The following is a 288358-nucleotide window of genomic DNA, read 5'->3' as shown; positions in this document are numbered from 1 at the left end:
TATGCAGAATCTCGGAGTTCTAGCTGATACAACAACTTGATATTGTGCGGAAGTTCCGGCACGGACAGTCCGATGTAATACTGTTCTCTAAATCGATACAAAAGTGCAGAAATCCAACACAATAAGACCGGCATCACAAACTCCACAACTGTGCGGGTTTCCGGCACAGTTAGCCAAACACAATGAACTTTTTACAAACATGCGGAGTTCCAGCATAATTAACCGAACCGTATTATTTCTGGTCTTAAACTTATCCCCTAGCAGTATTTGAACAGTCATTGCTTTTTTGACAACATAATGATGACACGTGATGCCAAAACGTAACGTAACGTAAAAAAAAGAAAGAAATACCCATATACATGTAGCTGTAAAGATATCAAGTCAAGATCTAGTAAATGAAAGGTGCCTACAGGTTTATGAAATTCAAGATAAAATTTCTTGTAATGATGCTTCATAACAATATCTTTGTTTCATAGGGTGTGCGGCTTAATGTTTTGGTAAGTACAATGAAAAATCATGTTTTAAACAACTATTTTCTATAAAATATGAAGGATTAAAAGTAACAAATCTCTGAGTTTTGTCCATTTTTGACTAATGAAATATATCTAGAATGCCTACAGTCTCTCCAAAAACGGCATTAAACAAGTTTTTGACCTCCTCTTTTAAATGATGTCAAATTGAATATATATACCGGGATTACTTTTCCCGTGATTAAATATAGAATGTCAAAATATTGTTTTGTTTTCAACATAATTACTTTAAAGCCGTAAAATACTGGAAAAGATTCATAAAATCAATTATGACGTCATAATGGTTCTAGCACCAAAAAGACAGTCTTAACGTGTTTGTATTTGAAAAAAAAAACTCTTTCATGAGACAAAAATATTAACTTAACTTACTCTTGTCTATGAATTGGTTATCTTCTTAACAAAATATCCCGGCAAATTAAATAATTGCCGGACGATACTCACTTAATATATGGATATTTATTTTGTCTCATGAAAGAGTATTTTTTTAATACAAACACGTTAATCTAACTTTTTATGTTCTCATAGAAGCTTTTTCATTTTAAATCTAAAATCTAGTTAAGTACAAAATACATTTAATGTGACACAAGCTCAGAGAAAAATAATATTTGTGTAAGTCAGTCAATAAAAAAAATTGATCATTGACCTCATATGAATTTTATGGCAGCAGAGTTAGGTCAATATACTTACTTAAATACTATAAATGTTTTGGCGTTACCATCATTCTGTTTTTTGTAAAATTGAAGCAAATTTGGTAGAAATTGAAAACTGATGGAGGAAAATCGAACAGGAATATTTATAAAAATTATGAATGATTTTTTTTTATTCTGAGTAAACGTAATCCTTAATACGTAAACTGCAAATGAGAAAAGATATAATAATTTTCCTTTGCTTTCTTTCTGTTTTTGAAAATACATAAGAAATACGAATACAAAATCCTTAAAATGACATTGAATTGTAAAAAATTCTAAAAGTAACGTCAGGCGGATTTATACGTTTTTGACGTTAGTTTAACTGTGACTTAAGCAACATTTTTCATACGATAACAAATAATTAGCCATTCAGAAATCGCGTTACAACCAGAATTGAATTATTTTTAATGATGCTACTTCATTCAGATCCTAAAAGACCGGTTTCTTTATGTCAATATTTTTATTTTCAACTAGATTTTGACCCGTGCGTGCACGGGTTGACATAGCATATGATATCGGACATTTACGAAATAGATACATCGACACACCGTATTAAAAAAAATTGTTGACATTTGCCTAACCAAGCTTTAAGCCTACAATAATGCTATTAATTTCATTACACTCTGCTGAGTTGGAATAATGAAACTGTGTATGGGGAAAGGCCTTCACCACAGTTAAAATGCCTCCCATATACTCGTAATGTGGCAGAAAATTGCAGAATCGCTCCAAAACGATTTTGGAGAAATAACAGTCAAATTGTTCATAACAAACCATTTTGAAGCTGTAAATACCTTTCTTCGAAAAGTTTAATTCTATAATTGCAGAATTCAATATTTCTTCAACAGCGTTTTTTTACACACCATGTTGACATTCGAAACTCTCTATAGTAAATGCACTGAGTTAGAGTTATCTCCCGTATTTTCTTTGATGAACAGAAAAAAAAAATTCCAAAGAAAATTTACACGCATTTGTTTTATCGTCTCTGAGTTTATCCATGCAAAAAGAGCCTCCTGTGATTTAGCGTGAATGTAATGCGCATGCGCAAGATTGTAAAATCCAAAAAATTCAGATGATTTCCGGAATTTTTTGAGGAATTTTCGTTGATTATTTTAAATTAGCGAAGCTTTATTGACAAAAAATAAAAACAAATTGGAAATCTTCAAGTACCAATGATGTTTAGAATATATAAAACAAAAGACGGTACTCTTACGATTTATCGGTATTAAAGCCCAAAAATTCGAGTCTACTATTTTAATATAGTAGTATAGATTCATGAAAAGGACAAGAGCGTACAAGGCCTGACAAATCCCCCCCGTACCCAGGATTTTGATTTTTATATGTTCATAAGCCATTTCTTTACATTTGAAACTATGCATCAGTACATGTATAATATAGAACTGCATTCTCTGACAAATAAATAATATACAATAATACATGTACTTGGTACTTATCTCCTTTGTTTTATTTGATGCTTTCTAAGCATTACAGCATGGTTTCATACCATACCTGTGCTAGCGCTATTTTTATCCGACATTATATGTACAGAACGTGAACATTACGTAATTGTTGTTATTATTAAATTGTTTTAGATATTTTTCTTATAATCAACAAACAAGAGGCCAATGGGCCACATCGCTCACCTGAGGAACAATAGGTATGATAAAATCAGTTAATGGAGTCATAATACAAACAATCTGGACAATGTACAATTAATACATGTAGATCCTGTATAAATAAAATCCATTTTTTCCACCTGGATATACTTATGTTTATAATCATTAGTCCCTTTTCTAACATGATGATTTTATAGTCATATCACATGTTGAGTATTGCAGTCCTCAAAAAGATCCCTTACAATTGTTTATATATGGGATATTAAGCTACATCAAACTCTGAACCTTCTTGTGAGGCCAAAGAATTGTCCTGGAGCCAAAGTCTTAACAATTATAAAGAATCATCTGGCTGATTAGTTTCTGAGAAGAAGATTTTAAAAGATTTACTCTATATATTCCTATGTAAAACTTTAACACCCCCTCCCCCCCAATGTGGGCTCACCCTACCCCCAGGGATCATGTTTTCACAACTTTGAATCTACACTGCCTGAGGATGCTTCCACACGAGTTTCAGCTTTCCTGGCTGATTAGTTTCTGAGAAGAAGATTTTCAAAGATTTACTCTATATATTCCTATGAAAAACTTCGACCCCCCCATTGTGGCCCCACCCTACCCCCAGGGATCATGATTTTCACAACTTTGAATCTACACTACCTGAGGATACTTCCACACAAGTTTCAGCTTTCCTGGCTGATTAGTTTCTGAGAAGAAGATTTTTAAATATTTACTTTATATATTCCTATGTAAAACTCTCGACCCCCATTGTGGCCCCACCCTACCCCCGGGGGTCATGAATTTCACAACTTTGAATTTACATTACCTGAGAATGCTTCCACACAAGTTTCAGCTTTCCTGGCTTTCTGGTTCTTGAGAAGAAGATTTTTGAAAATTTCTCGAAATTTTTCATTAATTTTTAATTATCTCCCCTTAAAAACGAATGTGGCCCTTAATTTTCACAACTTTAAACCCCTTTTGCCTAAGGATGATTTGTGCCAAGTTTGGTTGAAATTGGCCCAGTAGTTCTTGAGAAGATGTTGAAAATGTGAAAAGTTTACGGACAGACGGACAGACGGACAGACAGACAGACGGACAGACGGACGACAGACAAAATGTGATCAGAATAGCTCACTTGAGCTTTCAGCTCAGGTGAGCTAAAAAGCAAAACATGTTTTACTTAAAGGCAAATGAATTCAAAATAAAACGCCGTCTATACGATTCGAACACCCTCTCCATGGAGAAGGACGGACTACGAACCTCTGCCTATCACAGTGAGTTACGTTGACACATTATACTACGGGTGAAAAAATTAAACTCTTTCACAATAATCAATAAAGTAAAACGTTTTTGGTGATAATCATAAATTTGACCCATTATGGGTTTAGACTCCATTTTAATAAATCAATTATAATAAAAATCAAAATAAACTTATTCTTTAAATAAAAGTACTTTTAGGATGGAGTTAGGAACCATTCATACCTAACTTTGCAATTAAGAACAGTAAATGATCCAAGATTTATGCAAAAAACGATGTGCAGCTTAATTTGGAAACCAATACCTGACGTGTTTATAGAATGAAATCACAGTATTGACTTCCATCGTGAAATTCATAATGAAAACGATGCATACAAGTCAAAAATTAATATTCTAACTTGAATTGAAATTCTTTCGTCTTCATTGCTCCGAGTGGGGGATATGCAACGCCTTGTACGCCCCTGTTCTTTGACAAGGCATACGTGAAACCAGTCATATTCTTGATTAAAGCATTTATAACTTATGTGGTTTGTATCAATTATTTCATTTAAATTACTTCTGATTGAAACTTTGGAAAGTTTTTTTTTAGTTTAGGGGCAAATAATATTGATCAGCGTAAGTCATTTGATGTTCGAGCTAACTTTTCTGAGCATAACGACGGCCAATATGGCCTGGTAGAAAATATTTTGGGCCTTAGTATTTTTTTATGCTTTCAATATTGAATTATACGAAATATTTCAGATTTTTACATATTTTGTGACTTTATATAAAGATATATACAGACAAAAAGCTGATATATTGATCATTTAATAAGAGAGAAAATCCGATTCTAGTGATTTTTTCACATAAATCTATTTTAGGAATGAGCGATTAAAAAACTAATTAAAATGTTTTAATAATGCATGTACATGCATTGGTTATTACATACAAAAGTGTTTGTGCAAACAACTTGCAGAAAAATTGCTTATCTATATTTTTTTCAAAATATTCTATTGTTATATTTTTTCTGATTATAGGCAAAATAAATGTTTTTTTTTTGTTTTTTAATAAATAACAGATTTAAAGAAGATTTATGTTTCAATTGGTATTAAAAGTATATTTATAGATATTATATTTAGTATTACCAGTATTTCTCTAAATAAGTTTATGCATCCTATTTTGTCATTTTAAAAAATGCCATCGTTTATTTGTTTTCATCAAAGTATTCTCGGGTAATTGATAATACATTTACATGTGAAAACAGACTATAGCCCCCTGATGACGTAGTTTGATAGGAAATTATCTTTTAAAAACATATCTAAGTTTCTTATCATTAGTTCACATTAGTTGATAGACTCCAACATTAATGTTTTTGTTTTAAAAATGCTAAATAGTCTCTAAAAATGTTATGAAGTTTTATCAGATTTATTAATATCTACATGAGAAAAAGATAACTTTCTTTTCATAAATCAACGTAACACGGATATTATAATAATAATGAATAATAAGTATTTTATGATTTAAAAGTTAAAATGTGTTTGTTTTCAATCGTTTTTCTTCGTAAGGGTTCTTGTATAAAATGAAAATATTCATATAATGCTTCGCGTGCGAAAGTTACGCGTTAATTCGCGAAAGTTACGCGTTTATTCGCGAAACTAACGGGTTATAACGCGTAAGTTTCGCGTTTATTCGCAAAAGTTACGCGTTAATTCGCGAAACCAACGCGTAATATCGCAAAAGTTTCGCTTTAATTCGCAAAAATATCTTTTTAACCTACGAAAATGAGCTCCATGGACTTCCGTAAATTATATATATAGAGAGAGAGAGAGAGAGAGAGAGAGAGAGAGAGAGAGAGAGAGAGAGACACACACACACACACACACACACAAACTAACTAACTACTTCGTTTGATCGAAAGTGAAACACATATTTCAAATTGGCGTAAAGTACGTCAGGCTGATCAACAATTGTCACTTTAACAGCTGAGCCAGGTGTCAGGATTAATAGAGATGACGTACTTTTTAAAGCAATGTGAGCTGCATTTTTCATGTTGCATTTTTTTTTTTACTAAAATGTTCTTTTCTACTAAAATGACAATAATATCATGTTTTTTTTTAAATTTCTGTTAGCCATATTTTTGTGGTAAAGGCCGTTAAGAAGCCTTATTTGGAGCAAAATTGAATTCTTATCGTCCTGTACAAAAATTGATTTGCTATATATTCCTGAGAAGAGAAATATTTCCTTTGACAAAAATTAATGATTTTTTCAAACCTTATTTATCATAAAAGTTTAAGTTATAAGCAGACTTATCATACTTGCAGGTTTTTGCAGCAAAATAAAATTCTAAAAAATACAGCTCATATTGCTTTAAACTGATTTGATACTTTTACTGTTTCTTACAAGCTATAACTTTCACACTTGAAACGAATAAAATTTTAATGGATTTGCAACTTAAATGAAAGTTTAATATTAACACGTTGTTACTCTGGGTGTTTTCATATGTTATTGCTATTTTCATTATGAACGGGAAACTTACTCGCTTTGAGAGATATTATCCCTGTTGGATTAATAAACAGCTCTACTCGTGGGAGCTTTCCAAGTATGGTTTGTCCTCTACGGTGGCTGGAAATCCAAAGAAAGGAGGTATAAGTATAATAATTGTTATCAGATGTTTTATTTAGAATGGCGTCGATAGAAGTGACTAAAATATGTTTATAAACACACAGTCACCAGTTACAAAAGAGTTTGAAATGTATTAATTTTACGTATAATGATACTTAAAAAAAATCTGGTGACTGTACAGAGGGTAAAACAATGCATAATTAAAATGACATGATTATAATTTACTATAATAAGTTTAAATCATCTTAAATTCCTAAAACGACAATCCGTCCAATTGTAATTTTTTATCAAACAAATTATTAACTAAATCAACTAAACTAAAATGTTATATTATAGCCGACAGTCTCACAGTGCCTACTCAATAATTCAATGGAGACAATTCGAACTACAAACATCTCGCTATCTAACCAATTACCTTTCATATTTATTCGTTAAGCTCGAAGAGGTTAATAAATCTTACTGTGAAATTAGGGATTTAACAATTTTTAACGCGATCAATAAAGTATTTAACTTAAAATTTTAACCCAAACATCCTAACACTTTCCCAAAATAGTCATAACACCAAATTTAATTTTTAAATAAACATTTGTGGGTAGACAATACCTCTATCACATGTATAGAAATATACGGCGATAATTTGATCAGAAAGCTGTATATTGACGCCATAAAATACTCAACTGTCATGAGATAAACAATTTAAAATGCGTCTGTATTATAGATTGTTTGATGTGATGGTGTTTAATTCTATGCTACTACCCTGTTTACAAACTGCGAATTTGTAACACTAGATGCATGTCATCCGAACCATTTTCACAGAATTACTCCGTATAATAGATTAAAATATTTATTTTCATATTAGAAATTAGATTTTTATCATTTTTAACAAATTCTGTACACAGCCCCTCCTAGGTTTAAATTATTTCTTATTTGATCAAGTTTGAATCTGATTGCGTTTATATCGCTAACAACGGTCATAACTAACAAGTTTTGCGACAATAAAACCCGCTTATTAACCCTAACTTTCCCATAAAATCCTTGTTATAACAGCAACGATAAAATTCCAAAAGCCTACAAATTAGTTTTAGGCCATTCATCACAAATAAAAACTTACAAATTTACGTCTACTAGAGTTTCTACAGAAACAATCAAACGAAAATATTAGAGAATACCAAAGAAAAAGGCGCGCTCGTAAAGAAGAAGATTATATTCAATATAGTGTAGGTTTGTTTTTAAACCACAACTGCAAAATACTTGTTTGTGTATGTATAACAGATATCTCGAAATATATTTGAAATATACTTACGCTGATGATACTGAGCTGAGATCTAATTTTGTGATAAATAATTGATTAGCTGTAAAAAATAAAATAAAATAAATAAATAAATAAACGAAAAATTAATTTTGGTCGCAACGCTCTTTTTTATTGGCTATACAAATTCATCTATATAGCCGACTTCACAATACACGCGCGTGCAATTTCATTACATGACATACCTTGTTGGTAACAGGAAGGATTAAATTTATATTTGATAAATTTGATTTATGTTTCTGATCTAATGTTTGTATCGGTATAATAAACCAGTTAAGGAAGGAGTCTTTTCTGGTTTTCGACTTGTCAAACGTAAATTTGATTAATTGTTCATTAAATCAAGATGAAAGGAAATTAAAATAGTATATTTTTCTTTCTTTTTTACTATCATACAACTTGGCATGGAAAAAGTAATCAATGTTTAGAATCTAACAAGGACTATATTTTTGGCGTAATATTGGCGTAGAAAAATATAATATGTTTCGCAATTCAGAATTGCTGCAGATTAATGAGTCGGAAATTCTTGAAATTTTGACACAGTCAAACGGATCATATTACCAAATAATTCTATCAGTTTAATCAAATTTGACCTTCACATACACTGTATTTACTTTTACCTAAAATTGCTATTGAAACTTTATTAACGTAAAGAATAAAATCTTTAATGTGAACTACATGTAATATTTTTTTTACCTTATCAACGCTTATGAAAATAATCTCTTTTTATTACAATCGATCAGTGTTTATTATCTTTTTAAGATGTACTATACTTAGGTACTCTTCACACCATTGATCTGAAAAAATAAAGCTCTTTTAATGATGACAAATAAAACATTATGATTACAATTGTTAAGAATATCAATTTATATGTATTACGTAGAAGAAAACAAAACTCAGAAATGTAAACAAGTAGTATTCATATTCATACGTTACCCACCTCCTTAGTCTTTTTCAGAAAATATAGGTCATTCTTCAATTGACCAATGAATATTGCTTATATTATTACATGTACAACAATTATTCTTTCGTGATTATTGTTCGTTAATTAACACACAATTTCCTCTGAGAGAGAATGTTAATTACTTGTTCATCTATGCTGTATGTATATATGTATGTGATGCTGTTATCGAAGAAATGCAACTTTAATTCAAATGCTTCCCGGTTTCCCGGACCTTTTTTTTTGGTGGGGGGGGGGGGGGGTGACAGGGTGACAACTAGATAAGAAAGTAATAAACAACTCGTCTCGTTTGTAAGATGTAATGAAAATTCTAGATTTTTATCAATAACTCCTTAACTGCGTGTGTCATAAAATTCATAATATACATGCATGTATTTAATATATACATCGGTATCATTGTCTAAAACTGACAATAGCAAAATGATTGACCCCCGATACAGCTACTATTTCCCCATTGATAATCCAAGATATAAACTTTGTATGACATGTGGTGATAACGAACAGTGTAATCAAAATCAAAAGCTCAAAGGAAAAGTACAAAACAGGAGCAGAGCAAACACGGACCTTAAAAAAATTAGAGGTAGGATCAGGTGCCATAGAAGGGTAAGCATTCTCTGCTGACCGGTCATATCCTCAAATAATATAATGTAGATTTTATATTGCTAAAATTGTGACCCCAGGCCAATACTGAAGGCCTAAGAGGGGTTCAAAGTTAACATAGAAATATATAGGGAAAATGTTTAAAAATCTTCTTCTTAAGAACCACAATGGTCTAATTTGTGATATCACTATACAAGTATCCTCAAATAATATAGATTCTAAGTTGTTAAAATTGTGAACCCCGGACCAATATTAGGACCCTAAGAGGGTTTCAAAGTCTAACAAAGAAATATATATGAAAAATGTCTTAAAATCTTCTTCTCAAGAACTACAATGCTCCAATTTGTGATATTACCGGTATTCTGGAAGTATCATAAAAAAAGTAAATTCTAAATGGTTAAAATTGTGACCCCCGGACTAATACTGGGGCCCCTAGAGGTGTTTAAAGTTTGTCATAGAAATAAATTCATTTAGTCAAATGTTTAAAAAATATAATAAAATGATACAAGGAACTGTTGTTCAGGTGAGCGATGTGGCCCATGGGCCTCCTGTTGTGATTGAGGATATTGCTGATATTAAAGCTGACATAAATGCAAAGGTGTCAGAACCGGGGGGCAAGGCGAGGGGCTTAGCTCCCCCCCCCCTCATCTTTTTTGCAAAGTTAGACCTTACCATTAGGCACATAGCATCGATCATGGAAGGTTCAGCCCCCCCCCCTCCCACTTTTTCTAGCTGTTCAAAGATTTATAAGAGATTGTGGCAGATTCTTGTAATTTCAATTTTACTGCCTAGACCAAATTCAACAGAACTGTTTATACATGTACGTTTGTTCAATAACTTAACTATATTAGTAATATCAATTTCTATGTACTTTCCATTCTAAACTACTATACAGTTGTAAATTGTTATACTTGGTAACTAAGAACCTCGTAAGTTGTAAGAACTTGTGTTCGAACCATTTGTATATGTTTATACAATAAAATATGTTCAAACCAAACCACTTTTTCTCGCAACAAAGATAATAGTTCCTAAATTTACCTTGAAAAGATTGAAATATGAAGAAGTTTGAATCATAGGTACACAGCACCCCCCCCCCCCCCCGGATTAGGAATTTCATGATTTGGGGGGGGGGGGGGGGGGAATGTTGGTAGGTAAGAATTTTTTTGGAACTGTACTACTCAACCCCCCCCCCCCCCAAACGGATTAGGATTTTCATAATTTTGAAAATAATGTTTTTGTTTTTTGGTTTTTTTTAAATTGCTTGTTAAGATTTCTGAGGATTAGTCTAGCCCCCCCCCCCCCCCCCCCCCCCCACTTTCAATTTGCTTCCGACGCCACTGAAATTCATAAAAAGCATTTGGTCGCCATATTAATTTTGATCGCTCCTCTACTGTCACTAGGGTATATATACCGGTTGAGAAAGTTAAGGTCGGTTGCTTTCTGGTCGAGGCATTCAGGCTGCACGGACTTCCAAATGCATGATCTACACAATGTAGTAAAATGTTTGTAAAAAATAATAAAGTAAACAACAATCAATAATATACAAAATATATTTATTCTTTGAAAGAATTTCCAAGGTATCCGTAATATTTGGCACAGATAGTGCTGCCTTACTTCGCATGCATATCGAACACGTGTGTCGTTCATACAGAATGCATAACGTCTGCGTCATTTTTAAAACCCCGGCGGCAGAACATTCAACACAGTAGCTAAATGATAGTCAATCCAAAAAAGTAACAACGTAACATCGTTTCCATCCGTTCCTACAAAAACGCTCCGTTTCTAAAATCCATGCGATCATTGACAATGCTCGAACGTCGATCTGCCACAGTGTGGAGTTTGCGCATGTGGGATGTTATATACCCAGGAAAACGGTCTACACTTATCGAGGATTTCCGAAGTGTCTGTGGCTGGATTTCAGTCTGTCTTGTTTCGTCATTCATTGGATATACCTTGCCAGCGAAGTGGCTGTCATATTATTTTTGTTCCAAACGTGTTTCAACACATCTTTTCGTCCAATGTAACGTGTTCGGGTGAATGAAATACCAGAATGCGGTGAAGCATGAATAGTGCTCTCGGCCTTATATAGAGGGTGTGTAGCGATGAGTAGAAAAATTAGAAATCTTCTTAACGTGGCGGTTTAAAAAGCCTATGTTTAGCAACATCCATAAACACCGGACCGAGTCTGTATTCATTGTTGAAGAATCAAAAATGACTTTTCTTTTCCCTTTTATGCACATCATTTAAAAGTTTCAAAGGGACGAGTAACGTTTGGTTTGAGTGTGATGGAGACCTAACTGTTTATTTACATAAGGTAGAAGTGAATCAAAACCCCATGTACATGCCATAATGCAATGCGCATTTTCTTAAATCACTCGCTAACCGTTTTTAAATCATCTCAACAGTACTCAAAGAATGATTCCTTATTCTTTAATAACAAATCTTTCAATAGAACAAAGTTACAGTGTAGCTTAAGTAAGAAAACAAAAATACTCAAAGCATTTATTAATCTCATTTTTTTATTTTAGGAATACAGGGTTATACCCAAATACAAGCAAAACATATGTAGGAATATATTGCAAATACATATGCATATATTAAATATAACTTTATTTGAGAAAAACGGCGTGTATATATACATAGAGTATAAACATAATAAAACGTCATGATGATGATCATCATCAACAGCACGCTATGTTTCCATTATTGTATGCAATACATGTAACAATGAAGGAATCATTTGAAAATCTGGGTTTAAAAATACCCAATTCAATATACATGTATAAAAATCAGCTGTATAATATTAGAATGTTTCCGTCACTGGTTAATCTGGAAGACAACATTATGTATAGGAATGTGTAATCAATTATTGTGGAATGAATTATTCAAATTGTATTCTTTTTTATTTCAAAAGGTCTTTCTTCATCATACATTATCAAAACCAACAGGCTCTGCATCCGTTAAAAACTATGTATTAGCCAGAACTGGTTGAAATCAATAAAGAGAATGAAAAAAACTGTATTTCTTTCAATACTGAAACAAACCATTCAATTTTACATATTAAAATGTAGGACTCTTTACAAATAACAAGAACTCAAAGCATAAAACAAAACATAATTCATAAACAAAAAAGTAACAGATTACATCATTATGCATGTGACTTCCTAAATACTTGGCCATTAAAAAATTGACAAAGACTTTGCCCAAGCACAAAAACAGTCTTTGCAATCATTTTAAACTTACATGGTGAATAAAATCAGTTTGATTTTGATCAAAAGGTGGTCTGGTTTCAGATCTGAACAGTTTATAACAACAATATTTGCACTTTCACATAATCATACACAATGAAATATCTCTGAATTAATAACAGAAAAATCCATTAGTATAACACAAAATATATACCGACATATGCACACATGTAAATTCTTAAAATATATGTTTACTGTGCGTACCCATAAAAAACCTGAGTATTTGATGAAGTATAAGCACTTATCAGTGTTATAAAAATTTGAATTTGTATTCTATATATTATTTATATACACACACAACAATCTACACTACTTCTCAATGCAAGAACATGAATGTTTCTTTTTATCTTAATGTTTCTTATCTTTTTAATCAGATTTAATTAAATGAAAATTTTTATTCTCACCTGGTTTGTGTTCATAGGACAAGCAATATAAAGGAGTTCGAAAAGGTGTGAATTTAATACTACTACTTTTTGCAATTTCATATCATTAATATCGGCAGTAAATTCAAATTTCTACAAAAATCTTCTCAAATCAAAAATAATCCTGAACAAGTAATTAATATGGTGTTTTTGTTTTTTTGTAAAGACCATTTCAATTCAAACCTCATAAATGTGAGACAAAATCGATATTGCTTTCGCACTGATGAATCATTATCACAAGCCACAAGTTTTATGTCCATTAATATACTCTACTGTCAAATTAGAATGGACACAAAACCTGTGGCTTGTGACGATGTCATGAATAAATGTCTTGAATTGTTTACACCAATCATAAGTAGTTTTGTCAGAAGACAGACAATATTCAATACACCAAAGAATAAAAACAGCCCTTGCATTTTTCCTGGCACTGTCAGGACAGAAATATCTTAAAATTTGTAGTTCAATAAAATACCGATGTATGAGATATAACTGCATGTACACAGGATTCAGGAACTTGTAGAACCAATACTTAATCTTATGAAGTGACTTATCTTGTTTTCAATAATTTCAGACTGACAACTATATTTATAGAAACTGTCATATAAGTATTATGATACCTTTACAAGTTTTACAACTCATATCTTACATACATATGTAACTAATAAAATACCACAGCCTTATATTGAATATATTTATCAATTATCATAGGGGGTATTGCAAGATAAAATATTATTTCAAATATCATAAAGAAAAAAATCACATATATTTCAAATTTACAAAGAAATCTATTCTTAATGAGTTATATTTGATTTTTAGATGGAAGAAATCATTTAGAAACCCTTAAACTATCTCATTCAAAGTATCTGAACTATCGTCTACAATCAACTTAGAAGATGGAAGATAAAAAAAAAAAGTTACTTATCTGCAGTTTTTGCAGAAAAATTGAAGGCTGGAGTACATATACATGTTCTTTTAATCAATACATTCTGAACACATCAAAATATTTTCAAATTGACTGTTTACAGTTTTGAATTTCAAAAAATATATTGCAATCTTTAAAATGCCGATTTGCTATAACTGTTCAATAACCAAACTATGTGATGTTTAACTTCTATAGTATTTCTCAATCTGTTTATCATAGGTAAAATGTGCATATTATTAAACTATGAATATCCTTTTTAAACAAAATATTATTTTTCAATGGATATATATACATCAATTTTGTACACCCTTAACAAGGCCCTTTGTAATCAAACATGTTTGCTTTAGATTTAGCCCTTCCCTTAAAGTCCTGAATATTGTGTTCTTTGATTTACTAAGAGATAGATCTAATCATTTTCAATATCAACCCTTTTTTAATTTGCCCTCTCATAGAGCATTTACTGTAAAGATTGATGAATACTATAGTGTAGTATGTAGTACTGATAGTACAGTACGATTCTGTGCTTTATTAACAAGTGAAATTTGCATTGACAGTAAATTTGATTATTAACCTGGATGCCATTATTCTAAAAAAATATACTTTCAAAAATCTTTGAAATGATAATCTATTCCAAAGAATTGACACTTATGACATTTCATAAACACTTCCTGTATAGTACACTGAAAACTACAGGGCACCATCATGGTCCTTCAATGCTGATTTTTTTCCCTTCAGATCAATTGTCAACTAATTAACATGTGGACAATTAAGACATGATTGATTTGACCAGAGATATTGTGACTTGAGTTCAACTGGAATGCTAAGATCTGGCTGATTCTGACTGAGTGCTGGAATGGCTAGAGTTTCTTGGTGAAGTTGAGAGGAAACACTCCTTTTGTCCCATCTCCTTTTTTCTGTCCCATGGCCCAACCATCATCCTGAAAAACAGATGAACATTACATCTTAATCCCTGCATTTTTAATTTGATTACTTCTTTTCTAACCTTATACAGTCAACATACTTGCCAACCTCCAACATGTGAAAATCTGGTCATGACCAGATTTGGAAAGTAAAAAATCTGGTCATAGCGCGTAACGACATTCACGACATATTTACCATGCATTTCATACGTATATACAATAGAAATATGTGTTAAAAACTTATGTGTAATGCTTTATTGCAAAGAAGCATTTTAACTAACAGTTGATGATTTTGAATTTTGCAAAGTGATCTGACACAGAAAATGGTAGGTTGTGTTCAGCTAAAAAAATGCAAAAAGAGTTTCTGCTACTTAACCTTGCTTTTGAACTCTGTAAATGATGGCATGAAAGTTGTAAGTGACTTGGAAGAGTTATGTGTATTAAAAAGCATCCTATACATGACTTAGCGTTTTTGAATGAATTGAGGTGTAAGCGAACCTTGTGTAGCACGACCTCTGCAGGCTTTGGTGAGAGAATGCAAATAAGCCACAAGAATCGTGCAGAACCTTTCTTTAAGCGCATTCTTCCTTTTACATAAACTTTAAAAAGGGCTGCAGTAATCAAACAAGACACTTGACAGGTACCAAAGCCACGTGCAGTGATGTGTGACTTATTATGTCTGCCCAGTGCTGTCGGTAAATTACAGAGTTATTTGAGGGCTCAGAGTGTTTATAAAAGCTACCCATGAGTATCTCGCACGTAAAAAGGTATGAAACTCAATTGACAGAAGCAGTCTTTCCATTATAGAAGTGGGGTACACTTAAAGAAATTGTTAAATTAACCGGACAATAATTAAGGACGGGTATTACAGAAATTGGTTTTTTTTTGGAAAAGCATTTTATTAAATATCAATGTAATTGTTTTTTGAACAAAATATATTTTGAAAATGAAACCAAGATAAAAAAAAAATTATTTTTTTGTTTTGAGTCAATATACATGTACCAAGTACAAATATCCATGATCTGTATTTTGTAACATTCAATCAGGTTTGAGTTTTATGTTTTACAAATTTTTGCTTTCCGCGAATTCAACCTACCATGATTTGCTGCAAAAGGAACAAATTGGGATCTTTTCCAACCGCGATTTTTACCTGCCATACAGTACAACATTGGAAGATGAATAGATGATCATTGTGATCAAATAATGACATTGTGGAAGTACAGTGTAAAAAGATTGCAACAATCAGTAAACGGAAGACAGGGATTTTTAAAAAACAATGTTCTTTAACCTTTGCATAATGACTTTTTTCTCTCTCGCACATTTCTGGCAAAGTATTTTGATATGGTGTTATTCCACCAGTTGACACATTCTCACCTCAAATTTTCAGGTTTCAGATACAGTAGGTGGTGTTTGGTCTGCTTTTATATTATTATAAAGTGTAGCTATTTTTAGCAAAGCATACCGTGCAAGAAGCAAACTGCACCGTTCATAAAGTGTACCAAGCCAACCGTGCAACTGGTGTAGTAGCACTTTTCAGGGTCGGTACTTATGTTGGATTTCATTAAACAACACATAAAACATTGTGCCTTTGTTTTACCCTTCTTTTAAAAACAGCTCTTGAGATCAAGATAAAAACTTGATGGTCTCAGAATTTCTTCACTATCTTCGAATCAGCTGTGATTTGTTGACAGAATATAGCGGACACAGAATATCCACAGACTCCCAAGAAATCAATGTGCTAATGGCTTCTATATTTATAACTGGAGGTGTGCAGCAGAAATAAGTTCCAGAAGTTTGCAAATAAAAGTGCTATATGATATGTACTGTTACATTAAGGATTGGCTTACAAGTTTCACATTGATCAATAGTTTAGAAATTGTTTCTCACATAATGACATAATGAACCTCAATACCACAACTAAAAGTACATTTAAATATAATAAATTGAGTGTGATTGTTCCTTTCACAAGCAGCTGAATCTAAATATCAAATAGTGCACAAGGTACATAATTGTACAAAATATTTGCCAAAATAGGGATTGAAATCTCAACTTTTTTAACCACTCGCAAATTTTAGTGAGTGGAATTTTTTTTACTTGCAAAATCAAATTTTCACTCGCATTTTTTCTTTTCATAGAAATAATGTGAATAATTTTCATGAAAACTGGTTCTCTAGTAAATACTGATAACATCTTTAATTCCACATGTCTTGCTGTAGACACGTATGGGGGGGGGGGGGGGAAGGGGGTGTTGAATTTTTACATAGGAAATAAATTTGATCATTCCCTTCTCAAATATATAAAGTGATATATAGTATTACTAATATGCAAGCATTTTGACATTTGTTGATTCTCAGTTGTTTAGACTGTGGCCATGGATAATTCTTGGGCCACACAAGGGGTTCAAAGTTTGATGTAGGTTTATGCTTATATGAACAGTTGTTTGAGATCTTTTTTGAGAATGGTGATGTTCAATATGTGACATAACTATGAAATCATCTAGTAACATAAGGGGCTCAACATTAGAACAAATTGTAGAAAATTTTGAAAATCTTTTAATGCAGGATCTAGCTATCTTACTCATTCATATTTTGGATATGACTTCATGAAGCTGATTTTATTATGTCTAGTGTTGCTCAGGTAAGCAATGTGGCCCATGGGCCTCTTGTTCTAATGATGCTGATAGACTAATAAATAATATTTTTTAAACTTCATCAGCATATATGTGTCATCTTATTGACCTTTAGTCATTTATCAATTGCTATGAACCAAAGGTTGTTGATTTTTCCATACCACTCAAGGTAAAGGACAATGTCATTTTAAACAGACATTAACTCTCTACAAAGATATGCTATAAATGATAACATAATGACAAGTGTGATGCATACCCAGATGAATCATTGCCATTACCAACAATGGAAACCAACCAGTGACCATAAATGATGTATAAATATTACAAGACTTATTCAAAAATAATTCAGTTTATTTTAGCATGAAGTACATCTTTTTTTTCATTAAATTTTTTTTCATCTTAATTTTCTTTTCTGAAATGTTTACAGGTCCTGGTTTTGAGTTTGGGGTACTTTACTTCCTTTCCATAGATAGGGTTATTTATATTGCCATGGAAAAAATGCCTGAAGATTTTTTTCTTGTTACAGATATTCTGTATATTAAAAAAACAGTACAGCGCATCTTATGAAAAAACTGACATTAGAAAAAATTCTGTTCGGGTTGGGTATTTTTTGTACTAGTCATAAATGTATAAACTTTTAGAAAATTACAATATTCTCCTTGAAATCAATCTTATTATTTCATTAAAATGAATAATTATTTATACCCCATAAATATATACATTGCAAAGTGTTAGAGAATTCCCTCTTCTACACTATAATTATGCAAGCCCATTTACCATGTTTTAATACTATAAAACAAAACACATGCAGGGCTCACGAATATTCTCCTAGACAGGTTTGTGGTTAGAAATATGTCTTTTCTTATTCTCCCAGGTAATAATTGTTCAAAGTTTAAAAATATAATAACCAGAATTATTATTTTGTAAGTACGATATGTATTTTGTGTTTTCAATTTCATCACAGTTGCTACACACTTAAGTAATTTAGTAAGTGAGGCTATGAGGCCCCTTGAGGTTTTATTTGACATATGTTAAAATGATCTGAAATTGGTAAACCATTTATAATTTATCGAGAAAGTAATGATGGGTTCTGTTTAGAGAGTCCCTTTTACCTTGTATTCCATGAAGACCATAGTTGGGGCAAATATTTCAGCAGTTCCAAATAAAGTCAATCAAAATCCATGTGGTACAAATAAACGATGTAAGATTAATTCAGTTTGTACCACCCTTCAAGTTTTGGAAGCTCATACATAATTACATTAACTAGTAGGTATTTAAAAGGAATTTTTATGTACTTCAACTGTCACAAACAATGTTATTTTTATTTCCTAATGATACAATGGGTAAATCTGAAGTAAAACACACATTTTTCAGCTGCACTGTCTCTTTAAGTAAGATAAAATTCTCTCTAGAATAAACTTGAGTATCGTCTCTGTAAAACTGGATAAATTTTAATTGATATTTTGATTACTTCCTAACATCAATGTGTTTGCATGGCATCAGATTATTTCAGGGAAAAAATTCAAAAGATGCATTGTTAACATGATTGGTTCCTAAATTTCTTCAAATCTAATTATTTTGGATTTTGAAAAAAAAAATTTCAATGATCTGAAAATTTGCAAATAATTGATTTCAATTTGCACAGTATATGTTGCTGATTCATTAAGAATCATCGACTGGTAACAAAGAGAGTCTTGCCTGTTCATCAGGGTTGTCAAAAGGAACTACATAAATGATCTCTCCAGCCTCAAACGACAACTCATCCTCATCTTCATTGGTGTATGGGTGTGTGGCCTGCACCTACAAGGAATCAAAACATGCCTTCAGCTCGTGCACTATGCCTCAACCAGTAAATATACTAGTTCTTAAAAAAATGCAACTATATTACATGCAAAGCAAAACAACTGACATTGCAATAAATATACCATCTGCTAAATGTGTGACAAATTCAAGATACTTATTGGATACATTTCCTGCTCTATATGCTCTGTTGGGTTATATTTTGGATCATAGCCTTAAACATGTGATTGAACTATCTTAATGCTTAACAGTGACAATTAAGTATTTTTGTTGGTTTCAACTGAACAGGAACATGGAGAACTTGACTAATAAACAAGGCAGTTCTCTACCGATCCCAGGGCCCAAAGTGTTTAGGATTTTTTATACGACTTTGCTATAACCTTAACCTTAGACCTATAAACATGGTTCAATGTCACTGCACACCCTTTACCCCAGAGTGGGGCCTAACTACCATGGTAATCACTACTGATAGACTTATCACCAAACTTTCTTTTCTGGTAGAGGGCTTTAAGGACATCATAATCATGCATTTCGTTTTCTCAAATTTATCTGTATTTATATATGAATTTATATTCAGAGAAGATTTCTGAAACTTTGGCCTATTTTTGTTTATTTGGCCCCGCCATTGAGGCCCAAGGTGGTGGTATGGGGGTGGTATGGTCATAAGTTTCACAATACATATTCTCTTATCCTAGAGATGCTTCAGACCAAAAATGGTACTAGTAACAATTGGCACTGTAGTAGTTTTTAAGAAGAAGTTAAAAATGTAAAATTGTTATTGCATGATGGACGACACACAGACGCATTTTAATTGACAGACGAAGACCAATTGCAATAGGTCACCTGAGTCACTAGGTGACCTAAAAAGTTACAATGTACAGTTATCACATCACAATAAAGCACTAACAGACAAACAGACAGAAGGAGAATATGTTAACAATACAGTACGAGCTTCAAAGAGCCCTTAAACATGTACAGTACCCGCAATGTTATTTTTTACAAGATAAATAATAGATTTAATAATTATAACAAAGCCAGGATTCACGCATGGTAGGATAGGATTAACGCACTATAGAACAGTATACACACACGATATGATAGGATTGATAAACATTAGGAAAGGATAAATGATATTCATGATAAAAGTACAATCGCATTAAACCATCTTCACGATTAATCTGATAATTACAAAATTTGATAGAGAACATGTATAAATCAAGATACACGCAGAATTTATCCTAGATTCATTTACAGAATATACAAATTTAAAATGACAAGTTAAAACTCAAAAACTATGATCTTAAATAATCAGTAATTTATCCTTATTCTTTATATTGTTTTCATTACCAAACACCACAGCTGATCGGTGGGAACATCCCAGCCCAACATTAATTTGAAATTTTCAGTTTAATCAAAATAAAACTTTTGTTCTAAATAATTATAAATCTGTCATACATATTTTTAAAAATGCATTAAATAATTAATGATATCACATACAGGCTAATATTTAGTATGCTCACGATAAAATAAATTGAAAAACTGTTAAAATTAAATGATAAAGCTAATAGGATTAACACACGATAGGATAGGATTAAAGCACAACTGAACAGCATGCAGGCTCTATACGATAAAATTGATACACTATATCATAGGATACGACTGAAAAAAAATAATGTTGCGGGTACTGTACATATACAGTACCGATCAGACCCAACCAGAGTAAATCCCAACTAAACCCCGGGTTTACTTGGGGTTTACTCTGGGCCTGCTTTTTGAAAATTTGTGTCCACTTACGGTTTACTTTGGGTTTAGTCAGGTTTTGGGGTCAACTGTACACACTGAAGTATGAAGCAGACCTGTACTTTATCCTACCATCTTACTGCCTGCAATTCCTGCCCCTTGTATATTTCAAATACACATGTAGCGTCTGATTTTAGGGGTATACTTCTGATTGGGGTTTACTCCTGTGTCCACTATGGGATTACTTTGGGTTTACTCTGGATCTAATCTAGTAAATCCGGAGTAAACCCGAAGTAAACCCAGAGTAAACCCGAAGTAAACCCCAAAAGTAAACCCAGGGTTTAGTTGGGGTTTACTTTCTGTTAGGTTGGGTCTGATCAGTACTGTATCACTTTGAAACAATTTAACAAGTAACAATTTTATATTAAATTCAATGTCTTCTTACAGTAAGAATACAAAGAGAAACAAAAGGAACCAGTTCTAAGGTATAACAACAAACACATCCATTACCTTAAGAAGTGGGAAGGGGGGGTTGGTGGGTTGTGATGTGTTTGACTCAAAGTATTGTCAGTTTCTCTACTGTGTGAGCACACGTCTGATGGCCAATTCAACACTCTGAATTGAATGTGACACGTTCACATGATAACACTTATTGGTGATAACATATCACTACATACCTGATAGAGAACACCTTCTGGTAACTCCACTGGTTTGTTGGATGTGGGGACTTCATACAGGTTGCTGTCCTCATGTTCCTCCTCTTTCTCCTCCTCCTTCTCCTTGTTCTCTGCTTCTTTCTCCTCATCAGCTTTTGCTTCCACTTTCTCCTCTTTTTCCCCTGGCATTTTACATGGAGGCGTGTCATATGCTGGTGAACCTAAGGGTGAGGAGGGCTCCTGTTTCTCTGGGGTGACAGGGACCTGGTCACACTCCTCTGAGGGTGGTATGGGAGGGGGGTAGGTGGGAGCCAAGTCTTCAGAGTTCTGAGAGGCAGTCTCATCCAGATCTCCATTCACCTTGCCATCACTACCCTGTGGAAGTTTCAATTATAATTCAAACTATTGGTACTACATGTAGTGGTCTTTTCCAAGTTTTTTTTACCTGCTGATTTTTTTTAATATTAATTGAGTAATGTGAATGTAAATGTGCTAGTATGTCATATATAAGCATGCATATTTCTAACCATTGGAAAATCCTTGTCAATGAACTGAAAGAAAAACTCATTTAGCCTACAAACCTGACTCTGACTCAATATTTGCTGTGATGATTTCTCCTCCTTATTTGTTGATTCCTTTTCATCTGCTTTTTCAACCTTTATTTCATTCAGTGGATCAGTCTTTTCTAGCTCACTGTTTTCATATATTGCATGGTCTGAAAAAAGATAAACAATGAGCTGCTTAAAAACCAACATTTAAACTTTTACAAGTGACGATAATGAAGACTGCTATTTTTTTTATTAACTTAGTAAAAGCTTTACACAGTTTTCACTAATTCTTTGCCTAAGACTTTCATACATAGATGAACTACCGATAAATGAAAAAAATCAAATGTTCTTACTGGGACATGAAACAACAAAAAATTCATCATTATGTTGATATTGTTTTCCTGCACTCTAGAAAAGTAGTATATTTTTTGTGTAGCTATAAAGCCTCTTTCACAATTGGCGCACGAACCTGTTGCGATCGGGATTTACGAGCATGAGCTATTGCATATGTCGAACAAGCTCTCGCATTTGTTGCATGTGTTTTTTGGTTGCATTAAGTCTCCTCAGAATTGTTGACATGCACACTATTCAGATGCGACCGAATGCAATCCAAATTATTGCAATGCAACGCACAAACGCACGCATGAATGTTTTACAACGTTTTGTCTACCTCAAGAATGATGCATGAATTTTAAAGATGGTAAGATAAATCGCAGCTGTTTTTGTGTGTGTTTTGCAACCATGAGACTGTTGCTAAACATATCTCATGTAATCTTGCAACTTTTTACTATCATTGCAAGATTTATCAGTTTCTGTTTCCATGCTTTGCCACTAGTATATACTGGATACAGGGTTATTTGTTCCTCATGTTATTTTCTCTTCTACTTATAGTTTTGCCTCCTCTTGACTTTGCCCCATTAATATTGTGGTAAAGAGAGATATTATGAAACATTAGAATTCACCGAGTATTAATCTGTTAACTGAAAAAAAGAGTGAAAAGAGAATAAATAAAATGAGGGCAAAGAGTTCCCTTATACAGTATAAACTGTATGAGCATATCTGTTGCAGGCCACAATTGACCTTGATTTTGGCTTTTGCTTTTGTCATTTTCATTGGCGGCATCTTCTCTTATAATAAACTATTTCTCCTGAAGAGCGCCGAAAACGTGCGGTATATATACACCCTCTGACTCATACGAGCATTTGTACAATGAAACGCATGATCGTACAAGCGCCGCTCATCCTATTGAATTGGTGCACGTTCAATCGTCGATTTTTTAGTCTTAAGTTCGATATTATCCATTATCATACAACACACACTTTCATTGTGCAAGAGTCGCATAAAGACGCAAGACATATTGCAAGATTCAATGCCTTTACATGGCACAACACTCGCTATGAATCGTGCCAGTTTTGTAAGAGTACTTTTTCATATGCAATTTTTTTGGCAACAGTTTATGAACCATGTCTAATTTTATTTGGTCGCCTAAATATTTTTGTCGCTTCTTCTCATGCGCCAATTTTGAAAGGGGCTTTACCCTCAGCTTTTGTGTCTTTGATTTCCAACATTCCAGTTTTCTATAGTCTGTCCCAAGATATCTTGGATTCACATTTTGCTTAATTGCAAATTTTAAATATTCTTCTAAAATTATAAATACCTCAGGGTTCAAACGATGTTCATTCAAAAGTATAAAAAATTTCCAAGATTTCTCAGTCAAAACGCCCCTGTTAGTGTATCAGGTTTCAATACAATGCTAAAAAATGTGATGTCTACGGAGATTTTGTATTGAACAAGCCCGGATGATAACTTTGAAAAATTGTGCGATGTATTCCGAGTGTATTCCGAATGGAGTAAAGATGTAAACATTCCCCATTATAAATCTCCGTAAGGAATCTGTTTTCGTTCCTGTGAATTTTTCTGAGTGACAGTTGATAATGTGTCAATGAAATTATCTTGGAAATTATCCCTTTCAACTATTACAAGTGCACTTCTTTCACATGGTATGTGTATTTTTTTTAAAAATCGTCCAAATGTGCTGCATAAATATCTTGGGACAGACTATAGAAGAGCAGTAGAATGAATTATCTTTACTGTGTCATTGTTTGTCTGATTGTCTTACCTGAAGTCGAGGTTTCCCCTTCCTCTACGTGTTCCTCTTTCACTGAGGTTGACGATGCTATGGGACTAGAGTCGTGTCCATTTTCCCCATGTACCTCAGGATGACCATTTACCCTACAAAATGGTCATTTAATTTTTATATCTTTAATCTTGTAAACTGTAAAGTTAGTTTGTACATGCAATGGCTTATCACCTTTAAAAAAATATTCTTAAAATACTTAAAAAGATGGTTAAAGTTTATGGATATGATTTTTTTTTTTGTTTGGACATGTAGTATTTTAATTAGTCAAAAAAATTGTTTCACATCAGGTTTCTGTCTGGTTGAAACAGGAGCTTCCCAGATTTTATTCCTTTTTTTATAGTCCAAAAAAGTTGTTTTTTATAAGTATTTTTTTTTTTTTTTTTTTTTACATCAATTTCCTCAATACTGGACTCTTTAAGGAAAGCAAATTGATATCATTAAACAAAAATTTCATTCAAAATCTGTCTCCTATGTATTATAATGTTTTGAAAGTTATCTGTATTAATTAAATCTCATACCAATTTTTTAGTTAGATTTATGATTTGCACTTTTCCATTTTAGACCACAAGGCATTCACCAAGACATACAGTAATTTTTGAACAAATTAATCCACATTTCTTTCAAAATTTCTATAGTATATTAAACCAGTGGGTTATCGTATTGAGTTACTGAAGGTGTGGCTAGACTACAATACACTGCAAAACACAAGATAAAAATAACAAATGTACTTACACTCGCAAGTAATTTGAGAATCTAACAGGTTTGAAGAAAACAATCAGTTTGTTCATTTTCAGCAGAATCTTTCATTCCTATCTGGTGTGCAATTATTGTTTTTATCACTATATATAACCATACCAATCACTAGTCCATTATTGCAACATGAAAACCGTATGTATTCAGACCTATACACAGGTCTGAATTCTATGGTACAATAAGGTAAAAAAAAAAAAAATAAGTAATTATTTGTATTAGTGACGTTTCTAGTGAAATATTTATTCTGGAAAAAAAATGATATTTTTTAAATTGAGCCTCAAGTTAATATAGACTAAGGAATGGGAAGTCAAGGTTATTTGAAAAGGGTCAAATGCTGGAAAATAATAAAATAGGTTCATTGCTTACAAAAATATACATCTTAGTGTGAATTTCTTTGAACATTTCATTAATATTTTTTTTAAAATTTTAACTAAATGCAAAACAAGATATTAATGTGAGCCGATGCTCAATAGCAATACAGTCCCCGAAACGTTCCACTTTCCCATTTTTCCGTGCGCTCAGCATGTACACACCATTTGATATTTTCACTTAGCGCTCCACTCTGTTCACTCTCACCGTTCATAAAGAGCTCACTGTGCATTCACAAAGCGTAAACCTTGCATTAACTGTTCATTCAGCGTTCAGTCCATTTTCATTTGTAACTCCAAAATGAAAGGATTGGCTTTTGCGAGTCACAACAAAATGAGAAAAGAATGTGTGCGTAAAGTAAGGAAACTTATATTACACATCAGAAACATCATTTAAATCAGAATTTAATTCATAAAATTTAAGATACACATTCTTGAGCAAGTTTGTTTCTTGTTGTTTTTTTGTGACTACAAGAATTAATTACAAGAATTAATACCGTTGTTTTTTTTTATGCCACACCTATAAAGAAGTCATTTAATATACGTTTGAAATAATGTGAATAAATAATAAATTAAAAGCAGCAACGTTTCCTTTAAAATTAAAATTTTTTTAATTTAAAAAATTATAAAAGTATGCAATTACCGCGAAAATTTTAGGTTACAAAATACAGTGATACATTACTACACAATTAATATTTATTGCTTCATTTAAAGACTTCAGACATTTAAAAACAGAAGAATTCAATCAATGAATGATTCGACACATATTTTAATAGCCAAACTCAAAAAAAGATACAGGCATTGTATTAAATTTTGTGTAATTTTCACGATTCATATAATTCCTTCGCTGTCTGATCACAAATGTATCCATGCTCGACAATAAACTGAACAGATCAGATTAAGAAATGTAAACTAACTATAAAATGCATGTAAATTTAAACATTGATAATAAATCCAAATGATTGATTAATAAATGCGATGTTTTTTAATGATTTAAAAGGTAATTATAACTTCCCCTATTGTGATTACTTTAATGTATTAGTTATCGAAACAATTCTAAAAATTGTATGGATCCAAGCACTATTGAAATCGAACTCTAGTCTCGTTTAACTAGACGCTCGGCTGTCTCCGTTAATATCCGACAAGCAAGAGAGCCCCCTCTCTGCTTGTCGCAGATTTACGGAGACAGTCGAGCATCTGGTTGAACGAGACTATATTAACTCTGGCGTAGGAATACATGAGACTACAAAAATATAAAATTCGACTATTTTCAAAGTGATTATTGATAAGTTTCCTTGAAAAACAATGCTTCAGCATACATTACATCAAATTTTTTTCTATTATTTTCAAGAACTTAGTCTTGTCAGCGGTGATGATTTTTGCTTAGGTCCAAACACTGTTTCACTTTCGGTTTGCCAGAGTAACTGCATAGGAGAGTTGATTAAAATCAACTCCCAAAAAATCATGTAAATGTTTGTTTAAACAATAAATAAAAGTTCTTTATCTGCTTAAATCGTTATAATACATATATCTAATGAAAACGAAAATATAATCACTGATTTGTTTGTTTAAATTGTGTACACTCGCAAACAATTTAATATTTCCCATGCACAGGTATTTAAGTTACCTTGTTCTAAAGATTTTCGGTCTTATTTAATAATTAGACATTTTTGTTATTGAATTATTCAAATATTTGTTGATAAAATTATTATTGTCATAAATTTCGATAATTAAACTCTTTGTAATGGTTAAAATTATATGTGGTATTTGCGCGAATCGCGTACCGTATATTTTACCTGTGTTTATTCTATGTATAGAGTTTCTGTTCTTGCAAAAACACTCTTAATGATTTCTAAGATTTTCTCTGCTGTATCTCTCTCTAGTCTTGGTCTCAACCTTATTTCATCTTTAGCTTGACCACCTAAGTTATCCATTAAAAAATCTATCCTAGCATCATTGTCATTGATAACTTTCAAATGTTGCCTAGCATCATCAAGCCATTCTGCTACATCAGGGTCACTCTCTTTCACAGGTCTCCCACACAACCTTGCAATCTTCTTCTCTCTCGCAACAAACACAGTTTTATTTGGATTTGAATCACTCTTTTGTTTCATTTCTTCATCTTTCAAACTTAATTCATGCTCTGCTTTCTTTAACCTTCGATGTAGTAATAATACCTCACTTTCTAACTGGTCAGACTTTTCTCTTTCACGGTCAAATAATTCTTTGATTTCGTTTTTAGTAGGCATTTTCAAATACAAATCAATGCACAAAAAAAAACAATGTTATAAGTGAGTTTACAGTTAATAATAGGTGCAATTGTTGTTTATCACCTCAATGGGCGTTGATTGTTGATTGGAACACGCGCACTGTAATGAGGATGGAATGTCCAAGGTCCTTGACAATGTATCGTTGCGTTGAGAACGGTGTTTGTACGTAGTTCTTGATATCAGTTGACCGTTAGTCTATGATGATTATCGAAGTATTGTCAACACAATAACAGGGTCTTCAGCCAAAATTGCCACAGCCACATCAGATCACAACGTTGAGCGTCTTCACAGTGTATGGACCCTAACCGTAACTCATTGCCAATTAAAATGCTTGAAATCCTGTCCACGACGCCATTTTGTAATAGAATAAAATCGCTTATTCTGTTCAAAGTTCTTTATTTCAATTAAATATTAAATTTATTGGCAATGAGCTACTATATAAACAAAATAACTCATATTACAAATAGACACACACAGAAACACTAAAAAATTAATAATACACAATTTGCATTTACTTCAAAATATGACATCAACGAACCTCCAATATATGGCGGCGGTGCCACACACAGTCAATTAGTAGACTAGCGCACTCACTTGCAACAGGTATGACTGTATATAATAAAAAAACACCATATATATTTATGCTTAAATCTAAAAATACTACAGACTTATTAGAAGTTATCTCAAATCGCTATACATTTCTCTAAACAGTCTGCATATAAAACAATTTTATTATTCTCACATAAATGATATTTAAATTACTCTGTTTGGAATATAATACAAATAAATAGTTATTCCAAACATGAAAATAACTCTCTTACCGTAAATAATGTAAGGTACTAGTATCACTCACACGTTTCACCCGTTTCACACCTGAACACTCTCAAGGGCGTCAGCGAAGTGAGACTCCGTATAAACTTGTTAGACTAGTTTAAATCTCAAATATTATAATAAGTAAATAAATAATTTCACAAATTAGTCTCACTTTGCTGATTATCATAATAGAATCGAAAACAACTAGATAAATGTTCAAAAGATATTTTTAATAAGTTTAAAGAAACATAATCTCTAAAAAAAAGAATTTGCGCTGAACAGAAACTCTATACATAGAATAAACACAGGTAAAATATACGGTACGCGATTCGCGCAAATACCACATATAATTTTAACCATTCCTAAATATGAATTGTATGGTATAATATATGATAGAATAGATATTATTAGCAGGATAAAAAGTAAGATACAGGATAGATGGTAAGACAGCATTGTTTTTTCAAATTTCACTATACAGTGGTAACAAATGTATTGTTTACAAGCCAATAAAATGTGCGTGTTTAATCTTGACATCATGTTTTGAACGTTTCCGTGCGCAGTGGTGACAAAACATGTTGTTTTTAAAAAGAGGTTACAAAAATGCCGTTTCATCAAATGGATTAAAACTTCACATATCAGCAGAATAAGTGTTGGTGCACAGATTAATGTGTTAGGTTTTACTTTCATGAAAAGTATATGATAGACAGCCACATTGTCTTCGTATTTTTTGATTGACCCTCGTAGAAGAACATTGACAGTTGTTAACATTGATTCTCTCTGTCGTCGTTATATACATTTAGTAAATATTTCCATAGTTCATTCAATCCTTTGTTCGGTCGAGTTCGTTTTGCATAATTTTATAATCAGCCTATATCAAGCATCTATTGTGTCTTGACACATAATTTTATTCATATTAGCAAGAGCGACACGTTGAATGAAAGCGGTCAAGCCTACCCATTCCCCCGTTTTCAACTAAACGATTATTCCCAACATTCTTATTTCAAATCAAAATACGATACGTATTCCTATCTGGTATATTGTATAAAAATTTGTTTGAAATAAAATTTATTTAGACGCTTTAAAATTTAGAATATAAAAAAAATAAATCAATTATGTACTGTAAATTATGAAAATATTGGATGTGAAAATCGAAATCCTATGGAAGAAGGTAACAAATTCATCTGTATCCCGCATAATTAAATTGTACGTAAGGGAATTAGATTACATAAACAGTCAACTCGAAAATTTCGTGAAGTTTATGCATTGTCTTCATTTCTTTTACACTTAAGTTTCTTTAACTTATGATAGAAGTTAATATTTGTTACGGAGACAAAAAAATTAATTTGTGTGTAAATCCTATATATTTGTGTATGAATCTGTAAAATTGTTTACTTGCAAAATATAAAACAGTGCATGACTAAAGTACGCTCCACTTTAAAACACAAACATAAAGCAATACTAATTAAAGCAATACGTTTCCTCAATTCTAATCTTAAAAATTAATTTTGATTTTGCGTGTTTAATGGTGTAGAATCGTTCGGTTGCGTGTTTTATCGTTTTTGTTCGTGTATCGTGAAAATTCAGTAAGTTAGTGATCGTTCGTGTATCGATCCTGATCGTTCGTGTATCAGAATCGTGCGTGTCGTTTGTCAACAATAACGTTGCTACCACTGTAGCAGCACTGTATATGTAGTTTATTTGCTATTTTTTCCTGATTTGCAACGAAATATAATCAAAGGATAACTCCCAAGGCACTCTGAATAAATTGTTTATCTTGCATTTACAAAGCTTTATTTGAAAATTTGATCTAAAAATAAACAAAGTCGTCATTGAAGGGGAACGTGACATCCGATTGGTACAAAAAATAATCTCATAATATGGCAAGCCTAAACAGATAGTTTTTTTAAATTTCAAGCATCTGCAATGAATAGTTGCTAAGAAAAATATGAAAGAAGTTTTTGTTACGGACAGACAGACAGACGGACACATAAGGGTAAAACAGTAAACCCCCTTCTTCTTATTACTAGTGAGCGGTACTTGGTACATACAAGAGGCCAATAGGCCTTAACGGTCACGTGAGTACCATAGCCCATACATAAACTTGTTGAAGAGTCTCATATATACATATATGCATTAAATTATAATATTGTAATGACGATCACCAAGCTCCCTGCCTGAAATCTTTCAAAAAGAACTATGAAACCTATCATTTTGACAAAAAACTTAAAGATCATAATAGAGTGCATAACCTGATAACGAAAAGGTGCAAGACTCTGATAGAAAATATTTTCCCATATTTGTTAACTTTAAAATTAGGTTTATGTGTATGTTTACATAGATAAACTAAAACAAGATGGCTAATACAAATGTTTTATTCAAAACAACCTCTCATCCCTCATCCCTAAGGGCCAGACAGAAACTCTCAACTTGTAAATAGGCAATTCAGCGACAAAATAAAACCCTTCACATATTCCAGCATTTCCATGCAACCATTGTAACTGCATCACCATCTGGCATTAATTATACCGAAATCAGTTTTAATGTACCACTTATCTGTGATTTTGGCTACCCAATTATTACTTTACTATAAACAAGTCAATTTGTTTATTAATTAGAAAGTTAAAAAACGGGCTGTTTTGTTTTAAATAATAATGAGCAACAAAGGAAGATAACTCCATTATGAACAAGCAAGGACTGATAACTCTTTTTAACTGTTATCCTCCCTCTTCCCTTTTGAACTCTCAAACGCTTTTCAATGTTTTCACAATATCTTAACATTGATAGACAGCTTCATTCTATCTCTTTTCTAAATATGTGAATTTACTCATTCCTTTCATTGAAATTCCTGAGCAGAATAAAGTAATAAGACATGATCATTTTGCCCCCCCCCCCTAAATTAAGTCATAACCCATACTCTAGGGGACATGTTTACAAATTTGGTAGAGGGCTCCCTGGTCTACAAAAATTTTGAATTCAGTTTTCCTTACAAATCTGTCGGAGTGGAGAAATTGATTTTTAACATTGTATGCATGAACACTGTGACCATTTTGAGTCAAAACCCATATCCGAAGGGACTTGAAATTCACAATTTTTGTCGAGGGCTTCCTGGTCTACACAATTTTGAGTTCAGTCTTCCTTAGATGTGTGGAAACAGAAAAAAAGATTTTTAAACATTATTTGCATTAACACCATATGGCCCTAGGGCCGGCCAGGCCCTAGGGCCTGAACCAGACCCAGGGGCCATGAATTTCACAATTCGGGTAGAGGAGTTCATGGACATCATAACCATGCATTCAGTTTTTTCCACACAAGTGGAAGTAAAGAAGATTTTCTAGTAAGATTCAAAACATTTTCACTATATGGCTATATTGGTCCCACCCTAGGGCATGGACCCCTGTCCCAGGGTCATGACATTCACAATTTAGATAGAAGACTTCATGGACATTATAATTATGCATTTAGTTTTGAACAAATATATATTTGAGTAGAGTAGAGGATTTATTATGATTAATACATTTCAATATATGGCCCCACCCTAGGGCCTGAATCCCTGACCGAAGGACCAGTATTTGGAGCCAAAGCATTCACTATTTTCCTCACATAAGGGAGAAGAGAAGATTTTAAAAAATTTAATTGGCTTTTTTTGCATATGTGTTACCACCTGTGGTGCCCCGGGGGTTGTAGAGCCATGAATTTCATAATGTAGATTTCACTTACCATAAGGATGCTTTATACCAAAGATGATAAAAAATGGCCTTGTACTTATCAAGAAGAATTTAAAAATGTAAAATTGTTAACACACGATGCTGGACGAATACCAATGGCAATTAAGGTCACCTAAGTGACTCAGGTGACCTAAAATTGTAAAATTGTTAATGCACAACGCACGACAGTGGATGAAGACCAATTGCAATAGGTCACCTGACTTGGGTGACCTGAAAAGTAAAGTCAAGGTCATAGAAAAAGTTAAAACTATGACACGGTTGAATTTCTCTTACCCAAAGATATCCTTGTTTATCAAGTTTGATGAAAAAAATCCTGAACAATATTAATGTGTGCGAGACACTGAGCTAAATGCTAAGTTTCACAGATGTACAGAAACAGATGGGCCCAGGGGACAGGCAACAAACACCAAAATGTTATTAAAGACTTACTCTCCAGGTACATGCGAACTAAGAGGTCGGGGCTGGAATTTCATCTGCTCACTGCTTTTGGCAAGTCTTTCTGCAATGGTGTTTATCTCGCTGCTCAGCTGAAGGCAAAAATAAAGTAAAATATTAAGTCATAAACAGGTTAGATAATTCAAATCATTCCTAATGGTTCAGACCCTGAAATGTGCTTCTACACCTTCAAAACAAACAGTACCGTTCCATGCACATGAACCATACCATTCACAAAATCTAAGCCCTACTGTGCAAAAAAATCATTTATACCCATTTCATAGACCTTCACTTCACTAATCCTTAAGTTTGTTTATAGTTAGGCTGTCAAAAGTTAATTCTATGTTTAATGTTACCTGAGCGCATAGGTTTAGGAGAAATTGTGTTTTAAAACAAATAAACAAACCCCTTTTTTTATTTAAGGTGGAATAACACATCATCACAAAATGGCTGACCTCTGATCGAAACTACATTTTCCTATCATTAAAAAGATTTTATTGACGCCAATATGTAACTTACTCCATAGCCGAGTGGATAAAGTGTCGGGCTTGTGGTCCGTACATTGCAAGTTCGAATCCCGCAGGGGCTTTTGTTGTTACTTACATTGAATTTATTTTAGATATTCATTTTTTATCCCAAAACTACAAGTTTTTCACCCATTTGATATATGTACAGTTTATTTATCACTAGATCTTTCATAATAAAATGATTTACTGTTAATTTGAGTGACTTTTTCCAGGTGCGTTATTCCACCTTAAGTTTTTTTTGTTTGATTTTACTAAAATGCTGTAATCTGTAGAAATTTGAACTGTTCAGAGCTATTTATCAGATACTCAGTGGGATTGTGAGGAAAGGTCACATGGATATTCATGGATACTGTAGTGTGTACATGTAGTTGACACAATATCGTATCTTAAATGTTAAAAAATTGTTTGATAATCATATGTTCATTTCATACAGTATTGTAAGATACAATGTTTATCAAAACACTAATACAAAATATGATATTCCATCCTGTGATACTATACAATATTGTGTCATATTACATTTTATCTGATACAATATAATACTGTAACATATAATGATACAATATGATATTGTAACACATATGACATCATATCAGTCTCTGTTGCACATCTAAAATGTCCAAAAATGGATATCCATGAATCCAGCCCAGCCTGATACAAATTTGTTTGCAAAAAAGATTCAAAGCAGTATTATCTTGGTGAATTTGCAGGATCAGATAATTTTGTGTTTTGTGTCATCAGGTTAAACATTAATTTTCATAATTTGTTTTGATTATAGGGTTGTACAGTGACAGAAAATAATGATTTTGTGATATTTAGCTTGTCAAAATGAACCGTAATTAACAATGAGAAGAAGTTTTGCCACTCCAGTTTTGAAATTATAGTTAGTGATAAGTGTACCAAGTTGTTAAAGTATTTTAACTAGTTTTAGAAGTCTGTACCATATGATTGACTATGGAATCATTAGGTGGCTCAATTTTCCTGGTATTCGTGGGTAACCCTCATCCACTAATCTACATCCTTGATGAAAACTTAGTATGAAAGTTTAGTTTTCCTACTCATCCACGAAATTACATCCCCAAGAATAAGCAAAACCCCCACAACCCACAAAAACTGGCCCCCATGAAATTAAATGATTCCACAGAATATGCTCATATGTATACATTGTAATATTCTCCGATAGTTTTAATTATTAACTTAACAACTTGTTATTTATTATCAAAGCTTGCATCCACACAACATCAGGAGTCCTGTCATTGTGGCAAAGCTAGGGAACATATATTTTTTATTTCTTTAACATCGAACCTATCTTAATTACTAATGCCCTGTAAATTGTCAACACATGCCGGAAACACGTATAAATAAAATAAAATAATTTTTTAGCAAAATTATTGAGGCAGCTACCCCCGCCTCTGCTGCCCCTGTTCTAAAGCCCTTGCTGTTAAAGGAAATATGAGAGGCAAGTAAGGTGGTGAATCAGTAGTAAAATATCTATTTATAATAATTTTTTGATATGATAATTTTCACAGAATATTTTCCTATATAAGTTTAATAAATCCAAAACTATGTGCAACTTTTTAAGCGCAAATAAATATACATTTTTTTGTATGGATGGTATGGTTTGTCAACACGAAATTTACTGTTGAGCTACAGTTCTGCAGCTAGTTTTTCAGTAATTTAATTTTTTTTTTTTACAATGTCACTAATGTGTAATCTTTATCTATTCTTCATGCTGCCACCTCAGTATTTCGTACTTTTGAATTTCTCTCAGTTTTTTGCAATACGTGTTGTGATGGCGTCAATATACAGGACAATGAGGTAAATCAACAATATGTCAGAATTCACAATAAATGCGTGGCTTACCTAGCAATCCCTTGAGTTCATATATACTGGTACAGTCAAACCTGCTGTTATGGCCACCTTTAATCAGTGGCCACTCGCCAGTTTCAATCCCGCCCATTTAGTTTTTCACTATATTTTAACTCATTTAAGCGGCCACCTAACAGGCCAGCGGCTAGCATTTAAGGTCCTGTGCCCTCAACACCCCTGTTTTCAACGGCCTGTTTTGTCAGACTTCTGACTCTGACATGTGCCCCGTATCAATAGAAGCCACACTTAGACAGCTGATAATGAGTCAATGACAAATAATTGAGTGCTACAATTCACTGAGATAATTGATTATAACACCTGTTTTGTGTTGTTTATGTATCTATTTATGTACTCAATTCATTACAAAGTTATTAAATGGTCAGTCTTGCACTCAGCAACTTAACATGTACATATACCACAATTTGCCAAATATAATATGCTACGTTATTCTAGACTATTTCTGTGTGAGAAAGAGATGCGTATAATACACCCCAATAGATTTTTGACACTTTTTTTTAACAGATAAAACATTGCCTATTGTACTTCAGTACATAAAGCCTTTATACAAACATGCTACTTCTGTTTATTTACCTTATTTAAACAATTGAAAATTATTGTTTAGGCAAATTTAGCAAAAAATATCCATTGATTGATAAAGTGAATTAAAACAGCTATTTAAAATTAATATAAACTGGGATTTTTGACAATCCAAGCTGTGCAAATACCATCTCTGTGTACGCCGCCATTACTGATGATATTTATAAATCTGTTCAATAGAGCCAAAATCAATAAACTCAATGTTTTTTTCTTCATTATTGAAATCTGGAATAAGAGGCCACCTTTCTTAATCGGTCTGGATTTGTCATTGTCCCACAAGTGGCCTCTTTATACAGGTGTGACTGTATTTTGTTTGTCATTTTTAATTCCAAAATTGATATTTTGATGTTGAACAACTGTATTTTTGGCTATTATTTGTTATTTTTGGATAAGATTTAGCTGGGTCATTAATTACGTAATATTTAAATCAAATGATTTCACAACTTTTGAAATACAATATAAACTAGGGGGTATTGGTTTTTTTTTTAAACACATGTCTCCCCTTCTCCCCAACACAGGACGAAAAACCACCTTTAAGCAAGTCCTTAAAGGTGGCTTAAAGGTGATTTAAAGGAGCTTAAAGGCTATACGACCTTTAAGCCGCCTTTAAGTCACCTTTAAGCAAGTGCTTATAGGTCCTTAATGTCCAAACTTCTTTAAGCCACCTTTAAGCATCTTTAAGTGGCATTTACGCTCTCTTTACAATGCCTTTACACTGTCTTTAAGTGGCCTTTAAGTCGATATTGATCAAGCTGAACAATAAACACATATATTAAATGCAAAAGCTCTTTTATAGAGATGGAAGGGGGTCATCCGAGTTATTATATAATTTCCAAGGAAGGGGGGGGGGTGTTCCAGGCGGTTTTAATCGTCGCTCCATTAAACACAGATCGCTATCATCAGCACCGCTCCGATGGACACAGATTGCCGATATAGAATTCTTTATAATTTGTTGGGGGTTTCAAAATTATTGTAGGGATGAGCGCAGTCTCTGTATCTTAATATGTGCATAAAACTAATTAAAGTATGTTTGTTTCCTATTATAAATTAATCGGTGAAAAAAATCTCTCTCTCTCTCTCTCTCTCTCTCTCTCTCTCTCTCAGTTCATCCGGTTATTAAACAAAATAAAGATAATGAACCAAAAATGCATGATTTAATTTGTTAATCGGTTTAAGGTTTGTATTTTTTTTTTCAATTTTCATTATTTCTAACTCTAGATCTGCTAGATTCATGTTAAAGATGAAAAGACTCTCAACTGCCTTTGTTATATCGGGCAGGATATTACTGCTTTGTTTGTCTAGACATAGTTTTGTTCGTTTGTGTATATCTAATTAGAGTCTATTGTTTGTACAACTTAAGAAAACCCCTGGAACTAACACAGAATATACAAGATATACACAACAGTTGTGTCGTGTGCCCAGGTGCATGTTTGCGTATATCTAATTAAAGTCTATTGTTTGTCCAACTTAAGAAAACCCCTGGAACTAACACAGGATATACAAGATATACACAACAGGTGTGTCGTGTGCCCAGGTGCACGTCAGGGTTTCTAAAGGCGTTGAATTTTAGTATGTACGAGTATACGATAAGTCTAGTGAATAAAAGTTAATTTACATTTGTAATTCATTTTCAAAGTATTATTTCCTAGCTCTGGGTTTCAAAGATGTTACATCTACAAATTAACGATACATGTATGTAAGAGTAAAATCTTAAGGCTAATTAATTAAATGTACCTGTGATCATAAATAGGGGTTGATTATTTAAATATATGTATAAGGGTAAATATGTCAAATATACCCGGCCTGGCACATCATACAATTGTATGTACAAGTCATTTGCAATTGCCACATGCAGTAAATACGTCACCGGTAATTGGTTATTTTGTTTGTTATAAAATTGATAGTTTATAAATCATGTACATACAATTACATGTAAATATTTAAACAAATTGGAACGGCGCCGCGATCATGAAAACCTGGAAATTGCGGGAAATTGAACAAATACCCTAATAGTATCAATGCATTTAATAAAAGAAATGATTCCATTTTCTTTCTTACATTTTTATAGCTATAAATAAGATGAACGTATATCTACTCGGTTTAAATTTATTAACTTCATGTCAGAAAGCCTACTATAGTGAACCTAACGGTTTCCATTTAGGTATAATATATTTTTGTTCACTGAAGACCAAGTTCCGTATTTCATTCTAATTACATGCATGCATGTAATTTATAAATTAGATATAATTGATTGTTACAAACTGAACGGTTTGTCAAAATCTTTTCAAGTAAACACATTCAATACAGTGATGCAATATCCACTGATATATAGGATATAAAAACGCTCATATATATGTAAGTTGCCGTGGCGCAGAGGATGTGTTGTGATGCTAGTAAACTAAGGGTCCCGGGTTCGATTCTCGCCGTGGCCGGTTTTTTTGTGTGTTTTTTTTTCATTTTTCTTTCTAGAACAAAAACCGTTTTAATACCTTTTCTTTCATAAAGTTAATACATTTTGTTGGAAATTAAGCACAACATTGAATTCAATTTTTTTTAATGGCTTAAAGGTGGCTTAAAGGTAGCTTAAAGGTGGCTTAAAGGTGGCTTAAAGAAGTTTGGACATTAAGGACCTATAAGTTGTCCTTAAAGGTGGCTTTAAGGTGACTTAAAGATAGCCTTTAAGCTGCCTTTAAGCCAGCTTTACGCTTTCTTTAAGCCACCTTTAAGCAATACATATAGCTTAAAGGTAGCTTAATGGTGGCTTAAAGATCGTCTTTAAGCTACCTTTAAACACCTTTAAGCTATCTTTAAGGAGGACTTAAAGATGGTCATTCATCCTGTGCAAGGTTTGTAATAAGGGGCAAATCTAGTAAGTGAAAACGAATAATTTTAGCTACTTGTTATATATCATCCAAAAATGCTACCAGTCATTTCAGTAAGGATTTTTTTCATATAATGATTGACCTTGAAGTTATGGTCTGGAAAAAAAAATTAATTTCTTTTCCTAATTTGACCTTGAGATAGGAAAAGAGTAAAAAAAAAAAAATAACAACAGTATGTCTCAAGGTATTATTATTGTTTTCTTTTACAATTTGAAGTCCTTCTGTCAAAGTATATTTCAATAAAGACCAAGAATGTTTTTTTTCTAATTTGACCTTGATAAAAAACATTAAAATGAGGTCAAAAAAGGTTCCAGTTAGGTTATATACTATAAAACATGTAAAACTGTTATACAAGTTTAAAGGAATCTCGTGTTATAGTCCGTACAATATTTTTTAGAATATGAATGACCTTGAGACAAAAGATTTGTCAAGGTTAAAAAATTATGGTGGCGTGCACTCTTTCTCAGTACCATCTATCTATATCACAAGATTGATATCTTAGTGTCAAAAGGTATTTAAGTTACGTACAGCCCAAACAAAATTTTATCATTTGTTTCTAATTTGACCTGGAGTAAAGACAAGGTCAAGGTCAAATATTGAACAACAGTACACATCAGTATATTATTATTGTTCCTCGTTAAAGTTTGAAGTCCTTCTGTAAAAGTATATTCAGAAGATGAACAATGAAGTTTTTTTCTAAATTGACCTTGAAATAAAAATATTAGGTCATGTACAAAATTTTGGTAGGGTTCATCTAGGTTACATGTATATATAATCTACCGGTATCTTTGATACAAAGTACAAGTTAAAAGTCTGTATGTTCAAGGTATCTTGTTATGGTCCAGACAATAACTTTCAGTAAACGCTTGACCTTGAAGGACAAAATAGGTCGAGGTCAAAAATTTTGGTGGCATGTACTGCTTCTCAATACCTTATATATCATATTCATCATGGCCAAAATTGCAATAACTTCATAAAATGCATGGATACTATCAATACATTTTTTTAAATTTTATTTTATTTATAAAGTTTGAAGGATAAATTATATTTCTATGATGAAAAAAATACTTTGGGGCTGAGGAATCGGAGAACCTTAATTTAAATTACATGTATATGCATTATAAATTTTTCAAAAGATGGAATGCTACACTAAAATTTTACATTCAAGATCGTTAAAGTATCATTTTTGAAACATGATTTCATTGTTCAAAGAAAGATACTTGCTCCAATAATTTTATACCAAATGTATTGTATTTTTAATAAGAAAGTGGAAGATCTGTTTTAGTTGCAAGTTACACACTGTAGAATTTTTAATTTGACATGAATATTAAATGCATGTCATTGACATTAATATCAAAATAAATCATATATATTTCCATTAATGTCAATGGGATGCTTTAGTTTTTTAATAGAAATTATTTATAAAAATAAAACACATCTTGTTCACATTTTTCAAATCCATGGATTTTTTGAAAATGTGTCTTTTGGAAAAGAAATGTAAGGCATTTATCTTTTTTGCCTGAACAACATACCAGCAGTAATACTTTAACGATCCATGGAATAAAATTTTGGTGTACATGTAGCATTCCACCTTAAATCTTTTAATTTTTGCAAATCTACATCAATGCTCAAAGTTAAAAGACTCCAAAAGTTAATTTTATCCTGGCCCCCTTTTACCAAAGAGAAATATGGACAATAATTGAGAAATCCAAGGTATACCTCATACAAAAAGTCAAAAATAGTTTTTTAAGGAGAAAATTGGCATTGATTTATTGAGTCTTCAGACCCAAAGAACTCAACTGTTTTAAAATTAAAGAATTGTAAAAGTATTGAATTATGCAAACATCTACAATGGACATGAAAGCATGCAGGCTCTACATACCTTTATAATAGTAAACCATAAACACTTTCTATCCTAAATTCTAGTGCTTAAAGCTCACCTTAAAAACCTCTCCATGGAATATTTCTTCTGAATTAAATAAACTTTGGAATGTTGAGGCATAAAAATTAACTCGGCTGAAAAAGTAATGGAGGACAATTAAGTTACTATATTAACTCGGCTGAAAAAGTAATGGAGGACAATTAAGTTACTATATTAACTCGACTGAAAAAGTAATGGAGGACAATTAAGTTACTATATTTTTTTTTTCAATGTAAAATTCAATTAAATGAAACTATCAATTTTTATTCAATCATGTATAAAAGACAACTTTCAAACTTTTAATATTGACTATATTTGCAATATTTTCTCAATAAAGATGTCCATAAAAATCTCATAACAATGGTACATGTACATAAATTTTTCTCTTTCATATCATCTTTTTTTACCAAATAACATAAACGTTGGTGACTACCTGTCATAAAACATGGGTAAATCTATGTGCAGCTCGTCATTGATTTGCTGATATATTTTCTTGGCTTCTTCCAACTCATCGTGGGCCTAACCAGGAAAGAAAGACTTAATGTTTAACGTATCTGGGTGGAAAAACCATCAAAACAAAATTTTATTTTAATTAAAAATCTTTTCTTAATGTTTACTGTACTGAAATTAAAGTTATCGTGTAAGTTTGAAGATGAAAAACATCATTAAACCCTCTATTTCTGCACTCTTTATACTACTCTATATGTATAATATATCTTTCACTCTTTATGGTATACATTTATCTAAGTTTATTATCTAAGTCTTTTTTTTAATTCATTTTATTTAATTCATGATTTTTTGTGAGAAGAAAATTTCAAAAACTTCAAGCACTAAGTATACAGTCAGTAAAATGTACTACTTTCCAATTTTTGCATTCGCTCACCATGCGTTCTTTGTGCATTCACCATTGGCTCACCGTTCAGTTTTGCTCCGTTCACACTTACTGTTCACAAAGCGTCTACCATACGCTCACATTGCATTCAGTTACTATAAACACAGCAATCATTTGGCGTTTGCTTACTGTTTAGTATTTTTGTCATTGGGAACTCCGTGAAGATCAGAATTGAAAACATTTAAACTAAAATGAGTACGTGTTCTTAATAGCAACAGGAAATTCATTTAATATACAACGATAATATCGTCATGTTTAACAAAGCATCAAGATTATCTTCAAAGTAAATAAATTTATTATAAAACAATCTGGTTCAGTAAAACTTGATTATTAAAGTTAACTCCTACAAATTGCAAGATTACTTTAACTTTCCATTGAAAAGCATGAAAGATCCCAGCTAACAATATTTATAAGAAAAAGTGCACATTCACTTTTCATTGAAACAGGTTGACATTGTAAACCAAACCCAAAGGAAAAACGTTTATGCTATGCTTGTAAATTATTAGTAGAAAATGAAAGACATTTTGTATTTTACTGTCCTGTGTATGACAATCTTCAATTTCAATATTGTGATATTTTTAATGATAAATTAAACTGTGTGAATGATCCTATGAAAGAAATTATTAATCCATGTGATTATAATACTAAAAAACATCTATGTGTCTTCTTTGATATATATGTTTTATGCAGAGAAAATAGTTTCAGAGATTCTTATGTCTGTCATTTGATTTCATTTTACCTGTATCCCAACATGGTCATATGTCAATAAACGGAATTGAATTGAATTGTATATATTTTTATGATAAATCCAAAGTTACTCCGAATAAACCGTTCACCATTGATTCATTGTTCACATTGTGCTTATGTTTGAGTTCACCTGACAAAACCCGCTCACTGAGTTCTGTTCAGCTTTCAAACACGTACTGCTCACCTTTCAACACGTTTGCTCACCTTTTTTTCGTTCAGCCTTCGCTCAACTTTCATGTGAGAAGTAGAACATTTCTGGGACTGTACATATATGGTTGTCATTATAATTTTTATACAGCCGGATCAAAATCATCTCTCTAGTAAATGTGATTTTTGAACATCATAAGCCATTTTTACCTTTTTGATTTTTGCCTCATCTTTTTTCTTAGCATTTTCCAAAACATCAAGGTTGTGTTTTGCATTGTCAAAATCTGTCAATTTTCTGCCTCGCTTTGAGATTCTTTGCTACAAATAAATGTTTATATCTAAATTTTAAAAAATAATTATATCTAAACAAGTTTTAAAAATACTATTAAAACAAGATATCTGTGAGCCAATGCTCACTAGTGATACCCCCACTCTGATGTGAATATGCAAAATAAGCAAAGTCGACATTTAACAGAAAGCTGGCATCCGATTGGTACAGAAATATATCCCAGGATATGGCATGCCTAAACAAATAGTGTGTTAAAATTCCAAGCATCTGCGATAAATAGCTGCTGAGAGTTCTTTGAGGAAAATCTGTTTGAAAATTTTGGTTAAAAAATAAACAAAGTACTCATTAAACAGGAAGTTGACGTTTGATTGGTACAAAAATATATCCCACGATATAGCATGCCTATACAAATACTGTGTAAAAATTTCAAGCATCTGCGATAAACAGTTGCTGAGAATTCTTTGACAAAATTTTGTTTGAAAATTTTTGCTAAAAATAAACAAAGTCGTCATTCAACAGGAAGTTGACGTCTGATTGGTACAAAAATATAACTCACGATATGGCATGCCTATACAAATACTGTGTAAAAATTTCAAGCATCTGCGATAAACAGTTGCTGAGAATTCTTTGACAAAATTTTGTTTGAAAATTTTTTGCTAAAAATAAACCAAGTCGTCATTTAACAGGAAGTTGACGTCTGATTGGTACAAAAATATATCCCATGATATGGCATGTCTATACAAATAGTGTGTAAAAATTTCAAGCATCTGTGATAAATATTTGCTGAGAATTCTTTGACAAAAATTTAATTGAAAACTTTTGTTAAAAAATAAGCAAATTCGTCATTTAACAGGAAGTTGACATCCGATTGGTACAAAAATATATCCCACGATATGGCATGCCTTAACAAACACTGTGTAAAAATTTCAAGCATCTGCGATAAATAGTTGCTAAGATAAATGCGACAGAAATTTTTGTTACGGACGGACAGACAGACAGACAAACAGACACACAAGGGCTCCTTCAGAGCGGGGGTATAAAAATATCCATGAGTTTTGTCAAAACATACATGGACTAAATCATAATGGAGTAACAATATATATATGTTAGCTTTTCATCTGAAAGTCTTCATAATCTTTCAAATCCTGCAGTTTAATTCACTGATATTCCCTGAACACCAACTTTCATGAAGTAGGTTCTCAAAATCAATGTACATTAAAGTATTGAATATGTATGCAACAACATATTTAATTGATAAAACCAGTGCACATTCAATGAATTGAGAAATGTATCCTAGAAACTGTGAATTATACAAAATCTAAAAGTTGGTGCTAATTAATGGACATGCATCAATGTAACTACAGCAAACCAATATATATATCTATTTCATATAAACAAACGTTTTGCCCAATGCAAGGTCTGATATTATTCTAAACATGCAGAGGTCGATATACACAGGGAAGATATGGCAATTTGTTGACATACAGTCATGTAGATTAAGAACACATGACTTTTCTCAGTTTTAAATATATTTGCATAAAAATTTCTCCCTTATCTATATTTGCATCTAAAACATGCATTAATATATGCCAAAATATTCAGGGTCCATTACCAGGCTATTTTTGCAGTAAGAATATTTTGGGATTTTCTCAATATTGCATGGAAAATGCCACTGAATGCTTATAAATAAATCGAGCCATTGTATCTATATTTTCCATTGTAATAAACCTAGCTATATATCAAATTAAAAAAGTATCAAATGAAACTAGAGGTACTGTGAGCAAGCTAACAATTGATACCCCCCGCTAAGATAAAAATCATAATGCGTGTATTTTTCCAATTATAGAAAATATTGGATGAATCTATTTCACCATCTATTTTCTTTAAATAACAACTGCTCTATTTTTTTTAAACTGTTGGTCATAAGCAATATTTGTGTGAAGTAAGAACATTCAATGCTTCTCAATAAGAAAGATAATGACCGGACACAAATTTTGCACTATTTTTCCAATAATATATAAAATGTATAATAAATTAATATACCTTGACCTAGCCCAAATGACCTTGGATCAAGGTCATGACACGCCCTTAGGTCATAAGCAATCTTTGTGTGAATTAAGAACTTCCAATGTTTCCCCATAAGAAAGATATAGGCTGGACACAAATTTTGCATTTTTTCTGCCAGTGACCTTGACCTTGCCCTAATGACCTTGGGTCAAGGTCATGACACACCCTTAGATCATAAGCAATCTTTGTTTGAAGTAAGAACTTCCAATGTTTCTCCATTAGAAAGATATGGACCGGACACGAATTTTTGTATGTTTTCTGCCAGTGACCTTGACTTTGCCCGAATGACCTTGGGTCAAGGTCATGACACACCCTTAGGTCATAAGCAATCTTTGTGTGAAGTAAGAACTTCCAATGTTTCTCCATAAGAAAGATATGGACTGGACACGATTGCACAGACAGACGGACAGACGGACAAGGTGATTCCTATATACCCCCCAAACTTCGTTTGCGGGGGGTGTAATAAAAAATAATCACGCATTTACGTAGTAGAAACTTTATATTGTTGAGATCAAATTATTTTTAAAAAAATAATGGAAGATAAGTCGTGTCTGACCAAAATTGATACACCAAATTATCAATTCATACAATGTGCTTACCAGCAGTATTTACCCTTTTTGAGATTGTTTATCATATCTATAAAGGTCTGTAGTACAAGTACATGTATATATAAAAACATCAAATTTGCACCCATTGCAAGATAACCCATCTTCTTAAAATGTACATGTATATAAAAACATCAAATTCACTCCCATGAATTGCAAGATAACCATGGTACCTTTAATAAGACTTTTGTATAAGTATGTACTATTTAAAGGGTACCTACAGAGCCAGTCCATTTTTTATATTATGGAGATTTCTGTGTAAAAACATCATCCTAAAATTTTTACTGTGATCACATTGGTAGTTTTCAAGATATTTGGGGAAAACCAGATTTCACACCTGAACGATTTTTTAATCAAGCCGATTTGGCGCGAGATTAATTGTGACGTCACGGGGTCAACACTGCAATATGAGAAACAAGAATATCATATGAAAACTGTTCATTTTCTTGCATTGTATTATCGATATATGAACATTTTTTTCTGATGTTTTATTTCCTAATTAATCAACCCTGGATGACTAAATATACTGTTGTTTGAGTTTAAACCCGTATTTTATTAAACAAAAATGCTGAATTCAGAATTTATATCTCTGGTCAAATGTGTAACACATTTTGCAAATAAGTGCAAGGCCTATGTAGCAAAATGACAATCTATCAAAGCATTATTGTTATAAGAAACATATTTTGTTAATACTGTCATTCTTTTGAAGGATTTTTTCATGACATTATTAATAATATTGATAATACATATTTTGTAAAGGGTAACCCTAATTCACATCCATGTACACACGGAAATGTTGTATTACGTACTTCTGTAATTAGCACAAGGGGAGGGGGGTAATCACTGGTACTCCAGTGACTCATTTTGAAAAAGGTCTTTATGGGTCCAAAGGACCCCTCTCAATCATAACTATGTGTCCCAACCAGAAAAACAATGACTCCATATTTTATTCCACAAAAAACATGAACATCAAACAAGCAATATTTATATATTTTTAAAATCAAATTCAAAATGACAATACTAAGAGACAGGCTAAGTGCTGTCACTGGGACTCTTCCAGGTTTTTTCTGTTTCTTTATTACCACTATCAATTATTCATGTTTTGGATTAGCATTCCTTTCCTTCTTGTTAATATTAATTTCAGATTAACTACAACTTGTCTACTTTTTCATAAACTCTGGTTAATCTATCCTGGTTTGGGGGGAATTTATTAGTTTTATTCAGTCGCTCAATGGTCGACATCAATTTCCCCACCGTAATGTCATGCATCATTGGATCTGATTGGTTAATAACTAAGTGTTGATCAATAAGATTTTGTAGTGTGGTTTTTTATTATTTGGAACATTTCAGACATCTACTTAGTTGGTTAAAAGAGGAACAATTGATGTTCTGGAACTTCTTAGAGAGAAAATGTGCATGTGTATTTCTAAACTTAATGCATCCTCTGTGATGCACATATCCTATAATGAAAATATGCGTCCTTAGCAAAATTTGTGCGTATATTACAGAGGACGCACTTCAAAATGAATCACTGGTACTCTAACATTAATATCAAAGATACACTAGACAAGAACACCAATGACAATAAAATACATATCATACATATATCAATATACAATACAGATCAGACCCACCCTAACACCAGAGTAAACCCCAACTAAACCCAGGGTTTACTTTTGGGATTTACTCGGGGTTTGCTTTTTGAAAATTTGGGTCCACACAAGGTTTACTTAGAAATTGCTTTTGAGGTCAACTGTACGCACTGAAGTAGACCCCTCCTTTATCTTACCATCCTACTGCCTGTAATTCCTGCACCTTGTATATTCCGAATACCGGTACACAGTTAGCGTCTGCTTTCAGGGGTATACTTCTGACCAGGTTTACTCTCTGTGTCCACTCTTAGTTTACTTTGGGTTTACTCTGGGTCCACTGTATTAAAAACCCGAAGTAAACCCAGAAAGTAAACCCAGGGTTAAGTTGGGGTTTACTTTCTGTTAGGTTGGGTCTGATCAGTACTCTACCTTGTGCCTGATACAAAGATTGGCAAGGTATATTTGTTATTTGTAACATGTATGTAAATAAATGTGCACTACTAAGCTAGCTTTCTTAAGCTGGGCCTAATCAGTTACAAGCTTTTTTATGCAAATAGCATCAATAATTCAATATCTTGCTCACAAGAACTGCTAGCTTCATATTGCACATGCTAATAACCTTTACAGAATATCAACTAGAACTAATTACTGTTCAAAAGGTCTCTGTGATCAGACTTTTCTACATGATACTAACTCTGAGATTTGGAAAATGACTCATGTAAGTGTTGAGTGGCTCGTTCACACTGTCATTCAAGCTCTGTAGGTAGTTGTGCCACATCAGTTCTAAGGACTGAAAAAAACCAGATTCCAAATAATTCTTTTTTATTCAAAATGCAACCATATTAATTCTATATATTCATTAATCTTAAACATTTTGATTCAAGCTATATTGACTGGTCTGCTGATTATTCTTGGAAAGAAAAATACCTTTTGACTTTTAGCACACTTAAATAATTAATTTATACAAAGTGTACTGGAGATTGTTTAAAATTGTCAAAGATAACACACATAAAAAAGGAGGCCCACAGGCAACATTGCTCACCTGAGCAACAATAGACATAATAAAATCAGCTTTATGAAATCACCTACAAAATATCTTAACAATGTTGTATGATAGATCCTGTAAATAAAAAATTCATATTTTTATTTTCTCTATATATTCCTATGTAAAAAATTCGACCCCCCGTGGTGGCCCCAGGGATCATGGTTTGAACAAACTTCAATCTACACAACTTGAGGATGCTTCAACACAAATTACAGCTTTTCTAGCCTATTGGTTTTTGAGAAGAAGATTTTTTAAAGATACCAACAAATTTTTTAAATTTCTTGATAATCTCCCTTTAAAAGAGAGTGTGGCCCTTAACAAAATTGAGCCCCCTTTACCTAAGGATGCTTTCTACCAAGATTGGTTGAAATTGGCCCAGTGGTTCTGGAGAAGAAGTTGAAGATGTATAAAGTTTACAGATGGACAGACAAAAAGACATACAAAAAGACAGATGGACGCCAGACAACAAGTAATCAGAAAAGCTCATTTGAGCTTTCAGCTCAGGTGAGCTAAAAAAGTTTCCCTCAAGACAGCATTCTAATATACAACATCGACTCAAAGATAACTAAAATCACAGTTAATGCATCTTAACCTTTATTCTCGGACAAATAAAATACCTGCTTCTCAAGACTTCCACAGTGGAAATATTTACTTCATTGGGTAACAAAACTCATAGGCTTTAAGACTGACAATAATGACATTCCTTCAGATGTTTTAGCATCATGTGGTTTTAATTCAGTACTAACACATTAAAAAAATCTCTGTGAAATAAACTTTTGGGTAAGCTTAGTCTCGTTAATGTGTCATGTTCACTATAAGAAACCTGACTTCTAATTCAAACAATATGTAAATAAATATTTTTTCTGAGCTGATCTGTAAAGACACACACATGAATCAAGGATGACAGATTATGAAAACCTGTATCAATTCAAAATACAAAGTTTGTAGAAAACAATAAGTCATCACGGCCCCTCTGTCCTGAGTTGTAATTCACATGTAACATACACCAGACCTGACCATACTGTAGATATTAAATCAAAGTCATGAAGATGATAAAAATATTAACTGAAGCAAAGCTTGGCTTAAGTAATCAAAATCAAACACCCCCACCCCTTTTAAAAAAAATGTGCCCATTTTTTTCTTACTACTGGTAATATTTTCATGTTACCTGATGCAATCATAGTTCTATCATTAAATAAATGCAATAGCTCAAAAAGCTGTTGATGCTCATAATTTGATGATCAGGCAAACACAATGATTGAATAAATTAAGTTCCCTACAATGTGCTTTGGGTCTGAGATCAGACCATCTATGGTATCAAGTTCCTTTAGATCATGTGCAGATCAAGTCAGTTTGGTGCATTTAAAATGATGATCCATACTTAACCAATGGATATCAGAAAGAATGACCTTACATTTAGCTGAGATTTCACATTTTCATAATCGTCCCAATCTTCTTCATAGGTTTCCTGTAGAACTTGGTACAGATTTTTGGAAGCAGCTTGCATAGCTACAAGACATAGCATTATTTGTTATTGAAAGCAAGGAGAAGAAAATCATGTCTACTAATTCATTAACCAGCAGTTAATCATAATTATGCAACAACAAAAAAAGTGGAGCAAAAAATGATTTGCATCATACCATGTTTATCAAACACATAATTCTACCTATATTAAGTTAAAAGCTCCTAATTTTAAGAACATTTATCATTTAAGACACATGCATCCTTTTAAATCACAAAAGGTTTCAAGTTCTCTAATGTTAGAGCAGCATTTTAAGTATGTTTGTAATGCAATGATAAACATCTTGAATAGAATGCAATGGGTGTTGGTGGAAAGACTGCAGACCTTTGGCACAGTGGATGTATCCTCTAAGCTCTTTGTGAAGTTTCCCTGCCACTTCCTATAAAAACATAACAATGCAGATTAATCTTACACTCATGATGTGTAACTTAAAGATAAAATGTGGAATTTTTCAATGCATGTAGTGGTATATGGTATTATAATCAACTTCATGCGTATATTTATGTAACCATCAAATATTCAGTTTAGAGGGGATTTTATGGCACTTTGTGCATAAACAAAAGAAGTTTATCAAGATAAAAATTTTGTTGATTCTGGCCTTTTATTATTGCAGCTAAAGTATGTCTGTATCCTTAAAACATTTGGAATAGTAACTTGGCTTATTGTCAATGCTACTGGACCAGCTACCAGCTTGTATCAATTATCACTGATGACAAATGCATTTTGTTCATTACTAAAGAAATGCTCACATTAAATATATGCATGTAATTCTGACAACTGGTACATCAGCTCCTCTGTATGTACATGTACCTTGTATCAGCTTTAAATAATATGAATTCTCTTACAAGTATTGCAGTGTATTGAGGTCTTTGTAAGTTAAGATGTCACTTGTTCAAGAGACTTGTTAAATGAACAAGGGTATGAAACAATGTACTGGTACAATTTTGCATTGTATTGGTGCATTGGTCAGTTGCTACTTCAATTACTGTAAGTTGTTTTAATTCCACAGTGTTAAAATTTCACGATTTCTAATTAAGTACCAATCACGATGATTTTAATTTCACACTGCTAGAAAATCAATTGATCAGAACATAAGCATTAAAACGTTTTTTGAAACTAATGGTAGTATTCACAGTGGGTTTAATTTTGTGGGAAAATGATGAATCGTGAAATTAAAACCATCGTGATTATTTGCCAATCTACAGTATACAATTTTAATTTGAATTTTAGTTCATTTAATGCAGGAGTAATGGTAAGGGGTAATCTGATTACAATATGCATCTACTTATTAATACAATATTCTTGTGAGTAACTTGCTACATTATAGTTACATACAATTTTGCTAACAAGTAGAGCTGCTAGTATCATCAGAAACCCCAATTCAATCATCTCATTTCTCTGACCGTCTTAGAAGCAAGACTGATGCTGGGTTTTGAGAATGGTTATGCAGTGTATACATGTACATTTGTGTATTTGTGATTTGTTTAAGCCATTAGTTTTTACCTGCTGCCTCTCCAATTTGTGGGCATGTTCATCAATCCGCTCATCAAATGTTTTCTCTGCTTTACCTAGATTCTGTAGAACCTAGAAAAAGACATGCAGTGTTAATTAAAAGCTTTTCTCTCATGAAACAAAAATCATTCAATTTAAAACGTTTTCTTAACATGTAAATCTCATGACCCTCTAACAATGAATAAACAGCTAGCATAGGTCTCCTTTCTCAAAGAATAATCATAAGCCACGTGTCGAAATTCCAAAAATACAATGATAAAATAATTTATATTAAACAGTTGTGTTATTAATACGTGTTATCCCTTTAAAGTTAAAAATAGCAAATGGTTAATTTCGATATTTAATTCTGGTTGTTGATTGGCTGACAGAATATTCCCGCTGTCAGGTAGTTTTCTTGTGTAGCTGGTTTTGTCGATTTACAAGCTCAGGACAACTTGGACATTATATGTCTTACTTATATACAACTCAACATGACTTTATACTATAAGTACAGTTAAACTCTAAACAAATAGCGTAATAGTTTTGCTTGTCTACAGTTTTTACATAAACCCCTATATTCAGTGAGAATGAAAATTAAGTGTAAAAGCAGATAATGAAATTATCATTTTTTAAAATATCATTGTAAATTCTTGAAATATTAATTTACATCAACTGCAAATATTTTTTTCTCTCAAATATATGGAGTTGGCAGTCATATAAAAAACAAGAAATAAAGTCAAAGAAATTAAATCATAGACAAGAGTCATAGGGTCTTGTGTAGCAGGAACATATATATATGTCCCTGGTGTAGTAAAGTCAAATAAAACAGTTAAAAAAAGTAAGTGCTCGGAAAAAAATAGTGTACTCAAGAAGCAAAAGCTCATGACTAGGATTAAGACTATTGATTTCTTGTGGGACTATTCAAAACAGACAATTAAAATACACATTATTGAGGGGAAAATCCAAAAATTTTAATATTGTTATTAAATGTCATTCAATGAAAAACCAATATTATAATAATAAACTATAATAATTATAATTATAATAATTTTTTTGTTTATTCCTATAAAATTGGCCCGCTCCCTTCATGAGAAAAATAACGTTAACCCATCTCTGATTTTCACTAAAGTTTTTATAGCCGTTGTTTCTATCTTTTTGTACCAAGACTGCATGGCCGATGACTTTTTTTCAGTTTCTGCAACAAATCCAAATGTTAGATAGGAGAAAACATTCAAATCACGAATAGAGTTCAGGGACGCTTTTATATTTTCCACCATGCTTGCATTCTGACCTTGTATACCGACCTTAGCCTCGTTTTCAGTACTACCAGTATCTCATTAAGAATGGAGTATTTGTCACTGCAATACAACTTGACCATTAAAATTTTGGACACACATCTCATTTTCATTGGTTGATCAAGATGAAAGACACCAAGGGAAGGTACATTGCCAACTTACATTGCCAACTTACATGTACATATAAAGAAGGAATACTTGTATCAGCTCAATCTACTCAACACATGATCACTCTAGCTTTGGAGTGGACCATACGGAAAACTTATCTGACATCACTTTCCATAAACAAAGTGCACATGTTGAACTCTGACGTTTTGACCTCAAAATCAAGAGGCCGGGGTCATTACAGTTCTCCCTACCATCATACAACCAATACAGTAAATATATAATCATACTAAACTTTCTGCACTTCTAAGGTGTGCACTAAGATTTGGAAAAAAATGCATGCATCAAGTCAGTCCTGTCCTTTTTCAATTAGAGCAATGAAATTGAATTCCATATCATGTTCAACAACTGCATTGGGAAGTAAATTGCATGGTGAATACTGACATCTTAAGCTATTTTGAGTGAAAGATAAATACCAGTGGTTTCCATATTTATCTCCTCTTCATTGAAAATAATGTATGATAATCATCTCATCTTGTTAACAATACTGTTAATTACTATAACAGGTAAATATCACAACAAAAGAGCACTTTTTATTTATATATATGTACTAGATGATATCGCGCGCAAGCGCAGGAAATAACACTTTACACATTTGTGAGATACAATGCTTAATATGTAGAACCTTATACTTTTGTTCATTAAATTTTGGTATATACTGCGCCCAGTTTTTTCTTAATTTCTTCTTTAAAAATATTCTTTAAATTTGAAATAAAAAACAGCATTGCTGGATATTTACAGGAGCGGGCAGGAATGAAAAATATAAACTAAAAAGGACAATAAAAAATTATATACATGTAAGTGTTGTACAGCTGACTGGAAAAAATAGCCAAATTTCAACTTTCAAACCAGTGATTCAGTATTTAGTGCGTTGTATTCCCAAATTTTGTTCTTTAGCTCAAATTTCACCATAATTTTTTCATTGTTCCAATGAAATATGAATTCTAGATAAAAGACTATTGATAAAAAAAGTTGTCCTTCCCCATTCAACTTCCCCCATCTTATGCATACATTATCTAATAATATTTACATCTACCAATTGAAGTATGATTCCTTCTACTTCTTACAGAAACTCAATATAGTTAAGAATCAGCCAGACTGACACACCCTGTTTATCAATTGGTCAAAATCTACAGCAACTGAAACTGGCATTACTGAAATCGTCACACCCTGTTAATCGATTGGCCATAACCTACAGTGACCTAAAAAAAATCAATTTATTAATTAGTTAAAAGAAAGATGTAAATATAAACAATAAAATACTTTCTTTGATGATTCAAATAAAATGCTATCTTTGGTGATTCATTCGGGATATGAAGGTATAGCGATCATTGCAGAAAATATTTACATAACTCGCTAATGCGGGTTATGTATTTTTCTGCAATGTCGCCACCTTCATATCCCAAATAAATCACCAAAGATAGCATTTTATTGTTTAAATATAAACATAGAACACAAAATATGTTCATTATTTATAAATTAATTAATGTTTAAGATTAACTACCAATCTGCAGTTTTAAAAATGTATGGATAAAAAAAACAATGCATATCTGTTTGCATATTTTAAACCAAATTTGTCAAACATAAAGTATCTACCCATAGCTAACTCGCACTTCACTTTCCGCTACAAATTAATTAGTTTATTAACCGTCTTCCTCTGCACCCGTTCCGAAAAATTCTTTCCATCAAAACTAGACTCTTATCAAATTAACCAATATTTTGAGGGGTTTTTTAAGTTAACCATAGATTGCTGATTCAAGGTATCAGCCTGTGATGCATAACAAACTTGTCCTAGCTGTCTTTATTTATTGCAAGTAGGTATATATTTTGATGCAAACGCTCACTGACTTGAATCTGCCAAAGCATGTCCACCACCTTACTCTCATTTTTTCTATTTCTGGCTTGTTTATCGAAAATGAAAATAAGTTTTTAATTTACTTCTCAAAAATATTTTATCATGTATATTCAATTACTGCTTATGGACATTATATCACACGTGTTGAAATACCAAAGGTATTAGCATGCAGTTATTCTGGAGCAGGCGTTTCATAGTTTATTGGCAAAATGTCTCAATTTATATAGATGTAGATATGTACTTACAAGGCAGTCTATTGTCTTCAGAAGTCAGGAAGTAATTATAATATTCAAGATTGAAGCTCATACTATTTTCTCTTGGCCTGGTCTAAACGGAATGTGTAAAAATTAAGAAACCATATGACAGAGAGGGTCATAGCTTCATTGAACTTTAGCAAAAAAGGACCACAACCTCATCTAAGATTACATGTACCAGTACACACGATAGAAATGCCACAGGGCGTGTGAACCAGTGTAGATTCACTCTGTGTGTCTGGTTTATGTGTTTACAATGAAAGCAAAGTCTCCAAGCTTTAACACACAACCTTGTACCACTGGAGGACTGTCAATGAGACCAGGCGTTCCACTAAATGCTGTCTATTATAGCAGTGGTTCACATTCTGACCATATATGTACATAAATCACGTACAACACATTAACCAGCCTTTCGTACAGTGTCAAAGAGACTCCAACTGCATGAAGACATGAAAAAAAACGATAATACATGAATATAAGGAAATAAAACCAGCATTACATAACGGGAACAAAGCAGACGGAAGTGGGTCATATGGCAAATTAATCAGTCGATTTTCAGCACTACTGGCTTATTACCATTTTAATCCCACATCAGAATAGCTTATTGCAAAGTTATATGTCCCAAAACAACAGTTACTGTTTATAAGCTTCATGATGGCTTTAAACTTAATAATTTATGGCTATATTCTTTCAAACTTTATAAGTTCATATTCCTTTAAATTTACAAAAATGAATATCATGAATTTTTCAACTTGACATTTTTCCAAGCAAAATCATTCTGAAAAGTTAACAGTGTTTGATATCACATGTATTATACTACATACATGTATACTAAGTAGTTCATACAAATACATGTGTACACATACATCTATGTAGCTGTATAATCATACTTTAACACCAATATTAAGTCTTAAGTCTGGGAGTGGCTGGATGACAAATCAGTTTTATCATTGGCATGGGCTTTACTGTTGATTCCTTACTTAACACCAGCATGAGAAATAATATATGCGTTAAATTGAGGAAGGCAACCCTTGCAGATTTTAAAATGGAACTTTCATTTTTCAGACAGTTTTGATCGAGCTATATGAAATTATAACAAAAAAGTCAAACTTGCAATTTTATATTCTTGCAATTTCATATAAAAGTAAAACAGTGGAATCATGGAATTGATTAAGTGCTGAGGTGTATGTACCGGGTATGTGTATGTATAAATAGACTGGTGTCCAATCAAAGGGGAGTCAATCTCATTTCTCTTAGCATCACAGAAACCAGAGATAGCATCGGCACTAAGGCCTTCATGGCTTGGAAAAGGATTTTACTTTTAACATGAATACATTACAATTTGCATTACATTGAAGACATTACAACCCTTTCGCATTACATGTTTTCAGTGAATCCTCTGATTTTGTTATCAACTCATTATAGAAGGGAGAGAGAGAGAGAGTGCTTTTCAATCAACAGGAACCACCATATCTTCCCACAAGTGGGTTAAATAAGGACACTCTAAGAAAAAAATTTCCTGAAACAACTTGACAAAATACTTCGCCTATAATGAGGATGGATGATAAACAGAAACTCTCAACATACTCAATTGGACAGGAAATAAAATGGAAATGATTTCATACCATACAGGGAATAACTTTAATGTAAATTGTTTGTCAATGAGAAGACTATCATGATGGAATATGTTTGATAAATGAATGAACAAGTTCACAGACTTTATTTATTGCATGGTGATATTTTGGACTAAAAAGTCTGTATCTATGGAGATGCATGAAAGAGACAGCTAGTACTTGAGAACTGTGACAGTCATATCTGCACACGGGTTGTTAAATGTGGCAGAATATAAAGATTCAGCTGCCATGGCATACACGTACAGCCTATGCACATGAAAAACTGACCATAATACAGTGACAGTGTTCTCTCATTGTACATATGTAAAAATCAGGTGATCAAAGTCAGTACCCATACTAGTATCCTTTTTTTTTAGGAGAGAGATCGAGATCAACACAATACCCCGTTTCTTTTTAAAAAGGCACAATGACAATTTGATGCCTAAAATATAGAAATACATAGCATTTATCAGAAATCCTTTATTCAGTCCATAAAGTCCATGCTTTATTACTTTACCTTAAATTGTCTTTGAAATGAAATTGTATACCATATTTGTATGCAATGTACATGTAACAGGGGTAGTGGTATAAGCATGACTTTTTATAAAATATTCACATGAAAAATGTTTACTGTGCAGAAAATATATCTTCAGTGTCGAATTAATTCAGCCTAGGCATGTGTACACTTACAATGTGTGCGACAGAATCTACGTCAAAGGTCCAGTATCATCTTCAGGCTAATATAAAATGGGTAGATACAGCACTATATAGTTTTTCCTTCTGCATGGTTGTTCAGATAGGTAATTTCTTTTCAACATATGCATACCAAGAATTTCTTGCATGTCATTAAGTTTTTAAATACAGTCATTTGATACATTGTGTACTTTTTGCATGACTGAGCACCTCCCATCACAATTCAAACATTAACATGGCAGTGACAGCACCTAGCTATCCTGCACATGTAAGGTCCACTTGTTTTTCCATCTTAAATGTATATTTACAAGCAAATATTTTAAAATTTGTAGTATATTATAAGTTCTATAAATAAAAAATCACAATACCCACTGATACTACATGTATACTCAGGTAGTACCACAAGGAGAGACTGTTTTGTAATAACAGAGACATTTTTAAAAATACATGCTCTAAAAAATTGTGACACATACCAGTAGTAAAGTTACTGACCTCAAAAGTTTTTATGAATAAAAGGTATGTAGGTCACAGAATACAATGAGATCGAGCCTCGACCAAACCATTACAACGCTGCCCCGGATCCCATTACAGCCTTAATCTTCAATATCAGTCAATTCTCAAATTGTCAGGATGGATATATTTATACTAGGCTGCTCTAGTTGACACATTAAATTTCAATAGATAAGTAACATATTTACTGGTGTAGAGAAAACCAAGAATTTTTACCTCAACAAAATTCATTTCTTTCTCTATTAAGTATATAGAGAGAGTCATAAAAATACATAAAATACATTCATGTATACATGTATGTTTCTGCACATGTAATACACGTATCACAAAGTTTTTATTTGGTGAACTAAATGACATTTTAGTATGATTCAAGAGAAAAAATATACCGAATGCACGGTTATTATCTTGACAGTCATTATTTACATATTGATTATAACAGGGTTTTTTTCTTCAATTCTTACCTTCTTTCAACAATTCCAACATATGTTTTTATTTGATAAACTACATACGGTAATGCATATTTGCAAAATATAATTTAATTATAGGTACCATATTTTATTTCGGGAGTACAAAATCATTTACCGGTAATTGATTTACATCGATGTAAAAAATTTTACTCTGCAAATACCTCAATCTACTCAATATACCAATTTAGAACAGGCAAAACTATTACTTATTTAATTATATAATAAATATGTGAAGCAATGATTAAAGATTTCCAAATTCTTTTGCCATACTTTTCTCTGAAAAGGATTTAATTTGCTTGAAATGGCAAGAAGTAACAGGTTCATGACTGCTTGTACCATAGGTCATATATACTAACCATGTAGTACCGGTACATGTTGTATGAAAATAAACCTATATATCATACCATATAACTGCACAATTTGTTTATCATTAAGAGGATAAATGATTGATGTAATTGTAACTACAGATCACACAACCATTAGCTACGAAAGTGCACTTAATACAGAAGAACCTGTAAAATGAATTAGCTCTTATTAACGTGTAATGCATAAATGATGTGCAGATTGGACTAATGAAATGGAGAACTATCATTAAATATGTACATGCATGTATACATATGTACATGATGTATGGAATGATATATACAGTCATGTAGTTTGGGTCAGTTAATCCTAGCTAGGAATCAGTGAACTAGGAAAAAAGATCACATAACATGAAAACTCAAATCCACAGGAAGTTCACATAATATGCAAGATTTGTTGAAATAAATGTACCTTAAGGGTGCAAATCAGCATTACAAGCAGGCAGCTAGTACCTGTATTACCATCTAAATTGTACCAGTCATAGAAAGGGATTTCTATTCTTAAAAGATTTTTTTTCTTAATTAAGGAGGCCGACTTTAGTTTGCATTGCGCATGTTTTTGCGCATTCTAATATAATACAGTTGTTTTATACTTCTTATGAATTTTTTTCGATATCATTTATAAAATTGAACACAATAAACAAAATACAGATAAAAATATTTAGATTTTTAAAGGAAATTTTTATTTTTCGGTAGGGGAGCATTGCCATTGCGCTTCTATGACGTTATGATAAAATGAAGCTTTGTAGGAGTACGTTATAAGAAAAACATAAAAGAAAAAGTAAAAATTGTATGCTGTTGAAATTTTATATACAGAATGATGCTATCCTCGAGGATATTTTCCTCATTTTTGGAATGAATCCATTATACCAATCATCATTCGTGATGATCCAAATATATAGCAAAATTTGGTGCATTTTAATATTTTGAGATGGCCCCCACTAAAAACCAGACGGTAGAATTTTGTGTTTTTTACATATAAGGTAGGAAATGATATTAATTATCATATATAACAATTTGAGAAAAAAAGCTATTGTAGTATTTTTTAAAACTGCTTTGATGTGCGGAAAATGAATGTTTCCTATACATTCCTATAGTAAATGTACCTCTATTTTGAGATGGTCCCTTAAAAGAACCAGACGGTCGATTTTCATGAACCTTCGCATATAAACTAGAGTTGGTTTAAATTACATACGGTTAAAAAATAAAGAGTTTTGCTATTGTAGTTTTTCCGCAAAAAAACCCAAATCGGCCTCCTTAAATAAAATATAAATAAAAAAAATAAAGGAAAGGAAAGGTAAAAATTTTATTAAACTGACATGGGCCTTTTTTTTTTTAAGAAAATGTATTGACTTCCCCATGTTCCCTATCATGTTGTAAACTGTAAAATCAATTTAACAGAAATTAATGCAAACCATTTGTTGATAATTTAGAACTGAAAATTTCAAATCTTTCCTGCTTAAATATGGAACCCTTGTCACTCTAATTCTACAATAAGTCCATCAAAAGTCAATTAAATATATATATTTTTAATCTTTTAGAATCCATTTATCCTTAATTCAGCGAGTTGTCACAAGTAATAGTTCAAGCATCAACAAGGTATTTGTTTTATAATGCTTATACATATAACACTTGGTTATTACTACCCTTTGGGCAATAAGGGCTGTGAGTGCAAATTTGCACAGTTCATAACATGCAAACACACTTTTGATGCTTGTTTTTGTGGGCCTGAGGGGCGGGCCTGAACAATTTACAGTCAGGACAGTGCTGGACCTGACATCTGACAAACTAATACACAAATTATAATGCTGACCCTCCCAAAAAACTCTTGTTATGTTAATGTCATCATGCATATCAAAGTATTACAATAAGCCAAGGATATTTTTTGCGGGGAAAAATCCCATATAAAATCAAACTTTACACTGTGACATGTTAATGTGTAGCTTGTCTGGTTATGTTAAAGTGTACCAACAGTGACAGTTAAGCACCAAGTTACATATATTCAACCTGAATTTTATTATTCCTTATGTTGTGAACAATATTAGATTTGGCATAAATTTCCTTTATATCAGCTGTTCATGTGTGCACAGTGGATATTAAGGACACATTGTAGTGCCACTAGTGGATCAACAAAGCATGAAAAACTTCCATTCCTAAAAAATATGCTACACATAAACAGGAATATTACATCTGCACATGTATCACAGCTGTATTGAAACATCGAGAACCAGATAACTTCCTGATGAAAAAAAAATAACCATCCTCAATTTCGATTGTTTTCATATACAAACATAATATCGTCAATGCATTGTATATCTGTCTCTTTCCTATGATGCCAAATAAATGACAACACATTTGCATCTATCCACGTGAAATCAGCGACAATAAAAGCACTAGCTGCCCACTTTCCGAAGCTGTCACGCGCACCTGTTTCACTGTTGTGGATTTACTGGCGCATGCAACACGACATAATTAAGTTCGTTAGAAATCAAACAAGTATTGCAAACATTCTATCATAGAGCATCTTATATCTTACCTTTGTTTTTGTTCTTGTCCATTTTTTCAACGACTTGGTTAGCAGACTACCCTTCGTCTGATCCGCCATGTTTTGAAGTTTGGGTTCTCTCTACGCATATAAGACAACTTTTCTCATTGGCTAAATACGATGCGTGGATCAAAACACAAACAGGGGCGTGTTGTGAAGTTATTTTCAACCATTCAGAATAAAAAAAGAAACGTAATACATGTACTTTAATAGATGGTATAGATCAGGAACCTTTTTTCTTAGCTCACCTGATTGAAAGGTCAATTGAGCTTTTCCAATCACTTTTTGTTCGGCGTCCGTTTTTCCATCTGTCCGTTTGTCTGATTTTTTCTTAACATTTTCGACTTCTTCGCCAGAACAACTCGGTCGGTATTAACCAAAATTGATCCAAAGCATCCTTAGGGAAAGAGGATTCAAGTTTATATAAAAAAAAAAAGACCACGTTCTCTTTGGAGGGGGGGGGGGGTAATAATAAATATTCAGGTACATGTAGTGTAGATTCAAGCCGGTTTGTTCAAATCATGATCCCCGGGTAGATACATGTAGGATGGAGCAACAATGAGGGTTCGAATTTTTACATAGGAATCCGAATGCATAGAGAAAAATCTATACAAATCTTCTCAAAAAACCAATATGCCAGAAAAGCAATATAACTAGCGTGGAAACATCCTAAGCAGCTCAGAAGCAAATTAAAAGTGGGGGGGGGGGGGGGGCTAGACTAATCATCAGAAATCTTGAACAAAAGAAAGGGATAAATTCTTAAAATCATGGAATTCCTAATCCGTTCGGGGGGGGGGGGGGGTGGCATTGTATACCTTTAACTTCAATATCACTCTTAATATTTCCGTATTTTTATTTCAGTTTCTCACATTCTACCGAAAATGTGGGGGCGGGGCGATGTAACGAAGAATTTTGACCCGGGTTGAAAATTGACCCGAGGGTCATTTTTCAACGTTGAATATTGAGACCACTGTGTTGAATAAAGACCCTGATCCATTGAAAATTGATCCACATCGTGGAATTTTGATCATGAAACCGGTTCAAATTCCAACAGCAAAGAAGCTCAGATTAACAAATCAATATTTTTAGATTGGGTTTTATTTAATTAAAAGTAATCAGTTTTTACAGAATTATTCTTTAGATTTAAACGTTTACATATTTCAACTGGCGGACTGTAATTATCTGAACTTTGTATTTACAATCACCCAGCAAATAACAGTATACAATATGATAATACACCAACATGTACTCTTGCATGAACGATGCTTTGGTAACCATGTATATTTTGAAAGCCGATATTATAATGTTTTATTTGTGCCGTTATGATGTACTTAATTTATTAAATGTGATGAACATGATTGAAACAAATCGCTAATTTTTCTAGGCATAAACAAATCGCCTTCATGGAATCTATAGCAAGTTAGCTAGCAACCTCATTTTTGTACAGGATTACAATAACGTGATTTAAATACTTTCCAAATTGCTTTGATCACAAAAATTTAACGTAAATTTACTAACAATAACTGTTTTCGTCAATAAAATGGTAAATTGCATTTTTTTTTCAAAATAAAACTATGTAGTAGAAGATCTGTACAATAGGATCGGAGTAGATGGCAGAACTTCCTATCACAGGCACCTACATTATTAATATAATTTAAACAGTTTTCATTGAAATTCAATTGGATTGAATATAAACAGACATAACTTATGAAAACCCTTTTCAACACGGTGTTAAATACAAGCATACGTTTTTTGAAAATCCTTTATCCTGCAAGGTTTTCCAGAGAAAACTGCGGCGGCTAGAGTAATTTTCTTGTTCAAAGGATGGTTTCTTTTTCCTTCTGTCATCAGATCTGCATGTCTTGGCAGTCTAACTGGAATAGAAACAATCATTGATAGTAAAAGTGGAAACCAAGTTTGGGATCGCCAGACAGGAAAAACAACAATTGCTTTTTCTACCCTATCTTCCCTAATCTTATTAAAAATTCTTCCTAATAAATGAAAAGGAGGAAAAATATAGGGCATTAATCCTGTCCAATGAAAAGTAAATGCATCAATTTTCCATGCGTTGGGACTAAAACACCAAGACACATATTTCTGAATTTTATAGTTTTCATCCGATGCAAAAAGATCAACATCAGGCAAAAAAAACTGTTTGGTAATTCTATGAAAAATTTCTGATTTTAAACTCTATTCACAGGATGTAGAAGTTTCCCTGGAATAATAATCTGCCACCTCAATTAATTTCCCAGGAAGATACTGACATGTTATCCATATATTCGTTTACAGAATATTATTGGTGTTGTTTGTGCATATAAGACAAGGGATACTTGAATATTAAATTATTATCTAGTATACATTTACCATATAATATGATTGTGAGATATTGTTGGTAGACATTTTCATTTATGCCTTCATTAACAAACCTATCACCTTCCTTTACACTAGCAGAGATACAAACATAAAAATGAAGTTTTCATGATCCAGCCCATTTAGAAAGAACAGCATATAAAAAGAGTACTACATGTATATAATAAGTAGACATATAAAAATTAAATATGTTTAAACAGTGTAACTTCAGAGGATGTAAAACGCTTAGAAGCTCTGATATAATTATAAACATAGAAAACATTTTTACAATTCTATACATGTATATGTATAAAAAATCAGATCTACCATAAAGTATATAGTTAATATGAAAAGGTACACTAATGTCACAAAGTTGTTTAAAAAGTTCATCTCTTTGTTGAGCTCTCATGAATTAAAAAGTCCTTGAATAATTGAGATTTTAGATTACTTTCTTTGATTCGTAAATGTCATAAAATTGTCTTTCCTATTGCCAAAATAAAAGTATTTGTAAGCTTTTAGTATATTTTGTTTTTTAAGGTTTTTGAAGATGCATATGGATAAAGTTGATGAATTTTTCATTTCTGTATTATTCTATAATTTACTTGTAAACGGAACGAAGCTATTGTAATAAGAAGTAGTCCGACATCATGATAGACAGAAAAAATGTCTTTCGAGCTAAGATAGCTTATATTCATTTTCAGTTGGAAATATGGTTAAGTTAAATATAACATGAATTGTGGCGCTTCATTATTTTGTAGAATATAATAAGTTTTATATGTTTTCCATTCGATATTGTAAGGTTTCTAAACTATATATAAAATGGTTTTTATTAGAAGAATAAACTCTCAAACCTGTTACTATCCTGGTTGCTTCAATTTGTACATGTTACAGCAATCTAGGTCTGATAAAAGCCAAATCTGTGTTTCTCCATCAATTGTATGCTTGAGTAATTTCAATATATTCAACTCTTTGGATGTCTTTTCATGTAGAACCATTTTAACAAGAGCTTGGACTTTGGGTAGCTGAGTCAAACGGCAATGTGACGTACGCCTGTCTATTTCATTGTAAGCCACTCGGGCATGGCTCTTTGAAATCAACAAGATTTGTCTGGATTTTGAGCGAAGACTACGCATCAGTGTATATTTCGCTTGAAACCAGCGTCATTTTAACTTGTTTTGACACAAGAAATAGATCGTTACATCCTACTAAAAGTACAAGGTCTTGTTAAAATGGTTCTAGTATAATACCATTAATATGATTAGATCAACCATCCCCCGACCGTAGACGCAGGCCTACTTTTTAAAAATTGTTTACACTTTTACTGTAGAGGGTATCTGTTTTTAATTATGAAAAAATGTATATCGTCAGTTGCCCGTGTTTCTAATTTACAGGTAAATAAGACTCAAATAAGTTCTCAAAATAATGGAGATGAATTCGTTTTTTTAAAAAGAACTATGACTATGCATAAGCAGAAAATTGGATGGTGCTGAGAAAAAGTTCTGGCAAGTTAATGAAAAATTATTGTTAAGTCGTAAAAAAAAAATAAAAACTGTTGACGACTTCTCGGATTAAATATGACAACTATTCATTTATTATTTTGTCAGGGAAATATTCTGACTTCTTAAAATTAAGAACAGGTACCTAACGTTATACCGGGTATATTTTTGTCTATAGAAAATAAATATACTCACTACCTAATAAAACAGTATATATGTTATATATTTTTAATTATTAGAACCATGTACAACGTCAAGTGCCTCGACCGTTCCACTCAGAACCAAACGGTCATCTTCTGAGATTTATTTACACAGTATTATAATAATAAATGTATATAAACTTTTCAGTCTCAAGATTAAACGAATAATTGTAATTGGACATATCAACCTGAATTAAAACAGCAAGGTCCGCAAATGTATCGGACAGTATGAAAATTTTAAAACTGAAACTTTCAAATATGTGCACAATTGTTCCAGTTCAGATCAAAACTCTGAAGTTGGGATCAATTCTCAACAGGATCAGTTTTCAACGTGTCGAGGTCATCAAAGTTTTGAGGAAAAAAACTTTCATACCATTGAAAAATGACCCCAGGTATAAATATCACGATTATTATCATTTTCATGTTAATGTGTGTTAAAATCGTTATGCATGGTGGTCAAATCTTTATGTGTTGTGGCGAAAGCGTCTTATGCAATGATAAATCCTCTATATGGTTTGAACATTTTTTTTATTGTTAAGATGCTACATGTATATACAATAGGATCGGACACAAATTCATTAAACTTAAAACGCCCTCTTCTGTGAAATTTTGACACATAATTTACATTATTACGAAAAAAAATGGCAATATCAAAGGTCTAAGAAAATACAATCATTGATGTTATACCAAAGTAGATATAGATCAACGATAAGAAAAAAAAAAGTTTTTATAGAAAGTTTTTAGACATGTTTAAACCGTCTAGATCTCTTTAGGGTGGTATGGAACACTTCCATATTGTGACGTATTTCCGATTGAAATAAACAATACAAGAAAAAATCTGTCAATGGGACACGGCAAACTGGGTTTTCTTTTGTGTGAACAGTATCTATAATCCATTTGTGAACCCTGAATTGATAAACATACATAAATAAGGAAAGTTGACTATAGAAAAATTGAAGTCATCGCGTTTATCATAAAGTTTTGTTGTTAGGTTACCATCAATGCCCATTTCCAGTAAAATATCCAAATATGAAACAGATGACGCAGATTCTGTGGTATATCTTTTATTTCTAAGGCGAGGTAAGCTACTGACAAACAAGTTGATAAAACAGGACTATTAACAGTCTCGTTTGAAGTCATCTTTTCGTAAGGTTTTTTTGGTCGATACAACGACCTTGTCAGCAAAAACAATCTTCCACAGGGTGACGGGATCGCATGCTGACCGACGTTTTTCATACTAATATTAGACCATAATTAATCGCCTAATTGTCAACGGATTTTTCCGTTTTTTTCCCGATTACGACAAAGAGCACACGGCGGGTGTGACCGGTCAGCCGAGGATGCTCACTCCTCCTAGGCACCTGATCCTACCTCTATCTTTTTGGAGGTCCGTGTTGCTCTGCTTTGAATTTGTATTTCGTTTTATGGATTTTTGAGATGGTTGACGGTTTGTTATTGTCATTTTTTCATTGTCCTCTATATAGCGAAGAATCCTTTTTCGAAAATACTGGATTTAATCAATTACTAGAACTGTCAGATACAGATGCACCAATTGTACTTATTTCAAATTATCCTCGACAGGTTGCCAAATGCCAAATACTTATATCATTCTTTTACACGTAATCTTTATTGTTCAGAAAATAAATATAGACTGTATTATATAAACTGTTAAATCAAAACAAGGGGTGAAAACTCAAGGGTTCTAACGGAAGCTTTATACGTATACATGTGTATTTTCAATCATATCTTTGTTTACCGCTTGATGCTGTGTTATTTTCTTTTCTTTTTTTCATGTATATTAATGTGTTTAAAGTGGCATATAGGCCCGACGGGCCGGGTGTTAAATTGATGCTTACTGTTGTTGATATTACACTTGGAAATGTATACTCATGTCACTATAAATAAATAAATAAATTACTTTTATCAAAATTTAATATTTCTTGAAGTTCAAAACGGTATAAAGATATTGCAAAATTCATCTTCTTAATTCATAAACAATCTGTCGTCAAAAATAAAAAAAATACAAATTTTGAACAAGTTTACTTTATTATACAATACAATATGATAGTCTTTTCCTTATATGAAATTTTGCAGTCCACGTGGAAGAGTGACATAAAGCTACTTCTAACCCCAAAAAATCGATTTTATTTGCAATTATCAATGATTTTAGAGAGAGAGAGAGAGAGAGAGAGAGAGAGAGAGAGAGAGGGGGGGGGGGTAAGTATTATGGTATCAATGAAACTACACCACTAAAATTTGTTATTATTAGTTATTTGTTATCATTTATTCTAAACTGAATAGTTTCTACATGTAGATAACGGACAGTTTTAGTCAATATATGCGGGTTGTCCTTCTTTGTTTGGATAAAAAAAATATCGAACGCAAAAAATGGGCAATTTTAAACACATCTACACTGAGTTTTACTGAAACATTCATCTAACTTGAAAATTTAGATTCCAAATTTACGGTAAAATGTTCTCTAAGAGAGAGAGAGAGAGAGAGAGAGAGAGAGAGAGAGAGAGAGAGAGAGAGAGAGAGAGAGAGCACATACATATGCATGCATGTATTTTGTTTTGTTTTTGGGGTTTGTTTTTGTGCTGTTTTTGGTATGGGTTTTCATGGGGGGGGGGGGGGGGGGGGAGGGTGACAAAAATTCTGTTTTTTGATAATCAAAAGTTTATCAAGTAGTGTACACATTTTGGCTATAAAAAAATACTAAGAGTGAAGATTTTGTTATTTTGTGAAAGAGCTAGAGTAATTACGTGCGTGTGACTGTATCAGTTTTTAGGGAGCAGAGAACCAAAAACGAAAGGTTTATCGTGGTTGTTGTGGTGATTAAAGACCAATGCTTTATAACATGTAGAAAATCTCTAACGGATAGGTACTCAAGTACATCTATATCTTAAATGACTATGATGGTTAATTTGAGATTTTTAAAATGCTTCATTAGACTTTTGGTGTGATTATATACAGTCCTTACAAAGGGAAGACATGTAAATATCAATCTTCCTGTTTCTCTCTACATCATAACAGAAAATCATTTTTTTTTCAGAAAAAAACTTTGAAACAAATTAACAGCAAAAACAGGTTGTAAGCTTGCAGTCTAATGTTTATAAAAAAAATAATCGTCTTAGCTCTCTCTCTCTCTCTCTCTCTCTCTCTCTCTCTCTCTCTCTCTCTCTCTCTCTCTCTCTCTCTCCTCATGTAGATTTATGTATTATCAAATTAATACATGTAATTGCCACTAAACGCAATGACCTAATCCATTTTCCATTAGTTTAAGTAAATGGATATTTTAAGCATTAGATTTCGTACAAATGGGTCGATAACACGGTTTATATATACTTACATATACATTTAAGATACATATCTAATTTCGGAAAAATAGTTATTTAATGTAAATTTTCTAACAGGATAAAATGATTTCTGACAATAGTCAGTTCACGTTATATGGACTTCGGCAGAAAATATGCCTTCAGTTGCTCAGATTTCTGAATTTTACGCTATAAACTGTGTTACTTAAACTTGATAATGTGCATTTTATCGCAGATTAAAATTTACGTGGAAATGTCGTTTTTAACACGTTGGATGTATCAAAATTTATCTTATTTACTGAACCGATGAAAAAGAAAGAAAGCAAGAAAGAAACTGCATAATTTGCCGGTATTGTCTTACTACACCCCCATCCTCCAGGAAAACGACGACAAGCCGACAATCACACATGAATGACACGCCTAAAAAACGAATTAAAATGAAAGAAACATTATCTTTAATTAATTGATTCCGGTACCCTTCCTCATTCAAATTTTGGTAAGCCTCGATAACAAATGACAGATAAACCATTTCCTTGCTTATATTATACATTATCATAAACTTTTATTGCAAAAGTTTACACGAGAATGATTTAATTTTTAATTCAAACTTCATTTTTCTCGGCAAGAAATCGTCGTGAGAATACCTCTTGCATGAAGGCCTATCTATCTAAATCGTCAATTACCGCTGATAAGGAGGCAGTCTGCAAAGCAATGTTTTGCCCTTGTATAAATTTGCACAGTGATGGTTCGTTTAAGTCAATTGGCACACTGCAATTTGTTAAAACATATATAAAGTGCAGATGCACTTTCTGTTCCAAAACTTAATTGTTCTTCCACTTGAAGAAAAATACAAGTTTGTATTGGATGTAAAGGGACCAATTCACACATTTGTGATTTTTTTTCTTTATTTCAATGCTGTCCCTGTTAAATAAATATTTGGTTCCCAGCCCTGTGACCCACAGGGCGAGTCAGACATTCAAGTGACAGCAAGAGGAGGCTAATTAACGCTACCTCCCGCCTGATCCAGCGCTGGAGTGGCATTGAAGGCGCTGAAACCAGATACCGTCATATTGCCCCCTACTCCGGAGACTCCTGGTCACATGACAAACACATCATGCTAGACAATATTTTTGTCATTTTTTGCACAAAGCAAAAAAATTTTAATACCGTATAAAAAAATTACATGTAATTGTTCATTTCAATTATGTAAAAATTGAAATATCATTAAACTGTTGCCAAAAAATGAATCAATTTAGTACGATATTGATTTCCTCACTGGCCGGGAGAGATTGCTGTTTTACAAATTAAAATTGAAATGTAAAATACTTCGGTAAATATTCAAGTGAAATAGGCAAAATCATTGCAAATATTAAAAAATTTATGAATGAAATCGGCATTATGTTATTCAATTTTGGGTTTTAAGTGAAGCCCTGTTTACATTGTAAACAGTGACACAAAGAGGAAGGAACTACTAATCATACAGCTTGGGGATATGTGTCAACGGTGAATGAGCCTTTTACTCATAACGATTTGAGTGCTATGTCACAATCCAGAGAAAAAAAACATGCAAAAAGAATGAGTGGAACAGGAACCCGAGGGGAGAGATTAGATTGTAGATGTATAGAATTGGGGTTATTAATTTAAGATTTTAATGAAACATCTCCCAAGATCATAACAATATCAAGCAGAGAACTACAGCGAGAACGGAATTCTATTGTAGACACCCTGGGCTTATGTAATTTAACGAGAAATAAAACTTGTAAACACGAATTTATTTCAGCAGGAGGTAGAAGCGAGTCCTCAAAGTTTGTTAGGCAATTACTCAGAAATTGCAATAATAAATGATTGACATTCAGAGATTGTTTGAAGATTAAAAGATACATCACCATGTTAATTGAGATTAATATTTCGCTGAAATAGAATTTTAAAAAAATCTTATGATTTTGAATTTCTTCGAAGATAAATTGACCAAAACTACATGTAGTTTGTTTGCCCTGATTTGCAAACGCATGATGACCCTATTGATAAAATTAAACACCGTAATACTAACGCTCAGTAAACACAAATACTCAACTTCTGAGGAGGGAGACCACACGACCAAACGCATCTTCCTACCACGTGACCACAGGCATTCCGCGGTCACCCAGTATGGCGGAATGTGTGTATAAAAACGATTTAATTTGCGATCAAATGTTTACAAGGTAAATTTTATTTATCATGCAATCGAATCAGCATTGGCCCAGCAACATTAGCCATGACAAAGCACGTGGAGGGGAAACTGTTGTTCTTTGTACTTCCCTCTCAATTTAAAGGCTTATGTCTGAAATTCCAAAATGTTCCCCAACTATGTTTGAGGTCTTAAGCTTTTTTACATGACTACGAAGACATCCGTTGCATTTAGAGAGCATCGCCGATATACAGAGTGCACAACCTTATTCATAAAGAAAATTGTTGAGATGATGACAAAGCGTTTGATTGTTTGAGACAGAACCAGCGTAAATACACAGTTTTGGAAAAGATACGTTTTACCATTATCATCACTATTTACATGCATAATTATCATGGTTGACTGTTCCTGGTGTAACCATTAACACAGAGATAAGATCGAATTTTTGTTGTTGAATTTTTGTTAGCCAAAAAGGGGGTTTGTTATCGGACAAAATCAACATGTGAACAAACTGGAGGTACAGAAATCTGTAGCAAAGATATCATGCAACATGCACTTTCTGTTGATTACCGAGTTTTTGACAAGAAACAAATGTAACAAACTGAAACATATAGAGTATGAGCAATGTTTATTATGTCTGGTTCTCAGAAATTGTCTAAAAAATTCAAGACCTAGTTTATTGGAAATCAATAGACAAGCAAACAGAAAGAAAAAAACCCCTCATTGTTTAGCGCAACCCACCCCGCCCCAAACCAACCTTCAACATGGGTTAAATTTTAATATTATATAATTACATTTTCAACTGTCTTTGTCTGTGATAACATTAAGATTCAAGTTGAAGCCTATCACCCAATAATTGCATGAAAAGCTGAGCGACAACAAATGGGCGTGTCTTACAGCATAACTGAAACACGGTATTGGCTGCGCTGCGTAGTAATACATAGCACGTGCTTCATGTAAAAAAAAAAATAGTGATTTTAAAATGTTGTTTTAAACTGTAGATATTGGAAATAATATAAATATAAGTAATAAGAAATCATTCTTTGAATATTATGAGGTGATAATTTCGGTCGGAGCGTGGTCAAATCTTATTATTATTTAAAAAAATTGGATTTGACCACGCCCTCACTAAATATATCACCTTATAATACTAAAAGAATGATTTCTTATTCCTTGAATTATATACAATACATGCATATTGACCTATAACCACACATACAGTTTGTGATGCAATATGAAAGGATCGATCAGAAACTCTTCGTCCAGCAAAACTTTCTGACACTCTTATGATTTCTTTTTCACTCCAAAATCAAGGTTTTTTCTTCAAACCCTCCCACTGATTTAAGATTACAGTATCATTTCTCCTCTAATCTTCTTTAAAGGATACCTTGGACATTATACCTGCTTTCATCTATTGAAGAAAGATTTGGGTCACACAAAGGGACATCTTGTAAGAAGGCGTGATACCATATGAAAACCTCCCAGTGAGCGGTCTGCGTACGGTGAAACATGAAAAAGGAAAAGGAGGCAGGAATTTTGATTCCATGCAAGAGAAGAAGACTGACCCAGCGACAGATGATAGGTGATAGTCCTGTTGGCTCTCCCGACCTTTTGTTATGCGGCCTCTCTGAATGAAAAGGACTCATGACAGAAGGATAAATAACAAAGGGATGGCCAGGACTATTCTTTCTTTGAAGACGCAATGGCTTTACGGGGAAAATCAGTTATACTAATGTTTTCTGTCTGCTGCAAAGGTATTGCCTTCAACCGAGGCAATTCATAACGTTGGTGCTATTTATTTCTATCTTCTTTTTTCTTCTTTTTTACACGGTAGATGCGTAACCCATTTGTAAAAGTATGTTGCAGATGTTTAATTTCGATTTTTTACGATGTTTTTGGTGTAATGATTACATATTTTCAATTTGAAAGTAATGAAATACTAGGCGTGAAAAGTTAACAATTAAGTTGTCCCTTCGGTGGAAACATTTTAATTTATTATTAATGGTGGGTCTTTCTGGAAATTCTTTAGGTAATGAAAATAACTTCACATAAATAGAGTTTTTATTCTTCGAAATATTTTCTTATCGCTCCATCAGATTTCAAATACATTATTGGGGAGACCGTTTTAGAAAAAAAAAGTTGGGCTCGCTAAGCCGGGTCATTTAGGAAATCGTTGCTCTACCAAGATTAACGAAAACCTACCAGTACATCAAACTTCAAACTAGTTTTTATCGCGATCAATATCATCTAATTCTGGGCCTTATTTATGTTCTTTAAGATAAAAGTTCGTTTAATATCGCAGATTCTATCAGCAAGGCAATAAAAATGTATAGGGTTTCTCTCGAAGTAAGACATATTCTAATATTACACCGCAGGAATCCCTCGAAATGAAAATCACTTTCTTCGGAAACCTGAGCGACAATTAATTATATTCTTGTTTAATTGATAAATGTGCTGCAGTGTTTTCTATTCACATCTATATGTGACAAATGTGTCTAGACTACAGACATGTATCGCCTACTGGAAGTCATTGTGGTATACTAGGCCTCCTGTGGTAGATTTGGGCGGTATGGCATTCAATTTCCAGTAAATTTATACTTCTCTCTCAAATATTATAACATGTACTGCAACATCATTTACCCCCTTCCGTTTCGTGTTAAATTCAGAAGCGTAAGACTGAAAAAGTATGCATAATATCTTTGAATGTATGATACCAAAATCTTCGAGTAATTGAAATGCTGATTTTGGACGTCATTATGACTTTTGTACATGTATGCTTTCGATCGGAACCCCTCTGCAGCCACTGAATCGTAACGACAAGATTTCGATAATGAAGAGAGGGCCTTGATGATGGAATCATAGTGCCATGTTTATGGTGGAAAGTGACTATTAAATCGTTTTTATCGGCACATCTATTTCATGTCTCATGCGATCAGCTTTCAATTAATAGCAGGTTTGGAATCTGGATAAAAGAGACCGGCAAATAAAACTTTGTTGAGACCTAACCCAGCGCTATGTCATTCAAAGTCGTCTGCCTGCTCGAATACATATAGTGGTAATTTAAGCCCCAGCGTTCTTCCTTCTCTATAAAATGACCAAAAGACACCATTTATATATTTCATGCCACATAAATTTCTTAAATCGCATATGTCGCCGACATTTTTTTTTTACTTTAAATTCTTTAAGATCATAAAAAAAGATTATATTTCGTCAAACTTGTAGATTCACACGTCAAAAGTGTTTATGGGGTAATTTTTCGATAGATGGTGGCGTTCACTAGCCGTTTGTGTGTATATTTATTAATAAGATTTCGACATTAACTTTTTTGTGTACACGCATACCATAATCAGAGAAGAAATGATATGATTGTTGCCCCCTTAGAAAGCCTTTTGACTACAGGCTAAACATAAAGCGACCGTTTCAATTCATAGTGAAAGGTTTCATAGGATCGGAAACAAAATTAATTTCTTTTCTTCTCCTACTGTTCAAAGTCCCATGCGACGTACCATCCAAATATTTGAATATTCTACACGTCATACAAAAGTAAACACTGTATCATCTGACATTTTACCTCCGAAAGAATCATTTTCACGCCAAACACCTATTTTTTGATATCACTTGCAGGGAGCCTGTTTTATAAGATTGTATAATGTTCGTGTAATGGCGCTCCTTGATCCTATCTCTGTCATTTTATTGTGCTCTCTTCAAAGTTTAAGATAACCCAGTCAAATTCGTTGACATCAGAGAACAGTGACAAGAAAAAATGTTGATAAATTTACAATTTTTTAAAAAACTTTTTTTTTCAAGAGTCAAAATGCTCCTGATCTTGAGCGGAATTTAAGAATCTGACCACTATAGAAGCAGCTATACTTGTATACAATTTAATCGCATTATCTCCCATGGATTCATAAACAGGTACTCTTGTAACAGAGACGTATTAAGTTTCAATTATTGTGCTACTAATCCTTACTTAAACAGTTTATAAATAAGTGTAAATGTAGGTTAGATTGAATATGACTTTTTACTCTCTCTCTCTCTCTCTCTCTCTCTCTCTCTCTCTCTCTCTCTCTCTCTCTCTCTCTTTTTATCAATTTTAAAAATCGACGAAAGCCTTTGGAATATTAATATGAGGGGAAAAAATCACCAGTTTTTCACCACTCAATAGCGCCCTATAATACTGATACTTTCGCGTGAAGATCTCGCTTAGGGGCATTTTCGATCTTTAGCACTACCCTGGTAATGCTGAGGGAGAGGTAAGGGGTAAATTATGGGAGATTAAATGGACAGATAGACTCTTTTAAAAGAGGAATAACGAGCTCTGGAAGTAAAATTAACGGGCGCTGATTCTGTTTAGATCCTCGGATATTTTAGATCTACGCGGTATAATTCAATTTAAATGGGATATTTGTCTTTATATAAACATATCTAATTCTTGTTTCCGTGTAATTTAGAAGAATTATGTTAGATTTAGATATCTTGGGAAAGTTTTTGTACGCGAAATTCATGTACCGCAAAAATCTCTCTATCGTTACGAAGAATTTGCAAATCATCTATGATACAATACAAAGTCTATTGACAATTCGAAAGGAAAGAAATCAAAATACTTTAACGAATGTGGTTAATCACATTGAACGCTGAATTTAAAAAAAAGGACATGTTCGAGCACCATTTGAAGTGAATGTTAGGTTTAGATGCTACAAAGAAACTATAACATATACGTTGTAAATGTTGTCGCTAATCAAATGAACCACAATTTTTCTTCAGCGTGCATGCATGGTTTTGAAAATTTACACTTAGCGTACTCGATATTTTCTTCCCATGCCTAAAATCTTTATTACATAAAATAAGTTTTATTTTACAATCCTTAATTTGGTCCAAGAAGTACTTAGGTGTCAGCTTATAAATTTTACTTTTAATGACTAGCTGAGTTGATATCGAGAGTATGTTTGTTTACATAATTATACATAAATCACACGTTTGCTATACAGCACAATATATCATTAATAATTTCTTCATAAAACGTCCTAGAATCATGGAAAAATATCAGTCAAAATTATCCCCATAAAATTTAACATTTTATTGGATAAGCAAGGGATCTCTGTAAATTATCGAAATTTATTTGGACCTGTTTACTAGTATATAAAGAAACAATACTCATAGCAATATCATGGGAAAATATCAGTCAAAATTATATTTGTCCATAATTAACATTTTATAGGTTAAGCAATTAAGAGATCACTGTAAATCATAGAATTTTATATGGACCTGTATACTAGTATATATAGAAACGATATTCGTGGCAACATTTTTTTCATGTTCTGCAAAACAACAATCTACTTGAAGTAAAACATATCTTTGACTTTAAAACTGTATCTTAGTTCAAGACTGTACACAGCCCTCGTTCGTATTTCGCATTGTTTGAGAACGGTTCGTCAGTATATACTTGTAAAAGGATAAGAGTAAGGGTGGTCTCATTCTGTTCAATTCAACCACACAGTAGCAGCGTACTTAAAATTCTAGCATATTTTACGCAGCTTACACCTTAACGGAATTTACAATGCAAACAAAAATCCAGGTGTGTTGGCCATTAAAAGGGCAAATAAACTGTTATTACAACTTCATTTACTTACGCGGGGTCAAACCAATGTCTTTTATCAATAAACTAGTGTTTCTTTAAGAATTTGAAAAAAAAGACTTATGCATATATGAATGCCTTCGATAGCTTGTGCCGAACAACATTGATAGACAATAAAACGGACATAATTCGATACTTATGGCGTAAAACAGCTTTGCAATTTATTTTCTTACAGACAACAAAACTGTCAATTAGGAGATAAAGTATTAAATCAAGCCCAACAGCTTAACATCAAGAGAGTCACTTGTTAGGGTTTTAAGTGAATGTAAGAAAATCATCTTGTTTTTACACGATAAAGAATTTAAAAAGTTTATTGTGTTTAAATTTCACTCGAAACAATGCAAATTGTCATAATTTCTACCTCCGGCTGTGAAATAATCTAAAAGTACTCTAATGCCCTTTAATTGTCCAAGCCTATCCACGGCACTTCGCTGTCTTCGACGCCATGATCTACGTGTAAAAGAAGTGTAAAAAAAAAAATACTAAAAATTATTTGGGTTTCTTTTATAATTCCATTTTTACTTTTATATTTTTCCTGTTTGACAATGTATGCGTACCTTTGATGATTCGTTATTCTGTATATGTTCCCTACGTAACGAATTATTTGGTTTGAGTGAAAAAAACTTACCGTGCAATAGTGTCAAATGCAATGATTTAAAGTTTAAAATGATATTGATCCCTTTTCCGGTTTGCTAGCGGTTCAATCCATTTTTAAAAGCGTATTTATTTATGTTATGTCCGATATAAAAATATGTAAAATGTCCAACATATTTTTTGTTACGATGTTTATAAGTGGCATATTATATTGCTCAGATTATATAATCATTCGTTTAACAGATAGATGAATATGTCTGGTTTCTTGAGAGTAACCATTTTGAACATTATGTTGCAGTAAACCTTTTTAACTTAAAATGCAGTTTATAGTTTTATGAAGAAGTATCTATCTGCGGCACATATATATATATATATATATATATATATATATATATATATATATATATATATATATATATATATATATATATATATATATATATATATATATATATATATATATATGCTTTTTGTCAACCCGCATATGGTTCTGTTTCTTAAATTCGATTGTGCATGTGTATCGCCGTGCGGATATTTTAAACAAAGAAATGAATAGTTTTAAACCTAGATATGTATAGTTAAATGCTTTTTCCGCCTATCCAAATCAATGAAATGGTCCTGAAACAACTTTCCTGTGGTCGCATCTTCCGAGGCGCTTGTTACTGTTTACGTATTATCTTATATATATACATGTACAATAACAATAGTGTATAACGTACAATGGAGAGATGGCGAATGGTAACGTAAGGTGATGACGAAAGTCAAATGTCATCTGCACCTTTCCACCTGGATGAAATAAAATCACCTGATGAAGAAAAGCTTAAATGTAATTTCTAGATTTCTTCAATAATCTTAAATGTCTAGAGAAATTACGATTGTCATTTTTAGTGCAGATCAATCTTTACAAATGACCGATGCAGTGTATTCTTTATGGAACAAGACAGGTGTTTCAACAAGAAAATAGAAAGTCTACCCAGGTTTCTCAAAATATAACATCTAACCAAAGTCGATTCATTCTCTTACATGTATTTGTAAGCTATTTAATTACTTATGTCGAAGAATTTGTGTGTGGGTGAAGATGGAAGTGTTTGCGGATCGGCTGAGAGTAAACTCTAACACATAGAAATCAGGAATCCGTGACACCTGTGCAAAGTTGATCAACAATTCTCTAACATGAATATAAGCAGGTTTACAAATAGGGCTACCTGTTAACAAACACATCTAAACAATATCATCACTTTAGTCATGCTAGTGAATTTTATTGAATTGTTCACATACTATCGAGATAACATCTATAGAACGTTCGCTATAAAACTTTTTTTCGCTTTCAGAAAAAAAAAACGACTGTATTCCATCAATAAAAGATAAATAAATTTGTAGCCATAAAAAAACCCCAAACAATCCTAATTTACCAAAAAAAAAAAAAAATACTAAAAAGGAAAAAAAAAAGAAAAACATTCATTCTTAGCAATTATAGCAGGAGTCCACGGCTTAAGGAGGCTGGGGGGTCAAAATATAATATAAAACCATCAGATTTATTTGAAAATTTTATATGTGATTTCTGAAGCTATCAACTACTATTTGATAAAGGAAAATTTTATGTATTTTAATATGAAACTTTATAATTTTCCATTATTTTTATATGGAGCTCTTCTTTTAAAGGAGATCAATATTGTCTAAAATGGTAGCCACCCCCAGCCCCCTTAAGACGTTTACATTTATTGTTTGCGTAAACCTTGTGGAAAATACTCAATTGTTCAGTAAAAGCATCGATTTTTATTTCCATTTAGCTTGTATGTAACTGCATGTCTGGCATAAATTCTACTTGACACTTTTAAGCGTCGCCTCGATGGGAACCAGGTGGAAGAAGGGAGTAGGCCCGCAAATCCTACACAAAGCCGAGAAACACGCCATACAACTACATAAGTCGTAAGTTATAAAAGCATAAAAAAACAAATTGTTTTCCTTTCTTTCAGACGATTATCACTTTTAAAAACCCTCAACAATATAAAGATAAGATTTCATTTCAAAAACGAGCTCTAGTTACGTCTTGGCTTCTTACGACATGATGGATGTTCGGGAATCCTCGCTTTTGTTGTATGTTTAAGAAGGCGCTCCGAAGAATCCCAGCAACTTACCTCCTCAAACTTACATACAATATAATGATCTTTATCTGAGGAGTAAGGGGTGTTAGTCAGAACCAATTACATGTGATTTATTGGGCTGACTTGTTTTAGTCGGGTATTATAAAGATCTACTCACATACCCGGTCACCCGACCCACTCGGTTTCATTTAAAATTAATTTTTCTTCTTGTACACAATGTTACAAAAGATTACGCTTTTCGATGTTGGCACCTTATCAGAGAATGAGCCAGCACATTTCGGAAACTGAAATTCATTTCATAACCCGGTCACAGGGGACATCATAACAAAAGGAGCATCATGTTATGAACGACTGATTGCGTATGTTTGTGTCATTTTCATTGTATATATATGTATACTAGTAGTAAGTCTATCTATCTATCTATCTATCTATCTATCTATCTATCTATCTATCTATCTATCTATCTATCTATCTATCTATCTATCTATCTATCTATCTATCTGTCTGTCCGTCTGTCCGTCTGTCTGTCTGTCTGTCTGCTGCATGAGTACAAGTAGTTAAACGAGACAAATAGATAAGAAATACAAATAAACTCCTTTCTAAAAAATTAAAATAACCTGAAACACTTTAGATAAAATGAATCATTATACCATGTAAGTAAATCCTTGCAAATATATTATATACATGCATTAAAGGTTATCAATATCCAAGTTTTGTATGCTTAAACTTACAACTTGCTACATGTACATAAGACTTAAGTTTGTAGTTGCCTTATTTTACTCTCTCTCTCTCTCTCTCTCTCTCTCTCTCTCTCTCTCTCTCTCTCTCTCTCTCTCTTTTATTCTCACCCCCCTCTCTCTCATAGATTGATCGATTATTAATTCTTTTTCAATGTTAAAAGTAGATTAAAAGCCATATATTTCTTCACGTGACAGTTTCGATTTTTATTTAGATTATTAAATAAGAATGGCCACCTACTATGACTTAAATGTGATTTTTCGAGTGCCAGGAGGAGGTTTCACTCAGAATTTTACATTTTAAGAGTCAGAATACAGGATTTTATAACAATTAACTAAGAAAAATTGAGATAAAAAGGTTTTGAAAGATTTTAATTTTTCACCTGTCAAACAAAGTCATTCAAAATTCTAACTCGCGGATCTCTATCCATTTAGCAATAAGCCAGATTAATTGTATTTAAAATAACCATTTGTGATAGAATTTCATGAAAAATTATTAATTTTTGATTTCTTTTTTCAACTCTTGCTGAGCATTATAAAACTCAAATCTCGTTTGAAGTCAGACTTGTTCGATTGTTTTCTCTTTATTTTAAAAATTACCGTCAATTACCATAAAAATGTGACCGTGAGTCATTCGTACACGAGAAAGACTAGACCATCAATTTACCATGGATCCGTAACTTGCTAATTGTAGGATGATACATATCAAAGGTGCAGATAATCTGAAAAATACTTCTTCTGTAAAATGACATCATTCATGGAAACAAATTAATAATGTATGATGCCGTTACATATGTTTCCACATTTATAAGCATAAAAAAAAAATGACAAAAACTATTGGAAAAACACATTAAAGAAACCTGTTGTTAAACGTTTCGAAATGGTTTTAATAATCTATGGCCACATGCATCATATCCCAAGAAGTCCATAAAATAAAATCCTTCAGTGTTTTTGATAGCTGTTTCGGTGTTTTAGTGATCTGGGAGGTTTCAGTTTAACATACATCAATTATGAAGACATCAGAGGCCATCCGAGTGGTTTTTTCGCCTTTTCGGACACCTGTTTCGCTGTATGCTATCCAAAAAACATCTACTTATTGATGTAAGTTTCCTGCCAATAATCACGATTACAAATTATATAATGTTTATCGCACCATCATCATCAGAATATGAGGGAGCGTCGATCTGAAAAATGCAGAAAAAATATTTGGCAGACACAAAGCTCAAAATTTAAACCAAAGTAACCTTCTTCTAGTGCAGATTTCCCGTAAAACTGATTTCCGCTGCAAATGCTTCTGGTGACATAAACTGTATCGATTCTTCAAGGTCATTCTATGGTTGTCAAGGCAACTGTTACTTCTGTGTTCATATACTGAAAATAAAACTTGCACATTCGGGAAGTAAACAAATGAGAAAGTCTCCATAGGTTCATAAAATGGATTATCTTGATCGACGTCTATATTATATAGTAAATAACCGTGTCGTCGTACAAAGCTTTGTAATCCTTGCATCATCCAATCGAATAAAACTGGATGTGCTTCAGCTATACTTTATGAAAGATATTATCATTAACTTAATTGAAGACTGATTGACACAGTGGATTATGATTTACATTGTTATTAAGAGTAACTATGATGATTTCTTTGTCTAACAAAGCATTTTGATTCATTAGAAGTTAATTTTGTATATCAGATCATTATATGCGTAGAATTACATCAAAGATTTCCTCTTTTTTATTTTGAACATTTCTTGTATTAAAATGTATGACAGGCTATGTTAAGAATTGGAATCTTTCCCATTTGACATAGATATTTTTGTATTTTGGTAAAAGATATGTATGATGTAATTGTAAAACATAACGCATGCTTTTCAAAATTTGCACAGTTTAGATTTGATTAAACACCACATTAAATGTCTATAAGAATTACTGTTTTTTATTTTGATAAGACTTCGGGGGAATGGTTAATGTAACAGTGACACAATATAACAAATAACATAATTCATATTTCTTGAATCCTGTCATAGTGTACACCACAGCAATAAGAAAAATAACTAGACACTTGTTGCAAAAGCAACAAAAAGGTCTTCCGTTTTGATATACATGTATCAATTTAACTGTAAGACATTGCTTCTCTCACATTGAAAAAAAGTGGATATGATAATTATTGTGAATGATATATCCAGACGTTAATTACATGTAAAACAACAAGAATGAAAAAAAAAATCAATTTTTGAAGTACTTTCTGTGACGACCGGAAGCAACGCCGATCAAAACAAAAATGTTATCAATAACCATTTTTACAATCATAAGTCAATTCTTCCTCAAAGTTTGGTTGTTCACGTCTCTGCCAAATCTAAGATCTCTTTGAAACAATATTTTTTGTCTCGGGACCGGAAACAGACAAACGGAAGTGATTAATAAAAACAAAAGCTGTTATTTCTCATACATTTGCTTAGCGTACATCACTGTTTATCAGGCTAGATAAAACACCACAGAAAGTCAGTTAAACCTGTTAAAAACATGATTTGTTTTAACCCTTCCGGTAATAACCGGAAGTGACAAATGACAAGATTAAAGCCGTTAAACACATCCCCAATCAAATTTCTATCAATCATGAGAGCTTCGTGTCTCAATCACTTACAGTGACAAAAATCTCGCGGACATCAAATTTGTAAAAAGGAAAGCTACAAAGATATATTTGAGATATCTCACCGGAAGTAAAATTTATTTGCTTATTTTACATTATATAGATAACATATGTAAGATAATATACTGATATTTTCATTTTATGTAAAATGAATAAAATATGAAAAAAAACCAAATTTTTGAAGTGCTTCCGGTGACGACCGGAAGTTACGCCGAACATAACAATACAGTGAAAACACATGTACATACATACTTCTATCATCCTACAAAGTTTGATTGATCAAGTCGTCACCGTTTTTGAGATCTCTAGGATTCAAGGTTTTTTGTCTCGGGGCAGGAAACGGACAAACGGAAGTGTTCGTTGAAAATGAAAGTTAGTATTTCTTAACCATTACACAACAGGACTTTATTGGCTATCAATTTGTCTTACATTGTCAAACAAAAACAGTTAAACTCTTAACCAACTTGAATTGTTTGAACTCTTCCGGTGTGGACCGGAAATGACGGTTGACAAAATGAGAGCGGTTAACCACATCTTCTTTCAAATGTCTATCATCCATGTAAGTTTCGTGTCTTGGTCACTTACAGTTTATGAGATTTCGCTGTCATAATATTTGTTTTAAAAAGACTACCAGAGATATTTGAGATATCTCACCGGAAGCAATTTTTTTGTGTTAATTAATCATCGGATATATGACATATTAAAGCTTTTTTACTTATATTTCAATTCTGTGTTAAACAAATAGAATGCGTAAAAACATGATTTTTGAAGTGCTTCCGGTGACGACCGGAAGTTACGACGAAAAAAACAAAATAGTTTAAACACATCTACAACTTTAGGTCTATCATCCCTCAAAGTTTGGATGTTCAAGTCTTTATCGTTTTTGAGATCTCATTGTCCATAGCTTTTTGTCGCGGGACAGGAAACGGACGACAGGAAGGGAATTTTGAAAAAATGAAAAAAATGCCTGGAGATATTTTCGTTCTCTATCAGTCCTATAAGTTTCATGAAAATCCATCCAGCCATCTCTGAAAAATCGAGTTAAACTTTTAAAAAATTGATTTGTTTGAACTCTTCCTGTGTGGACCGGAAGTGACGGTCGACCAAATAAAAACGGTTAAACACATCTTCTATCAAATGTCTATCATCCCTGTAAGTTTCGTGTTTTGATCACTCACAGTTTCTGAGATCTCGGGGTTCAAACATTTACTTTAAAAAAGGCTTCATGAGATATTTGAGATATCTCACCGGAAGTAGAATTTTTATGTTTATTAATCATCGGATAGATGACATATGTAAGCATTTATACTTATATTTCAATTCTCCGAGAAATATATTAAATGCGTAAAAGCATAATTTTTGAAGAGCTTCCGGTGACGACCGGAAGTTACGACGAACAAAACAAAATAGTTTAAACACATCTACAACTATAGGTCTATCATCCCTCAAAGTTTGGAGGTTCAAGTCTTTATCGTTTCTGAGATCTCATTGTCCATAGCTTTTTGTCGCGGGACAGGAAACGGACGACAGGAAGTGAATTTTGAAAAAATGAAAAAAACGCCTGGAGATATTATAATTTTCTGTCAGTCCTGAAAATTTCAAGAAAATCCATCCAGCCATCTCTGAGAAATCTTGCGGACAAAAAACGGACAAAAAAAATAATAATAACGAGAATGAAAAAGAAATTAATTTCTGAAGTACTTTCTGTGACGACCGGAAGTAACGCCGAACTCAACAAAAATGTTAACCATTTGTACATTCATAAGTTAATCTTTCCTCAAAGTTTGGTTGTTCACGTCTCTGCCAAATCTAAGATCTCTTTGAAACAATATTTTTGTCTCGGGACCGGAAACGAACAAACGGAAGTGATTAATAAATACAAAAGCTGGTATTTCCTATACATTTGCTCAGCGTACATCACTGTTTATCAAGCTAGATGAAACACCCAAGAAAGTCAGTTAAACTTGTTGAAAACATGATTTGTTTGAACCAATCCGGTAAAAACCGGAAGTGACAGTTGACAAAATTAAACCCGTTAAACACATCCCCAATCAAATTTCTATCAATCATGAAAGTTTCGTGTCTAATTCGCTTACAGTGACAAAAATCTCGCAGATATCAAATTTGTAAAAAGGAAAGCTACATAGAGACATTTGAGATATCTCACCGGAAGTAAACTTTATTTGCTAATTTAACATTATATAGATGACATATGTAAGATTTTATACTGATATTTTCATTTTATGTAAAATGAATAAAATATGGAAAAAAAACAAATTTTTGAAGTGCTTCCGGTGACGACCGCAAATTACGCCGATCAAAACAAAATAGTGTATACACATGTACATACATAGGTCTATCATCCCACAAAGTTTGATTGTTCAAGTCGTCACCGTTTTTAAAATCTCTTGGAAACAAAGTTTTTTGTCTCGGGACAGGAAACGGACAAACGGAAGTGTTCAATGAAAATGAAAGTAAGTATTTCCTAACCATTATACAACAGGACCTAATTGGCTATCAACATATCTTCTATTGTCAAACAAAAACAGTTAAACTCTTAAACAACTTGAATTGTTTAAACTCTTCCGGTGTGGACCGGAGGTGTCGGTTGACAAAATGAGAGCGGTTAAACACATCTTCTAGCAAATGTCTATCAGCCATGTAAGTTTTGTGTCTTGGTCACTTACAGTTTCTGAGATCTCGCTATAATAATATTTGTTTTAAAAAGACTACCAGAGATATTTGAGATATCTCACCGGAAGTAATTTGTTTCTGTTTATTAATCATCGGATAGATGACATATGAAAGCGCTTATACCTTTATTTTAATTTTGTGTTAAAGAAATAAAATGCGTAAAAACAAAATTTTTGAAGTGCTTCCGGTGACGACCGGAAGTTACGACGAACAAAACAAAATAGTTTAAACACATCTACAACTATACGTCTATCATCCCTCAAAGTTTGGAGGTTCAAGTCTTTATCGTTTTTGAGATCTCATTGTCCATAGCTTTTAGTCGCGGGATAGGAAACGGACGACAGGAAGTGAATTTTCAAAAAATGAAAAAAACCACTTGGAGATATTATCGTTCTCTATCAGTCCTAAAAATTTCAAGAAATTTCATCCAGCCATCTCTGAGAAATCTGGTTAAACTTTTAAAAAACTTGATTTGTTTGAACTCTTCCTGTGTGGACCGGAAGTGACGGTCGACCAAATAAAAACGGTTAAACACATCTTCTATCAAATGTCTATCATCCCTGTAAGTTTCGTGTCTTGATCACTTACAGTTTCTGAGATCTCGGGGTTCAAACATTTGTTTAAAAAAGGCTACATGAGATATTTGAGATATCTCACCGGAAGTAGAATTTTTATGTTTAGTTAACATCGGAAAGATGCAATATGTAAGCATTTATACTGATATTTCAATTCTCCGAGAAATATATTAAATGCGTAAAAGTATAATTTTTGAAGAGCTTCCGGTGACGACCGGAAGTTACGACGAACAAAACAAAATAGTTTAAACACATCTACAACTATAGGTCTATCATCCCTCAAAGTTTGGAGGTTCAAGTCTTTATCGTTTTTGAGATCTCATTGTCCATAGCTTTTTGTCGCGGGACAGGAAACGGACGACAGGAAGTGAATTTTGAAAAAATGAAAAAAACGCCTGGAGATATTATAATTTTCTGTCAGTCCTGAAAATTTCAAGAAAATCCATCCAGCCATCTCTGAGAAATCTTGCGGACAAAAAACGGACAAAAAAAAAAAATAATAATAACTAGAGCAAAGCTCGTTGCAAAGCAACGAGTGGGTCTTCCGTTAATGTCGGAAGTTAAGCTGGAAGTTCCTGTAAGAAGCAGAGCTCTTAAACCATTAACAAGAGTAACTAAAATAAAAAGATGAAAAAATCGAATATTCCTGGTACGACTTAACAAAATACGAATGATTTTAGGTACGACTTAACAAAAACCTTTTCGATTTTAAGAACGACTTAACAAAAAAAATCCGAATGTGTTCAAGTACGACTTACCAATTATTTTTGGTACGAGTTAACTTTACTTTGAACATTACGCTATTTCTTAAACCAAGGACGCGGAATCAAAGTTTCCGGAAAAATCAATTTTTAAACTCCGATATCTCTGTAATGCATCGTCCGATTTTCAAACGGATTTCAGTTTCGTATTCAGCATGACCAACTCTACAAACTTCGTAAACATTTGAAATTGAAACAAAAAATTCGAAAAATCAAAAATTTTAAAACACTTCCGGTTTGGACCGGAAGTGACGGAAACTAAAACCCAGCCTTATGTCCAAATAAAAACGATCAATGCTTCAACACAGAAAATTCCAAGTCTGTATCTTAAAGCGTTTTTGAAAAACGCCCTGGACAAAATCACTTTTTTAAAATTTAAAAATTGACGTAACGTAAAAAGGAACGTGACGTTGTAGTTGTAAATTTAACATCTTGGGGGCACAATAATGCTACATCATTCCTGAAAGTTTCATGTAAATACGTTAAAAACTTTTTGAGATATTAAGCTTTGAAAAAGTCAGAAAAATAAAGAAAAAGAAAAAAAATAATAATAAAAAGAAACTAGAGCAAAGCTCGTTGCAAAGCAACGAGTGGGTCTTCCGTTAATGTCGGAAGTAAAGCTGGAAGTTCCTGTTAGAAGCAGACCTCTAAAACCAATAACAAGAGAAACTAAAATAAAAAGATGAAAAATATCGTATCATTCCTGGTACGAATTACCAAACTCCGAATGTTTTTAAGTACGACTTAACAAAAACCTTTCCGATTTCAAGAACGACTTAACAAAAAAAATCCGAATGTATTCAAGTACGACTTAGCAATTATTTTTGGTACGAGTTAATATTACTTTGAACATTGTGCTATTTTTTAAACCAAGGACGCGGAATCGAAATTTCCGGAAAAATCAATTTTTAAACCCCGATATCTCTGTAATGCATCGTCCGATTTTCAAACGGATTTCAGTTTCGTATTCAGCATGACCAGCTCTACAAACCTCGTAAACATTTGAAATTAAAACGAAAAATTCGAAAATTCAAAAATTTTAAAACGCTCCCGGTTTGGTCCGGAAGTGACGGAAACTAAATTCCAACCTTATGTCCAAATAAAAACGATCAATGCTTCAACACAGAAAATTCCCAGTCTTTATCTTAAAGCGTTTTTGAAAAACGCCCTGGACAAAATCACTTTTTGAAAATTTAAAATTTGACGTAACGTAAAAACGGATGTGACGTTGTAAATAAAAATTTGACATCTTTAAGGCACAATAATGCTACATCATCCCTGAAAGTTTCATGTAAATCCGTTGAAAACTGTTGGAGATATTAAGGTTTAAAAAAGTCAGAAAAATAAAGAAAAAGAAAAAAAATAATAATAAAAAGAAACAATAGAATAACAAGAGGGTCTTCCGTTCAAAAACGGAAGACCCTAACAATAGAATAACAAGAGGGTCTTCCGTTGGAAACGGAAGACCCTAATAATAATAACTAGACTCTTGTTGCAAAAGCAACAAAAAGGTCTTCCGTTTTGATATACATGTATCAATTTAACTGTAAGACATTGCTTCTCTCAGTATTTCATAACCATTAGACAACAGGACTTAATTGACTATCAATTTGTCTTACTTTGTCAAACAGAAGCAGTAAATCTCTTAAACAACATGAATTGTTTGAACTCTTCCGGTGTGGACCGGAAGTGACGGTTGACAAAATAAAAACGGTTAAACACATCTTCTATCAAATGTCTATCATCCGTGTAAGTTTTGTGTCTTGGTCACTTACAGTTTATGAGACTTCGCTGTCATAATATTTGTTTTAAAAAGACTACCTGAGATATTTGAGATATCTCACCGGAAGTAATTTTTTTTTGTTTATTAATCATCGGATAGATGACATATGAAAGCGTTTATACCTTTATATCATTTCAGTGTTAAACAAATAAAATGCGTAAAAACATAATTTTTGAAGTGCTTCCGGTGACGACCGGAAGTTACGACGAACAAAACAAAATAGTTTAAACACATCTACAGCTATAGGTCTATCATCCCTCAAAGTTTGGATGTTCAAGTCTTTATCGTTTCTGAGATCTCATTGTCCATAGCTTTTTATCGCGGGACAGGAAACGGACGACAGGAAGGGAATTTTGAAAAAATGAAAAAAACGCCTAGAGATATTTTCGTTCTCTATCAGTCCTATAAATTTCAAGAAAATCCATCCATGCATCTCTGAAAAATCGAGTTCAACTTTTAAAAAACTTGATTTGTTTGAACTCTTCCTGTGTGGACCGGAAGTGACGGTCAACCAAATAAAAACGGTTAAACACATCTTCTATCAAATGTCTATCATCCCTGTAAGTTTCGTGTTTTGATCACTTACAGTTTCTGAGATCTCGGGGTTCAAACATTTACTTTAAAAAAGGCTTCATGAGATATTTGAGATATCTCACTGGAAGTAGAATTTTTATGTTTATTAATCATCGGATAGATGACATATGTAAGCATTTATACTTATATTTCAATTCTCCGAGAAATATATTAAATGCGTAAAAGCATAATTTTTGAAGAGCTTCCGGTGACGACCGGAAGTTACGACGAACAAAACAAAATAGTTTAAACACATCTACAGCTATAGGTCTATCATCCCTCAAAGTTTGGATGTTCAAGTTTTTATCGTTTCTGAGATCTCATTGTCCATAGCTTTTTGTCGCGGGACAGGAAACGGACGACAGGAAGTGAATTTTGGAAAAATGAAAAAAACGCCTGGAGATATTATAATTTTCTGTCAGTCCTGAAAATTTCAAGAAAATCCATTCAGCCATCTCTGAGAAATCTTGCGGACAAAAAACGGACAAAAAAAAAAATAATAATAATAACTAGAGCAAAGCTCGTTGCAAAGCAACGAGTGGGTCTTCCGTTAATGTCGGAAGTAAAGCTGGAAGTTCCTGTAAGAAGCAGAGCTCTTAAACCATTAACAAGAGTAACTAAAATAAAAAGATGAAAAAATCGAATATTCCTGGTACGACTTAACAAAATACGAATGATTTTAGGTACGACTTAACAAAAACCTTTTCGATTTTAAGAACGACTTAACAAAAAAAATCCGAATGTGTTCAAGTATGACTTACCAATTATTTTTGGTACGAGTTAACTTTACTTTGTACATTACGCTATTTCTTAAACCAAGGACGCGGAATCAAAGTTTCCGGAAAAGTCAATTTTTAAACTCCGATATCTCTGTAATGCATCGTCCGATTTTCAAACGGATTTCAGTTTCGTATTCAGCATGACCAACTCTACAAACTTCGTAAACATTTGAAATTGAAACGAAAAATTCGAAAAATCGAAAATTTTAAAACACTTCCGGTTTGGACCGGAAGTGACGGAAACTAAAATCCAGCCTTATGTCCGAATAAAAACGATCAATGCTTCAACACAGAAAATTCCAAGTCTGTATCTTAAAGCGTTTTTGAAAAACGCCCTGGACAAAATCACTTTTTTAAAATTTACAAATTGACGTAACGTAAAAAGTTACGTGACGTTGTAGTAGTAAATTTAACATCTTGGGGGCACAATAATGCTACATCATCCCTGAAAGTTTCATGTAAATACGTTGAAAACTTTTTGAGATATTAAGCTTTGAAAAAGTCAGAAAAATAAAGAAAAAGAAAAAAAATAATAATAAAAAGAAACAATAGAATAACAAGAGGGTCTTCCGTTGGAAACGGAAGACCCTAATAAATATACATGTATCAATTTAACTGTAAGACATTGCTTCTCTCAGTATTTCATAACCATTAGACAACAGGACTTAATTGACTATCAATTTGTCTTACTTTGTCAAACAGAAGCAGTAAATCTCTTAAACAACATGAATTGTTTGAACTCTTCCGGTGTGGACCGGAAGTGACGGTTGACAAAATAAAAACGGTTAAACACATCTTCTATCAAATGTCTATCATCCGTGTAAGTTTTGTGTCTTGGTCACTTACAGTTTATGAGACTTCGCTGTCATAATATTTGTTTTAAAAAGACTACCTGAGATATTTGAGATATCTCACCGGAAGTAATTTTTTTTTGTTTATTAATCATCGGATAGATGACATATGAAAGCGTTTATACCTTTATATCATTTCAGTGTTAAACAAATAAAATGCGTAAAAACATAATTTTTGAAGTGCTTCCGGTGACGACCGGAAGTTACGACGAACAAAACAAAATAGTTTAAACACATCTACAGCTATAGGTCTATCATCCCTCAAAGTTTGGATGTTCAAGTCTTTATCGTTTCTGAGATCTCATTGTCCATAGCTTTTTATCGCGGGACAGGAAACGGACGACAGGAAGGGAATTTTGAAAAAATGAAAAAAACGCCTAGAGATATTTTCGTTCTCTATCAGTCCTATAAATTTCAAGAAAATCCATCCATGCATCTCTGAAAAATCGAGTTCAACTTTTAAAAAACTTGATTTGTTTGAACTCTTCCTGTGTGGACCGGAAGTGACGGTCAACCAAATAAAAACGGTTAAACACATCTTCTATCAAATGTCTATCATCCCTGTAAGTTTCGTGTTTTGATCACTTACAGTTTCTGAGATCTCGGGGTTCAAACATTTACTTTAAAAAAGGCTTCATGAGATATTTGAGATATCTCACCGGAAGTAGAATTTTTATGTTTATTAATCATCGGATAGATGACATATGTAAGCATTTATACTTATATTTCAATTCTCCGAGAAATATATTAAATGCGTAAAAGCATAATTTTTGAAGAGCTTCCGGTGACGACCGGAAGTTACGACGAACAAAACAAAATAGTTTAAACACATCTACAGCTATAGGTCTATCATCCCTCAAAGTTTGGATGTTCAAGTTTTTATCGTTTCTGAGATCTCATTGTCCATAGCTTTTTGTCGCGGGACAGGAAACGGACGACAGGAAGTGAATTTTGGAAAAATGAAAAAAACGCCTGGAGATATTATAATTTTCTGTCAGTCCTGAAAATTTCAAGAAAATCCATTCAGCCATCTCTGAGAAATCTTGCGGACAAAAAACGGACAAAAAAAAATAATAATAATAATAATAATAACTAGACTCTTGTTGCAAAAGCAACAAAAAGGTCTTCCGTTTTGATATACATGTATCAATTTAACTGTAAGACATTGCTTCTCTCAGTATTTCATAACCATTAGACAACAGGACTTAATTGACTATCAATTTGTCTTACTTTGTCAAACAGAAGCAGTAAATCTCTTAAACAACATGAATTGTTTGAACTCTTCCGGTGTGGACCGGAAGTGACGGTTGACAAAATAAAAACGGTTAAACACATCTTCTATCAAATGTCTATCATCCGTGTAAGTTTTGTGTCTTGGTCACTTACAGTTTATGAGACTTCGCTGTCATAATATTTGTTTTAAAAAGACTACCTGAGATATTTGAGATATCTCACCGGAAGTAATTTTTTTTGTCTATTAATCATCGGATAGATGACATATGAAAGCGTTTATACCTTTATATCATTTCAGTGTTAAACAAATAAAATGCGTAAAAATATAATTTTTGAAGTGCTTCCGGTGACGACCGGAAGTTACGACGAACAAAACAAAATAGTTTAAACACATCTACAGCTATAGGTCTATCATCCCTCAAAGTTTGGATGTTCAAGTCTTTATCGTTTCTGAGATCTCATTGTCCATAGCTTTTTATCGCGGGACAGGAAACGGACGACAGGAAGGGAATTTTGAAAAAATGAAAAAAATGCCTAGAGATATTTTCGTTCTCTATCGGTCCTATAAATTTCAAGAAAATCCATCCATGCATCTCTGAAAAATCGAGTTAAACTTTTAAAAAACTTGATTTGTTTGAACTCTTCCTGTGTGGACCGGAAGTGACGGTCAACCAAATAAAAACGGTTAAACACATCTTCTATCAAATGTCTATCATCCCTGTAAGTTTCGTGTTTTGATCACTTACAGTTTCTGAGATCTCGGGGTTCAAACATTTACTTTAAAAAAGGCTTCATGAGATATTTGAGATATCTCACCGGAAGTAGAATTTTTATGTTTATTAATCATCGGATAGATGACATATGTAAGCATTTATACTTATATTTCAATTCTCCGAGAAATATATTAAATGCGTAAAAGCATAATTTTTGAAGAGCTTCCGGTGACGACCGGAAGTTACGACGAACAAAACAAAATAGTTTAAACACATCTACAACTATAGGTCTATCATCCCTCAAAGTTTGGAGGTTCAAGTCTTTATCGTTTCTGAGATCTCATTGTCCATAGCTTTTTGTCGCGGGACAGGAAACGGACGACAGGAAGTGAATTTTGAAAAAATGAAAAAATCGCCTGGAGATATTATAATTTTCTGTCAGTCCTGAAAATTTCAAGAAAATCCATCCAGCCATCTCTGAGAAATCTTGCGGACAAAAAACGGACAAAAAAAAATAATAATAATAATAATAATAAGAAACATTACAATCACTATAAGGTCTTCCGTTGGAAACGGAAGACCTTAATAATAAGAAACATTACAATCACTATAAGGTCTTCCGTTGGAAACGGAAGACCTTAATAATAATAAGAAACATTACAATCACTATAAGGTCTTCCGTTGGAAACGGAAGACCTTAAAAAGGGGTTGAATCGCAACCAAAAAAAAAAAAATGATAATAAAAATTCAATCGTAATTACTGAGATTCGGGCTGTTGGCCATGTGAAAAAAATCGTCTTTATCGCTTATCGTCTGCCAGCGACTAAAGATGTCGATAGAATTTAATTTAAGATGTTCACAAATATTTTAAATACTTCTTTATGTTGTAAATCAAGTTAAAGTAATAAAGGCATTGTGCAGTTTTATCCTTTTAGCAATTGGTTGGGCTAGGTGTTGAGGCATTCCGATGTTTTTCGATTGGATTCCTATCACCAAAAAATCACACTCAGGTATGCTATCGCAGAACCGGGACAGGAAAACCCGTAAAAGACTTATGCTCGAGAATAGACACACACACACACACACTGATCTAATCTGATACCTGCGAGCCAATAATTCCCAGCTAACTCGGAGATAACAGACACAAGACATACCCGATTCTTACAGTCGTGTTAAAATGTAATTAGCACACTAGTGCAAAAACACAACCACAGGATAACCAGATAATCCCAGGGTAATTCTGTCATTCGTGTTTTGTAGGGTGTACAATTATATGCAAGTATATCTCTCGCACTCTTCAGCGAAAAAAATGTATGAGACATCTTCGAATTGGTAATGCAGTGCAAGTAAAAAAAAAACAAACAAGAAACCCCCCCCCCCCCCGAAAAAAAATACTTGTAGATATGAGGAGAGAACAAGAAGGGGTGAAATAATTTGTTTGGACCGGATTCTCGCCCGCCTTCTATTGCTCCCTGGCGAGACGTGTATAGTGATGTTCACGCTAGTCCCCTTTCTCCTCCGGTGATGTATCGGCTGTTTTTGTTCATAAATCTGGACCCCTAATGTCCGCATGTTGTTATTTACGGTCCTAATAATGATCTTGTTCAGATGTCTGACCGCGGTAAATCATGGCCGCCTGGCTAAAGTTCACCATTTTGTCGTGATGGACGTTTCTGGGGGAGGGGTTGTTAACGCATTATCACCTGTTGTTTATATAATGGACGTACTACCCCAGGCAAACATGCATCCAAATTCATATTATTTACTTCATATTCTAGAATTAATGTATTTACAAAAAAAAAAGTAGCACATCGAGCAATGCACTCCATTTTCTTTTTTGTGAAGTTCTTAGAACTTGAGAAGATTTGAAATTTTGTATATTCCCGTTACGAACACCGCTTGTTTTAATTTTTTTTTTCTTCAGTATATAACGTCATACCACACCAAGTGATGAGTGTCTTTAATTACCCTGTCCAGACTTTTTTAAAACTCGCTGCAGATCAAAAATGAATTTGCGTTTAAAACAAGACAAAGATGTCAATTAGTTTATTGTAGAATGATGGATGTTGTGAAGCTCGTCCGCTGCAGTAAGGGGGCATGTTATACAGCTGACGTCTGCTTTATATCAAAGCGGATTATGAACTCGTGATATGTGCTTGTCATCGCATGCTGTTGCAGACGATGTAACAACTTCCGGAAGGGTGTTTTTTGACAGCATATGTCAATGTTCAACATTAAATCAGTTGACCAAAAAAGATCATCACATTAGGTTAAATATATACACGTATCTCTAAAAATATTAAAATTGCACTTTATCAAGAACAATCTAAACTAGGTGTAATGGAAATAAAGGAAAAATCCCCTCGCTCAATTATCAATAAACCTATTTTACCGTATTTGATGACGTTTGCATTAAAAGTAAAATCTTTTTTCATTTTGTCCTTTATGTTAACCACTTCGTAGCTTGAACCTTTTAGATTCGCCAATGACGTTGACGGATTAGTTAACAATAATGGAATCAAATTTGAAATGTTTGGACCCGAAGTATCGACGTTTTCTCTTTCTCTCTTTTCCTCCACGAGCAAGTCCCGGTCAAAGCTTCTATAATCAACGCTAATTCGTGTCGTCTATTGCTAACCACGATCTTTTGTCCCCATCTAAAGTGCCAATATACATGTAACATCATTGTGACGTCACAGCGATTAGCCCTTCAAACATCTGGACACTTTTGTTGCAATATTATCAAGGTGCCAGACATGAAAAAGCACAAGTGCGTTTGCAAACATTGTCAATTTAAGAAAAATTTGTAAAGGAAAAAATATTCATGGACACCAACTTTCGTCAAATGACGGTTATTTATACGTTTAAGTGTTTTGAAAAAAATAAACCGCTGTGACCAGGCGCAAAAATATTAAAAAAAAAAACATTTATAAACAATCAAAGAGAATCACAACATTCGAGTACTCCATAGTTCCACAAAAATTTTCTTTGAGAATTTTTTACAAACAAGTATGCAACTTTGTTTCAAGCGGGAATGATGTATTAGGACAGTAAAAAATAAAGACATATATGTTCCAACTTGAATAACACTTTTAAATTGAAAATATACACAAGACCAGTGTGAACTTGGAGCGTAAGTGTGATATTTAGCGACAAGGTTTACTTTTCGAAGTCCCTCGATCACATGCTTCGATTATCAATTACATAAACAAATTGTTGACACCCGCTCTTATGTATTTGTTTGTAGTCGACTGTTGTTTAAACAACAATTTATATACATGGCGAAAAGTATACGTACGAAGACAAAGTTTCTACAGTCCGTGCTACTTTCTGATTGGTTGCTCGCTAACCCTTGAACTCGCAACGTCGATCGATCATCCATACATTTCTCGCGGAGGACTTCGGCGACCAAGTTATGAATCGGAACTTGTTACCTTAGACCTGAAAAATTATTTTTCATATACTTATATGTTTTGTGATCAAAAATTGCTGTCGCGCGCAATATTTGAACCGAGCTAGCTACTTTTAAACTCCATTCTTTCGTTTAAAGCCAGAGTGTGCCGTTCGTCATGTTGATATACCTGTGCGTAAAAAATTAAAGCTCAGTTGAAGGAACATTTTTCAAATAATATAACAGAGAGCAGAGCGTTGTTTCCTTACAATACGGTGCGGATTTACCCTTGCAAATAAATGTGCTTAACGATGTAGAGTGGTCCCATAACGGATTTTTTCCTTCAGTAATTTCGAAACTTTTTCCTTCAGTTTCATTTTCCTATGGATATCTTCGCTGGACAACTAAAAAACCGCTGCTAAATGTTTTTAGAATGTGATTAGGTAGATTTGTGTTTTGTGTGGAGACTTTGGCATCAGACATGTGGGATTCTATACTGTATACCTGCCTTTGTGTACTTCTCTTGGGAGGACAGGTAAATATATTTACTTATATGCTTATATCCATTAACAGAATTTTTACCTAATCCATAAAGCACAAACGTTATGAAGATCAGCGTATACTTTAAATGCATGGATGGAAAACTATTTGATCCGATTTCTTTCGCTCGTTTTATAGTTATTGGGAGATGATAACTTCTTCTATTCATTAACTTAATGTAGTAAAAACAGTCACGACGATATCGATATCAAGCAAGTAAAGTAAACTTAAAGTAACAGACAGAATTTCACTACTCTACATGCTTTTAAGTATATAAAGTGTAGGCGATGACATGCATTTCTATGGGTTGGTACAATTATGCAGGAACACCTGTAACTCTATAGCTTTTTTTTACGATAAACATCACTTTAATTCATCAGAAATAAAAGACCTGAACCATTTCGGTGATCATTTAGATATGGAAATGAAGGAATATTTTCACCGAGGCATTGCATAGTGATGTCAAAAAATTCCCTTAATGTGCGAAATAAAATAACTGATGCCGAACCCGACGGATCGACCGTAGCAAATCACAGGAACTCTCCTATAAACAAACAAAATATATTCTTTATTTTGTCAATATTTGCCAAATCATTTAAGCTTTCCCGATATTTTCAATGAGCATAAATTTTATTTTGATCGCTGAATAAGATTGATGGATGTAAATGGCTTGTACAGGGCACCTGTCGAACTGTCTGGGCCCTGGTCATTAAGATAAAGTAATGAGGATTAACTACAGATGTTCAACAAAGCCCCCATTTTTGATGTAAATATTCAGAAAACAATAATTTTTTAGTTTTAACGTAGAGCGATTAAAAGTGAGCACATATCTCGCCCTTACTGATATACATGGGAGTCTTAGGGGTCGCCTAGGATGATGAATTTGCGTGCTTCATCTATATACTCCTCTCTAAATCAAATTGGTCTCAAGAAAGATGAGGGAAGTGCAGCGTTTAAGCAAGGTCGGGGAGCAAAGGGGTCAACGCTGATTAAAACCTCCACTTCTTGTGATATTATTATGTTATTAATGAACCTTGTCTGATAGCAAGAACATTTTAAAGCAATGTGAAAAAGAAGGCATATTCCAACTTAGTTAGGGGAAAAAGAAAAGAAAATAAGCACGCTTCATTTAGAATTGTTAATCAATTTAAAGTGAATAATTGTAGCATATGTTAACCATACTTTACGACGTTAAATAGATTTTTTTTTACAAAAAGAACAGAATAATTAAGTCGAAGAGCTTTATTGCAGTGAAAACAGAAAGAGTCTAAAAACATTGTTACACAAATTCCAAATCACGCCACACCGTCTCCACAGGGAGTCGAACGCAGATATTAATACGGCTCATTTGCTAATTAGTGACTACGCTCCGGATTAAGTCTGGAAGTTAATCTTTTAGAATAACGAGTTTGACTGTTGTTAATTCCAATGAGCTTGGGATTACTTACACATAACAAATATGTGGGGTCTGAAAGTCCCAATTCATAAATGCCTTATAGCCTTAATCTGCAAGATTATCATAAAACTCCCATTTATTTGTTTATTGACACTTCGAAACCTTGAAATTAAGAGCTCATCATAAAATACGAGACTGGATGTGTTGAATGAATGATCCGAAGATTTCGGGGCAAAGAGATAAACGATAGAAACTGTTTTCACACGAAAAGCAGTGGATTTACTCATATATCAATATTGTAGAATCAGGGCTAGATTTATAGCAATGGGAATGAGATGGATGCAATCCTCGCTCATAAACAAGCACTTCTATCTCCCAATGTCAATACAAGAAAGAGCGGACAGGCGTCATGGTTTTTCACTTTTATCGGATAGAAGACCCTTTTCCGGCCTGAGTCAACAATACAGACCACCTTAACCTTTGACTCTCGGTATATTTCAGACATTTTATGAATCTACTACCGGCTCCGGGCTCGCCCCTTGTCTACCGACAATGACTCTACAAAATTCAAATTTCGGATCACCAGACGTGTAAAGTGGCCAGAGTAATTCTATGAATACCAAAAACGTAGGGGGCGTTCGGTGTAAGGGATAACATTACCACCAGCTTTCCCTGGTGCGCTTCGTCAAACAAAATGTGAATGGACAATAGGGACAAAAACGCATAAGACAATATATATTCGTTCGCGAACCTAACGGCCTTGTTTGTCATCAATGGGGCTGGACAATTATCAATAAATTGTATGAAAATATCTTAGAAAAACATTTGGTTTGGATTTAGCAATGTTTTTATTTTGCGAAAAATAAATAGAAGACGAATTAACGCCAGTGTCATTCTTTGAAAAGTCCTCCCCGCTTAACCCCAGTAGATAATATTTACACGCGGCGCATTTTAAGTACATTTATTGCTGAATGGAGCTTTTCAATGTCAGAAACCCGCTTTCCAACTTCTGTATGAACCTATACTTCTAATTATCCCCTTTATATCCCTCAAAGAAAATCAACTATTCAAATCTGCCTTATCACTGCTATCTTTGTTGATGTGTTTACTCCCGCCATTAATAACATGAATTTAAAATGAACTTGATTCAATGTCATGATGTCATAAAATAAACTCTAGTGGAAGGAGAAGCTCTTTTGCCGTATTACTACCTAGTATTTAGAACTCAGGGACAACTATTTTTAAACTTTTAATATGTGCTTGAAACTTCTCGACAAATTGTGATGTTTTATCAGAGTTTTATATGCAGAAAGTTTTATCAATAATCAAGACTACACACGCATGCTTAAGTACCAAAGACCCTTTTCAGTGAACAAATTTTTTGAGATTCCCAAATAAAATAAACAAGAAATGAGAGAACCATGGACGTTGACAACAACAAAATCGTCGTTCTATGTGTTTTTAAAAGGTTAAAAAAAACCACGCCATGACAAAAACTAGAACGATTCGACATTGTACAACCCTATAAACAGAAATTTCGACTGACCCTATGGTCCTCACATGAAAACAAGCACTGGATGACAGGGATTGGGTCAATGACATAGAACTTTTATACCTCTTTGACCTCAAGTATGCTCTTCGACCAACCAAATTTTTTGTTCTGTCTATCAAGAATACACATTCATAGGTACATAGGCAAGCGATTTCATATACTGGTATCTGCTTTGTCAAGCAAGCAGAAAGCTTACTTGTAACCTATGCTGCAATGAACTGTATATGAAAAATAATATTTACTTATCAGTAAGACAATAATGATATCAATTTCTCATATCTTGCAGACGTTAAACAGGTTTACAGTTCATTGAAAATATATTCACATTGCTTCTGCTATCTGGTTATCTACCACTCACTTAATAAATCACCCAGAAATCAATTTGATATTCACAATAATATTTAAAATAGAAATGGCGATTGCTCAATTTTTTTTTTATTAGTTTTACATGTTCTGATTTTGGTTTTCCTCATGCCTGGTGTTGTTCCAAAGTATGAGTGTGTGTTTTTAAAACCACTTGAAAAAGTTTACAAAGTTAGGAAAAGATGCGGACTGTTGGTTGAAACGCTGATAAGTTACTATCAATTGGTGACAGTCAGTCTGTGTCCAGATCAAGTATTCCCATTGGCAGACACAAGCGTTAATCCGTCTTCATCCGTTTGGTTTACATCCTCCCAAAACCCAAAGCCTTTCAACACGTTTTGTGTTTCCTTCAAAAATGACGCATTACAGAAGACACCGCGAGGAAGAAAGTGGCAGGTTTAACCAATGATTTACTGGCCCACATCATGGCAGGCTCAGAGCTGGTCCAACTAGCGTTAAACCATGTCTCTTAAATACTATAATCACCCAGTAATTGTTTTAACAATGGCTTCTGAGATAGATTTCAATGGGTTTTAAACTTAAATATGGTGCAAAAAAGTTGCATCTGGTATGGTATTTGGTTGGAATGTAAATATTCCGGGTTTTTTATTTTCTCAGGAAGATCTATAGCTGCACTTCAACTTACAAATTTTCTCTTTTTTCGACCTTTATTCTTATAACAATATCATTATGTGCTGACGTATTCAAATTATATTGCCTTTACACCCGTCCTAAAGAAGGCAATGATAAGATCGATGTAATACACCCATCCTTGGATGTGTCACGTGTACAAAAGAGCGGGTCGGGTTAACATATCCTCTTGATGATATTTGACGGAATTAAGCACCATATAATTGACGGATATAGTTTTTCGTTTATTTTATGATACAATAAAATATGCAAACCTGTTCTGAAAACAAACAGGGATCGCATTTTTATTTTTATTTTTATTGTTTCGCTTTTATTTAACGTCTCCATCCGATTTCCGACAGATGTTTGGAAGTCGTAAATTATATATTTTTTAGTGAAAGGTTAATGTTAATTATTTCCCGACATTTTGAGTGCGCAAAAATGTTACTTTGCTCCTCTGGAAGACATATATTATTGTCCCTTGAACATGGAATGAGTTAAGCCAGAACAAATTATATTTTCTGTCTATAACATACTAACACTGCAATAATGGAGGATGGTCGCCTTCGATACAAATTGTCAACACATGTCCTGAATTTGTTAGGGATACTTTCCTAAAAACTGTACACATGCATGTACCTATTATCCTCAAGTTTAAGAGACGACATAGAGAAGAGAGAACTTGGTTGATTAGTGCACAACATATGTGCGGGAGGGGAAGTGGTACCATAAATAAATATTTATTGTCACACAAATGACTGGGCCCTGCCGTTCTCCGGTTTATGGCCATAACTGTTGTTTTTTCTGTGTCGGACATTAATTATTCCTGGGATTATGGATTGGATACGAAGTAAGCCCACAACAGGCCGACGACTGAAATGTCAGGGGCCACAACTAATGATATCGACTCACAGTGAAATTAGTTTTATAGATAATACAGTTATAATGTCAGGCATGATATATTTTCTATATTCATGTATATCACGATTTCTTTATCTACAGCCCTTTTTGACAGGAAGTCATGTAAACAGGTACAATTAATATACACTATGTTACCGTGAAAAATCAATTTGGAGAATAATCAACAATATACACAGTTTTCACTGTTGAATTCCTTCAATCGTAACGTTAATTTCTCTTATTATGTCGAGGACATGGTAATTAGAATTCCGAAAAGTTTTATTTTCCTTTAAACTCTTCAACAGTACATTTAGCCTGAAATCTTAATCCCGTCATATCGGATTTCGGATCATGTTCCTAATCCGCCGTGTTCAGATATCTTAACCACGATTATGAGAAATCTTTTTCGGGAGCTTAAGAGCACCTGTGTCATTTCCTCGTGCAAGCTTACATTAAATCAATTAGAATTTTGTAGGTATTTTTTTATTTTATTCAAACGGATGTAGGTAAAAAATGACTGTTAAGTTTAATGAATGAGCGATGTAGAGATTAGGATGGGTAGCCTGGTTTATAATGCAGCTAGATTTCATCAATCACTGTCGGGGATGATCCATTAATTACACAAAATATGCTCTATACATCATTTTCTTTAACTTGAATGAACATGGTTTGCAAAAGACACCAGATATGATAGTTCCAAGGATTTTTTTAAAAATAAAAAAAAACAGATGTATACATTAAATCCGAAATCTGAAACAAACATTTAATCTGATTGAGAAATTGTGTCTGATTGGTTTTTTTTTTAAATTAAAAATTCGTTTTGAGTGCTTTTCGACATATTTTCGCGAAGAAAGTTTTTCTGAAATGTGTTTGTATGGAAGAATATTACACCCGACTTCTGAGGAATTAAGTTTTGATGTCTATAATGTGAAAGTTGTCAGAAAATAATCCCCTTGTTAGACCAAACATTTCCAAACATCTTAATGCGGAGAGCAAAGTGTTCGTCTGATGCTCTCGTGTTCGAGTCTAAATATATGCCAACACCACCCGAGGGATTTTTGCAAACGGTCACTTCTAAATCATGCATCTTTAATGCAAATTTTTATTTTCGTAAGAAATGTCGTCTTAAAGAAATATGATAGGCGGTATCTCCAAAGCGATGTCAATGGCCGTATTATGCATACACCTTTGCCAATTTTACACCATTTGTTTATCCTGGTGACCATTATAAATGAGTTGAACGCTAACACATCTGTATGATAAATCAGATTTTTTCCATCTTTTTCACTTACTTACATTTTTCTTAAAGAGTATAATGAAATTGATTGAAACGGGATCATAAAACGCTATATGCCTTAAAAGGATTTTATTGAAGATATGACCTTTTATAGCCTGGGAAGAAATTGGCTGGCCAAATTGAAAGATTTTCAAAGATCGACCACTTTTACAATACTCACAAAAAGCCACAATAAAGACTCACATAAAAGAACGGCGTACCATCAGTTAGGGCCTGAAAGGGGTGATGTATAATGTGGGCAAATTCTTCTGTAAAACTAATTCGTACATTTTCTAAACAGATACGGAAAGTGAATGTAAATACAATCCACTTAGAAATAACAACTGACAGCAAATGGGAATTCTTTCTTAATCCCGGTTTGTATTACACTGAGCAAAGCACAGAGACAGTTGACGTTTTCATTAAGCAGACATTCGGCAGTAAGGGGAAAGTTCGTGTGTCAGACTAAAGGTTCACACCCGCAGAAAATAAACATCTCCAACTCCCTGCTTGGCGCATCGTAGTTTATCATCTCTTTATCAACAGAAACACGACTAATTTTTACCACAATGGGCCTCTTCAGAAACCATTTATATCCCCCCGACTGTCTGTCACTTCTCTACCCCCTAATCTGTGGGGAATTCTCACTTTCGGAATTCTAAAGCAGCAGACTCACGGGAAAATATGTATAGGAAGGTCGATTTCAAAATTGAGACCGATGAGACTTTTGGCAAATAGCAATCTCATTAATATATTGTTTGAGTATCACAATATTTCGTGCAATTAAAGTAACATTAGAGAAAAAAAATTTAATTTGCGAATCACAATGTTTAAAACCATTTCATGTAAACAAAATACTCTTATACATCGTTAGCAATTTTGCATAAACTGTTCAGAAATTCCCGTTCTTTACAGTAAACTGTTTAGTTAATTGGTTTGGTTTGTTTTTTTTCGTTGCATATAACGGACAGACCCATCGTAGAGTGCAATGTCATAAATTGTTGGAGCTAGGTCAGAATTCATGATCCATGACCACCTTCCTGACCACAATGATTTGACGAGAATTACAGGAAATCATAACAATCGACATACCATGACTTACTTTCTAATCTGTTTATGAATTCTGAAAATACCTTTTTCTTTTCTCAAAATACTAATCTGTTTATTTATCCTTAAAAAAATTATACTTTCTGATTACTATTCTGTCTATGAGTTCTGAAAATAACCTTTATCTTTTATAAATATTGGCGTTGACAATGTGTGACATGGCTGATACATGGCCTTAAAAGAAGTCTGATACTCATAATTGGGTCTACGATACAAATTAATTTACCATAAAACCAGCCTTTTTTTGTATCTTAATCAACCAAACTGGACCAAAATAAATTTTCATCGAGATAAAGTAACATTTTATGAAGGAAAAAAATCAACACGAAGGTTAATCCAAGTTATGGATCATTTTTCTCCTAATCGAGATAAATACTTAGCATGTGGCATTTCAGATTAAGATAGTCTGATACTACAGCAATACAAAGGAGGACAGTCTTTATTCCATGTGCAGAGCATTTAATTCACGCTACTGGCCTCTCGTCTGCTTGTTAACACGCCCCTGCTTTTTGTTCTGTTGAGATCCTCCATTGATAAATGTCGGTGTTCACACTTTGTTCAGCGGCATTAATCCAGAAGACTTTTGTTCCTGCCAAATATGAACGCCATTCATGAAAAATATACATCTAGAACCCTGCACCTGTAGGAAATTAAGGTACTCTTCAGTACACACAGACAACATAATAGGTAGAACATATGGACGATGTCTATCTAAATATGAACATGAATATAAACCATATTTTAATCTGTTCGATGAATAGATGTATTTGGACCACGAGAAAGACCTTTGACATTGCTAGATATTGCATGGAAGCGGTATTGTTTTAATGTATAGAGTCTAGTATTTGCCGTATTTGTAGAAGATGAATGAATTCATTCAAATCTGATGTAATGATTGTTTGATTGCTTAGTAAGCGTTCTGTGTGCTGAATAGTAAGACGAAATTCATTCAAGAAACTTGTTTAAAGGATGTCAGTCCCGTTTTCCAGGTTTTGTCTGTAAACAATAAAAGGTGTGCTCAGAATATACGCTAGACAAAGAAGACTAGAAAAAGATACGCTTTTTTCGAGTCCTTCTGTAATTATCTTTGACTGATTATTTTAGAGAATTTGAATGAATACACGTGCGTCACCTTAAAATTGAGACACTGATAAATGGCGAGTGTTAACCTCTGCCAAACAAACAGTTATGATTTTTACTTGCCCGTATTAACAAGGTGAAATTCACTTAGTACACGCAAAATACATGTAGGTGAAAAGTAAGATAGAAATGCTCTTTATATGTGTGGAAAAAGTACTCTCAACGTTTGAGAATAATCGCTACATCATATTGTAGTATGATATTTCCTTGCTGTCAAGAATGGAATCGACATTACAAGCCACCCGATTTTTTTTTTGGGCCAAAAAGAAATATATTTATAAAGTTAGAGAAAATTACTTCCTCATATAACAATGTGAATAACAACTAATGTATTCTCTCTGACAAGAATGAGACTGACAAATCTAGCTGCGTCCAATACTCCTGACATACAGTGAATTACAAACCAATTGTCTCTTTTGATTAGACGCGTGAAATGAAAGACAATACGTGTAGAGAGGGGAACTCGGTTCTAGCACTTGTTAAAGTGTTGGGTCTTATGTTCAGACCTCTAGAGTTACATCTCTTTGTCGGCAATAGGTACCCTACACCGGCGATAAAATCACCCTTGTCATACGATCGGGGGGACGAATTGTCTAAGACTCGCACATTCACAGGACCATTTACAGGTGCAAGAGGGCATGGGAGCTGGTCCAAGTAAGCGGGAACCCAGGTGCTATTCACGACAAATTGAATATTTCATACGCATATGAAATGCAATTTTACATATAGTTTATCCAATTTTGTAGATTTCACCAAGCTTCCGTTGCAACATGTAAATAAAACCCTTTCATTAAAAACTATTCTAATAATTCATTTAAAGGGTGTAAAATTTGAATTTTTTAGTGAACGTCAATTCAATGACAGATTTTATAAATAATTTAAACCCTATCTATTATGAGTTTAAAACGTCTTTAAGCAGCATATAAAATTACATACACGGGAGGTCTTGCGCTTTACGATATTTTGCCTGTCATCGTTAATTTAAGGTGCGAAAGACGAGATGGCGAAGAATATGTCGCAAAAACAAACTTTTGCCTATTGTCCATTTGCATCTTTGTAAGGATTAATAATTTTGGAGAAGAATGAAATGGGGTTAAACGATTTTTTTTCAGAAAAGATTTCTTTCATCGGTTCATTTTCTTCGTGTACTTCATAACCCGACCAATTAATATGACAGGCAATAGAAGATTTGTCAATTTACTCAAATCTAAACAAAAATATAAACCCATTTTGTCCCCTCAAGTAATACTTAAGCGACACACACAATAGACTGATGGTGGCTTTTTCAATTTACATTTCATGTGAAGGAAACATTTGAGAGTTGCAAAAACCATTTAGACGTCCCTGGGAATTTTCTTCCAACATGTAAGCATCATGCTCATGCAAAGTTTAGAAGTATTTAAGCATTTATAAACTTCATTTATTTTGTAAGGCCAGAGGGTGATAATCTAGATAAGGAGGTTAGATTCCTGACAAGGTAACCTTTTGAGTGGAATATATGGCTTTGATAGCATCTATACACGGACGCCTTAAACGCGTTGTTTCAACACCTTTTATATAAAGATGGTTCTTTGGTCCCACCCGGTTTTCAAGCGCCAGATATAACGATAGCGGTAAACAAGAAACAAAGACCAATTTATTAACCTAGACAAAATCCTTGATTGTGAGGAATGTTCTGTTCACTAGATTAAGATCGCTCCTTTTCGAACGCCCTTCAACGATTGGATTGGTAGTCCACACTAACCACAAGACTCCTCAGGAGTTGGTTTTTTTGTCAGAGAAAACAAAGTGTGCTAAAGTACATGTAACCAAATCAGCCTCTATCTTCCTCCATAAAACATCACATAACTCGATTGTTATGTATACTGATAATTTTTTTAATGATTAACAAGATGTACGGAAAGAATAAAAAGGAAAATGGAATAGTCGAGGACAATAAGGCAAATCAGTGCGAAATTTTGTTTTCGTGGGAAAGAACGGTTATTGAAAAAATCGCCATTAACAATATGATGTCAAAAACATTAGGTATTTCACTTGCTTATATTCCCGAGCGGGAGGGTAAAATAATAAGGTAAAATCTTATAACGACACTAGATGAAAAGGATTAGGAATCGGAGGAGGGGGTCGATTAGGATTTGGATAAACGTAACAGACACTCGAAGAGCTGAAAGAATGTGATTTACTTAAGGAATTTTCCTCTCGACCTTTCTAGACAATTGGCATCTCTAAAGCAGGACCAATTAGAGGTCCCCGACTATTTCTTGCCATCGCCAAGTCACAATGGCTTCACTCGATGTATTTAACCGAACTTGCGTAACCAACATAAAACATTCCATGCAGGAGATGGAAATTCTGCTCTTATTTGTCAGATATTTGTTTGATTGTCAGATCTGATATACACTGGAGCGTTTAAACAATTTAAAAACATTTTAACCTTATGCCACCCCGCCGAGATTGTGGGAAACCACGCTTGTGCTTTTTTGACTAACTTACTCCACTCTCTGGTTTCCCAATCGATTTTAATTGGTAGGTGTCACTCTAATGGATACTTAGTGCTCAATCAATACCAACCGTTTCCTAAACCGCAATAATCAACAAGAATGCTTCCATGCATATTCATGTATAAAAGGTATCTGAGAGAACATGTCTAGCCTTTTGAATACTTGTTAGCATAGAGTCAGCATAGCATGCTGAAAGAAATGAAAAAGTACACATGTATTATTATCACAATAAATTAAACGTTTGTTCTGATGAAACCGCATTTACATTTGGAAAATGAGAACAAGAAAAACATAAATTACATTGTTAAATAATGAAACCGTCTAATGAGCTAATTACTTATTGGTACTTGCTACCGCACAAATCATGATACATGTATTATATTAAAAATATTTTTTCTTTAAAAAATGATACCAGGGCATGTTACATCTTATGATGCAATTTCAACAAAATTTGTCTGAACTCTGTAGAAATTGAACGCATGTCCCCACCTTTAGCCGCAATTAGCCAAGCTTTTAGCAAAACCATTGATAACGGTAAAATGGATGGCTTTGGAGGAATGCTTTTGAAAAATCTTAATGAAGTGTTTGAACAAGTCCCATGTGTAAAGACCTCCGAGTGCACCGAAATCACATCAATTAAGTTAGATGGCCCATGTTTAATTTATTTCTCAAATATCATTTTGTAAGTAAGGGTAAACCCACGTAATAAAATTCAACCTATCATACGTGCCTGAAAAACGTGTATTAAAAAGAAGGACAATTCATTACCCAAATATGTTCAATGACCTCTCCCTGATAATTTAAAATTACATTTATTTAAGCCTTAAATGGGACATGAATCAGCCACACGTAACATAGCTCTTTATACCAGAAAATAAACTGCCGCAATGTAAAGAAACGGCAGGGATTTTTTTATTTACTGCACACTTAATAAAACACGTACACAAAATAATAGGGCCCATACAACTATTTCTAAAAATTTATCAGTTTGTTGTTCAGTAGTGGGCTAACGTGAGTTTGACGTGACAATTTTCACAATGTTACGCTGTAGATCTTATGAATCATAGGTCAAACTCCATTTCTAATCTGGGCTAATTTGTCCATTAGGGTCCCTATTCACAGAATGTAACATAATTAAACGGCATGTCACCAGCGCTCTTAGGCTCCATGTACTTCTCTTTCTGGATGATATCGATATTTACTGTTTTCTCTTCTATAGGTGACGGAATCAAGCAGCCTGGACATTGGTCCAAGAGCCAAGAGAAAGTGTGAAGTACGTACATATACAGTTGCTTACATCTCACAGGTCATGACATTCAGTATTCCTAATAAAATAAAAAAGTTAAAAATCGTGCTAGCTTTCACATTCTTCAGGCACTGACTAAAAACGAAAAAAATATAGAGTATATTAAGGAAAAACTTACCACTTATCTGTATCCGAATCATGATACGTTAAGTTTTGATTACTGATACTTTGATTTAATGTACACACAATTCTAAAAAAAAAATCCTATAGAAGTTTTCCTTTAATTTTATTGATAACATTTTTGTTAATATTTCAGGAAGCTAACAAATCTTGCTCGAAAGAGGAGGTTTGTGCCATCCAGCATTTGCAATGGCCAATGAATATGTCGTTTCCGGTGTGTGTGCCTGCAAAGTATGTTAGAGGTAAATTGGGATTTTTAAAATTCATTTCAAACAGAAACACAATGCAAAATGGTGACACCCAGTCTTTAAACCAACTGTCCTTTACAAAATTTAGGATTATTGAGAATACAAAAATTTGTGCATGATAACTATCATGTACAAATTTTGATTCTCAATAATCTAAATTTGTACATGACACAACGACTAAATATAATCTATAAAAATGAATGTAATAGTTCAATAATCATTAAAAGCAAATAAAAAACAGAGAATTTTTTTTTACCTAGTAAACGCTGAAAATATGATTGAATACGTGTTTTTGATGTTTTGTAGTAAAAATGAGAATCTGCGATCTTCCCCCTCAACCAGGGGACTGTGGAGCCCGATATCAGAGATGGTTCTACAATAAAAACATCAAAGAATGCATGATATTCTCCTTTCAAGGTTGCCGAGGCAACCAGAATAACTTTCGAAGCAAGGAAGAATGTGAAGAAAACTGCATTGCATATTTTGACAAAAACATGAAGAAAAGTGTGTCGAACTTTCAGCCTGTTCGAAGTCCACGAATTGTGACTGAGCAATTTGTGAAAGATCAGGCAGTAATCAGCACGAGCCCCCTAGTGCGATCTAGAGCGACAGATCCACACCAGAAGGAGCTCCGAAGAAAGCGAAGACTCGAGAGGAAAAAGTTGAGACAGCTTAAGAGAGACAGAAAGAACGGGAAGAAAAAGCGAAGGCGCAGTGGGAAAGGAAAGAAGAGGAAGAACAGAAACAGGAAGAATAAGAAAAATAAGAAGAAGAGGAGGAAGAGCAAGAAAAACAAAAGGAGAAAGAAGAAGTTAAAACCAACGAATGATAGACCCGAAATCGATTTGTCTAATACGGATACAAAATCAAAATCTAATGGAGCGCCAGACTTTGAACTTATCTCTATCCTAGATAAGACAAAGGATACCATGAAGTCAAACATTGAAAAAATTAAAGCTGAAGCTGACACCCAGAAGGATTAATTATTCCTGTCGAACTAATGATATGAAAACGTGTTTAACTTTATGTGACCAAAACCAAAATTAAAAAAAAAAAGGTCATGTTATCACAATCATCTTTGCGATGATTGGAAGAAATTGAATCACGTGACTGCTGAGCACGACATGACAAAAGTTTGACCTACATGTACTTTATGCATTTTGTGGTGAGACAAAGTGGTAAATACATGTATTTTTACCGTTATTACGTGGTATTTGATGTTTCATCCTGTGTCCTCTTCCAGTTACCGGCACCACCTTATGCCAGTATATATTTTACATTGTAAAATTAAATGTTTTATATCAATGTATTTAATATTTGCATGGACACGATTAGATGTCCAATGTTTTCGTTATGATAATTTTATTCTGATACAAAGAAACTGTAAATACCATTAGTGTTATTGTATAACATTTTTGTAAATATCTCATTTAATCACGATTTAGCGCTGCGTAAATTATCATACAGTAACTATATATGATATATAAAAGTTACTTTACTTATGGAGTATAGTTTTCTGTTTACATTAAACATGTCAAAAGTTTGTAATTAAAAGTGTATTTTACTTTTAAATGACGTGTCTTGAGCCTTTCACGATCTGTAGATCAACATCTTTAAAAATTTTGGCAAGTCTCTTCGAAAGCAGAACTTTGATCATGTTTAGAAATGTTTTTTTTTAATCAAAGAAACTAATAAATGGTTTGATCAGTATGTTTAGTTGGTTTTTTTTTACTTCCTTGCGTCGACAAAGGAATTATAGAAAGTTGAAATCAGTCGACTGGCTGATCACATTTGTAATTTGACTGCGTGTATAAATTACTGCATGATTGACTCTCACTTACATGGCGAGGTAATGGCTGGTTCAGACGATGATGTAGTAAATGTATGGTTGAAGACCACACTTCTTTTAGATGACTGTATAAATAAAGACAAATAATTGCTAATATGTAGTAACTTAATCGATGCTTTCTGCTAGCTGTTCCAACGATTGATCAAATATTTGTGGTTTCTCAGTATTTATTACATACCAATTTCATTTATATTTGAAAATGACGCGAATCGAAGTAAGATTAAAACAACAGATGCCCAACACAATTTTCTCGAACGGTCGAATTTAATAAATCCTCTATCAACGGCACCACAGTAACTTCGACTACGAAACATCGACATTTACTGGTCCACTTTCTCATGATATGAAAATAAAAAGTAGAATTGGTCATATATTTAATGCAAAAAGAAAGATAACTATGTTTGGTTTTGATGAAACAAGCTTTTATTTGGTAGAAAAGGGCATCCCAAAGATCGTTCCCAAAGATCGTTCTTTGCATTGTTGATAATGCCTAAAAAATTCAAGAAAAACTGAATATACATGTCATTTATTTATTTATTTATTTAAGAAATTATCAATAAATCTCACAATGGGTTGATGCCCGTATGACACATAGAAGAAGGATCATGGGTAGTTGGCATTTTTAATTTTCTTTTTCTCAGTTATATTCTCATTAACAGTCCCATCCTAGCCAAGCATCTTCATCGTGATTGAGCTCTAGGGAAATTAGTCACGATCTGTCTGTAAGAGTGCTAAACATGCTGATCAATTTTCCTGTTATTTTCACGAGATCAAGATGTATCGCAGTGTCAATAACCTACATGCAAACATGTTATCTACATATTCTATTGAAAATCTACAACAAATACTGTAGCTGTCATATCTTCCAATAAGGGTCATTAGTAGCTGGAAGTTTTGTCTTTCTGTTTTTAATAAGTTTTCATTTATTATGAGCCAGGTGCCTAATGATTATTAATAAAAGGATCTTTTACAATTGTGTCAATGTCTTGTGACAACACTAACAAGCTTTTATATATATATATATATATATATATATATATATATATATATATATATATATATATATATATATATACATATATATCCAAAAAAAATCGCAGTGTCCGATTTTATATAAAGAAAAATTTGAAAAATGAAAAATGAAAGACAACTCTGTGTTGTCTTTCATTTTTCAAATTATATATATATATATATAATATATATATATATATATATATGGCTTGGGGCGAACTACATTATTTCATGCATTTGGGCATCATATTACTTAAATTTCTTGAAGTTCAGTTCAGTTCAGTTTATTTTACTCAACACCATATAATGGTACAAGAGGTACATAGAAGACCAAACTATTTACATATATAAAATATAGTTGTTAAGTTCAAGAAAGTACGTGGGGTGAACGAACAGTATGATGAATTTTTGAAATAAAGAAACACAATTTTCTTAATGTGATGTAATCGACTGAAAACATGATTTCATAGAACTTTTTAGTGTTAGGAGAAGAACAGTAATATGTATCTAAAAACTGACTTCGTAATTTACTTAATGCCTTGCATTCTAATATAACATGAAATTCATCACCAATTTTGTTACAATTACACAAATTACAATAACGTTTACTTCTTTCAACAATACCCCACCTTCCTATTACATTACATGAGTAAAGTAAAGTTACCATTACTTTGTGAAAAGTTTTTAAAAAGTAATTTAAAAGCTGAAAAGAATTTATGCAAACGTTTCATATATTGAACATGATTTAACATATTTACAGGTTCATGTTCACTATCACAATCAAATTTAATAACTTATACAAGATGTTGCACTTTATGATCATCACAGTTTCAAAGGTTTCATCTTTTAACTGAATCATGTTGGGTTTGAAAGTCTAGGATATTAGTGTTCAGGCAATAATAGAAAAGAAAATACATGAAATTTTTATTTTCTATCAGTCCAAACTATTAAACTTACATACAACACAGATATTGAGAGAGAGAGAGAGAGAGAGAGAGAGTAAAATTTTCAAATGGGTTATAATACTAGAAGTAAGTTTTAAGCTTCCAGTGATCATGGTTAACGTTGGACAGTGCATTCTCTTAAGTGCATTATTTTTTTTATTTTAAGGGTGTATGTCTGTTCTCTATTCTAATGGAACACAGCCAAGAGAACGGTGGTGGTTGGGGTGTTTAGCACCTCTTAAAACAATAGATTGTTTTGATACTAAGATTATCCTTGGAGTATTGTGTGTTGTTCAACTTGTTGACACATTATTCACTGTAAAGAATTCATTAGATGCACAACTAATTGGAGTAAATTTTTCAAATGATATAAAATTCTTAATAACAACACTCTTAAAATGTTATGAAATTGTGTTGTTATAGCTAGTAATATTGACAATTTAAGAATTGATTTTTAATTATTTTTTAATCATACAACTAAATATTTTAATCTCAAGAGTTATTTTTCTTCTTTAAAACAATTTATAATCAAATACAATTTCAGTTATTCAATTCATCCCAATTTTATGAACATATACATGAGTAAAAAAGCATAGTAATGCCATGTAGTGCCAGCAATACACTAGATTTTGGAAAATATTGCATTACATTACCATTATTGTAATGCTTAATTTGTGGCATTACACATTACTAGCATTACTTTGAAAACATGCAATGCATTGCAATTTACAATGCATTACCACTACATTTAGCATTACTCCAAGGCGCTTATATATATATATATATATATATATATATATATATATATATATATATATATATATATATATATATATATATATATGGAGATGTATGGAGACAACAGAGTAAACCAGTACAGGAAATATAACTCCTGTTTTTTGGGCTCTTGTTATATCCCATGTAAACCCCTATTGCCCATATATATATATATATATATATATATATATATATATATATATATATATATATATATATATATATATATATATATATATATATATATATATATATCAGGCTTGGGGCGAATTACATTGTAAAGTAATGCATTACATTACCATTACTTCATGAATTTGGGCATTAAATTACCATTACCATTACTTGATTTTCTTGAAGTAATGCATTACATTACCATTACATGAGTAAAGTAATGCATTACCATTACATATGTACTTTGTTTTAAAAAGTGAAGCTAAATAAAGAGTTTTTGCAAATGTTTCAAATATAAAACACTCTTTAACATACTAGTATCTACAGCTTCATGCTCAGTATCAGGTTCAAATTTTACGACTTATATAATAGTCATTTTTATTTGCTCAATATATAATCATCTTGTGGCATTATGAACAACATACCACATAATAAGTAAGTTGATATTTATAGACATTTGATATGGTACAATGTCAGGTATGAAATAGCGACACAGAAGTACATGCATGTAACAGAAAAAAAATTATGGAATAACGTTGCTGTTTTTAAAAGCTAAATAGAGGTATTTCCCCAGATTATACAAATCTTAATAATTTTGGACACTTAATACGTTTATGCGTCTTATCCCGGCCAGCGTCAGCAAAAGGAGGACGTAACGCGGATTATTTGCGCATGTTTTTACCGAAATTTCCTAATATGGGCAATAGGGGTTTACATGGGATATAACAAGGGCCCTAAAAACAGGAGTTATATTTCCTGTACTGGCTTACTCTGTTGTCTCCATAAAGGGACTTAACGCATAGTGAGTTGAGTCTAATTAATTTATAAACAGAGGTTTTTTCCAGTAATATTTCTTAATATATCTTAATCGGGTTTCTTTATACTGAGGACACTTTAATAAGACAAAAGATTGCTGTTGCTTTTTATGATCATCAAAGTTTCAAAGGGTTCAGCTTTTAACTGCATCCTGTTGGGTTTAAAAATCTTCCCAGCTATATTAAATAAACGTTCTACATGAGCAGTGCACGTGGAAGCTGTGACTGAAAGACGTTTTGGCAATCTTTATCTTAGGATATAATATATTATATTAAGTGCAATAATAGAAAATTACATGAATCTTGTATTTTCTATCAGTGTAAACTAATGTACTTAATATACAACACACACAAAGAGAGAGAGAGAGAGAGAGAGAGAGAGAGAGAGAGAGAGAGAGAGAGAGAGAGAGAGAGAGAGAGAGTAAAATTATTTTCAAATTGGTTATAATATTGGAAGTGATTTTGATTTTCATCATGGATGGACAGTGCATTCATTTTGATTTTAAAGGTGCATGTCTATCCTTTATTCTATTGGGACATAGTCAAAGGGATTGGGGTGTTTAGCACTTCCTATAACAATAGATTGTTTTGATACTCAGATTACCCTGGGGGCATAGTGTGTTGTTGATACATTCTTTATTGAAGTGCAAACTAATTGGAGTAAATTGTTTAAATGATTTCAAACTCTTAATAACAACCCTCTTAAAATGTTATGGAATTGTGTTGTTATATCTAGTAATATTACAATTTAATAAAATTAACTTTTTTAAAAATGTTTTTATAATACAACTAAAACATGTTTATCTAAAGAATTATTTCTTTCTTCTATGAAATAATTTTAATCAAATACAATTTCAGCAATTCATTTATTTATCACATTTTTTAAAGTGAACATGCATAAATAAGCATAGTAATGCAAAGTAATGTCTTCTTATGCCAGCATTACACTAGATTTTAGAAAGTACTGAATTACATTACCATTACTTGTAATGCTAACTTTGTGGCATTACACATTACTAGCATTACTTTGAAAACATGTAATGCATTGCAATGCATTACCATTACATTTAGCATTACCCCAAGCCTGATATATATATATATATATATATATATATATATATATATATATATATATATATATATATATATATATATATATATATTAACACACACACTCTCTACCTCGGCCGGCCGGGACTTGAACTCACGACCTATGGCTTAGATGGCCGAGTGGTAAGAGGGGTTGTCGCTGACTTTTAGGAGAGTGGGTTCTGCAGGTCGTGAGTTCAAACCCCTGCCGGGGCAGAGGTGGAGTTCGAATGTAGTGAATTTACCTGTGCTGTATAATATATATTTATACATACATATCAGGCTTGGGGTAATGCTAAATGTAATGGTAATGCATTGCAATGCATTACATGTTTTCAAAGTAATGCTAGTAATGTGTAATGCCACAAAATTAGCATTACAAGTAATGGTAATGTAATTAATGACTTTCCAAAATTTAGTGTAATGCTGGCATTACATGGCATTACTTTGCATTAATACTATGCTTGTTTATGCATGTTCACTAAAAAATGTGATGAATAAATGAATAGTTGAAATTGAATTTGATTAATTTTATTATAAAGAAGAAAGATATAATTCTTGAAATAAAAATGTTTTAGTTGTATTAATTTTTTTTTTTTATATAAAATTTCATTTTTAAATTGTTCATATTACTAGATATAACAACACAGTTTGATAACAACACAGTTTGATAACATTTTTATAAGTGTTGTTTTTAAGAGTTTTAAATCATTTTCACAATTTACTCCAATTAGTTTGCACTTCAATAAAGATGTGTCAACAACACACTATGCCCCCAGGATAACCTAAGTATCAAAACAATCTATTGTTATAAGAAGTGCTAAACATCCCAATCCCCTTCCCTATGCCATGTCCCAATAGAATAATGGACAGACACGCACCTTTAAGGACAAAATGAATGCACTGTCCATCCATGATGAAAATAAAAATCACTTCCAATATTATAACCAATTTGAAAATAATTTTATTCTCTCTCTCTCTATCTCTCTCTCTTTCTCTCTCTCTGTGTTGTACATGTATATTAAGTACATTAGTTTGGACTGATAGAAAATACAAGATTCGTGTATTTTTTCTATTTTTGCACTTAATATATCAAACAATCGTTCAGTCCCAGCTTCCACTGCACCTGTAGAACGTTTATTTAGTATAGCTGGGACGATTTTCAAACTAATAGGATGCAGTTAAAAGATGAAACCTTTGACACTTTGATCATAACGTGCAACAGCAATCTTTTGTCTTAAAGTGTCCTCAGCATAAAGAAATCCGATTAAAATATATTAAGAAGTCTATAAATTAATACAATTAAGTTTCCAAAATTATCAAGATTTGTGTTATCTGGGGAAATATATCTACATGTATTTAGCTTTTAATAACCGCAACATTATTCCATAAATTGTTTTCTATTATGCACGAATTCTGTGTCTCTATATCATATCTGACATTGTATCATGTCAAATGTCTATAAATATCTTTTTACTTAAGTAATATGTTGTTCATAATGCCACAAGATTATTATATATTGAGCTAATAAAGAATGACTCTTGCATATATAGTCATTGAATTTGAACCTGATACTGAACATGAACCTGCATGTAGATATGTTAAAGAGTGTTTTATATTAGAAACATTTGCAAAAACTCTTAATTAGCTTTACTTTTTTAAAACAAAGTAATTGGTAATATTAATGCATTACTTTACTCATGTAATGGTAATGTAATGCATTACTTCAAGTAAATCAGGTAATGGTAATGGTAATCTAATGCCCAAATTCATGAAGTAATGGTAATGGAATGCATTACTTTACAATGTAATTCGCCCCAAGCCTGATACATATATAAACGCTAATAAACGCAGAAGAAACGCCAAGAGAGTGCGATGAACGCAGCTCTTTGGGGTCGCTGTGTAAACGCAACCAAATCTAAAACAATTTGTTCAAACGCTGTGGATGCGCAGTGAGAGCGCGATAGAGACACAGTGAGATCCCAAAGGACTCCGAGAGGTCTCCGAGCAAGCGAAGTTGACTTATCACTACGTCTACACTGCCAATAGCTGTGTTCCTTGAGCGCGCCAACGGAGCTCTCGTGGCGCTGTTGGAGACCTTACGGCACTGTCACGGCGACCTCACTCCGCTTCTATGGCGTTTTTATCAACACGCAGAGCCACGGCGCGTACTTTGTGCATGTTCAAAGTGCGCGCCGTCGCATGGCGCTCTAAAATGTTCTAGGCGATACCATCGCGACAAACGAAGATGCCGTTGGGTTGTTACGGCGTTGTAGGAGACTCTACTGCGATTGAAAATACATTTCCTATAACTACAGTTTCAATCCAATGTTTTCTCAGACGTCCGTGTCAATTTGTTCCCGCCCATTTCAAATGTTTTGACTGTAACAAGTGAAACTGACGTACGCTGTATATTTCCAATCTTACCAGTAAATGTTCCGCGGTCTTAATATGCTTAATTAATGGCTTAATGTTTGACGACATGGTCTTTGGACCCCCTGTCAAAAGTTAAGGTGTGCATTAGAATTCAAGGGAAGGGGGGCAAGTATACTTGTATTAAAGAATGATTCTTATTGATAATGTAGTAAGATATTGTCATATAATACAAATACATGTATGACAATCATTGGTATTCCTAGTGAAGGTTTGTACCTTATTTGTGTTTCTTCAAAGACAAAACAATTATTGACCTATTAAAATGACTCTGGCGTTCCCTTTCTAATGTCTAATACCTTTTTAAATTATGGTAAAAATAATTATAATTAAAAAAATGCAATCTGACTAAACATTTTTTGAAAGGAGTTATAGAACTTACATCGCTGAACTATGCTCGTTGAAAGATCGTGTTATTAAACAATTGATGTATTGTATATTATCAGAGAATGAATATACTTCTACAGTGTCCAGCATACCTTTTTAAGACACGGGATCAATAAAATTGAATAGACAGTTTTACAGCATATTTCATGTGTCTAATATGGAATATACAATGTATTTACAGTATAGCAGTGTAATGTAAATTGCAATTGATGGAAAACAAATTAGTATACGTCAACGGTGTAAATATGATTATATTGTTTAATTTGATTTTGTGATTTGTGTATAGTTTCAGTTTGCTTAGGTAAAATTCAAATATTACCAAGAGAGCCATTGACCTGACCCATCGCTCACGTGAGCAACAACAGACATAATAATTATAGAGTCATATACAAAATATCTGGACAATGTAGTATAAAAGATCCTGTATCAAAAGATTTTCAGATTTTTCACCATGGATATTCTTATGTTTATCATTGAGCCCCTTTGTAACAGGATGATTTTATAGCCATATCTCATATTGAGAATAGTAGTTCATCTATGGGATATAAACTTACATCAACCTTTGTGGAAACCAAGAATTCTCCAGGGGCCAAAGTTTGAACAATTTAAAAAACGACAGTACGTCAAAATGTTTGCATATAAGTAAAATCATACTGTGGATCCGCGATGAATTAATATCAACGTAAAATCGCGAGAGGCACATCTCGCGAATTTAAAAATGTCGCTTTTATTTTTCGGACAAACACCAAGTACATGAAACTATGATAAAACTGCAGAAATCGCTATATTATGTTCTTGCGAATGTGAATCGTTGAATTAAGTGCTCGCGTAAAATAAGGAATCTATAGTATAAAAAAAATTGAGTATTTGGGAATAATCTTTGTAAAATTGGACCCCCCCAAAGGTGGCCCCATCCTACCACTGACAAATTTGAATCTAACTATCTGAGGTTGCTTTTACTAATGTTACAGCTTTTGTACGCATATTACTTTTTGAAAGAAGATTTTTGCAGATATTTCTCTCCGAATTCCTAGGTACAATTTCGACCAACCATCGTGGCCTAATTCCATCCCTTGGTTTCGTTTCATAAAGAGGCCTAAATTTTGGGCTTAACTTTAGTCTAGTCAGAGGACTATACCAAAACATCGGGCGTATTTTCCATTTCATAAAGCGGCGTAACTAGAGGCGTAAACTTCAGATTATAGCTTTAGCATAAGTCATTGACAACGCAGCACTGCACATGCATAAAATTGTTTCTGTTACTCTGTTATGTACAGGTGTATGTAGCATGTGAAAATATAATCAAATTTAGAGGATCTAGCATTTGTAATAATTTTTACTTTCAAATATCTAAGATTTGATAAATTCTTGTTTCAGTATCTACAAAAGGTTAAAATTTTTAAATAATATTCCTTTTCCTTCAACAATTTACTGACCAAAAATCACATAATATCCAAATTAAAGTATACCAATAGATAAACATTAAATGGAAACCAAAAAAAGGTGAAGTGTATATGATTTCTGGAATACCAGCGCAAAGGGTATTATTAAGTGTCAAAACACATGGAAATCTTAAATGGATTATCCGGTATTATTTTGGTTGAAGTACATGACTTGTGTAATGTGCTTAATAGAATTATCAATATATCATTTTAAATAACTAGGAAGTCCAAAATATATGTGTTAATCTATTACTTTTATCATATTGAAATTTTTGAATTTACTGGGTTGGTGTAAATTTACAAGTTGTCATATTGATGTTTACATCCAATTGTCTGACCTTTGTTATACTGAAATTCGAAGCCGATCTAATGCACAATCTCAAAATTAATTTGTGTTTCTCTTTTTAAAGTGAAGATATGTTATTGATACATGGTTTTTAAATACAAGAATGATGACACATTAGAGTTTAGAAAAGTTTGCAATTCAAACTGATTTGATAAGTAAAAATTATTATTTCTGGATACAGAAACTGTAAGTTATCATACTCAGCAATACATGTTATGTACATGTATAAAATACATTTTATTGCGCTAAAATACAAAACATCACGAAATGACTGAAAACAAAAATGCATTAATTTTGTTTTATAACCCCTAAAATTCATCTCAATTAAAATGCACAATGACAAAGAGCGAAAAGAGAGAAAATTAGATGTAAACATACCCCACCTCGGGGGTTCATGATTAAAAAAATTAAATAAATCTACTCTTTCTGGGGATGTTTCAGCATTTCTTGTTTTCATAGAAAATGAAAGTAGTTTTTTGATTAATTTCACTAACACTCCTTGACTGACTCAGTGTGTACGCTACTGGTGTGGGGTTTATTATGAATTCAGACATTGTTTATGGTGTTGTTTACTACAATTATTCAGGCGGCGATTAAAACAAGCATGTTTTATTTGAACTTTGTCTAACTTTTAACATGTAACTGCAACGCACAATAAAGAAATGAATGAACTGTCATTCATTTTTCATATCATCCTTTAACATTTTAGAAAGAAAATGTTCTTTATGTTAACTTTTCCTTAAAATTGTATCTTCCTTTTTTATAAAAGAAAATGTTATCCTGGTCATAATTTATCAATTTTGAGAGTTGATTTTAATTCAATAACATTCAATCTTTACGCAATCATTCAATATCATTTCATTTCAACTATATATTTTGATCGAGAGAGTCCCTGACTAGGATCCGCCAATGCGTGTCCACCGCCTTACTCTCATTTTTGCTATTTCGGGCTTGTTTATCGAAAATGAAAGAAGGTTTTTTTGATAAATTTCACAATAATAACTTATCAGTTAAAATTCAATTATACCTTACGGGCATCATCTAAAATATGTTGAAATACCTAAGGTGTAAGCAAGTATTCTGGTGCAAGCATTCTATAGTTTATATGCAAAATGCCTTTATCTATCTATCTATCTATCTATCTATCTATCTATCTATCTATCTATCTATCTATCTATCTATCTATCTATCTATCTATCTATCTATACATTTCAATAGAATCAATCATTCAAATTAAAAATTTCATATGTTGTATAATGTGATACTATTTCGCATTCATAAATAACAACAGGTCCAAATCCCTTTACGGTTACTTGAGTACCATAGCCCTAACTGTCAGGGTGTCTCCATTTTGCAATATAAGCTTCATTTCAAATCAGTTTATCATTGAAGATCCTAACTTCAGGTGACAGCAAACCTGTTATCACGAAAGTGAAACGCTTTTACGAGTATTATCAAAGTATAAACTAACAAGATTGGAGGATACCTTTCCTTTATACGAATCATCCCACGAGGTCCAGCTAGAAAAAAAAACCAGTTGGCACAGTTTTTAATTTCAATTTTACACTAAAATGGTTTATTGGAGGTACTTGAATTTACCACCAAGGGAAAGGGTTAGGGACAACAACATGTCATGTTGCATAACAAAGCAAAGCTTAAAGGATAAAGTTCCATCAGTTCTACAGAAAAACATGTAATTAAAAGCAGAAAAAAGTTAGCCACATCTGGGAAGTTTAATGTTCTTACACTTACGGTTGTTAGATCAGTTAGACGACTTTCCTCTAACACTCCTTGACTGACTCAGTGTGTACGCTACTGGTGTCGTGTTTATTATGAATTCAAACATTGTTTATGGTGTTGTTTACTACAAGTGTTCAGGCGGCGATTAAAACAAGCATGTTTTAATTAAACTTTATCTAATTTATAACATGTAACTACAACGCACAATAATCAAATGAATGAACTGTTACTCATTTTTCATATCATCCTTTAACATTTTAGAAAGAAAATGTTCTTTATGTTAACTTTACCTTAAAATTGTATCTTCCTTTTTTATAAACAAAAATGTTATCCTGGTCATAATTTATCAAATTTTTGGGAGTTGATTTTAATTCAACTCTTCTATGCAGTTACTCTGACAAACCGAAACTGAAACAGTTTTTGGACCTTAGCACAAATCATCACCGCCAACAAGACTTAGTTCTTGAAAATAATCGATAAATTCGATGTCATGTATGCTGAAGCATTGTTTTCCCAAGGAAAGTTATTTAAAAATACCTTTAAAAAGTCAAACTTTACATAGTACGAACAATATTTACATATGTTTTGCAGTCGAATTTCTACGCCAGAGTTCAATATAGTCTCGTTCAACCATCGGCTGTCTCCGTAAATCTCCAACAAGCAGAGAGTCAGTCTACATTTAGAGGTCACATCATCAAGCTCTTACGTGACCTGGTGTACACAAGCAGAGAGTATCTCTTGCTTGTCGGAGATCAACGGAGACAGCTAAGCATCTGGGTGAACGAGACTAGGGTTCATTATTGGTTGGATCCATAAAATTTTGGGAATAATTCGATTACTGATACATAGTTTGATGGAATCAATTTTATCTTAAATATTACACAACATGATTCATACAGGGTTTTCTCGAAATTCTTGTCGGAAAAGTGCGATAATTCATATAATAAAAATATGATTAATTCAAATACAGATTATATATTAAACTACTTGCCAGGGAAAATAATATCGCATATTGGAGCTTGTCTCAGATATGCGCATTTATCTCAGTAACTATTAGCCGGAAATTTTTAGTACGATCGGGTTGGGTTTTAACGGGTGTTTTTATATTAGTTACTTCCCTTCTAGAACATTCCCCTTTCTAAAACAATCGTGGATTAGGTAAGACGAAGTTCGACCCCATCTCAACACAAATGGAAGAGTCGACACATATTCTACGCTCATGACGTCATATTGGACAGTTGATCCTAATTCAAATCCATAATGATGGATATGCACATGTGAAATTTTTTTTCCATTTACTTGTCATTCAAGGTTGCTTATATCATGTATATGGCTTAAGTAAGGTTAAAATATTTAGTAGAACGTTAATGCACTTGCGTTTACCCAGTGCATGATACCGTCATATTTGCTTATTGATAATTGATAACGTCATATTTGCTTGTTGATGACGTCATAATTACGTCATAGTTGCCTATTGTTTACATCATGTTTGCTTAATGCTTGTTGCTTTTCTTTTTGCTTGCAATTGCTTGCTTGCTTTTGTTGGGGGCGGCCCTGCGGTAGCCCCCATAATTTCACCGCGGCCAGAAGCGCCAAATAAACTATTATCAGATAACTTGTTTTTCATGTTATTCATTAGGTATCTGGGATAACATGTCGTTGATTTTATAATGAATAATAATCGATAAAATTAACTCCCGTCAGTACTTCAATACTTTGATTATTTACTATAACAGGAAGTCAAAATGTTTTTTTAAAATCTTCAGTCATATTATTTTACAAATATATCATGGAATTATATACATCGTAATGTTTTGTATATACAGTTATACATACACGCTGTTTATAAAATATGTGACCTAAGGGTCACCAGTCCTTCATTATATTTGTGCTTGACAATTTTTAAACCTTTTCGTTTGTCTTATCTTCAAGGCGGCCTTGTCCTTAAGATTTCAATAGCCTGACAGGAAAGAGAATACAATTAAAAATTTCAAATTGCATCAAATGACATCGGTAATTGAAGCACACATGATTTCTCGTCGCAAATTGATTTTTGTAGTTTATTTTGTACATGGTAATTTAAATAAGGAGGAATATTGGTTTCTACACACCTGATTGAACTAAAGAACACACACGACTGCTCATTTTCTAAACAACTTTTGATGAGATTGCTTACAGCGATTAAGTACGTTAATATAAATGAAACAAAGAGTAAAAGTGTGTTTATTTATGAATATTTATGATGTCGAATGGAACAGTTTTTATTCACTTGTTTTAAATTGGTCTCCGATGTTTGAGGTCTCTGGCTCATTTTGAATTTGACTCTATGATTTTACGAGAAAATTGAAAGACGCAGTGCCATTTTGTATTTATTGTAACATTTGATAGAGAATGCGCCCAAACACTAAAAATCTTCTTATTTGGATTCAGAATGATTATCATTTAAATGTTGAATGTGTAATAGGTTGCTTTTAAACTCAAATATAAGATATGAAATTCTACAGCAATTTTCCTTAATGCTAGCGCTAATGAAACAAATGTTCAAAGCTCGGGAGTTGCCGTTTATTTGCACTTAAGAAGAATAATGGTCAATTATGTAAATCAGCGGATTAAGGAGAAGAATAATTTTTCTATTACTTTTTAACGTAATTTAATAAATAACACACAATAGTTTCTGTAAGGAAATAGAATTTGGCCGGGGGCGTCTAGACCATTGGTTTAATGTTTGCATTATACATATGGGTGTTCGGTGCAGCCATCAAATTCAATAGTTCTTCTTTTATCCCTGATGTGTGAAAATAGAATCGGTGTTAAAAGATAGGAAACTAAACGACGTCGATATTATCTTTAAACCTTTAAAAAGATTTGATTTATAAACTATTGATCTCATTTGAAGAAGGCTGTTTCTTCCAAATAACGCCAAACAAAGCCAACTTAGAAAACGCTGAATGAGAATAATGATTAAAACATCTAGATATAAATTCCCTGTGAATTAATCGGAAAGAAAAAAAAGCATCGGTTTATACGAATAATCCTAGACATGTATATTCTCTTGTATACCACTCATGCGACAATATTTAAAATATCAATTTGAAATTCGTTTCGATAAGGAATATATTCATAAATGTATTAATCTAACAATTTCAAATCATGTTCGAAAAAAATACCTTTCATTTTATCATACATAGGTTCACCTTTTTAAAATTGATATGTGTGTAATAAAATGAATAACTTGATTTATAAACCTTTTACACAAGTGATTTTAAAAAAACAAATACATTGTACAAGTACTCACATGGTTAAAAGATAGGATTGACTATCTTATTGTGATTTGCTTTTTAAATAAACAGGGAATGAATTGATAATGTAACTAAAAAAGATATAGTCTCGTTTCTATTCAAGAGGTTGGTTGTTAAAGGGGTATATTTTACACATCTATCGTAAAACGTACCCATTCACCTCATTTGTTATTTCAACATAAGTGGAAAAATTACAATGATATTGGTATATGTTTTTGTCTCCATATAGTTATATCTTTGTTACCTACGTATTTCTGATGGAATATACAGGTATGCTGCCCTGTTGAAGACAACTAGGTGTCATTAAGTATAGTTCGGTATTAATTAAATCCCACTTCCTCGCAAGAAAAGGTTACAATATTGTTTCATTGTACACACCGTTTTTAACTGACCAGATTTCGCTGCATTTGCTCTTGTCGATAATGCCAAAAGGCAACTGAAAAAGGAGTTTATATACAAACTAAAAGATCAAAATATTTAGGTTTAGATTAAATAGCAAGGAATAATCAACTCTCTCTCTCTCTCTCTCTAATGCTTTTTATCTTAGCAACGTGCCAGAGAGCGACTAAATTTTGATAGAGGCTTCCTACAAAAATACGTCAGTCTAGTAGAGAAAATCAACAGTGCACTGAATTTAAAGACAAGCGTTATAAAATTGATCCTGACTGAAAGTGGATCTTGTTCTTTGTCTAGTAATTGTTTCTTTTCAAGAACAATACTTTATATCTTTGTAAAAATCAAAATATTTCATTGAAATGTAATCTTTATTGCCTCGAATCTTAATCTATCTCATTTGTTAGATCAAATATATTGTATCACATTAAAAAAAATCAACATAGAGTCGCTAGTTCATTATAATTAGTCAATGAAACATGAACACTAAACAGAAACTACACGTACATGTAAAATTTGCACTCCAAAAGCGTGATTGTACATATTTAAAAACAAACAGGATAAGGAAAGTACATTCTCTCTTTTTTCCAATTATTTGACCTTACTTAAAGGCCACATATTCTGCAATATATAAAGTACTCAATACCTTTTAAATGTTAAAAATATTTGTCATTTTCTGTTGTTTAAAATTAGAGTCCTTATACATTCCGTCACCATATAATTTCAGTGGAGAAAATCTTGACACACGACAGCCGCTGACCGTAGTGCTTTTTTTTCAATGGAAAACTAAGAAATCAGTTGAACAGCACTAATAAGATAATGTGGACATGACATCCAGTCACCTTTGTAGATTAAGGACTGCCCTAAGCTTCATCTTTGTCAACTATTCAGCCATTAATAAAGAAAAAACTCCTACAATGAATACCCTCGACTTAATGAACGAACTGTAAATTAAATAATGCCTCTAAAAACGAACTAATATTCATTTACATATTTGTTTTTGATGACAACTAAGAAATCTATAAATCGACTTTCCGATTCTTTTAAAGAGGTCAATACATCAGTCTGTACACATTTAGATTGCGCATTATCTCGATTAGATTCTAAACCCATTGTTATAACTCAGCAGATTGAGTTGCCTTACTTCAAGGTAGACGGGAAAATAACTGTCAAGGAGTTCTAAAGAAACATACCAGAAAACAGGTATTTTTTGTACAAGCCAAGAGGAAAAAAGAAGATCTAGAGCTCATTTATCGTAAGACGTCATTAACCTGCCTTGATTACTACACTGTTATCGTCAGGCATGCTTAATTTTATAAAATTAAATAAAACAAAACTAAATGTAACATCTTCGCGGTAGCTGAATTTTAAGATCACCCCGAACAATAGAACTTGAGATTTCGTTTTTCTAGATTCAAACTAGATGATGAATGCAAGCACGGGAATTAACACTTTACACAAAGCTAAAATTATACTCTGTCCCAAGATATTTTGGATTTACATTTGGCTTAATTGCTTGATATTTATAAATACCTCAGGATTCAAACGATGTTCATTCAAAAGTATGAAAAATTTCCAAGATTTCTCAGTCAAAACGCCCCTGTTAGCTTATCAGGTTTCAATACAATGCTAAAAAAATGTGATGTCTACGGAGATTTTGTATTGCAGCAAACCCGGATGATAACGTTGAAATATTGCGCGATGTATTCCGAGTGTATTCCGAATGGAGAAAAGATGTAAACATTCCCCATTATAAATCTCCGTAAGGAATCTGTTTTCGTTCCTGTGAATTTTTCCGAGTGAAAGATGATAATGTGTCAATGAAATTATCTTGGAAAATATCCTTTTCAACTATTTCAATTGCAATTCTTTCACAGGTAAGTGTATTTTTATTAAAAATCGTCCAAATGCGCTGCATAAATATCTTGGGACAGACCAATTTTTTTTAAATATATATAACAACCCCACAAATTTCTGTAAACAGTCAGTGACAAACCTTATGAGTATAAGGTTCCTTGCCCAAGACCAAATATAGTTACAGGGTAAAATCTGGCGAATGTTGAGTACATCACTTTTTAACAATATTCAAGAACAATCGGAATGGTTTAAATGCTGCATAATGAATGCAACCATAGTTGTTTTATCCATCTGAATCAAAAACCATATAACTTGATGATTGATCTTTGCTCGAATTTAGGGTAATTCTGACCCATGACACAATCATAACTAAAATCGAACTAAAATGTTCGATTTTTTTATTAACTTTTTTGTATTAGTCAAAATTGTCCCATTCAACGTATGCCTGCGATACATAATGAACTCGTCCTGCACTTTTCGCCATGACGTTAATCAATCAAATTGCGTTCTTGGTTACCCCGTTCTGGAAAATTATATTCCATTTTCTTGTCAGAGTTTGCTCTTTGCTAGCTTCTGTCTATCAAAACTAAGAAAATAAAGAAACGAATTGCCTTATTTCATTTATTCTGCATTTGTCAAATCTTAAATTCTATGTTTAATCTAAGTACAGATTGCAATTGTATCACTAAACACCAACGCCATTTCTACACAAACGACATACATGTAACCACAATTTTATAAGTTTCCAAAGATCTCAAAATTCCTATATTTCAGTTTTTATCTAAAGGTATCGGGATTGCAGATCTACCTATATCTGCAATTTATGCGTGGTTTGCTTTGCGTCCATGTCTTCCAGAATCGCTGCAAAAGGTTCCAATGCATTACACGTACTAAGATATCTTTAGATTGAAAATTCCTATTGTGGATCACATAAGTCAAAAATATGAAAGAAAATAACAAAAATAGAAACTTTTGTCATTACTCTTACCAAAATAGCAGATGCTTTACACAAATGAATAGTAAAGTGTGATTAATATACATGTAGCTTTTTTTCAATCAAATGTTAGAATTGTAAAGGGGCACACAGATTGGTATTTTGATTAGTATACCAATTAATTTTAATTAAGAAAAACCGTAGATCTTTTATCAGAAAAAAAAAATTTAAAAGGTAAAAATGTTTCACACAAAGATGAAGTTAATTTGTAATTATCATAAATCAATGCTGGGAAGGTAATTTACAGTCGGCATAGTATTTTTAACACATATATCATAAATCAATGCAGGGAAGGTAATTATCAGTCGGCATAACAAATATTTTTATTTTTAACACATATGGTCTGGAATTAGCAAATCAAGCGATATGAATTATACTTATGAACAAGAATATTTGTTTGAAGAATATTCGAGAAACATTTAACATAATGAAAAACATCACCTAAAGCCAGACATGTCTGTAGACTTGAACTTCATTGCATTTTGTAGGTTATATGTAGGCTAAAAACCCATTACATTTTTTAGTAGGTCAATTCAGTAATCTGGTTATACAGAGAAAGGAAAACTGTGCTCTGTATGTAAAATCAAAAGGAAATCAAAGTACTGAAAGTACTGATAGGCGGAAGCATGATTGCAAGTTGTCAATGTAATAGTGTTATAACTATTTTCTTTTTAAGAATTGGTTTGATAACAGAAAACACTATTCTAATGTGTCAATTAAGGTATATACATGTAGTAAATGTGGAAATACTCAGTTACTGCACCAGATTAGTCGGGATCATGCCTTAAATAAAGATTAGATGAGAAAAGCAATTTTAATATCAAAACATCTATTTTGTGAAGTACATTCGTATAACAATTGATATTTATATGCAAGCTGAATTACAGGAATACATTTTCATTCATTATGCCAATTTATTAAAAATAGTCATTTTGACATCAAAATGATGAAAGAGTATTATAGTATTAGAATTTAGGAAACTGAACTTCTGAGACTGCAGTATTTTATTCTTTACAATAATGTTTCACCAATATACAGAAGTTACATTTGTACATCACTTGATTACAGTATTTTACACAATCAAGTAATCTGTGTGTCACTTTGCTCACCTGAGAAGCAAAAGCCATTGAGAAATCAGCTTTATAGAATAATAAACAAAATATATGGACAATGTGTAGTAAAAAAAGGTAATCAATAAAGAGATTTTGAAGTTTTCTTAATATATTCTCAAGTTTAACAGTAACAGGTTGATTTCAAAGTCATTTTATATGTGGAGAATTGCAGACCTCTAAATGATCCTCAGATTGCAGTTCATACATTTTGTTGACAAATGTTTAAAACTTAGAAAGAATGTATTTACTTACTGTACTATACACCATACATATATTTAACAAAGATCAAACATATATGCAAATGTTGAGAATTACAATACATGTACAATGTAAAAGCCAAGTAATTTATGGATAACTATAGATTGATATTCAATAGTGTACAAATTATGTGTCCTTTACAATTGCTCAATGTTGTACTGTCAAATCACAGGTCTCTAGTACTGAAGACATTTGAACTTTGAACTTTTAAGTTTTTATTTTAATACTAATGGAATCTTCAAGAGAAATTCCCCCCCCCCCCATTACAGAACATAGACTTCTAAAGAATCCCTTTATAGCTGCATGCTATAATTGTGTTTTTGGAAAGTGTGTAATCCTAGAGAGTGCCATTTGTGGTATCAACAATTTCAATTAACTAGTGTTGTCTTGCATCCATTATACCAATGACAGCTGTCTTTTTCAGCAGGATATTCTAAAATGTGTTGATGAAAATGAATAATGGATATGTTATCAAGCAATATTTCAATACAATATACTTGACCTCCAATGAAGAAAACATGGATTTGAAAATAAAATTAATCTATAAAATATTTTGAATTTATGTGTGTTTTACCTTAAATAATTTATTTTTAAAAGTATACATGTATTTTGCAAATAAAGGATGAAATATATAAGAAGATCACACAATATGAATTATCAATATTTGTAAGGTTATTTGGGTATATTACATACAAGTAATGGAAAATGTAGTGATTGAACTGTAAATGAAAGTTTAATATTTTTTCCCCCCAAAATTCCTCAGTTTATAATTGCATTTAGAACAAGAATATGTACTTAATCATTAAAGATATGACAACAAGATATTGTATTTGTGAGTCAATGCTCACTAGTGATACCCCTGCTCTGATGTGTATACAAAAAAGCATAGTTAACATTACATGTAAGGGAAGGTGACATCAAATATTTTGAAAAATGAATCCTACCGTATGGCATGCCTTTACAAAGACTGAGTTAAAATTTCAAGCATCTGCGATTGTTGCTGAGATATCTTTGACAAAATTTGTGTTATAGACAAACAGACACACAAGGGTAAAACAATATACCCCTCTCCTTCCGAACATGGGTATAACTAGTTCATACTTAAACAAGAAAACCACGGGGAATATTGTAATGAAATTTAGTTGTACAGTGTATTTACTAACCTTGAAAATGGTGTTAAGGCCATTAAGATGAGGATTCCAGCATATATAAGAGGCCGGCCCTGCTTCCATTTAGAAGTTGCAAATGTGCAATGTTTGTCCCTCTTTAAAAGTGCTGAACTGGGAAGCCAACACCGCATTTACAGCATCCGTCTTTTTCTTTGTTTTGCTTGAATTTTGCTGTGCGCCCAAATTTAGCAACTCTCACCTTCACCAGAAATGAAGAATGATGTTGGGCTCTCATTGTTTCCTCTTGTCAGTTAATGTTAATCAGTTTCTTGACATTCATCTGAAAGATCATATACATATAGAACAAATAGATATATGTTAGGTTATTACCTATAATCATTGTCAGGTGTATAATTTGAGTCTTTTTGGAATTGCAATTAATCATGAACATGGTAGATCAAAGATATACCGGTATATAGTCAAAGTTCTCATGAATTTAAAATTGTAAAAAAGGATGCAGTCATCAAAATTATCACATAAATTATGACGTAGAGAAATTTCCATAGGAAATCTTACTAGTCACTTTCATTATAGAGTAATGATGACGTAATTCTGAGATACAAGTAAATACGGTAGGTAAAAGGATAAATCATGTTAATTCCTTTTAAATGTTCAATCAAATATCTTTGTAATAGCCTATCTGGAATATTTATGATATCAACCAATTAATTGCATCTTGAATGATACTTAAAGCTGTATTTGAGATATATTTTAGAGAAAATCCATTTGCATTATTCAAGAGTCATTTTAAAACCAAGCTGAATATTGTAATTTTTTGTAATTAAGCAAAAAATGAATGAACCCTGTATCATACAGTGCAGTTCGTAACGTATTATAAAATCACTATATGAACTTACATGTATAAAGAGGAAACTTTATCTTCCGTTATATGCGATTCCATTGTGCTAAATTTTAATCTTTAAAGAAATCATATAGGCCTCGCCTTGTACAGTATTCATAACTATAGACCGACATTTCAGAATTAACGATGAATGCCTAACACAAAAAACATAAATTCTTTCATAAAATTTATGTACTTATCAGAGATTTCTCTGATTCTAATTCCCGCTTTTACACTGTGACATGTTTCTTCCGCACGTCACAATATACAAGCGGGGATTAGGGTCAGAAGAATTTCGAATTAAGAAAGTACCAGCTCCTCGATCAAGAAAACGTTATCACCATTATTGTAACACGAAAATTTAAAATGATGAAAAAAATGTTTATACAATGGGAAATAACACATTAGTTACCTAACTTACCTTACTATGTCGAAGATGGGCAGTCACCAGTTGTTCTCAACGTGGGTTTGTTGACAAAATTTTTACACTGCATATGCAGTATTGTCTGATATTACTACGCGAAAAATTGGTATGTTTACAAGTAATTTATATACATGGTAGCATTCTAATAATCTTTTTTAAAAAGATTTATACACACTGTTGTTTAAAAAAAAAAAAAGCATTCAGTACCTGTTTCCCTATCAATTTTTCCTTTTGTACTCATAACCACACAATTTCAAATTGAACTATATTTTCCCTCGCAATTTCATCTACAGGCATCAGACTCCGTGCTTATCCTTTGTTTATGTAGCATACCATCGCGAGAGTTATCGTTCGTTCCTGTACTATAAAAAACGTAAACTCATAGATCTACCAATAGCTATCTTTGCTAAAGGCAGTTTCAATGGATAATTAAAAACGATGAAGTAAAAAGTTTGAGACATACCACAGTTCTATTATCAAAAACGATGTTTAAACGGGGGTCGAACAGTCGGGGGGGGGGGGGGAGTAAAGAGTTGTATGCCCTTAGTTTAAATAACATCAGATAGAGCTACCATGAAAAAGGGCAGGAATTTGACCTTTGACGTAGAAGGTCATGAAAGCAATTGCAATAGGCGCTTCCGCCTAAAAATCGGGGCTGCGTTCAAGATCCTAGCAGCTAGCCTAGTCACTACTGTATACAGGTAAATATTTGCCCCCCTTTTATTTTCGCCCCTTTCACCCTCGTTGTCAGTGGGCAATTTTAAGACTGGGCGAATTCCAATGTTCCAAGTTATCTCTATAGTACACAAGCGTGTCTGGGCGAATTTAAGATGGGGTGAAACCGTTTGCAAGTATAGAAGGGCGAGAATAACAGGGGGCGAAAATAACCATGTATACAGTATGTCGTAGGTATGAAAGGACAGCTAATTTAGCCGTTAGGTCTTTAATTTGGAGTTTGCAATATTCAACTAATGACTTTATTACATCGACGCGATGCGGTTGTGTTAGTTTGTCGTTCAACAGCGTAAATGCTACGTAGCCATACGTGGCAGCTACGGTTCTGAACGCACTCCTGGTGCCCGTTTCTCAAAAAGGCCTACGTCCAGGCGTAAGTTTAGTCCAGATCTGGAGTAAATAAGAGACTAAACCTCAAAATCAGACTAAGTTGCGTTTCACAAAAAATGGCGGAAACTTAGTTAGGACTAAATTTGGGTTTAAATATACGCCTATGTTCCGAACCTATGTTATATATGTTCTTTTACAACACGCATGTATTCTCGAAAGCTACATGTTACCTGAATGCTTATGAACTTGCATTAAGATACAATCCATTTTAAATTTGTTAAAATTTTACTTTAGAATATATTTTAGAATGCAGAGTTTGTATCAATTTTAGATCTATTGACAGGCGTTTGTCAAGGTTACCAATTTTAAAATTTTACACGCCTTACATTTTACATTTTGTATGCCTCCTTAATTTTTTGGAAAAAAAACATTCATTTATCTTATTATGATTCAAGGATCAATTTATGAATTGCGTTCATATTTTTTTAAAAAATATATATGGTTTACTACCAATGATCGTCGTGCATATGCATTTGTGTTGTTTCTTTGTACTGTTTTAATTGAATTGAAGTTTAATCGCTTGAATTCATTAAAGCAAGTTTTGTTTCTCATATGTCAGATGTATACATGTTTATCAAAGGAAGTTGTCGACTTGCAATACAAAAGACGTTGTTTCAGCAGATTTACAACAGTGTGCATTATTAACAAATTTAACTAGCTTGTCATACTTATTATATATACAACTGTATTCCCCCAATAACTCAGATAGGGAAAAAAGTAGGACTCAAATGAACTTGTTAAAACCGCAAAGACCCTAAATATCGTTTTTTTAGATGCCTTTTCCATTATACATTTAGAAACCTTTCGTTCATAAAACTTTCTTCAAACGGGGAGAAGGTCTTAGATTATTGCTTTTATATCTACATTTTAATCAAGCTACTGTACACAGGAGTATTTTCGACATGTGTAATCTTCGCCCTTCTACACTTTTAATAAGTACATATAACATATATCTCGTATATGTTTAAGCTTTCAAATAAGACTTTAACAAGAATAACAAGTCATTGAGTTTACATCATTCTTGCTAAGCATGTTTATACTAGAATAACCTTGTAAATAACCTTAATTTGTAAATTCAACTCACTTTCAGTGACTGTCCTCAAAGATAATTCTTAATTGGCAAAGGACCAGTAAAAATTAGAACCAGTCTAAAATCTCAAATGTACATGTAGCTCCTGATTTAAGAATAATTAAAAAAATAATTGTAAAGCCTTTTTTTTTTATATTTCTTTCATACGTCTACTCATAGCAAAAAACTTGTACTGTATACAGGCACGTAGCAACGGTTTCAAAAGTTGGGGGGGGGGGGGGGGAGTAAATTAAAAAAAAAAGATCAGCAAAAAAAGAAGAAGCTTATTTAATGCTAAAAAATGGAATTTGCCAATGTTAGACCTTACAACATGAAAAAGTGTTGGGAGACCAGCATCTAAAGGAAAACATAATGTAGTAATAGAAAAGTCACCCCTCCCGCCTCGCGTTCTCCTGGCATGTGTATAGCTTGTCGATATAATGAACAAGTTTTTAATGAAAGCACCTACATGTTTGAGTATTGAATCAAATTTGTTTTAGTTCAATATTTTCAATTTATTTGACCAGGGACATAAGTTACATTTATTAAGGAATAAGGAATCATTCTTTGAGTATTATGAGGTGATAATTTCGGTCGGGGCGTAATCAAATCCAATAAAACCCGAAGGGCTTTATGATAGATTTTAGCACGCCCCGACCAAAATTATCACCACATAATATTCAAAGAATGATTCCTTATTACTTATATTTAAGGAATGAATTCAATATTTATTTGTTTTATACGATAAAAAATGGTTTTGAGCAGTTTACACTTTATAAACCGCGAAGCGGTTAAAAAAAAGCGTAAACTGTTTCGACATCGTTTAACCTTATAACGTTAATTAAGCTTTGTCAAAGTGAACATATATAAATACTGACAAATTGGATGCAGATATGCAAGGTATCGGTCTCATTACTCCCATGTCAAATGAAAAATGGATCGTTATGATATTACGAAAAGTAGCCCGGATGTTGTTTAAACATGATGCTTAGCCAGATTCATAACATTTGGCCAACGCAGGCCAACAGTTAGCCCAACAATGGCCTCATAATACATCACCATCACCAACTATGAATATTTGGTCTTGGACTACCGTTGGCCCAATAAGGGTAACCCAACGGCTTCAATACAGCCATATTGTGAGATTGGGCCAACGATGTGCTGCTATCTGGGATAAACACATTGAACTATGTACATTTTTTGCTATATGTGTATCATGTGTACTTTCGAGTAAATGTACTATGAATTGGAAAATTGTCCTCCACTCAAAGAAAAACAAAATACGATATGCGCATGCTTAGTACTCAGCGGAGATGTCCAAGTTCCTCGACATTTAAATCCTAACCTACGCCTTTCTCAGAAACGCAACTTAGATCCGACTAAATAATGGCGTAACTTCGTAAGTCGGACTTGGGACCGGTACACACGATAAGGCTTGCCTTACAAATCTTAAAACTTAAGTTGCCGCGTGTACACCCTTAATACACGTTTTTCCTAGTCTAACAAGTCAAAATTACGAATATAGCACTGCTCTATTTTTTGATACAAGACTTAGCTGACCTTTTTTTCATAGCCAATGAAACCATTTACCCGTTATGTCAATCTATTTACTAGTATAATATAACCTGTGGGTAGATTTGAGATCACATGCTATTTGAGGAGTTAAAAGACTTAATAACTCTGCAAAGCGTTGCTGATCCATCCGTACAAAATTCTTCAAGGTGCTAGGGTCTCCTAGGCACAATTCATGCAGCAGTGCAATATGTGCACCGTGTACAGCTCATTTTTTTTTTCTCAAAAAACACGTAGTGATTATGGAAATAATGTTTATAATCATGTAAGGCTGTAGACACTAGAGACGTAAGGCTTGCAATAACGTATGTTTTGTACTTGTAAGGCAAACCTTATCGTGTGTACCTGCCCTAACTTAAGCCCTAATTTACGCATTTTTGAGAAACGGACCCAGGTATCAATCTGGTGAAGGGGCCTATTTTTGAGCGATGTTCAACTTTAACTCTTTGATGGGGAAAGGGGGGGGGTTAACAAATGTACGAGACAGTCAGTAAAAATATCATTATACATGTATCTAATATTACATATTGTATTATTGAAAACATACGATTATATTAGGATTACGTACTGCAGTAAATAATATACAGTTTCGAAAAACTAATGACAGACCATCATTATTTTAAAGTACATTTCATTATCAATCTATTCTTTTTGTGAAAAGTAAAATTTAAAAAAAATCCCCTTTTTGACAGAGAAAATTTGCACTGATGGTCCATCGTTTTGATTTATTCCTTTTTCTTTGTTTTCGTAAATCATCTTATTAAATGTACTTTGCAGATTACTTTCTACTTTGTGTACCAAAATATTTCGAATGCAACATAATATTCAATCCAAAGCTCTATCTACAGGACATATCAATTAACTTTTTTATAGAATATTTTTGTGTAGTGCTCGGAGCTAATCGGCTTTGATTGCCTTCATCGTCTTTACCATGACAAGGGACCTCGCTTCTTGGTTTGATTTTTTTTTTACAATAAAACATATGCTCTTTTTCTTTCTTTCAAAGAATCAAACATCCACCCATCCCCACAATCGTTCCCTTAAAATTTGAGTATTGATTAAAACAAACAACCATCTTGTATGAAAATAAAACAAAATGTTAAATCTTTATAGAAATGCAAAGTGAGGAGAACTATGCCTATTTTAGGAATATCATCAGTATATCATCAGCATTTTCAATTTTTTTATACCCAGATGATATATATTTATATCAGTGAAACTTGATAAGTCTCAAAGCAGATTTTGTCTAATTGACCTTATTTTTACATTTTTTATACATCACTCTTTCAGTTTTCTTGACAATGTTTAAGATACCAGCAATTAGTTGCAAAGATCCAGAGAAGAAAGCCTTAGCGCTAATAACCTATGTCCTAATTCTTTTTCTGTAATTTGGTTACACATTTTTTTTTTGAAATTCATAATTATATTGGGTAAATCTATGTTTCAGAAAAAAAATATCCAATTCAATATTTAGCTTAATGCCAACAGCAAATGTAAAATAAACTATCATATGATCAAATATCATAAATGAATGAAATTATGCTGTTATTCAGACTGTTACTAATCAATGGCCTTCGTTTCAGATTATATATTACTGTTTCTAAACAGTGTTTGATACATAATTCCACATTCTGACATGAATTCTCACCTACACATTGGAAAATCATTAGCTTTATACCAGTTAGTAGAACACAATATTACTTAATTTTCCATAGCAAAAATACCATTGAATTCGGAATATGCCTGCCTTAAAACAATCGATTTCTTTTCTGATCTTATTCAAAGCTTACGAAAGGAGGGGACCCTGTTGACAAAAGATGAACAGTGAAACAATTACACATAAGACCGATTAAGCGAGAACAAATGCTTTTAATTGCTAACCTGAATGCCATGTCAGAATCCAGTGAATGCGTAGTCGTCATAATGTATCGGCGTTCTTTGATTGGCTAATCAGTTCAGACCGCAGAAGATTGCGTATAAAGCGCTCAACACAAAACCTCTAAGAATTATTAGCTACTGTCTTAGCCCTCTTTGAAATGCTCTCAACATTCTTCGGGTATATATAGGGTTATGATCACCGCCAACTGTACTAAAACTTGTTCGGGAAAACTTTATATATTACAAGGTAAGGTCGTATCATATATGTGTTGTTACAATGCATCACTTTTTGCTTTATAATTATGATATAGCTTTGGTAAACTATCTAAATAAAACAATTTTTTTCTTCATTTAAATATAGCCTCAACTCCTGCTCAGTTATTTATTGAGTTGCTCTTGCCCCTGGTTGAATGTGAAATGCCATGAAGTTAAGTGACATATATTTCAATTCTGAAAAGATTGATACTACTATTTCACATAAACTTCTAGACAAAGAATCCCACTTAACTATCAGTATAGTTTTGCTTGCATTTACTTTACTAAAGCTAGAAACTAGTCACAGGAGTAGTTGTTTTTTTTTCTTCGAAAATTAGATTTGAATATAAAAAAATCAGTATTTAAGAAAACAGTTTTGATTTTTAAGTCCTTCAAATACTTTTGACTTGCACTAAATAAACTATTAAAACAGCGTATTAAATAGTAATTAATGTGATCGTAAATTATTCATCTTACAATCATAAACGACTGGAAAAACATAGAACGCCTCATAAATTTATTATGTTTTCTCAATACAAGTATGCTGATCAATGCAGTTTTTGCTTTTCAAAACAATTTACAACTTATATGAGAATCGAGCCTTTCTGTCTGTCGATAGAAAACAATGACAAACGAAAACAATTACAAATGAAAATGAAGAAATACAAAAGAGAGGAGGAAAGAGAAAAATTCGTAAAACTTTATATTGTTGACCTAATTCTAATCCGACATTGCCATGTACTTTGGAAAGAAAAAAACCCAGTGTTTAGCAAGTGCATATTTCTACACAAACCTTGATATGACCTTTTGTTAGAGAAAAGCAAAACGATTATCAAGGTCCGACTTGTTGATTTGATACAGCGGCCATACAAAGCACACTTTTCGCGTCGACGTTGTAAATACACCTGCTATCAACTCCATTATTAAGCTTCTTCGGCTTTTGCAACAAACTGTTAATTGCCAACAAATCAGACAATAATATGTAAGATACTTTCAACCAATGATAATCTGTTCTATCCAGCGTAGGAGGATGATCATGAGTTCAAGGATGTTAGTTGGTAAAAAAAATTAGCAACTGATTTTTAGGGAAAGGTTTTAAAAGTTATTAAAGAATAATAAAAAATTTTAGTTTTAAAATTTAAATAGCTCTTATTCCAAAAGAAATCATATAGTTAAAATTAGCCACAACCACCTAAACCTAGTAAATGGGACATTTCTACACCTGTTGCTTTCAATGTCGTTTGTACATTTTATGCATTTATGGTATGAGCCTCGTGACTTCAGGTTATATTGTTTAAAACTTATCAAGGTTAAATGGCCAGCATCAGGGTTATAACTATTTCATGAATTTTTTTTCAAATCATTGTCAGAGATGGCAATGGATTTGTTCAACCAAATATGCACTATGCCTCCAATAATTATCTTGCAAATTTAATGTATATTAAGCATTTAAAGAGTTTAAATGTACTCCTATTGATATTAACGAAATATAGTGAATTTACACAATTTTTTTTTCTAGCAGAAACGACGTTTAATCTAGAATCCTTTATTGATGCAAGACTAATCAACTCTTTGTTCTTAGCTGATAAATTTTACAAACAAGTCTCTAAAGCGATAAAATCCAGATATTATGTTATTTACACAATCCTCTTTTCATTCGATTAGTAATTACATTGTTTAATAAGCCTTGAACACCTGCAATCAACGTTCATAATAATATAGATCGTATGATAATGTTCAAAGGTGGTCTTAAGCTTGTTAACAAATACAATTTCATCAGAGAAAATTTTCAAAATTGATGATGAAAACCACGATATTGCAAGATATATACCCCCTAGCAAGGAAAATAAACAAAAGAGCTTTTTTGTGTTCTTACTTTTTTTAAACAAACAATACATGCATAGAGTTTATGAATACTGTAGTAAAATACATTTCTAAGATGGAGTTGTCTTCTTATTTAAAACACGGAAAAGTACTTAATCAGACATGAATGTTGACTCATTTTTTCCAAATATATAGAGAATGATAATATGTAACTTCTTACGTGATTTTGCTCTTAGATTGTTTGATGTAGGGTTATAATTGTCTATAGTAAGTTAGAAGTAAAAGAAATAACTCAGAAATTTCATGAGTTGATGTGTCCGACAAGATGGTTCAAACTATATTCGATTCATTGTGATGTCATTGGGTGCCTTTGACGGGCTCCAAATTTGGCTTATTTGCTATAATGTTAAAAATAAAGGCCAACAAGACTGACTTTTCATTATTTTATTATCTGTTTAAACGACATATTAAAGGGAAACAACGACACACGGAGCGAGCGATGACAACCTTACAAAAAAGGTTTTATAGTGTTTATATCGGAAATCTATGTAACTGTATAAGATTGAACAACGTATATACATTTGTGAATGATTACACTTAAATCATAATGATAAAAGTAAAAATAAATGTTATTTATTAACCTTTAGTATCTATATGGCCCATCACCTTGTTATGTAAACACTATTTGGAGAAGGCATTCAACATTAAATCGGTATTTAAAATTTATAGAAATAAAATTACCAGCATACAAAAACTAATAAAAGTGGTCAAAATGTCAAAATAGAAAGAAAACCATGTGCATAGACTAAATTCCGAATAGCAATCTCTCCTCAACTTACTTGAATATAGTTATCATTATCCCTATACTCATCACGTGTCGCCATGTTGTATATCAGACTATGAAAACAATAAATTCACGATAGTAAAGATCAAATTTTACGTTTCAATCAGTAGTTCTCTTGATGACCTTTTCTCGCAGAAGAATTGACACTAGCGATATTGAAATATTTCAATATTTGTTCTGTCATGCTTTATTTGAAAAAAAAACCCCATTGAATTCTAAGATGGATTACGTTCTTAGAGGTGTGATGAACTTATTTTGAAACAAATATTGTGGACTTTAGATCTGAGATGAATATTTAGTGTGACTAGTTAAAAAAAAATCTTCATAGTAATATCAATTCAAGAGATTAAAGCAGTTTTTACGAAAAAAAAAACCCACCCATCAGCAAACAATAATCGATAAGATCCTGGTATTTTCACAGGCTATATCCATCGTCACTATATTATGTGTAATAAATATTTTACTTGATATACAGAAACTCTTACTTACTTGATTTTCAGCCTTTGTCTTTTTAAAGCATTTTGTTTTTATCTATATCATATAAAGTTTTGATTTGAAAAAAGAAATTTTCATTAATTATAGAGGTATGTATGTAAAATATATTTTTAAAACAAATGCTGTATTATCGTAAACGAATCTAAGTTGTATGTTATTGGGAATTCAAATTATCTATACCTTTCAGGCACGTTTTTGAAGGTGGGGGAGGGGCAAACTCTTTCCAAAAAAAAAAATTAAAACGGAGAAAACACCTTTCCAAATTCCACAATCATGTCAATCATGGGGGGGGGGGGGGTGGTTGTTTGCGTGTACCTATACAAGTATCTTCAATTTCACTGTTTATTTCTTTTTTTTTACTTCCATATTTTACATAAAAAGTGGGGGCAACTCCATTATCATTTTCTTTTTTATATATTATTTTGAGAAAAGAATTTGCTGCAAACAAAGTGGAGGCCAGGCCTACCCCTTTCCCTGATTCTACGTGCTTGTCTTTTAAACGCTTATACTAAATCACCACATCGACCACAGATGATATATTGGCAAGGTCAAATAACTTTTAGCCATTGAAATTATTGCTGAAATACCAGAACATAAATACTCAAGATTACATCAAAGTCATTGTTCGGTGACCAGACAAAGTCTACGTTTTTTTCTTCACAGTTAACAATTTGATAGGATTTGATACATGTATGTATCAAAGTTAAAAACTGTTGCTATGTGGTCCCGTTACCATGATAATAGTGAGTAAAAATGTAATGTTAAACTGATTGAAGAGCCAACTATGAGTAACTGCAGCACTTTGTGACAAAAATGGTAAAAAATGCATATTTTAAAGTGTTACGATTAGGTCAAATACTACGGCAACAGTTAACCCTAGCAGTCAGTTTACTGGTCTTGTTGCATTTAACACTGATAAGTGTACATGCTTAAAACAAAAATTAAGGGACTATGCGTGACCAGTCAATTATATAAAACTTTGATTCTTACATAGAATTAATAATGAAAGTTTTCGATAAACCATTATAATAAAATGAAATAAATTAGAAAATAAAATATTATTTTTTAAAATCCACACCTATCCTTTAAAACAAGCCGTCCTTTATGCAGGGTTCATGTAAATCTTGATTTAGATTCAACTTACTGTGTCAGGGTCAAGTGTTTTTCTCTATCATTGACATCCTCTCCATCAGAATCTAGGAACGAATTTTATATGAATGTTAGATTTTTGTAATTGGACACTCTTTTAAAGCAGTTGAAGGATATCCTTTGCCACAAGTAATTTTCTCTTTTAACATATATGTAGAAGGTCAACCGAAAAAACCATACATTCAATGTTAAATGATTTTAAATCAAATCAGCCCTGACCCATATTTCTTAGTCATAGTTCTTGAAAACTGTTTAAATTAGTCAACCTTTACAGGTCTAATCCAGAATAATTCTATGGTAAAAATGGAAAATAGAAATGATCATAACTTCGAAATTAACAATTCAAAATATTCTTTAAACTCAATTACCTTGGGGGATTCTTATGACAGCATGACCAGAGGGCATTTTTTTTTACAAATTACATAATAGATCGATCTTATGGCACAATTATTTTGAACGTTTCTATATCAGTATAAACTAGATTTTCTAAATGTTGAAGTTACAACGTACGTTTTAAACAAAATAGGCGATTAATACTTTACATTTGAAAAACGGATACATCCCTACACCCACTAAACCACCTTCTCCAAAATACTCCATATCTTTCACTATTGACGGAGCTCAAACGTCTTTTCTTATTTTAGGTCTTTCAGGTCCTTTAATTCTCTAATTGTTGAGAGAAATCACTAACGATTAGGTAAAACTTAGTCAGTACACTTCATATGATGTTTGGGGTAACATATTTGAAAATTGTCCTTGTATGGGGTGGTTATTTGTATCTCACGATATGCAATCCTGCGCTTAAGATAAATTGAGTTCTTATCAAATAACAATAAATGAATAGGTCGTAGATTCCAAAGCCTAAGAGATAAAGGTCACCTAATCATGCCTACATCGTACATCTAGATTTAAACATATAATTATCAGACTGATATATTTCATTTTGAATTTCTGCCTTTTCAGACATTCAATGATTAATCATGATCAGATTCACTTTGATAAAATTTAGTTAGTTTATCCTATATCTAAAAAATAGGCCTTGGTTCTAATATACCTTTCTTCGCTATTGTTTGCGGTATAGTGTTCAAGGCAGGTTTGGGAACAATGCGGGAAATACCACCAGGACGGTGGGGAAAACAGAAATTGCTGGTATTACCCGGAAAATAGTGCAAAGTACAAATGCTAGTACTTCATATTAAGTCTTAATTAAATATGTTTGAAAGTTCTTGGCTATGACATTTTATCTCAATAACCAGTGGTGTAGGAAGCAAATTGAAAGCGAGGAGGGGGCTAGACTTATCAAAAAATCTTGACAAGCCCCCAAAAAAGGTCTTTGGTTATGTATAACTTTGCAAAAACATCGGGAGAGGGCCTTTTTCGCAAAGTGATACATAGCCATAACAGAGACTTTTTTCAAAAAGTTCATGCACCATTGTTATTTGTTTTAAAATTTAAGTAATATATATACTCTGTCCCGAGTTTTTGCTTCCACCACTTTTTGCTTGATATTTAAATAACAGTAAATACCTTTGTGCTCAAACTACGTTCATCCACTAATATAAAAAATGTCAAGATTATTTGTTTTGAAACGCCCCCTCTACCGCTTCATCCAAAAATTGAAAGTCTACGGAGATTTTGCATTGCATCAGCCATTAATAAGCCCGGATGATAATGTTACAAAATTGCGCGATGTATTCCGAGTGTATTCCGAATGGAGAAAAGATGTAAACATTTCCCATTACAAATCTCCGAAAGGAAATTGTTTTCGTTCCTGTGAAATTTTATGAGTGAAAAGGGATTCTTGTTCAATAAAGACTTCTTGGATATATTCCCTTTCATCGATTTCAATTGGTATGTGTATTTCTATTAAAATTCATCAAAAATTAATGAAGCAATAACTTGGGACAGACTATAGGTGCATCTATACAGTTATTGTAAGCAGAAAACAAAACGTTTCATTTTATGTCTATTTTGTGCTTTGAATGATTATAAATCTGTAAAATACAAAATTTGGGAGCAATCAATCAGGACAGAAACACACACACACACACACACACACACACACACACACACACATATATATATATATATATATATATATATATATATATATATATATATATATATATATATATATATATATATATATTTTTATATATATATATATATATATATATATATATATATATATATATATATATATATATATATATATATATATATATGTATGTATGTATGTATATATTGTATTATGAATACAAAATTTATAATACTGAAAGTGAAATGGCAAAGCATGCTAAATAGTTTTTTTTGTATTTAATGCTTACATTTTTTTTTTAATAAATGTACATGTTTTACATTAAACAAATCTAATAAATGAATAATATAAATTTTCATTTCCTAGTAAATTCCAGTATTTCCCAGCATAGTGAAAATCAGTTGTATTCACCAGGACAGAAAATACCGGTATTTACCACTGGTAATTCCTAGCACCAGTACTTCCCGGCCAATCCTTTTTCTATGTTATGTGTTCGGCTTGTTCCAAGTGAAATTATCAAAATCCTTTTAATATCTTCATCATAATCGATTCTCTAATCAATTTATTCAATCACCGAACCATCATAAACAAAATCGGGTAGATTGAAAAGATGGTTAAACTGGTTTGCTTTACCATTTATTCTATAACTTTTAAATAACATCGCGACATCCTATAGAAAGGTAAGTCAAAATACACCAGCTGTGTCTTTAATATTAAAAAGAGATCTGTCTGAAATTCGTTCATATCGACTAGGTCAACATAACCACTTTATTGTCTGCTAGCAATTTGTACGAGAAAGCATGCATATTAAATTGTAATGACTCAATGACAAATTAAACAGTTATATGATCAAGTAATTAAGAAAATTAGTAAGCTGTTGAGCCTCACAAAAAAACTCTGTGTGTTGTCCCCACACAATTGTCTCTCAGAACAATTATTGCCAGCCTGGGACCCACCGCTCCTCTTCTTTTAATTTGTATTTTACGAAAAAGAGGATCATACTCAGAAGATAGTGATGAAATATTTAACATTCCCTCCTATAAATTGCTGGAGACTTTGTTCATTATCACTTAGTGATATTTCTTCCCTCGATTTCTGAAGCATGTGAGACAGCTACAGACATGCAAACATTACCCTCCTCCGAACGGATGCTTAAGGTATGCGCTTATATTTCAGCCTACATAGTATTTCATTTTTAATGTTACTTTGTATCATTTAGCTTTAAAGGATAGTTCGCACTTTTCATAAAAAATCAATAAATATGTATAGACTCTTTATATTACATGAGGCAATGTTACCTGAACGAGGTTGACATGTTCAAGGCCTTCCAGATATTATATCGGTTACATGTATAAAACAAGAACCAGGCTTCTTTTTACATTTTGAAATGCTACTCATCGTAAGCATTATATTGTTATCTATATGTTTTTAACTTCAAAAATATAAAATCAAAACCAGAACGCTTCTACTTTTATTTTTGTTCATTGAATACAAGAGAAATTATAATTGTACTTATAATATTCATAGAAACATTATACCTCCAGATCCTTTTCGAAACACTCTTATTAACTCAACTTAGTTCGGTCTTCATCATATTCAAATTTACTCTACAATTGTACAGACAGAAAGGGAGGAAGACTGCTATGTACTTAAGAAATCCTCCTTAAGTCATGTTCTGAAGTTTTTTCCTTAAAGAAAAAAGCATCATCATTGTGTCTTGTATCGTTCAGGTTTTTCCGCGAGTGATAATTACTAGAAGATCTGCGTGTAAAGTTCCTCATTTGTTTTTTATATGAGGCAGATATCGCAAGAGCCTTGAAATTAGCTTTAATCGGCTGATTTTCTGATTATTTGCACTAGAAAAACAATTAATGTCCCAAGGAACTTTTCAAAGTGCAATTTTGTTATGTCGAAAGTAAAAAATGCTACTCTACTAACCAAAGAATGTCTTATATAATGAAAAGTATATGCTTATTAACAAAGTTTATGTATATGCAAAAAACCTTCTTAGAGAAGTTAAGGCGCTTAAAATAATAAAACAAAATAAAAAGCCTTTTTGGTATACATTAAACTGTTTGTCTCATTAAAAATGTTTGCATTTTGTCAGCCGTTCATTTGAAAAATAACTATATATTTTATCTTTGGCTTATTTATAAATCCTGCTATAAATTACAGCATTTCAGTTATTTTGTACGTAACACTGTCAAATAATTATACCAGTGCCAAGGTAGCATTTTTTCACCGCTTAAGATGCAGTTTCGTAAAATTCATGGAAAATGAATGACCATTGTGCAAATAGTATACACACAACCACTTTTGTTTTTAATGTATCTCAACTGACCTGTGTATTACTTTTTAAAATTAATATCCGTTAGGAAAATACTAATTCATATAGAAGAAAATACTTTTTCTACAGTAAAAGTTGAAAATCCTTTAGGTTTTTATAAAAAAAAATCCTACAGGAAATATTTTTACTGTTGGTAAAAAGTATTTCTTACCGGATTTTAATTCAAACGGGAAGTTTTCTCTTAGGAAATTAAGGTTTCCTACTGAATTTTAAAATCTTACAGGAGTTTTGTTCAAATCCTATTGGAACTTGAATTGCTGCAGGAAATTTTTCATTCCGATAGGAAATTTAAAATATGCCACTGGAATAATGTTTATTCTATGAGAAAAATTATTGTTGGTATTTTTCTGAAAGAAAAGGAAACTCAATGAATAAGCAGCAACACTTTCTCCTGACCTTGTAAAGATATTATAACAAAAAATAGAATCCCATTCTATATTCAGAAATCAAGGAAATAAAGACATACGAAACCGCTAGTTAACACCTTTTCACACCTCTTTGTTTCTCACTTGGGTACAATTTATTTAATAACATGTCAGATAAGCAGGCAAACCTGCAAATTAACAAATGAAGATATATAATAACCTTACACACCACAATATATTGTCATCAGATTGTGTTTTATCTTGACGAGCAATTAGCTTATATAGATTGGTTTTTAGCGTTCAGAGTATACCCTCGGCGTCATATTCGATCATTACTCGTTAGAGATATTTCACTGGTCACTACCAAGATTAATGGTTTCACCAAAATAAATGCTTTTGTCCTTAACACTACTTTACATTTTGAAGGATATATGGAAAGAAATTGTGCTATTCTTTGATAGTGAATATTACACTATAATCAATTCTTGTTTGTTTGACGAGATGCTATAAATATATGTATTGAACCAAAAAAAAATCTCTCAGATATGAGGTAAAATTAAACAAAACTCTAACATATTAATAAATGCTGTTGAAAACTGATTAATTGCAATATGACTTTTTTAAAACTTTTTTGCACAAAGTTTGTCAATTTTTATGTCGGTTTCAGTTTCCAAGATGTGTTTTTATTATTCTGGTATCCGACTGTATGGGGGATTTTTCTATATCAAGAAATTAAAAATAATCAAAGAATAAAAATTCAGGTTATAAAACTTAATACTAAAGATCAGACTAAGGTTTAAGGAAACAAAACAAAGCAAACAAGATAAAAATGGTACAAGACACAAAATAGTACTTTGTCAGGCTAATGATATACTTTGTGTTTGTGATATACATTAATAAAACTAATACAGGCCACAAATGTTGCTGCTCGTCGCAATCTCAAATATTAAATGGTTAAACAATTAAACAATTATTATGTGCTTTAGAAGCGTCTCAAGAGAATCTCTTGTTTATTGTGTGCATGAAAACGCATCTCATTCAGTAATAATCATCAAAATTATGGTGACTCAAAATATAATACCTTGGTGAGAAGTGGCGATTCCACTGGGTTGTTTAAATGTCGATGGTTGACAGATGAGAGTAGCAAAAAATGGATCGAATTCAATTAGACAAGTGACTATGCTGTTGGGAAATACGAATCTAACAGTTTGCAAAAAATCTTGTTACGTGCCTCAACAGCTAATTTCACAACGTTGGAAATTATATATTTTTATTTTAACAAACAGGGCCTTGGCAAAGTTAATCTGATTTGACAAATGAACAAATACAGTTTGTAACAATTAACATTTCTCTCATATTTCTGGTTATAAAAATTGGACATTTTTTCTCAAAAGATTCATTTTATACATTTACAAGAGAAAAACAATAAGATTCCTATGTTTTATCACATTTTTATCAAACTGCCATCATTTGACGCCCAGGATCAAAACGAAATCTTTTTTGCCAACAATTTAAACGCAACATTTATATCATTCAAATTGACTGCAAAGATAAAAAATCATTCGATAATGTAAAATCATATCGTTTCTATAGTGAAGATTCATGTAATATTTTTTCAAATTTTTTACAGGTGATGTGTCAAAAAAGCCTCGGTGTAGTGTATGCCTTCAGCATATTCTCCGTAGTGATTACATCGGTATTTCCCCAGCCGGCCACAACAATTCTTTGTGAACGGAGATGTGAATCGTCCACTCCAAACTTAGGAAGGCTTAAATTACTGTGGCACAGGATGTCAAAGAGAATAGGCAAAGATGGTATGTAGCTTTTTCAATCTCAAGAAAGTAAGTAAGTCATTATTTATTCAAGTGTCACATGCCAACATAAAAAATAAAATTTCAATATATAACACACTTTATCACATTTTAGCACCCTGTCTAAAGTCATATGAGACACACATTAGGGTAATGTAATTGTTGATAATCTTTATCTACATTGTACAAAGCTTACAAACCAGGTATCCATTTTCGAATGGGATCCAGGAGGCAAAGAGCCTTTTAAAATTTTCCAAAAAAGTTGTCATTTTTTGTGCAAATAGGCAGTAGGCAGATTTTGAACTGTTCTCTGAAATTAAAAGTTTATTTTTACTTACTCAAGTCAGTCTGATATTTAAGGATATCAGAACTGTAAAAGTCCGACACTTAATGCAATATCATGCTGATGTTAAGATTAATGATATCGGCCTGTCAGTGGGAACATTTTAGCCTGCAAGATCAATTAATAACTTAAGTGTTACTAGATAGTTTGCTTATGTAATCCGTTCTCTGAAATTAAAAGTTTATTTTTACTTACTCAAGTCAGTCTGATATTTAAGGATATCAGAACTGTAAAAGTCCGACACTTAATGCAATATCATGCTGATGTTAAGATTAATGATATCGGCCTGTCAGTGGGAACATTTTAGCCTGCAAGATCAAATAATAACTTAAGTGTTACTAGATAGTTTGCTTATGTAATCCGCTTAATCATATATTGATCAAATATGCAAATTACTTCATTATATTTCATTCTCAATACGATTAGAAAATATGTTTTGAACAAGCAAACGTAAAATTGGAAAGGAAATGACTTCAATTTACATTCCAAAACTTCATCGAATCAAGTTGATTATCGTTTTTTATTCAAAATTTTGATAAAATTTACTAATATGACATGAAGTTTTTTTAAAGAGGAATAATTTTTTTTTATCAAACAAAGGTTTAAAGGGGCATGGTCACGATTTTGGTCAAATTATATTTTTCTGTTTTATTATTTACAATGCTTCAGGAATGCATTTCTAATGATCAAATGAAATATGAGAGTCAGTCATTGAGTTATAAGCAAGATACATGGCTCACAGTTCTATGTCATGTAAACAAGGCTCGTGTCCTGTTTTGTTTACATAGGTTCAATTTACCAGTAAAACATTTTTTACAAGCTGATTTGTCTATCTTCTTATTCATTCTATGCATAAATAAACAATTCCTAACGGTTAACACATTTATTTTAGGTCTAAAACTGGAAATTTCACTTTCACAAAAGCTTTGTTTACATAGCAAAGAATTGTTAGTCTGTAATTCACTTATAACTCAACGAATGACACTAAAATTTTGGTTGCCTATTTAAAATGCCTTACTGAAGCATTGAGAATATTAAAATCGAAAAAATAATTTTTGACCAAAATCGTGACCATGACCCTTCAAGACAATTAGTTGTCAGAAATAAGGAATGGAATAATGCTGTAAGCGTGATAAGATCCTTTATATTCTTTTTCTTTGGTCAAAATAAACACGTACTGTGTCTAGTATGCCGAGTGACATTTGCGTTATTGCTATGTCAATCTTTTATTGCGCAAAAGAAAAATATGAGACCTGATCAGTTACGAGAATGTTCTGGTGTACCCCAGCCAAACACAATCAATACTGATACACGTCAAACGATGGTTTGTACCTTTGCTGACGTCGAAAAATAACAGCATGTATTTGTGCGCATTTATAGTGTGACCTTGTTTTTGGGGGTTGCTTTATTTGACAGTAACCAGTCAACGGTGATTTGAAATTTGCTTTATTTTGCAGACATGTCGTTTGCTGCCTTTGTCCAGTCCCTGATCGCTGCCTCAGAAAGATACAGTAGACTTGAACCTGTGGGGAACTATTTGATTACTATGATTGATAGATATCAAGATTGCGTTAAAGCATGTGAACATCAACACAGTAAGCGGGCCGAGGAGCGCACCGCTGATTCGTATATTAGAAAACAAATTTGTACGTATTATTGATATGGAATAGTCTCATTTATTTGTTATTTTGAATGGCTTACATCAGATAGATTTAACATTTAATTTCCTCAAAATTCACGAAATTTTTGTTAAAAAAATGTCTTATCTTTGAATACTTTTTAAACCAAATTAGCAATTATGCCATAAAATATGAAAAAATGACATATTTTGCTTTTTCCAGGTATTTCCAAAGGCTTGTGTTTATGACAAGAATACCTAAAACAAACATTGAGAGAGACTTTTGTGAAGTGATCAGATCTACGACCAAACCGATAAGGAGACTGTATCAGAACTTTCAAAGTCTATATTAAGATTTATGATGTTAAATGTGGTAGCCATATGCATTTTGTTTCGACTCTTTCTTTTTACGTCATATTTTTTATATCAATTCATGTTTTTATTTTAAATGATAATGCTGAGCTTTGAAACAACAATGAACTTATATGATATTGTCTATATTGTCTCTGAAAATTGAAGATAAAATGATTGTTAAAAAAGGGATAAATACTTTCAGCCATGCTTGATGTTCGATTTCATATCTTCTTTTACTTTCTTAAAGTATGCATATTTAAAAAGGTAACACTTATCTTTAAGAAGGTTCTGTCTGAAAGAAGTGCATTATTATCAAGTTAAGACGCCTACAAAGATAAACTTGCCTTGTTAAGGGGGATGTGCGGCCATCTTGTACATTTGAGGATAAGAATGTAAACATTTCTTGAACAGGACCATGCATGTTTAATCACTTAAAACAGCTGTCGAACTACACAGCTACAGACTTATTTTAAAGATTTAAAAATCTGAAAAAATATGAAGGGGGTTCATTGGTGTCCTCTCCAAAAGCATTTGTTGAGAAACAGTTTGAATTTTGCACATTTATGTTGTAACTTTGCCTCAATAAAGGGTCCCCTATTTTTATCAGTCGGCATGGGATCTATTTTTAGAACAAGAAAAATCCAGTCTGTAGTCAGAACTCCTGTGTCTATGGAGACACACTTACGTTATATTTTCATAGAAAACAATTACTGTCAATTCAAACCAATCCGTGTTAAATTTTATATACATCTCTATACCTGTCCCATGTTTGTTTTATGTTTTTCCAGTTCTATAAGTATAAATTAAAGTGAATTCTTTTTAGAAGTCGAAAAAAGTGATTGTCTAAATTAGAAATTGTCTAAATTAAAAAAGTACATATAATATCTCAATGAAAATATATCTTCAATGTACCTCCACAGACACAGACAAATCTTTTTTAACAGTCGATTTTAACAGTTCCAATCTAACAGTTCCAGTCCAACAGTCAAAATGCTGGACTTTTTTTTCGTAAAGAGTCATGTAGTAACTGTTTTACAGGTGTCAACAAATCTTGTTGGAATTGAGGCCCATCTTAAGAATAGGGTTACCCTACTTTGAGACAAAGTTACAACTTAAAAAAGGAAGCTTAGACCTTTTCCTCAACAAATGGTTGTAGAGAGGACAGCAATGAAAATAAAAATCATTTTTACCAATATAATTAGTTTCCACACGGTATCTAAATAACCATGATACTTTAAACCAATTTTAAAAGACCTTGGAAATAAGTACATTGTATAAACAAAAATGTAAGCATCAGCAATGTAAAAAAAACAAGTTTATATAAACGTACATGTATATTCCTGTATCACATGGTCGTTTAGGTACATTATATAATTAGCGTCTTTTTGTCTGTCTAGATGTGCATTCACCAGTTGATGGATGCATGGACACACAGATTAATAAATAATAATGAAGATAAAGGTGGATAAATTAACTGCACTTGGGAATGAAAGTACGAACAATTTGATTTGTCAAATCAGGACATGTGGTAACCTATGCGTTGCAGAAACTATTGAGCTTACGATATTCAATTTGTCTGCAGGGCCTCGTGTGTTAAAGAAACGACGGATATCCAAAAAAATAAAGCAATTAGAGCTTATTTTCATATTTATTTTGATGTTTATTTGTATGAAATATTTTGGCAAATTCGCATTTAAACTATTAAACATTTTATAATAATGTATAATGCATGTAATACTATTGATTATATAATATATATGAAGTTATCTTTGTCATGGATATAAATAATGGATGAAACAGCCATATCACATGTCAATTAGAGAGTTACTGTTGTCAGAAACTATGCCGGGAAAACTCTCTTTAAGTACATATTAAATCGGTTTGGTTTATTTCAATATATCTAACAATAATATATTTTTTTCAAAACGCGGGATGACATATACTTGTGCTCATCCGCCGTGATAAGGTTTGTCGTGTGTTAATTGAACCTAAAATGTCTTAGATTTCTAATGCAAATATTGTTATGCAAATAAAATTATACACTGAATGTAAATATTGTGTGTTATGAATGTGCAGGGCTGAAAACATGATCGAAACAAACTTTTAAAACACAAAACCTATTGTTACAAAAGCGAAAGTAAGGTAACAAGCAGGTAACAAGCCTAGCACATTCTAAAGAATCGCCGGTTTTGTATCTTATACTTAATTTAACATCGTTATGTCATTGAAATTGCTTTGAAGTTGCCAAACAATACACAAGTTGAACCCTTTGTGGACATGAAGACTGATCATATGCTCAATGTAATGGCTTAAAATCATATATCAAATATACTTCAGTTAATTATTCAATGATTTTAGATTTTAACAGTAGTAATCTTAAGACTCACACAAATTATATTTGTTCGCCCATTTTCAAATCATTGTTATAGTTGTGCATTTCCCTCGATCCATTTTATTGAACAGCAAATCAGTACTAATTAGATGAAGTCATTTTTAAATGCTATGATACTCAAATTGAGGATAATTTTTTAGCCTTTCTGCTAACACTTTTACGAGCATGACGAGAAAATATAATATCTAGATGAAAGTAAAATCATAAGTATAAAGTTATACTTTCTTCTAACTGACTAACTAAATAAGGATGACTAAACTTCCTGTCCGTAGTGATGAAGAGGGAAAAGAATTTCGAGCTGTGTTGACAGTTGAATTCGATGATTGGAATTTGCATTTGGAATCCTAAGAAATGCAACTTGTAAAAGCAAAACGGCATCCTCTCTCTCTCTCTCTCTCTCTCTCTCTCTCTCTCTCTCTCTCTCAGAGGAAATCTCATAAAAGCTGTTTTAAAGTAAGAAAAATTCTGATTACAAAAAAAGATCCTTATACTAAAAAATAGAAAACCAATAAAACGGTTTTTCATATTGTGTTTAGTATTCTTCTTCTACTTCAATATCAACAAGACAACATTAACCTAATATATTTTCCGTCTATACGATGCGATGTGTTATAAAACTGCATGTCATACATAAAAATGTACTTTCCAACAATAATATCCATAAGAAGCTTCCGAATGTCAATTAATCACATACAAATCACAATCCGCAGGATTGTTTAAATGATCACTATATTTTTTATCTAAAAGGTTTCGAAAAGGTTTCAGCCGATATCAGAAGAGTGCAGATGGCGTTATCTGTCTTACATTTTTCTCAGGGAGACCTTAGAAGAAAGAGTGCCATGATATTAGGTTACCAGGAGTGTGTTCAATTGCAAAACCGATTTTTCGTAAGTTTATATATAAGGCAAAACATTATAGAACAGAGAAAACATAATTTTCAATTTCCTTACATAAAAAAAATTCTTTGCAAGCTGCATCAGCAATAATTACTTTTAAACAGTAAATCTGAACGAATAACGTTTCAAACAATAACGGAATCACAGTAGGTACACTAAAGTCTTCTTTAAATTTCAATGCAGCTACATGTGTATACACGTGTTGTCACTCTTCTGTCAGAATAATGTCAGCTTTGTGGCAGTATTGTGTCAGCAATTTTTGATCACATTAATAAATTACAACAACAATCAAAATGTGTAAAATGTTAAAATGTTTTTAAAAAATATATATATCTTTAGAAGTAAAAAACAATTTAACTTGAGGGTTTTATTGGGAATATTAACGTTTTAAACACATCAATCAACCATTTTAATGGCGCAAGATGTTGAATATAAGTTTCGTAAGTCAGTGGGTCTGGGGGTTTTTTCCCATAAATTCAAATGTTTAGCATCTTACATCAACTTTATTGTCATAAAAATGTTTTTCGCATTTCCATGAACACTTTAGTTTGGTTTCGAATATTCTACTTAAAATATACATATCAAAGGCTTAGCAGCCCCCGCCCCCCCCCTCCCCCCGCCCCCTCCAATTCTTTTTTTTGCAAAGTTATACATAACCATTACAAAAAAAACTTTCTTTTTTGTTAAATCAAGCCCCCCCCCCCACCCCCCATTTTGGCTTCCCCGACGCCACTGCATGTAGTACCAAGTTAGTTATCATAATGTTTATAGCATCGCAAAAGCGGCATTTCTTCTTTCATTTAAATGTACACTTTCTGAAAAATACGTATATATAGAATTTTGTCTACAGGGTTAAAACTATTGTTTTCTTAATTTTTGTATCTAACTTGTTATGTGAGATATTTATCTTTGAAAATAGTGATCCGACAAAATATCTGAGACATCACGTAGTAATTTTTTTTTACCTAGAGCAGTTACTACTTTCTGAGATGGAAAATATCTCTTCAATGGAGTGTTTAAAATATCGAAAATACTAATAACATAGAGAGTCAGATATATAAAAAAAACATCACTTCCAGAACAACAACAAAAACCAAACTAAAACGTTGTTATAATGGAAAACAATTTACGTGATAAAAAAGAAAAGAGTTGGAATAATAATTGAAATGTTTAACAAAAGGCCAATACGCCTTAACGGTCAACTGAGTACCGTTGCCCATACATAAACTTGTCAAGGAGTCTCATATATGCATTAATTAAGTTTCATTCTGGAATAGAAAATTATAATATTGTAACGACGACCACCTCCCTGTCTGAATCTATTAAATCTATGAAATCTATAATTTTGGCAAAAAAACTTAAATATCATAATAGAGTGCATGACCTGATATTAAAAGGGTACAAGGCTCTGATAAAAAATGATTTTGTTTACTTTCAAGATAGGTTTTATGTGTATATGTGTTCATAGATAATCTAAAACAAGGTTCCTGGTAAACACGATCATGTTTTATTTAGAACAACCTCCCATCCCCCCTATCCAGGGGCAGACAGAAACTCTCCCTGTGGGCATTCAAATAAAATAACACCAGCTTTATATGCTATAATGTGTTATTTTCTCCTGTTCCAGCTTTTGAAAATTCAACCTTCATTGACATGTCATCACTATTTGGTATTTATACCAAAATCATTGTACATGTACTGCTTATCACTGGTTATGGTTAGCCAATTATTACTTTATTATGAACAAGTCTTTTTGTTTATTTAAAAAGTTCTTAAAACAGTTTTGTTTTAAATGACAAAAATACTTGCATAACTCTTTTGATCATACAACTTCTTATATACATTTTATTCAATGATTAAGAACTAAATATGAAGAAGCAAAAGAAGATAACTTCATCATGAAGAAGCAAGGAAAGATAACTCCATTTTGAACAAGCAATGGAAGATAACTCCATTAACTGTTACAACCCTCCCCCGAACGCTTTTCAAATGCTTTCGCAATATCTCAGTTAATAGACAGCTTAATTCTTTTTCTTTTATAATTATGTGAATTAACTCATTTCTTATATTGAAATTCCGGAGCAGAATTAAATAATAAGACAACTATATCCCCCATCCCAGTCATAACCCTTGCCTTACATGTATATGAAATGAAATATTTTTAAAGATGACAGCTTAATGTTCTTTTCTAAACATCCAGTCAGTTTTTATTCTTTGTCAGTAGACGTGTTTTAAATATTTTATATACATTAACACTAAATTACCATTTTTGCCACACCCTGGATTAAGAATCCCTAACCTATTCAGAATCAGTGGAAGTAATTAAAGAAGACAATTTTTAGGTCATCTGAGCAATCTCAGGTGACCTATTGCTATCGGTTTTCGTCCGTCGTCAGGCGTCGTGTGTTTACAATTTACATTTTTAACTTCTTCTTACAAACTACAAGGCTCATTGTTACCATTTTTAGTGTGAGGCATTTCTATGGTAAGAGAAATATAAATTCATAGAAATTCATGGCTCTGCCACCCCCGGGGGGCAACATGTGGGGCCAAATATGCAAAAAAAAAAGCCAAAGAACTATATATGATATGAGTTGAATTTGGCCCCCATAATTTGCCATTTTTTAAAGTGTTTCGGGAACTATAAAATGTTATGTTAATTTTTAGAAGAGTTACCGTTGATATGAAATGTATTTTTCGCCTATTTGTTAGATTTATTTGCACTCACTTGCAGTATATGACGTCAGAAGTGACGCTATTTCTATAATTCAACCAAAATCAGTCAAAAATTGACATTTTTTCCATCTTTTAACGCATGGGAAATATAGAGCGCATGCTTGAACAAGGAAAATGTTTTTGTCATTTATTAGTCTTGGGTAGTTACATCTCTGATTAAAATATTTTGTTTGTTCAAGCATGCGCTCTATGTTTTCTGAAAGAAAAACTGCTTGAAAACAAGCCGTTTTATGCTAAAATTGCAAAAATGGCGGGAAAAGGTTGTCTTTATGATATCATATTTCTAAATTGTGGGCACTTGAATCAAAATGAACATAATGTAAAAACATCACATATATATTTGTATAAAGTGAACAAATATTTACACTAAAATGATAATGTTCATTTAAGGGGACCATTTTAGGCCCATATCATATATAGTCCTTTTCAAAAATCTTCTTCTCTACTCACGCACAAGTGAGGAAAAATCTGGTTGCATAGTTATGATGTTCATAAAGCCTTTTATCAAAATTGTGAAGTTCATGACCCCTGGGTTAGGGGTTCAGGCTCCAGGGTGGGGGCCAATATGGCCATACAATAAAAATGTATTAAATCTTAGAAAATCTTCTTCTCTACTCCCATATATATTTGTTAAAAACTAAATGCTTGGTTATAATGTCCATGAAGCCCTCTACCAAAATTGTGAAATTCTTGATCCCTCTGTTAGGGGTTCAGGCTCTAGGGTGGGGCCAATATGGCAATATTGTAAAAATATTTTAAATCTTGAAAAATCTTCTTTACTTCCACACATGTGGGCAAAAAACTGAATACATGGTTAAGATGTCCACTAACTCCTCTTCCTAAATTGTGAAATTCATGGTCCCTGGGTAAGGGGATCAGGACATGATGTGGGGGGGGGGCGGCAATATGGCAATATAGTGTTAATGCATATAAAGTTCAAAACATTTCTTCTCTATTCTCACACATCTGTATTAAAACGGACTAATAATTATGTTTACCAGGAAATCCTCTACTGAATTTTTAATTTTCATGTCCCCTGGAGTATGGGTTTTGACTCTATAGGGCAAGGCCAAAATGGATGTATAGGTGTTAATGCATATAATGTTATAAAATTATCTTCTTCACTCCCACACACCTGAAAGGAAACTGAATTCAAAATGTTGTAGACCAGATCTTTAAGTTTTTCGCCAAAATTATAGGTTTCATAGTTCTTTTTGAAAGATTTCAGGCAGGGAGGTGGTCGTCATTAAAAATTTAAAATTTATACTCCAGAATAAAACCTAATTAATTAATTGCATATATGAGACTCCTCGAGAAGCTTATGTATGGGTTATAGGCTACTCAGGTGACCGTCAATGCCAATATTGGCCTCTTTTTTAAATTACACTATATGACCATTTTGCACTGCCCTTAATTGAGAACCCTACCTTGGGGGCAATGAAATTGGTAGAGGGCTTCCTGGTCTACAAAATTATGAAGTCATTTTTTAAACAGATGTGTAAGAGTAGAGAAGATGATTTCTAAACATTATGCATTAAGTCTAATATTGCCCCCCCCCCCCCTTTACGGTCTGAACCCCTGACCCAGGGGCCATGAATTTCACAATTTAGGTGGAGGAGTTTGTGGACATCGTAATCATTCATATGTAAGAGTAAAGAAGGAGGTTTTCTAAGGTTAATTACATTTTCACTACATGTGTATAATGTCCCCACCCTAGGGCCTAAACCCCTGTCAAAGGGGTCATAAATTTCAAAATTTAGGACATCGTAATCATGCATTTAGTTTTTAACAAATATATATGGGAGTAGAGAAGAAGATTTTGTAAGACTTAATACATTCTTACTATAGGGCCAAATTGGCCTCATCCTAGAGCCTGAACCCTTGACCAAGGGACCATAAATTTCACAAATGTTGAAGCTGACTTCATGAACATTTTAACTCAGCATTCAGTTTTTTCCTCACATGTGTGGGAGTAGAGAAGAAGATTTTTGAAAAATTGTTTTTTTTTTGCATATCTGGTCCCGCCTGTGGTGCCCTTGCGAGGGTAGAGCCGTAAATTTCACAATTTAGATTTCTCTTACCATAGAGATGACTCACCCCAAAAATGGTAACATTTAGCTTTGTAGTTTAAAAGAAGAAGTCAAAAATGTAAAATTTTAATGCACAACGCAAGACGACCAATTGCAATATGTCACTTGCGTGACTCATGTCCTAAAAATCCTTAAACAATGCTTATCAATGGATATATATGAAACTGACACTTTGGGTAATGACACATTAACCAAGCAACATAAGAATGCGGATTCCTATAATATTATTTGATCAACTCTAAAACCCGAAAATGCAAATTTTCTCACACATGAATAATGCAAACATTTCGTTTCATTACCTTCTAATTTTAGATGAAATGGGAGGGTGTGTATTTGGATATGGCTTTCCAACGCCACATTGGTTTTTTTTATTCAATAACTCACATCAGAGATTCAAGAGTTCTTCATCTACATCAAGTATCTGATTATTCTCGGCCTTTTTTCTTTGATCTTTGGAAAGCACTGATAGGATAAACTATCTCTTTTTTTCAAATTTGTTAATGATAAATATTTTTTAGGTTGATTCTTAGATCAAATTCACAAGATTCTACGCTGTGTATTTATTCTGCATAATATCATCCTATTATTATGTATAATTTGTAGTCAATTAATCAAGAGATTTTTTTCTCTGTTGACAATTAAAACACCATAAGCATTTACATATCTAAAAAATTGGTTAACAAAGATTGTCTGGTCTGTTATTAAATATTATTAATACATGTAGATATCTTTCCATACCAAGTAAGCAAGTACGCATTTCTTTGTGTGCATGCAGTTTTTATATGAAAGTGTTATGTTGTACATGATTGCATGTTTAGAACGGGAGCTGTTCATAATGTCTTATCAACATCCATTTGGCTTTAGATCCTCAATTTTAAAGCATACAAGGCAACCTATGTATAGTGTGAGTTTAGAACGTGTTTAAACGAGATATTAAAGGGGCATGGTCACGATTTGGCCAAACTTTGTTTTTCTGTTTTATTATTTATAATTCTTAAGGAATGTTTTTCTAATAAACAAAGAGAATTTGAGAGTAAGTCGTAGAGTTATAAGCACGATACATTGCCTGCAATTCTTTGTCATGTAAACAAAGCTCATGCCATGTTTTTGTTTACATTCATTGTGTAGGTTCAATATACCAGTAAAAATCTTTTTAAAACTGATTTGTGTAATTTTTTTTATCCATTATAAGCATACATAAACATTTCCTAACGTTTAACACATTTAATTTAGGTCTAAAACTGGAATTTTTACTTCAACCTTAAAGATGTAAACAAAAGCTTTCTTTACATTGCAAACAATTGTAAGCTTTGTAACTCGCTTATAACTCAACGAATGACAGTAAAATTCTGGCTGTCTACTGAAAATGCCTTACTAAAGCATTGTAAGCTTTAAAATCGGAATTTTTTTTAAACCAAAATCGTGACCATGTCATTTTAAGTCATTTTACTATGGATACGATGGCATGATTAAGTCACGATAACGAGATTCTAATTATGATACACATATACGCCTTCATAACTTTTTATTCTGTACAAATTCTGAGATTCATAATGTCATCTTTTGACTTATTATCTCCTTCTTTCAAATTGTTATGATGTATGTTTGACTTTGAAATGTGTCGTTTGCAAGATTGAAATGCGTCACAGTTTCCACTTATTTTTTTCAAAACGACTTAGTATTGAGAATTTAGAAGTACAACATGCTTGTTTTCAAACGCTATATGTTTGTGTTAAATTAATAATTAAATTAATAATTAGTTAAAAACATGTTTATATAAAGAGAGAGGACCGTTTATATGGAGCAACGATAAGCATGCGTTACCTTTCTTCTGGTGGGTTTTTAAAGGGACATGGTCACGATTTTGATCAAATTTTATTTGTCTGTTTTTATTATTTACAATGCTTTAGGAATGTATTTCTAATGATCAAATGAAATTTGGGTGCCTGTCGATGAGTTTTAAAGCTGCTTGGTCCGATTTTATATCAAATTTTATGCACGCTTTTAAACGATGGCTATGCTTAGTATATGTATAATAATAGACAATGCAGTAGTTTTACCCGTCAATTATGCCAAATTTCAATGAAGAAAAATACGTACAAAATTTGCTAACAAAACAAGCGACATTAAAACGTACCGCGTTATTTCGCCTCATGGTAAATTTCACCCCTGACGACGAGACGGGTATGGTTGTATTACGAATTTGATATCGCTTTAAATAAAGGTCGAAATGATCAGACAAATTACAAATAAACATGTGTACGTTTTGTTCGCTAATATTTCCAAAGTCTGCTTTCTTTACAATCGATGCATAACATGAGGGTTGAATAACCCTAATTATTCGGGGGACGAAACCAAGGGGTTTCCTTTTCTAAACATTCCCGTGATGCATTTTGGTTTGTTTTTTCGTTTGCCCAAAGAGAAATTATTTTTATTTACTTTGAATATTTCTAACTTTAAGAGGAGACTGATTCTGCTGGTGTAAATAGGAGAAAGTCCATAACTTTCTAAGATAAATGATTTGTATGAAAAAAATGTTGATACTGTAATTACAAAAAAATCGGACCAAGCAGCTTTAAGCAAGATACAGGGCTCACAATTCTTCGTCATGTAAACAAGGCTCGTGCCCTGTTTTTGTTTATATAGGTTCAATATACCATTAAAAATCTTTTTCAAGATGATTTGTCTATATTCTGATTCATTTTAAGCATAAATAAACAGTTCATAACGATTAACACATTCGTTTTACGTCTAAAACTGGAATTTTCACTTCAACGTTCAAAATGTAAACAAAAGCTTTGTTTACATAACGAGGAATTGTAAGCTCTGTAACTTGCTTATAACTCAACAAATGACACTGAAATTTTGGCTGCCTATTATAAAATGCCTTACTAAAGCATTTGTAACATTAAAATCGAAAAAATAATTTTTGACCAAAATCGTGACCATGCCCCTTTAAAGGAAGAAGAAAATGCTTGAAAAAAAGGAAAAAATATTTACTAAAATTATTAACTATTTGACTTTTAAAAAAAGAAAACAGAACAAAAAAACAAAACATTTTTTTATACAAAACAAACTACAGAGAGAATACAAACCTGAATAAATATACACTGTAGAAGATACATTTGAGGTCATTTATCCAGACATTTTTGTGTCAAAATTCAAATGGTCTACGTAGGTTTTATGACAAATGACATATTCCAAATTCTTTATTTTCTGTCAATCATTTCAAAGCAAAGAGAGTATGATAGAAACTTACTATTTATTTATCAATATACTCTTTTATTAGCCGCTTATAAGGGTATTTTGTCTTTTAACGACTACACTTATTCCTAGTCATTCATATATGATTAGCTTGTCTGTTCTTTTTGAGTAAACGTTTTGATGAAAGTTTTATTGCATTGTGTAAAATAAGTCTTAACAAATCTTATGTGGAAATATGTTAATGAACATTATCTATAAAATGTGCTATTTCAAGCTGAGGTGTTTTGTTAGTAAATCATTCATTTTCCATTTTTTGTCAGCAACTCTTGACTAAAATAAAGAAAAAAACAAACAAACACCAGAATCAATTAAAATAAACATGAAATGACAGTTATGAAATACACCAAAACCAAAAAGTATGGAAATAATTATTTTTAAGTTCTTAACGACATTTCTATAAAATACTGCTGATATATTAAATGGTCCTGTATAGTCATTTTGAATAGATTTCACCTTGGAATAGTCTTTAGTATGACCTGCTCTCATTTAACTTACGTTGCCTAAATTGCTTGATGATTCAAATGACAGAAAAAGGGATTGGCTTTTGATCCTTAGGGATTGAAGCAAAACTTTGTAATAAGATGAATCATATCTCAAGATGTTTTTCTCGTTAAATGCTCGAAAATCAAAATAGGAAAAAATCAACCTGTATAAAATCAGAATGATGTCCTTCAAGTTTAACATTTGCATCGTGTATTAAATTAAAAAGAAAAAATTGAGCAATTTGTAAATAATCTGCTATTTGTATTGACTTGAATGTAGATGAAATGATATGCATTTATTTCCAAAAGAGATACATTCCGCCTGATCTATTATTTTCATAATCACTTCTATTGGCTCTTACAGTTAATGGACGTCAGTGCAGATGGAATTGGACTACGGTACAAATAATTTCTTGACAAGAAGTATTTATTGAAGCTCACTGAAATAAGCCCAATTACACACTAAATCTTGTTTGTAACAATGTAATACAGAAAGAAAAAATACTGAAAAAGGTAATGCCTTTGGCCAAGCTGTTATAACTATTTACTACAATAAATGTAAACTGAATGAGTGAAAAAAAATCAATCATTAGCCCTACCTAAGTTCCTCGTATTGGTAATATGTGTTCTATTACTTTTTTGCATAAATATATTGCCCGTGCTCATTTCACGCAACAGATGGTAATATAACAACCTACGTTACATGAATTGCTCTCTATAATCCAAATTGTCAATGTTTTCACTATTTGCTTCCAAAAGCAAAGTTTTTGTGGAAGTGCATTGTTGCTATTTGAAATAATGCACAAAGGATAAACGAACTCGTACATAGAAAAAGAATTTATATATGTACCACGAGAGTTTTAATACGATATACACAATTATACAATGCAAGGAAAAAACTCGTTCGTTGTTTTCTTTAATATAAAGTCGGAATAACGAGAATTTTAATTTTCCTTTGTTTTGTTGGAGAACCTCATCAATTTTTTTTTAAAAATATTTACATTGTTTTGTTTTCCATTCCCACATTTTCTCACTCACTTTTACAAAAATAATAAGACAGTTGGGTAAACAAACAAAGAAGGTCAGTAATGATTTTAAATTAATATTAAAGAAAGGCTTAGAAACCTCTTTTCTAGATATATAGCGTACTTTTAATGTTTGGGCTCGGTACAGTGTGAAATGAATTTTTAACATTCAAAGATCCTGAGAAAAATTCATTTTTTCCTTTTTACGGGAGATTTTTAATAACTATGGTTTTCAAACGTCATTTTTGTTAAGATATTTTCAAAGGACCCTTTAAAATATCCATCCAACCAATATATATCAGAACTTGGTCCAAAAGCTCTGAGTCCGACTTGTTCACGCAAACGTTCGACTAGGTATCTCGGAAGTTACGATTTAGTAATGGATTATTTCGACTGACAGCAGCATTCTTCTTTACGATATGGTTTGTTAGTTTGACATATTCAAAGCAGTGGCTAAAGTTCGAACAAATAAAGTTAACACTTTTAACATAGAAACTCCTTACAGAAGAACATTGCAAACATCACAAGGTTTGGTGTTAATCTAATAAGAATATTGTAATTAGTGCGGTGTTAAATCAAATTGTTTTAACTGCTGCTTCCTGATATTGGTTTACATATATGGTTTTAGTACAAAAAATTACCTCAATTGTAAGTTAACAGATTCGTAATAGAATTGGAATCATCAAATATCTTGCTTCATTATCCTCTGAGCCTAGTTTTATAAAGCTGTCTTAAGATTTGTCTTAAGGTATGTCTTCTTCCGACTATAATAAGATTAGACGTATGGCAATCATGTCATTGTTGTTGCATAATACTATCGAAATTTGGTCTTGTGATAATCTTATGGAACACTTAAACCTCTGTGAAGACGAAATGAAAAATAGAAACTTATTGTATTAAAAATAGGAAACAATATGGCTGGAAACAAAAATTTCAACAAGTACAGCGTTTTCTTAGACATAGGTCTTAGACATAATCTTTGTGAAACTGGACCAAGGATATAGATTATGCTCCTTTGCAATAACATTGATATACAATAATACTTTTGTGTAAGCAGAAAAAAAATTTGTTCATTTTCCCAAAAAAGAAAAATACAAAATGTTGTTTCATATATGAATTTCAATACAAAGAAAGGTAACTCTTCTGATTAATGATGATATCTCTAGACCCGAAAATTCAATAATCATCCACGTTTTCTTTTTTCTAAGAAAGATATGCGTGCTTCTGTTTTAATTTTGATAACCACTTAACTTCATTTGAGACACATATACTTAGCAGTATTCAAAATATATTCAACAATGATAACTTTTTATGGTTTACTCTGTAGCAATATACTTTGTGTTTACATTTTCCGATCATTTTGTCAATATTAAAACTATGTATAAATTAATTTTGTGAAGTAAAGGACAACTCCTTTTATCAATGACTACTATTTTAAATGTAATATTTAATCGTAATTAGGCAAACTGCCTACAACAGTTTATTTTAGAATAAGAAATCAACCTACAATCAAAGATTTAAAAAAATTACCAAACTCTATATTTACGAAAAATGGATGGGTGTTGATACCTGTTAACTTGTAATGGATGCAATGGCATTGCTCTTAAAAGCCATGACAAATCTAATGAACTTCCTTTGTTATAACTTATTAATAGGCATATCTTAAGTAAGGAAACATCTTATGAAATCTTTGTGAAACGGGCCCCCGATTCTACGCTACTACAGCGTTATTTTCCGCCATATTTCCACGAGAGAAGAGACATAACTGTTAACAATCAATTTGTGCCAACGTAAGCGTGTTTGTGTGTGTTTGCTACGGATATGAAAAACTATATACAGCGATTTTTTTTACAAGTTTGGTGTTTATAATTTCAAAATCGGCATAGCAGAGAGAAAATTCAAGTAATTTCAAAGTCAGATATCTTAGATACGGGATAACCCATTTCTATTCTAGTTTTACAGCGGAGGTAATTTGTCTACGAGAGTCATTTCTCTTCATATTAAACATTAAGAAAAAACCCTGGTTTTTTTTTTCTTAAAAAAAAAAACAAATATTCTACAGCAAGAGGTGTCATTTTTCTACGTCGAAAAATGACGGGGGTCATTATTCTTCTTTACACCTGCACAGTTTATATTTGTATAAATCTAAAATATATCAAATTCATTCAGAATTAGGACTTATAATTTAAATTTTTGAAAAAGAAGAATGGATATTTAAACAAATTGCACACCGTTTAAAATGAAATTGCTCCAAAACGTTATGAGGACAGTTTCAGCAAGACTAAGTAGTGTGAAGTCAAACCCAATCATTGCAATATAAGTTTTTAATGCTATAATTTTCAGATGAAATTCTTTCCCCATGTTTAAACAACAAAGATATTCTGAGTTCCTTGTGAAATATATAGAGGATATCTATGTTGTGTGATTTTATATTTGCTTTATCCAACGAGTTGAAATTGTGTATATATTTGCGAGGCTTGCCGAGCGAATATAACCATTTCAACGAGTTGGAATAAGCAAATATAAAACCACACAATTATAGATGTTCTATTTATCTCATACAATTTGATTTATATTATAAAGCTTTTTAGACATTCCCCTATACGACACGAATTAATTTTTTTAAAGATGAAAAACGATGATGCAACCTTGTGTTATGCAGTTATTGTGACCGTGCGCAATACAATTTAGTACGTCATTTCGGAGATAAATTTTGAAATAAACCTTGAAATAACTTTTTAGCGCTTAATAATTTTTCTTAGATTAAATGGAAATACTGATCAGAAGATTTGAATAATCAAGTTTGTTGACATACACAAAGTTGCGAATGATCGTTAGTTTGAATTGACTCGATCTCGAACGAGGAACAGTTGTTGATGTTTTATAAACCAAACACTTAGCCTATTGATAATACAGAATAAGGATGCTTACTGGTGGTGGAATAAAAGTCTTAAGAAACATTATTTCGGAAAGTTCTTGTATATAAACACAACCAAAGCGTTAAACTTATCATAAATCTTGACAAACAGAAAAAAGGTCTTTGGTTACGGTTTTGTATAACTTTGCAAAAAAGGGGGGGGGGGTGCTAATCACCAAGTGTCCAGTACTAGCAAATCTTCGAAAATAGGTCACAAAACGTTGAAGCGAGGGGCTGTGTCAAAAATAGTTCGACCGGAAGTATTTGATAAAGCATAATATACACCACACGTATGAGATAAACACAGGCAAAAAAGTACCGAGAAATATTTATTAGATATGCTTAGTTGGATGTCCTCTGTCTCAGTGGTGTTTTCTTTTGAAATCTATGATCTCTTGGAGAGAAATCTCATTCAATTTAAAGGCGTTTTTTTTTTTGTTAATAATGATATACCTTTCGAATTTAGAAATATTCTATATATCTTTAGTTGAAGATAAATGGAACAATTATATCTATAATTTACGGGTCTTTCGTTTAGGACCATAAACAGAAGAAGCAGGATAGAAGTACGCACGAGAAAGGTCCATCATTGACTTCTTCAGTTGTCTATTGTGCTAAAAATGCAATGAAGGGTGAATTTCCAAGTTTTTTTTTTTAGCTAGAAATATCTCGACAAAGCATTCAATCGATTAATCATTACTAGGTCTGATCCAAAGATAATGTTTCCTAAATTGTATTTATTCTATCACCGCCCGTTTAAGGAGGCCGACTTTAGTTTTCATTGCGCATGTTTTTGCGCATTCTAGTGAATTGCTGTGTATTTATACCTTTTATGAAATTTGTCCGATATCATTTATACAATAAAAAAAAAATTAACAAAATATTTAGATTTTTTAAGGACTATTTTAATTTTTAAACGATTTTCCCGTTGTACGGTAGGTGAGCGTTGTCATTGTGCTTTTATGACGTTATGATAAAATGAAGCTTTTTAGGAGTGCGTTATAAGAATTACCATAAAAGAAAAATAGAAGTCATACGCCGTTTAAATTTATACACAGAATAATGCTATCCTCGTTCCTTATCTTTTTTTATGAATCCATTACACCAATCTTCATTTGTACATTGTAATACTCCGAATGTATAGCAAAATTTGGTGCATTATAATATTTTGAGATGGACCCCACTTAAAACCAGTAAAATTTAGTATTTTTTACATATAAGATAGAAAATGATATTACTAATCACATATTACAATTTGAGAAAAAAGCTATTGTAATATTTTTTCAATCTGCTTCGAATTGCGGAAAATTACAATTTCCTATATATTCCTGTAGTAAATGTGCCTGTATTTTGAGATTGCCCCTAAAAAGAAGCAGATGGTCGATTTTCTTGAAACTTCGCAAATACACTAGAGTTGGTGTACATTACATATGGTTAAAGAATAAAGAGTTTTGCTATTGTAGTTTTTCTAATCGGCATTGGCAACCCATAAATTCCAAAAAATATGGGGGGAACAGCGTTGAAATCAAACAGAAATACCAGTATAATAATAATTAAATTTTATTTAAATGTTCAAACTCAACCCTGATTGAACAAAATGAACAGGTTTAAGTCCTCATAAAGAATTAAACAGACAAGTGCATAATTGACACACCAATTTTTTCCTTGACGAAAACAAAAATATATTACATTAAATCATGAAACTATAATGTTTTTACAGTAACACTTTGTAAATAGCTGTCTAATCGTAAAATTTACATTTATGAATATTGATTATGATTTAAGGTTTTCGTGTTTTATTTCAATAACCATCACCAATATGCAAATCAGAGAGAACAAAAATGATGATGAGATGAGTCGCTACCACCATTGTGGTCCCGCAAAATCCGCTCTGTCTCGACTGCTCGAAAGAATTCCTGCAAAAATCAAACCAGAAAAATTAAGATCTTAAAAACAGAATGATCCAGTTTTATCTATATAAAGAAAATATTTATTCATGAATAGATGAAATAGTTTTTGAAAACTGCTCAGGGCATCTTAAAAAGCACAAGGTATTTGTGTATTTGGTTACTTTATAAACAATAGATTCTGGCTACTAATTTTTGAAATCTTTACACTAGGCGCTGTTAAAACGCACTTTGAAAATATTTTCAAATACTCGAATAAATACAAATACAAATAAATACATTTTAAAAAGATCCCAATGCATTCTCAGCTAACTTTTTCATTCAATCAATCTTTATTTCCCCTTGCGGAGAGACCATGTTATAAGTAACAATACATAATAAAAACCAGTCAGTCGTACAATAATAGAAAATTATAATGAAGACAACGTATATACAAAGATAATAAGGAAAATATTTATATATTGTTATATTTGCTCAAAGAATGACAGAGCTCCATTATAGCACGCTGATGCACGTAATGTGAAAAAGGATTCGTTAGTTATGTTTATAAAAACAATATGATTTTTTAGAAGATCAGTGCGAGAAAAAACCCACATCCCAATGCCTATTTTTAAGTTCATAATAATTTAATGTTTGTCAATGTATTTTTTATTTATAATAAAGTGATTTATTTGAGTGATTAGAATTTGAAAGGGGCCTTATTTTGAAACTTTTACAGATTCTTTAGCATACCATGGGAGAAATGATTGTTTCGCCAGTTCTTTTTTTTTTTTCAATAATACTGTACTTAATTTGCAACAAAGCTTATATCTTTTCCCAATCTTAAACGTATTCTTCGAGTTGTTGAATATCATAGGTTTTAAAAGTAAAACTGAGGGGTAGTGACCTTCTTCCTGTAATCAATAAAATGATGTACTGGTAAATGGCCTGTATCTTTGGTTAACTCCCACCCCGTTCTAAAAGACGGTAAATTAGATTTTCTAGTGTTAAAAAATCATCATACTATAAACAAATTAGAAATTGAATTTCAGAATTTGTGATTTTTTTAAAGTGCGTGAAGTTCCTCGATGCTAAAGAATGTTGATGTACATATACCTTCATGACGCACTTTGAAAAAAAATTTCAAAGTGGGTTAACTTGGTCATAATTTAACACACTTTGAAAAAAAAAATTCAAAGTGCGTAATTCTTTCAAAATGCGTTGCCACAAGGCTCTTTTGAAACAAAAGGTAAGTAAACATACCGTCTGATCGACGTTCTTGGTCGTATGAAGAAAATTCGCTATCTCTTTTCCCAAATCTGTTGGTAAACAGGAGTAAATTTTGTTAATTGTTTATTTCAAAATCGTAGATACAAAAATATGTTAACTTTACTCTTTTAAAACAAATACATCATCTTAAAATAGTGTTAACTTTCATTATATTGCAACAATTCTTCAAACCAGCTTTAGACACTAATTTCAAATGACAATACTGAACAAAAATAAAATGTTCTTGCTAAATTATTAGTAAAGTAAAGGAGAGAAAATCGTTACCTCGGCCGTCCAACGATGGCATAGTAATCATTGAGAGCTTTCAGGTATTGTCGGAGCTGTCCCGGGCTGCTGAAGCGAGAGGGTCTGTTGGGGGGTAGGAGAGAGTCATTGCCCAACACAGTCCATACTGAAAGCAGGGTCACCAGTAACACGGCCAAAAGGGAGGACGTTTGCATAATACCTGAAGCGAGAGGCGACATTCTATCACTTTTTGACACTGCTTGGTTATTGATAACTAGAGTTTACGAGTCCACGAGATTGCACTAAAATTAGTCTGTTATTTCTAAGCAAGTTTGGAGTTTGTATTCATGTTTATGTTAAAATCGAACCCATTAATGATTCTTTATGAAAACACAAGAGCTCTAGAGAAATTGGTCTGCTCTCAAAGAATGTGATTTGATTGGAAATAGAAAGTGACAATTAAATCGATAGCTAGTAAAAATATTTTTCTTTAAGCTGAGTATTAATGATTTTAAAACAGGGAGATGGAACTAGCTTCGTAGTTTACACTAGCATCATGTCCATGATCTTAACTTTTTTGTAGATAATATTAATTGCCAATTTTGACTGCCACAAAAAATTATGTAATATTTGGTTAGTGGCTATATGTGATCATGAACGACGGTCGAGAGTTTCAGAGGAAAATGAAATTCTAAGATTCAGGTATTAATTGTAATCATTTGATAATGCTAAAATATTGTAGTGTCGTTCCTACACCCAAATTGGTTTTTTTTATTTCGATCAAATAAATGTAATCAAATATGACGGTTTGAAATATATAATTCAATCTCTGAATCCATTTCTGAAATGCGTCACGGTATGCTGATTAAGATGGACCTCTGAGGCCCTAACTGATGGCTGAGCCAAGGGTTTGTCGGGACTTGTTACGACGACCAGAGGCTAAAGATGGAGAGTACGGTGGGTATGGAAAGAAGGTGATCTTATCTGACTTCAACAATTGCTTCACAATCTCAGATATATGTGATGTAGCATTTTCATGAAGTAGTGGAGCATGCCATACTTTCCTGCGTTCAAAATACCCTTCAAAATGAAATGCATCCCCAATAGCGATATGTCAACAGCTTAGGTATGACGAATCGTGTATCTGCCATCACTTTCAATTATTTCCCTGACTTTTGAGATATTTGTCTTGTCTGTTGCAGTAACAGTTTGGTCAGACTTTGCTGCATCTTTGACGGACTCTGAGCAAGTCAGAAATTTCTTTCTCCACCTTCCTCCACTTTATTAAAAGCTACCTTATAAAACCCAAAATCCCCCCTTCCCCCCCCCCCCCCAATTTTGTAAAAAAAAAAATATGCATTGTAGCAACAATGATACAATGTCCATGTCCACCAATGATGTAAAGTTGCATTAGTGGTCAGACTTCTGAGCGTTAATGTTATAATTTTATCATTAACGAACTACCCAAAATAAGTACATCGTTGACCTTTGATGATATTGTTTTTATTGCATTAAAGGACGAGCTTCAACCGTTAATGATAAAATTAAGTACAATATAGTACCTTTTTAGATTTTGCATTTTGCATGTGTTTATTTCTTTGTTGATTAACAGGGTGTCAAACAGATTATTTATATTCGACTTTACTTTCCCGGTTCTTTTAATTTGAATAGATTTAATCTTTGGCTAATAGGAACTGTGACTTCTTTCAAGTCTAGATATTCAGATGCTAGAACAAGGTTAATAGAAAATGTTAATTTGGAATTGTAGAATATGAATATATGATAGAACTTAATAAATAGTCAAGAATATTTGGACCAGAGGTGAACAATTTTTTTTTATAAGCATAGGATCAAGCCTACTTAAGGAATAGAAATAATAGGCATATTCTTAAGGAATAAGGAATGACTTTCAAAATCATATAACATATGGTCAAAATTCTATCAACTTATGATATGAAATAAAAACGTAAAACATGTAGAACGTAAATAGTTTAATGATATAGTTTCTATTGCATCTGTTGGTGGACTTTAACCATTAATTTAGCCCCTTTGTCTATATTTCTGTTGGCTGAGAACAGTGCATTAGATGGATTATCAAATAAGTAGACAAATAAAAATAAGTACATTGTTGAGCAATAATAATGAATCATTATATTGCATTAGGCTAAGTGGATGGATTTGCCTAGACTATCCACTGGACAAGTAATGCTTTTATGCGTGCCACTCTGTCGACTTCTCGCTCTGTTAGTTAAGAAAAGTATAAGATAGATTTTTTTTAAAAAATAAGAATTTTTAAAAAAAAAACCCACATCATTCATCAATAATGATATATCTTTATGCATGTATTGCATTAGTCCTAGTGGATGGTGTTGCCTAATGGACGGATTTCAACCATTAATGATACAATTCCATATATGAAGAGGTACAATGTACGTGTAAAATGAAAACTTTAAAATAGTAATATGCAGTATACATAATTGTATCATTAACGGTTGACGTTCACCCTCTAATGCAATAAAAATTATATCGTTTAAGTTCAATGATGTACTTATTTTGGGGTTTTTTACTTATATCATTAAGGGACGTGAATTTAGATCCTTAATGATATAATTTCAAAAATTGTATCATTAGTGGATGGTTATGTAGTTCGTTAATGATTAAAATTATATCATAAACGGTCAGAAGTCTGACCACTATTGCAACTTTATATCATTTGTGGATACTGTATCAAAAGAGGTTGCTACAATGCATTACCAAAATAACCGAGTTTGCTAATTTCTTCAATATTCTCAACCCGCTCCCCAACCATTTTTACAACAGTGGTCAACGACTGGCTGTCTGTGTGTGGCTGAAAGCTCGTGTTTGTACCGTTTGAAATGTATTGAATAGAGCTATTTAAAAGTGTCATCATCCACGAAATCGTGCAATGCGTTATCACGATGTACTAAAATACACATTACATATCAAACAGCCATCGTAGATACTTTGAGATATTGCTGTGTGTTTTTAAGTGAATTGAATCAATAAATATATTTTTACCTTATTTTATTAAAGAATCATTCAACTTAAAAGATGTTTATTGGAATCAAAAGTAAAATCTGTGCAAATTGGCGTTTTGTTACACGTAGTATATACAATGCGTCACTGAGCTACCCATATAATCGTGGTTTCCTTCATTCTATCGCCATCAACTTAACATGCTACGATTGTGGAACCATCTTGTTACTATGAGTGACGACAGACTTACAAAATTAGTTTTTATATGGGACTTAGAAAAATCAAATAACCAAAACTGGTCACATCATGTTAAACTTTTATTACAATCTATCGATATGTCAACATGTTTTTTAAATCGGGAGGTGTGTAACTTGAACTTAGCCGAGATTAAACTTCAACAGAAATTCGTGAATGACTGGCAAAATGAACTACAAAGTGTTTCAAAACTAAGAACTTGCAGGTCTTTCAAAAGTGATTTTAATATAGAAAAATACGTTACAATGGACATACCCAAACCTCATAGATCTATATTAGCACAATTTAGGTGTGGTGTTCTTCCTATCAGAATAGAAACAGGGCGATTTAGGGGGGAGGAAGTAAACGATAGGCTATGTATTATATGTTCTGTAGAAGCAATAGGAGACGAATTTCATTTTTTATTACATTGTACATCTTATTCAAAACTTAGAACCGAATTCTTTACTAGTATTGGCTTTAATAATCGATCATTAAACATGTCAGACTCAGACTGCACTGGTTTTCTCTTATCTAACTTTCCTAGACAAATGGCAAAATTTGTATATTCAGCTTTTATGTGCAGACAATCTATCCTGTATAAATATAACAATGCATAATCTTATTATTTGTATATTCATGTTTATAAAGTGACATATAGGTCCGATGGGCCGGGTGTTTATTAATTAAGGTATTATATCATATACATGTATCTTTATTTGTTCATAAAACACATGTCACTATAATAAATCATTTACTTACTTACTTACTTACGTAATATAATTAAATACGGAAACCGTTACGGTATCACAATGAAATCTTCAATTTAAATCATTCATTTTAAGCGATGGGGTGTTTGTACCTTTTGGTACCATAATTATTGATGCCTGATTTGTCAACTACGTACAATTTATTAATATGTTTTTAATGTGTTGCAAAAAATCAAAATAAAACTTAATTATTCAGAAATATATGTTTGGTTTGATCTAGCAGAAAAGCATAAGCTATTAATACTTTTGTATTATGAATCAATATTTGAGATTGAATTATTAAAAATGTAAGCAAATGAAGAAACAATGTATTAAAAACTCTATTATAACTACATTTTACGGCATCTTATCTCGAATACAACAAATAATTTTTGTAACTTACAAGAATGTTAATAATAATAATGACATCCGGTCTCAGGTTTTGCATTTTCGAAATTTGTTTTTCCAAAAAGATATTTTTCTAATTTATGAGAAAATCATCTCGTAATAATCTCGTGATAAGAATTTTTTACGTGAAATAAACTTGTATTATTAGTAAGGTTTCGCTAATGTATATACTATTTCCATTGAAACCGTAAAGCATCGGTCTTTATTATTCGTGTTTGATATTATCAGTGCCATTTAGGGACAATAAAATTTAGATTTTTGATTTTTTGAACACGAAAATGTGTTTCATTTATTAAATAATTAACAAATGAACATTCTAAATTCTTTGTACGCACGCACTGCGGATTTAGTTATTTTATCAGGAACGATAAAAAGAATTATTAATGTAATCTATAATACTCGAACTTGAAAATGAGTCGGTGAATAACTAAATATGTTTTTGGTTTAAAGTTCGAAAGTTGTTTTCCCCTGAGATGAAATTAGAGAAGGGGGTGATTTATAAAGATAGGAATGTCCCATATTATACTCATCGTTAGATCTGAATTTAAAAAATATAAAATAAAGAAATAAAAAAGTAATCTCGTGCAAACAATAGCTTAGAAAACAATCTTTTTTTACATTATCAAAGATATTTATTTGACAAATTATACTTCTGAGGCTTTTAAAGAACCATTTCAACAAAAATAATCTTCAAATTACTCAAACAGGTGTTCGTTTAAAACAATTGATGAATTGTTGTCATGTAACAAAAATAGAAAACCAATTAAAAATGATTAATTAAACAATAGTGGAGTATCTTGTTTTTGCGTTCAAATTCATCATGAACTAAATCACGGAATACGCCAGTTAAACATTTATTTTTGAAGCGACAATCTGTATGTAGTTATTAACTAAATATTACCGACAAAATAAATATTTCCCTTTCATGAAGCCATTGGGTACAAATTTTGATTGCATGAGTATAAGGAAATCGACAATAACGCAAGAGCAAATGATTAAATTCATTTCGTTTGAACCAATTAAACTGCAGTCAAAATGCATTTTTATCTCTGACGGATGTTGTTGGTTGAACAACTTTTATTACATATTATTCAAAATCTTGAATTTGAGTAAAATTTCATAAAAATCTTTTGATTGATGCTGTAGTTAATTTGCAATTTAGAATAATGAATCCTTTCCTACCTACTAAAATAGAAAAAAAATAACCTCAATAAACTCAACAAACAAACCTTCCTTGGGTATTTTCATTAAAAATGGTTAAAGCAGCACAAAGTACATTAAGATAAAATTCTTCAAAACAATGGAGGTGTCGTTAAATAGTAATTAGCAAACATTACGCTTGATTACAGTTGGTTTCTCTTGGCGAAAAATGTTCCTTTTGTTGAAAATAAGCCGGAAGTACATCTTCCTGACAATCATCAATAAAAAGATAATAAAAATAACCAAAAAAATCTGAAGATACAGCAGCGGAATGTCAGACTAATTGAATAAGAAATTCTTGTTTAGTCTTCAGTGGATCAACAAACCAGTAGCTTATGGCATGATTAAAGACAAAGAATATTTAATGGCATCATCTTTAAAAACCCAATTTAAATAATGATACACAGTAGTATTTTGTGCATTTGTATAAATTAAACAATTTTCACAATATTAGTAATATGTTTAATTAATCTTTAGTGATTTGTCCTTAGAAACATAAAAACATGTTTAAATTTGGCGCCAATTTTTATTATAAATGTTTAACTGAATATATCTATATCTTATTAAAAAAAAGAAATGAACAGATCAGAGTGAAAGAACAATTACTTACAACATAATTATTTTCTACCTCATTTGCAAAACATGTGATAAAACTTAAACTTTGATCTTTACTATTTAATTTTTTCAGGAGGTAATATCATGCCAATACGTGTTTTTTTTTTAAATAGCGGTTATTTATAAAATATGCTTTTTGGAAATGTTAATTGAAGGCAAACAACTGAAATAAAAGAATGTCTCGACAAATGGCACTGTTTGCTACAGAAGAAGAAACAGCCTTACCGTTCATATGTTCCGTTTTTCGGGAAATGTAAAGTTCTTAGTGAACAACGAAAAGACGGGTCGTAATTATAAACCTTAGAAAATCATGACGTCATCATAATTATCCAAGATTTCCCGCCGTTCTCTACGCTTTGTATTTTCATCTGCATGGGTGTTCGTTAATTAAATGCTGTTAATATTCATGAAAACCATTTGTGATATTTTTGCCTTCACCCAATCCCATATACCAATTACACAGAGAATTTGACGTACATCTAAATTTGAGAGTATTTGCCGTAAACGTAGACGCCCCACTGCGACGTCTTTCTCTGTGTTAAGTGATTTGCAAAAACGTCGATGCGACTTGTCAAGAACAGCCAGCTTGAAGCCTAAATGGCGATTCAAACCCCCTGTTACCAGTCCCTGCAATTTACAACTGTTTGCCTGGAATGTAATGTTGCTGACGGACGACCGTCCAACTAGTTTGCATTTCCTGATGAGACGTTTTGCTAATGGAACAAAAAAAAAAAACAGAAAAAGGAACAAAATTGTTATATTGTGTTTCTTATCATTTGTTTCATAGGAAATATCTTCGTGTTTTCCCCCTACTTTTGTATCTAACCAGAAAAAGAGATAAAACAGTTGAAAAGTGTATTAAGCAATTTGAGTGTTTTTTAGTGTTTTTTAACAGGTGAACAAAAATATTTCACGTTATTGCAGTGTGCTAAATTTTAGGTCTTTGGTTTTTCTATAATGAGAATTAGTTAGAAATCGACATTGTTGTATATAATACATTTCAAGTACTTGTTTTCACAAAACTATCTCTTGACTAAAATCTAAAACCACGATAATGCTCTTTTCCCTTTTTGTCATAGTCTAGCTTCCCCATTCCGGTGGGAAAATTCTACCCCCCCCCCCCCCCCCGTCTATCATTCAGAGGAAGTTTTTTCTGCTCTTCCTACATTATTACTTGGGCCCTTAATATAGTTTGCATATATACATATCCTGTTGCTTTTACAATATTACTACACCTTTTCTGACTGCACGGACTTCTAAGTTCGTACCTGCTAAATAGTCACAAATGAAAGCATTCGAAGAAATCTATTGTTTGTACAGACGCAAATGAATTGGTAAATCGGGTTACTTTACTAGGATTGTGATATACTTCATAAAAATACCTTTTAAGTTGGATATTTATAATCGAATATGTATTTTATATATTTCCAAGTTTATATGCCCAACTAATTATATTATAGACAGCTTGATTTAGCAATAACACCACCCCGACCCCCGACTAAACTGATATTAAGTTGCTGCAAAATCAAATGTTATTTCAGAGCATAAAACTAATTCAAAATTCAAGTTGTATTATACACTATCCAAACATTAGAAAAATAAGTAAAAAGGAAAACAACCTCCGCCACGCATTCGCAGCTATAGCTTTTTTTTTAACAATTCGCAATAAAAAAAAATGGCAAACACAAGCATAAAGCGCATGTATCATGATTTGTTAAAGGGTGACGATTTTGGTCAAATATTTTTCTGTTTTTATTATTTACAATGCTGTAGGAATGCATTTCCAATGATTAAATTAATTTTTAAAGTCAGTCGTCAAGTTATAAGCAAGGTACAGGGCTCTCTAGACAAGGCTTGTGTCCTGTTTTTGTTTACATAGGTTCAATATACAAGGAAAAAAAACTTTTTCAAACTGATTTGTCTATCTTCTATTCATTTTAAGAATAAATAAACAGTTCCTAACGTTTAACATATTCATTTTTGGTCTAAAATTAACATAGACGACTCGATTGTGGTCATAGCACATACGCATGCATTTCAATCGAATTCGGAATTATAACGTAGACCTTAACTGGACAGGTGATGGTTTCGCTTCCACGTTCTACCGAACTCCCTTTCACTGTAGGTGAGCAGGAGGAATACATATTGTCCTAAGTGCTTTACAAAGTGAACAATTTCTGTTGTTTTTTAAATCATTTGTCATCAAAGTCAAATTCTTTAGATTTGGGTTCATTTAATCTTTGTGGAATTAAGAATATCAAGCAATGTACTTTTTAATTTAGGGTAAACCCGAAGTTGTTCTTTGACATTTTTTGTTTATTTTATCAAATTAAATGCGGGGAATTCGAAGGAAATGGTAATTCAAATTGTAATTAATTTGCTACTACTTTCCGTAAATCATATAGATTAAAGAATAGACTAGGCCGGATTTGAACTTATTTATACGATGATTGCTTTGGTATAGATTATTTATTAAAATGTATCCTGTCTATGTTCGGGCAATTTAATGGTTTTGCACTGTTAATTGAATAATTGAAACTTTAGGGTTTTTCAATATAAGATCAATAAAATAAATTGTAAATACATGTGATAACCATATGAATTGTTGATACTTTTTGTAATATTTCAAATATTTTCCACAGTTCAATGAAGAGCATTTATGGATCAAATACCAATAAAAAACAACATTAATTACACCAGAGATTGTATGTTTCCTGGTTGTCTTATTCTAACAAAGAACATTGACAAACCGAAATCAATGATAACTAATTAATTAATTTTTGTATGAAAAAAACCCGTCAATCATACACTAGGAAAATTTTTCCCCGTAGCTCAAAGCTCAGTTTTTATGGTAAATTTCTCAGTTATTTTACTTGTACCGGTTGTCCTGGTGTTTTGTTTTTGTTTTTATGTAAGGTAGTGTGAAAATTCGATCCACTTCAACTTGACCAACGCTGAAATTGAAAAGAAAACGTAAAGATTGTATCCTGTGTTAAAATAATAAAACCTCCATGATATATGATTTATTTTCTCTAAATGTATATAAAGAAAACTGTCTATTTTATACTTATTGCAAATTTGAATATCTGGGCATACGGATTTGTTGAGTTGTTTTTGATTTTCCAGAACTTTATAGACCTCAGTAATGCAAAAACAACGCAATATTGGAATAGTAGCGGTGGACGTATTGTCCATTAGTCTGGCGTCTCCCGTAGTGACCAGGATAAGTCCAATTACCTACGCTGCTTATAATGTTGACTCCAATGGATGTTATTGTCCATAATTGATTTCGGTGTTATGGCCTTTATCAGGTCGAACTCATTTTCTCCACCTAGGTCTGTCTGATAGAAAGAACGCAAAAGTCCAATGTAGGTTACAAAGGTACATGCACTTCGTTCATAACGTATATCAACATTATAAACATCTTTAAGTTTTGCTTCTGAAATGTTTGGAATGTTACATTTAAGACATTTGATTAACTCCTGGATGGGCATCGTAAATCAATTACCTTCGTTTGTAGAAGTCACGCATTATTCCAAAGCTCGAGTTTATTGATAATGAAAAGGTCAGATACTTCATATGGATGATTCCCTTGTCTACAAACTAAAATTTATTATTTGTTAAACGGTAATAAAACGGTCAAATATCGTCATTCAATAAAATATATCATCGATATATAGAGCATTAATGTTTTGGTTTGAAAAAGGACTAATTTCAATCGCCTGCTTTATACCATATCATAAAACGGAAAATATGGATATGGAAATGACAAGTGGATGCCTTTTTCATTATCGATAACTTTTAATAGCACTTTTCATGCTTGCAACATGGTCATTACTTGTGTTCTAACAGCTTCAAGTTATCCTCTATGTACTCTCTTCAGAATCACATTGATTTCAGAAATATTACCCGTAACGGAAGAAAAGTTTGTGTAACATTACCACCGCGATACATTTATGTAAAAAGTACTCGTCTGGCTTTTCCATCTGTGTAACATATTAATCGACGGAATGGTGTAAATTGCTTTCTTCGTTGTTGCATACAGTCTTTAACTGTTGCGGTCATTGTAGAAAATGTTTAAATGGGCTTTTCCCCTGCATTTAGATATGTTTATAAAGTGAGCATTGACAGGTGTGCGGTATTATATCTTATGTTCCATAGAAAATTTTTTAGCCATTTTTTGAGCGGTTTTATGTTTGAAACGAAAAGAAAGTTTTTTTTTTAAAAGAAGCAAAAGCTGATTGAAAACAAAATTGTACATTTCAATTTCACATTAATTGATGAAGTTTAGAATTGTCAATATATTAATACATGTATCTTGGTTACAACGAAAAGAAAGGTTTTATTTTAAAGAAGCAAACGCTGATTGAAAACAAAATTGTACAATTCAATTTCACATTAATTGATGAAGTTTAGAATCGTCAATATATTAATACATGTATCTTGGTTACGTCGTAAAGCAACAAGATGGATCGAATCATTGACGTCATTGCTATGTTTTGAACTGTAAATGACGGAAATGAAGTTCATACCGACGAACTGCTGATGAAACAGCACCCACCGGCATCAGTGTACTAATGCGGCTACCCAAGGCCCACTGGTGTGTTCTGACGATACACAGCAGCATCCGTACAAAATGTCATGGCTCGAACAGTGTAGACGGCAATGACACTACACAGCAATGATTAAATTGCACTCACATTGTGTTTCAGTTTTCTGGCCATTTTTTTAAAAATAAAAATTCGTTTAATCAATTTTAAAGTTTATTGATATACTTATGTATGCACAATTATGATTTTTTTTTAATTCAGTGAAAATTATTTTAAAATGGTTCAACAAATGCAGAAAATCACCCTACTCAAATTTACTAGGAAAGATTCTTGTGAAACTAATAATTATAATTCAAACGGAAATTCGCACAAGTACTCCGTATATTATCCTTATTTTTGTACAAGTAAAATCGAGAGCCGTCGCTACAAGACAAGTATCGGTTTACTGTCATTTCAAGTGGAAAATGTCAAATCCAGATTGTTTCTATATATACCAGTAGTTGATGACTCTCAGACCAGTACTGTGTAGTATACATACATTTCTGTGAGGGAGAATCCAGACCAACACTGTCAACTCAGGCGTGATGTACCAGTCCCATATTTACATCAATTTTATTATGATAGCGATACATGTAACTCTCTCTCTCTCTCTCGTACGTAAATGATTTGACCTCCTTAACTGTGACCACTTTAATATATTTACTCATGCCATTCAGTGTGAAGCCAAGCTAAAGGAGCTTTTAAACAGAATAATGCTGTTAAATCAAATACAATCAAATAGATTTTTTATAGCAAATTATCTGCCTGAAATCATCTGCATCTTATTTTTCAGAAAGATTTTCAGATACAAATATGTGTAGTTACAAGCGAGGTAATGTTCTAAGATGATAATTCTTTATTGTGTGGAGTGTAGAAAATAAAGACTCATACTATGCACTATCTATTGCATGTACGTGTTCACCTGTCTGCATCCTTTGAGTATTTTTCACTAATACTGCATTTTCTATAGGCATTTTTAAATTAAGGTATATAACTACATATTTTTTAAAAGGCTGAGGGTTAAACCAAGACCATGTCCCTTAATGTGTAAATAATAATAAAAAACAACAATTGTTCACTTTGCTACCTAGATGAATCATTTAATAAACTATCAATGTTGAACAATAATGTACAAATTGATGTAATTTACAAAAGAACTGAGTAAAAAACAATCAACAACTTATATAAAATAACAGAAAAAATAGATATGGAATTTCAGTACAATCCTTAACAAATCATTGTAAAAATGTTGTTATAAATCAACAAGGACAACGCAACAACACTGACAACAAAGTGTTGTTTCTGCTTATTGCACAACATAAAGATCTCAATTAAAACTAATATACGTCAACATTTGTGTGAGAAGACTATCAAAAGATATCTTCAATAATACAAACACACTCTAGGAATTTCAGGTGGGTGGATCAAAGAAGATTGTTGTAAAAAGACTCTCGAAATGAGTTGAGGATAGAAAGGTCTATGGATGTGTGTATTTGTTGTTTTCCCTGAATTTCTATTGGAGATGTTCAAAGATGTTTTTCTTCCAATTTACCAAGCAAACAAAATAGAGACATGCAAAATAATAATGAGTCTTCTGATTCAATAACTCTTTTTACTTTTAAATCAAAAAGTAATTCATATTAGTTTTTTGACATTTAAGCATATTTGCTATTTGATATCCATTTAATATCTCATAAGTTTAGAATTATGTGCCTGAATAACATCAACACAATATATAGGGCTTTTTACTTACTCTACTTAATTAAATTTTAGACCATGGTATTCGCTTTAGACATAAAACAGAACAAGAATTTTATTTGATGTTGAAATATATAATTGGAAAATAAGATATCTAATTTGATGAAAGACAGTAAAGTGACTTTAAAAATTATGAACAGTAATTTGTGTGTTTTTATTCTGGTGGGAAATAAAATTGCTGCTGAGTAAAAAATCTCGCAAATATTGCCAGAAATAGAGTTAGTATTTTATTCATTGCGGTATAAAGATGCAACGAGACACACTCCTACATCACAATATCAAACAGAATAATCTTCAAGTACGCATATATGTACCTTTCATCAACATTAATTAACGAAAATTTTCAGACTCTACTTTCTACAAATTGATCATATACATGAATACCACACACTGTTAGGATAAGTTATTTTATCAACATAAATGTCTCTACATTGTACATGTATTACACATTAGAAAAAAATTACAAAGAGCACCAAACAGTTACAGCCTGCCTCCATATTAACATTCCCCTTATACTCACTATTTATTCTTGGTTTATGAAAAGTCTTCAAGTGGTACAAGCTATTCTACAATATAGTTATACAACTGTAACCTGTTCAACATAACGTTTTAAAACTATTTCAACCAATTATGATCATTGGCAAAGCTAGAAATGTTACAATGTCTTGAGGTTAATAATCTTAAGTCTGTAATCTACTAAAGTACTTTGAATTTGAGCTTCTGGTTCATATTAGGAATGTCAATATACAAAAGATTTAAGATAATTGAACTTTTAAGAAATTGAATCTTAACACTAAATATGTTAAAAAAAATGATAATATGTATGTTTGTTTGTTTATACCTTTTTAAATTTCATCCCCTCCATAGGGATACTACCTCATACCTCAGAACTCTTTCATTGTGTGATTTTCCTATATCCACAAATTGATTGAAAATGGCCTAAATTGACTTAAAACAAGGGGCCCATGGGCCAAATCACTCACCTGAGTAACGACAGTCATGATAAAATCAGCTTTATGGTGTCATATACAAAATATCTGGACAATGTAGTATTATTGATCTTGTATAAAAAGATTTTCAAATTTCCCCCCAGATATTTTTGTTAAATATTTAGCCCCTTTTGTAACGCTATGAATTCAAAGTCATATTACTTATTGAGCATTGTGGTTCTCGAGAAGACCTTAAACAATTTTATTGCTCATGTATATATAAACCTACATCAAACTTTGAATCCCTTGTGGGGCCCAAGAATTGTCAATGGGCCACAGACTATAACTGAGAATAAAAATCAATAATATGACAAGATGCTTGAATAGAAGTAATACCATATATTATTACATTTGAATTTCCGAAAATAATTTAAAAATTTTCCAATGTATAATTCAACCATCGCCCCCCCCCCCCCTTTTGGGGGATCATGATATGATTTGAACTAACTTGAATCTACTCTGTCTGAGGATGCTTCCACACTAGTTACAGCTTTTTTGGTTAAATGGTTTTTGAGAAGATTTATCTCTGTATATTAAATCCTATGAAAAAAATTCACCCCTCCCCCATTAAGGCATACATGATCTCGGATTGATTTCATGCATGATTTTATGACAAAGTCCTTGCAGTTACTAGCTGTCTCTCAACTACAGAATTACATGTACATGACTATAAAGCACCTTATCATTTTATGAACACAAGTTGTTGGGACTACTGTTTTGAATTATTAGATTATCATATTTAAATATTTCTGTGCATGTAAATTTTTATATAAAGCTACATACATGTATGAATAAAATACTGTTGAGGACAGACATGTACATGATATTATTTAAAGTGTTTTAAAATGATGGATAAACTGCCAAGAGGTCAAACTAAATAAATATTAGTGATTTTGGCGCTACCAAATAGAACTGCTTTGGTGATAAAAGGAGGGAAGCTTAAAATTTCATACAAAACTGCTTTTTCATACACATCTTATAAAAATTAAAACTTGTAATAATCGAATGATCTACTGCCACGGTGAAAAATATTCAGAAAATAATAAAACATTGTACGATTTAGTAGATGTTTGGTTTAACATTTGTGTTTAAGACAAAATGCTGAACTAAATAGAAGTTATAGAACTGTCTGCTGCTCTCAGGGTTGTAAAAAATGAAAAAAAAATTGTGTACCTTCATGTATAAAACAAACAACATTCAAAAGTAACAAAAAGATAGAGAATGAATTCAACAGGTCATTGCTAGCAATTTTAGATGAACATTGAACAGAACAGTCATCTTGTTCTTATTCATAGCAGATAAACTGACATATTTTTCATTTTTTTGGCCAAATAATGCCTTTGGATATGTTAACATACAGGTAAAGTATAAATTCCATCAGTTGAAATGATTTTAATTTTTTAATATATACATTTCACTATAACATATGCATGCAGGCATATTTATATACGTAGAATGACTGCATCATATTCAACAGTAAATTTGGTTACTTCATGTATTTACAAACATATACATGTAGGCATGTATACCATAAATTAAAAGTAAGGTAGCTACAACATACATGTACTATAGATAAATTAACAACAATATTGCACTTATTTAGCACTTGATGACAAAGTTCAAATAAACATTTTGGCTGGAATGTGCTCCAAAGACAAAATTCAGCTACTTTTTATGCTTTGTATTTGGCATAACTAGATGTAAAAAAAAATATGATCTCATGGATGCCTTATATTGAATCTTAAATAGGATGTTACCTGAGAAGTGGCCATTTTGTTTACAATTTACATGTACCATATATTATACTAAATAATATTAGCATGTTTAAATAACCACAATATGAATGTATTATTTCCCATTTCACTTATCACATTTGGTCTAAAGACAACCAATAAATTATCTTCTGACTAGACTTCCTTCTGGACCTAACATTCTGAACATCAATAGTGTCTATCCTGAAATGATTTCCATCTATATGGATCCATCGCTGGCATTGGAGAAAACACAGCCATGTGTTTGAGTATCAATTGGAGGAATAAGACATAATAAACTAAAGAGAATATCTATCAGGATGTTAACACTGGTTTCTGCTGCGCATCGATTAAATCTGTGAATTAAATAGGCATTCATCACATAAAAATGATATCTACGTTTGGGAGATTTTTTAAAGTATTATATGTAGTGAACATGAATCAGTTAACAATGTTTTTGTCTTAAAACACACACCATTATGAATACAAAACTATATATAGCAAACACGGCATAAACTTGTAATAGTAATTTCATAAACCAGGACAAGAAAATTGAGCAATAATCAAAAAAGCGTTAATTTTGATTTATCTCTAATTAAATGGAACAAATGTATTTTTCTTTCAAATCTACAGCAAAAAGCTTTAAAAAATTTCTGAAATCCATACCATTCTTACCAATGTTTAAACTTGAAAACCAAACAAATCTTAAACCTTCTTACTTTCCTTTTTACATCCCCTATTAATTTTTTCTACATTATTTATCAAATACATGTATCAGAAGTTAACCCAAACTACTAGACAGCAGTCTACATGTGTACTTTATTTAGATTGAATGTCTGCATTAGCAGTCTAACAGATCACTGGACTGTACCTGCTATGATCCAATGCCACGGGAGGGTAATGTATGTGAGATAGGAATTCAGTGCCACACTTGTGGCTCTCTTCTGCTCTTTGAAAAGCATCCAGGCCTGTCCAAAGGCTTTGCCCAAGAATCCATTAGCATGTGTAGACTGCTCCAATTCTGCAACAGCAAATGCTGTGCCATCAATTAAATGTACATGTAGCTTTCTTTGAGATCTTTTTTAAAATATGTTTATCTTGATAAATGAAAAATTTTCTTAAAACCTCTCCAAATGATATTTAGTTGAATTATTATAATTACATGTTTATACATTGATAAAAATCAATTTGTCATTGCCATATCATGGCCAGCCTGTTTATTATGAAGTTTAATAACCACATACATTACATCCCTCGTCTTTGAAAGGGGACATAAACATGAACAGTGTGCATAAATTGGCAATTAACATAAAACTTAATCTCTTGACTCACCACTCTGTAATGTCGTAGCTTCCACTTCCTGGCAGTTGACTATGCCGGCATTGACATCCTCTGTTTCTGAACGTGACTTTTTCATGCTGAGACGACGGATCCCTCCCCGAACCAATGAACCGAACGATTCACTTGGATCACTCATCCTGCGATGTGTGTACTGGTTTTGTTGATTGGGATCCTGAGCCTTAGAAGAAACAGAGCATTTTTATAAAACATATATATATATATATATATAGATAAAATATGTTTTTGACTTTCCTTCCCCTTTAATTCACATAGGTATATGCATGCATATTATATACATGCGTTTACTGACAAATGTTGTGTATGTATTGATTTCCTGAACACTGTATTTACATGTTTGAAACATTTCAATTCATGTACTTCCTAAACTCTCTCTTTTCTCTCTAATATTCAAGTCATGAGCGGTGAATGTCTTAACTTCACCTACTACGATCTGATTGGACAAGAGTCAGTCGAAAATTTTCATCAGCAAAGATGATACGGCATATAGCTCGTGGGATCAGGTGTCAACCCAGAATGATGTCCATACTAAATAAGTGCATTCTTAATAGCACATTTGGCTGCAACTATAAAGACATCAAATATTCAGCCTGCTAAAAATTAAAAAATCTGAAAAACCTCTTTTTAAATCTGATGAAGCCCTGTTTCGCTCATCTTCACAATGTCAAGTTATTGTGAACATGGAACTCCAAACAAACTGCGTGGGTTTCCGTAATTACAAAACCTTGACATTGTGAAGATGCGAGTCGCTTTACCAGCTCTTACTCTCTCTCTCTCTCTCTCTCTCTCTCTCTCTCTCTCTCTCTCTCTCTCCAAATTGTTGAATAAAGTCATTCAGAACATAAGAATAATTTTGAATATTAGTATACATAAGAAAAGTATTTGTTTTTCGACCTGCAGTACACTATTTTCACTTTTTTTAATGCAGTTGCAATGTTTCAACTACAAGCGTTGTTGTGGCGGCGGCATGTATTTGTTGCAGGTGGAGTGACCAGCTGACTGAGTCTAGCAAGCTGCTGACGTAAACATCGACTCTAAACAAGTGGGAAAATCAACGGTATTTTGAAGCGAACTCTACTAGCTCAAACTTAATGAAATATATAAATCAACATGTTCTTCAGGAAATACCACAGCTACTAGGTTTGAAAAGCCCTGTGTATAAGCATTATGGGATATTTAGTACAGTACAAGCTGCAGGAAGTTAAACGACGTTCTTCTTCATACCAACACTAAAATCATTGCTATCGCAATCAGAGATTGCGTCAACTACATTACACATTACTTTCAATTACATCAAAATTTGTAATAAATTACACTCAATTACCATTACAAATTACCATTACACCATCCCTGGTCACGATCAAAACTTTAACACAGCATCTCGTAGCTAGTTTCGGCGGCCATTTGCATTTTGTTATAATTTAGTCTGATTCGTCATGATGTTTGCAATAATGTCCTTTATTAGAGTCAATCATTTTACTGACTTGAGTATCTAAAAATGCGGTCCTAAATCCAGGAAATTTTTTTCTAGAATTCTCAAGTGCACTAGAGATATTTATTTCACTCATTTAATGATAAAAATTGGCAATGCTCAATATTAAATCAGATGCACGCTGGCCTGAGATCCAATGAATAAATTTTTGATGGCCTTATATTACAATTAAAAACTAATTGGGGCCTATATTCACCATTCAAAACACCAAGTAAATTTATAAAAAGCATGGCTTTCATGAATACCTGTTCATCGTTGAAATCCTCTAGTTTGAAGTTTTCTTTGTTGGGTGTTTCTGGACCTGACCCCGGGACTCTACTGACAGCAATCTCTGCATGACCTTTGCTCTTTGGCCCCCGCATCCTGACAAACTCCACCCTCTTGTTCTGTTTTATCATTCCTAAAGACATGGTCTGCATCATCTTTGACGTCAGGCTCAACTGGATTTCAAAAGTCAATCACATAACTAACCAACTGATCAACTAAAAGTTAGCTGAAAGTTAACCATTTATAAGCATTGCATACATTTAAAACTTGCTGCTAAAAATCTTGTCCTCTCTGGCCTGTTTTAAAAATTAACTTCAATGCTAAATTACTGCAGCTTATTCCGAACATATATTTTTTATAAATCGTAAAGACTCATTACCGGTATTCATTTAGGATTTATACATTTCTAATTTAGATTTCTTTGGCAGCTTACCCTGGCATCGTACACTTTCTTCAGAACTTCATAACGCACTGCTCCAAGAAAGATAACTCCCTGTGCCCTGCCATGCCTGTCTGATGCTGTTAGTTCTACAGACACTAACTCGCCATCTCTTACCACTATGTCTCCAAAAGCCTGAGTATAATATTAAGAATATAAAATGTTGTTTTTTTTTTTAATTATATAAAATATCAATCAATTTTAAACACACATTGATGCTTTAGTGTAAATGTTCCAATTTCTAGCTGCATTTTCTTTTTTAAGAAGGGTATAATTGAATAACTGGTAGTGTAATTTTTATTTTTTTTTAAATGTACTAGAGGTATTCAATGTATAATGATGGCATATTGAACAATTTTGAATCATTTTAAATTAGTAATGTATACAAGGAAATATTCGCCCCCATTTCATTTCCACCCCTTTTGCTCTGATTGGCAATGGGCCAATTCGAATGGCTCAAATTATATTTCTTAAAACACAACTTTGACTGAGTGAATTCATGGCAGCGAAACTGTTTGCAACTGGAGAAAGGCAAAAATAACACGGAACAAAAATAACCTTGTATCAATAAATTTGTACTGTTAGATAACAGGGAAAATGAAATGAGCCAAAGTTACATGACTGACAACATAAGAACCAGTCATTTTGCACCTTAAACTTTGTTGAGGATATATCTTTCATTGTTGAATAAAAGAAAACTTAATTTTGTCAAAAAATCTTCGTTAAATGACTCATTTTATTTCATATTTTAATCAAACGAAAGTTTATGCATATATTCACAAAGAGATTTGCATGAATTTCAAGTCACATTTTACAATATCTTAGATGCATTGCCCATAGACTTCAATGAAAAATTCAAGGTGCAAATAATTGGACAATAATCAAAATTTTGAAAATTAATTTTTGGTGGAGTATCTTTATTTGCATGATAACAACTTCAAAATGATATCATGGTTAAGAATATCAGACCATTCATTTATTCAGTACAAAATGATGTCATTATACATAGAATACCTTAAATTACCTCTTCAAAGTTATCAACAGTAAAATATATGTTAGGATAAGTGAGTTCTTCTTCCGTTCCTTTATCATCCATTCTTCTTTTACTTGGAGAAGGGTAAACTCTCTGTTACGGTAAAGTTTAAAAATAGGTTTTGTAAATCAAGGACCACTAGCTGACAATGTGAAATTTATTTTACGATAAGAAAACTATGCATATAATGTTTATACAAACCTGTGAGAATTTTCTAAGAATTTGAAGATGATGTTCACTTGTTCTTGTACAAACTGCACATGTGGCTGTGTACACAAGCTGAAAAATGAATAAACATTCTACACTTATCCACCATTTGTAAAGTGATATGATTAGGAAAACTGAACATTTTTCAAAAAATGTTTAATTTATTCTTTACATGGAAAATCATTAACTTTCAGATTTAGCTACCATGTTTCAATTAAAATACAGTCAATAAATCAGGAAGTGTATATATTCTATGCAGGGTAATATGTGCAAGTGTTTATATATCTGTCTCCTTTTATTCATTTATCCTTTTGCCCCTTGAGGACCACTAATTGATCAATATAAATAAAGAAGATGAACATCACATTATATATGCAGCAGGGACCTTTTTTTTACCTGGTGTGATATAATGTTCATGTACACAGTCTCCTCCCAGTCTATTGTTTTATCCTCAAGGGCGGGGAGCGACTTAGAGTCTCTTCTATATACTTCAATTTCAGGCTGTAAAAAAAATTTCAAATGTTATTTCTGATTTATAAGTCTGTATTGTAAATGTAAGATTAAAAAGGTGAATTTCTACTAAAATACTTCTTTCTTGTGTGTTTATTCAATGAGAAAAATTTTCCTTCTTGGAAATTCCACATAAATGCCTTTACCATAACTTAACTCTTTAATCTAATATTAAATGTAAAGGAGGGATTACCAAAATCACAATTAAATGCAAGAAATACAATGTCATCCTTAATTTAAAGTCATTATACATCATATACAAACAGACAATAACAGAGAAATTACCAAATCAGAATGAAATGCAAGAAATATATATCCTTTATTTTGACCAACTGCTACAAGTGGTGAAACACACATACATGTAACTAAAGCTGATTTTACCAATGAGTTTCACAAATAAGTACCCAGTCAGGCATGTACATGTACATCTTATCATTCAAACAGACCATTAAAGCAGGACTTACTCTAAATGTAAATGACTTGTTTTTTGGATTGTGAGTTTTTCTGACATAAAACAACATGTCATCTCTCTGATCATCAGGCAATTTGGAAGGATCAATGAAGTACTTGGTAAAGATATCAGTCCAAAAGGAAGTGGAATCATTCATCACCTCAAATCCTGCAATGAAAATATACATGTATCTGAAATTGCAAAATTTTATTTCCCAGTCTGTGTCTGTGTTCATGTCTTCTAAAACCAAGGGAAGATACTGTTGATACACTAAAGACCTGATTAGTCTAGGGGTCAAGTTTTAACAATTCAGAATCTACACTTTCTTAGACTGCTTGCATAGTAATTTTACAATTTGTAGCATTGTAGTTCTTGAGAAGATTTTTAAACATTTTCCCTATATATTTTTATCTTAAACTTTGAACCCCTTCTGGGGTCCCAGTATTGGTCCGGGGGTCACGGTTTTTACAATTTAGAATCTTCATTACATATACATGTACAAGCTTTGGCTAAAATTTTGGCATTTCTGGTGCAATGGTACTTGAGAAGAAGATTTTTTTAAGATACATACCCTACATGTATTAACACTGTTTTACTATTATCTCCCTTTAAAAGCAATATGAGCTGCAATTTAAATCAGAAATTTTTTTTTCACAAAAATGTTATTTTCTGCTAAAATGACAAAAAATAACATGGCTATTAAATTTCTGTTACCTTTATTTTTGTGGGAAAAGCTGTTAAGAAGCCTTAATTGAAGTAAAATTGAATTATTATCATCCTGTGCAAAAATTGATTTGCTATATATTCCTTAGAAAAGAAATCTTCCTTCTGACAAAAACGAATGATTTTTCAAATCTTATTTATCATAAAAGTTTTTAAAAGTTACATGCAGACTTGTCATTCTAACAGGTTTTTGGACCAAAATAAAATTCTAAAAAATACAGCTCATAAATCCTCATATTGCTTTTAAAAAAAAGGGTTCACTTTTTAATTTTACAATTTAGAATCCTCTTTCCATACGAATGCTTTGTACCAAGTTTGGGTAAATTTGGCCCAGTGGTTCTAGAATAGAATTCAAAAATGTGAAAAGTTTACAGATGGATTGACTGATGGACAGATAACCTACAACAGGTGATATCAGAAAAGCTTACTTGAACCTTTGGTTCAGATGAGCTATGAAGTATATATCAATTTGATATATACACTTATTATACAACTTCTGATTTAAAACATTTATTTTAAAATCAGTCAGTTTTGAATTGAAGCAAGACTTGCAAGAAAAATAAAAATCTCATTATCTGTAAGTATCTTGAATATGCATGTAAGATTGACATTCAATAGAAAAAATGTGCTCATTTTCAACACTAGGAGGTAAAATGTGTAATATATACCTTGAGAAATTTATTGCAAAACTCTTTTCTAGCCTAAGCATTATTTTTAGAATATCTTGGAACATTGTTTTCAAAATTGCAACATAGGAGGAGGTGAGAAATTTTTGTGACACTGTCAGTGTCATTTAAATTTTCATGACAATATCTGATAACAAATATTTTGTATCCTTCAGTTTATTCATTTCTGGAATCATATATCCAATACTGTTCAAGAACTCAACTTCAAAAAAAATTCTGCATGAAGCCAAATATATGCATTTCTGAACTGAGGTTATCTTAGTGAAAAGTAATTTATTAATCTATGTTTTATATAACTGATCATTCTTCAAAACTTAATTATATCAAGCGCAGCAAAAGGCGGGCAAAGCTCTACTCGCAAAGCAAGGCTTAATGGTAAGTTGGTAACACGTAAGAAAATCAGTGAAAAATGAAAAATGAATCACGGGTACCGAGGGCTAAAATTTTCTTCCAGCCCTGGGTGCCGCCATACTGGCTGCCATTTTGTTTCAAAAAGTTAGTTCAATCATTTTTTATGTTTATTGTCCATTAACTCTATCAAAATCTTTCCAATGTTTCAATCAAAAGTAATTTAAACAAAAATAATTGACAGTACTTTAATTAAACAGGACATAAGACTAGTTTCACGTATGTCCTATCAAATAATTAGAGGAAAATAAAAGCATTAACATCAAGGAAATAATCTTTTAGATACTAAATAAAGTAAAATATTAGACTTATGAAGTTGATAATCCTTGAAATAAGAAATAAAAATTCTCAGAATCGCATACTTTTCCTCGGCTATTTACGAGGAGAAGTATGCGATTCTTTTATGTTAATGTATGAAACCAGACATCATAATGTAGAGTGGACTGAGCATGCGATGTTTAGTTTAACTTTTGCCTATTATTTGAGTCAGCAGGTGGATCTTACTATCTTCGTTTTGAACCATAAAAATCTGCACTCAGCCCAATGGTCACACTGCATTTACATATTACACTTTTAAAACAGGTCCAGTACAATCTCTTGATTTAGCTATATAGCTTCAAAAAGCTATATAGCTTTATAAAGCTATTCAAAATAGCTTAATAAAGCTATTAATATGAAGTTTTTGAAGAAAATATTTATTGTAAGAAATGGACGAAAAATCGCAATTAACTTGCTACTCATAATTGCGCCATTGACCATTATAAACTTGACCCAAATTAAAGATAGTTTTAACACTGCAGCTTTAAAACACTTTCAAGCAAAAAATATATTTCCATTGTTTGGGTAACTGTTCACCACTTTGTGTGCAATGAGGCGTGGATAAGTATGATATCCTCTCATTGTGATAAATTATTACCAATCAATTATCTTGTTCACCATAACTGACCTCCTTTATATTTCATTCAAGAAGTAACTGTGTGGTCATGAATCAGTTGCCCCAAAATTTTAGTGCAAAGTCTCTTAAGGAGACGCGAACTTATGAGTAATCTTTACATGCATTGTTTACAGAACAGTTCAAAGTTGAAAATTATCACTGCACTAAAGTGCGATTTTTTATACATACTGAAAAAATTACACATTTAAGAAAAATATATGACAAAATAGCTAAATGAAGTTACTCTGAATAGCTTAATAAAGCTATCTATCTTATTCAAGCTATATAGCTAAATCTGGAGATTGTACTGGACCTGCTTAAATAATACACCAGAGCAGTCCCATATATAATTCATGGTTTTAGATGTTTATATATATAATGTAGTTACTTTAAAGTAAAGTGTAAAATTTGTCATTTATCATATTCAGAGAGAGAGAGAGAGAGAGAGAGAGAGAGAGAGAGAGAGAGAGAGAGAGAGAGAGAGAGAGTTTAAGCTTGTGTAAAATCCAATCGCATGAAATCTGATTACAATTAGAACATTTTCATATATACTTTTCTTTCTCTAACAACAACTTAATGCTTTAAATTTAGTACCGATAAATGCATGTCCTTATATTTACTATTACAATTTACAGCTGATTTACATCCTAAATTTTACTTTTCCCAGCCTCAGTGTATAATTAATTTAAGAGGAAATTAATAATTACCGTCTGTGGAAATTATAGTAGATTCTTTAGTGCGTTCATTTTTAATAATCTGCATCAACTCCTGAAATGAATCACTGCTCTTAATCTCTGAATTTGATTTTTCTGAAGTAGGGGAAGGTGTCCGACTTTCCTCCATTGTTTATCATTTTTTGTCAAGTCGTACGTTGGATGATTACTTGTAGATAAGCGAATCATCGTTGATTCGGGTTTCTGAATGATGATTTATAGTCGAAGTATTCTACACTTAGTCGTAAATATCTGACGTTTTTCTGGCCTTTTTTTTTTAACGATTTTGATATTTTAAATGTCTGGCATTTAAATTGTCGAAATCGTTTAAAAAGCCAGTTAGACATCATGCATCAGATATTTCGGACTATTCTACTCTATACATTCGGCTTACAATTGCAATAATATGTTTTACGGTGCTACCGTTCTGGCAAGCGCAGCAAGATGCATCATTGTCAACCTAGTGTTATTTAGGTTTCAACGAACGTCAAAGAATTTTTGAGAAAGCATTGCTGTACAATAAGTATGCCAAAGGTATCGTCGGAGGTCCTAAATTCGTTACGGTCCTTGAGTCGTGTCCCTTTTGTTTTCTTCGCGTATTTCTCGAGATTAGGTTCTAGACTAGACATTCCGTGAAAAAAACATTTACTACGATATGTGACATCACTTATTACTATACAGCAGCCGGTAATGCGATCAAAAAAGGTAACATCTTTTATTTCAAATTTTATCTTCAACTATTGCTAAGATTTTTTATTCCCAAATAAAGTTACAGATTAAAATGGCCAAATACACGTCTTCACCTAAAATTTAAGAATATAACAGCGGTTGTCTCCTTTCTTGACATCCAGTCAATGTAAGTCATGTGATCTGATTTAAATATTCAAGGCCGAACAAGGATAATTTTTAGTTACGAGAAGTAAAGTTCCTTATAGCATTTGAAGTTTGTTTTGTGTTATTGTAGGTTTATCCCGTGTCCAAAAAGAAACAATAACAGATTATATTCCCCAACAAATTTCACAATGCATACAAAATGGTTAAGGAATATGAGGGTTTCAGTGAAAAAGGCATCAAGGATATTTAAAGTGCCAGATGCTACTCTCAGATATAGAGTTTTTCATAACGTTGACCCAGAGACTACAGTTTTTTGAAAGAGTCCGGTGTTATTGTGTTACGGTTTATTATATTGTGATCAATTTGTTATGAAATATTTATAGTTTATTTTCATAATTTGTTATATTGTGCAATTCGTTATTGTTAGCACTATTGTCCATTATCAACTAATGTTTAGATTGCTTTGGCCTCATAGTTTTGTTTATATCTGACGTCACGACTCTAGGACCAGTTTTCAAAATGGCCGTCTCCGCTTCATTGGTGCATAGACTGCTCACTTATTTGTTTATTAAATAAAAAATAATGAATACAATGTAAAGTTTTACTATGAAATAGATGTACTTTAGATATGCTATTAATAATTTAGTGTCACAATTTTCATTAAGTGATTAAAGTGGCAGACATTCTTAGGGTAACGACTCATGGACCTCCGAGGATACTAATTTTAAAGCTGCTTGGTCCGATTTTTTTGTAATTACAGTATCAAAATTTTTTTCATACAAATCATTTATCTTCGAAAGTTATGGACTTTCTCCTATTTACACCAGCAGAATCAGTCTCCTTTCAAAGTTAGAAATATTGAAAGTTAATAAAGATAATTTCTCTTTGGGCAAACGAAAAAACAAACCAAAATGCATCACGGGAATGTTTAGAAAAGGAAACCGCTTGGTTTCGTCCCCCGAATGATTGGGGTTATTCAACCCGCATGCTATGCATCGATTGTAAAGAAAGCAGACTTAAGAAATATTAGCGAACAAAACGTACACATGTTTATTTGTATTTGTAATTTGTCTGATCATTTCGACCTTTATTTAACGTGGTGTCAAATTCGTAATACAACCATACCCGTCTCGTCGTCAGGGGAGGCGAAATAACGCGGTACCTTTTAATGTCGTTTGTTTTGTTAGCAAATTTTGTACGTATTTTTCTTCATTGGAATTTGGCATAATTGACGGGTAAAACTACTGCAATGTGTATTATTATACATATACTAAGCATAGCCATCGTTTAAATGCGTGCATAAAATTTGATATAAAATCGGACCAAGCAGCTTTAATTAATGGTTATGATACATACAGCGCAACCCCCTACCCCGAGAGAGAGAGAGAGAGAGAGAGAGAGAGAGAGAGAGAGAGAGAGAGAGAGAGAGACACAGAGAGAGAGAGAGGCCCGGCCCCCTGTTTGTAAGTGTGTAATTTTCCACTTTTAAATTTAATGGATATCTACCTAAATTTTTTTACTGTTTATTTTTTCATTTTATTCCTTTTTATTTAGTTCAAAATGTCCTATTGTGTATTTCCTCCCTACTCATATACTTACCTGCCTACTGTACATGCATGCACAATTAGCTTAAAAATGGATCGATATGACAGTAAAGCATGGCTCTTGCTGGTATATATTTTTATAATCTCTACATTACAAAAAATAAAAACAAATCATATGTCAATGAGGCAGGTATCGCAGTCTATACTGAAATAGCTCGGGACAGAGTATATTATCCACTCATTACAGATGATTGATCGAACTCTAAATTTATCGCGGGAAATATAGCGCGAGAGCACTGTGACGTCATACAGTACGAAGGTATGGAAGCATGTAACAAATCTTTTGAGTCTCGCCAAAGCATATGCGGTACTCAAAACGTGTCTTCAAACTTTAAGACACGTAAATTACGAGATAAAAGTCGGCCATTTTTGGCATAGCACCACGGGTGAAAACATTAGAGAGCATTATGGGACGTAGACAAAAAATTTGTTTGATGAACTGTAGGTTTAGCTCGTCCTTGGGTAAAATCTAAAATATATGAGCTATCGTTACATTTATGCGGCATTTTACAGTTTCATTTGGAATAAATAAATTCAACTTTTCACTGGCCTGCTCTTTTCGTGTGAAAAAAGAGAAGAAAATACAGATTACAATGTAAATGTGGCAACCTCATTTATGCACATACAAAAAAAAAAAAATAATAAAATTTATTTAAAAGTTTTATTTAGAATGACAGATTCTAAAATACACACAGGATGAGGATCTGATATTCAGTCTTACTGAAACGAGAATGAAAGGTAACTAAAGTACGTGACTTATTACATTGGCGGATCCAGAGGGGGGGGGGGGGGAGGGTCCGGGGGTCGGAACCCCCGTTTCTCTGGGACTTATGCTTATTTTTTTTTTTTTTTTGAAAACTTGTGATGCCTATTTAAAGGCAATTTTTCCCATCTATAATATAAATACTGTAATTATCTCAAAGAAATGCTTTTAAAATTTCTTTTTTAAAGAATTTCTTGCAAAATACCATAATTTACATGCATTTCTTATATGAAAAAACCTAATGATCTTTTTTATCGAAAAAAAGTACTCCCCTTCAGCATCCGGTGTTCACTTCCATAAGTAAACATGTGGAAAATAAAAAAAAACTACATAAACTTAAACAGTATTGCTAAAAACACAGATTTATGCTAGCTACCTTTATTGCCACATGAAACACAAAAGAAAGCCTGTTTTTGTTTTGTTTCATTCAATAGTCGGAAATTATGTTATAAAAATGCCGTGTAAAGGGTTAATATGTAAATCATTATGAAAATGCAAAACTTTTCAAAACTTTCCTAAATATGATCGCATCTGTACTAGTGCCGGACGATGTGGTGCGCCCTTTATGGGGACAGAGGTCACATCACGTTCCCTAGGACTACTATATTGTTTGTACAATTGCACTACACATGTTCCATCTATTCAGCAGATATCCCCATTTTTTGTCATATCCTATCATTTAGACCTTTATTTAAGAAAGCAATCGATAGACTATAACTATAACTCAACTAAACTTCCAAAAAAAATTCTTCCCTACCAAAATTTTCTTCCCTCCAAATCATGAAATTCCTAATCCGTGGGGGGGGGGGGGGGGGGGATATTCAATTTGACTACTCATTTCTTTTTTTTCATATCAATTTTTTACTAACTTCAAAAAAAGTTGGGGGGGGGCAACTCCATTATAATTCATTTTTTTATATGTAAATTTTAAAAAAATTGTTGCTGTGAGAAAAAGTGGGGGGGGGGGGGGGGGGGCAGGCCCCCCTGGCCCCCCTGCCCCCCCCCCCCCCCCGATGCTACGTGCCTGGACATCGTGAGACGCAACATTACAAAATTTAAAAATTTGATAAGTAGTAATACCAATTCTTCCTCCCCGCTTGAACTGGTAGTGTCGTCCATGTCGAACGGTACGCGTGCCACCGCCACGTGTTATTTAAAACATTGTTATCCAATAATAACAACTAAGTAATAACAAATAAGTCATAACACTTAAGAAGTAAGTCAATATGTCCTCCCAAGGCTCAAAACAATTAAGAAGTAAGTCAATGTCCTCCCAGGGCTGCCGTACTTTCGTAATATTTTTTTCGTCATCAAAAAATTTGACTCATTGCTTATGGGCTATTTAGCGTCATATTTTGACTGTTATATTAAAAATCGTGAAATTAAATAACTATTTTGAATAAGATCAAAAACTTAGTATTATCCTTTAAAATAGATGTCACTGCAATAAAATCGGCAAGTACATTACTGCCACATCGGTGCATTATCACGTGACAACTATAAATAGCTTACGTATATTCCTTTACATAAAAAGAGACAGAACAACACTACCCCGCGGTTTCCAAAATAAAATAAACATACCTAGTGAAGCCAAAACATCTCAGTTTAATCAAAACTGCTGCTAGAATCCTATGTTTTTCCTTATTAAAAAGTTATTCACCCGGATCTCGTAAAACCTTCCCAACTTTTATAAAGTTTGCACGGAAAACGGCAAATTGCATCAAAACAACACGCAACATGGGGTTTTAGCAGCACTTTTCAATTTAACCATTGATCAAACTAACGATACGTATAAAATTTCAAGTTCAATATATACGGAGTTGTGTTGTTCTAGTCGGATTTTATATCGTAAACAACGACAGAGGAAAGCCTGGCCAAGAAATAAAAGCAAATTTACATACCTTTTAGCGAATGATTCATAAAACTAACATATCCCCCAGTATTTTTATGTTCAGTTCTCAATAAATCACACCACAATACTTTATTCGAGTTCTTAGATTAGTTATATTTTGAATGTGTTTACAATGCTTTCTGATCAAATTCACACGACATTCAACTTTTAGTAATGACGTCATCATTGTGTAAATCTACGTAATAAAAACTAATCTCTGGAAAAAAAATTGTCTTCAGTATTTTTTATTTGTTTTTGGTCTACGTTTCGTTACTAAGATATTTGAATATGTACATAATAACTAAGATTTCTGATTTCATTGAATTACATGTAACTCAGATTCCATACTGTATGCTTCCTTAACACCCCCGCGTTCTCAACGAGTTCCATACACAGGTCGAGAGTTGGAAAAATTCACTAAATTCACTAAATATTCACTAAGTTTGACACAATCTCAGAGATTAATACTACTAGTTAAAGCTCAAATATATATACATACACAGATAAATGGTTTTCGGAATCTATCTCGATCTGTTTACTGTGGGCCGTCGGAGCTAGCACCCAGAGGTCGTTAAGACTGAACACCGCTCGTAAATAGAAATTCAAGTAACTGCTGCATAGTTTTGAAAAAAATAATTATGATAAAAAAAATCCAGTTTCAAAATAGATTTAAAAAATAATTAAAGAAAACTTGTACCTTTTCTTAAAGGGTTATTTTAAATCGATACACAAACGTTAAGAAGTATAAATGATTATGTAATTACTTGTTTATGAAAGGTTTAAGATAAATGCTTCTTGTGTGAATAGTTAATTAAATGTACACTGCTCAAATAGCTTTTCGAATTACTTATTGATTAGGCCAATGGAAAAAAAACTGTTTCAGTGAAACTAGTTTATAGCAAAAGTAAAGGTACATACTTCACGAGGAGAAGGATGGCGATTTTATCAAGTACATTCATTTTACGTATTTTTATAGTTGCTCTCTTATCCCTTAAAAGTAAGTAAAAATTACTTCTTCTTTTTTTTTTATCTCTGAGACTCTGACTATAAAAAAAGTTTATTCCATGAATAGAAGGATACTAATATATTTGTGAAGGATATACTTTGGAAAAAAACAAATAATCAATGTATTAATCTTGAGATAAGATTACAAAGGCAAATTCAGTAATCTATGTGATCGACATAAACTATATTAATTTTGTTTAAAAACAATACGAGTATCTACAGTGCGTGGGTAACTAATCTGTTCACCTTAACGTCAAGATCTTGTAAATAAAAGGTGCCAACAGGTTTATGAAATTCAAGATATAAGATCTTTTAATAATGCTTCATAACAATATTTTTGTTTCATAAGGTGTACCAGGGCTTAAATTTTTGGTAAACACAACGAAAAAGCATGTTTTAAACAACCATTTTCAATAAAATATGAAGGAACAATTTAATTCTGGTTGTAACGCGCTTTCTGCTTGGCTAAAAAATTATTTTATATCGTATAAAGAATGTTGCCTACGTCATAATAAGACTAACGTCAAAAAACGGTTTATAAAGCGTAAACTGCCCCATTGCCAAACCATTTTATATCGTATAAAACAAATAAATATTGAATTCATTCCTTAATTGAATATAGATATTACTTTTTCCGTGATGAAATGTAGAATGTCAAAATATTGTTTTATTTTCTACATAATTCCTTAAAAGCCGTAAAATACAGGAAAAGATTAATCAAATCAATTATGACGTCATAATGGTTTTAGCACCAAAAAGACACTCTGAAATCATTTACTAGATCTTGACCTTAAAATCCCGTATTACGTCAATAATAATGAAAAAATGACATCATAGCAATATACAATCAAATCAATTATGACGTCACAATAGAGTTAGCGCATCATCGCATCACGTCATTTGCCGTTGTGTTATGTTATTCGTTTTCCCGCGGCGTTCATGCGATAACGTGAAAAAAAACCCCATAATTTTTAGAGTAGAGTTTGAAATGCTTAAGTCACGTAATCCGTCGAAAAATAGGTCGTTTTAATCATTGATTTGTAGATTTTGTGACTGTGCATAACTTGAATTTGGGGTATTCGCGGGTTTGATAAGGCAACTCTCAGCGATCGATTGAGTAAAAATTCCTCTGATCGATATGACGTCAAAATAAGCAGCATGATGTCATATTTTACCCAGAAACATGTCAATTTTAACTTTATCTCTGGTTTAAATTATAAGAACTACAGGTGTAAAATTTCTCTAGAAACTCTTCTAACTGAAAATATCTTCGATTTTTCTGTATTACGTATAATTATCATTGATGACGTCACAAGCATGTTAAATAGAGATCAATGTCGGGAGACAAATCATCGAAATGCAGTGTAAACAATGCCGAAATAAGACTTATTTAAAACAGATACCCAAGAATAAGATTGGTGTCAGTGGGCATGGGATATAAGTAGGATAATACAGGCATGGATATTTTGTTTTAGTGCTGCTAGAGTCCTCTGCTTCTTTGTTGTAAATGAAAAAACGTAACATTAGTATCTTCAGTGAAATTGAAGAAGTTGAGGGGGTTTCTTTATATAATGACAATATTTATTATATGCGATTAACAATAGGATTCTAGCAGTAATACTAAAAAACATGAACTAATTGCCGATCGAATTATTGTATCAAACATACAAATAAACTTCGGGGTATTGTAACACTTTTTAATTTTTAGTTAAGGTAAAAAAGTGATATATTTTTAACTGTCAGGTGATACCATGGCACGGCAGTTTCAAAGATCGAGTCGATTCCGAAGTAAAAAAATAATATCTTGGTGAACACATTCACTTGGTATTGATATTCAGCACTGTTTTCATAAAAAATAAACAGTTTTTAAATTGATCATCATTATTTTGACGGTCTTTAAACTCGGAGTTGCCTTAACTTACCCGCGTACCGGTAATTGTGTGGCCCTATTTAATTTGTGTACCTAATTTTGTATACCTAATTAATTTTTATACATACAGAATGTTTTGGACCCAACATTTGTATAACGGCGTATTTACCACCCGCTACTTTTAATGAGTACCATGAATACGGATTTTCTAGTTTAATTGATTGTACACGTTTATTGTAATCTGTTTTTTAAACACCTACTTGTTATTTTCCGTTATTCAAGTTGATAAGAGACAAATAATGACATTTCTAATCATTGATTGTAATTTTTTTTTTGGGGGGGGGATGGGTTGGGGTTGGGGGTTCTAAAACAATTTTTCTTCTCTCGCATTTCATACAATGTGCATGAACAGTAAATTTTTAACTGTAAACGTTGGTTTGCCTTTTTCAAACGTAAATGTAAGTAATAAACAGCAATATTAAAAAGTTTACCATGATATGAACTTGGTTAGTACGTGATCAAATCTTCTAGATCTGAGGAGCCTTTCGGGTTTCACAGGATTTGATCTCGTGACCAACGAAGTTCATAACCTAGTGAACTTTTGAACTCGCTGTTTATTTCTTAAATATATATACATGTACCCGGTACATGTACTTGAAAACATTTTAAATCAGTGGTGGTTACCTGTACGAGTTCATGTAACAGATACCCCATCAGACCTCCCTTTATTTTTAGATATGAATTTTGAAGCAATAAACTAAAAGAAATTTAATTTTCAAATATTTACGCTCATAAGTTTAAACATTTTCCTACATCTTTATAAGGAGATCAATATACCGGTAGTCTAAAAATAACCTAAGCCATGCATCCAACTGTCTTAATTGAAAGGTGTGTATTTTAAAAATAAAGTGTTATTAAAAACAAACTGTAAAGCAAATGGAAAATGTCAACAATGCCGTTTGTTAATTAGTAAAGTATATGTACTGTTGTAAGAAATATGGAAAGTCAACTCCTAAAAATAATGTACTTGCTCAATACTTATATACAGTAACACGCACTTAAAGTGAACACGCTTATAATGAACTGACGCTCCTCGTGTAAACAAATTGTGAAGCTAACGGATATAACGAATGAAGCAAAACAGCCGTCTCTGGTCCTTCTTTATAAGCGTGTTTTGCTTTATGGTGAATATCATAGAAACATAAAATTAGACGTTCCATTTGTAGTATATGACACGTTACAAGTGTATAACGTTTTTTAACAATTAGATCATTTAAAAATAACTGAATTTAAAATAAAATTATGATTGTGTAAAGCGGTTTTCATGTAGGTATATAATTTATTTTTCTTGAAAAAATAACACGATGTATGCATCATTAATTTTAATTTCCAACAAACCTTAAGAACAATAATTTAACCGCTGATATATATATATATATATATATATATATATATATATATATATATATATATATATATATTTATATATATATATATATATATATATATATATATATATATATATATATATATATATATATATATATATATATATTCACTACACTCTCAATAACAGATCCCATGCTCTGTATCCGAGCACCATGGTTGAGTACTTGGCAAACCTTCACACAAAACCAACCCAGTCCGACCGTCATCCCCCACCCCCTCAACGAGTACCCCGCCAAAGTGGACGTGCAGATCCGTGTGACCGAAGGCTCACAGCAGCAGATATTTTCTGGGATTGGTTCGTGTCAGCGTGATGATGATGATCCCAATCCTTATGGGGGGATTGTTTACATCTATAACCATCAAGAAGTGAAGCTCTACACCCCTATCATCTCCAATACTCCTTCCAGTAACCAGGACGGCGTGTTTGCTTACACTGGTAAGAAATTTTGCATATTTTCTGTTGGTTTTATCTCCCTTTTTCATTTAGATATTTGAATGGGATTTGATCACGTGACCAACCCGTATTTATATCCCAATATAAATCCAAAATGATACCTTATTTCTTATATATGTGCCAATTCAAGCAATCCCTTTTTTGATAATCACTAATATCATATAAGACAATAATTAACGTTAAGGATTACGTTTAATCAGGGTTTGAGATGTTAACAAATATTTTTACAAAGTTCAATATCTGAAGTCCAAAGTTGTTTTAAAAGCACAAAATAACAACGTTATTAACAAATATAGCTATTGATATCCATGATTTGTTTATTTGAGGAAGATTTGCTCCGAAAAAAGTAGATTAAAATTTAAACAGAGGAAATAATTTTTTCATTTTCTTATTTTCTCTTAAAAACTTTTTGTTGCATTGTAATTGCAAAAGTTAAGTTTTTATGTGTTTTTTCATATCATTTTACATATTTTATGGTTGTATTTACTCGTCTATCAATTTATATCACTGGCTGGCGCGCGATTGGAAAAATCTTTAAAATTCATAGAATCGATCCAAGATAAAATTTCTCGTGATCATTTACCTTATATAATGTTAATGGCAACATAATACAGACAATAAAAACAGTTTTAGGCAATCGATGGTTTGGAGCTCCTATCAGTCGGTTTTTTGTAAAACTCGATCAAAAATTGGTACAATTTTAGAAATTGATAGAGGAAATTCGGACTAAATTAAACTTAAGATATGAGCTTAAAACGATTCATTCAAATATAAAATTAGTAAAGCTATTCGTATTTTATCATTTTCAAATATACAAATTGTTTTATTATTTTTAATAATTAAAAAATAAAGAAAACCTTGAAAATGGTGGACAATTTTGACAAATTATGACATTTTTTTCAAAAAACATTTAGAGGTCACTAGCAGAAAAAGTAGGTCATTGACCTAGTTATTTGAAAGTGAAAAATAGCACCACAATAATGGGGCTACAATGAACAATAAGTAGTTTTTCGTTCTTTTTTTTTTCGCCCTTGAGGAAATATCATATTCACGGACGCGCTTTCGCGCCGATCTCGGAAAAGGACGAATGTTATTGATGTACTTTCAGCCAATGAAAATGAAGAAAATTATTGTCTTATATCATATTTTAAACTATCGTTCGAAGCCAAATTCAACTACTCTTCTTATAGTAGGTGTACTTGCTCATTTTATTATATCTAAGGTGGAGCTGTGTTCAACGGACCATTTGCGGGTAAATACGCAACAGCTGACATCAGAGTGAGGGTTTGGAGAATGTGCGATTTCCCGCCAGCAAACTTTACGTCTGCAAATGTTTACACTGTGTCTACTTCAGGTGAAAGAGTTGTCAATCTGATATTGATATTAACAGCTCATTTAAACAATACATTACAGTAACAATATAAATTGATATATCTATTTGCGTCAACACCTTTCGATATATTGTGATGACTATTGGTTTTGTTGGGTGGTTTTTTTTATTCCCCTCTCTGGTTATTTTTTCAAGATTTAGAAAACAAATATTTCCTCCTTTTTCTTTTTTTAAACAAATATAACTTTCTTTTCTACAGCACATAACTACTGATTTTGATTTTGGTATTTCGTTTTTGTGGAAGGCATTTATATATGATTGTATCGCCACAGAAAAAAAAAACACTAGTACTTTGTCTATTCTACTAATAAATTGTACGTTGTTATTATATGAAAAAGAAATTGCTCTAACTTAAAATAATCTAATACTCAGATTAACTTTAATAATCAAAGAATTAATTGATACTTTGTGTCACCCTTATTTACGGATGTAAAATCTTTGGTGTAACCAAGAAATCTAGGAAAATGGAATGAACTGGTTCGAAAGTTATGCATAGCCTTATCTTTTGTCCGAAACGATGCGATGCAACTTTATTCTTGTAATGAAAAATGAGGGACTTTTTTTCATCGTTTGTATTTTACAGGCTCTTCTTACACTGATATACCACACAACATTGGATATTATCCAGATCTAATTGTTGTACAATTAAAACTGCCAAATGGCTTTGTTTCTGAAGCACAAGGTACCTCTCTCTCTCTCTCTCTCTCTCTCTCTCTCTCTCTCTCTCGCGCGCGCGCGCGCGCGCGCGCGCGGTTTGAATAATTAAGTAAACGATTTATTTTATATACAATACAAGGTGCAGTATTTAAGGAACAAGCCGTTTATTCCTATAACATTGTATGTGGAGTAATAATGGCATATGATAGCAGCAACATTCGTCTTTGGCCAGCGACTAATGGTATTGGGTCTGGGCAATGTAAGTTTTTTATCCTTTGCATGCGTTTTTAGCTATGTTGTAAAAATTAAAGTGGTATGGGACACCTCCTTATTGTCACGTACTTCCTATCGAGATTTTGTTGGGAAAGATACTAGTCTTATAAAATTATGCTTAATTTTATTGTTTAATAAAATGAAGCATAATTTTATAAGTATTTTTTCCACGAAAGTGTAACCTAACAGGGTAGCTCATTGGTTGGAGCACACACAACGAGTCTGTAGGTAATCCCGCTGAGGCTTTTATGATTTTAATCCTTCCAAAACTTTTTAAAACATACCCCATTTATATTTGTGTCTGTGTGAAATATTGTATTTTGATTGTAATGTACTTTTATCAACATTAATATCGTCAGGCGTCCCACACCAACTTAAAACGCTGTGAAATGTGTCTACAATATTCGTTGAGTTATACGCAAGTTACATAGCTTAAGGTCAAGACCTAGTAAATGATTCCAGACTGACTTTTTGGTGCTAGAAACATTATGACGTCATAATTGATTTTATGTATTTTACGGGTTTAAAGGAATTATGAGGAAAATAAAACAATATTTTGACATTCTATATTCAATCACGGACAAAGGTACCTATATTCGATTTGACATCATTGTAAAGAGGAGGTCAAGAGCTTGTTTAATGCCGTTTTTGGACGAGACTGTAGGCATTCTTGATATATTTCATCAGTCAAAAATGGACAAAACTCGGAGATTTGTTACTTTTATCCCTCATATTTCATAGAAAATGGTTGTTTAAAACGTGATTTTACATAGTGTTTACCAAAAATTTAAGCCCCGGTACACCCTATATGAAACAAAGATATTGTTATGAAGCATCATTAAAAGAATTTATATCTTGATTTTCATAAACCTGTAGGCATCTTTCATTTACTAGATCTGGACCTTAAGGTCTTATAACTGCAGTATCTTTCCACACACTTTACATGCAAGACTATGTCGAATGTAAATATACGCTCTTCAAAGCAATATGAGCTGCAATTTTCATGCTGAATTTTTTTTCGAAGATGTTATTTTCTTCTAAAATGACAAATATACCACCGTTCTTAAATTTTTGCTAGCCTTATTTTTGTGGAAACAGCCGTTTAGAAGCCTCAATTGAAGCAAAATTGAATTATTGTCGTCCTGTACAAAAATTGATCTACTATAAATTCCTTAGAAGAGAAATTTTTTCTTACAAAAATTAATGATTTTTTTCAAATCTTATTTATCATAAAAGTTAAAGTTACATAAAAATAAATTCGAAAAAATACAGCTAATATTGCTTTAAAAGTAAGACATTCAGAATAATAAAATAAATACTGTAAATTCTTTATTTTACGCGAGTACTTCATTCCGATGTTTTATATCAAATTGCAAGAAATAAAATCGAGATCACCAATTTTTTGTTAAAATTTCCTATAATCTAAAATTGTCAATAAAATAAAAGCGATATTTGAAAATACGCAAGAGTTGCCTCTTGCGATTTTACGCGGAAAATAATTCCTCGCGTTGCGTTATCTACAGAAGTGCCTGTTTGGGAGGGTAACAGTATACAGTTGTTGACTTGGGTCGACGGCAACAGTTGATCTGTCGGACCGGCTCGCAAACTGTTGCCCAAGGCCCAAGGTTCCAGTTCCAGCCCAACAGTCAAAATGCTGAATTTTTTTTCGTATAGAGTTATATAGCAACTGTTTTACAGGGGTATAACATTCAAAATTTATATCCCTCAAAAAACATTTTCAATCCCCGCTTCGTTCGCCTCGACTGACAATGGTTTTCTCGGGATGTCAATTTCAACCGTTACCCTCCCAAACAGGCACTATTTATATAAGGTCATGGGGATTCATGGGGGTATGAAGGTAGTGACATTGCAGAAAAATTACATAATACGCGTTATGGAATTTTTTCCTGAAGTGATCGCTACGTTCTTAGCCCTCATAAATAATAGAAAGCATCTATTGTTTAAATTAACATCCTTCGTTGAATTGATTGTAAAAGGTAATAAAAGCAACTAAATTATTGTTAATGTACATCAGTACGTTGGATTAAAAAAATAGCCAAATCGTATATTTCACCCGGTGGATAAACTGGTTTGAACTTGAATGCGTAGATCCAGGTCTTATCAGTTTCAATAATGTGAATTACAATCAATTCCGCAAAAAAAAATGTAAAAAAAAAACCCAGAGGAAATTATTCTTAGTGGATGTAGATAAAATACAGATATAAAAAATATTCATTGTATCAAGCTTTGGGCAAATTACATTGTAAAGTAATGCATTGCTATTACCAATACTTTTTGAAAGTCAATAAAAGGAAAAAATACGGAAATGTTTTATATATGAAACTCTCTCTCTTTAACATCAATATCAGGTTCACATCTAATTAATGATAAATACCATATTTTTGTTTGTTTTATGATTATCAAAGTTTCATAGGTTTTATCTTCTATTGTTAATGAACACAGCCAAGAGAAGGGGAATGGGGGTGAAAAGCACTTCCAATAAAAATAATAAATTGTTTTGATGCTAGTTTACACATTACACTGGACACTGTGAAAAAAAAATACCACCGTGAAACTCCCAAATAAAAGGTTTTAGTCTCTTTGTGTATAAGGACTTACAATTTAAAAAATTTGTTTTTTCCCAGCTATATTTATTTTTAAACCTCATCGACAGTTACCGTTGTCAAAATACTGAACTAATTCTTGACTACAGCTTTAGAGAACGTTCATTGACGATGCAAAGTCCCAGAATTAATTTGAATTTCAAAGATTTTGGTCAAAGTCATTACAAACACGTTATTGAATTCTTGATTCAGATGGAGTATTTTGTGTCTCGGATGGATGGAGTACTACTGAATCAGCATATACATATTCATCCGCCGATGTCTATGTGCAAGCATGGAAATTCAGCATTTCGGACATTCTGTTCACTCAGACGGACACAAGAGGTTCGGGAATATCTGTTTCTTCTACCATCACTCTGCCACAGCCATTTAATATAGATAACCACATATTTCTTGTGCAGGTATGTAGTGATTAAAGCGCATTTCATGATTGCAATGAAAATACCAAAGAAGATGTGTGGATAAGGCTTGTAAATACATATACATGTACACGGAAAAGATACTATTTCAAAAATGAAAATTTCAATTAATCTGATTGTAATTACATATACACGGAAAAGATACTAGCTAAAAAATTAAAATTTCAATTAATCTGATATATATATATATATATATATATATATATATATATATATATATATATATATATATATATATATATATATATTATTTTTTATTATTCAAAACAATATATGTATATATATTTGTTACATCATTGATTTAATCTTCAAATATGTGCAATATTTGGAATACGTAGATTCAAACAGGCGTGTACGTATCGAACCTCCAAAAAGTGTCATTTTTTAGACTTCAGGGCCTTTTCTTTCATAGAATGGTCTGTGCTCCATATGTTTCTCATACTCTAAATAAGGTCTAATTGAAAACAAACCGATTTCAGTAAGCAAAAATGTGGAAAGATGCACTATATATTAAATATATCATTTTGTATCCCATCAATTAAGGGTCCTCCACACAGCAAGAAAATGTTCTGTGTACAGAGTAGGACATCGAATATTGGATATATAACTGTTTTATTACAGTGCTTTAAAATCGCTATGTTGTGACGTACTGTCATAAAAAAGTAGAAGTCACGGGGTTTCGAGGATCCTTAAACGTTTTGAAAAAGTTATAAAGTCCGTAAACTTGTCACACATAGTATTCAAACAGCGTACTTTGTTTGGTTTGAAATGTCTCAATGGTTAGAGCACTAGACATAATTTAAACCTTATATACCTAGGGTTTTTATGCCGTGTGTTCGATGCCATCAAATTTGAAATTAAAGCAATATTTTTTTTTCTAATCGTTAGATCAATTTACTAGAATATAGTCAGAAATTGTGCTTTTGCAAACTTGTATTATAAATAAATATATTTGAATATATCTAAAATAAATTTCAAAGTTGTACGTATTTTACGATTACAACAAATGGGCATTTGCGTTATCTCATCCCAATCTTCTTTATTGCCTGACCCGCCAGAAAGAAATATTTAAAAATGGAACATTGTTTCATTCAAGTCACAAGCTGTGGACGGAAGCTATATCAACTACATTTTTGAGGGGGCAGGGTCAGCGCTTAGTGACGGCTCGGCTTTCTTCGCGAGAATGGGTGCTGTGGTGTACTCGTACAATCAGAACGAAATCAATTTGTGGTACCCGGGTGCTGGAGACTACCTTATATTCATTGGTGGTACTTGGGGTTATGGAGCCCCTACACAGCAATCCACTACAGCCAGTGTGTCAGTCAAAGTCTTTAAAGCGGATTCAACATTGCCAGGTAGGTTAAGCGTAATAAATCAGGAGTTTCCATCGAAATTAAAGACATGATCATTAAAAAGCCTGATGATAATGTCCTTAAAAGAGCGAATTTTCTAAACATTGATGAATACAATAAAACAGACCATTACACAGAGAATATAGAAAAGTATAACCTCTTTTGTTTGAAAATATTGTCTCTCACATTGATATTTAACCTTTATAAAATAATAAATTGCCTTAAATTTTTAAATAAGATATTTTTGGCCTTAATTGTAATTATCTAGTTAAAGAAATGGATTTTTTTAAACATATCAGCTACAAAACTTTTTTTATCACCTCAACACAGAACTTTTCGTCAGAAGGAGTTATCTAAAAAAAAATTACAATGCATTATAGGTAATCCTGTTATTTTATATACCTCCTATGATGAAATTTTCTTTTGTTGTATATAAACGAATAATTTTCATCCGAAAAAGTATTATCTCTTTAGTTTCTTTTAACAAAAACTGGTTGAATATTTGGTTATAACAGTTTGAGTTTTGGCAAACATGCAGTTCGAATATTGTTATATGTATTCACTATTTCAATAAATAAATCGCATTAAAACCGGATGATAATTTATTATCTTACACCAATTTCATGTGATAAAAAACAATGGCATGATTTCTTCATAATTCATATAACAGTTATCATACATTGCGAAAATAAACTATATACAGAGATGACATTATGATATGAATTTAAAAAAATTTGCAATTCCGTATGAACCAACAACGAATAAGGTATTAATGTTGTTTAATGATCAAGTATAGCTATTCATGAAGTAATCACCTTGTTGAATTAATCTTTCATTTGTTGTCAACCTGCTAGGATGCGGATGTTCCAATTGTTCATCGGACTGGAATACCCTTACCACCACATGTAAGTAACAGAAACACACTAACCACCTCATGTAAGTACCAAACACACATTTACCACCACATGCAAGTACTAGGAATTAATACTAGTAACCACCACATGTAAGTACCAAACACACATTTACCACCACATGTAAGTACCAGAAACACACTAACAACCACATGTAAGTACCAGGAACACACTAACCACCACATGTTAGTACCAGTAATACTCTAACAACCACATTTTAGTACAAGGAACTCACTAACCACCACATGTAAGTACCAAACACACATTTACCACCACATTTAAGTACCAAGAACACACTAGCCACCCATACAAGTACTAGGAACACAACAAGAACCGCATGTGAGTACTTCAAAGAGAACAACAATTCCGTTTATTTGCTAGGAAAACACCTACAACTCCATGTAAGTGCTAGGAACACACTAACCACCATATTTAAATACTAAAATGCCAAATGTTCTTAATTCCCATTAATCAAATCTGATTTGCATATTGACAAAAATGTACATGTACTTATGCCTCTAACGTGATATTGCATGTTGAATAAAACATTTTGTGTGTCGATTAAATGAACAACAGAGACAAACTTCAGGATTGTGTCAAAGCCATTATATATTCTTAAAAGTTTAACCAATTTTAATACAGTATATATGGTGGTTTTTTAAAAGGTGTAACAAGTCCCCCAGATGATATCGCGAACGCCTACAAATTGTTCTCTTATAACACCACTGTATATACTTGCATGCCTGGCTACCAATCAAATGGAGGGAAAAGTGTCATTGCTTACACAGGGACTCAATGGGAGCAAACGGACTTCAACTGTACAGGTAAGCAATGCCTTGTATGCGTACAGGCACACTTACACATATGCATAAATCCCTCCAAAAGTACCAGTTATAGTGTTAAAGTCAACATGTATATACCCTTTAGTCGTAGAATAATTGACAGCTTATTTTTTTTCTCACTAACGTCATTGTACTGATTTCGAAGCTTTGTCTAATTATGAACATTCATTCACAATGAAACCAAATAGGAACAAATTCAAGCACTCGTGATAAGCTCGGGGATATGAATAGTATCCCGGCCCCTATCTCTGCCCTATCTCTGATTATCCGTCAGCCATATTAGTATTTAATTTCTACGCTTACGCTTACACATTTCCTATACGTGTAATAAAAAAATGAGAACACTATTCTTGCTTATGTGTATTCATTCGATTCACACGCCCTAAAATTTTACAATGGATGAAAAAACTTATAGAAAGGATTAAGAAAATATGACAACTTCTTATTTAAAATGCTGGTTAAACAAACAAAAAACGAAATATATATATATATATATATATATATATATATATATATATATATATATATATATATATATATATACTTAAATAAATAAAACAGAATGCGACAGTCCAAATTAAATAAATTGTTTACTGTTAGCGCTTTCAGCCATGTCGGCTCTTCAGACAGTTATACAAAATTAAAAACGTTGTTTGTAACGTTGTCAATGACGTCGTGTTTTTAAAGTTCATTATGACGTCACAATGTACATCAAGGTAGCGATGGCGTGAACTTTATCAACGCCGTTAAGCAATGCATAGACGTATAATACAATACATATAGAAATTATATATATGATAAATCTATTTTCGATTAAGTTTCGGGTTAAATATTTTAATAAAATAGTCCTCTTTTGTGGTTCGGGCGATTTCATTTGAATTCCACATTTTGTAAAACGGAAATATTTTAAATGTTCCCTTTCCGCACTTCGCAAAATGTTCCGAACATGGAGTGTTTCTCACTGTTTCGTCCTTTATTTGTTGTTTGTGGACTCTCACTCGGGCGTTGAGCTGGTTAGTCTGGCCAATATAATTTTCTCCACATGTTGGACAAGTCGCACAATATATCAAATTAGACGATTTGCAGTTCATTGGGGCATTAGGTTTTAAAATTTGGCCGCTTTTTAATATTATTCCTTCTCCCTCCTGTATAAGGTCACATGTTCCACATCGGGGGTCGCCGCACTTTTTGATGGAAATAGTATTGCTGGACGAGAACTTTGCTTTGGAGAGAATTTTCCTCAGATTCGGCGCTTGTCGTCTGCTGTTTATGATAGATGATTGGTTTAACAGTTTTTTCATATTTTCTGATTGTTCTAATATTGGAAAAAAACGTTTTGCTGATTTAAAAATATTATGGTTACACGGATTATGTGTAGTTACAAACGGAATTTTCTCATCTTGTTTCTCCTCCTTAAGGCGGGTCCTTCTAAGTTGTGCTAAAGGAATATCCATAGCCCGGTTAATTCCGTCATTAATAAGTTCCACGGGGTAATTCTGTCGTCTAAGGTGTTGTTTTAACTCTTGAAGCCTTTGTAGGCGAAGAGAAGGGTGAGTCACAATAGTACATACACGCCGTGCCATGTTGTATGGAATATTCCTTTTTGTGTGAGACGGATGGCATGAATGAAAATCCAAGTATTGATGGGAATCTGTTTCTTTGCTAAATAAATCGGTAATGATATTCTCGCCGTCTTTGATAATAAGAATATCTAAGAATGGGAGTTTCTCACGATGGACGTCTATAGTGAATTTTATCGAGGCCTGCAGTTCATTTAAGATAGAATGAAATTTTATAAGATCCTCTTCCGTTTTGGTCCAAAAGATGAAACAGTCATCAAGGTATCTTTTCCAGTTCTCTTTAATGTATAGCGTAAAATCGGCATCAAAGATATCCGGCAATATACTATAAAGTTTTTCTTCAAGGTACCCCATTACAAGTGAGGCATACGTAGGGGCAACTTTTGTGCCCATGGCAGTACCTTTTATCTGTAGGTAATTTTCATCATCAAAGAGGAAAGTGTTATTTTCTAGTACAAGTTTTAGTCCGGCTAAGATGAACTCTTTTGAAAATCTACCATCTATTTGATCTGGATGCTTGTCCAACCAATATTGAATTGCCTCTAATCCTAAATTATGAGGAATATTAGTATATAGGCTGCTTACATCAAATGTAACAAGGATCGTGTCTCCTGGTACTGTTTCTGGGATGTAGTTCAGAAAATCCATATCATCACGAACGTAACTTGTCACTTTGGTGCATAGCGGTTTCAAAATGATATCCAGCATATTGCTTAACCGTTGTGTGCTAGATGCGGGTCCTGCTATGATAGGCCTCAGTTTTAGATCATTTGGTCTAGGGAGTTTGATATAAGTAGAGTTACATTTTTTGACGTTTTCTTGGATATTTTTACATTTGTGGATTTTAGGCAAACCATAAAAATTACTAGATTTAACCTCATATTTAGTCAGATATTCAATTTCATTATCCGTTAGATTGTCTTGGTACTTTCTGGTAAGTTTTTCTATTTTGAGCATGGTTCGCCGATCTTCATTCTGTTCCAGTTTTGTGTAAAACTGATGATCTTGAAGTTGAGAAAGTGACATTTCTTTGTAATGGTCTCTATCCATTATGACTATAGCCCCTCCTTTATCGGCGTTTTTAATTATAATTGATGGGTCATTTTTCAAGGTTTGCATTGCTTGATATTGTTTGTGGGAAATATTAGACTTAACAATTTTATCTGTCACGTTGGAGTTCGCAGTGTTGCGAAGACATGAAATATAATCCTCCAGATGTTTATCTCTATTTAACGGTGGTTTGAACCCCTTATTGTTTTTAACAAGAGATATGTCATTGTTATTTTCATTTTGAAAAAACTCTTTTAAACGTAATTTTCGACAAAATTCTTCCGTGTCCGTGACAACATCAACCTTGTCCGACTTTGGTGTTGGTGTGAATTTTAAACCATGCTCTAGAAGTTGTATTTCACCAGTGTTTAAGTCTCTTTGCGAAAGGTTGATGATTTTAGGCTCTGTTGGAATTGTGCAATCAATGTTTTCCCGACTGTTTATTGTTTTTTCCGCTTCGTTTGTGACCGGCGTTGTCCTAAAAAAGAATTCTCCGGATTTTGTCGTGATATTTGTGAAGAGTTTCCCGAATGAGCTCTTTGAGTCCAATTCTGTCCCGAGGAAGAATTCCTGGAATTATGATACGGTCCTTTTCTGTAGTTCCTCCAAGGTTTGTTTTGATGTTGTGGTCGTCTTTCCCTAGAAACAAATCTCCATCCATTTGGTAGTCAAATGAAATTCCCAATACAAATGTGCAGGAATTAATTAATTAAGTGCACAACTTAGAAGGACCCGCCTTAAGGAGGAGAAACAAGATGAGAAAATTCCGTTTGTAACTACACATAATCCGTGTAACCATAATATTTTTAAATCAGCAAAACGTTTTTTTCCAATATTAGAACAATCAGAAAATATGAAAAAACTGTTAAACCAATCATCTATCATAAACAGCAGACGACAAGCGCCGAATCTGAGGAAAATTCTCTCCAAAGCAAAGTTCTCGTCCAGCAATACTATTTCCATCAAAAAGTGCGGCGACCCCCGATGTGGAACATGTGACCTTATACAGGAGGGAGAAGGAATAATATTAAAAAGCGGCCAAATTTTAAAACCTAATGCCCCAATGAACTGCAAATCGTCTAATTTGATATATTGTGCGACTTGTCCAACATGTGGAGAAAATTATATTGGCCAGACTAACCAGCTCAACGCCCGAGTGAGAGTCCACAAACAACAAATAAAGGACGAAACAGTGAGAAACACTCCATGTTCGGAACATTTTGCGAAGTGCGGAAAGGGAACATTTAAAATATTTCCGTTTTACAAAATGTGGAATTCAAATGAAATCGCCCGAACCACAAAAGAGGACTATTTTATTAAAATATTTAACCCGAAACTTAATCGAAAATAGATTTATCATATATATAATTTCTATATGTATTGTATTATACGTCTATGCATTGCTTAACGGCGTTGATAAAGTTCACGCCATCGCTACCTTGATGTACATTGTGACGTCATAATGAACTTTAAAAACACGACGTCATTGACAACGTTACAAACAACGTTTTTAATTTTGTATAACTGTCTGAAGAGCCGACATGGCTGAAAGCGCTAACAGTAAACAATTTATTTAATTTGGACTGTCGCATTCTGTTTTATTTATTTAAGTATTTTTTGCTGTACCAAGGCTTTATTTATCTACATATATATATATATATATATATATATATATATATATATATATATATATATATATATATATAAATTCTTCATTTTCCTGTGTCGCTCTGTTAAATATCGCACATGCGCAAACATACTCTGCAGTATATCGTCTTTATATGTAGAAACTGATGACAATACATTGTAATATTTTAAACGTTGTGTCGGGGACTACAATATAATGCAAATTTTATTACAAAAATATAGTACACAGACAGCAGGTGATTAGAAACGCTTATTTGGACATTCGGTTCAGGTGAGCTAAAAATGGAAATCTTGCACATGTACATATTTTTCAATGATTGGCGAAGGGTGCATTACTTATAGGTGATCTCTACAGAATTTGCACTACATTTATTCATGTAATATATATATTGTAATATATATTTTTCTCTCTTAAGTTTATCCATTGATAGAAACTAATGACCTTGTACGTATTATATATAATTATGTGTCTAAAATAACTCACATTCATGTTACTATGATTAATTTGTGATAGTTATTGAAACGCTCTACATACATGTACGCCTCTTAACATTGGATAGTTGTGCTTTTCTCCTCACAGTTCTGACACAATGTTTGTTTGAAATGTTTACGTTATGTTTTTCAAAAGTTGCATCAAGGTAAAGTTAACTTAACATAAGATTATTTCAAAAAATGAATTCATTGTATTAAACTGGTTCCGCATTTTTTACTACATATTTTGTGTTTTCTTTTTATTAGTAGTATCGACTGCCTGTGTGTTTACCACTAACACAATAATATACAACATCACAACTTTACAAGAAAGAGTAGACGACCTGAAAAAGAATCTCACAATTGATACCAGAAACACGAGTGCGTACCGCCGATCCTTGACATGCGCATCCGACCCCCGACCAAGCGCCGCACATGTCGGTTATCTAGGGATCTGTATCCTCAGTGTTACTGGCGGATTGCTTCTTTGTGCTGATCTGTCACGTTTGGCGAAATCAGACGAAAATGAGCACTACTACGATTATTGAACTATTTTGTATCACTACAGGACTGGTTGGTCGTGGTCCCCTTTTAATCTTCTTGGGATGAAGAGCTCAATATTATAATATATTGTAATCCCAAAGTAGAATATAGTGTTATAAAAAGGTCTTTGTATATTAGGTGTGCCCATACTTTAACAATAAAATGTAAAATTTAAAATCCAGCAGATTAGATACATGTAATTTTATAATCGCTTTTCTTCTCATGCTTATAGTAAAAGGGAAAATAAATTACTACTTGATGGAATTGAAATTGAAATTAAAAGCGACCGCAAAATCAAAAAAGGCCTACACGTTACCACGAGTCCACGCATTTCACAAAAAATAGTACGTCTTTTCAATATATGTTGTTATAAATATGGTTGTATTAGAAAAGTCACTAATTGAAATATTTGTCTAATTTTCAGTACGAAGTCCACGTTAAACCAAAATTAATTCAATGTAAACTTTTACAAAACCTGTAGAACATTATTTTACTCGGATTTCGTTGGTTTTAAGTGTTTAAAATAGTCAAAAACCAACTTTAATTTTTATTGCATACTAATTATTTTCCTATATATAAATATATCCCTAACAAAACCTAAAGATTTAAATGAAGTAGTGTAGGACAATTAAGACTCTTTAGTCTTTAAACATGGTAATAGTGTGATTTGTCTTCTTTGAAAACATTTCTGATGTTTGCAAAAGCTCTATATTGTAGCCGAAAAATGGAAAAAGGCGGTATACCTCTTTAATCTTTCATCTGACATATTTAATGTGTCATCCAGCATCCTTCGATTGAAATATGATTTTTATGTTAAACTCTGTTATGCGTACCTATACCATGAATTTGAAAGCTTATATACATCAGAAATTAATTAAGTAATTAAGCAGTATTGTAAGCCAAACATATCGCAAGATCTACATTGACATGTACAAGTGTATCAATTGCACATGGCATTTTAGCAAGATGCCAACATTGCTTTCTTTATTGTCGAAGTCTGTTGCATTCGCGCATGCGAGGTCATCCTATAAATTATGTGTTTGTGTTTTAATTTATAAATAATTTATGTTCGGTTGAACTAGATAAGATAAGATGTTTATTTGGTACTTAAAGGCCATTGCCCACTGTACATTTAGGCATCATATCTATATGCAACATAAACATGTTATATACATAATGTAGATACATAGAAAATTTGAAACAGGAGCAATACTGTATTGTTTTAACATAGATTGTCATAGAGTTAGCATTTCTTGTCTTATTGACAGACCTTTTTTTAATAAAAATTGCTGTACATTTGATGACATTTTGGTCATTGCTGTTAAAAAGATGGTAAATACAAATTGGAACATCTTTTCTGAATGATGGACAGTGAAACAAAAAATTTCTTCTTTTAAAAGTCCTCCAACATTGGACAGTGAAATACAAAAGTGTACTTCATTTTCAATTTGTCTTAAATTACAAAGTTGACATAATCTATCCACACTATCAATTCCCTCAAATCTACCCTCTTCAATGCGTAATTTGTGTAAGGAACACCTAAACGAGGCTAATGCCTGTTTTAAGGGGTAGCTTAGAAATGAGAGGTAACTCTTACATGCAAGTTGTTTTTTAAACATCACATAGAAAGCACACTTTTGTGAATTGTCTAACTTTGAGTTCCATTCCTGTAGGGCACAGTCTTTCACCCTTTGGTTCAATTCTGACATAAAGACCTTTAAATCTCCTGGGCCACCACTTAACCAAACGTCCCCAAAGCCGTAGTGATTTAAAACTGATTTCAATTAAGATACCCAGTTTGGAGTTGAACGATTGCTGCACAAATCCAAATTATAAAGCATCTCGAAACACTGTCTTGGATATCTTGAAGTTTCCATTTTTTGTATTTTCAGCCAGTATAGTCTTCCACATTCTCCTCTAGCCATTATATTGGTGGCTTTTTGCTTATTCCCAATATCCATTTGCAAAAGTCATTCTGTACAGCTTCAATCTCTTCGTTGATATCAGTTCCCCAGACTTCTGCTCCATATGTTAGAATAGGAACGATAATGCTGTCAAAAAGTTTAAAACACACCTTAGGATAACGGTGATTCGGGATTTTCAAGGAATGTTTTAACATATTTAATGCTTTTCGTGCCTGTAGTGCCAGTGACTTACAGCATTGGGTCCATTTCAGTCGGCAGGAAAATGTGGTACCAAGGTACTTGTAGTAAGACTCAACATCCATAGGTTTCCCGTTTTTGTGCCTGCAACTACTCCACCTCTCTTGAAAACCACTACTTTTGATTTCTACATATTTACTGTTAGGTTCCACTTCAGACAGTCCTTTTGTAGTACGTTTATTTTCTTTTGTAGTCAGTGTCTGATATCATAAGAAGATCATCAGCAAACAGGAGGGCGGTTATATCCGATATTTGTTCTGTAATATAGATTCATTCACACTGAGAGTTACGTAACATTTCAATAAATTCATTTATGTACATTGAAAAAAGCCATGAGTTTAAAATACATCCTTGACGAACACCGACATTACATGTAAAATATTCAGTAATTTTGTTTCCAATTTTAACACAACTTAACACACGGTGATAAATAGACTGTAATATTGTGATCATCTTACCATTTCGTCACGGATATTCCACAACTGACAATATTTTTGTTCTACAATCTATAGTGCAGAAATACATTACAAAAAAACGAGGGAAGATCTATTGTGTCTTTATAGATTTCTCCAAAGCATTTGACTCTATCAATCGTAAAAAACTATTTTATTGTTAGGTTGAACTGGTAAATATGAACATAAATATATTTATAAAGGTTACAGAAAACACGTGTGCCCTTAGAGATCCTGTGATGATGTTTCAGCAGACACGCATGTGAGGGGGAGTGGTGTAAAATAAAAAATAATATTGTTTTTAACTTTAACATTAAAATACGAGTTCATGGCAATACGCACTCCCCCCCCCCCCCCCCATCCCCCCACACACACACAGATAAGGATTGTGAAGATTAGTCTTTATTTATTTTGCTTGTCAATATTTCGGATAAGTTTTACATGCCTTCAATGTATGTAAAACTCTAATGTCTTGATTATTGGATTTGTAGGAGTTAATTTTTTTTGACATGAATATATAGTACTAATAATTTTGAAACAGTGTGAAGTGACTCCTTTATTCTGTTGAACAATGATGCTGAAATAGATGATATAACAGTCTTTCATAGTTTGCAAAGTCAACGTTTTTTGTTGGCGTTCATTTTAAGCGATGCAGACGTACCATTTTACATAATTCTTGTAAAGAGTAAATGTAAAGTAAGTAATTGTAAGCTAGATTCACTTGTGAAGTAAGTCAATAGGCACCGTTCTCCATGCCATCCCGGGCATTGGTAACGAGTAGAATATTTCTGTCATCATTGACATAATTCTTTGAACGTTCGGGGCTTTAAGAATTGGTGGCATCCAAATTAATTTTTCATGGAAACATCTATAATAACATTTAAAATTATATTTCAATTTGTCATTAAGTCATTCTCTTTGACAATAGCGTTTTTACCCAATGGAAAGACATTCGGTGCATGATTAATCTTAAAGCTAACTTTCAGAGTTGTATAATAATGAGATATTTTACAAGGTTGCTTCTCCTAAAATTAACGCTTATTGATGTCATTGTAACATCAATGTATACGTAGACCATCTTGCTGCTAAACTGTCCGGAAATAAGGACACTCAATTACAACGAATTCTAAATAACAATGGCAAACTATTTTATATTATAATTAAAAAGAATCAAGAAATGTTTACCACCAGTTTCCTTATCTAAAGCTTAAATTAGCAGCACGGACGAAACTTCGGGGTTTTTTTTTTCGATGTGATTTTTAATTCTTTTTATAACAACAGCGATATAGATTTTTTTATCTTTGATTTTTTGGTTAAAGTTCGTTATTCAACGACAAAAGTATACGAAGATCAATTTAAGTACATTTAAATTACACTTTAATCGCTAAGAAGAGCATTGATTGAGTTTAAACTATATAGAATGAAAGCCATCCGATGGATTTATTTGTCTCTGAATTGTAGGAATTACAATGACGCAGCGGGGATCTTAGGAAACACTGGGCATCACAGCTAAATGTTATTTTTGATCTAACCATACGTCATTTCCTGTGCCCGGTTGAGCCTCTGCTTGTATAGATGCTGTGAAACATTGAAGTACCCGTTCAATCAATGATTTCGAGCTTAGTTCTAAAACAACAGGAGATGCGCGTTATTTCTGTGCCTATCAATGGATTCTAAACAAGAGAACATGAAGTTGTGTTGTTGGAAAGTTTTAGTCTTATTTGCATGTAAGTTTTTTTGCCCTTAATTTTGGTTACTTTTTATATAATGTGAATGAAGTTATATTCTATTAATACTCTATCCCCCCCCCCTCTCAATTTTAACAATATTATTTATATTTGATTGCGTTGATTGAGGGATTTCCCTGTCAATATCTCTCTTTTCTAAAATTATTTAGAAAAAAAGTGATCATTGCATTATTAAAATTTGACAAAAATCATAGAGGACGTAATGGTTTACAGTATGTTTTTAATGTATTTATTCATAATATGCTATTCAAGCATGTTTTGAATGTATTCATGAAATTTAAATTTATTCATTTAAACTTAACCGATGCGCTTTGTTTTTTAAAATGTGTTCCAAAATCCTGAAAATCCTAATTGAGGGGGGGGGGGGGGCAGGTATACTTTTTCACGTCAATTTCACTTATTTCCTTATTTTCAATTCAATTTTTACATGGTCACAGAAAAGTGGGGGGCCAACTCCTCCCCTCCCCCTATGCTACGTGCCTGCCCTGACACCAGAGGATGAGTACTTTTTTCCCTATGCCGACCCCTAAGGTCTCCCTGTCCTGTTCATTGATTGGTTCCTCGGGGGTATATTTTGTTTGCGACCGAAATGACGCGCGAGTTTCTTCCTCCATTTTGGAACGAAACGAGGCTCAGAACTCGGTGTAGTTAACCAGTGGCCGTTTGATTTTCAGTCGCTATCGGTAGCAGCGAAGTCCGCGAACGAAAGGGAAGACAAATCTTTCTTCACAGGGTGCGTCAGAGAGTCCCCCTATAATAAACGGAAAATCAAGGATAAAAAGTTAGGTTTTATCGCTTCTTTTATCTTTTTTTTTTTTTTATAAAGAAATGCTGAATAGACTGTGTTCTGAAGGTTACTAGTACATGTATTCACAATTATAACACAATGTTATAGTACCATGATTGGCATCGTCTCAAGCCACGGGTTTTGTGTCCATTCTATTTCCACATAAATAGAATGGACACAAAACCCGTGGCTTGAGACGATGCATGATTGGTTGAAGATGAAGTAAAATTGCATTTCTTTTGTTTTTTCCATTTAGACATATTAGATCACAATTTCTGGTAAAAATGTTGGTGATATGAAATTCAAATTACAATATAAACATTAACGTAACCTGTAAAGGTTTACAAATCAGTTTACAATTTATTCTAGAAATCCCGCTAATGTTAAATTTCGTGTTATGATGGACTCGTTTTATCAAATTTCAAATATGACATGAATAGGGTTGCTGGCCTGAACAAATAAGGATTGAATGGTTTAGTAAACAAATCCTGGTCTGAAATGTAATCTTGCTGAAATTGTGTCCTACAACATGTCTCAAGGTTTTAACATACAATAATTACATTCAGTGGGTATTGGGGTACACGCATAACCTTAGCCTATATCTAATATACCCTTCCGTTGTAAAATGCATGAAGACTATAAAGAGCTATACACATGCTTCAAAAAGAGTGTCTCATGTACCACGGTACTTTGGTTTGGACCTTCATCGGTGTATTCATCATCGAACTTTTGGAACTCTTCTCTCCATGGGTTGTAAATGAAAGTAGCAATGAGTTTAATTTATTTATGAAAATATTCCTCCATGTAATGTGGCACGAATACCTGGATAAAATTCCGAAATACTTTGCAAGTAGTATAGGTCATATGCTTTTGATATTTGCCAAATTCAAACTTTCATAATATTTAGGGTAGTGTTACACTTTTGCCTTTTTGTGCACACTGACAGAAGAAGGGCCGGTCAAGCCATATAAATGTTTATCTGCTTACCACTTATAACACTCGCTAATAAAACAAAATATTCCTGATTATATCCAAATTAACATTCATCCAAATCGTGTGTACCAGCTTGAAATATGTCGTATTTCGGCATTGTTTACACTGCAATCCGATGATTTGTCTACCGACATTGATCTTCTTTATTAAACGTGCATGTGACGTCATCAATAATTATTATACGCTATACAGAGAAATCGAAGATATATCCAGTTAGGAGAGTTTCTAGTGACATTTTACGCCTGTAGTTTTTATAATTTAAACCACAAATAAAGGAAAAATTGATATGACTGCCGTCATGATAAAAGGGCCCTTAAGTTCAAAATTTCACAAACTCACTTTTTTGTCAATTCTGATTAGTTAACTCTTTCTGAAAACAAATATAAGATATAAGATATCCAAGATCTTGTGTGTTTTAAGCATTTTAACACGACTTTGACGTAGCTCGTCAAAAACGTCATGACGTCACGAACGACAAATTTATTTATTTTTTGCATTAAATTTTTTTCTTCTATATTAAGTTTCCTTTCACATCGTCTTTAATTGTTTGAAGTAGAATTAATTAATAAATTTCTACAATTCTAGATTTATTACAATTCTAACAAAAGAGATCAAAACTTTTTGAATATCCAGATATAGTTAAAGTTCTGCACACTTCTGATGACCTTTCCCTGTTGGCATAAAATTTATATGAGGTCAATGATCAAAATTTTGAGATATGGTGTCTTTTATCATTTTTAAGCGTTTTCAATATTTTTGTAGCATGTGCCATACGATTATTTTAACGAAAAAGCAAGATAAAACCAACAGAAAATATGCAAAATTATGTTGACAAACAAATAAAATCTTAACTTTTAATATTATAGTACTACCAAAAATATTTCAGTTGAAAACAAATTCTGAAAAATTTAGTCCGAATTTCCTCCGTGGTTCAGTAGGCGCTACAACGATTGGTGTGGAAGCAGAAATGTTTCTCCAGACTTCAGGGCATTGAAGTTAACCTACTGGTTGATACGGGTGCTACTCTGACACTTATTTCCTCAGCAATAGCCCAAAGAATTGCTCATGACCGCATGCCCGTTCTAGAGCTTATGCAGAAGAATGTTTCAGATGCGGGTGGGAAAATTTTAAATTTGTCTGGAAAGGGAACGTTTGTTATGGAGATGGACAAATTTTCCTGTAATGTCACATCCGCTGTAGCTGAATTAACAGTCGATGGCATTTTTGGCTTAGACCTTTTAACAGAGTACTGGTGCATGGTCAATGGGTCGAACTAAGAACTTTGCATTGGGGAGTTTAATAAATTTCACATGGAAAAGGGTTGTGAATATGAACCAAGTTACGATCCCTGCAAATCAAGAGGTCATTGTGCCTGGTCAGATTTGTGTACCTAAAGGCGAATATCTCTACATTTGTGATGGCATTATTGAACCTGTAGAGAGAGACTGAAACGACTTACCAGCAATCGTCGGACGAACATTGGTACAAAGCGCGGAGATAGTGTCTGTACGATTGCTGATCCCTCTGACGAACCATGCTTAGTCAGGAAAGGAACGCTCTTGGCTTAGATAACTCCTGTTAAACCTGTTGGTATTGTACACAAAAGTGTCACCCAGCCCTCAGACCTAGATGATCAGTTGAAGAGTTTGTTAAGTCGTACACTGTAGCAGTGAGGACTTGTCAGACCAACAGAAAGAAGCTGTTTGGAGTCTTCTCAGAATATACTATCATTTATTCGCAAAGGACAACTCTGAGCGTGGTTCTACCAATGTTGTAGAACATGAGATAAATGTTGGTAATGCCAAACCAGTAAAAGAGCCTTAAAGTTTGCGTCGCTTCCATACCACGCAGCTGACACAGTAGATGAGCATGTGCAAGAAATGCTCAGAGGTGGAATCATTGAGCCGTCGTCGAGCCCATGGGTTGCTGGAGTAGTTTTAGTACGTAAGAAGGATGGTTCCACACGCTTCTGTGTTGACTATCGGAAGCTCAACAAAGTGACAATACAGGATGCGTACCCACTTCCCAGGATCGACGAGTCATTAAATAGCATGTCAGGCAACAAGTGGTTTTGTACCCTCGATCTCTTTCTTTCCCGGGTATTGGCAAGTCTCAGTTAAGCCAGAAGACCGTCCAAAGACAGCATTTATGACAAGGAAAGGGCTGTTTCAAAATTTAAAAAAATGCCATTTGGTCTAAGTTTAGCACACAGTTCAGAGACTTATGGAGAAAGTTATCACAGGTTTGCAGTGGGAAACCTGCTTGATCTACCTAGATGATATTATCATCGTAGGGAAGACATTTGAAGACATGATTCAGAATTTAAGAACCGTGTTTGATAGACTTCTTGATGCTGGCCTTAAACTGAATGCTAAGAAGTGTACATTGTTTGTCAAGAAAGTGTTGTAACTGGGACATGTCATTTCAGAAAAAGGGATCTCAACAGATCCAGAGAAAGTTAAGGTAGTGAAAAATTGGCCTGAGCCATGCAATGTGAGCAAGGTGCGTTCCTTCCTTGGTCTCTGTGGATTTTACAGACGGTTTATAGCACATTTTGCTGAAAGAGCCAAACCTCTGACCAAGCTTACAGAGAAAGGAAGTGCCATGGAATGGACAAAGGAATGCAGAGAAGCCTTTCTTGATTTGAAAGAGAGACTATGTAAGGCACATGTGCTGGCAATGCCAAATTTTACCTATGAATTCTTCCTGGATACGGATGCCAGCAATATGTCGATCGGGGCCGTATTATCTCAGAACATTGATGGTGTAGAAAGGCCCGTTGCCTACGCTAGTCGTACTCTGTCCAAGGCTGAGCGCCAGTACTGCGTCACCAGAAAAGAGTTGCTGACAGTTGTCTACTTTACCAAGTATTTCAAACATTTTCTGTATTGAAAGCAGTTTACAGTTCGCACAGACCATAGTTCCTTGCGTTGGCTGCTAAACTTCAAGAATCCAGATGGACAGTTGGCTCGGTGGCTAGAGTCACTAAGCGTTTTTTACATGAAAATTGAACACGTCCCGGCAAACAACATGCTAATGCTAACGCACTCAGTCGCAAACTATGTAAGCAATGTGGTTTTACTGCGGACCACGAACGTGAAACTGCACCATTTGTCTCTAATGTCGAAGTTAAACCTTCCTCCATGCCCATGCCAACTCTCCAAGATAGCGACCAAAGCTTAAAGATGGTATAACAATGGGTCGACAGTGGACAGAAACCCGATATCGATTAAACTACAATCAGCAGTGAAGGACGAGTTCTTAAGTCACTTTGGTCTCAGTTCGAAATTCTGACTATTGACAACGGTATTTTGTATCGGAAATGGGCCGATGACCAAGGTGCAAAGATGCAAGCCTTTGTGCCATACAGTGAGCAACGCTCGGTTCTGGCTAAATACCATGACAACAGATCACCATGACATCTTGGTGTGTCTAAGACAATATTTAAAATCCGTCAGGGCTATTATTTGCCAGGGATCCAGTCTGATGTTCGGGCATACATCGCTGGATGTGACAAATGTAGCAGACGAAAAGGGTGCCAGAAAAACAAACGAGCGCCTATGCAGATAACACAGGCAGGAGTGCCAAATGAGCGCATTGCCACTGACATACTTGGAGAACTACCAATTACAGAGAAAAGGAATAGATATATCTTGGTAGTTTCTAACTATTATTCTAAGTGGACAAAAAGCTTTCCTATGAAGAACATGGAAGCTGAAACCGTTGCCAAAGTTATAGTGGAACAATACATTATGAGGCTTGGGGTTCCAAATGTAATTCACTCTGATCAAGGCTCGCAGTTTGAAAGTCGTTTTTTTACAGAGGTTTAAAGAAGACAAGGGCAACACCGTATCACCCCAAGTCTGACGGCATGGTCGACCGCTTTAATTAAACACTGGCAACAATGCTTAGCGCATATGTAGACGAACACCATAATTAAAAAACTTCTGTGACGTCACCCATTGTATTTAGTCAACGTTTATTTTCACTATTCAATCAGCAGTTGTTGGAAATATAAATATCCAACTGATGGGCAGTTGGATATTTTTAATATCCAACCGCCCATCAGTTGGATATTCAAATATCCAACAGTGCATAAAACAATCAAAAATGACAAAATGTTGAAAACGTGTATTTCAACATAAATCCAAATTTATAACACAGAATCTAGTCATCCATACATGTACATCCGATAAGCCACGAATGAAATTTCAGCAGAAATACATGTATTTCCTTTTTTAATTTTAATAGACTTGGGATCACATATTAAATCACTTCCATATACACTTTTAGACTTCCTCGTTGAGCCTTGAACCATAGCGCTCCTTATCATTAGTTTTAACAATAAAAGGAATATTGTCGCACTATGACTTCGTAAGACTCCAATCAAATTTGTTCACACATCATCGTCTGTTAATTTTACGTCAAAATTCTGATTTTTCCTTTCTCCTTGGAAGTCTAAAATATCATTCAAACAGTGTCCGTGCCTTTCCCGGAACTGTGGACTTCTATACTTTACATTTAAAAATTCATCAACTAAATCTATGTCTGCTCAGTACAGCGGAATGGTTTTCTTTAACATGAGCACATGTTCACTCGTCCATGAATAAAAGGTGTGTTTGGTAAGACTATTGTGTATAGTACTGTTGAAATTATAATTGAGCTAGGTGCTTTTTTATTACAGTTGGATATATGAATGGATCATTGCTTCTTTGAGGTCCAGTGGGGGGAATTTTTTAAGTAAGATAAATAACTCGATAGTGTTGAATAGTTTAGAGAAAACATCCCCTCCTCGGGCCTTCGGCCCTCGGAGAAAATGTTTTCTCTAAACTATTCAACACTCTCGTTATTTATCCATTACAGATTCATATGGGATGTTCACTTGCCGTACGTTATGATGGCGTACAGGTCTGCAGAGCATGAGACTATGGGGTTTACTCCAAACTCTCTGATGCTTGGGAGAAATGTTGCGACACCTCTCGATATTATGTACGAGATGCCGCCAGAAGTTAATGAAGTTCCACAGCACAAATGGGCATGGGAGCTAAAAGCTCGTATGGAAGAGGCGCATAGTGCAGTGCGTTATCACACAGGGCAAGACAAAAGCGGTATCATGGCGCAAAAGTTGGGGGGGGGACGCAAAGGTGAACTGGCAACGTCTTGCTAAGAACGACAAAGTGTATGATTTCTTCCCACAGAGGAAGGCAGGCCACAATCCCAAGTTTACTAGTTACTGGAGAGGGCCATACACTATTATATTGTCGGCAAGAAGTCTGACATGCTCTACGAGGTAGAATGTTGATATCGTGGCAAGTTACAGGTCATCCATGCAGACAGACTGACGCTACAGAAGTCGCAAGTGTTGGCAGATGAAGTATTAGATGCTGATCTAAAGGCTGGTGGTGATAAGATACCAAGATCCGATGAGGACGAATCGGATAGGGAAAGCAATCATGAGGGTGTTTGTTCAGAGAATAAGCAAACACGAAGACCACCAGTCTGGTTCCAAGACTATGTGAGATACTAGCCAGTTGTCTTAGGCAAAGACGTATTTTATGCGAGGACGTATAAACTTAAGAAAGGGGTATGTAGCGAGGCACGCATTTTTGTTGATAGAGTAAACTTCCTTAGTTTTTTTAATTTACATAATTAAATACTTGTTAATTATCTCTTATCATTAGTATATTATCGTTTCTTCTTAACAATAATAATCATTGAATATAAATAGATATATTTAGAGATTACAGAGGTTTGTTGTATAATACAGGCCGTATGCTGGCATCTTCTCTTGGGTATCGGACTCTTGAAGGTGTTTGTATCCTCGGTTGAGCATTTTGACTACGAGAGCAGTTGGTATTCTCTATTGGGAACTGGGGTATACGAGGTGTTTGAACCTCTTTTTTATAGACCCAGTAGTACCGCAGTAACCTTTGTTACTGAGAAGTAACCTGGTAAAGAGTCACCAGGTAGCACGAAGACCTTGTGCTTGATTTAAATCGCTTGGTTAGAGACACTGGTTTGGGCCACAGGTCTAAGACACATAACTGAGAAATTGAGACAGTGCTCGGTTTCATCCATAGCCTGGTCAAGGGAGACCAGGATCTTGTACATACGTTTCGTCAATCTGTTTTGTTCTCCGAGGTCTGATTCTACGAAGTCCTTTTTCCCATAGTAACGTTAGACCGATAGTGTACCCCTTGCATTACATATACAAAAATAAGTGTAAAATTCGAATACTTTATAATTTTCACTTGGTGTTATTCTATCGAGAGGCCATATGACACAATATCTGTTGAACGCCCATTTAAAGTCATTGTTGCTCAGGTGAACGATGTGGCCCCATGGGCCTCTCTTGTTAACATTTATCTCATTTAAATAACTGAATTTAAAATAAATTCATGAATGTGTAAAGCGGTTTTCATGAAGGTATATTATTTCTTTTTCTTAAAATAATAACACGATGTGTGCTTCATTAAATTTAATTTCCAACAAACCTTAAGAACAATAATTTAACCGCTGAGATATATATAATTATATTCACTACACTCTCAATAACAGATCCCATGCTCTGTATCCGAGCACCATGGTTGAGTACTTGGCAAACCTTCACACAAAACCAACCCAGTCCGACTGTTATCCCCCACCCCCTCAACGAGTACCCCGCCAAAGTGGACGTGCAGATCCGTGTGACCGAAGGCTCACAGCAGCAGATATTTTCTGGGATTGGTTGGTGTCAGCGTGATGATGATGATCCCAATCCTTATGGGGGAATTGTTTACATCTATAACCATCAAGAAGTGAAGCTCTACACACCCATTATATCCAATACTCCATCCAATAACCAGGACGGTGTATTTGCTTATACTGGTAAGAAATTCTACAATAGTAACATTGATAGAACACTTAGATACATTGTTTTATTTGATAAATTTGGGATTTTTCAACAAGAATAGTATGATACATAATAACTTTAAAAACTCATCAGAAGGTCTTGATAGTAAATACACTTTGCTAGGATTTACGTTTTGTGCCATGAATGTTATCCAGAGGCTTCGCAAATTTTGTTTTCTTCGAAAAAGTAACAAAAGTGCTCCGTCTGTTACAAAAAGTAACAGACGGAGCAATTGCGATTATAGAAAAATAATTGCAATTCCTCCGGATGGACTTACAGTGGGAAAGAACAATGCAGATGCAAATATAAGGCCGTGACACACACAGGGTACTCAAAGGTTAAAATGACTAGCTTTATTATGACGTCACAAACATTGAACGCTGTAAAATCAACGTCACAAGCGAGAATCAAAGTTCCACAGTTGTGGCTGTTACAGTGGCTCTTCCATTAATTTGAACTTACCTTAGGATAAAACAAAAATTTTGACGTATAAATCACATTTGCAGACAAGGTAAGAAGTTAAAAAAATGTAAATATAAGCATTAAATCATTTTTTTTTGAAAGATATAGTCTCATAACTGCAGCGGTGTGTGCATACAAATTTTCAAAACGCGCTAGCGCGCGTTACTCAATTGTATGCACACACCGCTGCAGTTATGAGACTATATCTTTCAAAAAAAAATGATTCAATGCTTAAATAACACAATAATTAAATATAATGTTCCACGGAAGCGCTTTCGCATCGATAGCGGAAAGGGACGAATGTCACATGATGTACTTTCAGCAAATGAAAATGAAGAAAAATATTATCTTATATAATATCTTTAACTATATGGTCCGAGGCCAAATTCAAATACTCTTCTTATAGTAGGTGTACTTGCTCATTTTATTAAGGTGGAGCTGTGTTCAACGGACCATTTGAGGGTAACTACGCAACAGCTGACATCAGAGTGAGGGTTTGGAGAATGTGCGATTTCCCGCCAGCAAACTTTACGTCTGCAAATGTTTACACTGTGTCTACTTCAGGTGAAAGAGTTGTCAATCTGATATTGATATTAACAGCTCATTTAAACAATACATAACAGTTGGAATATAAATTATAAATTGATATATCTATATGCGTCAACACCTTTCATTGTGATGACTTTTGGTTTTGTTGGATGTTTTTTATTTAACCCCCCCCCCCTCCTCCGTTTTAGCGATTTTAGCGATTTTTGCATGTTTTGAACATATTTTATTGATTCAACAAAAGGATCAGAAACAAGTTCTAACAACTTACAAGTTAAATATAACAATATTTGTCATGCATATAAACAAAAGAAAATATAATTATTATAATATTGATAAACACAAAGAAAAATTATTTCAGTCTCAAGGATTCGTCTATAAACTTTTGTACAGAAGTTAAAATGCTTTTGTTGATATATAAAGGTAGGTTGTTGTTGCCACATAAAAGTAAATTAGTATCAGTATTGACTAAATCTAACATAAATAATTGAACAAACGTGTTGTTTCTCGCTATAGAGTAGTTTCTACAAGAAGAAAAGAAATAATACACATCTTCTGTTTGACCACATAAACACAACGGACTATTTATAATATTACGTTTACAAAGATCATAATTTAATACACAGTTATGTCTCAGCCTTGTATGAATTATGTTTGTACACCGTTTGCCAACAGAAAAATAAATAGGGAGTTTCGTAACAGTAGGCATATGTTTGCAAAACAAATTGATTAAGGTGGCTCTTCTGGCTTTTATATTTAGTGAATTCCACTGCTTGACAGCATTGGGTAAAATGATTTTTTTAGTAAATCTAACCCACACTTAGGAACATTAAACTGATCCTTGTTTCGCGTGTTGTATCGTGATATATTTTCCCGCTTGTTAGGAATAATATCGAATTAATAGTCAGGCAAAGTCCCCATGTTTAATTTGAACATATAAAAAAAAACCAACCTTTGATGATGAATTGAATTTAAGAAGCCACTTTTTGGACGACGATTCTAAAAATTTTAAATCATGATATAAAAGATGTCCAATGTTAAGTATGTTGTTTGAAGAATATTGAAGCTAATTGTCATCAGCAAATAATCTACACATTGATAACATATTAACCGCCAAATCATTGACGTATATCAAAAATAAAAGAGGTCCTAATACAGATCCCTAGGGTACACCAGCAGAATTTCCGATTTGCTTGACAAAAGATCTTTACACATAACTTTTTGGGACATTTGACTTAAGTAACTAGGAAACCACTTAAGAAGATCACCAGATACTCCATGGGTTTGTAACTTGAATAAAAGTCCGCTATGCCACACTCTGTTAAATGCTTTTGACAAGTCACAAAAAATCATACATGAAAATTAACCTTCATAAATATTTTGAACAACGCTGTGATACGTTTCTAGTAGTTGATAAACAGTGGAATTACCTATATCCTTTATTTTATTTCCAAACAAATATAACTTTCTTTTCTACAGCAAAAAACTTCTGACTTTGATTTTGGTATTTCATTTTTGCGGAAGGCATTTATATATGAATGTATCGCAACAGAAAAAATCCACTAGTACTTTGTTTATACTACTAATAAATTGTACGTTGTTATAATTATATAAAAAAGAAATTACTCTAACTTAAAATAATCTTTACCCCATTTTTACTATAATAATCAATGAATTAATTAATACTTTTTGTCATCCTTATTTGCGGATGTAAAATTTTTGGTGTAACCCAGAAATCTAGGAGAATGGAATCAACTGGTTCGAAAGTTTTGCATGGCCTTATCTTTAGTCCGAAACAATGCAATGCAACTTTATTCGTGTAATAAAAATGAGAGATAATTTTTTCATCGTTTGTATTTTACAGGATTTTCTTACACTGAGATACCACACAACATTGGATATTATCCAGATCTTATTGTTGTACAATTAAAACTGCCAAATGGGTTTGTTTCTGAAGCACAAGGTACCTTTTCTCTCTCTCTCTCTCTTTCTCTCTCTCTCTCTCTCTCGCGCGCGCGGTTTGAATAATTAACTAAACGATTTATTTTATATACAATACAAGGTGCAGTATTTAAGGAACAAGCCGTTTATTCCTACAACATTGTATGTGGAGTAATAATGGCATATGATAGCAGCAACATTCGTCTTTGGCCAGCGACTAATGGTATTGGGTCTGGGCAATGTGAGTTTTTTATCTATTGTATTCGTTTTTTATCGGCGAATTATTGCTATGTTGTAAAAATGAATGTGTTATGGGACACCATCACATGTCACGTACTTCCTATCGAAATTTTGTGGGAAAAAATACTTATAAGATTATGCTTCATTTTATAGTTTAATAAAATGAAGCATCATTTTATTAGCATTTTTTCCACTAAATTGTAACCTACATGTAACAGGGTAGCGCAATTGGTGGGAGCAAACACAACGAGTCTGTAGGTAAACTGACTGAGGATTTTATAGTTTTAATCTGTCCAAATAATTTTAAAATATACTCAGCTTTTTTTTTTTGGGGGGGGGGATATTGTAAAACTTGAAAATTCCAAACATGTGAAAGTATTTTGATTGTAATGTACTTTAACCACATTAATATCGCCAGGCATCCCACATCAACTTAAAACGCTATGAAAAGTGTCTACAATATTTTGCCTTAGAATGTTGATTGATTTAATTTTTTGAATTATCATTCATTTAATAATCTTCGCCAGCGAAGATGTTATTATATTTATAAAAGAAAAAAAGTTATCAAAATTTAAAATCTCCTTCCATTTTCAAATAAAAGGGTGTGGTAGATAGTTAGTGCGATGTTAGTTATACAATATACGTATGCAATCATTATATTTTCATGCTAAATGCTAAAATCTGATTGGATTAGATACACTTTATAATCCGTGTCCTACGGTTCGCCGTAGAATTCACGTCAATCCTAAAGAAGTCAGTTTTGCGTTCTTTAAAATTAAGACTTTCAGCATAATAAAATAAAATACTGTTAATTCCTTTTTTACGCGAATACTTCATTCCGATGTTTTGTATCAAATTACAAGAAATAAAATCGAGATCACCAATTTTTTGCTAAAATTTCCTATAGTCTAAAACCGTCTGTAAAATAAAAGCGGTATTTGAAAATACGTAAAGATACCTCTTGCGATTTTACGCGGAGAATAATTCCTTGCGTTATCTACAGAAGTGCCTGGGTAACAGTTAAAATTGATATCCCTCAAAATACATTTTCAACCTCCGCTTCGTTCGCGTCGATTGACAGTGTTTTTCTCGGGGTGTCAATTTCAACTATAACTCTCCCAAACAGGCACTATTCATATAATGTAATGAGGATTCATGAGAGATATGACGGTACATGTAGTGGCATTGCAGAAACTGAATTGATCGCTACCTTCATAACCCTCATAAATGATCAAAAAAAGCATCTATTGTTTAAATTAACATATCTCGTTGTATTGATTGTAAAAGTAAAACAACTTAATTATTGTTAATGAACATCAGTATGTTGGATTAAAAAGATGGCCAAGTCGTCTTACATGTATACTGGAATTTGAGCCTGACATCTTCATGATTATTTCATGCATTCCTTGATTTTTCTTTGGTTGCTGAATATTTCAACCGATCGATAAACTGGTTTGAACTTGATTGTGTAGATTTCAGTCTCGTCAGTTTCAAAAGAGATGTGAATTACAATCAATTCCGCAAAACAAAACAAAAATAAACAAATAAATAAAAGAAAATAAAAATTCAACCAGGAGGAAATCATTCTTAGTGGGTGTAGATAATACATTTTTTTTACCGTGATATATTAAAAATATCCATTGTATCACGCTTAAGGCGAATTACATTATATAAATAGTGCCTGTTTGGGAGGATAACAGTTGAAATTGACACCCCGAGGAAACCATTGTCAACCTTCGCTTCGCGTCGGTTGACAATGGTTTCCTCGGGGTGTCAATTTCAACTGTTATCCTCCCAAACAGGCACTATTAATTTTATTATACTGAATGTCTTAATTTTAGAGAATTTTTTACTGTTTTTATATAGAAATGACGTGAATTCTACGGCGAACCGTACGCGCATAATTTACGCGCATGTAACAATTCGTTGTGTTACCCGTTGCTAAGTGTGTTGCTAACGCTGAGGGTAATAGAACTGATTATCAACTGCCTCTAAACCAATCAGATTTCAGTACTTAACATGAAAGTATAATAACGTAAAGTAATGCATTGCTATTACCGTTACTTTTTGAAACGTCAATAAAAGGTTACGGAAATGTGTAATATATGAAACACTCTTTATCATCAATATCAGGTTCACATCTAATGATTAATACAACATTTTTGTTGACTTTATGATCATCAAAGTTTCAAAGGTTTGATCTTTTATTGTTAATGAACACATCCAAGAGAAGGGGAATGGGGGTGAAGAGCACTTCCGATAAAAATAATAGATTGTTTTGATACTAGTTTACATTTCACTGGACACTGTGATCAAAACGATACCACCCTGAAACTCCAAAATAAAAGGTTTCAGTCTCTTCGTGTATGAGGACGTACAATTTCCATAATTTGTTTTTCACAGCCATATTTGTTTTGACACACATCCATCCCACCCGAATCGTTTGAGGCAAACTACTTGTATTTACCGTTGTCAAAATGCTGAACTACATCTTGATAACAGATTTAGAGAATTTTCATTGACGATGCAAAGTCCCAGAATTAATATGATTTCCCAGATTTTGTTCAAAGTCATTACAAACATGGTATGGTATTCTTGATTCAGATGGAGTATTTTGTGTCTCGGAGGGATGGAGTACTAGTGAGTCATTATATACATATTCATCCGCCGATGTCTATGTGCAAGCATGGAAATTTAGCATTTCGGACATTCTGTTCACTCAGACGGACACAAGAGGTTCGGGAATATCTGTTTCTTCTACCATCACCCTGCCACAGCCATTTAATATAGATAACCACATATTTCTTGTGCAGGTATGTAGTAATAAAAGCGCATCTCATGATTACAGTGAAAGTACCAAAGAAGATGTGTGGTTAAGGTGTGTAAATACCTACACACGGATAAAACACTAGATCAAAATTTCAATAAATCTGATATATTTTCTTTTTATTATTCAAAACTATATATATATATATATATATATATATATATATATATATATATATATATATATATATATATATATATATATATATATATATATATATATATATATATATATATATGTAGATAAATAAAGCCTTGGTACAGCAAAAAATACTTAAATAAATAAAACAGAATGCGACAGTCCAAATTAAATAAATTGTTTACTGTTAGCGCTTTCAGCCATGTCGGCTCTTCAGACAGTTATACAAAATTAAAAACGTTGTTTGTAACGTTGTCAATGACGTCGTGTTTTTAAAGTTCATTATGACGTCACAATGTACATCAAGGTAGCGATGGCGTGAACTTTATCAACGCCGTTAAGCAATGCATAGACGTATAATACAATACATATAGAAATTATATATATGATAAATCTATTTTCGATTAAGTTTCGGGTTAAATATTTTAATAAAATAGTCCTCTTTTGTGGTTCGGGCGATTTCATTTGAATTCCACATTTTGTAAAACGGAAATATTTTAAATGTTCCCTTTCCGCACTTCGCAAAATGTTCCGAACATGGAGTGTTTCTCACTGTTTCGTCCTTTATTTGTTGTTTGTGGACTCTCACTCGGGCGTTGAGCTGGTTAGTCTGGCCAATATAATTTTCTCCACATGTTGGACAAGTCGCACAATATATCAAATTAGACGATTTGCAGTTCATTGGGGCATTAGGTTTTAAAATTTGGCCGCTTTTTAATATTATTCCTTCTCCCTCCTGTATAAGGTCACATGTTCCACATCGGGGGTCGCCGCACTTTTTGATGGAAATAGTATTGCTGGACGAGAACTTTGCTTTGGAGAGAATTTTCCTCAGATTCGGCGCTTGTCGTCTGCTGTTTATGATAGATGATTGGTTTAACAGTTTTTTCATATTTTCTGATTGTTCTAATATTGGAAAAAAACGTTTTGCTGATTTAAAAATATTATGGTTACACGGATTATGTGTAGTTACAAACGGAATTTTCTCATCTTGTTTCTCCTCCTTAAGGCGGGTCCTTCTAAGTTGTGCTAAAGGAATATCCATAGCCCGGTTAATTCCGTCATTAATAAGTTCCACGGGGTAATTCTGTCGTCTAAGGTGTTGTTTTAACTCTTGAAGCCTTTGTAGGCGAAGAGAAGGGTGAGTCACAATAGTACATACACGCCGTGCCATGTTGTATGGAATATTCCTTTTTGTGTGAGACAGATGGCATGAATGAAAATCCAAGTATTGATGGGAATCTGTTTCTTTGCTAAATAAATCGGTAATGATATTCTCGCCGTCTTTGATAATAAGAATATCTAAGAATGGGAGTTTCTCACGATGGACGTCTATAGTGAATTTTATCGAGGCCTGCAGTTCATTTAAGATAGAATGAAATTTTATAAGATCCTCTTCCGTTTTGGTCCAAAAGATGAAACAGTCATCAAGGTATCTTTTCCAGTTCTCTTTAATGTATAGCGTAAAATCGGCATCAAAGATATCCGGCAATATACTATAAAGTTTTTCTTCAAGGTACCCCATTACAAGTGAGGCATACGTAGGGGCAACTTTTGTGCCCATGGCAGTACCTTTTATCTGTAGGTAATTTTCATCATCAAAGAGGAAAGTGTTATTTTCTAGTACAAGTTTTAGTCCGGCTAAGATGAACTCTTTTGAAAATCTACCATCTATTTGATCTGGATGCTTGTCCAACCAATATTGAATTGCCTCTAATCCTAAATTATGAGGAATATTAGTATATAGGCTGCTTACATCAAATGTAACAAGGATCGTGTCTCCTGGTACTGTTTCTGGGATGTAGTTCAGAAAATCCATATCATCACGAACGTAACTTGTCACTTTGGTGCATAGCGGTTTCAAAATGATATCCAGCATATTGCTTAACCGTTGTGTGCTAGATGCGGGTCCTGCTATGATAGGCCTCAGTTTTAGATCATTTGGTCTAGGGAGTTTGATATAAGTAGAGTTACATTTTTTGACGTTTTCTTGGATATTTTTACATTTGTGGATTTTAGGCAAACCATAAAAATTACTAGATTTAACCTCATATTTAGTCAGATATTCAATTTCATTATCCGTTAGATTGTCTTGGTACTTTCTGGTAAGTTTTTCTATTTTGAGCATGGTTCGCCGATCTTCATTCTGTTCCAGTTTTGTGTAAAACTGATGATCTTGAAGTTGAGAAAGTGACATTTCTTTGTAATGGTCTCTATCCATTATGACTATAGCCCCTCCTTTATCGGCGTTTTTAATTATAATTGATGGGTCATTTTTCAAGGTTTGCATTGCTTGATATTGTTTGTGGGAAATATTAGACTTAACAATTTTATCTGTCACGTTGGAGTTCGCAGTGTTGCGAAGACATGAAATATAATCCTCCAGATGTTTATCTCTATTTAACGGTGGTTTGAACCCCTTATTGTTTTTAACAAGAGATATGTCATTGTTATTTTCATTTTGAAAAAACTCTTTTAAACGTAATTTTCGACAAAATTCTTCCGTGTCCGTGACAACATCAACCTTGTCCGACTTTGGTGTTGGTGTGAATTTTAAACCATGCTCTAGAAGTTGTATTTCACCAGTGTTTAAGTCTCTTTGCGAAAGGTTGATGATTTTAGGCTCTGTTGGAATTGTGCAATCAATGTTTTCCCGACTGTTTATTGTTTTTTCCGCTTCGTTTGTGACCGGCGTTGTCCTAAAAAAGAATTCTCCGGATTTTGTCGTGATATTTGTGAAGAGTTTCCCGAATGAGCTCTTTGAGTCCAATTCTGTCCCGAGGAAGAATTCCTGGAATTATGATACGGTCCTTTTCTGTAGTTCCTCCAAGGTTTGTTTTGATGTTGTGGTCGTCTTTCCCTAGAAACAAATCTCCATCCATCAGTGTTTTGTTGACTGCTGTGTTTTACTCCGTTTTGGTCATGTCTAGAATATTGATCTGACATACTGTTTGAATCATCACTACGGCGAACATGATGTGGGATTCCTTTTTTAAGTGCCTCTGCATATGACATGTGTCTGGAGTCAGTATTCCTTTCGTTTGGCCTGGATGTATAGCGGTTCTCCGTACGTGGGTTTTTGTACCCATTGTTTTGCTGTTTATTTCTCTGATTTTGTTTTCGTGCGTTTTTACTTATTTTTATTGGTTCGTTTCCATAGTTAGATTCATACTGTTCCAACCATGCAGTTTTTGACTCAAGAATCTTTTTTGATTTTTCCTCTTCTCTAGTGACATCATTATTCCACAGTTCAATAAGTTTTTTCCGAATGTTGCCATTGCTTCTTTTGTTCAATTCATCATACATCATTGCATCAGTCTTCTCATACTTGTTCTTGTATTTCGGAACTCTGAGACGTAGTAATATAATTTCCGTCTCAAATCTTTGAAGTGCCAGATTAATTCTAATTTTGGTTTCCTCACTTGGCTCTGCTGTAATTTCTTTTACTCGAAATTTCCTCGGAAAAATAACGTTTTCCTTACTTTTCCAACTCTCATATGTGTCAGCGAGATTTTCACTTTTAATAGCATTCCAATATGCTTGTTTTCTTTCATTCAATAATTTGAACCACAATGCTTTCATTTGACTTCGCTTTTTGAATGCCTCTTTTTCAATATTACATTTATTCCATTCTTGAAATAATTCCTGCACATTTGTATTGGGAATTTCATCCACGTTATTTTTTCTCGATGCAGTGCTTTCAATTTCCATTCTATCTAATAACAACAGTTCTACCTTTTCCCTGTATTCACGGGTTTGTTGTTCCAAAGTTTTAAACATAGTAGTAAAGTTATCGTACTTACTACAGAGAATCGATATTTTTCCGGATATTTCTTCTAAAATCCTTTCGATTCCGTTGTTTTCCGCTACCGATTTGGATCTGGTCTGTGACATCCTGATCATGTACCAGTCAAAGAATATGTAGATAAATAAAGCCTTGGTACAGCAAAAAATACTTAAATAAATAAAACAGAATGCGACAGTCCAAATTAAATAAATTGTTTACTGTTAGCGCTTTCAGCCATGTCGGCTCTTCAGACAGTTATACAAAATTAAAAACGTTGTTTGTAACGTTGTCAATGACGTCGTGTTTTTAAAGTTCATTATGACGTCACAATGTACATCAAGGTAGCGATGGCGTGAACTTTATCAACGCCGTTAAGCAATGCATAGACGTATAATACAATACATATAGAAATTATATATATGATAAATCTATTTTCGATTAAGTTTCGGGTTAAATATTTTAATAAAATAGTCCTCTTTTGTGGTTCGGGCGATTTCATTTGAATTCCACATTTTGTAAAACGGAAATATTTTAAATGTTCCCTTTCCGCACTTCGCAAAATGTTCCGAACATGGAGTGTTTCTCACTGTTTCGTCCTTTATTTGTTGTTTGTGGACTCTCACTCGGGCGTTGAGCTGGTTAGTCTGGCCAATATAATTTTCTCCACATGTTGGACAAGTCGCACAATATATCAAATTAGACGATTTGCAGTTCATTGGGGCATTAGGTTTTAAAATTTGGCCGCTTTTTAATATTATTCCTTCTCCCTCCTGTATAAGGTCACATGTTCCACATCGGGGGTCGCCAAGACAATCTAACGGATAATGAAATTGAATATCTGACTAAATATGAGGTTAAATCTAGTAATTTTTATGGTTTGCCTAAAATCCACAAATGTAAAAATATCCAAGAAAACGTCAAAAAATGTAACTCTACTTATATCAAACTCCCTAGACCAAATGATCTAAAACTGAGGCCTATCATAGCAGGACCCGCATCTAGCACACAACGGTTAAGCAATATGCTGGATATCATTTTGAAACCGCTATGCACCAAAGTGACAAGTTACGTTCGTGATGATATGGATTTTCTGAACTACATCCCAGAAACAGTACCAGGAGACACGATCCTTGTTACATTTGATGTAAGCAGCCTATATACTAATATTCCTCATAATTTAGGATTAGAGGCAATTCAATATTGGTTGGACAAGCATCCAGATCAAATAGATGGTAGATTTTCAAAAGAGTTCATCTTAGCCGGACTAAAACTTGTACTAGAAAATAACACTTTCCTCTTTGATGATGAAAATTACCTACAGATAAAAGGTACTGCCATGGGCACAAAAGTTGCCCCTACGTATGCCTCACTTGTAATGGGGTACCTTGAAGAAAAACTTTATAGTATATTGCCGGATATCTTTGATGCCGATTTTACGCTATACATTAAAGAGAACTGGAAAAGATACCTTGATGACTGTTTCATCTTTTGGACCAAAACGGAAGAGGATCTTATAAAATTTCATTCTATCTTAAATGAACTGCAGGCCTCGATAAAATTCACTATAGACGTCCATCGTGAGAAACTCCCATTCTTAGATATTCTTATTATCAAAGACGGCGAGAATATCATTACCGATTTATTTAGCAAAGAAACAGATTCCCATCAATACTTGGATTTTCATTCATGCCATCCGTCTCACACAAAAAGGAATATTCCATACAACATGGCACGGCGTGTATGTACTATTGTGACTCACCCTTCTCTTCGCCTACAAAGGCTTCAAGAGTTAAAACAACACCTTAGACGACAGAATTACCCCGTGGAACTTATTAATGACGGAATTAACCGGGCTATGGATATTCCTTTAGCACAACTTAGAAGGACCCGCCTTAAGGAGGAGAAACAAGATGAGAAAATTCCGTTTGTAACTACACATAATCCGTGTAACCATAATATTTTTAAATCAGCAAAACGTTTTTTTCCAATATTAGAACAATCAGAAAATATGAAAAAACTGTTAAACCAATCATCTATCATAAACAGCAGACGACAAGCGCCGAATCTGAGGAAAATTCTCTCCAAAGCAAAGTTCTCGTCCAGCAATACTATTTCCATCAAAAAGTGCGGCGACCCCCGATGTGGAACATGTGACCTTATACAGGAGGGAGAAGGAATAATATTAAAAAGCGGCCAAATTTTAAAACCTAATGCCCCAATGAACTGCAAATCGTCTAATTTGATATATTGTGCGACTTGTCCAACATGTGGAGAAAATTATATTGGCCAGACTAACCAGCTCAACGCCCGAGTGAGAGTCCACAAACAACAAATAAAGGACGAAACAGTGAGAAACACTCCATGTTCGGAACATTTTGCGAAGTGCGGAAAGGGAACATTTAAAATATTTCCGTTTTACAAAATGTGGAATTCAAATGAAATCGCCCGAACCACAAAAGAGGACTATTTTATTAAAATATTTAACCCGAAACTTAATCGAAAATAGATTTATCATATATATAATTTCTATATGTATTGTATTATACGTCTATGCATTGCTTAACGGCGTTGATAAAGTTCACGCCATCGCTACCTTGATGTACATTGTGACGTCATAATGAACTTTAAAAACACGACGTCATTGACAACGTTACAAACAACGTTTTTAATTTTGTATAACTGTCTGAAGAGCCGACATGGCTGAAAGCGCTAACAGTAAACAATTTATTTAATTTGGACTGTCGCATTCTGTTTTATTTATTTAAGTATATATATATATATATATATAAAGGTTTTCTGTAGACGATAACACAATAATCCATTTCTCTCAAATTTAATCCAGAGCGCTTTCGCCTGATCGGCTCTTCAGTGGTTACAATTTGAAATCCACTGAAGAGCCGATCAGGCGAAAGCGCTCTGGATTAAATTTGAGAGAAATGGATTATTGTGTTATCGTCTACTGAAAACCTTTTTCTATATCGTTACCTATACCAAGGACTTATTCGTTTATATATATATATATATATATATATATATATATATATATATATATATATATATATATATATATAATTCATATTTAACCTTCATATATGTTCATTATTTGGAATACTTAGACTCAAACAGTCGTGTACGTATCAAACCTCCAAATAGTGTCATTTTTTAGACTTCAGGGCCTTTTCTTTCATAGAGTGGGTCTGTGCTCCATATTTTTCTCATACTCTAAATAAGTTCTAATTGAAAACAAACCGATTTCAGTAAACAAAAACGTGGAAAGATGACCCACTAAACATTAAATATATCATTTTGTATCCCAACAATTAAGGGTCTTCCACACACCAGGGAAATGTTCTGCATACAAGACAATTCTTCTAAATACTTAAAGATATGGATTTTTAGCATGTGTTCGACTTGAAAATGACCGAAAAATTTTCAATTTCGGAGGAAAAATCATCTTTTTAAATTTTACATCTTTTCATTAATAAAAAGGCCCTGCAGTATTTGAACTCGGGACCTGTTGGTTGGTAGACTGAAGCTAGCCCCCATTGCGCCACAGAGTAAGACATCGAATCTTGGAGATATAAACTGTTTTACAATGCTTTAAAATCGCTATGTTTTTGACGTACTGTCATAAAAAAGTAGAAGTCACAGGGTGTCGAGGATCCTTAAACGTTTTGAAAAAATGATAAAAGTCCGTAAATTCGTGGCCAAAGTCACACATAGTATTCAAACAGATACTTTGTTGTGTCTTAAATGTCTCAGCGGTTAGAGCACTAGACATAATTTAAACCTTATATACCTAGGGTTTTTATGCCGTGTGTTCGATGCCATCAAATTTGAAAATTAAAGCAATTTTTTTTCTAATCGTTAGTTCAATTTATTAGAAACTGAATATAGTCAGAAATTGTGTTTTTGCAAACTTGTATTATAATATATTTGAATATATTTAATTTGAAAAAATAAATTTAAAGTTGTACGTATTTTACGATATCAACAAATGGGCATTTGCGTTATCTCATCCCAATCTTCTTTATTGCTTGACCCGCCAGAAAGAAATATTTAAAAATGGAACATTGTTTCATTCAAGTCACAAGCTGTGGACAGAAGCTATATCAACTACATGTTTGAGGGGGCAGGGTCAGCGCTTAGTGACGGCTCGGCTTTCTTCGCGAGAATAGGTGCTGTGGTGTACTCGTACAATCAGAACGAAATCAATCTGTGGTACCCGGGTGCTGGAGACTATCTTATATTCATTGGTGGTACTTGGGGTCTTGGAGCCCCTACACAGCAATCCACTACAGCCAGTGTGTCAGTCAAAGTTTTTAAAGCGGATTCAACATTGCCGGGTAAGTTACGAGTAATACTAGTTACTCAGGAGTTTCCTGTCGAAATTAAAAACCAAATCATTAAAAATGCCTGATGATAATGTCCTTAGAAGAGCTAATTTTCTAAAAATTGATGAATACAATAAAACAGACCATTGCACAGAGAATATAGGAAAAGTATAACCTCTTTTGTTTTAAAATATTGTCTCTCACATTAATATTTACCTTCATCAAATTATAAATCAGATTTGCCTTAAAATTACAAATGAGATATTTTTGGCCATAAATTATAATTATTTAGAAAAGAAATGGGTTTTTTTTTAACAGATCAGTTGCAAATTTTTTTTATCATCTAAACACAGAACTTTTCGTCATAAATAGTAGTTTAAAAAACATTACAATGCATTATAGGTAATCCTGTTATTTTATATACCTCCTATGGTGAGATTTTCTTTGGTTGTATATAAACTAATAATTTTCATCGGAAAAAAGTATTATCTCTTTGATTTCTTTTAACAAACACTGGTTGAATATTTGGTTATAACAGTTTAAGTTTTGGCAAACATGCAGTTCGAATATTGTTATTCACTACTTTCATTTAATGATCTTACACCAATTTCATTTGTTAAAAAACAATGTCATGTTTTCTTCATAAATTCATATAGCAGTTTTCATACATTGCAAAAATAAATTATTTACAGAGATGACATTATGACATGAATTAAAATTTGTTTTTTGCAATTCCGTATGAACCAACGAAAAATAAGGCACTCGTGTTGTTTAATGATCAAGTATAGCTATTCATGAAATAATCACCTAATTAAGTTAATCTTTCATTTGTTGTCAACCTGCTAGGATGCGGATGTTCCAATTGTTCGTCCAACTGGAATACACTAACCACCACATGTAAGTACCACAAACACATTTACCACCACATGTTAGTACCAGGAACACACTAACCACCACATGTAAGTACCAAGAACACACTAACCACCACATGTAAGTACCAAGAACACACTAACCACCACATGTAAGTACCAAGAACACACTAACCACCACATGTAAGTTCCAAACACAGTCACATTTACCACCACATGTAAATACAAGGAACACACTAACCACCACATGTTAGTACCAAACACAAATTCACCTCCACATGTAAGTACAAGGAACACACTAACCACCACATGTTAGTACCAAACACAAATTTACAACCACATGTAAGTACCAAACACACATTTACCACCACATGTAAATACTAGGAACACACTAATCACCACATGTAAGTACCAAACACACATTTAACACCACATGTAAATACAAGGAACACTCTAACCACCACATGTTAGTACCAGACACACATTTACCACCACATGTAAATACTAGGAACACACTAACCACCACATGTTAGTACAAGACACACATTTACCACCACATGTTAATACTAGGAACACACTAACCTCCACATGTTAGTACCAGACACACATTTACCACAACATGCAAGTACTAGGGACACACTTACTACCACATGTAAGTACCAAACACACATTTACCAACACGTGCAAGTACCAGGAACTCACTAACCACCACATGTAAGTACTAGGATAACAAGTACAAGTTGTAAGTACAACAAGAACTGCATGTGAGTACTTCAAAGAGAACAACAATTCCATTTAATTACTAAGAAAACACTTACAACTTCATGTAGGTACTAAGAACACACTAACCACATTTAAATACTAAAATGCCAATTGTCTTAATTCCCATCTAATAAAATCTTATTTCTATATTGATATACATGTATATATGCCTCTAACGTGATATTGCATGTTGAAGAAAACATATTGTGTGTCGTCAAGAATTAAAATAAAATTAAATACAGAAGCTTTTGATTAACTTAACCACAGAGACAAACTTCAGAATTGTGTCAGAACTGTTATATATTAAAAGTTTAACCAATTTTAATACAGTATATATGGTTGTTTTTTAAAAGGTGTAACAAGTCCCCCAGATGATATCACGAACGCCTACAAATTTTTCTCTTATAACACCACTGTATATACTTGCATGCCTGGCTACCAATCAAATGGTGGGAAAAGTGTCATTGCTTACAAAGGGACTCAATGGGAGCATACGGACTTCAACTGTACAAGTAAGCATTGCCTTGTCTTCGTACAGTCTCACTTGCACTTATGCATGAACCCCTCCAAAAGTACAAGGTATAGTGTTAAAGTGAACATGTGTATACCTCTACATTTATACAGGTAAAATGTGTATTCCTCTACATCTATACAGGTAAAAATTTCTGTATATGTTGTTAACCGGTTAACGGTTAATTGCTAGTTACGATGGTGACCGGTTAGTCGTAAAATAATCGACAACATATTTTTTTTTTTAATTTAACGTCATTGTACTGATTTCAAAGCTTCGTCTAATTATTAACATTCATTCACAATTAAACCAAATAGGAACAAATATTCAAACACTCGTGATAAGCTCGGGGAAATGAATAGTATTCCCTCTATCTCTGCTCTATCTCTGATTACCCATCAGCCATATTAGTTTTCAATTTCTGCGCTTTCGCTTACACATTTCTTATACATGTATAAAAGTAAGAACACTATTCTTGCTTTTGTGCATTCATTCGATTCACTCGCCCTGTTATTATGGATGAAAAGACTTAAAGAAACGTTAAAGAAAATATGACAACTTCTTATTCAAAATGCTGGTTAAACAAAAAAGATGTGTCGGGAACTACAATATAATGCAGACTTTATGCACTATATGAACGACACACGTGTTCGATGTGCACACAAAGTGGAAGATAATTCGAAACATTGGCAATTCTTTCAAGATATACCCGATTTTGTGGTATTTTAATTGATTTTTCAAATATATTACCAAAAATATAGTACACAAACGAACGGACGGATTTTGGACAGCAAGTGATTAGAAACGCTTATTTGAACATTCGGTCCAAGTGAGCTAAAAAGGCAAATCTTGCACAGTCATTCTCATATTTTTGAATGATTGGCGAAGGGTGCATTACTTATAGGTGATATCTAAAAAAATGTGCACTACATTTATTCATGTAATATATATTTGTTCTTCGTTTTTAAGTTTATCCCTTGGTAGAAACTAATGACCTTGTACGTATTATATATTATGTTTTCTCTAAAATAACACACATTCATGTAACTAAGATTAATCTGTGATAGCTATGAAACGCTCTACATACACATCTTGACATTGGATAGTTATGCTTCTCTCCTCACAGCTGTGGTTAGTAAATGTATGTTTGTTTGGAATGTTTATATGCAGTGGCGTCGGAAGCAAATTGAAAGTGGGGAGGGGGTTAGACTAATCCTCAGAAATCTTGACAAAATCAAATTCCCAAAATCATGAAAATTCCGGGAGAGGGGGGGGGGGGCGGGGGGGGGGGGCTAGTATACCTATGACTCCAACCTTCAATATTTCAATCTTTTCAAGGTAAATTTAAGAACAATTATGTTTGCTGCGAGAAAAAGTGGGGGGGGGGGGGGGGCGCTAAACCCTCTGTGATGCTATGTGCCTATATAATGGTTAGGTCTAACTTTGGAAAAAAAGTGTGGGGGGGGCTAAGCCCCCCCCCCCCCCACCGGTTCCGACGCCTATGCGTTACGTTTTTCAAAAGTTGCATCAAGGTAAAGTTAACTTGTCTGAAGATTATTTCAAAAAATGGTTTCATTGTATTTTGGTTCCGCATATTTTCAAAATATTTTGTGTTTTCTTTTTATTTATTATTAGGATTAACTGCCTGTGTGTTTACCACTAACACAATAATATACAACATCACAACTTTACAAGAAAAAGTAGACGACCAGAAAAAGAATCTCACGATTGATACCAAAAACACGAGTGCGTACCGCCGATCCTTGACATGCGCATCAGACCCCAGACCAAGCGCCGCGCATGTCGGTTATCTAGGGATCTGTATCCTCTGTGTTACTGGCGGATTGCTCCTTTGTGCTGATCTGTCACATTTAGCGAAATCAGACGAAAATGAGCACTACTACGATTATTGAACTATTTTGTATCATACGATGACTAGATGGTCGTGGCCCCTTTTTAACGATATTACTCTCCTTGGGATGAAGAGCTCTATATTTTAATATATTATATTTACATCTACCAAGTATAATTTTCTCTATTTCTTGTGGAAAGTTATAGTTAATTCATAGCTCTATAGAAACAGCCAGACTGAAATCTACACGCCCCATTTATTGATTGGTCTGAACCTACAGCGACCTACGAAATATCACGGACTGCACGAAATAATCATGATGATGTTCACATCGTTCATTGCAGGAAAAACTTACATAACCCGCTAACGTATCCCGAATGAATCACCAAAGAAAGCATTTTTTTGTTTAAGTAATTCCAAAATATTTGGATTTTCTCTTTACTAGATTTAAGGATAATAAACAGAGGTTTAGCGCCTTCTTCCATTATTTTGCCTACACCCGTGTTTGAACGGAAAGTACCTTTTACTAAAAAAAAAGATACAGGTAACTGTCGCAATACTTAGGTACTGATTTTATGTTAATGTCTGTAACCACTTATTTGTCATAAATTCAGGAAACCTTCATCGAGAAATGAATATGTAGAACTGCGTGTATAAAACATTTGATATTCTGAAACGTTATGTCTTCCAGCAAAATAAAAATGAATATAAATATAAATGGAGTATTGTGTTATTGAAAAGATCTGTTCATATTGTGTGTGCCCATACTTAAAATTAAACAATAAAATTTAAAATAAAAATCCAGCAGATTAGATACGTGTAATTTAAAATCGCTATTCTTCTCATGCTTAAAGTAAAAAGGTAAAAAAATATTACTTGATGGAATTGAAATTGAAATTAAAAGCAACTGCAAAATGAAAAAGACCTTCACGTTACCACGCATATAACAAATTTTAAATAGTACGTCTTTTCAATATAATTATGTTGTTATTTATATGGTTGTATTAGAAAAGTCACTGTACTGAAATATTTGTCTAATTTTTAGTACAAAGGCCACGTTAAACCAAAATCAATTCAATGTAAACGTTTACTACAAAACCTGTAGAACATAATTTTAATCGGATTTCTTTGGTTTAAAATGGTTAAAATAGTCAAATATACACACACTTTTTATTGCATACTAATTATTTTCCTATATATCCAAAACAAACCCTAAAGATTTCAATGAAGTAGTGTAAGACAATTAAGACTCTTTAATAGTCTTTAAACATGGTAATAGTGTGATGTGTCTTCTTTGAAAACATTTCTGATTTTTGCAAAAGCTCTATATTGTAGCCGAAATAATGGGAAAAGGCGCTATACCTCTTTAAAATCTGAAGGTAGATCTGACATTTTTAATATGTCGATCACCCAGCATCCTTTGATTGAAATATGACTTTTATGTTTAACTGTGTTGATGCCTACCTATATCATGAATTTGAAAGCCTATTTACTTCAGAAATTCATGAGGTAATTAAGCAGTATAAGCCAAACATATCGCAAGATCTACGATGACATGTACAAGTGTATCAATTGCACATGGCATTTTAGCAAGATGCCAAAATTAACGAAAATGGCAGTGGTATTCTTTTAAGTTTATAATTTGCAATCTATTTGTGTTAACTAGACTAAATATTCGTTGCCTCTTTTTTTCAAGTAGATGTATATGCATTTTTAGATAAGATTTATTTTTGTTACCGGACCATGTAAACTGATAATTGTGGACATTAAAAACTGTTCATCGGAATTGATTGCACTTTTTATCCCAAATAAAGAATCAGCTGAAAACACCATTAAAGTAAATATTGAAGTCCAACAAATATTATAGGGAGTCGCTCATAGTCTGCCAAAACCATTCGAATCAAAGAAAGAGCCGCCATGCACCCATATAAGTCCATTGTCAGATTTGAATGTGTTCTGATAATTTTTAATGTCAGAAATATATGAGGCGCCGTTTTAATATATTTTTAAAGTATTTTATGGTATGATAAATAGAGAATAATACAGGGCAAATTTGTATCACATCCCACTGGCATACCAACCGGTGACTCTTATATCATCCCGAGGGCCAATATATTATATATTTGAATTTAGAAAGCCAGTTTTCGAGGTATCGAGGTAATCCGAATAAAAAATGCAAAGGTGTTCCGGAAAGGTGTTATAAAGGGTGTGATTAAGGGTGGTTATACGGTTTCTTCCCCCGAACAACTACTCGCAAAAATTATCTAATTATTAGTTATCTAATTACAAATCATCTAATTATTTTAGGCAACTATTTGGGTCCTCTAAAGGGGCACTGGTAGAATTTACCTGTGTCCACATTGATATCCCATCTCAGTTAAATTAGAATAAATATATAAGAAATAAATGCATATTTCTGTAAATCTAAAAATACAAATTTTTTAAAAGGGCATCAATGGTACAGTTTCCAGTCTTTTTTGCTAATTCTTTTACTTTTCAACAACATGTATCATATATACTAGTATGCTATAATTAAGTACCTTTTATATATAGGAAAGACTCATGCATTAAATTCCCCTAAAAGATATTTCTTTTGACATTAATTTATAAGATCTATTTATGGATTTTTTTGGATTTTTTTTATACTTGTATATCTTAATTTCTTTCTGAATTTTATTTGACAATAATTAAACTGAAAGTATACTATAAAATAAATTCTGGATATCAATTATTAAAATTCTTTATATTATATTTATTACATATTTGAGTTTCTAATTTGAAAAATGATTTTCTGATATCAAAAAGTATATTTGTCATATTAAAAATTAATGTTGATATCGATAAATCCAATTTATGATATAAAAAACATTTTGATTCAGAAAATCATTTTTTTTCATATCATAGAATTCTAACTACCTAGTAAGAATTATGATCGGCTGAATGACTGCCTCGGTGGTGCAATCTTCATATTTCCGTCAAAAACCAGTAGATGCATAAAACTAACTTTAATATAAACTAAATGGTTACCGGTAATATGCTTTCATTTTGGCTGATCTTCAATTTCACAATTTTTTTCATTAATCAAAAACTTTCTTCAAGTTTTCAGTAATTGACAAAATATCAAAAGGAGGCTGCCTAATTTTGCAAGCATCTGCCATAGTTGGCAGTATCACATAATCATTATCACGGTACCATCATCACTTTCAAAAGTCTGCAAAACAAGAACATCAGTACCTCAACAAGTTCATATAACTCCTTCTCAAGGTAGGGTTGGGGTCCCTGAGCCGGTAAAATTGGGTTGAAGGAATCCGTTGTACATGGAACAGCAGTAGGTTTAGGGTCGGTTTTGTGTCGGGTCCACCCTCTTCTCGATGATCTCCTGGGGGTCGTTTCTTATACGAGGCTTATTCCAGACACACTGCGTATCCGTGCCAACTTCCGTTCCCCTGTCTCTGTGCCGCTCTCAAAAACTTGTGAGGGAGAACAAGAAAGCAACGCATTGTGTGCAAGTTCCATTATCCCTGGAAAAAAAATACAAATGATTTTTTAAATGTTTGAACAATTTTTCTTTTATTACAATCTGGATGAATTCAAATCACTTTGTGTATTGACATAAAATTTGGTAGAGCTGGTCAGAGAAATATAACAATTTAATTTAATTATATATACTAACTACTAACTATTTAAAGATATCAAATAACAAAAATTGATCAATGAAACTAATATCTGTTGCTTAATTAATATAAATATCCATGCGTCAATAAAATGAAAAAAGCAAGTAATATAATAAAAGGCAAACTCAATGTTTTTACACAAGGTTGTCAAAATTGGGAAATTATATTCTTACGCAACACATGTGCATCCACCAGACATAACCTCTCCAGTTATCTTGTTGACCAGCCCCCAAACATCATAGGGTTGAGCATTCTGGCTTGTCTTGGGCATGCAAGTTGACACTAGTAGGTACATGTACAGGTAATCCTGGTGAATGTCGCACGCAACCTTGACATCACCATGTGGCAGGCCATGTATAAACGGTAACCATTGTCTTGTTTATACCTAGATAGTCGTTTCGGACCCCAGCCACACCATAGCAAAAGATACGCCGACACATTACAAGATTAAATGTCTGGTATCCTTGCTCCTGAAAAATATGACTGAATGTGCATAAACATGTTAGATATATGGATTCAGGTTGATTATGAAGTATCAAGAATTTTGAAATTTAATCCTCATTGTTAATAATATAAATGTGTAAAATCATAGATATATATTTTACTAGCTAGGATCGAAAAATGGCAAATTGTTTGCATAATTGCTAATTAGTTGAATGTAACTCGTTCAAACCAAATAATCAGTTAATCATTTCAAAACGCAGACATTTGTGCCATATCATAAAGTCTTAAAATGGTATGCAAAGCAGAATAGGAATATTTTTTTTTATGTTTTCTAGGTAAATAAGAAAATCATGAAATTTTCTTATTATGATAATTATTCAAGAAAAAATTCTAAAACCCACATAAGATATAATGTTACAAATGACTACTACACAATTCCATCCATATTAATAAGTTGATCCTGATGTGTCCATGGAAAAAACCGGAAAACCAAGGTACGTGCAGTAGAGTCTCCTATGGTGGCGCAACAATATGCAGCAGCATCTTTATTTGTAGTAAGGTTGCCTAGAACTCCATGCAACAATATGCACTTTAAGCATACACAAAGTATGAGCTGTGGCTCTTCCATCTGATAAACACGCAGTTATGAGAAATGTAGTGGACATGCCATTGAGCATAGTAGGGTCTCCAGAGATGCCAAAAAGAGCCCCATTGCATGGCACATTAATTGAACTTGTATATCAAACGCACATAATCGCAGTATAAACGCAGTGATAAGTCAAATGTGCACAGATACTTTTCAGAGTCCTTTGGCATGTCACTGTGTCACAACAATATATGTCTTGTGCTAGCAATTGGCGCATATTTGTAAATGCAAGGCAAAAACTCTTCATAAGCACTAATGCAAAATTATAAGAATCTCATACTAATGCAGTTCCTTGGGAGCTCACTAGAAGCGCCTTGGTCTTTCCTTGTAAAAATTTTCCAAATTATGAAATTGTACAATTCTTTTTAATTTCCCTGGCTGTGATCTAACAGTGATTCCAGAAATTTCACAATGCTATAATAACCCTGTGGAAATAGACCATGGTCATAATATTGTCAAATAAATTTGCTTTATAATCTTATGAGAATTTGTCTAGGGATAATTTTGTTTGCCATGGGGGAGGGGGGGGGGGGTGTCCAAGGCCTATTTTTGGTTATTTCTTGTCATTGATGGTTACGCCTATGTCATTATGGTTTTATTTAATCTTTTCATATTCATCGTTGCTCATTGCTAAACATCTTTTTAGCTCACGTAAACCGAAGGTTCAAGTGAGTTTTTCTGATCACCCGTTGTCCGTCCGATATTTGTTACTCATTTCCTTCATATTACGTAAAAATTGACAGTTAAAAATATGATTTTCATTGTGTTTTAATACCAAGAATTTAAGCCCTGGTACACCATATTAAACAATGCTATTGTTATGAAGCATCATTGATAAAATTTAAATCCTGAATTTCATAAACCTGAAGGCACCTTTCGTTTAATAGACCTTACTTGACCTTAATTATTTAGATGAACCATTATTGAAGAGTTTTATATGACCGTACGTTAGGTGTATTTTAACAGAACGAAAAGCCCCTATTGACCAAGCCATCGATCAACCCCTTAAACAGTCCTATTTCTAGCAATATTGTCTGTCAGGATTTTTTCCGGATAAGTCAGCACTCCTTACACTTTAAAAAAACAATGCTAAGTGCCTGCGGTTGGCTTATTATAACTATGGCGAAAAAATTAAAGTTATATGGAAATAAAGGCTTTATTATTTTTTTTGTGACTGCGCCTTATTAAAATGTATAAAAACGAACATTAAAATTATAGAATATATCCATTTATTTTTGGACACATTATATCACAATTTCTTCTAATATTCCATCAAGAACAAAGTGCAATATTTATCATTTATAAAAATTCATATATTTATCTTGGTTGTCAGCCTATAAACTGCATGAATATACACAATTTATAAAGCATAGTGAAAATCTTAATTATTCTTAAATAAAATATCACAGTTGTTAAAATCAACATAAAGAACATCAAAAGGAAAAATTCCTTAAAGACAGTAACATGCATTATAAAACAATAATAAAATTTGAGATGAAGATAAACAAATATGCTAACAAAATAAACTCCACCCATTTCCATATTCTTCTTAACAATTTAATTTATAACCTAGTCAATAGGTAAGAAACATGGTTTCTTTCATAAATATACTGTATGTATTGTACAATTCAGAATTTTAAAAAAAACTTTGTGAAAGTTGGTATTCCAATGAATGAGATAAATTGAGATGTAAAATCAGTTTATGTAGCAAACATTGGTAAGCAGTCTAAACATAAATTTTTTATTTAACTGTTTGTTGTTTTAATGGTCTCTCTTCAAACCATGACTGGCTTATTGCTTCCCACATGCTGATATTCAGTGTTGTACATCTTTGGGGCTGTCATCACAGACTTGGATCCAGGTTCTATAGCAGAAAAGGAAAGTTTCTTAGCTCATTAAAGGCCCTGATGAAGACACCATATGTATGGCACGCCAAATTCACAAAAATAAGCTAAACATAGTTTCACATTTGATAAATTAGGTTTATAGGCTGGGAACAATAGTTTACGAACCACAAACTATAGTTAACGATTTGTTAATTATAGTTTTCATTTGTGTAAAAATTAGTGCCAATTGCTACTGATTAACAATTCAGTTTTAAAATAAAGACTAATATGTGATTAAGTCTGAACATGTTTTAAAAAGGAGACTTTAGCATGTGTAAACCTTAATTTAATGTTTGAGGATTCACATAAAAGAAAACTAATTACCAGGAAGGACAAAAGGTGTATCCACAGCACAGTAATAATTCTCCTTGGCCTTGACATCTGTGGGCTGCTGGAATGATTCAGCATACAGGGACTTGAGGCCCCCATGGGGAACTGGCAGCAGGGCTTTGGGCTGCCTCGGTATGGTGGTGCGGGTTTTGAACCATGTGGGGTCCACCATAGGTAGTTTTTCTCGTGGTACATTGTCTTTTGGAACAGGACTTTAATTAAAAGATGAAAAACATTAAAAGATTTTATTAAAATGCAGGCAAACTATTAATCCTTTTAATTGTCTTTTCCTCCTCCTTTTCTGTATCATAATCATGAATTAATAACAGATAACCTGTTATAGAGTTCTCCTCATTGTTACTGTAGGGTTTGTGATAATGAGTTAACTTTGATGAGTTTTAAATTTCAAAATCTAAATACATTAAAAAAAAAAAACCCAAAACAATGGTTAATTACCAAGTACATGAATAAACATAGGTAATCATAGATTACAAAGCTCACTGAGACAGGCTTTAATTATTATATATCATAAACATTATATTCCATGGTCTTAAAATATTGGATACTGAAGTGTGGTCTGACACAATATCATATAAAATCATAATGTACAAAATTGTATAATAATATTATTATATGTAAATTTCATAGTGCATTGTATGATACAATATTTACCAATTCACTTCTATACAATGCAATGTTGTATCTTATATGATACTATACAATAATGTGTCTATTTATATATTGTATGGTACAATATAGTACTGTATAACACAGTATGATACAATATGATATTGTATCATGATGTGACATCGTATCATGAATGATGATATGATATTGTATCATGATATGACATTATATCATATCATACAATATTGTATCATATTATACATGATACAATATTGTCTCATTTCACATGAAATGTAATAAATGGAAAAAATTCTCAAAATTGTATTTTGTATGTCAATAAAAAAACTGGGGCAAAATATGACTGAAGAATATCATATTTTCATTTTAATTTGTTTTTAACAAATATAAAATCCACTATTGTCTGATTTATAATTAACAATTTTTATAACCTATTTTCTAGGGTGCTTTATATAATTAGAAAATATTTCATGAAAGCCACATCACATTTTTTAATCCTTTAAAGATTAATTTGGCATAATTGAGATAAAATGCGTCTGTCATGTAAATTCATATTGCTGACCAAAAATAGAAATATGAGCCTGATGCTTACTTGTGTTTGAGCCCATGGCCCCATGCTTTAGGGTACTCCTCACATTCCCAGTATGTGGCCACATCCTTTTTGGGGTATTTTTTAAGTTCATTGGGTTTAAAGGACCTGTGGTCTTTATGAGTTGTGGACAAGTAAGGGTCTAGTAAGTTTAATACTCCTTTGTCTCTAACATAGAAAGGTTGACCTTGAAGTTTTGGATTCTGAGTTGTTCCTTGTCCATACTAAAGAGAAAAAAAATGCAAACAGTTTAAAATGTATGAGATAATATATATGTATTACCATAAATCTACTTTTTTCCTGATTTAATTTTCTCTATTTTCATAATCGAATTTATATCGCCAAAAATAAAATACCTGGTACACATATTAAATTATATTCCACTTTGTCATTGGATTAATGTTTTAAATTGAAAAAACTGACTGGCACAACAAAAAGGTTAAAATGCTTTTATAAGTATGTTTCAGTAATTTATATAATTATATCCACAGAATGTGGTGCTTACTTTAGATGGGCCCTCCTTGTGATGATCATTCAGATTGTATGGTTGAGGTAAATTTAGACCAGCGGTGTCCTGAAAGTGATACCTCTGTCTCACACCTGCCTTGTTGGAGAACTCCTCTTTGGTCTCTGTTAACTGGTTTCCCATTGTGAGGGGTTTTCTCCATCCTCCCTTATCAAGCTTAATAAGGTGGGAAAAAGTTTCATATGAGAATGGTGTATTAAGTATAAACACTGTTGCACAAGTGCAGATATACCAAAACTTAAATCTAACAAAAAAATCCCTCTAAATGACTATAACATTGTATATATTAAAATCTCATACTACATCTATCATGAACTTGATATGATACATGTACTTAGAACAATTTTGGGAAACACAAATTTGGAGACATATAAATCATAAAAGTTTACAATTGTACAATTGGTTGAGAAATCCAACTCATTTGACAAATCCATTGTACATGAGATAGATAAGTTTGAGACAAAAAGTTAAACAGGCATGCATGGTCACAATTTAGGTCAAAATTTTATTTTTCTATTTTCATTGTTATAATGCTTTAGTAAAGCATATCTACATTGTAATGATCAACCAAAATTGAGTGTTATAGTTGTAGAGTTATATATATATTATATAAGCAAGACACAGAGCTCAATTACAATTCTTTGTTATTTTAACAAGGCTGATGTGCCTTGTTTTTGTTTATAACTGGTTCAATAATCAGTAAAATTTCTTTTTTCAGCTATTTTTTTTTAGCTATCTTCTGATTCGTTTTGAACATAAACAGTTCTTAGCATTTGTCACATTCATTTTAGGTTTAAAAATTGAATTTTATTTTCAACATTCAAAATGTAAACAAATTAAATCATATTTAAAACTAGCTGAGCTTTGTTTACATAAAAATATTTTTATTTGCAAATATGTTTCCTATATTAACCTATAGAATAGTGAAAATGTTCAATTCTGTGTAAACTTTTTCATGACGTCACAATGGTTATTGCACACGCTTTAACAAAATTAGCAGCATGTTAAAAGTTCACCCCGATATGAACTTGGTTGGTCACGTGATTAAATCCTGTGAAGCCCGAAGGGCTTCTCAGAAGATTTGATCATGTGTCCAACCAAGTTCATATCCTGGTGAACTTTTAACATGCTGCTAATTTCGTTAAAGAATTGTGAGCTCTGTATCTTGCTTAAAACTTTACGACTCAAATTCTGGATAACTATATAATATATTAGAAATCACTCTCAAAGCATTCTAAACCTTAAAAACTGAAAAATAAATTTGTACTAAAATCGTGACAATGTTCCTTTAAAGTGTTCCTACTTTTTCTGCAAGATCCTTGACATAGTTCACTTTCCAGTGTCCAGGTGCCTTCTGGTGGATAGGATTTCCATAGACACCTTTACCATATTTGGTGTCGTGGAAATCACCGTATGTTGTTTTGAAGTGCTGATCTCTCGTGATTTCATCCTGCCTAGCCAATGGTGGAGGGACAGGATCATAGATCAATGCCTAAGAAATACACATGGTGTATACATGTACATAAGCAAGAATTATGGCACACCAAATTCACAAAAATGTGCTAAACAAGGTCTATTGGCTGTTAACTATGGTTTACAAACTGTAAACTATAATTTATGATTCATTTACTTTATTGTTTTCATCTGTAAAACCATATTTAATGGTTGTAATCTATGTATAGTTTAAAAACACTAATTTAAGTTTATCTGTCTACTACTGGCATCCATGCTGAATCTTGTAAAAACTTTATGTTTGGGGATATATATTGTTTGTGATGTAAAATGAGTGATAACAATTAACACACTCCAAATGAAATAAACTTATTTAAAAGAATAATGAAATATGTTATTCTTCTGAAACTGGTTTATTTACATGTACCTACTTAATTTCAATAAACAATATGTTCGGATCTTTGATGGAAATTGTCAAATGAAATGATGTCTGCTTCTACCAATTATATGATGTCATGTAGACTGCATGAGCGCACAACATTTAGCATTATTAATACAACTGTGCACGTTTCCGAATAATCTCTATTGCAAATTAATAGTGAAAATGCAATTGTGTTTATTGGCTTAATTCAAAATGGTCACACCGTAAAACATAGTAACTATATCTTCTTTCAATCATCCGCATTCCACCATCTGCTGTATTGTTGCGATTGACAATAATGCCAAATAACATTATATTTGATGGTGTAAATACCTTAAAATCAGAATTCGGGAAATAATATCCTGGTCTGTGATGGTGACCAACTCCTGTTGATGTTTGCTGCCAATCCTGCCTTGGCTCATTTTTGGTCTCTTGGAAACTCATTTTTTCAAAATATAGGTGTCGTATTTGGCAATATAGTAGAAAAAATATATATTCTACCGAGGAGATGTGTAAAACATAACCTACATTGCCAAAACAAAAGGTATCCTTTCCCTCGTTTTTACCTTGCCGTTTTGTGTCACTGTAACCAAGCAAGCACGAGGAATTATGGGTAAAAAATTGTCACATATACTTTACGACTCAATCTATGATTGAGTTCCGGAAAATGATGTATTTTTGTTGTCATTAACCAATTCGTTTTCAAAAGTTTCATAAATTTAAACAGTAAAATGTAAACATTACGACTTTCATTCACAAATGACGTTAACTTGTTAAATTTACGATGAATTCACAACTATAATTCAAAGTGAAAGTAGAGGACTGACCGAGGTATTCCGAATAACTGCTAGATCATCGCGGGAAAAACGATGACAGCTTGTTATATTGGCGTTGATGTTGGAACTAAAAGTGTTAGAGCTGCAGTCGTTAATCGGAATGGAAGGGTTGTTGCTAAGGCAACCAAAGATATTCGTATTTGGAACCCCGATGAAGATTTTTATGTCCAGTCATCAGAGAACATATGGGAAGCAGTGATTCATGCTGTTAAGGTAGTGTACTTTCATGTGTGTTTGAAATAAAACTGTGAGAGTGTGTTTGGTTTCAACATTGATTCTAAAGAAACGAAACATAAATAAATGATTATCTTGTCATGCGTCAAATACAGTCGTGTGCTGTAATCAGGGACGTATATACTCAAATTCTGTGTATAGGTAAAACAAAATGCTATATTTAAACAATAAAATGCTCTCTTTGGTGATTCATGAGGAATATGAAGGTGGCGACATTGCAGAAAAAATACTTAACCCGCTAATGCCATTCTAGCTCTCACCAGAGAGCGTGCTACACAAGTTTCGCTTACACGCTTGTAAGCGAAACTTGTGTAAGCGAAACTTGTGTAGCATGACCTCTGGTGAGAGAATGCCGTTAATGCTGGTTATGTAAATTTTATCTGCACTGATTGCTGCCTTCATAACAGGTATGATCGAATCATCAAAGAAAGCATTTTAATGTTTATATTTACATCTTTCTTTGAACAAACTAATAAATTGAATGTAAAAAGTAAGTTAAATTAACAAAATTACTGTTAATATTCATCAGTACCTTAGCTAAAAGAGACAGCCAAATCGTTTCATATGAGAATCTGAGTCTGACATTATCATATATGTAATTTTTTTATGCAGTCCGTGATTTTTCTTAATTCACTGTAGGTTTCTACCAATTGATAAAGGGAGTTTGTAGAATTCAGTCCTATCAGTTTCAGTCGCTGTAGGTTTCGACCAGTCAATAAGTGGGGCATGTAGAGCTACGAATTAACTATAAGTTTCCGTATGAAATAGAGGGAATCATACTCAGTAGATATAAATATATAACTTAAAAGTACCTTTCACATAAGGTTGGGTTCCTATCTATGGCACGCCAAATTCACAAAAATGAGCTAAACATAGTTTCACAGTCGATAAACTAGGTTTATCGACTGTTACGGATCGTAAACTATAGTTACCGACGTTAATCTATATTTCACATCTGTAAACTATAGTTAACGCGATAATCTATGTTTCACATCTGTAAATTATAGTTAAAACTGAAAACAATCATTTGCGATTGTTAAAAATAGTTTATCTGATAAATATAGTTTCACCATTGCGTTAACTATAGTTTACAGACGTGAAATATAGATTAACGTCGTTATCACATTATGGTAATTTAAATAACTGGGCTCCCAGGTGTTCATACACTGTATGTCATGTCATGCCATGAGTTGTCATTTCACATTCATGGCATGCACAATGGGCTGACTGCAAGCACAATCAATTCTTTTTCGTGGCCAATGATCTTATCAGTACAAAATGTTAGTAGAAATTACACTTCAATGAACATTTATTAAATTATTTTTGTCGATCAATTTAACTACAAAATCCACGAAAATTAGTATTTGACGAATATTGTTGAAACCAGAGTATGTCGCTTGAGTGTACCAGCAGTGGAATTGTTAGAGATCATCCTTCTTGGTACATTTTGATTATGTCAGCTCCACCTCTCATGCATATTAATGTCAAACTTTATTCTTATGTTCGATCAAGGGCAGATAAGCAAAAATTATTCTTTTTCGAAAGTTGCAAGGAGAAAAACATAGAATGATCTTATTGTATCACAGTCTAAATTCTTAATTCATATTCAAAATTGACTAGACTCTTTAAAAAAATAAACAAAAGTGATATACATGTATTAGGTTAAGAAATAAACGCAACAGAAGCAACTGAAAAAGACCCAAAACCTGGCACTAAGTGCAGTCATCCTTTGTCAAAAAATGATGGAAACGGCAACCTGGGACAGACTAAAGGAGACTTAAAGATTCTTGGATAAGATCTTTGCTTTCAAAGAACAATAAGGAGGTAGGGTGAGGGTGATGGTCAGATCTGTTCTATTGTCAGCTCTAGGTAGCTTAGTTAGTAGATCACCTGACTCAAGATTCAGGGGGCCCTGGTCAGAATCCCAGTCAGGTCCATCATGTTTATTCTCATGCTGTTACAGTGAAAATTAGTTCTTGGGTTCCAGGATACAAAGTGACTTATTGATTAGTAAGTGTTAATGACTTTATATGTATATTTTTTATGAATAGGCAGTGATAGAAAAGTCAGGTGTTGAAAAGGACTATATCCATGGAATTGGCTTTGATGCAACATGCTCATTAGTTGTCCTTGATGCTGATGGAAAGCCAGTATCAGTTTCTCATGGTGAGTATTCTCCAAACACAATTTTGAAACTGTAAATTCCTTATATTACGCGAGTACTTAATTCCGCAATCCCACTGGTTTGTATCAAATCGTGAGAATATAAAATCGCAAACGTTGAAATTTTCTCCTTATTTTTTTATAGTTTTCAACTCTCAGAAATTAATGGCGAGATTTTAAAATCCGCGAAGGATGCTTCTCGCGATTTTACGTGGATATTAATTCCTTGCGTTTAATTAGGAACTTACAGTAGTTATGTCTCTCATTTGTAAGAAGTACATATCAATACTTATCTCTTAATTAATCTGTTATTTACCAGTAATACAGACCTGTATTCAAATTTTTGTACTAAAAATACAGTCAAAACCCATTGTATGTGTTATGTGAAGATTCTGCACAGAAATAAAACAATGCATACAGATTTCTTCATCCTTCATTTTGCTGTTATTCTAAAGGAGGTAAAGCAACGATATAATGACATAATTAGGTAAAACAGAATTATGTTCATACTTCTTTTTATACCTTTACATGTGTTGGAATTTAGATACAGTTACAAATGATATTTACAAGCATTTATTTGTACTAATTTAAGGTTCTTCTCATGAGGAATGTAATATTGTAATGTGGATGGATCACAGAGCGTCAGAGGAAGCTATATTTATAAACTCGACCAACCATGAAGCCCTGAAATGCATGGGGGGTCAAATGTCGCTGGAGATGCAGCCTCCAAAACTTTTGTGGTTGAAGAAGGTACTGTTAACTTTGAAATGACTGTAGTTAATGAAAATTAAAAGCTGGATATACAGTACCCTCAAAATTAATAAGGATAGGATAAAGGCATGATAGAACAGTATACAAGCATGATGCAATAAGATTGATACAGGATTATAAAGGAAAAAAGATGTTTATGATAAACATATAATTACATTAAATGATCTTTATGATTAACCTGATAATGGCAGAATTTGATAAGAACACGTACAAATCAAGATACATGCAGACTTTCTTTTCATTTACAAATGCCGAGTTGTTAATCCTAGCTGCATCTTTGATAGAATATACAAAAATGACAAGTTAACATTTATTAACTAAAAATATGAGCTTAAACGATCAATAATTTTTCTGTATTGTTAACAATGTTTTCATTACCGAACACCCCAGCCGATCACTGCAAACATATCGAAGGCCGACATCAAATCACACAGAAATTAGCATGTTCAATTAAAATACAATCTATGTTTTAATAAAATATCAAAATAATCTATCATAATAAAAAAGAAATTTTCTGTAAAAAAAATTGCATAAAATAATGAATTATATCATTTACATACAAGTTAATGTTTATGCTGTTATACACTCCCATAGGTTTAATATATTCGACATACAGGTAAACATATTGTTCCCTTGTTCCTAAGAACTTTGATTGTTTATGCTAATCTTTCATTTCAATTGCCTACAAATATGATTTACATGTAATATCTTATTCAGTTTTGGTCTAAAGAATTTGGAAACTAGTATGGTAGAATGCTGAATAGAATTGTACATTACTTGTTTGATAAATTTTAGTATAAGACACACTGAACAAATGATAACTTCAAAATAAAATCACTTGCCTTTACAAAGGCACTTAATGATTAACATGATAGGATAAATGGAAAAACTGTTAAAATTGAACAATAAACCTGATAGGATTAACGCACGATAGGATGGGATTAACACACCATATAACAGTATACAGGCACGATATGACAGGATGGATAAACGATTAGATAGGAAAAAGTTGTAAAAAATAATGTTGCGGGTACTGTATGAAAAAAAAGATTATAAAAATTTAAATTAAGCATTTTAGTGAGAACTCTAAGACATGAAATTGAAATTCATTTGGGTTAACCTGGTAAATTCTTTCCCTAGAATTTGCCTGACACCTGGAATAAGGCCGGCCATTTCTTTGATTTGCCGGACTTTCTCACTTGGAAAGCAACAGGAGACACATCAAGGTATGTTTGAAAAAAATATTTTCAAAAATTTATACATTTAAACTGGTCTTGTAAAAAATAGAGATCAAAACAAAAAATAAACTTTGATATATCAGTAAACTTAATGCAACATTTGATATATGTGCTACAGATCCTTGTGTTCTTTGGTTTGTAAGTGGTCTTATCAAGCAGACAGTTTGGGAACTAGAGAGTGGAACCAGGATTTCTACAAGACCATAGGACTTGAGGATTTGCTGAGTAACAATGCTACAAAAATTGGTGCGTTTTCAAAAAGTAGAATGAAGCATTTTTGATTCGATAAGATGCTCTGTAAACTTATCTCTACAATTTGCATTACACACAATATCAACTGTTTTTACCAAGTTACTTCTGCAGTACCAGTATGATCCAGAAAGAAGTCCTGAATAAAAATGGGGTTAAAGGACTATATATGATAAGGGCCTAAAATGGCCCCCTAAAATGAACATCATCATTTTACTATCATTCTTTGTTTTCTTAGTACAGATATATATGTGATGTGTTTATATAATATTTACTTTGATTCAAGTGCCCACAATTTAGAAATATGACATTGTAAAGACAACCTTTTCCCGCCATTTTGCATTTTTAGCGTAAAACAGCTTGTTTTCAAGCAGTTTTTCCTTCCGAAAACATAGAGCGCATTCTTGAACAAATAAAATATTTTAATCAGAGATGTACCTAGCCAAGACTAATAAGTGACAAAAAAAATTTCCTTGTTCAAGCATGCGCTCTATATTTCCCATTCGTAAATAGATAAGAAAAATGTCAATTTTTGGCTGATTTTGATTTAATTATAGAAATGGCGTCACTTCTGACGTCATATACTGCCAGTGTGTGCAAATAAATCAAATAAAAAGATGAAAAATATATTTTATATCAACTCTTCTAAAAAATTAGTAAACATTTTATTGTACCCGAAACACTTTAAAAATGGCGAATTATGGGGGCCAAATTTAACTCTTATCATATATAGTTCTTTTGTTCCTACGTATAATTTGCAATCATAACTTTTGGTCTAATTTTTAAAAAAGACCCTAATATATATTTAAGACATTACGGTAATAAACATATACAGCTTATTCCACTTATATTGAAATCGCTTATTTTGAAATTCCGCTTATTTTGAAATAAAAATAAATCCCCCGTTTTTTCCTCTCATTTTCTTTGCATTGATTTAACGGATATAATGAAATCGGCTATTTTGAAATATCGCTTATATTGAAGCCACTGATCGGTCCCCATAGGTGATAATTTGTTGTTTTTATAACGGTTATATTGAAGTACTCCCTGGCGGCTGTCGTCACGGTTGGTGACGGTAATTATGCCAGACTGACCGGTTGATATACAAAGGTGTAAATTGATGAAGTTCTCATCATGTGTGTTTTTATACCTCTTTTAAGAAGTAAAATTTATTCACTGTTGAATTTTTTGTTTTTACGTATACGGATTTAATGAGGCAGACGTAATATTGAAACCCCACGGAAAAGAAAAACCATATCAACGTAAAAATTCCAAAATACCGGCGATATTTCCCCTCAAGTTAATAAACATAAACGAAATTCAAAACAACGTAAAACCACGGTCACGAGTGAAAATGTCAACGCATTGAAAGATTTAACCACAATTCACTTCAAGAAATTGGCACAAATATATTTAGCATGTTTCAAGTATCCCTTTGCAAGTAAACTGTTGCACAACAAGCAAATTCATCTTTGTCAGTTTGACCCGTTTGTCACGCGTCAACATTCAAACATGGCTGCTTAAAACAAAGACTTTCATTTTGAGATTCATATGTACACATTATGATGAGGTTTAAGATAGGAACAAAATGAAACTTACAAAAGTTACGGATATAATTTTAATCAAACTTTCAAGGACTAATATCCATGTAATATGTTCACTGTAATAGATAAATGTTGTCCAGATAATTTTTTCGGGTTTGGTTTTCTATGCTAACATCGGGATTGAACTTTAAAAAATGGCGGCTTCACGTCAGTCAATTTCGCTTATATTGAAATACGGATATATTGAAATAATTTGCATGGTCCCCTGAATTTCAATATATCCGTAGTAGGCTGTATTTACCCCGGTATATATATACGGTAGATATGTTTAGATTTGTATATTGTTCAGTATTGAATGTAAACAACCATTTTCCCTGCACGACTGAGTTGTCAACTAGAGATCTGATTGGTCGGTGCTCTGATTGGTTAGTGGTTTGGGGTTTTTAGCTCACCTGAGCTGAAAGCTCAAGTGAGCTATTCTGATAACATTTTGTCCGTCGTCCGTCTGTCCGTCCGTCCGTCCGTCTGTAAACTTTTTACATTTTGAACTTCTTCTCTAAAACCGCTTATCCAATTTCAACCGAATTTGGCACAAAGCATCCTTATGGGATGGCGAATATAAATTGCAGAAATAAAAGTACGATCTGTATTCAAAGCGGAGAAAACCTTGAAACTGTAGAAAAAGGGGGGTGCATTTTTAAAAATCTTCTTCTCAAGAACTACCGAGGCAAATTCAACGTAGTTTAGCATAAATTATCCTTATGGAAAGGAAAATATAAATTGCAAAAATTAAGGTCTAATTCAGTTTCAAATCTGAGTTATTACGAAAATAATGATAAAGGAAAGGCGTGTTTCAGCTTCGGTTCGGTTCGGCATCCGGTAAAATGGGTAGGCAAGACTTGGCCTGGTCAAAACAAAAGATTGGCAGTTATTAATCTGCCAATCTCATTAAAATTTCAGGATATTTGATGGACCAGTTACATTTGTATTCGCTGTAAATATTGCCGCAAAATAATTAGATTTGGAATTGACGATTGCCGATCTACCCCGGCTTTTATTTTGCCACGGCCCGGGTTTGCATACCCATTTTACCAAGACTCGTATTCCATACTTCTAAAACGAGGTTCTTTGTTTAAAGCAGCCATGACATTATACGAAAAAGGGTCGATCTGACTATGATGAATTTGCTTGTTTATGCAACAGTTCGTGTATGAAGGGAAATTTTTGAAACATGCAAAATATATTGGTGCTGATTTTGTGAAGTAAATTGAGGCTAAATATTTCAATGCGTTAACAGATTTCACACATGACGTTGGTGTTAGCTAGAACTGATTTTCGTTTCGTATTCATTATATATGCTTTGTAATTTAACCTGGGAACTCTCGTATTTCGTGATTTTTACGTATCAATTCAAACAGAGACTTCGGTAGATCAAACAGTTAACTCTTTACCTGCGCAAATTAAGCAAAATCTGATGTATCAAAAAAGTACTGAAATACAATTCATTCTATCGGTAATTCGGCATTATCTTTTGCATAATGGTAGATTAATGCAATAGGTTTTGTTGAGATCGATGCTCGGCATTTTCTCGAGTTTATTCAGTTTAAATAGAGTTTGATATCGCTGAAGGAAATATGTAGGTATATATACATGTGTATATATGATTCATTTCGAAAAAATAAATTGTGTTCTTTATTTGTTATAGTGCATGCATGTTTCTTGTGTTTAATTGTTTACAATTTCTATTTACTAACCATATTTGAGTGTTAAGCTTCGAATTATAAGCAATTAAGATACTGAGATTTGCTCACAATTCTATGTTTGTACACAGATCTTAAATACTAAAGATTAAAAAAGTAAAAAATTTGTCAATATTTATTAAGAAAATTTTCAAAGTCTGTTTTTCCAGAAACCAATTTTAACAACTTATTGTATTGTAAACTTAACCTTTTTTCGTCATTAGTACTCCTACTGTACATGTGATCCTTGACTGTGTTTGTGTACATTTGTATAAACTGATTTTGAACCTTAAATACCAATGAACTGGTCTTGAGTGAATAAAAGAATTGAAAATCTTAGGCCATTCTTTTTTTCCATTTTAAATGCTGAATAGGAAATACCAAGTTAAAAATCTTAAGCTGAATGTAATAAAGTCATGTCAACAAAATATGACTCAAACCTAGGGAAACTGTGAGCTCTGTATCTTGCTTATAATTCTACGATTGACGCTGAAATTTTGGTTGAACATTAGAAATTCTATATGAATTAGAGTATGTTAAATACTTGTACAAAAAAAATAAAAGAATGATATTCTGTATATACCTACTCTCTGGGGTCCCCTCATTATACAATAAATAATGTGAAATCTACATCAATTTTGATAGTTTTTCAGACACGAGTAAATAAAAACGACATCTTTAAAACAGTTTCCATAGTTTTGACACATTTCTGTTATGGGGATAAAATAATTATCGCTATTCCTAAGAAAATATCACAGCGGAAAATTATCCTGGTTTGTACGCGAGGTAAATAACAGTCATTTAATTATAATGGAAAACAAATTAAATTTTTGAATGTTTTAATTTGAGGAATTGAGCACATTGAGGTACAATTTTCTTCTTCACATCTATACATGAAGGATTTTTTAAATAAAATACAATAACTATTATATATTTTTTTTAAATACAATAACAAGTAAGTAGTTGATGACACAAATGTACCTAGTATATGCTCTCATATATTTTGATCGCTTTACAAAGTGTGTGTGTGTGGGGGGGGGGGGGGGGGGGGACAGAACGAAAATATAGGTAATTGGAAGTTAACAACTTAACAGTGTACCCCTACCAAATGTTTAGTTTTATATCTTGCGTAGGATTTTCTTATTCTGGTAAAAAATAGTATTTCATGAAGGTACAATGTCAAAGATTACGTGTATGCAAAAATAATTGTAAAATTCGAATACTTGACTATATTTATTTTTTGTTATTCTACCGAGGGACCATATGGCACAATATCTTTTGAACGCCAATTGTTGCTCAGGTGAGCGATGTGGCCCCATGGGCCTCTTGTTTTTATTATCATTATTAGACCAGACCCCATGTTTGCTTTTAGGGTCTGCTTTCTGTGTCTGCTCGGGGTTAGTTTGGGGTCTGCTCGGGGTCAGCTTTGGGTCCACCTGGGGGTTTGCTTGGGGTCACCTTTCAGTCCGCCTTAGCTGACCCAAAGCAGACCCTAAGCAGACACAGATTGCAGACTCGGGGGTTTGGTTGGGGTCAGCTAGCTGTAAGGTTGTGAAATTTGTTTTCTCTCAAAGCTTAGTCCAACTGTTACATTGATATCTTTTAAACCTTCACATTCATATTCTCAGGAAAGAACATCCAGTCTCCAGGGGCCCCATGTGGGAGTGGCCTGTGTGACTCTGTAGCCATGGCAATGGGTCTTAATGCAGGGACTCCAGTGGGAACATCCATTGTTGATGCACATGCTGGTGTTATAGGTTAGTGATTCTACCATCATCTTCTACAGTAAACTGATATTCCTATTTAATTCCTTCTCTCATACTGAGGCATCAATGGCTGATTTAAAGTTGTCTGGTATCTAGGTGGACTGATTTAAATTACAACTATTTTGTGTTTGATAGGATCTGTAGGTTGTGTTCCAAAGGCCACCACAGAGGACAAACCATTTCCTTTACCAGATCTAACATCCAGATTAGTTCTTATCTGTGGAACATCTAATTGTCACATGATCGTAAGTCAAGAAAGTATCACTTTATTCATGATGTGAAATATACAAGATAGTACTTGTTTTTTCAAGAATGAAACAGCTTTTTAAAAAAATACTACATGTGTACTTTGCAGATGTGACTATATAAATTTAGTAATTCCTATTTCTACAGATAAGCAGGAATCCCCATTTTGTGCCTGGTGTTTGGGGTCCATACTATTCTGCTATTCTTCCAGGTCTCTACAATGCAGAGGGAGGGCAGAGTGCTGGGGGTAAACTGGTCAGTTACTTGTTGTATTGATAGTAATTGTTACCATTTATATTATATAATATGTACATGTAGGAGTCAGTGAAATGTCAGTTAGTCGGTAGAATACATGTCTGAATATTTTTATATATTGCTGAAAATTGAAAAATAATAATTCAAAAAATAGCCCCAAAGAGCAATATGTATCTAAGTAAGAGGAGGTAACCTATACTACGGTTGTGTATTTAGAACAATAGCACGCTTTGTTTAATATCAATTAACATTTAAATTATGGAGGATATAGAGAAGGATGGAACAAGACCAAATCGTATAAAACCAGAGTTTAGATTGTAAAAATTAAGTGGTTTAAGTAGTAGTAATAGTTTATTGGCGTATACATTACATACATTGCCATAGCATACAATTTAACAGTACTGTAAAAGTAATAGACGCGCTTATGAACGTTGTCAAACAACTTGCTTTAACGTTATGGATTTTTATTAATGGAATCTGACAGAAAATTACGAAATCCCAGTGAAAAAATTTGACTCATTACGAAGTTGCGTAGGATTGAAGTTTCTCTCTCAATAATTTTGAATTCTAGAAGATACTAGTGCTTCATCTCAGACGACAGACCCCCTTCTGCTGTATATTTCAAATGATGGTGGTTTGTCAACAAAGTCTTACAACTCTTATAGTTCTTAACGCATATTAAAAGGAATAAAAACGAATGAGTTTTGTGAATCTGGAAAAATATATGATGTAGCTTCATCATGATAAATTATATTCCTTATTTAAACTTTGATTTTAATAAAAGTCTTTGATTTAAGATATATGATATAAACAAAATCACACTGTTGTTTTGATCTCGTCCCTGGTATCAGCCCTTTGATGGTATCGGCTCAAGCCCGAAGGGCACAGGCCGAAACCAACCGCTTAGGCTGATACGAGGGCTGATACTGGAATTAAATTATAGAATAACCATTGATCTTAAAAAGAACAAATTTTATTTAACCTTTTTTAAAATAAAAGGTGCGTTCGCTAAAATTTAATTGTATCAATATCTTGGCACTTGAGTTTGCACTAAAATAGGTATGTGCCAAATTTTCTTGTTTTTCAGTATAGAATTGTAAAAGGTCCTTATTTTCAGGGATAAGGCTATATATATGCAAATAAACACTTTTTTTCTAAATGTCTTATTTGTGTCATCAAGGACCATACTACATGTATAAAGAATGATTTTTGCAAGGGGCATACTGCATATCTATAAGCTGAATTTTTATGCTGATTTCAGATAGATGAAATAATTGAGTCTCACCCAGCCTACATCGAGGCCATGAAAGATGCAGAGGCACTCAGTAAACAAAGGTAAAAGAATTTTGGAAAATGAAGTCTCAGGGGGGACTTGAACCCTATATAATCATCATACAAGTAATAGCTAGAAAATATCACACCTAAGGCATGTTTAGCACATGAGTGCTTGCAAATTTGTGTTGCTGGTACTGTATAGGGAATTTTGGCGAGTGCTTGCAAGCACCCGCTTTGTTGAACACGCTTCAGGTGACACCTACTTTTATGCATGAAAAGAATTCATTGAAATTTAAAAATTTTTAGTTAAACTAACTTTGTTTGATTTGCTCACTAAATCTTGAACTAAATTACCGGTAAGGTGTAAGAAATCAAGTACATGTACTACATGTCTTTTATGCATTCAAATTGAAATTCTATTTTTGGGCATAACATCTTAAATCTGCAACCAAATTTTACATGTTTATGTTTCATATTAAATTAACAATTTGAAATTTCACAAAACAATCATCAGTATAGCTTATTAGCCATAACAAGTTTAGGTATATAATGAATTGATATTATCTACTATTTTCATTTAGAGGCAAACCAGTTCATATCCATGATTATTTGAATGATTGGCTGAACACCTACAAAACGAGAGACAACTTGCCATTTGTTAGTTACTTGACCAAGGATTTCCATCTGTATCCAGATTTCTATGGAAATAGGTCACCATTAGCTGACCCAACTCTTAAAGGAATGGTGAATATCATAACAGTAAAGAACTATATATGATAAGAGTTAAATTTGGCCCCCATAATTCGCCATTTTTTAAGTGTTTCGGGTACAATAAAATGTTAACTAATATTTTAGAAGAGTTTATATAAAATATATTTTTCATCTATTTATTTGATTTATTTGCACTCACTGGCAGTATATGACATCAGAAGTGACGCCATTTCTATAATTCAATCAAAATCAGTTAAAAATTGACATTTTTCTTATCTATTTACGAATTGGAAACATAGAGCGCATGCTTGAACAAGGAAAATTTTTTTTTGTCACTTATTAGTCTTGTCTAGATACATCTCTGATTAAAATGTTTTATTTGTTCAAGAATGCGCTCTATGTTTTCGGAAGGAAAAACTGCTTGAAAACAAGCGGTTTTACGCTAAAAATGCAAAAATGGCGGGAAAAGGTTGTCTTTACAATGTCATATTTCTAAATTGTGGGCACTTTAGCCAAAATGAATATTATGTAAACACATCACATACATATCTGTACTAAGAAAACAAAGAATGATAGTAAAATGATGATGTTCATTTTAGGGGGCCATTTTAGGCCCTTATCATATATAGTGTAATATAATCAGAATTATCTTGTGTACGATCTGTTACATTGTTGGAACTCTCTTATGTAAGAAGTTGAATAAAGTTAGTTTATCCGGTTATGCAACATGGCTGCATGAGTTATTACATGGTGTCAGAAAATCCGCGTCCATCAGTCAGGAACAATGTCACACAGCGGTATCAAAACTTTACCAGAATTTATTATAGCTGAATCTAACTCTGGAGCGAAAGAATGGGAGGCTTACAAGCGCGACTTTCTTGTGCATTTAGATGCTCTGGGACTGGACGACAAACCCGGTAAGAGGAAAGTAGGATTATTACTAGCTAACATGGGCCGGGAAGCTGTGAAAATCTACGATTCGTTCACATGGGCTCCACAAATAGAAGAGGACAGAGACAACAATATCGAGGCACAACCGGGAGAGAATAAACATGATCTACAGACAGTATTCAAGAAGTTCGATCGTCACTTTGGGGTCCATAACTATCGAAACATTAAAAGGCAAGAATTCTTGAAAACCAGGAGAGGCAAAAATACAATAATGGATTACATATCCGAGCTGAAACGTAAAGCTGAATTTTGTGAGTACGGAGAGCAGAAAGAAGGGTTGATATGTGACATGATAATTAACGGTGTCAATGATATGAAATGTTCAGAGAAGCTAATGGAAATTCCCGCTGGCGAATTAACCCTGGATAGGGTCATTCAAACCTGTCGTCAAGTCGAATTGACCAACGTGCATTTGAAAAATTTGGACGCTGAAAACCCATCAGTAAATTTTGCAAACACAAAACATAACACAAGCTACGAGAAACCAAGGACATTCGGACAACCAGTGCAGCGAGGGCAAAGAGGAGGAAGCAGATACCAAGGTACGCATCCGTATTGTGCAAATTGCAGCAAACATCACATTAAAGGACATTGTCCAGCATTTAACAAGCATTGTGATGCCTGTGGGCAGAAAGGACACTTTAAGCATTCAAACCTATGTCAAAGTCGTGCAGCACCACCAAGAGGTCATCAGAGAAGTCGGAGAAATTTCAGAGGAAGAGGACACCCTCCGCGGCGTTCGCGAGTATATTATGCCGAAGACAATACACCTCATAGCAACTCTGAGCTAGAAGAGATGTTTAATCAGTGCACAGTACAAGATGTGTGGACCGCGAGTACAGATACTAATTCAGAGTCAACCGGTGATTGGAAAGTTACATTTGACATTGGCAACAAGAAACTAACCTTGGACATTGATAGCGGTGCACAGTGCAACATATTATCCAAAACAAGTGCCGAGAAATTTTCGTCCGTTGCTCCGATCACTGATAGTAACGTTATTATCAATGGCGTAAGCACCAAAGTTAAAGCATTTGGACAGATAAGCTTACCATGCAAATACAAGGACACAGAAAGACTAGTTAGTTTCCAAGTGATTGACAATCCTCGACCCTTACAGTTACTTGGTAGGAAAGACAGCATTCTATTTGGCCTGATTGCAAGAGTTAACAGTGTCAATGTCAGTACCGCTACTGAGCAATTAAGGAAAGACTATGCAGATGTCATTGGACAGGACATTGGATGCCTTCCTGGCGAATACGAAATAAAAATCGACAAAACAGTGGCACCCGTAATTCACGCACCAAGAGCTATTCCAGTAGCTATTCGTGATCAAGTAAAACTTGAGCTTGACAACTTAGTTCGTTGTGGCATCATATCTCCAGTAACAGAACCAACTCCATGGGTCAACAGTATGGTATGTGTGCGGAAGAAAAATGGCCGCGTGCGAATTTGCATAGATCCATCAGATCTCAACAAGGCAATTATGCGTGAACATTATCCAATGAACAGTATTGAAGATATTGTGACAAGATTGCACGGAAGCAAGTATTTTTCAACCTTGGATGCTAACATGGGCTACTATCAGATCAAATTGTCTAAGACCAGTTCTATGTTAACAACATTTAACACACCCTTTGGAAGATACCGATACCTACGTATTCCAATGGGGTTGAAATGTTCCGGTGAAGTTTTTCAGAGGGAGATGGTGACTCATTTTGGCAGCATGGAAGGAGTAGAAATCGTAATAGATGACATATTAGTTCACGGAAAGACCTTGGAAGAGCACACTGACCGACTCAAAAAGGTATTGGAAAAAGCCCGAACCATCGGATTGAAGTTAAACTCAGCCAAGTGTGAACTTGTGAAACCGGAAGTTGACTATGTTGGCCATCGTCTCACAGGAGAAGGCTTGAAACCATCAGCAGGCAGAGTAAAAGCAATTCTTGAGATGAAGGACCCAGAAGACAGAGGGGAACTTGAGACAGTACTTGGTATGTTAGCTTACCTTGCCAAGTTTATTCCAAGACTAAGTGAACTCACAGCTCCGCTACGGAAAATGAAAACAAGTGAAACTTGGAACTGGGACGTTGAATCGAAACAAGCATTCACTAATGTCAAGAAAGCACTAACCTCTACAGATGTCTTGAAGTATTTTGACGTCACTCGACCAGTGACTGTTACCGTTGATGCATCAATGAAAGGCTTAGGAGCAGCGATTTTGCAGGAAAATGGAGTTGTGGCCTATGCATCTCGAGCTCTAACCTCAGCAGAACAGAGATACGCGCAAATCGAGAAAGAGATGTTGGCGGTAGTCTTCGGATGTGAACGTTTCCACAAACTGCTGTATGGGAAGTCTAATGTGACAATAGAAACTGACCATAAACCACTGGAAGCCATCATGAAAAAACCCATTCATACAGCACCAATGAGGATACAAAAAATGATGTTAAGATTACAGCCTTATGAGTTCAATCTCATCTACATTAAAGGCAAAGAAATTGGATTGGCAGACTGTCTGAGCCGACTACCATTAGAGAACAGTGACGAAAGGCTGATAGATGATGAAATGATGGTCATGGTAGCTGAAACCTTATCGTATACAAACCATGAAACACTAGTCGAATCTACGAAGAAAGATCAACAACTACAAATTCTGAAACAAGTTATTTGCCAAGGATGGCCAGAGAGGAAATGTGATGTACCACTTGAAGTCATGCCATTTTGGGACTTTCGTGATGAACTATCTACTTACAATGGACTCATCTATCGTGGGGAGCGTACAGTCATACCGTCAGAACTAAGAACAGTAACATTGAAGACAATCCACAGTTCTCACCAAGGGATCCTTAAGAGCAAACAGAAAGCTAGAGAATTAGTGTTCTGGCCAGGAATGAACAAACAGATTGAAGATGTTGTCAGCAGATGCAGTGCATGTTTAACACATAGAAACAAACCACAAAGGGAACCAATGATGATTCATCCTATACCTTCACTTCCGTGGAGCAAAGTTGGAACCGATTTATTTGAGCTTGATAATCGTCATTTCCTCATCCTAGTTGATTACTACTCAAACTTCATTGAAGTAGCAGAGTTAGAAAGGGACACCAGAGCGAAAACTGTCATAACAAAGATCAAGGAGTGTATTGCTCGTTATGGTATAATGGACATATTAGTGAGTGACAATGGTCCACAGTTTGCATGCCAAGAATTCAAAGAGTTTACAAGAGCATTTGGGATCGACCATGTCACATCATCACCATTACATCCACAATCAAATGGACTTGCAGAAAGATCAGTACAAACAATCAAGAACATCTTAAAGAAATGCACAGAGTCTGGAGATGATATGTACTTAGGGCTACTTGATCTACGCAACACCCCCAGGGATAACGAAATCGGATCACCAATGCAACGTCTTATGTCCAGGCGAGCTAAGACACTGATACCCATCAGTGACACATTGCGAAAGCCGTGCATTATAGAACCAAACCTAGTATCTACTCGTCTTATGGAATACAAACAGAAGCAAAAATTCTATTATGACCAAAGTGCAAAACCAAGACCACAGTGTGAACTTGGAGATTCCATACGCATTCAAACACCTGATGGTTGGAAACCAGCAACCTACGTGTCAGCCTCTGTACATCCACGTTCTCATATTGTTGAAGCTGGCAGTCAGGGAAGAACGTACCGCAGGAACAACTGTAAACTGATGAAGACAAGGGAAGACCCGCATGTGATCCAACCCAAACATGAAGGATTTGCGTCGCCCACTCTTGAAGTTCCGATCCTGAGAAATCCATCGGCAAACCATTTACCACCAGCAAAGCCTAAACCAGCATTACCAGAGGAGAAGCCAAAGGTTGAGCAGAAGTCCGAGCCAGGACAAGCACAAGATACACAGCGAAGATGTACACGTTCCGGACGAGCCGTCACAAAGCCAAAGTACTTATCCGACTATTCCGTGTGATTATCTATTATGGGAAAGGGCATAATAATCCCTAGTCAGTTAAAACTCATTTGTTATGTTAGTTAATTACGTTTAGTTGATGTTACACTAGTCAGTGTATTTCTAGTCATTCTGAAATTTGTCCAGCCTAATTTGCAGTAAGAACAATATTGAACATTGGATCTGATAATATTTTATTTGTACAACTCATTTGAATTAACTTAACTATGTATTTCATTCTAATCTCCAATTAACACAATTATAAGCTAAATATAAATCAGAGTGTTGAATTTCATAAAAGGGAGGATGTAATATAATCAGAATTATCTTGTATACGATCTGTTACATTGTTGGAACTCTCTTATGTAAGAAGTTGAATAAAGTTAGTTTATCCGGTTATGCAACATGGCTGCATGAGTTATTACAATAGTCCTTTATTCAAGAGATGATTTGGCCAAGTTAGCAAAAACTACATGTAATTCACCCTGGGTGTTTTGGTGTTTGTGGGTGCATTCTCCCTCACAATTGGTCTTCGTTCGTCACCGTGTGTCTTGCGTTGTGCGATGACAATTTTACATTTTTAGCTCACTGAAGCTAAAAGCTCAAGTGAGCTATTCTGATCACATTTTGTCTGTCGTCCGACTGTCTGTAAACTGTTCACATTTTCAACATCTTCTCCAGAACCACTGGGCCAATTTCAACCAAACTTGGCACAAAGCATCCTTAGGCAAAGGGGATTACATATACACCTAAACCTATCTTGAAAGATAATAAATATTGGAAAATTATTTTCGACTATTTTCTTGTACCTTTTCAATCAGGTCGTACACTCTATTATGATATTTATAAGTTTTTCACTAAAATCATAGGTTTCATAGTCCTTTTTGAAAGATATCAGGCAGGAAGATGGTCGTCATTACAATACTATAATTTTTCTACTCCAGAAAGAAATTTAATTAAATGCATATATGAGGCTCCTTGACAAGTTTGTGCATGGGTTATAATACTCAGGTGACCGTTAAGGCCTATTGCCCTCTTGCATTCAATACAATTTGTTTTGAAAAATACGATTTGTAAAAAATTGTAATCAATTACCGGTATTGATTTTTATAAAGGTGAAATTATGAGGAAAATTATTCAAGGTGCACAAAATGATGTTTGAATAAATTTTTGATTTGATTGCAGAAATGTGGATTGACCTTCTCGGTAAACTTAAAGGATCTTGCCACACAATACTTGGCTTCCATACAGGCACTAGCAGTAAGTGAACCAATATTTAGATTTTTACATTCCAGTACTTCATTATTTTTGTGCTTTTGTTAGCGTCCCGCTCTGTGAGTGACTTATAGTGATCAGTCTTGTTCAGATTAAACCCCAAAACCCCTGTTGGTAAGGGGTAATGAGTTTGAATTAAAAACCTATGCCAACTGGAAAATTTCTTATTCTTAGGTCAAGAACAAAGTAAAATCCTATGAAATGCCTTTATCCTATTTTCTGGAAATTTGTGAGATTTCTCTACATTAGACTGAGGTTCAAAAATGGCTTCAATGGTGTAACGTACAAAGAAAGCCCATTTTCTTTCCTTTGGTTCAAATGCGACCTGTCACCCTCCTTTAAAGGTATATATGCTGTTTGAAATGAAAACTTTTAAAAGAAAGAATTTTGCATTTTTCCATTAAGCTACAAAAGTTACCAGGTATACACTTTCTGCAAATTATACAGATTAAATCAAACGCATTTAAAAGTATTACCTGGTAGATAAATTCTAATTAATTTATTTACTAACCGGGTCGGTCAGTAAACGCCTAACTTTAAAATATTCTTAAGCATGTGATGTGACAAGCTAATTTTAGAACGTACACAACATGTTGACGCGAAAACGTGGTCAGTCATTTACAATATTACCAGAGTTTAACTAGTGTTTTCGCTAGTGCAAGGCTCGACATTAATGCTTGTCCGGTACTAGTTAAAAATAAATAGGGACAAGTGAATATTGCTGGTCACTTGTCGGACAGGACAAGTGCAATTTTATATAAAGAAGTCTCCAAAATTAAAAAAAAGAAAAGAATGTTCGGTGTTAAGTTTATAAGTTTATCAGTTTTTTGAATTTCGATCCTGACATCAAATTGAAATGCAATTGAGATACCCATGATTGGGATTGAAGTTCACTAATTTCAAACAACTTTTAATATAGAACTGTAAAGGTGTGGATCTAAGTTCTTACAAAGTTTTGGTTCACCAGACAAAACACACATGTTAAGAAAGACAAAGGAACAAAATGATGAAAGATTATATGGAGAGAAATGTAATTTTTGTCAGGAATCATTGATACACTATGACGACTTTACATGTATATTTTAAAAAACAGCTTAGAACGAAATTTTGGATGACAAACAGTTAAACCTGATGCTAAAATATCCTATAAAATTTGCCATGACAAAGCTAAAGCTGGCAAATTATGTTTCATGTTACATTGGAACAAATACATTTAGGAAAAACACTTAAAGTTTCCATTTGAAAAGTTGGGTTATTGATTAAAGCAAGAACTATTAATAATAAAGGACTTTATTTTAGCAATACAAATCTGTAGTTTTCAAGCTGTCAATATTTAATCTTAAATGTTAGAATATTTACGGACAAGTGAAGTTGAACTTTGGACTAGTAAATGTTTTGGTCACTCGTCCGAATGGACAAGTAGGAAAAAAAGTTATTGTAGAGCCCTGTAGTGTTAATGAAAGGATTTTGTACAACCATGTAAATGCACCTATGGATACACCTTAGAGCGTGCATGGGGTTAGGAATAAATGAAATATTTGAATTCAAAGTGGTTTTTTACAAGTTAAGTATTGGTCTCTTCAGCTGCATGTTTATTCCTTAATAATGCATTTCCCCTCACATTTTTATTTCGCAAGGGGATGCTCTGCTTTGCGGTGTCCTGGAAATTTCTTTCACAGTAAACATTTGCATATTTTTTTTTACTACATAAAAAGCAATTTCTTACAGATTGATACATGTGTATAAGAACAGAATACCTTTCTGTTGCCATAGCAACAAAAGTCTAGTTTGATTTTATATTTTTAGTATGGGACTAGGCACATCATTGATGAAATGAAAAAGGCTGGACATTCAGTAGAAATTATCTACATGTGTGGAGGTCTTAGCAAAAATTCCCTGTATGTGGAAACCCATGCCAATGTTTTAGGTAAGAGTTGTTAAGCATTATCTTTATTAATGTCAAGCAAATCTTTAACGAAAGAATTGCTACAGCTATTTTCTTCTGATAACACCACTTGACTAATATTTATTATATCTAGTATTGTTTAAAAAAATCTAATATGATGTGAGAAAGAATTGAAACAATTTGTCCCTAGAATTTTTGCATACTGTTTATCGCAAATTTAACATAAAAGTACATGCTAGGGTTGAGTGTTTTTAATAAACTGCAACTTGCTATCCCAATAGTGTCGTCACTCAACGAGCAGTCCATCGCTCGCAGCGTGTACACCCATGTTAGATTTGCAATAAGTGTCTTTATAACTCTATGGTAGGAATTATCATGTCCATTATTCCTTCTTGTACAGCCCTGGTATTTGCTTAGAGTGACGCTTTGTACTTCTTCCTTGAAGGTTTACCTGTGGTTCTGCCGTTAGAGGAGGAGTCGGTGCTTGTAGGGTCAGCAGTACTGGGAGCCAGTGCCTCCAAGGACTTCAGTACCATACAGGTACTGACAATACCAACAGTTTTGTAATGATTAGAATTAACTACTAATAATAGTACTAAGGGATAGAATTTTATTTCATGAAACAATTCTTTGAATACCTAGTTACAGTGCCCAACCCCAAACAGTGATATCTATACAGGAAATCACATGTGTTAATTTAGGTCAATCATAACAAATCAATCAATATCATCTGATGCTTTACACTGATTGGCATCTATATACTTTTATGTTTTTTTCTTACAATTTTTAATAGGATGCCATGCTGAGTATGTGTGGAGAAGGAACAGTTACAGAGCCATCCAAGTCAGAGGCTGAGTATGAGAAATATAAACTTTGTTCATAGCTAATAACATATTTCAAGTGTGTCTTCTTTGCATCAAGAACCCTTATAATGGTAAACATGAAATTATATAGACATTTTATATTATCTCCATATTGCAAAAAATTTCACCATGTGAAGAAGGAAAGGGTAGTTTAAAACATTATCATTTGTAAAAGTAAGCAAATATATTCAACTAATTGCTGATCTAGAAAATGCACTTATACCCTAAACATTCACTTTTATCTATAAGACTTAAAAAGTACTCTGTAGTCAATAAACAAATAAATGTGAACCTTTTATTTGAAGAATAATTTAAGATACATGTAGGTAAGATACATGTAGGTGATATTAACTGGCTGAAAGAAAGTTAAAGTGCACTTAAAATCTTTTAGTGAATTGATTGACCATATACATTTTTGTGTAATTTCAGGTTCCATGATAAAAAGTATCAGGTGTTCAGAAAAATGGTGGAAGACCAGAAACAGTACAGAGCAATAATGAATGGTTGAAATTGGCATCAAAATGACGTTGTTTACTGATAGTACAGGGCATTTATTTTTTGTTTAATTACAACTCTAATGCATTTAACCACAGGAGGTGCAAATCAATTATTATGGGAAACTAGTTATTGTAGATTTACATAAAAATTGGGCATAGACGTTGGAACCTGGGGGGGGGCTTAGCCACCCCCCCCCCCCCCCCCCCCCACTTTTTTTTGCAACATTAGACCTAACCATTAGGCACATAGCATCATAGAGGGTTCACCCCCCCCCCCCCCCTTTTTATAATTGTTGTATCTTTTTTTTCTTTTTTTTACGACGAAAAAGACACATACCAGTAAATTGGTAGCATTCTTTACTTTTATTGATTTTAAGCAAGCTTGTGACACTATTTGGAGAGGTGGTCTATTGTATAAAATGCTATTTATTGGAAGTGTTTTGTTTGCATTAAAAACATGTTAATTATGTTCTTATTCGTTTCATTCAAACAAACTTAAATAATTTATAAAATAAAACACAAACACATATGTTAGGATGTGAAGTGCTCTGAAGTGCAGTTTACTTATTTCAGTTTTATTACTTATATTTACATTTGCAAATATTTTTCCTGATATGAACCTTTAGAAAATCAAAAACATTTAATTCTGTGTAAATGTTTTTGTGCAGTCACAATGATCATAGCAAGTGCTTATCACTTGTCGCTTTGATTATTGTAAACATAAAATCTCGGTTATTTTAACAGTTCTGAACGATTTGTCTTTTCCCAATGTAAATAAAAGTAATAAAGAGTAATGTAAAAAAGTTCAACGGGATATGAAGTTGATCGGGACGTGATCAAATCTACCAAGAAGCCCTTTGAGCTTCACAGGGTGTGCTGTATATTTCTGAAATACATTAAATTTTCTTCTTTTCATTTCTACAAAATAAAACAATACTTTTAGCATAATTTTCCGATACATTTTGTATACATCTCAGAAGCAAGAGCTGGTAAGTAGGAATTAAGTTATCTGCACTGAAAAGAGCCTTCAAATGGCTATATAACTTTCTGCACTAACGTTGGTCAGTTAAAACCCGTGCAATGAATATTTAGATGTCACCCGACAAAGAGACCAACAACTAATCAGTAAATTACAGGTGTAAATAAACATGAACATATGTTATTGGAACCTTTAATAAATACATTAATACTAGTACCAAAGAATTTATCAGTATAAATGATATATTTTCATATTTTATAACCTGTTTATTAGGGTACAGCAAGGTGAAAACTTGTCTCCATTACTGTCTTTAGCTCACCTGAGCTGAAAGCTCAAGTGAGCTTTTCTGATCACTTTTTGTCTGGCGTCCGTCTGTTTTTCTGTGTGTCTGTAAACTTTTTACATTTTCGACTACCGTACTTCTCCAGAACCACTTGGCCGATTTCAACCACACTTGGCACGAAGCATCTTAGGTAAAGCGGATACAAGTTTGTTAAGGTAGTCCATCCATAACTATCAAATTTCATATCCGATAGACTGCGAGTATGATTACTAAAATCTTAGAGTGATTTTCAGGGGTCCATCAAAAAATAAAGATTAATAAATAAAAATTTGAATATTAGATTTATCACATCTTGAATTTAACATTGAAGTCTATGGAAAAAATGCATTATTTTTTAAAATATAGTACAAATAATTTTCTCACAAATTTCATAGTAAAAAGATGCAAAAGCTCTCTCTTTCTTTGAAAATACCAAAAAATTTACAATTTACCGTACATATATTTAGAAATTGATTTTCTCCTAATCTTTGCAAGGGGCAGACAACTCTAAAAAAGTTCATTCACTCGACTGCATACATATTCCCAAGTTTGGTTTATATAAACCTCATAGTAATTTTAAAATACGTATTTCATGTAGTTTGTATCAATTAAACTTGTTAAATTCACCTCAGTTATTGCAAAATGTTAAGGTTATGATAATATAAGAAATATGAAAAGAATCATTTTTTTTTACAACTTGTTTATAACAGAGACAGCAAAGAATACCATCTCTTTGGAAAATGTTAAAAATAAAAGGCCCACGTGTTATACAAAGTCATTGAAAATATATTCATCTTTAAACAAATATTTTGCATCTAACTGTGAAAGCTATGATTTCGGACTAGACTAAGTGCTTTGGGTGTACTATTTTTTCATGTACAATTAAGTGTGTGTGTGTGTATATATATATATATATATATATATATATATATATATATATATATATATATATATATATATATATATATATATATATATATATATATATACACATTTTAAGTTAATTTTCATGGTTGATAATATTTCCCATTTTTAGTGTGTTTTACGCTGATATCAGTAAACCATATCAGCCAAATGTTCATTGTAAATATGAAGATATTTTTCATTGTACATTTTTATGATGTTTGATTGTACATTTATAAAAATTTTACAATACAGCTTCATTTTGTGGCTTTGTTTTGCAATATGACATATTCAGAATAAATGTTACTCTTTTAAAATCAATTAATCAAATATATTTTGTATCAGAGGAAATTCGGACAAAGATTTTTACTATTTATAGACTTGAAACAATAATTCATAATATCACAATTTATAAAGGATATATCATTAAACTGCTTGTCCGGCCTTATTGAGTATTGTCTAAGAAAATGCATTAAAATATTTTCATTTTTAATGAAAATATTAAGATTAGGAAATTCGAGCTAATCTGACAATCTTGTGAGCATGAATACCCAATGATTTCTTTACTGTTAATTTTTTTTCAATATGGATCTTTTCTATGATCCTAAAAAAATTAAATTCTGGATATATGATTATATCGAAATAATCAATAAAAAAAGGGATTTTGGGAACACAAAAATACAATTAATAGATTTACAGAGGAAATTCGGAAAATATATTTTGTGTGATTCAAGAACATAAGTTCGTTTTTTTACTACTTAATACCATGCTTTATCATAGAACTTTAGACTTCAGTTGTTTTTTGTTTTTGTTTTTGTTTTTTTTTTTTACATTTAATCATCTTTTTTTTCCTTAAACCATCAATTTAAGATATCACTTTGGAATTACTGTGTTATTACATGGAAAAAATCTATTTTTAGCATTGACATTTCAAATGACCTTCATAGAAAATTAAGCAAGATGATCCTACACTTTTTTGGTTTTATTGAAATGTGCACGTCATAAAATCTTTACAGTTTCATCATTTTCTGAATACATGAAATATGAAAAGAATCCATCCTAAAAAGTCCTTGATGAACTTGACCATCATAATAAATTTGAACCCCTGCCCATGCCTCTCTCCACAATACTTTTTGTCTTCTTATGAGCCCTATAAAAAACCCTTAATAAATCAACTGTTTTACATCACAAAGAAGTTTCAAAAATTAAGAATTAATGCATATTTTTGACTCATAAAAATTATCAATTTCATACACAAGAACACTAACAGAAATTTTACCAATTAGGAGCTTAATTATACTACATGGGTACTTGACAGATGCTAAATGCCTAGGGATTATTGTAAACCACCTGCTTTCATGTACTTCTGAGCAATTCCAGTAAAAGCTATGGTATTAGCAGCAAGGTGTATGCATTTTAGATTTAGAACATGATGGCAGTGGCGTATGTTCCCTTCTTTTCATGTGTAGGCTAATGTGAATGGAGATTCACATGAGGCGCGTACATGTAGATACGAAAGGGGGTAGGTACGGGAGGGATCGCCCCCTCCCGTTTGTTGGACTCGAGAGGCCACCCCCGAGAAAACTTTAAAAATTAGACATGAACTCACGCGATTTTGTGATATCAAGATTGAAAACAATGAGTCTCTGTGAAATCATATGCAAGTATATATTTACAACTACCAAGTATTATTCTCTCTATTTCTTACGGAAACTTATAGTTAATTCATAGCTCTATAGAAACAGCCAGACTGAAATCTTCACGCCCCGTTTATCGATTGGTCGAAATCTACAGCGGCTGAAACTGACAAGAAAGTGACAGGACTGAAATTGACACACCCTGTTTATCGATTGGTCGAGACCTACAGCTACCTAAGAAAAATCACGGACTGCACGAAATAATCATGATATCAGACCCAAAGTCTCACAATAGACGATTTGGATGTTTCTTTTAGCTAACGTTCTTTTGTACATTAACAGTAATTTAGTGAATTTTACTTACTTTTTACGCGCAATTTATTAATTAATAGTTAGCTAACGCGGGTTATGTATTTTTTCTGCAATGTTGCTACCTTCATATCCCGAATGTATCACTAAAGAAAGCATTTTATTGTTTAAATAAATTCTTGTCGTTGTACCACAAAAAAGAAAAGGAATACAAATCGTCTCGTAGGAGTTTTTGATTTTTGATTTTGCAAATTTGGAGACGGGCATATTGTTATTTGCCCAGTGGTTATGAAATTTTAACGATAACATATTTTAGGTTACCATGATTCAGAAATCAAAATCGTCGTAGCGCTAGCATTTCGCAAAATATTGAACAGATTACATTTGAACCTTTCTTAGTACCTAGTAAATATGGAAATTTTCTTTCACAAAATCATTCGGAATTGAAATGATATGTTGTTAATGCTTCCCTCCTGATAATTATTCCGAAATCAAATAATTATTTATTTCAGGTATATATGGCGCAGTGTTGATGATGATTCGGATATATTAACCAAAATTTAAAAAAAAAATCTACGATTTGTTTATTTAACTTTATATTAAGATAGAACTTTTCTGTAAATTACGCAACTAAAGTCAATCGTTTGTACAGTGACAGTTTTGAATGAAATGAAATTTTTGTGAAATGAAATATAGGGTTAGATCTGCCCCATGTTTGCACTGCTCTCCCTTTTATAACGCGCGTTAATTGTACTAAATATTTTTAACGCCATGTACAGGAGTTAGTGTTCTTTGAACAAAAGTGACGCATGGTGTTATGACAATATCTGTTTCCGGTATGTATTCTGAGAATAATTACTGGCTTCCCGGATGAAACGCTATCAGAGCACCCACTTATAAAATTTTCAAAAATATGACATGTCAAAATCAGAAAACATGACTAAACACCGCTTTGAAAATCGAGAGCTCACATTATTTTGTAAAATAAAAGATATTAGACCGTTTCAATAAAATAACGGGAAATTGAGCAAGTCAGGTACCCAGTATTGTAGATTTATCAAAATTGACTGAAAATAGAAATATTCGATCGGATTCCTTTGAATAAAAGAGTCGTAGTTATATTTTTTAAATGGATTCTTAGAAAAGGAATCGTAGTTATATTTTTTAAATGGATTCTTAGAAAAGGAAAGCTTGCAATAGTGCAGACTTTGAAAACAAATATTGTTCTTGTTATTGTAACTTTTACATAATTTTAGGATAAAGCAATAAATATATATTTGTATGTTTTATCCTTCAACTTATGATATTTACAAACTACTAGTATTTGAAGTAAAGAAAATGAATTAGGTATGATAAAATTCTGTAAACTTTCGGGCATCTCATGAAAAAAAAACTAAGTCTCCAATGATGCGATCTTCAGAAGAGTTATCAGAAAAATAGATCTACATGAATAAAAAAAATAAAACAACAA

At 32.9% G+C, this 288358-nt stretch overlaps 9 protein-coding genes and 1 long non-coding RNA gene across 13 annotated transcripts; 5 read left to right on the top strand and 5 right to left on the bottom strand.

The window, feature by feature from the left end:
• Positions 1-13147: 13147 nt before the first annotated feature.
• On the bottom strand, positions 13148-60999 carry LOC128174145 (myc box-dependent-interacting protein 1-like). Of its 2 annotated transcripts, none has more exons than XM_052839771.1 (14): positions 60884-60999; positions 51146-51226; positions 49967-50021; positions 49535-49629; positions 47770-47865; positions 42733-42840; positions 41170-41255; positions 40756-40831; positions 32935-33032; positions 24556-24668; positions 22470-22603; positions 21910-22263; positions 19391-19492; positions 13148-15081 (listed from the first exon to the last, which is right to left on the bottom strand). In XM_052839771.1, exons 1-14 carry the CDS (start codon positions 60950-60952, stop codon positions 15001-15003), a joined length of 1548 nt encoding a protein of 515 aa, XP_052695731.1. In that variant the 5' UTR covers positions 60953-60999; the 3' UTR covers positions 13148-15000. The 2 variants fall into 2 exon arrangements, with proteins under 2 accessions (XP_052695731.1, XP_052695737.1); XM_052839777.1 differs by lacking the exon at positions 60884-60999 and adding an exon at positions 60536-60791.
• Positions 61000-95465: 34466 nt separating this feature from the next.
• On the top strand, positions 95466-110278 carry LOC128190023 (tissue factor pathway inhibitor-like). The gene is made up of 4 exons (XM_052861895.1): positions 95466-96024; positions 108114-108167; positions 108457-108562; positions 108875-110278. Exons 1-4 carry the CDS (start codon positions 95971-95973, stop codon positions 109549-109551), a joined length of 891 nt encoding a protein of 296 aa, XP_052717855.1. The 5' UTR covers positions 95466-95970; the 3' UTR covers positions 109552-110278.
• A 19526-nt stretch (positions 110279-129804) lies between these two features.
• On the bottom strand, positions 129805-132156 carry LOC128181126 (uncharacterized). Its single transcript, XR_008243292.1, has 3 exons — positions 131917-132156; positions 130649-130934; positions 129805-129918 (listed from the first exon to the last, which is right to left on the bottom strand). It is a non-coding gene; the product is annotated as an uncharacterized LOC128181126 (long non-coding RNA).
• A 13098-nt stretch (positions 132157-145254) lies between these two features.
• On the top strand, positions 145255-151213 carry LOC128191412 (uncharacterized). Its single transcript, XM_052863472.1, has 4 exons — positions 145255-145325; positions 148511-148694; positions 150492-150680; positions 150876-151213. The coding sequence occupies exons 1-4, from the start codon at positions 145290-145292 to the stop codon at positions 150899-150901; spliced, it is 435 nt and encodes a 144-aa protein (XP_052719432.1). The 5' UTR covers positions 145255-145289; the 3' UTR covers positions 150902-151213.
• Positions 151214-168352: 17139 nt separating this feature from the next.
• LOC128156788 (pro-neuropeptide Y-like) lies at positions 168353-176755 on the bottom strand. The gene is made up of 4 exons (XM_052819089.1): positions 176638-176755; positions 170249-170429; positions 169958-170013; positions 168353-168724 (listed from the first exon to the last, which is right to left on the bottom strand). The coding sequence occupies exons 1-4, from the start codon at positions 176642-176644 to the stop codon at positions 168669-168671; spliced, it is 300 nt and encodes a 99-aa protein (XP_052675049.1). The 5' UTR covers positions 176645-176755; the 3' UTR covers positions 168353-168668.
• A 5317-nt stretch (positions 176756-182072) lies between these two features.
• Positions 182073-194860, bottom strand: LOC128158689 (uncharacterized protein KIAA0930 homolog). The gene is made up of 10 exons (XM_052821635.1): positions 194716-194860; positions 191271-191425; positions 190693-190797; positions 190291-190368; positions 190081-190182; positions 189051-189191; positions 188596-188790; positions 186832-187018; positions 186371-186520; positions 182073-185855 (listed from the first exon to the last, which is right to left on the bottom strand). The coding sequence occupies exons 1-10, from the start codon at positions 194849-194851 to the stop codon at positions 185815-185817; spliced, it is 1290 nt and encodes a 429-aa protein (XP_052677595.1). The 5' UTR covers positions 194852-194860; the 3' UTR covers positions 182073-185814.
• Positions 194861-200710: 5850 nt separating this feature from the next.
• LOC128162218 (uncharacterized) lies at positions 200711-220105 on the top strand. The gene is made up of 10 exons (XM_052825397.1): positions 200711-200810; positions 204265-204573; positions 205814-205945; positions 206565-206663; positions 206778-206897; positions 209728-209936; positions 211051-211309; positions 212161-212211; positions 212883-213041; positions 218075-220105. Exons 1-10 carry the CDS (start codon positions 200747-200749, stop codon positions 218353-218355), a joined length of 1683 nt encoding a protein of 560 aa, XP_052681357.1. The 5' UTR covers positions 200711-200746; the 3' UTR covers positions 218356-220105.
• Positions 220106-222635: 2530 nt separating this feature from the next.
• LOC128162229 (uncharacterized) lies at positions 222636-249901 on the top strand. Its single transcript, XM_052825407.1, has 10 exons — positions 222636-222691; positions 231051-231359; positions 232279-232410; positions 234257-234355; positions 234455-234574; positions 237178-237386; positions 245413-245671; positions 246506-246556; positions 247644-247802; positions 249437-249901. Exons 1-10 carry the CDS (start codon positions 222652-222654, stop codon positions 249712-249714), a joined length of 1656 nt encoding a protein of 551 aa, XP_052681367.1. The 5' UTR covers positions 222636-222651; the 3' UTR covers positions 249715-249901.
• A 5728-nt stretch (positions 249902-255629) lies between these two features.
• Positions 255630-260855, bottom strand: LOC128183411 (uncharacterized). The gene is made up of 6 exons (XM_052852395.1): positions 260600-260855; positions 259697-259885; positions 258373-258549; positions 257871-258091; positions 256628-256845; positions 255630-256281 (listed from the first exon to the last, which is right to left on the bottom strand). Exons 1-6 carry the CDS (start codon positions 260708-260710, stop codon positions 256193-256195), a joined length of 1005 nt encoding a protein of 334 aa, XP_052708355.1. The 5' UTR covers positions 260711-260855; the 3' UTR covers positions 255630-256192.
• A 156-nt stretch (positions 260856-261011) lies between these two features.
• LOC128183387 (FGGY carbohydrate kinase domain-containing protein-like) lies at positions 261012-282928 on the top strand. Of its 3 annotated transcripts, none has more exons than XM_052852382.1 (15): positions 261012-261315; positions 263388-263502; positions 264092-264249; positions 265411-265496; positions 265627-265754; positions 270669-270797; positions 270942-271051; positions 271200-271307; positions 272569-272642; positions 273164-273239; positions 279382-279456; positions 281278-281398; positions 281823-281917; positions 282171-282232; positions 282670-282928. In XM_052852382.1, exons 1-15 carry the CDS (start codon positions 261136-261138, stop codon positions 282746-282748), a joined length of 1596 nt encoding a protein of 531 aa, XP_052708342.1. In that variant the 5' UTR covers positions 261012-261135; the 3' UTR covers positions 282749-282928. The 3 variants fall into 3 exon arrangements, 2 of the variants coding, with proteins under 2 accessions (XP_052708342.1, XP_052708337.1); XM_052852377.1 differs by having other exon boundaries at positions 273164-273326; XR_008243591.1 differs by lacking the exons at positions 281823-281917; positions 282171-282232; positions 282670-282928 and adding an exon at positions 279646-279815 and having other exon boundaries at positions 273164-273326; positions 281278-281400.
• Positions 282929-288358: the final 5430 nt, after the last annotated feature.

The sequence above is a fragment of the Crassostrea angulata genome, chromosome 1 (genome assembly GCF_025612915.1).
Source record: "Crassostrea angulata isolate pt1a10 chromosome 1, ASM2561291v2, whole genome shotgun sequence".
Taxonomy (NCBI): Eukaryota; Metazoa; Mollusca; class Bivalvia; order Ostreida; family Ostreidae; genus Magallana; species Magallana angulata.
Note: the sequence above shows the minus strand (reverse complement) of the source record. Positions and strands in the feature narration are given on the sequence as shown.

Excerpts from the sequence above, each read along its gene's own strand:
- LOC128174145 (XM_052839771.1), bottom strand. The coding sequence starts at position 60,952 with ATGGCGGATCAGACGAAGGGTAGTCTGCTAACCAAGTCGTTGAAAAAA. Across the intron at positions 41,256-42,732 it reads ATGAGGCAAAAATCAAAAAG|GCCCACGATGAGTTGGAAGA; the intron begins GTAAAAATGGCT and ends TTTCCTGGTTAG. Across the intron at positions 24,669-32,934 it reads AGTTCGCATGTACCTGGAGA|GGTAAATGGTCATCCTGAGG; the intron begins GTAAGTCTTTAA and ends ACCATTTTGTAG.
- LOC128190023 (XM_052861895.1), top strand. The coding sequence starts at position 95,971 with ATGTGGGATTCTATACTGTATACCTGCCTTTGTGTACTTCTCTTGGGA. Across the intron at positions 96,025-108,113 it reads TACTTCTCTTGGGAGGACAG|GTGACGGAATCAAGCAGCCT; the intron begins GTAAATATATTT and ends TCTCTTCTATAG. Across the intron at positions 108,563-108,874 it reads GCCTGCAAAGTATGTTAGAG|TAAAAATGAGAATCTGCGAT; the intron begins GTAAATTGGGAT and ends GATGTTTTGTAG.
- LOC128191412 (XM_052863472.1), top strand. The coding sequence starts at position 145,290 with ATGCAAACATTACCCTCCTCCGAACGGATGCTTAAG. Across the intron at positions 148,695-150,491 it reads AAAGAGAATAGGCAAAGATG|ACATGTCGTTTGCTGCCTTT; the intron begins GTATGTAGCTTT and ends TTTATTTTGCAG. Across the intron at positions 150,681-150,875 it reads GTATATTAGAAAACAAATTT|GTATTTCCAAAGGCTTGTGT; the intron begins GTACGTATTATT and ends TGCTTTTTCCAG.
- LOC128156788 (XM_052819089.1), bottom strand. Across the intron at positions 170,014-170,248 it reads GCCATCGTTGGACGGCCGAG|ATTTGGGAAAAGAGATAGCG; the intron begins GTAACGATTTTC and ends GTTTACCAACAG. Across the intron at positions 168,725-169,957 it reads CCAAGAACGTCGATCAGACG|GAATTCTTTCGAGCAGTCGA; the intron begins GTATGTTTACTT and ends TGATTTTTGCAG.
- LOC128158689 (XM_052821635.1), bottom strand. The coding sequence starts at position 194,851 with ATGGAGGAAAGTCGGACACCTTCCCCTACTTCAGAAAAATCAAATTCA. Across the intron at positions 190,798-191,270 it reads ACAAGTCATTTACATTTAGA|CCTGAAATTGAAGTATATAG; the intron begins GTAAGTCCTGCT and ends TTTTTTTTACAG. Across the intron at positions 189,192-190,080 it reads CTGTTGATAACTTTGAAGAG|GCTTTTGGAGACATAGTGGT; the intron begins GTAATTTAAGGT and ends TATTATACTCAG.
- LOC128162218 (XM_052825397.1), top strand. The coding sequence starts at position 200,747 with ATGGCGATTTTATCAAGTACATTCATTTTACGTATTTTTATAGTTGCT. Across the intron at positions 209,937-211,050 it reads ACCACATATTTCTTGTGCAG|TCACAAGCTGTGGACGGAAG; the intron begins GTATGTAGTGAT and ends GTTTCATTCAAG. Across the intron at positions 211,310-212,160 it reads AGCGGATTCAACATTGCCAG|GATGCGGATGTTCCAATTGT; the intron begins GTAGGTTAAGCG and ends TCAACCTGCTAG.
- LOC128162229 (XM_052825407.1), top strand. The coding sequence starts at position 222,652 with ATGAAGTTGTGTTGTTGGAAAGTTTTAGTCTTATTTGCAT. Across the intron at positions 222,692-231,050 it reads AGTTTTAGTCTTATTTGCAT|ATCCCATGCTCTGTATCCGA; the intron begins GTAAGTTTTTTT and ends TCTCAATAACAG. Across the intron at positions 234,575-237,177 it reads TGGTATTGGGTCTGGGCAAT|ATGGAGTATTTTGTGTCTCG; the intron begins GTGAGTTTTTTA and ends TTCTTGATTCAG.
- LOC128183411 (XM_052852395.1), bottom strand. The coding sequence starts at position 260,710 with ATGAGTTTCCAAGAGACCAAAAATGAGCCAAGGCAGGATTGGCAGCAA. Across the intron at positions 259,886-260,599 it reads TCCCGAATTCTGATTTTAAG|GCATTGATCTATGATCCTGT; the intron begins GTATTTACACCA and ends TGTATTTCTTAG. Across the intron at positions 256,282-256,627 it reads TACACCTTTTGTCCTTCCTG|AACCTGGATCCAAGTCTGTG; the intron begins GTAATTAGTTTT and ends TTTCTGCTATAG.
- LOC128183387 (XM_052852377.1), top strand. The coding sequence starts at position 261,136 with ATGACAGCTTGTTATATTGGCGTTGATGTTGGAACTAAAAGTGTTAGA. Across the intron at positions 261,316-263,387 it reads CAGTGATTCATGCTGTTAAG|GCAGTGATAGAAAAGTCAGG; the intron begins GTAGTGTACTTT and ends TTTTATGAATAG. Across the intron at positions 282,233-282,669 it reads CCATCCAAGTCAGAGGCTGA|GTTCCATGATAAAAAGTATC; the intron begins GTATGAGAAATA and ends GTGTAATTTCAG.